The 288,358-nt window shown below is 45.0% G+C and overlaps 1 protein-coding gene across 2 annotated transcripts; it reads left to right on the top strand.

Moving 5' to 3' along the window:
- The first annotated feature begins 68,788 nt into the window (after positions 1–68,788).
- NRIP1 (nuclear receptor interacting protein 1) lies at positions 68,789–209,471 on the top strand. 2 transcript variants are annotated; one of them, XM_078658351.1, is made up of 3 exons: positions 68,789–69,078; positions 163,936–164,041; positions 200,940–209,471. In XM_078658351.1, the coding sequence occupies exon 3, from the start codon at positions 201,239–201,241 to the stop codon at positions 204,674–204,676; it is 3,438 nt and encodes a 1,145-aa protein (XP_078514477.1). In that variant the 5' UTR covers positions 68,789–69,078; positions 163,936–164,041; positions 200,940–201,238; the 3' UTR covers positions 204,677–209,471. The 2 variants fall into 2 exon arrangements, with proteins under 2 accessions (XP_078514477.1, XP_078514478.1); XM_078658352.1 differs by lacking the exons at positions 68,789–69,078; positions 163,936–164,041 and adding an exon at positions 178,491–178,620.
- Positions 209,472–288,358: the final 78,887 nt, after the last annotated feature.

The following is a 288,358-nucleotide window of genomic DNA, read 5'->3' as shown; positions in this document are numbered from 1 at the left end:
GCTGCCACAGCTCCTCAAAGCTGTCCACCTCCCCAGCCAATGTGAGAGAGAGCTTTTCCATCCCCAGAACATGCCACAGCCTGTGAAGCCACCCCGTTAAAGAGGGAACGGTGGGCGTGCGCCAGTGCAGTAAAATATTCTGAACCGCTGAGCCCAGCATGATTGCAATCTGTCTCCCCCGTCTAGATTTCAAAGGATACATTAACCTATTGGGGAGGCCTAGCAGGGTATAAGCAGGAAATCTGGGCAGTTCAATCTCAAAGCACACATCAATCTCATCAAGTATCTCCGACCAGTACACCTGTATAACTGGACAGTCCCACAGGATATGTGTTAGAGTGCCTTTCTGCCCACAGTTGCGCCAGCACCTATCATCAAGCAGCCGGTTCATCTCGTGTAGCCGTTCTGGAGTGCGGTACCAGTAAGTAGAGACCTTGGTAAACGTTTCAGTGAGGCCAACATGGTAAGCAGAGTGTCGTGCTCGGTATGATATTTGTTCCCATTCCTTATGGCTAAGAGTCCTTCCCAACTCCCTGTGCCACCGCTCCCTACCGGGGATATGGAAATGTGAGGGTGGAAGCTGCAACATCTTGTACAGATCAGATATTAGTTTTGCGTCTGTGGAGCGTGTCACTAACCATTTTTCATACGGCAACAGTTTCCTGTCCGCAGATTCTCTAACCTGTGGGTGAAGGGCCCAGTGCCTGACCTGCCAATATCTCATACGGTCCGTTTCGTCCATCTGGAAATCGTCTTTCAGGCTCTGAAAGGGGACAATCCCGTCAGTCGTGTACATGTGGTATAGCGCCTTACAACCCCTCTCCCTCCAGCGTGAAAAGCCCCCAGGTTCTGTCCCCGGTGTGAAGTCGGGATTGCCCACGATGGGCGTGAACGGGGAGGGGAACGTGGTGAGATCAAATGCACGATTGGTGACGTCCCACACCCGTAGCGGGACCCGTGTGACATGAGAGGCATAGAGATTCGGGGGACGGTGCGATCTGCGGAGAAACGGTATATCTTGCAATGGGCGCCCGGCCACTGCCTGATCCTGGAAGAGCCAGTGTTTGTCAGACTCCAACCTGCTCCATTCCACCAGGTATCTCAATTGAGATGCCTGGAAGTATTTGCGCAAGTCTGGGACCCCCAAGCCTCCCGATTCTGGCGCCAGAGTAGTGAGCGCACGGCGCATTCGGGGGGCGCGGCCCTGCCACACAAAACGGGACACATCAGTTTGCATCCGTTGAATCCACCCCTTGGGGGGCTGTAAGGGCAGAGCGCGGAACAGGTATAGTATTTGGGGTAAGACCGTCATCTTGACAGCCGCCACCCGTCCCAGCCAGGATATGGTCCCCTTGTTCCATCTCCCCATTTCTTCCTGAACCTTCTTACTCATCGCCTCATAGTCGATGGTAACCGTTGCCTGCAACGTGGGAGCCAGTGCGATCCCCAAATATTGCACTTGGTCCCGCGACCAACGTAGGGGGAAGAGCCCCTGCAGCTCGCGTCTAGTTGCGGGTCGGAGGGAGACATCCAAGGCAGTGGATTTCTCCACGTTCATCTTGAAGCCTGCTACTCTCTCAAAAGCCTCGAGTTCAGCTATGCTTGCGGGCAATGACCACCTCGGGTTCTCTAGCGCGAAAATTACATCGTCCGCATAGAGACTGACCGCGTGGGTATAGCCGCCCATTCTTATGCCTGTCACTTCCGGATTCTGTCGCACTCTCTGAGCGAAGGGCTCCATGTAGAGCGCGAAGAGGAGAGGGGAGAGGGGGCACCCCTGTCTCGTACCGCGTTCAATGTTAAATCTTCCCGAACTGCAGCCATTCACCCGCACCACCGCGGAAGGGAACCTATAACAGTTAAACACCATGCTCCGAAATTTCTCCCCTATCCCCAACCGTGCCATCACCCTCTCAAGGTAGGGCCAGTGGACACGGTCGAATGCTTTCTCGGCATCGACCGAAAGCAACATCCTCTCCCCCGGGATACGCGCGGCCTTTTCCAAAACGTGCACCAATCTTTTCGTGTTATCAACAGTCTGTCTGCCCGGCACAAAGCCAGACTGGTCCGGTTCAATCAAGCCAGGGAGGTATTGCGCAAGTCGCGCCGCTAAGATCCCAGTATAAAGTTTTAGATCTACATTCAAGAGAGAGATCGGCCTATACGAGCCGCATTGGGTCCTATCCTTCCCTGGTTTGGGTATCACCGACACCGTTGCTTGCAAGAGATCAGGAGGAATAGCCCCTGGGGCTGAGAAGGAATTATACAGCTTAGTCAGAATAGGGGCGAGCGTCGAGCTAAACGTTTTATAGAAAAGGGCCGTGTACCCATCTGGGCCCGGGGCCTTTCCATGCTTAAGTCTAGAAATCGCTGCAACCACTTCCTCAATCCTTATCTCCCTTTCCAGATAGACGGCCTGGTCCGGCGTCAAGGACGGGAGGGGCACCGAATCCAAGTAAGCTTCCGGCTCCTCGACTCGTGTGTCATCTGCAGCATACAGGTCAGCATAAAACCGACGGAAGACGTCCGCCACGGCAGCGTCATCTGTGACCAGTTCCCCCGCCGTACCCCGTAGCTCTTTCACCCGACGGCACTGGTGCACCGCTCTAAGTTTAGCTGCTAATAAGCGGCCACACCGATCGCCCCCCGTGTAGTAGGCATGCTTCATGCGCAGCGCAGCGTATTCCGCCCTATCTAAATCCAAAGAAGACAAGAGTTTCCTGGCCGCCTTGAGCTGTCTCCAAATCCTCGGAGCCCCTGTTCGGCGATGTACCTGTTCCAGTTCCCGCACCTTCTGAGTGAGCTTGTCCCGCTTTAGTGCCCTATCCTTATTGTCTGCCGCCGAAACCGCAATGAATTCTCCGCGCAGCACCGCCTTAAGGGCTCCCCACTGAGTAGACAGTGAGGTTTCCGAGTTAGAATTATGGAACTGAAAGTCCTTTACTGAGTCGGTGATCTGCTGCACTACCGTTTTTTTGTGAAGAAGCGTGTCTCGCAACCGCCATACCCCCCGCCTCACAGCACTCCACAGGAGCTGGAAAGTCCCCGAGACCGGAGCGTGGTCTGAAAGACTGATAACTCCTATGTCCGAAGCCGTGGCCATTTCACGGACAGGACCCGTGACCAGCAAGTGGTCCAGCCTGGCGTAAGTTTTGTGTGCATGTGAGTAGTAAGAGAAATCCCTGTCCGCCGGGTGTAGACTCCGCCAGAGGTCGTGCATGTCCAAATCCACCAGCTGGGATTTAACTGCAGGAGACAGTTCCCCTGCCTGGGGACGCCGCTGCGCGGATCTATCCGCGGAGGAATCAAAGACCACGTTAATGTCCCCTCCCAGAATGATGTTCCTGTCCGGGGAAGCGGTAACGTCGTCAAGGGCGGCGCGCATGAACCTATCCTGCTGTTCGTTCGGGCCGTAAATCGTTCCCACCGTGAACAACTGGGATCCCAGTTTAAGGCGATAGGCCAGGAGTCGACCTTTCTGTTCCGTGAATTTGTGCAATACCTCCCCCCGGAAGGACTTGGAGAACAGGATAGCGACCCCGGCAGTTTTAGTCGTGTTGGAGGAGAAGAATTGCGTGGGGAAGTGTCGGGACCGCAATCTGTGACAGTCAGCAGCCAGTAGGTGGGTCTCCTGAAGCAGACAGATGTCCGCCTGAGAGCCTTCAAGCAGCGATAGAATCGCCCTTCTTTTCGTAGGATTATTTAACCCCTTAACATTCAGGGTCACCACCTTCAGTGTCGCCATGAGGTGTCTGAGTTATCTCCCCTGTGCAGTGTATCGGAGGCGTGCCGCCCGGTGAGTGTAGGTAATGTCGCACGTGAGTCAGGACAGGTAAGTGTATACGCCCCTGTGGCGCCGGACAGAGTAGCCTCAAGCCCCCAACTCCCCAACTCTCCCCTACCCAACTCCCAAACATCATTAACCCCCCACATTCCCTTCTTCCCCAGTTCCCCCCCCCTACCCTTCAACTCACACCCCAACTTCCCCAGAACTTCTCGAAATAGTCCCAGACAGGCCCAAGCGGACCAATCCGTGGAATGTTACCTTAGTGGACGTCCAGCCACACGTGTCCAATCCGGCGCCCCCTCCCCCCACCCCAAGCCAGCAATTGGAACGGTGCTATGGCGAACTCCCCCCGGAGCACATTCAAGCGGTCAATGCCACCTCCTCCACCCTTCCAAGCTCCTCAGAGGCCGTCCGGACAGCATCTTCCTGTTCAGCCCTAATAGTCGGAGATTCCGGTCTTCGTGACACTCCCGTCGCCCTCCTACGTGCCACACGTTGCCATCCCCCGTTCGTCGTGCGTCGCCTCCTCGGCGTGTGGGATTCCTCCTCCGCCGCAGTGATGCCCAGGATGTCGCAAGTGTCCTGTAGGGATCTCAATTGGTGAGTCTCTCCTTGCCACTTGAAAATTATACGGAAGGGGTGACCCCAGGAGTAGGGTGTGTCATGCTGCCTGAGGAAGTCTGTCACAATCTTGAACGCCTTGCGCCTCTGAAGCGTGAGTGTGGACAAGTCCTGATACAGCGCCACAGGGTGATCGCGAAAGGTGAGTGAACGTGCTTTCCTTGCCTCCCCCATTATCCTCTCTTTCAATGGGAAGTCCGGGAGGAATGCTAGAATGTCCGGAGGGGGGCCATTAGCCCTTCTGACGGGCCCCACCCTGTGAGCTCTGTCAATTCTGATGGGGAAATCATCCCCTTCGCCTAGGACTGATCGAAAGAGTTCCTGTAGGTACTTAACGATGTCCGGGGTCTCCTCTGAGGATGGCACACCTCGGACCCGTATGTTGTTTCTGCGTGATCTATTCTCCAAATCCTCATTATGCAATTGGAGGTCCAAGTGCTGCTCCCGGAGAGTCAGCACTTCTTGCTGCAGAAAGGTGATCTCCTCATCTTGTCTGTGCGTAGAGTCCTCCGCCGTGGCCACCCTCTCGCCCAGTCCGTCCACTTCCCTGCGGAGTTCTCTCACCTCTCCTGCTACTTCCTGCTTCAGGGCCTGGAAGTCCTCCCGCAATGTACCAAATAGGGATTCCAAAAAGGATCTGGTGACTGGGGGTTCCGCCGCTGCGCCAGACTGGGAGCTCCCAGCTGTTCCAGGTGAGGAGGAGGCCCTATCTCCTCTGTTCTGAGGTCTGCCGAGCATCTCCGGCAGCGTGCGATCGTTCCTTTTACCACCCTTTTGATTGGCCATGATGCAGGTCCCTCCGCCGACCCGTGCGCCTGTCGCCGTTTTGCACACCACCGGTCCACGCTCCACCAGAAGCCTGCCTCCAATCCGGGGCGGACGTTGGCTTGTGCCACTCCTAAAGTCCGTAGTCTACCAGGGTCGGGTGATGTACCACAGTTCAAGACGGGGCGCCCCTCGTTCTAAATCTGCTCCCGGCGCCGCACCCCCGGGGGCGGGTCGCGGCGCGGAGGCCCCAATGCGGTGTCGAAGTCTGCGGAACCCGGGGCCAAGGCCTTCACCCCACCATCAAGGCTCCCAGCAGTGCTGCACTTCAACTCCCCTCACTCCTTCCTAGGCTGCACCCCAGTCTTGGCTCCCTCAGGCGGGGCCCGCCGCCCGCACCCTCGAGATGTCTGCGGTGGTGAGAGCCACGCCGGGGGGGGGGGGGGGGGAACCCGCCGCACCCACGTCCGCAGTCCGGCACGGTCCGCTGTCGGCTCCCCTGGCGGTGTCACACAGGAGCAAGCTGGCGCTGGGGGGCTGTGGGGGCCGCCGGCCCGCTACGTGCCTGCGGTCTCTCGGCCACGATCAGTGCCCATCAGGGGTGCGACTCCGCAGTCTGCCGATCCTGGCCCTCCGCACTACTCGGAGAGGGCCGCCAAGCCGGGCACTCTCGTAGTTCCCACCCCCGCAGAGGCAGCACCCCGGGCGTGGAGAGCACTAGCCGTCAGCCAATGTGTCCGCTGCTTCAGGCGCTCTGTCCGGGTCGCCGCTAAGAGCACCAACCTGTTGACGGGAGTCGGCAGCCTCAATACCGGTCTCCACTCAGGCCTGGGCGAAGAACCCCGGTCTCATCTTGCCGCCATCTTGGGCCGCTGGGGGAGGGGCGGAAGCTCCACAGGCACCTCGCAGTGCCGTGCAGGCACGGTCGGGCCCCCGGCCCAAGGCCCGCCGGCTCCGATCAGCTCCGTCCACTCTGTCTGGGCAGGTCTCCGCTTCTCCGCCGCTCCGTAGTCCTCTGCACAGCCGGGACGGAGGCGCCCCGCCAGCTCAGTTCGGCACCGGCCAGCCACTCGGCCCTCTGAACTCGGTGAGTTCGCGCTCTGCGGGGTTCAGCCGGCGGCAGTCAGGCAGCCCCCGACTCCCTCGCTCCTCCAGCGATACAGTGCAGCTCCGGGGGGGAGAATTCAGCTAGAAGTAGGGCTCGGGGCCTTGGACGGGGTCAGGAGCTCCGGCAGACACGTCCTTCTACTCCGCCATCTTGGCCACGCCCCAGTCTCATCATTTTTAAACTGTTGGGCAGCCTGTAAAATTGTCATATTTTGCTCCTTCTTCATTTGTTTAATTTCTTTCTGTTTGGCTTCCTTACGCCAGAGGCGGAAAGAGTCAAACATTGCCGGCCGGGCTTTTCTCTTAAACAAAATCGCTTCCAAATTATTTAATATATCAGGCTCAAAGCTACCATTTTGTGGCCACTGTAAGACACCATCTTTCTTTGTGTATCGGATCCATGTTTCATTAAAAATGATAGGGCCAAGACCATGTTTCGAATAGAGCTCATAAGTGGGAGTTCCAACCGGAGGAATCGGACAAGAATCCTCTAGCCGGGAATCCCTAGTACAACCAAAGCAACAGAATTTCCTAAACTTACTAAATCCAGGCATTTTGTAACAAACTGGACTTGCTACAAACGTCAAGGGGTTTAAGACAATATAGTCACAGCACAAACGTACTTACCCCTCGGCTTCGATAAGTGCACTGATCGAATAACAAAAAAACTAAAACAAACAAAGAGTGGGCGCTACCCACGAATACTTAACTAAATGTTTTCGTATGCCAACAGATGTCCGTCTAACGTCTCGCGATACCAATCATCACCAAAGGGCCAAGGCAGGGCGACAGTCAGGGCAGCAGTCATCAGCAGCCGTCGGAAAGGAATAGCCACGCTGTGAAAGACCTTCGGTCCACTTCGACATACAGGGGTCGCTCACGTGGTTCGCGAATCCTCCAGAATTTTCTTGCGAAGCTCCTTACGATCTTCGGCTGAACCACTACCGCTGAAGTCGCCCACACGTTGGGCCGCCAATTGTAGAACCGGGCCTTATGGACCCAGCGGCGCAGGGCACGCCTAAAATCTCCGGGTTCACCTGCCTTGTCAGACAGAGACACGAGACACTCTGTTAGGCGTAGAAAAGCAGGTTTATTAGCTGCAGCCAAGCACAGTTGTGCAAGAAGTTACAGGAGGTAGATTCTTAGGAGACTGCCACTTAACTCCGTGGCTCACAATCTATTATAGTACACATGTTTACAATGCCCACTCCCAAAACATACAAAATTGATGAATAGGATTAGTTCGAAAACAGGCTATTGAATGTCAAAACACACCCTCCTTTCAGACCCCGTGTGCTCCCCTCCCCTCAAGTTAAGCAACACTAGTGCCCGTAATTCGATTTGCAGGTGGTAGAACATGTTTGAATGCTTCAAAGGATAGTTTATGTAACAAGAGAATACACGAAGAGAATAGCAAAGGTCAGTCAAATAGAATGAAGTCAAGAAGAATGGTGGGAGCCAAACAGTCAGTCGAGACAGGGATCAATCACCCTAGACATGGATTAGTGGACTCGGCCAGACCCTGACATCAATTTCGTAAACAAGGGCAGAGGGTTTACTTGACACAAAGAACACGTAGACAGCTGAAAATACAAAAACACCGTGTCCGCCGTGCTGCCTGAGTGAGGCAACACAAAATGGCGGCTGAACACAAAAAGGCGGCTAGATACGAAGCGGAGTCAAAAACTACGTAACCTCAGAATTAGCATGTGCAAAACTGACAAAATAACAAAGTACTACTATTCCAAAAAGAGCCACAGTGAGCTGTATATTTTGCTGAATAAGTTAGTAATGCTGCATAATTTTGTCCTACCGTGCTGCATAATTCCAGTGGCCATGCTGATACTTCGTGCATACTTCGTGCAGTGCAATTTTTAAATAATGACTTGCATATTCACAGTGCTTGGTGGTTGTGTTAGTGTCTGTAAGGGTGAGTGGGTGTGTAAGTGGTATATGGATGAGTGAGTGGGTATGTGAGAGACTGTATAGAAGAGAGAGTGGTTGTGTGAGTTTTGTATGGGTCAGCGAGTGTCAGTGTCAGTGGCTGTATGAGTAAGTGAGTGTCTGTGTGAGTAGCTGTGTGGGTGAATGAGTGTGTGTGTAAGTGGCTATAAATAGTAAATGAGAGGGTGCATGAGTGGCTGTATGGGTGTGTGAGTGGGTGTGTGAGTGGCAAAGTTTGACTGGTCACCTTTTTGTTGCTTTTTGCTGTATTTGGGTGCTAAACTGGTAGAAATGACAGACAGTGTTAGCATGTGCAAAACTGACAAAATAAGGAAGTAATACTATTCCAAAAAGAGCGACAGTAAGCTGTATATTTTGCTGAATAAGTTAGTAATACATGCTGCATAATTTTGTCCTTCCGTGCTGCATAATTCCAGTGGCCATGCTGATACTTCGTGCAGTACAATTTTTAAATAATGACTTGCATATTCACAGTGCTTTGTGTTACGGGGTTATAAATGCACAAGTCACTAGTATGCAATGCGCCAACCAGGATTTAATTGTGTGACTCTCTGGTCACACAGTTGGACATCTGCAGTGATCACATTAACCAACTGAGGTTTCACAACATAAAACAATATGTTCCCAATTTAACTTAGATGCATTTATTTTTCATTTACGGTATGTGCATTATTTTAGAGGCAGGTGGCTAAAGGTGAACACAAATATTTACAGAACATTTTGTTATTTTTAGCCACTTAGCCATGTCTTTGACCCCGCCACCAGGGCGCCAAGAATTACAGTTGCCATACATTTCTATTCACTTTAACTGCTTGATGACTACAGTCTCGAAGTGCTAAACAAAGAAAGTCGCGCTTCAAGGCCATTTCCATTTACAAATAAATACAAATACATTTGCGCCCCCTGGAAACACAAACTCGGACCCCCAGTTTGAAGACCTCTGGATTATATATACATATATGTCTATATGTCTGTTAAATTAGTTTACTTTTTATACTACTAATGAGTGATTCTATTTTAAAACAAAGATTAAGTGAGTGTCTGTGTAACTGTGTAGCTCCTTGTGCGATGTGGACGGGGCAGTGTGAGTCAATAAGTGGGTGTGGGGGCAGCTGTATGGGTGAGTAAGTGGTTGTGTGCGTGTCTATAAGGGTGAGTGGGTGTATAAGTGGTGTATGGATGAGTGAGTGGGTATGTGTGAGACTGTATAGAAGAGTGAGTGATTGTGTGACTTTTGTATGGGTCAGCGAGTGGCAGTGTCTGTGGCTGTATGAGCAAGTGAGTGACTGTGTGGTGAACGAGTGTGTGTGTAAGTGGCTATAAATAGTGAATGAGAGGGTGCATGAGTGGCTGTATGAGTGAGTGAGTGGGTGTGTGAGTGGCTGTATGAATGAGTGTGATGGTACATGAGTGGCTGTATGGGCGCGTGAATGGGTTTGTAAGTGGGTGTATGGGCGAGTAAGTGGGTATGTGAGTGGCTGTATGGGTGAGTGAGTGGTTGTGGGAGTGCCTGTAAGGGTGAGAAAGTGAGTCTGAGAGAGGCTTTATATGAGAATATGTGGTTGTCTCAGTGACTGTTTAGGTCCCTGAGTACATGTGTTAGTATTTGTATGGGTAAGTGAGTGGTTGTGTGAGTATCTGTATGGGTAAGTGACTGATTGCTTGAGTGCCTGTACGAGTGAATGAGTGGGTATGTGAGTGGCTCTATGCATGAGTGAGTAAGTGCATGAGTATTGGTATGGGTTTGTGAATATGTCTGTGAGTGGTTCTGTAGATGATGTCATCAGTGATGTCATTTGAGAAGTCATCAGTGATGTTATCAGTGACGTCCCTGATCATGTCATGAGTGATGTAATATGTGAGGCCGTAAGCAGTGCATTGCGGGGCATATGTTATAGTTAGTTCAAGTAACTATAACTGCTGACTTACCCTGTTTTTTGTATAACTATAAGTTCCCTGTAACCTTTGTTTTTTTTCAATTAATTTCTTTGTTTTTTTAATTTTATTTCCTAACTATAACGTCCCTGTAACCTTTGTTTTTTTCTGTGAATTTCTAAGGTTTTTAAATTGTATTTTCTAGCTTTAATGTCCCTTTAACCTTTGTTTTTTAAGTGAATTTCTAAGGTGTTTTTAATTGTTTTCCTAATACAAATGTGCCTCCTGGTGTACAACTGGTTGAGGGATGAACTCTTCTTTGCTGCTGAGGGTTGTTGGGTGGCAAGAACCCCTACTGTTGCCAAAAGTAAATCCCCCAAAGTGGGACTGCTGAAACCTCATCGGTGACCCCGCCCCCTTTCTCAATCACTCTGCAAAGTAGTTCTCCATCTTTGTAAAAAATGAGATTACAATATAAGGGACAATATAGTAATAGATGTGCCCATTAAAAATATGTCATTAAAAAATATGTCAGCCTACAGAGTTATCAGACTTCATAATATCACAATTTTTGTGTCTCTTCTCAGAACTTCACACTTCCTTATCAAAGATAATGAAAAGTTGAAAGCAAGCATGGAATGCAAACAGACTAACAGATTTAGCACTGCTGTTCTTCATGACATTCCCCAGATTATGGGTTGAGATATACAAACTTTGAGTCATGTATTACAGTAAAGTACACTGAATATTGTATATAATTTCTCTTAAACATCAAGTAACAATCATATATGAATGAAAAATTGCATAAAACATTATAAAAAGCAATTTGAATATGAATGTGTATATATTATCGTTATATATGAATAAATACATAAAATCATGAAATATAAAAACATTTTAAGGATAGATGTGTCTTGATAAAAAGCAAACTAGGCTATATATTTGGTTTCTAATGCTGCTGTGTGGGAAAATATATGCAGGGTAGGAACTTTTTTTTTCGTTTTCATACCACCATTTTATGCAAAGTCCAGCCTGCCAACCGTTCTGTACCTCCCCAGGCTTTTTGCGATATCTCAATATTCCTGTGCACGAGTCCATCCAGTTGCCTGTTTGCACGTCCACTCAGTTTTAATCATAGGACTGATAGAGTTCAATTTTTAGGTTCTTATTATGCCATTCCAATTCTGAAAAGCCTCCCAGATCTTAGAGTGCGTATTAGTCTCTAGACCAGTATCCTTTTTACAAGTGCTTTTTACCGCCTGGAACCAGTCTATCCCAAGGGGTGGGGCAGCTTCTATCCATTTTTTACAAATTTCTTGCCTTGCAAGTAGAATAAAAAAAAAGAGCAGGGCCTGCTTATCCCAAGTAAGGGGTGAACTCGGCATATCTTCTACTCCCAACAATATTAATGGTAAGTTTATTTTAATGCTGGCACATATAATTTAATGTCTAGCCTTTTCCACTGTGGACCAGTAATCCTCTAACAGAGGGCACTCATAAAACATATGTCTGTCGTCAACATTCAGCGCGCCACATTTGTGGCATCTTGGGAGAACAGCTGTTACAAACTTTGCTAGTTTATACGGCGACCAATAGAGCCTGTTAACTGTAAAAAAAAATGATTCATTTTTAAGTTCAATGGTTTAACTACTTTGTAGAGCAACTTAAAGGAAAATTGCCACAACTTCTATGGGTCCAACATCTGCATCGCTCCAACCCAGATCTCATAGGGTGCTCTGATTTTTTTCTCCTCAAAAGACAGCAATGTTTGATACCAGCCACGTACTTCCTTCTTCATTGGGGTTTAATTCTGTAAATTTTTTTCAAACTCCCACAAACCTTCTCTATCGTTCCTATTGGCCTCACCCCTTGCTAGCCTGGACCAGCGTGAGCGTCGATGACACCATCAAGACCATGAGCACAATCCACTCCGACAGACCCATTTCCGCACCACATCTTCAACAAAGCAAGCAGCTCCATCGCACCCCACCTACGCAACGTCATCAATCTCTCCCTTGAGACCGCGACCTTCCCAGAGAGCTGGAAACACGCCGAGATCAACGCCCTACTCAAAAAACCCAAGGCAGACTCAAGAGACCTCAAGAACTTCCGACCCATCTCTCTGCTCCCCTTCCCGGCCAATGTCATTGAGAAAATCGATAACAGACAGCTAACCCGATACCTCGAAGAGAACAGAATCCAGGACCCTTCCCAGTCAGGGTTCCACAGCAACCACAGCACCAAGACCACCCTCATCACCGCCACCGACGACATCAGGACCCTGCTAGACAACGGGGGACTGCAGCACTCATCCTCCTAGACCTCTCCGCTGCCTTTGACACTGTCTGCCACCACACACTACATGCACGCCTCCACACCACAGGGATCCGAGACAAGGCTCTGGAATAGACCACCTCCTTCCTCTCCGGCAGAACCCAGAGCATCCGCCTCCCCCATTCCGTTCCGAAGCCTCCGAGATCATCTGCGGCGTACCCCAAGGATCCTCCCTCAGCCTGACTCTGTTCAACTTTTACATGGCCCCGCTCGCACACGTCGCCTGACAGCACAACCTCAACATAATCTCCTATGCCGACGACACTCAACTGATCCTCTCCCTCACCAAGGACCCAATCACCGCCAAAGCCAACCTCCATGAAGGAATGAAGGCCGTCGCCGACTGGATGAAGATCAGCCGTCTGAAGCTAAATTCGGATAAGAAGGAGGTCCTCATCCTCGGCTCCAACCCGTCCGCCTAGGACGACTCCTGGTGGGCAACGGCACTGGGGGCAGCCCCGACCCCCACCGACCACGCACGCAACCTGGTCATCATCCTCAACTCAAAACTCTCAATGACCAAGCAAGTCAACGCCGTTTCCTCCTCCTGCTTCAACACCCTCCGCATGCTCCGCAAGATCTACAGATGGATCCCGACCAATACAAAAAAGGCAGTCACCCAGGCCTTCGTCAGCAGCAGACTCGACTACGGAAACGGCCTCTACGCGGGAGCCCCGACCAAGCTCATCAATCGACTACAGGGCATCCAAAATGCCTCGGCACGACTGATCCTCGATGTACCACGACACGACCACGTCACCCCCCACCTGAGAAACCTGCACTGGCTCCCCGTCAACAAGAGGATATCCTTCAAGCTCCTCATCCACGCACACAAGGCACTCCACAAGACTGGCCCAGCCTACCTCTCCGCCGACCTCTCACTCCGCCGACCTCTCACTCCGCCGACCTCTCACTCACCACCGTCCAGCGCATCTAAAGAACAACCACCGGCAGGAGATCCTTCTCCCACCTCACCGCCAAGACATGGAACACCCTCCCACTGAACCTACGACAGACCTGCTGACCTTCAGCGGGATTCTAAAGACCTGGCTGTTCGATCAGTAGCGGCCCCCACCTCCCCCCCAGTGCCTTGAGACCCTCTCGGGTAAGTAGTGCGCTTAACAAATGACTCCCAGCAAACTCGGTCAAACGCCTTGGCGGCATCCAATCTGACCAGTGCCATAGGCGCCGACCTCACTGTAGATATATCAATACACCCTATTAATTGTTGGGTCAATTTGTGCATTTGTCTCCCGGGAATAAACCCCTTTTGGTCTTCATGTATCAACTGGGATACAACTCTAGACAATCTCCCTGCTAAAATGCTGACAAGATCTTATTATCTGCTTTTAGCAGGGATATGGGCCAATGCGATTCCGCCTTTACCGGGTCCTTAGCAGATTTTAAAATCAGAACTATAGAGGCCTCCCTCCAGGATTCTGGGATCTGCACACATAAAAAATCTCTATCCGCCTACTTTAAGCGAGCTAAAGCCCATCTGCCTGAGCTGTCTGTACTTGCCTACTTAAATTCTATCCCGCATCCACTCCTAACTAGGATTGCTACATCCTTACAGCATTGTGGTTAATCTGAAGCAATAACATTTTGAACCCATCCACACCTACCAAACAGCTCCTTACTTTCATTTACTACTACGTGCGACTCCTGTAAAATCACAATTTGCGCTTGTCTATTTTTTAAATACTCCATCACTTTCCTCTGTCTGGGTTTAGACCTAAGACTATTCACATTCCATGTAAGAATAATGATACTCGGAATATTAGCCATAATACTTCCCAAGTTGTTCTTTTCCTTGCTTCTTTACTACGTTATTGCAATTCTCCTGCATTGGAGGTACTGAGGACTTTTTTTCCCACTGCTCCCCACCCATGCCCCGCCACCACCTTTCCACCCCACCCTCCTAAACCAACCAGGGGAACCCTCCCTATCCTTTTAGGCATAACAGTGCCTATGGGCGTACCATTGGGGAATTCCGGTATACATTAAAATGTTCATACTCTAGAGAGCGCCCTATCCTGCAACCCTATCGATCATTTAGCGGTACCTCCCTTCCTGATCCTGTCGATAAATGATTCAACATCCCCAACTGTCCGAAATTTATACATTTGATTATTCCACATGATGCGGAGCATTGCAGGAATTTTTAGCTGCACTTTTGCTCCCATCTTCCGGAGCTCTTCCATCTTGCCGCCTATCTCCCACTGCCTCTGTTCTGTAGCCTTGCAGACTTCCGATCTAATGAGCAGGGAATATCCATTTACAGAATACTGACCATTTTTCAGTGCTCTATAAGTATCTATCCTTCCTTGGTGGTATAGGAGAGGAAATTGACCAGGATCTTCCTAGGTTTAGTTCTCTGCAAATTGCGTCTGAAGGACTCTCTATGCGCCCTCTGAATTTCGTGCTCGAGCTTTATCTCTTCCTTATCTTTCAGAATCGTTTTCCGTAAGAGTGAGATAATGAAAGCCTTCATGTCTGACCTTTCCTCTGTTTCGGGAATATTCAGACACCTTAGATTATTTCTACGAGAGTGGTTCTCATGGAGGGTAGGAACTGTCTATTTTATTACGTCTTGCCATGTTGTCTTGGGAGAGCTGGGACAGTTGTTTTCTTCCGCTGACAAATATTGGGCATATTGATCACATTTTTCCAATCCATGCTGGTGTCATGTAAACAGCAGAGTATCTGGAGGCTTTTGCTACAGCACTTGGAGAATTTGTATTCAAATGTTGAAATTAAGTGCAGCTTTTATCCCCGGGTTTGGCAGCACCTGCTGGTGAAGGAGATGGGCATTGGCACTAACAAAGATCCTGGCTGTCCAGAGTACTCAGGAACAGTGACATTGCTTGTGCCTCATATTGGTTAAATCCGGTGCAGTTAATGCTGAATCGAATACTGGGACATGTCTGCCATATTCAGCATACTTAACGATTGACAATGCAAGGCTTGGCAATAAACTTGGTGCAGCTTTAATGCTCTAAGAAGTTGTATCAAGATGATCGATCGCATGGGGAAACTCCACTGAAGTTCAAGCACTGTCTCTTGCAGACAAGTTATGCATCAGAAGCACTGCCCAACTTACGGAGCACTCATTTTGCAGAAGGATAGAGTCCAGGACTCACTCAGTACCAATAGCCATTCAAATCTGAGATAAAATGCCACAATTTCATGGCATTTACTTTCTGTTGGATAACAAAATCTCCATGTTGTCAATGGGGCTGGGTTATTTATTTACTAGAAGGGCATTCAGAATGCCCCCGCCAATGATGGGAATGATTGCAGGCAGTCAGCTCAATAAACTGGAGAACAGAGAATTGAAAAATGAAGGAATCAGTTTGAAAACAATCTTAAAACCGATCAATATGTCAGATCCAACAGTTTTAAAGAAGTGCACTATTCCAGTAGTATTGGAAGAATTGAACATAGTGTGTACAAAGTCTGCAAAATAGGTAGGATATTGGGTCTGCAAGGGTTTTTGAATCTCTGATGCAGAGATGCAGAGCTGACTGTTTGTAAGTCAAAAGTGTCTGCCGCTAAGTAGTTCAAAGGAAACTCTTTGCGCATCCATACTGCAACAAGTTTATTGTATTATTCAAAACACATTTCATCAGTATTTATTCAAGTACAGAGATGTTTTCGAGTACCCTTCAAGGAGGGGATACAATATTTTTAATCGGGGGGATAGAACATTATTCCAAAACATTTAACTATCTCTGATACTGTTAACAAATATGGGTGGCATTGATCCATTCCACAACAACCTTCATTAGTTAGTATTAAATAGAATCCATTGTTCAGAAGTGTCTGCTGGGTTGGGATGGATGAAACAGGTGCAACCGATAATGTACAGCTCAGACATTGCTTCAAAGAGTTACAGATCAAGTGTAACGTGATAAAACGGCACAGGAGTGAATGATCTAGAGGGTTTGAGCATCCAGATATGTTTATGACTATGGGATTGTCCTGAGTTAGACAGAAGAATTCAAACAGTGACTCCCACACAGGGTTGAGGAAAGAATTGTCATTGTTTCATGCCAACCCAAGAGCTTGTGTTTCTGGCACTTGTGAAAGTGAAATAATGTAATGGGAATAATAATTACTCATGGAGGAGCCATGTGATAGATGGGTTTTCTGCTAGAGGAAATTATGCTTCTTCAATTTTTGTGCTTCCAAGGGTATAAGTGGCTTCTTTTTTTAGTCATTGCCTTTTGAGTTAATGTCAAACTGTAAGGTTTAATCGCAGAGCTTTCATTGAGAAACAGTCAGGGTGCTTTTTTCAGACCATAAAGGCTGTAATACCCAATGTACACAAATCTCAGGCAAAGAGTCTGCTGGGTTACTTTAGTCAGGAAAATTTATTTTCCAGGGCATTATCCATTCTCTGAATAGGGCTTCTACCTTGCATTTGCCAACATTTTATTTCTCAAATACTTTTTTAATCAGTGCTTTCTTTCCAATGTTCATATCCTTGTTTAGCAAGATTTTTCATAAACTCACAAGAGTAAATCAGTTTGTCATTGATAATAAGGTTCTTTTGGTGTTGTTCTGGCTTCTGTGAACAGTAAAAAGCTAAAGGATCTGTCCTGTCAGCAATGTTGAAGTAAGGGAATTTCCGCAAGAAATGTGTTTAACTATTTAAAGACAGTACCTGGTAGTGTTACTCCTGTGTGTAGTTGTATATCTCTTTGGGATAGCTAGGTCTGTGATGGTCAGCATGATGGTAGCAGTACAGTTCTTTATCATTATCAGGATTTCAATAATGAATACTTGTTATTGAGGGTTCTGTAGGCATAGAGGCCCAGCATCATATATTTAACCATGTTAATGTCCCATTCAATTGAAAAGGAACGAAGTATTATTACATCGTCCATTACAATCTTTAAAATGTTCTGGATTTGTAACAAAGTCAGTGGATTACATTATTTGATAAGGAACCTGTAGTAATGCATTTACATGGTTGCCATTGTGCTAGTTTGGCTCCATGGTTATAGAATGTTGATGTTTAAACTGCCAGGGACTGTTGGTCATTTCATGGAAGCTGTGGAGATGAACGGTCAGTAAACTCAAGGTTTCTCCAATTACCTTGTCTGATGTGGTCACTTCAAAACCTTTTATCATGCCATCTGGAACAAGATAAGCTGTAATATGTACAACATGATGATCTCCACCAGCTCTGTGAGAAGAAGATTGCGGCTGTAGTTCTCGAACCACAGGTAAAAGTACGGTTTTAGAAGGAATGTAATGCCCATTTAACAAAAGTAAAACCACAATTAGCATCATGAGCCACATTAGAAGGAAGAACACTCCAGTAGCAATCTAGAACTAGGACGATGGTGGTATTAAATGTATGTCACAAAATCAGTACTATGTAGCAAGCACTCAATGGGTTCGACTGATTGTGGAGTTTGTCCGCAAATTATCAATTTCAAAGTTAGAGTTATTTCCACAAAAGGGTATTTCTTGCAAGGCTATCATTACAATTATTGTTGACTCAGTTGGGAGTTCATGATAAACCAACGCAGTAGTTAAGATTGTTGGATTTACTGAACTAGCAGCATCAGGCACCTCTGTGGAAGCTGGTGTTTGGTGTAAAGCTGAGACACAGCAGAATTGAAGGTCCCCAGATTGTGAGTTAATTTATCCACACTTCACTAGTTTCTTGGGGTGTCTCCTTTAGCGCAGGGAGATGTTGAGAGGCTCTTCTTCAGAGGCTTCTTGGTTTCAGAGGTGGTCTACTGAACATAATCGCCTACATAATGCCTGCAAATGTGCTTGATGGACAATTTCAGTTTTTCCTAGAACCAAGTAATGGAGATAAAATTACAGTCTGTGTGCCTTCTATTCCAAAAACTGGAATGGGTGGTCTGTAGAATGGACTAATTACTTGTCTATCAGGGATTTTTTCTTTAACTAGATCCCCTACTTTAGAAAATTACCCGTCAGCAGCTTTAAATACCTTTTCTTCACCTGTGGCAGAATCGGAAGACCTCAAATTAGACAGCTTGTCTCTGACCACTTGAATGCTGTCTAAGGGCTCGATTCACAAAAGTAATCTGAGACAAAATCCTAACTTTACGACTTTCGGTATTCACAAAGGGCGTTTAGGAGTAGTAAAGTTAGGAATCCTAACTTTACTACTCCTAAATGCCATTTGTGAAAACCGAAAGTCGTATAGGTAGGATTTTGTCTCAGTTAAACGTAAGTTTTGGTTAACTTAAGACCAAAACATACGTTTAACTTAGACAAAATCCTAACTTTTATGACTTTCCGTATCATCCACAAAGGGCATTTAGGAGTAGGAAAGTTAGGAATCCTAACTTTACTACTCCTAAATGCTCCTAGTGAATACCAAAAGTCGTAAAGTTAGGATTTTGTCTTAGATTACTTTTGTGAATCTGAACCAATGTTTGCCCTAAGACAGTCAAACATTGGTTCAGGTCCAATTTGTGTTCTTCCAGCACCTTTTCAGGATTATCTAGGTCAGGTACATACATAGATTCTCCAAGAGGATCTCTTACGGAGTGCAACCATCTAATACTCCTTTAGGTAGATTATTTAATGTTCTTTAGACCCCATGCAGCTCAGTCTTGTACTTAATACCCTAGTGGTCAAGGCTTGTTTGATTGTACATTTGGCATGCTCTATTAACTCATTGCGCTCCATGTGAAAGGGATATGGGTAATGCACACAAACTCCCAGAGTGAACATAGCATCCCTGAAAGCTTTTGCGGCAACTGTAGGGCCATTATTTGAATGAAAGGTATGAACTGCACCCCTGACTACTTCACACTGCAAGTCTTTTATGACTGCTCTAGTATCAGCATTTCTTTGTGGATAAACACATAGGAATCGGGAGCATGAATCAATCCCAACCAAGATATATTTATATCAATTAGCTGATTGAGCCATGTAAATTACACCAAATGGGCAATTGGAGACAATAAGGTCTTGAACCAGTAGAATGTTTAATGTGTTTGCAAATGTTGCATTGCTGCACATTGTTTTTAGCTTGTTTAGATACTAGGGCCACCAGTATTTCTGTTGCAGCACTGCTATGGTAGCACGTGAGCCAGCATTGGCATATGCTAACTCCTTGGGAGCTGATTTAATGAGATCTTACTTAGCCTGCTCCTTGGGTATTACTCGAGCTCCTATTCCAGACAAGTACACCACTGGAGTGTTATTTACGCTGAAAGTGTAGGAGTATTTCTATGACAAGTAATCTGGAGAATTTTCCCCTTTAGCTGTTACTTGTACCGCTACCAAAATGTCTGTGTCAATCTTGTGAACTGTTGCCTTTGTGACTTGATTGGCTGCACAGTTCCCTTTAATGTGAATTGTTTCACTTTTATGGGCCATGGTATGCTGAGCATGGACCAACGGAAGCGCTTGTCTAATATGACAACCACCTTTCCTGAGAGCTGACTATGTTTTATTGGTTTTCCTTCTGAATCTCTGAATCTGCTCAGATGGCAAAATGTTAATTAAATATTGTAATCTTGCACATGGAAAGATGAGACCGACATGATTAGCATGGGCACTACTCGGTCTGCTTTCTGTAGGGTAAGTAACAAAGTATGACATTCTGCCAGTTGTACAGTGCCATCACCTAACGTTTTAGTGTGTGAAGTAGTTTGAACTCACTATCTTTAAAAATTCCCTGTACTGCAGTGCAATCCGTGGAGTATTTCTGTTTAGAACCAACTGAAGGCAGTGCAGCGTCATCTGTGTAAAAGATGCTCTGATAGTTCTCAATGGATAAGATATTAGGAGTCTGTAGTGTGTTTTTGTATTCTGGAGAAATTCTTGCATGCGGAGAGCAAGAACCTATTCAAATTGTACATCAACTGCACTTAACGAAGAGGTCCACTGCACCCAATGCAGGTGTTCAGCCTGAGCATTAGGAATGCATGCTTTTGTTGACACTTCTAGTGTAGGGATGAGACAAACTATAATTATGAGATTTCCTTGCTTCAAAAGATGCTCTTTCAAAATAGCTGTATGCACAGCAGCAAGACTTTTCTCAACTGTGACTCTGCTGTGGAGTACAAATATGATTTGTAAACAATAGGAACTGCCCTCCCACCCCCTTATTTTAAACTATATAAGTGTATCCTGAGATGCTAGGAACAAATCTAATCATGGTGTTCAAATCAAATCAAATCAAAATTCCTTTATTCGATTTCCATGTTTTAGAAAACCAAAAAAAGTTAAAAAACGTATTAAAATATTAAAAACTACAAAATTTACTTGACAAGCATACCATCATTAATATTTCATATAGTGCATTGATAATATTAAAAACGTACTATGGTCATTGAAGGATAAAATAAGAAGACAGTATGGCCTCAAAAGAACAAGTGCATCACTAATCTTATTACAGGTTCGTCCTATGCAAAACTTCTGAAATTTAACAATATTTTTGACCAGGCATTCCGTCTCCATAAGTTGCAGCACAATGAAAGCAGGACAACATTGTCGTAAACCCAGATTTTTTAAAAACTGTATTAGCCATCGCTTTCTTGGTTCTTTATAGAATTTACAAAAAAGGACCACATGGATTTTCGATTGAATCGATACTTCATCGCAAGGGCAAGTTGTTAAAAGCTGCAACCAATCCTTAATTCTGGGAAAAGTTACCAGGCGATGGAAAATATTCATCCTGAAACGGGTCAACAAGTATCTTTCAAAGCCACTCAAATTGCAAGTTAAATACGGCTGAATAGACATGGTGGTTTGGATCAATATTGAGTATTGGACTGAGCTTTTTTTCACCTCGGTAACCAGGCGCAGTTCTTCCAAATGAGACAAACATAACTTTTCAGCTCTTTTCTCGATATCTCTGCAATGCGGGGGGTTATGATAAAAATCTTTCTAAGCCCACGTCATACAAAAACTTTTTAACGTATGAAAGCCAACCAATCTTATGTGAGTTTTCCAGTAAGAGGCAGTCATTCAGTACACTTTGATTAAAAACTGTCTTTGGAGAAGACCAAAGACGATGCCATAATAGAATTGGTTGCAATTTTACAATATCGGTGATATATGATAAACCTAATTCTAAGTGACAGCTAAAGGTCGATGTACCCCGCAGAACCGCGAGGAGAAACCTCAAAAAACTGTTCTCCACTTTTTGGAGGGCTTTCACCTGTCCATAACCCCACACCCCAGCTCCATATATCACCGTGCTGATGCATTTGGCCTGATAGATTTTAATGATCTCTACCGAGGGCCTTTTTCCCAATCTTTGTGCAAAACTAACTAATGCAGAGGTGGCCCTTATAAATAGCAACTTTCTAGCCTCAATTGCTTTCCTCCAAGTACAGTTGTCGTCTATTAGGATTCCCAGATAGGGGTAGGTGTTGGTATTCTCAACCTTTGTGTTTTCAATATAGATGTCTCTCCTTTTCTTATTTCTAGGTCCTGAATTAATTATGAATGTTTTTTTTAATGTTGATTCGTAAATCTAAATTAGGCATATAACTGTTATATCTGTTGAGTGCGCGTTGGAGCTCCAAGGGGGTGCATGCAATAATTACGGCGTCATCCGCGTATAATAGAGCGGGTATCGGGCATCCATGCAGATAGGGCAGGTCCTGGCAGCCTTCCAACATGGCTCATTCCAGGCCATTTGTGTAGAGTGTGACGAGGAAGGGCGCCAGGACACAGCTCTGCCTTACACCCTTCTCCACTCTGATTGGCGCCGTCAGTTCCCCCCTAATCCAAACCTGACTCTGGCCGTGGCGTTTGAATATAGTTCACGTAAAAAATTAACAAAGGAGGGCTCAATTCCCATCTCGATTAGAATATTCCACAGTTTCGAATGGCTTACGCAATCGAAGGCTGATGTTAAATCTACGTAAGCCATATACAAATTTCCTCCCTTTACGTTCACATATTTACCCATTAGAAGGGTCAAGTTGAGGGCTTGCTCCGTGGTACCCAGACCCTCCCTGAACCCGAATTGGAGGACTGACAATATTTTGTTATCGTCAGCCCATTGTTGCAACGATCAAGAATGATACGTCCCGCTACTTTACCCAAAGAGTCTAATAATGATATGGGACGATAGAACGATGGGCTTAAACGATCTCCCTTTTTAAATATCGGGACCAGGATTGAGTCCGAACACGATTCAACAAGCCCGATTGAACATGAGGCTTACAATACCCGAACCAATATTGGCGTCCAGAGACCCATATTGTATTTAAAAAGATCTACTGGAACCCCATCGGGCCTGGCGCCTTTCCCCCTTTACTTGCCATTAAGGCAAGTTCCACTTCCACCTGGGTAAAGTCAAGTGCAATAGGGAAGATTGTGGATTTTTTGTGGGAACCTGACTCTGTAGGTCATAAGGGTCATTCTCTTCCGTCGATGTAAGTCTAAATATATATGAAAAATGTTCCACCCATGATAATTCATCTATGACTGTTTCAATTTTTCCATTCTCCCTAGGTTCAGATAGAAAAGGAGATGTAATTATCTTCCAGAAAGCAGTACTATCCTTCATCATGCAGCTCTTATGTGTGTTCATTTTGGTATCCCTAGTCTGTAAATATTTTGTCTCTAACATGTCTGCTTTGAATCCATGCAAGATCGCTGTGTTTTTTTTAAACTCTTTTTATTAACCAAATAACAAAAAATAAAATGACATTACAAAGAAAAAGGGGTTAAATAAAGACATCAGGTGATATCATACTCTTCTCATCGCACAGGCCAATATTCACAGGTACAGAATCGCATGCAACTATATCTGTTGTAATAGGATCACAGGGATTCCTTTGCCTCCAATTCCAGTCGTGGCGCTGGTGGTTCACAAATCTCTCCATGGTGGCTGTTCCATGCCCCCAGACCTTTCCCAATTTCTCCGGGCAACCTCTGGCCACATACACAGACTTCTTTCTAAACATACACCAGTCCAGATCCTCGGCCCATCTAGAGACTTGAGGCGGCTGGCTTGCTCCCCAAAGCTGAGCAATATTTCGTTTAGCCACCATGTACGCCAGTGTCACCCATTGTCTCCGGTACACATTCAGATCTGTGGGTTCCCACACATTCAATAGACACGTTCGGGTCTCAGGTCGTATTTCCTCTCCCAGTATCTCTTTCAGTTCGTCATGTACCTTCATCCAAAATGCCTGTACAGCCACGCAGTGCCAAAGAATATGCATAAAGGTGCCAGGTTCTCCACATTCCCTTCTACACTCTCCACTCCCCACTTGTCCCATTCGCACCAATCGAGGCCCGGTAATATATGATCCATGCAAAATCTTTAGCTGCAAAAGCCGGAGCCTCATCTGAATCACCACTACCTTCGGGGAGTAAACCACTTCCACCCAATCCTCATCGTCTAATTCCAACCCGTCAGCTCTCCACTGAACTCTCACCCACCCCAGCAGATCCTCCATGTTATTAACAAGCTTCCTATATATCAAGGAAATAGTCTTCTCGGGAAGGTGCCCATCCAGCACCGATCTTCAAGAGGAGAGGCATCCGGAAGTACAGCGTCCCTGGGTACGTGGGTGAGGAGAGCATGTCTCACCTGTCGATATCGATAGTGCTAATTATCATGCAAACTATACTGTTGCTTAAGAAAATCGAAGGAATGTATCTTGTCTCCTCCCCAAAATCCTTTATCTGGGTAATTCCTATAAGATCCCACTTATCAAACCCCTTAGACTTCCACAAGCTCCAGAGTCTCTCCGAATTCAACAAGGGAGTGGCCAATGTCAATTTTCCTTCCCAGCCTAAATATCTATTAGCCGCATGCCACACCTGTACTGCATGCGCTGTTGGGCCTGCTAGTGCAAACCTCCCCGGTTTAGCATATAAAACTCTATTAATCTACCCACCAGGCGCAAGCCAGCGATCCATGGCATAGCCTGGATCTCCAGGGGATTCATAAAGTGGGTGGTGATGGACAGAGTATCTGAATTAAGCAGAACACTCCTACCCAGTCAAAAGATCAGGGCTTGATCCATCACCGTTTTTTAGCTCACTGCACCATCCCAGCTCAGAACCTGGCTACATGCAAATTAGTTTGACCCTGGCCCAGTGCATCATGGGAACAGGGCAGACCAAACTACCAAGCCAATTCTTTACTGGAAAGGAAACAAGCTTCCGAGGACCGGTTTCTGGCATTACAGCCGTCTTCGGCCCGGCTTGCTTGAATCCTGATGGTGCAGTGAGCAAGGGACTCACATCTGAGCATACCCTTCCACACTTGTGGTGGCCAAAACGATTCATAAAGGGGGTGGTGATGGACAGAGTATCTGAATTAAGCAGAACACTCCTACCCAGTCAAAAGATCAGGGCTTGATCCATCACCGTTTTTTAGCTCACTGCACCATCCCAGCTCAGAACCTGGCTACATGCAAATTAGTCTGACCCTGGCCCACTGCATCATGGGAACAGGGCAGACCAAACTACCAAGCCAATTCTTTACTGGAAAGGAAACAAGCTTCCGGGGACTGGTTTCTGGCATTACAGCCGTCTTCGGCCCGGCTTGCTTGAATGCTGATGGTGCAGTGAGCAAGGGACTCACATCTGAGCATACCCTTCCACACTTGTGGTGGCCAAAACGATTCATAAAGGGGGTGGTGATGGACAGAGTATCTGAATTAAGCAGAACACTCCTACCCAGTCAAAAGATCAGGGCTTGATCCATCACCATTTTTTAGCTCACTGCACCATCCCAGCTCAGAACCTGGCTACATGCAAATTAGTCTGACCCTGGCCCAGTGCACCATGGGAACAGGGCAGACCAAACTACCAAGCCAATTCTTTACTGGAAAGGAAACAAGCTTCCGGGGACCGGTTTCTGGCATTACAGCCGTCTTCGGCCCGGCTTGCTTGAATCCTGATGGTGCAGTGAGCAAGGGACTCATATCTGAGCATACCCTTCCACACTTGTGGTGGCCAAAACGATTCATAAAGGGGGTGGTGATGGACAGAGTATCTGAATTAAGCAGAACACTCCTACCCAGTCAAAAGATCAGGGCTTGATCCATCACCGTTTTTTAGCTCACTGCACCATCCCAGCTCAGAACCTGGCTACATGCAAATTAGTCTGACCCTGGCCCAGTGCATCATGGGAACAGGGCAGACCAAACTACCAAGCCAATTCTTTACTGGAAAGGAAACAAGCTTCCGCGGACCGGTTTCTGGCATTACAGCCGTCTTCGGCCCGGCTTGCTTGAATCCTGATGGTGCAGTGAGCAAGGGACTCATATCTGAGCATACCCTTCCACACTTGTGGTGGTCAAAACGATTCATAAAGGGGGTGGTGATGGACAGAGTATCTGAATTAAGCAGAACACTCCTACCCAGTCAAAAGATCAGGGCTTGATCCATCACCGTTTTTTAGCTCACTGCACCATCCTAGCTCAGAACCTGGCTACATGCAAATTAGTCTGACCCTGGCCCAGTGCATCATGGGAACAGGGCAGACCAAACTACCAAGCCAATTCTTTACTGGAAAGGAAACAAGCTTCCGGGGACTGGTTTCTGGCATTACAGCCGTCTTCGGCCCGGCTTGCTTGAATGCTGATGGTGCAGTGAGCAAGGGACTCACATCTGAGCATACCCTTCCACACTTGTGGTGGCCAAAACGATTCATAAAGGGGGTGGTGATGGACAGAGTATCTGAATTAAGCAGAACACTCCTACCCAGTCAAAAGATCAGGGCTTGATCCATCACCATTTTTTAGCTCACTGCACCATCCCAGCTCAGAACCTGGCTACATGCAAATTAGTCTGACCCTGGCCCAGTGCATCATGGGAACAGGGCAGACCAAACTACCAAGCCAATTCTTTACTGGAAAGGAAACAAGCTTCCGGGGACCGGTTTCTGGCATTACAGCCGTCTTCGGCCCGGCTTGCTTGAATCCTGATGGTGCAGTGAGCAAGGGACTCACATCTGAGCATACCCTTCCACACTTGTGGTGGCCAAAACGATTCATAAAGGGGGTGGTGATGGACAGAGTATCTAAATTAAGCAGAACACTCTTACCCAGTCAAAAGATCAGGGCTTGATCCATCACCGTTTTTTAGCTCACTGCACCATCCCAGCTCAGAACCTGGCTACATGCAAATTAGTCTGACCCTGGCCCAGTGCATCATGGGAACAGGGCAGACCAAACTACCAAGCCAATTCTTTACTGGAAAGGAAACAAGCTTCCGGGGACCGGTTTCTGGCATTACAGCCGTCTTCGGACCGGCTTGCTTGAATCCTGATGGTGCAGTGAGCAAGGGACTCACATCTGAGCATACCCTTCCACACTTGTGGTGGCCAAAACGATTCATAAAGGGGGTGGTGATGGACAGAGTATCTGAATTAAGCAGAACACTCCTACCCAGTCAAAAGATCAGGGCTTGATCCAACACCATTTTTTAGCTCACTGCACCATCCCAGCTCAGAACCTGGCTACATGCAAATTAGTCTGACCCTGGCCCAGTGCATCATGGGAACAGGGCAGACCAACCTACCAAGCCAATTCTTTACTGGAAAGGAAACAAGCTTCCGGGGACCGGTTTCTGGCATTACAGCCGTCTTCGGCCCGGCTTGCTTGAATCCTGATGGTGCAGTGGGCAAGGGACTCACATCTGAGCATACCCTTCCACACTTGTGGTGGCCAAAACGATTCATAAAGGGGGTGGTGATGGACAGAGTATCTGAATTAAGCAGAACACTCCTACCCAGTCAAAAGATCAGGGCTTGATCCATCACCGTTTTTTAGCTCACTGCACCATCCCAGCTCAGAACCTGGCTACATGCAAATTAGTCTGACCCTGGCTCAGTGCATCATGGGAACAGGGCAGACCAAACTACCAAGCCAATTCTTTACTGGAAAGGAAACAAGCTTCCGGGGACCGGTTTCTGGCATTACAGCCGTCTTCGGCCCGGCTTGCTTGAATCCTGATGGTGCAGGGAGCAAGGGACTCACATCTGAGCATACCCTTCCACACCTGTGGTGGCCAAAACGATTCATAAAGGGGGTGGTGATGGACAGAGTATCTGAATTAAGCAGAACACTCCTACCCAGTCAAAAGATCAGGGCTTGATCCATCACCGTTTTTTAGCTCACTGCACCATCCCAGCTCAGAACCTGGCTACATGCAAATTAGTCTGACCCTGGCCCAGTGCATCATGGGAACAGGGCAGACCAAACTACCAAGCCAATTCTTTACTGGAAAGGAAACAAGCTTCCGGGGACCGGTTTCTGGCATTACAGCCATCTTCGGCCCGGCTTGCTTGAATCCTGATGGTGCAGTGAGCAAGGGACTCACATCTGAGCATACCCTTCCACACTTGTGGTGGCCAAAACGATTCATAAAGGGGTGGTGATGGACAGAGTATCTGAATTAAGCAGAACACTCCTACCCAGTCAAAAGATCAGGGCTTGATCCATCACCGTTTTTTAGCTCACTGCACCATCCCAGCTCAGAACCTGGCTACATGCAAATTAGTCTGACCCTGGCCGAGTGCATCATGGGAACAGGGCAGACCAACCTACCAAGCCAATTCTTTACTGGAAAGGAAACAAGCTTCCGGGGACCGGTTTCTGGCATTACAGCCGTCTTCGGCCCGGCTTGCTTGAATCCTGATGGTGCAGTGAGCAAGGGACTCACATCTGAGCATACCCTTCCACACTTGTGGTGGCCAAAACGATTCATAAAGGGGGTGGTGATGGACAGAGTATCTGAATTAAGCAGAACACTCCTACCCAGTCAAAAGATCAGGGCTTGATCCATCACCGTTTTTTAGCTCACTGCACCATCCCAGCTCAGAACCTGGCTACATGCAAATTAGTCTGACCCTGGCCCAGTGCATCATGGGAACAGGGCAGACCAAACTACCAAGCCAATTCTTTACTGGAAAGGAAACAAGCTTCTGGGGACCGGTTTCTGGCATTACAGCCGTCTTCGGCCCGGCTTGCTTGAATCCTGATGGTGCAGTGAGCAAGGGACTCACATCTGAGCATACCCTTCCACACTTGTGGTGGCCAAAACGATTCATAAAGGGGGTGGTGATGGACAGAGTATCTGAATTAAGCAGAACACTCCTACCCAGTCAAAAGATCAGGGCTTGATCCATCACCGTTTTTTAGCTCACTGCACCATCCCAGCTCAGAACCTGGCTACATGCAAATTAGTCTGACCCTGGCCCAGTGCATCATGGGAACAGGGCAGACCAAACTACCAAGCCAATTCTTTACTGGAAAGGAAACAAGCTTCCGCGGACCGGTTTCTGGCATTACAGCCGTCTTCGGCCCGGCTTGCTTGAATCCTGATGGTGCAGTGAGCAAGGGACTCATATCTGAGCATACCCTTCCACACTTGTGGTGGTCAAAACGATTCATAAAGGGGGTGGTGATGGACAGAGTATCTGAATTAAGCAGAACACTCCTACCCAGTCAAAAGATCAGGGCTTGATCCATCACCGTTTTTTAGCTCACTGCACCATCCCAGCTCAGAACCTGGCTACATGCAAATTAGTCTGACCCTGGCCCAGTGCATCATGGGAACAGGGCAGACCAAACTACCAAGCCAATTCTTTACTGGAAAGGAAACAAGCTTCCGGGGACTGGTTTCTGGCATTACAGCCGTCTTCGGCCCGGCTTGCTTGAATGCTGATGGTGCAGTGAGCAAGGGACTCACATCTGAGCATACCCTTCCACACTTGTGGTGGCCAAAACGATTCATAAAGGGGGTGGTGATGGACAGAGTATCTGAATTAAGCAGAACACTCCTACCCAGTCAAAAGATCAGGGCTTGATCCATCACCATTTTTTAGCTCACTGCACCATCCCAGCTCAGAACCTGGCTACATGCAAATTAGTCTGACCCTGGCCCAGTGCATCATGGGAACAGGGCAGACCAAACTACCAAGCCAATTCTTTACTGGAAAGGAAACAAGCTTCCGGGGACCGGTTTCTGGCATTACAGCCGTCTTCGGCCCGGCTTGCTTGAATCCTGATGGTGCAGTGAGCAAGGGACTCATATCTGAGCATACCCTTCCACACTTGTGGTGGCCAAAACGATTCATAAAGGGGGTGGTGATGGACAGAGTATCTGAATTAAGCAGAACACTCCTACCCAGTCAAAAGATCAGGGCTTGATCCATCACCGTTTTTTAGCTCACTGCACCATCCCAGCTCAGAACCTGGCTACATGCAAATTAGTCTGACCCTGGCCCAGTGCATCATGGGAACAGGGCAGACCAAACTACCAAGCCAATTCTTTACTGGAAAGGAAACAAGCTTCCAGGGACCGGTTTCTGGCATTACAGCCGTCTTCGGCCCGGCTTGCTTGAATCCTGATGGTGCAGTGAGCAAGGGACTCACATCTGAGCATACCCTTCCACACTTGTGGTGGCCAAAACGATTCATAAAGGGGGTGGTGATGGACAGAGTATCTAAATTAAGCAGAACACTCTTACCCAGTCAAAAGATCAGGGCTTGATCCATCACCGTTTTTTAGCTCACTGCACCATCCCAGCTCAGAACCTGGCTACATGCAAATTAGTCTGACCCTGGCCCAGTGCATCATGGGAACAGGGCAGACCAAACTACCAAGCCAATTCTTTACTGGAAAGGAAACAAGCTTCCGGGGACCGGTTTCTGGCATTACAGCCGTCTTCGGACCGGCTTGCTTGAATCCTGATGGTGCAGTGAGCAAGGGACTCACATCTGAGCATACCCTTCCACACTTGTGGTGGCCAAAACGATTCATAAAGGGGGTGGTGATGGACAGAGTATCTGAATTAAGCAGAACACTCCTACCCAGTCAAAAGATCAGGGCTTGATCCAACACCATTTTTTAGCTCACTGCACCATCCCAGCTCAGAACCTGGCTACATGCAAATTAGTCTGACCCTGGCCCAGTGCATCATGGGAACAGGGCAGACCAACCTACCAAGCCAATTCTTTACTGGAAAGGAAACAAGCTTCCGGGGACCGGTTTCTGGCATTACAGCCGTCTTCGGCCCGGCTTGCTTGAATCCTGATGGTGCAGTGGGCAAGGGACTCACATCTGAGCATACCCTTCCACACTTGTGGTGGCCAAAACGATTCATAAAGGGGGTGGTGATGGACAGAGTATCTGAATTAAGCAGAACACTCCTACCCAGTCAAAAGATCAGGGCTTGATCCATCACCGTTTTTTAGCTCACTGGACCATCCCAGCTCAGAACCTGGCTACATGCAAATTAGTCTGACCCTGGCTCAGTGCATCATGGGAACAGGGCAGACCAAACTACCAAGCCAATTCTTTACTGGAAAGGAAACAAGCTTCCGGGGACCGGTTTCTGGCATTACAGCCGTCTTCGGCCCGGCTTGCTTGAATCCTGATGGTGCAGGGAGCAAGGGACTCACATCTGAGCATACCCTTCCACACCTGTGGTGGCCAAAACGATTCATAAAGGGGGTGGTGATGGACAGAGTATCTGAATTAAGCAGAACACTCCTACCCAGTCAAAAGATCAGGGCTTGATCCATCACCGTTTTTTAGCTCACTGCACCATCCCAGCTCAGAACCTGGCTACATGCAAATTAGTCTGACCCTGGCCCAGTGCATCATGGGAACAGGGCAGACCAAACTACCAAGCCAATTCTTTACTGGAAAGGAAACAAGCTTCCGGGGACCGGTTTCTGGCATTACAGCCATCTTCGGCCCGGCTTGCTTGAATCCTGATGGTGCAGTGAGCAAGGGACTCACATCTGAGCATACCCTTCCACACTTGTGGTGGCCAAAACGATTCATAAAGGGGGTGGTGATGGACAGAGTATCTGAATTAAGCAGAACACTCCTACCCAGTCAAAAGATCAGGGCTTGATCCATCACCGTTTTTTAGCTCACTGCACCATCCCAGCTCAGAACCTGGCTACATGCAAATTAGTCTGACCCTGGCCCAGTGCATCATGGGAACAGGGCAGACCAAACTACCAAGCCAATTCTTTACTGGAAAGGAAACAAGCTTCTGGGGACCGGTTTCTGGCATTACAGCCGTCTTCGGCCCGGCTTGCTTGAATCCTGATGGTGCAGTGAGCAAGGGACTCACATCTGAGCATACCCTTCCACACTTGTGGTGGCCAAAACGATTCATAAAGGGGGTGGTGATGGACAGAGTATCTGAATTAAGCAGAACACTCCTACCCAGTCAAAAGATCAGGGCTTGATCCATCACCGTTTTTTAGCTCACTGCACCATCCCAGCTCAGAACCTGGCTACATGCAAATTAGTCTGACCCTGGCCCAGTGCATCATGGGAACAGGGCAGACCAAACTACCAAGCCAATTCTTTACTGGAAAGGAAACAAGCTTCCGGGGACCGGTTTCTGGCATTACAGCCGTCTTCAGCCCGGCTTCCTTGAATCCTGATGGTGCAGTGAGCAAGGGACTCACATCTGAGCATACCCTTCCACACTTGTGGTGGCCAAAACGATTCATAAAGGGGGTGGTGATGGAAAGAGTATCTGAATTAAGCAGAACACTCCTACCCAGTCAAAAGATCAGGGCTTGATCCATCACCGTTTTTTAGCTCACTGCACCATCCCAGCTCAGAACCTGGCTACATGCAAATTAGTCTGACCCTGGCCCAGTGCATCATGGGAACAGGGCAGACCAAACTACCAAGCCAATTCTTTACTGGAAAGGAAACAAGCTTCCGGGGACCGGTTTCTGGCATTACAGCCGTCTTCGGCCCGGCTTGCTTGAATCCTGATGGTGCAGTGAGCAAGGGACTCACATCTGAGCATACCCTTCCACACTTGTGGTGGCCAAAACGATTCATAAAGGGGGTGGTGATGGACAGAGTATCTGAATTAAGCAGAACACTCCTACCCAGTCAAAAGATCAGGGCTTGATCCATCACCGTTTTTTAGCTCACTGCACCATCCCAGCTCAGATCCTGGCTACATGCAAATTAGTCTGACCCTGGCCCAGTGCATCATGGGAACAGGGCAGACCAAACTACCAAGCCAATTCTTTATTGGAAAGGAAACAAGCTTCCGGGGACCGGTTTCTGGCATTACAGCCGTTTTTGGCCCGGCTTGCTTGAATCCTGATGGTGCAGTGAGCAAGGGACTCACATCTGAGCATACCCTTCCACACTTGTGGTGGCCAAAACGATTCATAAAGGGGGTGGTGATGGACAGAGTATCTGAATTAAGCAGAACACTCCTACCCAGTCAAAAGATCAGGGCTTGATCCATCACCGTTTTTCAGCTCACTGCACCATCCCAGCTCAGAACCTGGCTACATGCAAATTAGTCTGACCCTGGCCCAGTGCATCATGGGAACAGGGCAGACCAAACTACCAAGCCAATTCTTTACTGGAAAGGAAACAAGCTTCCGGGGACCGGTTTCTGGCATTACAGCTGTCTTTGGCCCGGCTTGCTTGAATCCTGATGGTGCAGTGAGCAAGGGACTCACATCTGAGCATACCCTTCCACACTTGTGGTGGCCAAAACGATTCATAAAGGGGGTGGTGATGGACAGAGTATCTGAATTAAGCAGAACACTCCTACCCAGTCAAAAGATCAGGGCTTGATCCATCACCGTTTTTTAGCTCACTGCACCATCCCAGCTCAGAACCTGGCTACATGCAAATTAGTCTGACCCTGGCCCAGTGCATCATGGGAACAGGGCAGACCAAACTACCAAGCCAATTCTTTACTGGAAAGGAAACAAGCTTCCGGGGACCGGTTTCTGGCATTACAGCCGTCTTCGGCCCGGCTTGCTTGAATCCTGATAGTGCAGTGAGCAAGGGACTCACATCTGAGCATACCCTTCCACACTTGTGGTGGCCAAAACGATTCATAAAGGGGGTGGTGATGGACAGAGTATCTGAATTAAGCAGAACACTCCTACCCAGTCAAAAGATCAGGGCTTGATCCATCACCGTTTTTCAGCTCACTGCACCATCCCAGCTCAGAACCTGGCTACATGCAAATTAGTCTGACCCTGGCCCAGTGCATCATGGGAACAGGGCAGACCAAACTACCAAGCCAATTCTTTACTGGAAAGGAAACAAGCTTCCGGGGACCGGTTTCTGGCATTACAGCTGTCTTCGGCCCGGCTTGCTTGAATCCTGATGGTGCAGTGAGCAAGGGACTCACATCTGAGCATACCCTTCCACACTTGTGGTGGCCAAAACGATTCATAAAGGGGGTGGTGATGGACAGAGTATCTGAATTAAGCAGAACACTCCTACCCAGTCAAAAGATCAGGGCTTGATCCATCACCGTTTTTTAGCTCACTGCACCATCCCAGCTCAGAACCTGGCTACATGCAAATTAGTCTGACCCTGGCCCAGTGCATCATGGGAACAGGGCAGACCAAACTACCAAGCCAATTCTTTACTGGAAAGGAAACAAGCTTCCGGGGACCGGTTTCTGGCATTACAGCCGTCTTCGGCCCGGCTTGCTTGAATCCTGATGGTGCAGTGAGCAAGGGACTCACATCTGAGCATACCCTTCCACACTTGTGGTGGCCAAAACGATTCATAAAGGGGGTGGTGATGGACAGAGTATCTGAATTAAGCAGAACACTCCTACCCAGTCAAAAGATCAGGGCTTGATCCATCACCGTTTTTTAGCTCACTGCACCATCCCAGCTCAGAACCTGGCTACATGCAAATTAGTCTGACCCTGGCCCAGTGCATCATGGGAACAGGGCAGACCAAACTACCAAGCCAATTCTTTACTGGAACGGAAACAAGCTTCCTTAAATCCGGGAGCCCGATTCCCCCATCATACCACGGGAGAGTTAATTTAACAAATGCTATTCGGGGTCTAACGTCCCAAAGAAGCTGCCTTTGAAGTGCCTCAATTTCCCTAAAATAGGAGACCGGCACTGGGTCCATTGAGTTCTGAAGTGCATATAAGAATCGAGGTAGGGCCATCATCTTAAACAGCGCAGCCCTTCCAAGCAATGATAGTGGAAGAGCTCTCTAGCGCTCCACATCCTTCTTACATAGGTTCAAGGAGGAACCCAAGTTATTTGCGTATCTCAACTTTGGGTCGAGCGTTATGTAGATACCTAGATAATAAAATCCTACTGGCTCAATCTGAATAGGGCATGACTGCGGAATTATCGGCGGTTCACCTACAAGGACAAAAAGCACCAATTTCGACCAATTTATAGCAAATCCTGAGTACCTACCAAATATAGCAAGCACATCCAGAAAACTGCTCAAGGACACTCTGGGATTAGTGAGATAGAGCAAAACGTCATCCGCCTACAATGAAATGTTATCCTCCCAGTCTGGTGTCCGCCGCAAGCCACATATCGACCGATCCCATCGGACTCACGCCGCCAGAGGCTCTAGTGCAAGAGCGAATAGCAGCGGGGACAACAGGCATCCCTGTCTCGTGCCCCTCTCCAATGAAAAGTCATTCGATCTACAGTTATTAACAACCACTCTGGCCAGGGGATTTGCGTACAACAATCGCACCCATCCGATAAACTCCCCACCAAAACCCAGTTTCGCCAACACCGCAAACAAATAATTCCATTCAACCCTATCGAATGCCATGGTAGCGTCTAAGGACACCAAGACTACTGGCTCCTGTATCTTCGAGGAACCCCCGAGAATTCCATGCAACCTCTGCAAGTTCAGAGCCGTATTACGGCGCGGCATAAAGCCAAACTGATCAGGGTGTATCAAGGTTGTGACTACCTTTACCAACCTAGTGGCGTTAGCTGTGTTTTTTAAGGCCATTGTTTTTCAGAAAATGTGGTAGAAATCCAAGCACATAGGACTAAACTCACTTGGCATTTTGCTGTAAGTAAGTCTTCCTGAAGTTAAGAAACTACATCAGTGCTTGCTACTTTCTTAACGTGTTTGGCGGTTTCAAAGTAGCATACTTCTGCAAAAAGTCCAGTGCAAGACCCTTACCCTCATTGGATAATTCATATCCAATGAAAATCACATTCAAGTAAGCTATTTTAGAATTTTGTTAATTCATTGTGTAACCATGTGTGGTCAGTGTGGTCACTATTCAGTCCACCCTAGTCAGGTGTGTGTGTAATCATTGTCTGCTTCTTGATCTGGTTGTAAAATTTCCATAATGCATGCAACAATTAAACCAAGACTATTCGTATAGGCCATGGGCAAATGTTTGAAATAGAATTGAAATCCATAAAAAGAGAAAAAAGTTAGGTACTAATTTTCAAGTGGTATGTTTTGACTTAAAAACCCATTGGAAATGTCTAGGGTTGTCTTATATTTGTTCTGCCCCAGGTTTGTCTAGGTCCTGTGCTATGAGCATTTTGTACTATAAGGCGTGCATTTTGGGAAAAATCCTTTACAACAAAACTTTTTCCACGCAGTACCTTTACAACGCAGGAATTACAACGCAAGTCGTTACAACGACTTGCGATGGAGGGCACTGTAGGATAGGGAATAGTTTAATTTACTATCCAATACCTTCCCTACTATCCACAGGGACTGGAGTTGGAATAGTAAATTAAACTATTCACTATCCAGCGCCCCCCAACGCAAGTCGTTGTAATGACTTGCGTTGTAAAACCTGCGTTGTAAAGGCATGCCTGGAAAAAGCATGCGTTGTAACGACATACATCCGTGCATTTTATGCCTGAACACTTTATTAACATGTGGCCACTAGAAAACATGCAAAAAGATCAAGATAATCTCATTAAAATCTTAGAGCGAGTAATTGGGAGGAGCTGAGTAGAAACAGCCTGGTGCTTTAGAAAGGGCAGAAGATGTACTTGTTTTGCTGTTATTCTTCGGTCCGGGGGGGGGATGGGGGTGTTTGAAGAAAGTTTATTAGGGAGGAATGTTTTATTGCTAACTTTATCGAGATTAGGATTGATGGAGTTATATGCCGGAATACATTATATCTGTAGGCCATGTTGTTGTGTAGGAATCTAGGACCCTAGTGTAATTTTCCCGATTCATGCCCATACATAGGTATAAATTACCCGATCCTTATATAGGCATAGAAATCATTACCATATTTAGACTGAGCCTATGCAGCCCAAATACGGCATGGCTACTTCCACTAAGTTCCGAGAATCAACAACGATTTCTTAGAAAAACCCGCCTTCAGCAGCTAGCGACTTCCCCTTGCCTGAATACTAATTTATCTAAGAAATCATGGAGTTTTCAAAGAACTGAGTCTTTGATGACGTTATTATGTCCAATCATACATCAAACTCGGCACCTTCAAGGTATAAATATGCCTGCATTTGCCCAGACAAACACACAGTGGTTTGGAGCAGTTCGACTATCTACTTGCCCGACGCGCCCTGCAGCAGCAAGTGCCGAAGGAAGCCGACCCTCCAGCTGACGCACTGAGAGACGCTGTCTTTTCTCCTGCCGAGAAATCCAGCTCCAGTGTTTCCCTGTCACCCTTGCGGGTTGCTGGGAGATCGAGTCCTGAGAGAGAGATACAAGACCTCCTTCATTCTAAAACCAAGGTACGGAGCTGATTAGACCCTTAGAGAATTCTTGGAATAGATTCTTGGCAAAAAAATAGTAAAACTTAAGCTACACCTCACTTACTTCTTCCCTTATACTAGACTTAGGTTAGGTACACCGGGGTAGGCGTATTTTAGAAGCACCAGTTGAGTACTTTTAGTCATTATTTATCACTGTATGTATTTTATGTATTATTTGTTATTTTATATGGCTTAGAAACCATACCATGCTTTTACAGTACTACTTTATAATACTTTTCGTATTATAAGCATTGTACTTTATAACCAGTATTACGATTGTATCAGTACATTTCTTATGCTTGAGAAAGAAGACTGTTCAATAAATACTTTTTATTGAAAACGCCCGTCTCTCTATTTCCCAGCACCTCTGGTAAAACGAAGCATGCACGATTGACTTAGTAAAATAGCTATCTATTGTTTCCGCCACTCTAGAGATTGATTTCTTATTCTTGGGAAACAAAGTTGTCATGTTTATGCGGTTGTCAGAAACTAATCCCTTCTTGTGAATTCGAGAAAGTTTCTAGTGACCTCTGAGCTAGCTGGCACTCACAATTAAGTTTAATATATTCGGTAGTGACCTAGTCGACCTAAGTCCTAAGTCTAAACTACAGGATATATCATTCCAATGCGCAGAGCCTTTTGGGAATATAGGAACTACACTACATGGCGCCCAACGTTTGGTAAGGCGATAATTTAACGCTAGATACTAGAGTAACTCAGTTGTGCTTTTCACATAGACCCCCTTTTCCCGTAAAAACTCCACAAGACGTCTGGAGTGGGTTAAAGGATAATATCCGCCAAAACTGAGTAGGACGAAAATCCTATGTATTAGTTTTTGGTTTGTTCAACGTTGAAGGATACAGTGTTCCAAAATATTGTGCACTTGAAACTTGTTCTGCAAACTCTTCAGTCAACAAAATAACGAATAGTGACGAAGAATTAGCTGCAGCTGCAGCTCAAGCAGTTTTAGATGACAGAAATCTCCTAAAGAATGACCCGGATGTTAAATGTATGAAATGTAAGAAAAACTATAACTTACAAACTCATAAAAATTGGAGTATCATCGAGAGGTCGTAAAGTAATCTTTGTTATAGAGGCACATGAATATCGGCAGACAGAAGTATTCTATTCATGGATTCAGTTTCCTCCAGCAGATGCAGGAACACACGAGTTTCACTACTACAAAGTAGAGGAACCTCCAATGGAATATGCTCCTTACGAGGACGTTGAAATTCCATTAACTTACCAAGAGCATCAGCTCTGGTTTAAAGGTGCCCTACAACATGAAAAGCACATAACCAGGCTCGGTCCACTAGGTAGACCCTGGAGCAACATGGCCGGTACTAGCCAGCTATACACCACATCCTGACATTGAAAACATGACAGGTCCAGAACTGTTAGTACAGGTAAAACAATTAATTAAAATAAACAGACAATTGGTTCAATATGTCATGCGGACCGTAACAGTCCAACCTACTGTAAGGATTCCACAGCACACCCCTCACCAGGGGAACACAAACAAAATCACACCACAGACTGTACAATCAGTCATTGGTAAATTACCAGCAAAAAGGGAACAAATTCTGTTCTGGTTAGCTCAAAAAATTACTCAAATTGAGGTAGTATTCCCTGATAGTACACCGCATGAGAAACACAGAATTCTGACAATCTGTTTACCAATGGGGATAGCACCACATGTGACTGTGACACTTGGGGCACAGTCTTTGCTTCAATCTACACAAACACACATGGTCTTCCGTCTATGGCGGTAACACCAGACGTCCTAAGACAGATTCAAAATGAATACGGACCAGAACCTGCCTTAAATCTTGGTATGAAATTACTAAAAGATTTCAAACAGGTCTCGGCTATATTATTAGCCAACATTAAAGATGAAGCAGCATCAGTGGCAATCCGCCAGAAGCTAAAAGAAACAGATATTACTGAGCAACCGTATGAGCTTGCCAGAATTATTGAAAAATCCTATGAAGAACTAGGTAGAGATAGTTTGGGTGGGAAACCATTAAACCCACAACTAACAGAAAATCCTGAAAAAGTTTTTATTAAAAATGATCTCACTACTCCCAAAAAGAAGTGGGAAAACACCAAACAAACACTTCCTAAAGAGAAGCATTCCCAGTCCAGAGGAAGATCCTCCCAACGGGGAGGTAGGTCTCCCCAAGGGAGCCCTCTGAAAAGAAGTACAACCTCAGAAATTGGGATAACTTAAGAAAACCTGATAGATATCAAGATACTGATACACGTTCCTCTCATACCTTTCAGACTTCCTCGCAGAAATCAGAAAGAAGAGGACGATCAGAACAAAAAGAGGAACGCGTGAAGTCCAAAGACGAACAGCACGTTCCAAAAAATAGGAAAACTCAATTCACCAAGAAGAAGGTAGCAAGTCTAAAGATCAGACATGTCGAAGATCTTGAGGACACAACTCAAGAATGGGGAGTGGGCCCAGACAATGCTAGACAGTGCAGCAGAAGTAACCATAGTTCGCAAGATCCTGAAGGATCATCTGGAGACAGTGGACTTGAATGAATGCATTCAAGTTGAAACTGCCGAAACCAGGGTTAGGGTACCCCACAAGTTATATGAAGTAACACTCCGGATGGAGGGGGACATAACTAGGAAAATAAAAGCTCTCTTTTGGGATAAGCTTTCCAAGGGTTATGACATTCTTCTAGCTGAACAAGACTGGCCACCTGAATTTGTCAGGGAGTGCCCACATGGCGAAGAGATAATTATGCCAGCCTTCTCAAATCACATTCCAATTCATAAAAAATACACATATGCCAGGAAATGGGCAGTAGCTCAGGCTCCAGCCTTATATAAAAATCACGTAGGATGGGATGAGGATTCTCCTCACCATAAAATCCAGTTACAAAATCAACCAACAATGCAAAGGCAATATCCTGTAAAACAGGAAGTTAAAAAACAAGTCAGGGAGATTTTAAATCAACTTGAATACCAAGGGGTGATTGAAACATGCACCTCATCAATGAACAATCCTTTGTTTCCTGTCTCCAAACCAGACAATACATATCGTCTAGTTTTGGACTACAGACACTTAAACTCTTGTTGCAAAACTTTTGCAGTACAAAACGCACATAGTGTAGCACTGATGAATAACATTGTACGTAAAAAATATAAAACCACATTAGATATTTCAAATGGGTTTTTCCGTCAAAACATTGCACCTGAAAGCAGGCACTTGACCGCTTTCTCAATCATGGGGACACGGCGACAATTTTGCTGTCTCCCCCAGGGATTCAAGAATAGTCCAGGGTTATTTTCAGCCAGAGTAACAGAGTTACTACAAATGTACGATGATGAGGCATTATCATATGTCGATGACATCTATCTTACAGATGATGATTTGGACGTGCACTTGAAAAGAGTGAACACCATAATACTTGGGTTTGCTTCTGAAGGGTATAAATTAAATTGCAAGAAATCACAAATTGCCCACCTCAACATCCTATTCTTAGGCTGTAGTGTAGTTCCTATATTCCCAATAGGCTCTGCACATTGGAATAATATATTCAGCAGTGTAGACGTAGGACTGAGGTTATCTAGGTCTCTACTGACTATATTAGACTTAAGGTTTGCCAGCTAGCTCAGAGGTCACTAGAAACTTTCTTGAATAAACGAGGAGGAGTTTAACCTCCCTGGATAGACAAGAAGGGATTAGCTTCTGACAACCATAAAACATGACAACTTTGCTCTCCCTGAATAAGAGTGTATCTCTAGAGAAGTGTGAAAACAAAATACAGCTATTTCACTCAGTCAAATGTGCGTACTTAGTTTCACCGGAATGCAGAGAAAAGAGAGACAGGCGTTTTCAATAAAAGGTGTTATTTATTGAGCAGTCTTCTTCCTCATACAAGAGAAATGAATTGCCGCGATTGTAATGCTCATGGTAAAGTAAGGTGCGTACAGTAAAAGGAGGATTATAAAATAATACTGTAAAAGCATTGATATGGTTTCTTAGCCATATGATACTTTAAAATAGATAAAATATATACATACATATATACATTGACTAATCGTACTCAACTGGTGCTTCTAAATACGCCTACCCCGGTGTACCTGACCTAAGCCTAATACATGGGAGGGAGTAAGTAAGTAGCAGTTTAAGTTAAGTTTGTTTTGCCAAGAATCTGACTCAAGAATTCTCTGTAAGGGTTTAGTCAGTTCCGTACCTGGGTAATAGAAAGCAGGAGGTCTGGTATCTGTCTCTCAGGACTCGATATCCCAGCAACCCGCAAGGGTAGGCTAGAAACGCCGGAGCTGGATTTCTCAGCAGGAGAAAAGACAGCGTCTTTCTCAGCGCGTCAAAGAGGAGGGGCAGCTTCCGTGGGCTCTCGCATCAGCTGGGCTTTCGGGCAAGTAGATAGCTGCTCTGCTCCAGATTCACCACCGTGTGTTTGCTTAAGGCAACGTTGGTATATTTATACCTGAAAGGTGCCTGGGTTTGACGTAAGGTTGGACATAAGACGTCAATAAAGATGTCCCTAAGAACTGGCCGTTCTTACAGTGCTTTACAGGAGTTCTAGGACGAAATCAAAACAAAAGCAAGGGGGATTTCCCAGGTTGCTGGGGGCTTGGTTTTGTTTAGAGAACTCGGTGTGCTTACTAGGGGGCCGGAGAAGTAGCCTTTCTTAATGTGACAGCATGTGCTACGACTGAATTATGGATATGGTTATTATGCCGTTGTATGGATATTATTGATTATAGCCGGACAAGGGCATAAAATAGGAATATCGATTCAGGTTTCCTAGATAAAACACTACACCTACTCCACGAATTAATGTCCATCATTACTAAAAACTAAGCAATAGTAAACATAAAAGGTGCATGTGTATACCAACCCACCCCAAAATACATTTTTGCATTTGAAATGGTGTATGCGAAATACTTGAAAATGATTATAGGTACTGTACGCTTTTTAAGCAGTGTAATCATTCACTAAAAAGGATGCATATATATATCGGCATGAATGATTTGCGAAATTTACACATGAAATGGCTCTTTAATACAGAAAAAAGGTCGAGACCATTCCATCACATATAAATACAGTTGCTGTAAATGTGCTAGAGACTGAAGTGATATATTGTCTTTAGAGTTCCTAAAATAGAAGCTCTGTTCTCTAAGAATAGTTCTACTTCAAGCAGAGTACATGTGCCAGAAAAAAAGGTAAATATTTTGGAATTGGGAAAAAAAATAATTTCGCTTTCAGGGGAGAGAGAAAAAATATAGTTCCAAATATGTTCAGTAGCTTTTGTTTATCAAAGCCGAAGGCCGAATTCAGAGTTCAGGGAACGCTGTGTACTAGTTTGCTTAAAAGTTATTCTTTTTGTTCGGGGGAAAACATCATTTCAGACAGACTTTCAAAAAAGTGGTTTACCGCTTCAGGTGAAAGTTCGACCAAGATGGAAAATGCCGCAACTGTGCAGTCGTGACCATGATTGCTATCATCGATGACAGGATCAGCAGTGCTCACAGAAGGTCGTACCTGGGTGATGTTGCTCTCATCTCGTACTTCACTACCCTTTAATCGCAGTGGTGAAGTCTCAACGAATGCCGTCATCAGGATTGGTAACCGCTGGGGACAACACGATGCATGAGCCGTTAAAGGACTTAGCAAAGTATCTGTATCCAATGGTACTGCTGATTGTAGTGTAAGACAGACGTCCAACACGCATTCTTCTCCGCATAGCATACATCGAAGCACAGGTAAGATACAATTCTGCCAGATGGGTCTGAATGAAAGAAACCAGGTCATATTCAGATTTCTTAGCCGGGCTAATCCAAGGACTTTAGTTATGCTGTCCCGATAGCGTATAGCTAGGATTGTTTCTTCCATTGTGGCTGGAGTCTTGTCTGCGTTTTGGCTTGCCATAACGAAGCAGAAGTATCAAAAATAGAATGCCTGCTACGAGTCCCAACAGCAGTGGTAGGCCGCCAAAGACAGAATGGACAAAATTAGGAAAAATGCCCAGAACTGTTGTGAAGGGTGTTAACAGTCCCGAAAAAATTGTCTTAAATATATGTGGGATACCGCCAGTATCGGACATATTTAGGATTTGGCTTAACATTTCTGCGAAATGTAGGGGGCAATTTGCTGATAAAAGGCTATGTATCTCTGCCGTTGTCCTTGCGACTTGCAGATCATACGTTTCTTTTGATGACGTCAAGGGCACAGTTGTCTGCAAAAGGACAAACTTCATTCTGCTTAAAGTATCAATTCGAATAGAAGAGATATTCAAAAATGGCCAAATGTTTTCCTCCCTGTCTGGAGTGCTGTTTGGAAACAATACTTGCATACAGCAGGTGACCATGGAACTAACGCTAACTAGATAAGCTTTTCCTGGCACCATGCCACAACATCTGTGGTCCACTATTAGAATATAGCTCCCGTTAGAAAGCCGTCTAAAGAATGGCTCTATTCGAGTTGCAGGTGTGCCATGCTGGTGACATGAAAGGTTATTTGAAGTCCCCTCACAGGCCCCATGCAGGTTAATACCTTGACACAGAAGTATACCACTTAGTGATCTTTTACAATTATTACCACTAAGAAATACATTCTGTTCCTTTTCACTATAACATGTGTGTGTGTAAGGTAATTTCCATGATGACTTAATGTACCCTTTACCCAACCTTTCATACTGGCCTGCTGGTATATATCCTTGACAGAATTTAAATTTGAAAGTTGTTATCGGAATAGTTATTATTCCATGTATTATCCATTCAATGACAGGTCGTTCTGACATTGTCAATGGTAATCTCTCTAGTTTTTCAATGCTCAGAATTGTATATTCCGCTCCTTTCTGTGCCAGGCTGATTTGTGTATCAGTAAGGTTAAAGATAGAGAATAATTACGTTGTGTTGATTAAACGCCAAGGCACGTAGCCTGAACGCAGATTTTGTAACGTCCAGCCAAGCTGTACAAAAGAACGTAATTGGGACTGACCATGTTGTAACATTAACAAGTCCTGTTCTATTATATCTATAGCAGATGATACAATGCTGTCCAGTGAATATATTCTGGAAGACAGAGTCATTAACCCATTGTCCACAACAGAAAGTGATTGTTCCAAATTAATACGGTCAATTTCCCGTATTTTTTCTGCTGTTTCAATTTGCATTAATTTCTAAGCTTCGTTGTAAGCTGCATATATACCGGCCGCTATGAAACGTTTTTGACGCTGTTTGCGTGGTCCCATTATGAAATCACGCAAGTCAGCACCGTCTTTAAGTAAAGTCAAGTGTTGCTTAATTTCCGCCAGTGAGGATGTGTGTAGCCATTCGAGGCAGAGTTTTCCTACACTGTATGTTGTTACTATCCCTGGATGTTGTCTCTGGGAGTATCTAGGGTCTGGCCTGGTCAATTTGAACCCCTGTATTTTGTTCAGGAATCTATCTTGACAGTTATTTGTGTCTGTGGGCCAGATCAACCATTTTTTCCAATCAGGATGTGTTCTGTTTTGGTTAAAAATATGGGATACGTCTATCTCAACATCTGTAGTGCTATTATTGTCAGGTGTTGGCTTTGGAATAGACGGTTTGTTCAAGTCTTTAATTTTGGCTAGGCCAAGACAGGTTGTCTGTTGAATGGTATCATTCAAGAATATTAATTTGTTCTGGGATCATGCAGGCTCTAAATAATGATTCTATACCTTGGACCTGCCAATCTTTGGTACCCCAGATGGTTTTTGTTTCAATATTGTTTTTCCAAAAATCAAAACCAAATGTAGTCATTTTTTCATAAAATGCTTCTGAATAGATTAATTTAGTGTTTGTCAGCATTGTTTTCATTCCTGTCTTATTTAACATTTTTAAATAAAAGGTTTCTGCTTCACTTGTGTTAAACCCTGAGAAGTATGGGAATTTCTCATAAAATGTTTTTGAACTGCCTTTTGGTGGAGTTGCACAATGTTCCCATTGATTATAATTTAAAACATTTCTAGGTTGAGCAGATTTATGCAAATAGTGATATGCAAAATGGTTGTAGCAGTACAATTCTTCATAATTAGATGAACCCTGCAAGTAATCATGTTCTGTAAATTTTGCTGCCATTACTAAGTCTGACATCATATCATTAATACTTTCAAAGTCCCAATCATCAGAGAATGTGCTCAGTTTTACAAAGTCACTCAATGAAATCTTAAACTGGTGTGGATACTTCAAGAGCTCGACCGGGCCATAAATATCGTAATCTGTTTTGTCCCAAGCTACCCCACCGGGTATTGGATTGGCTGTGACATTCACGGATGATAGTTCTCTTTTCTCGATGTGAGATGACTTGTGTGGCTTTAGGACCAAGTTGATGTTCTGACTTGCTGTGTCCATTGTACTATATTTTCCCTCAATGGATTTTCCCAAACAAAGAACCATGATGAGCCAAAGCAGGAGGAAAAGTACACCTAACACAATCCAAAACTCAATCCATGGAGAAATCAGATAGGTTTCTTGGAGTTGATGAAAGAGTTCTGTTACTTTGTCTTTAAAAGTTTTTGTTGTTGGCTGTTCTTCAGGTTCCCTCGGATCCTCAGAAAAGTCATCGAAATTGATGAAGTAGCCAGATGCAGTTCTGTCAATTGTTGGAATCGCTTCCGGATTTTTATTTGCTTTTGGAATTTTCTTTGTTTCATTAGCATAGTCTGTTGCTACATCGTTGTAGACAGGTGTTTCTTGATGAACTGTTGCAATTTGGGCTTCAAGAGGCACAAGTTCCATGGCATTATTGCATAATCCCTTTTTAATCACTGTCGGTTTTTCAAATGTGATTAGTCTCTCAGTTTGAACCTCTTGGATTGTAGCAAGATTTGGTCTTCTGCTATTTCTTGGGAGTCCACTGGGCCTACTACTTATTATCGGCCACATGATTGTGGTTTTACCAGGTCGATGGATACAACTCGGTTCTCCTTTTTACCAGCAAGGGGCGGTAGTACAACTGATCTTGTTCCGTTGACAGCTAAGACAGGTACTGCTTTTCTGTAAGAAGGCCCAAATTCCTTCTTCACCGCGATCTTCTCTCTGACCAGATCCCCAATCTTTGGAATCCAGACAGGCCTTGCTGGGACAGGTAGTTTCTCTTCAGTGGCTGTTGGCTGGTGTTTTAGCTTTACGTTGCTCAGGTCTTTTCTTGTTTCATTTAAGTCCTGTAAAATAGCCAAACGATCTTTGATATCAAAGCATTTTTCTTCTACCACTGAAGTCTGACTATCTAAGTCCTGAATATGCATTCTAGTACCGAACAATAGTTCATACGGACTGAAACCTTTTAGAGAATTTCTTGGCAGATTGTTAAGACTACGTTGGACACTTGTTAAATGTTGGACCCACCCAGTACCCGTACCTAATACCCTCGCCGTTATAGATTGCTTTATGTCTCGTTTTTTCTTTCCACAATACCGTTTCCCCCAGGATGGAAGGGACAAGAGTGCCGCAATGCAATGCCCATGCTGGTCATGGCCTCCTTATAAGCTCGAGAGCTAAAAGCAGGACCCTGGTCAGAATGTAGCATGCCAATTGCGTATGTGCCGATATAGACTCGCAAATCTTTTATAACAGTTCTGACGTCAGCCGAGCGCTGGGGTCTACATTTTAAGTGAATCTAGTCTTAAATAATATACATGGGGACGCATGTTTCCTGTTTAATCATGCATATAGATCACCTTATGCTTTCTACTAGGTGTTCTGGCACTACTTCGGCCGGTTCGCCACTGCGATCTCTGTTGCAGTTTTGACAGCTCATTACAAATTTGTAATGTTGCAGGCTCATCCCCGGCCACCAGTATTCTGATTGTAATTCTGTCAGGGATTCCTTGATCCTTCGGTGCCCTAGACCTTCACCCATGTGTGCGTCTGCTATTAGCAAGACTCTCCTGTTCGTGTTTGGAATTACTCTATCCCCCACTCCAGGGATTTGAGCAAAAGGAACGGAGTTTGCACCGATTGTGTATGTATAATTGAGTGGATAGTTCACGGGTAATGCTGCACAGTCGCCTTTTAAAGATGTTTTTACCGCCAGCATGGTTTCCCCGTCTATGTATTTTTCTGAACGCTTTTTTGTGGCTACGGAAGCCGGTTTAGTTGCGTCCGCTGTGGCTGTCTCAGCCAATGAATTCCCTGCAGCGTGAACGCCATCACGCTGATGACTCAGTGTATGTATCACGTGAGTCTTTTGTAGTTCTTTCTTTACAAGAACTACTTGTTCCCAAAGCGATTTTTGCTTAATTGTGGCACCTGTGTCATCTTTGTAACCGTTTTCAACCCATTTCTGCAACTCTTCATTGTATGATTTGACGCAGGAATGCGAATCGCACACTATTAGTGTCGGGAATTCGCGATCGGCAATGTCGAGCGCCATATTTAAAGCTATTAATTCAGTTTGTTGACCTGAATTGTCTTTTACAGATTGTGACATTGTTACCAGTGGTCTCAATTTACCTCCGCACCACCGGCATTTGACAACCTCGCACGTAACGTTATAAGCTTGTTTTCCCAAACTGAGGGTTCTGCATAACTGTTTGTGTATATTACGCAGGCGTAAAGTTGTATGGGCAGAATGTCGTCAGGCAGAGGATATTCTCTTTCATATGTTAGATGTTTCAATTTTTTCATTTCCGGGTCAAAATAGTATTTCACTTTTTCTGTAGCAAGAGAATTTTCCCATTGTATCCATTTTGGATCTAATGCCACGGTAGTTAAGTTACATGGGCTTGTTAATGCCTCGAAGGCTGATTCTGCTGTTAAAACAGTAATCCGTCTGCCTTGGGCCTGGGCTCTTTCTTTTGCTACAGCTGTTCGAACCGCATTTACAACATTTTCCGCAAGACTGAATGTTTTTTCAGCTTGTGAGTACAAGTGTGATTTGTATGCTATTGGTACCTTTTCTCCCTCATTAGAGGTCAGGTACGTCAATCCGCATCTTCCTGGGATGACTCGGATTACAAGGTTGCGTGTATTGTCGCGAGTTTGCAATTTTGTTTTTGCTAACATGTCTGTTTGCAATGATCTAAAAATTTCTGTGTGTTTTTGAGTCCAATTGATTGGTTTAAAATCTGGTTTTATTAATTCATAGAGAGGCTTAACCCTCTCTGCATAATTTAGTATGTATGTTCTTCCGAAAATCAGGAAACCTAGTATTGATTGTAAGTTCCTCAGCGTTTTTGGTGCTTGGAGTACAGCACACTTTTCTAAGAAGTTGTCTGCTAGGCTTTTGCCTTCACTTGATAATTCATAACCTTAAAACATGACAGTCAGATGGGCAATTCGTGACTTTTTAAAGTTGAATTTGTAACCCTCTGCTGCAAACCCAAGTATTATGGTGTTCACTCTTTTCAAGTGAGTATCCAAGTCATCATCTGTTAGATAGATGTCATCGACATATGATAATGCCTCATCATCATACATTTGTAGTAACTCTGTTACTCTTGCTGAGAATAATCCTGGGCTATTCTTGAACCTCTGTGGGAGTCGACAGAAATTTTCTGCGAGCCCATTATTGAGAAAGCAGTCAAATACCTGCTTTCAGGTGCAATGTTTTGACAAAAGAATCCATTAGAGATGTCTAATGTTGTTTTGTGGAGAAGTGTGGCTCAGGGGTTAGAGGCAGCAGACCCGGAAGCTGAGATCGGTCCTGGACCAGGGTTCAATTCCCGGCCTCGGCGGGGTCTTGGGCTAAAAATTCCAAGGACGTGATAATTCTCGCCCCGGTGCCTCCTCGACTCACGGGTTCACACTCTGCGACTCTGGGCAATAGCTTGCTTAATCTCCACAACGGCCCCTCGTGGCGGGATCCCTGACTTTCACCTTGTGGATACCCTGCTATCTCACAGGGGAATACCAGGAAGGGTTCCCTAAGCAAGCGCCGGGAAACCCACTGCGGGTAGCTGTGCGATCTATAAGCTCAACTACATTTACATTTACATTTACATTTTGTATTTTTTGCGCACGATGTTATTCATTAGTGCTGCACTGTGTGAGTTTTGTACTGCAAATGTCTTGCAACATGAATTAAGGTGTCTGTAGTCCAAAACTAGACAATATGAATCGTCTGGCTTGGAGACAGGAAGCAAAGGATTGTTCATTTGTGAGGTGCATATTTCAATCACCCCCTGGTATTCAAGTTGATCTAAGATCTCCCTGACCTGTTTTTTAGCTTCTTGCTTAATTGGGTACTGCCTTTGTGCAGTTGGTTGACATTTTAATTGGATTTTGTGAGGAGGAGAGTCCTCATCCCATCCTACATGATTTTTATATAATGCAGGAGCTTGGGCTACTGCCCACTTTCTTGCAAGTGTATATTTTTTATGAATTGGAATGTGATTTGAGAAGGCAGGCATAATCATTTCTTCGCCATGAGGGCACTCCCTGACAAACTTTGGTGGCCAGTCCTTTTCAGCTAAAAAGATGTCATAGCCTTTGAAAAGGTTATCCCAAAATAGACCCCTTACTTTCCTAGTCTTATCTCCCTCTATACGTCATGTTATCTCGTATATTTTATGAGGTTTGCTAACTCTGCTGTCTGCAGTTTCCACTTGAATGTATTCATTCGTGTCCACTGTCTCCAGATGATTCATCAGGATCTTGCGAGCTATGGTCACTTCTGCTGCGCTGTCTAGCACTGTCTGGGCCCGCTCTCCGTTTTTCAGCTGTGTCCTCAGTATCCTCGGCATGTTTGACTATTTTAATGCTGGCTACCTTCTTTCTTGGACATTGTAATTTTTTACTTTGATGAGCAGGTTCTTTGTCTTTGGACTTGACGTGCTCTTCCCTTTGTTCTGACCGTCCTCTTCTTTCCGATTTCAGCGTGGAAGTCTGAAAAGATCGAGAGGGACGTGTATCAATATCTTGATATCTATCAGGTTTCTTTAGATTATCCCTATTTCTAAGGTTGTATCTTTTCTCAAAGGGCTCCCTCTGGGGAGACTTGTGTCCTTGGTCCGGAGATCTTTCTCTCCGCCGAGGAGACTTTCCTCTGGACTGGAATCTTTTTTCTTTGGGAGTGGATTGTTTATTTCCATCCCAGCTCTTTTTTGGAGTGTTTAGATTATTTTTAATAAATATCTTTTCAGGATTTTCAGTTAGTTGGGGTTTTACGGGTATCCCACCCAAACTATCTCTTCCTAGTTCTTCATAGGATTTTTCTATGATTCTGGCAAGTTCAAATGGTTGTTCTGCTATATCTGTTTCTTTCAATTTCTGGCGGATCGCCACAGATGCTGCTTCCCCTTTTATGTTGGCTAATAATATAGCCGAAACTTGCTTGAAGTCTTTCAGTAATTTCATACCCAGAGTTAAAGCAGGTTCTGGACCGTATTCATTTTGAATCTGTCTTAGTACATCGGGTATTACCGCCATGGACGGAACACCATGTGCTTTTGTGTAAATGGAAGCAAAGACTGTGCCCCAAGTGTCACAGTCCTCTACATGTGGTGCGATCCCCATTAGAAGACAGATAGTCAGAATTCTGTGTTTCTCAGTAGTGGTAGTATCCAGAAATACTGCCTCTATTTGAGTTATTTTTTGTGCTAACCAGAATGGAATTTGTTCCCGTTTAATTGGTACTTTACCCAGACATGATTATATGTTCTGTGGTGTAATTTTGTTTGTATTCCCCTGATGAGGGGTCAGCTGTGGAATGTTAATAGCTGGTTGGACTGTTGAAGTCCGCATTACATATTGGACTAATTGTCTATGTATTTTAATCAGTTGTTTTAGCTGTGCTAAAAGTTCTGGTACTGACATTTTTTCAATGTCTGGATGTGGTGTGTAGCTGGCTAGAACCGGCCACGTTGCTCCTGGTCTACCTAGTGGACCGAGCCTGGTGATGTGATTATTGTGTTTTAGGGCGCCTTTAAACCAGAGCAGGTGCTCTTGGTATTTTAGTGGGATTTCCACCTCCTCGAAAGGAGTGTATTCATCCGGTGGTTCCTCTATTTTGTAATAGTGGAATTCGTGTGTGCCAGCGTTTGCTGCTGGAAAGTTTATCCATGAATAGAATACCTCTGTCTGCCGATATTCATGTGCCTCAATCACGAATACGACTATACCACCTCTCGATGTTAGTCCATTCTCTATAAGTTTAAGAGTTATAGTTTTTCTTATGTTGACCGGAATGAGTATTGCATTCGGGTCGGTCTGTAGGAGACTTGTGTCATCCTCTAGGAGTTGAGCAGCTATTCTAGCTGTCTCCCTTTCTTCTTCACTTTCTGCCATTTTACTGACAGAAAGGTTTTTGTTGAAGATCAAGTTTCAAGGAAACAAAGATTAGCTGCACAATATTTTTGGAACACTGTATTCTTCAACGTTGACTAAACCAAAAACTATACATAGAAATCTCTTCCTACTAAGTTCCGGCGGATTTTTAACCTTTTACCCACTCCAGACGTCTTTTGGAGTATTTAAGGGGAAAGGGGTCTGTGTGAAAAAGCACGACTGAGTTACTCTAACGTCTTGCGTTAGATTTATCGCCTTACCAAACGTTGGGCGCCATGTAGTGTAGTTCCTATATTCCCAATAGGCTCTGCGCATTGGAATAATATATTCAGCAGTGTAGACGTAGGACTGAGGTTATCTAGGTCTCTACTGACTATATTAGACTTAAGGTTTGCCAGCTAGCTCAGAGGTCACTAGAAACTTTCTCGAATAAACGAGGAGGAGTTTAACCTTCCTGGATAGACAAGAAGGGATTAGCTTCTGACAACCATAAAACATGACAACTTTGCTCTCCCTGAATAAGAGTGTATCTCTAGAGTCGTGTGAAAACAAAAGACAGCTATTTCACTCAGTCAAATGTGCGTACTTAGTTTCACCAGATTGCAGAGAAAAGAGAGACGGGCGGTTTCAATAAAAGGTGTTATTTATTGAGCAGTCTTCTTCCTCATACAAGAGAAATGAATTGCCACAATTGTAATGCTCATGGTAAAGTAAAGTGCGTACAGTAAAAGGAGGATTATAAAATAATACTGTAAAAGCATTGATATGGTTTCTTAGCCATATGATACTTTAAAATAGATCAAATATATACATACATATATACATTGACTAATCGTACTCAACTGGTGCCGCTAAATACGCCTACCCCGGTGTACCTGACCTAAGCCTAATACATGGGAGGGAGTAAGTAAGTAGCAGTTTAAGTTAAGTTTGTTTTGCCAAGAATCTGACTCAAGAATTCTCTGTAAGGGTTTAGTCAGTTCCGTACCTGGGTAATAGAAAGCAGGAGGTCTGGTATCTCTCTCTCAGGACTCGATATCCCAGCAACCCGCAAGGGTAGGCTGGAAACGCCGGAGCTGGATTTCTCGGCAGGAGAAAAGACAGCGTCCTTCTCAGCGCGTCAAAGAGGAGGGGCAGCTTCCGTGGGCTCTCGCATCAGCTGGGCTTTCGGGCAAGTAGATAGCTGCTCTGCTCCAGATTCACCACCGTGTGTTTGCTTAAGGCAACGTTGGTGTATTTATACCTGAAAGGTGCCTGGGTTTGACGTAAGGTTGGACATAAGACGTCAATAAAGATGTCACTAAGAACTGCCCGTTCTTACAGTGCTTTACAGGAGTTCTAGGACGAAATCAAAACAAAAGCAAGGGGGGTTTCCCAGGTTGCTGGAGGCTTGGTTTTGTTTAGAGAACTCGGTGTGCTTACTAGGGGGCCGGAGAAGTAGCCTTGCTTAATGTGACAGCATGTGCTACGACTGAATTATGGATATGGTTATTATGCCGTTGTATGGATATTATTGATTATAGCCAGACAAGGGCATAAAATAGGAATATCGATTCAGGTTTCCTAGATAAAACACTACAAGGCTACGAGTTATCAAGTGAAGGCAAAAGCCTGGCAGCTAACTTTCTAGAGAAATGTGCGCTGCTCCAACCTCCGAAAATGCTGAAAAACTTACAATCAATTCTAGGTTTCCTGAATTTTGGAAGAACTTATGTTCTAAATTACGCAGAAAGGGTTAAACCTCTCTACGAACTAATCAAACCTGATTTCAAATCAACAAATTGGACTCAAAACCATACAGAAATTTTGCGTTCAGTGCAAACAGACATGTTAGCAAAAACACAGTTAGAAACACGTGATAATGCGCGCAATCTTGTGATCCGAATCATCCCAGGGAGATGCGGATTCACATACCTGACCTTTAATGAAGGTGAAAAGGTACCAATAGCATACAAATCACACTTGTACTATTGTGAGAGGTATGTGATTGTTCACGTCCTGAGGCGAACAGCCGGGACTTGCTGTGCGAGACCTTTTGTTGGAACTGTGTATTTTGATTTAAACCTTACGAAAATTGTATCTTTATGTAGCGCCGAAATTGCTTTTAAACCTTTTAAACTCACGTGCTGCCTATCACTAGACACAGCGTGTCTCCTCCCTTGCTGCAGACTCAGGTCCGCCCACTTTGCTCGTGATTCTTGCCAGGACCTCCCCCTTGCAGCCGAGTAAGCGCTGGTTAGGGTCCCGCCATCTTGGGTGAGGAGCAAGGTGAGGGATAGCATATTAGTGCTAAGCCCCTCCCCACCTCACGCCCTGGCCAGTACAAAAGCCCCACAGCCCATGCCCCCCCAATGAGTACTATTGTGAGAGGTATGTGATTATTCACGTCCTGAGGCGAAAAGCCGGGACTTGCTGTGCGAGACCTTTTGTTGGAACTGTGTATTTTGATTTAAACCTTACGAAAATTGTATCTTTATGTAGCGCCGAACTTGCTTTTAAACCTTTTAAACTCACTTGTTGCCTATCGCTAGACACAGCGTGTCTCCTCCCTTGCTGCAGACTCAGGTCCGCCCACTTTGCTCGTGAGTCTTGACAGGACCTCCCCCTTGCAGCCGAGTAAGCGCTGGTTAGGGTCCCGCCATCTTGGGTGAGGAGCAAGGTGAGGGATAGCAGATTAGTGCTTAGCCCCTCCCCACCTCACGCCCTGGCCAGTTCAAAAGCCCCACTGCCCATGCATCCCCAATGAGTACTATTGTGAGAGGTATGTGATTGTTCACGTCCTGAGGCGAAAAGCCGGGACTTGCTGTGCGAGACCTTTTGTTGGAACTGTGTATTTTGATTTAAACCTTACGAAAATTGTATCTTTATGTAGCGCCGAAATTGCTTTTAAACCTTTTAAACTCACTTGTTGCCTATCGCTAGACACAGCGTGTCTCCTCCTTTGCTGCAGACTCAGGTCCGCACACTTTGCTGGTGAGTCTTGCCAGGACCTTCCCCTTGCAGCCGAGTAAGCGCTGGTTAGGGTCCCGCCATCTTGGGTGAGGAGCAAGGTGAGGGATAGCAGATTAGTGCTAAGCCCCTCCCCACCTCACGCCCTCGCCATTACAAAATGGAGCTTTTACACCGGAGGCGCAGCGGGCGCGCCGAAGCCCGTCCGCGGCCGGCCGGGGACAGGGGCTACGACCCCTGGCCAAAATGGGACTATGATATGCTGGAGTGCTCAAGAACTCCGTGACCTATGTCCCGATTATGCGGAAGACACCGTTAGCTGCAAGGTGTGTCAGTACAACTGGCAGATTAGACCTCCTGCCAGGGCTGAGCATACTAGGCTTACGTGTGGGCTACTCAACACCAGATCCATGAGGAAACATAGTCTTGATATTTATGACCTGCTTTCAGACATGAAACTCGATCTACTGTTTCTCATGGAGACCTGGCTTGATTCCAATTCAGAGCCGGACATAGTTGCCTCTCTTCCTGCTGTCTACACTCTGGTTCATCTGAACAGATCTGTAGGTAGAGGTGGGGGGATAAGGATAATATCTAAACAGCTATTGAGTTGCCAACTCGAACCTCTCGCTATCGCTGACAGCGAGATAGGAGCTTTCTCCATTAAGGTTAATACGGGGAATACGGTGAATGGCCTATTGATATATCGCCCACCTGGCCCCTCTACCCAGTTCATCACCAGCTTGACTGAAGGCATTATGGAGACGGCCCTGCGTAGGGATAAGTTTCTGCTTTTGGGTGATCTTAGCATCCATTTGGACAATCTAGCAGACAAAGGAATTACTGACTTCTACCAGCAACTTCAATCCCTCCAATTATCCATTGGATCAAAAGCCCCTACCCATCTTAAGGGCCACTTGTTGGATCCCATTTTTTCCAACTGGGCAGGTGTAGAAGTTCAGTCTCCAGTTCCTGTCCCCTGGTCAGACCACTTTTTAGTACCTTTTATAATAACTATCCCTGCCAATACTGCCCAAAAGTCTTCCAACACTAAATACCTGAGTCGCAAATGGACTGCGTTCTCCAAAGCTAAGTTCGACTCTGCCCTCACCAACGGTGGCAGACCAGGAGGGGAGGATGCTGCCACAGCATCCGATAGACTTGATGATCGCATTACTAATGCCTTGGACCACATAGCCCCTCTCTGCCACAAGAAACCTTGGAGTAGACCTCCCAAATCTGCCCCTTGGTTTAGTGCAGAACTTCGCCTAGCTAAAACTGAATGTAAGCAATTAGAAAGGCAATGGAGGGTGATCAAGCTAAATTGAGATATATAGGCAAACGCAGGGAATATCATAACCTAATCAGGCGCGCCAAAACTAACTATTTCTCAGGTAGGATTGGAGAAGCTCATAACTACACTAAGGAGCTATTTAAAATCTATAAAGAAATTTCTCTATGCAGCTCATCTGTTGATCCTTCCTTGGCTTCAGTGGAGTCCTGTAACTGCATTGCCACCTACTTCTCTGACAAAGTGGCCACTATCTATTCCGCCTTCCCAGGGGGAAAGGAGAAAACAACAGAGTTTAGTGAAAACTCACCATTTGATGAGGGCGCAAATAGGTTAGGCAACTTTATCACTCCACCCTCTAATGAGCTTCAGCAGATCTGCCGCTCTATCTAAGTCAGGGTCCCCCCGTGATCCGGTCTCACCGAAACTTCTTGGAGGGAGTATGGAAATTCTTGAGCCTTTCATCAGAGATGTTCTGGATCTTTCTTTCAGGACCGGTACCATACCCAAAAAGTGGAAGCAAGCGATTTTGCTCCCGCTCCAAAAAAAACCTAACCTCAGTTGGGACAGGCTGGACAACCTCCGGCCTATTTCCCTTCTTCCCTACATGGCCAAAGTGGCAGAGAAGGTGGCCAATCTCCAACTTATGACTTTTGTGGAGGAAGCCAACCGTCTTCATCCTACCCAGTTTGGATTTCGCGCACGTCACTCTACGGAGTCTGCGATGCTCCTGGCCACCGACACCATTAGGCAAGGGGTAGATGAGGGACATACTATGGCTCTCATTTTACTTGACCTAAGTGCCGCATTTGACACTGTAGCACACTCCACCTTGCTACAGTGTCTTAACAATGGCGGAGTAAATGGGATGGCACTCAGTTGGATGCAGTCCTTCCTGACAGAGAGGGGCTTTCAGGTTAGACAGGGAGAACACTACTCTTGTGTGTTCAATCTCGATCAAGGGGTTCCCCAGGGCTCTGCCCTTAGCCCCACCCTGTTTAACCTTTACGCCTCCCCTGTAGCCACTATTGTGGAAAGGTATGGCATCCAACTGGTATTGTACGCCGACGACACACAGATGGTCCTCTCTCTGTCACGGGCACCCGGAATCGCGGCATTCAACTTCAGTGCTTGCATGCAGGAGCTTGCCTCCTGGATGTCTAACAACTGCCTGAAGCTGAATGGGTCCAAAACTGAAGTGCTCGTGGTGGGGGGGGGCCCGTCTGTGTGGTCCTCGGCATGGTGGCCTGACTGTCTGGGCTCAACCCCCGTGCCGTGTCAACAGGCCAAATATCTTGGGGTACTATTCGACTCCGATCTGTCTTTTGCTCCCCAGGTAAATCGGGTGGTTGGAATGTGCTTCGGGATACTTAAGAGCTTACGTAAGGTCCTTGACCTGCTTCCTGTTGGTGCCAGACAGACTCTTGTGCATGCCTTGGTTACATCGAGACTCGATTATGCCAATCTCTTATATCTGGGTATTACGGCTAAAAGTCTCAACCGTCTCCAGGTACTGCAAAACGCCACAGCCCGGCTGGTGCTGAGGCTTCCTAGGAGAACACCCTCTAAAGCCGCTTTGAGGTCCCTTCACTGGCTTCCGATCCGTGAAAGGAATACCTTCAAAGCTTTATGCATGTGCCATCGCATCTTTGGAGGTAGAGCACCCGCCCCTCTGAACAGCCTCATCACCCCCTATAAACCAGAGCGGATGCTTAGATCCTCTGGCACGGGTCTGGCGGTTGTCCCCAAAATCCGTAAAGCTCGGATGGGGGGCAGATCGTTCAGGCTCCTTGCAGCCAAGAATTGGAATTTGCTCCCCACTGAATTGCGCCTCGAACCTTCTGAGACCAAATTTCGCAGAGCCCTCAAAATTCATCTTTTCCGCCTAGCACTGCTCTAGTCTCCTGATCCTCTCACAGGCTCACTCTCAGCGCGGGGACACGCCGGAGCGCGTAACCAAGCGCTTTATAAAATTCCAAAATAGTATACACAAGCGGAAATAAAATTCACTTCTACAGAAAAAGTTCTGACAGCGGTTCAAACTGCAGTAGCAAAAGAGAGAGCTCTCGCGCAAGGTAAACGCATTATGATCATTACACCTGTACCTGCCTTAGAGGCAGTGACGAAAGCAAGCATTCCCAATGCTAAGTCTTTGCATCCGAGATGGATACAATGGGTTAATTCTCTTGCTGCAACAGACGTTGAATACGTTTTTGACCCCTACTTGAAGACACAAGAATTCCTACAATACGAACACGAATGTCCTCTGCCGACCGAAATTCTGCCTCTAGAACATTACGGATGTATAATCTATACAGACGGATCAGCACAGCCCGCAATTGGGGGTAAACAAGCCTATAGTGCTGCGTGCGCGATTGTTAAAGGTCGCTGGCGCGAAGGTAAATTTCGACCTATGGTCACTAAAACTCAATCACTCCGAGACTGTACAGCTCAGCGAGCTGAACTACAGGCTTTCAAGATGGCGCTTGAAAATACCGATCGCGAAATCCCCACAATCATAGTGTGCGATTCGTATTACTGCGTCCAGTCTTTCAATGAATATCTGCAGAACTGGGTTCAAAACGGTTTCAAAGACGCAAAAGGTGGCACAATCAAGCATAAAATGCTTTGGAAACAAGTAGTTCTTTTGCAGAAAGAACTACAAAAGACTCACGTGATACATACACTGAGTCATCAGCGTGATGGCGTTCACGTTGCAGGGAATTCATTGGCTGATGAAGCCGCGAAGGCAGCTGTGCAAACGGCTTCCGTAGCTGCAATCACTCGGTCGAAAACAAAAATAGACAGCGAAATAATGCAAGCTGTCACTGCTTCAGGTAAAGACAGTGGTAAGACACTCCCAAAAGGCTTTCCAGTAAAGTACTCATATATTTATGATGCAAATAATGTTGCTTTTGCTCGAATCCCTGGAGTGGGGGATAGGGCAATTCCAAACATGGAACATAGGTTAGGACTGATCTTAGCAGCACACGAAGGACTGGCATCTGCACACACAGGAGTTTCTGCCACAGTATCATTATTAAAACAAAGATATTGGTGGCCGCGCATGAGGAAACAAACTAGAAACTATGTTCTAGAATGTGAAATCTGCCAAAAAATAAAAGTTTCAACAGTGAAACGACCTGCACAGACGCCCCTCCTGATTTCAGATAAACCACTAGCATGTGTTTATCTGGACCACTGTGGTCCCTTACAAAGGGATGGTAACTATAAATATATCATGGTCGCAGTGGATTCCTGCACAAGATTTATTTGGATGTTTACCCAGCGCTCGGCTGATGCCAGAACTGTATATAAAGGATCTGCGAGTCTTTATCGGCACATACGCAATCGGCACGCTACACTCTGACCAGGGTCCTGCGTTTAGCTCTCGAGCTTACAAAGAGGCCATGGCTAGCTTGGGCGTTGCATTGTGGTATTCTAGTCCCTTCCATCCTGAGGGTAATGCGGTAGTGAAAAGAAAAAAACGTGACATAAAGCAATCCATAACAGCTAAGGTATTAGGTTCGGGTGATGGGTGGGTCAAACATCTAATAAGTGTCCAACGTAGTCTTAATAATCTGCCAAGAAATTCTCTGGGTGGAATCACTCCATGTGAATTACTGTTTGGTACTAGAATGATAATCAAAGACCTCGATTGTCAAACTTCAGTGGTGGAACAAAAACCCTTTGATGTCAAAGATCGTTTGGCTGTTTTACAGGACTTAAATGAAACAAGAAGAAGTCTGAGTGACACAATACAGAAACAAACGACCACTGAAGAAAAACCACCTGTCCCAGCAAGACCTGTCTGGATTCCAAAGATTGGGGATCTAGTCAGGGAAAAGATCGCGGTAAAGAAAGAATTTGGGCCTTATTACAGAAAAGCAGTACCTGTCTTAGCTATCCACGGAACAAGATCAGTATTACTACCGCCCCTTGCTGGTAAAAGGGAGAACAGAGTTGTGGCCATCGACCTGGTCAAACCACATCATTTGGCCAATAATAAGTAGTAGGCCCAGTGGACTCCCAAGAAGTAGCAGACAACCAAAACTGGCTACAATCCAAGAGGTTCAAACTGAAAGACTTATCACCTTTGATAAACATGCAGCAAGAAAAAAAGTACTATGCAACAAAGCCGTGGAACTTGTGCCCCTGGATACCCAAATAACAGTTCGTCAAGAAACACCTGTCTACAATGATATACCATCTGACTATACCAACATGGCAAAAGAAGAAACAGCTCCAGCGATTTCCAGTAATCCGGGTGCCATTCCAACAATTGACAGAACTGCCTCTGGCTTTTTTATCAACTTTGATACATTTTCTGAGGATCCCAGTGAACCTGAAAATACGCCAGCAAATAAAACTTTCAAAGAAAAAATAACAGAACTCTTTCATCAACTTGAAAAAACATATCTGGTTTCACCATGTGTTGAATTTTGGATTGTGTTAGTTGTACTTTTCCTCCAGCTCTGGCTCACACTGGTGTTAAGTTTGGGAAGGATGATAGATGGAAAATACAGTACAATGGACACAGCAAGTAAGAAAATCAAATCGTGAAAGAAGAGACCTGTCATCAGTAAACATCACAGCCGTTCCTATACCTGGAGGTATAGCATGGGACAGAACTGATTATGACATTTATGGCCCGGTGGAACTGCTGAAGATTCCACACCAGTTTAAGGCTTCTTTAAGTGACTTTGTCGCACCCAGAACATTTTCTGATGATTGGGACTTTGAAACTGTTAACATAATGACAGACTTAGAAATGTCAGCTACATTTACAGAACATGAATACCTAGAGATGCATGGAGAAGCGTGGCTCAGTGGTTAGAGGCGGCAGACCCGGAAGCTGAGATCGACCGTGGACCAGGGTTCGATTCCCCGCCTCGGTGGGTCTCGGGCTCAAAATTCCACGGACTCGACAATTCTCGCTCTGGTGCCTACTCAACTCACGGGGTCACACTCTGCGACTCTGGGCAATAGCTTGCTTAATCTCCACTACGGCCCCTCGCGGCGGGATGCCTGGCTTTCACCTTGTGGACACCCTGCCGGGGTTTCTCACAGGGGAATACCAGGACGGGTTCCCTAAGCAAGCGCCGGGACGCTTACGGGCAGCCGTGCGCTTTACAAGTCCAATACATTTACCTAGAAGGTTCATCAGATTCTGAACAAATGTATTGTTTTAATCATTATGGTCACCATTATTTTCACAAATCTGCAAACCCTAGAAATGTTTTTACTTATAATCAATGGGAACATTGTCCAACGCCACCAAGGGGTAGCTCAAAAACATTTTATGAAAAATTTCCGTACTTCTCAGGGTTTAATGTTACAAATCCAGAAACGTTTTATTTTTAAAATATAAATAAGACAGGAATGAAAGCAATGTTGACCAATACTAAACAAATTTATTCTGCAAACTTTTATGCTCAACTGTCTACATTAGGGTTTGACTTTTGGAAAGACAGAATTGAGACAAAAACTGTCTGGGGCACAAAAGATTGGCAGGTGAAGGTTTAGAAGCCTTATTCAGAGCCTGCATCATCCCAGAACAAATAATGTTTTTAAATGACACTATTCAACAAATGTCTTGTCTTGCCTGGATAAGATAAAATATTTAAACAAACCGTCTATACCTAAGCCCACATCTGACAGTAATGACACTATAGAAGAGGAGGTAGACGTAGCCTATATTTTTAAACAAAACAGAACTAATCCTGATTGGAAAAAAATGGGTAATCTGGCCCACAGACACGAATAACTTTCAAGATAGATTCCTGAACAAAACACAGGGGTTCACAGTGAATAGGCCAGGTCCAAGATATTCCCAGAGACAACATCCAGGGATAGTAACTACTTATAGTGTAGGAAAGCTATGCCTTGAGTGGCTACATAAATCTACACTTCCAGAAATCAAACAACACTTATCTTTACTTAAAGAAGGCAATGATTTGCGAGATTTCTTCATGGGGCCTCGCAAACCACGTCAAAAACGTTTCATATATGCCAGTATATACGCTGCTTACAATGAAACATGGAAAATAACGCAAATGGAAACTGCAGAAAGAGTACGAGAAATTGATCGTATTAATTTAGAGAAAAGCCTCTCTGTAGTGGACAATGGGTTAACGACACTGTCCTCCAGAATTTATTCTTTGGACAGCATCGTATCATCTGCAATTGACATAATAGAGCAAGACTTGCTAATGTTACAACATGGCCAGTCTCAATTACATTCTATAATGCTGCTAGGCTGGACATTACAAAATCTCCGTTCAGGTTACGTGCCATGGCGTCTAATCAATACCACATCATTATTTACTGTCTTTAACCATACAGATAAACAAATCTCTTTGGCACAAAGAGGAGCAGACTATATGGTGCTGAACATTGAGAAACTGGAAAGATTACCATTGACAGTTTCTGAGAAGCCTGTCATTGAATGGATAATACATGGCACCATCACGATACCAGTGACGATTTTCCAATTAGAGTATTGTCTACAGCATATACCAGCGGGCCTGTATGAAAGGTTGGGTAAAGAATACATTAAGTCAACCTGGAATTTACCCTACACGCACAAATGTTGGAATGGGGAAAGGAGGTATTCCTTAGTGGTAAAAATTGTAAGAACTCACTAAGTGGTACACTTTTGTGCCAAGGTATTAATTTACACGGAGCCTGCAAAGGTTCTGCAAATAACCTCTCTTGCCACCTGCACAGTTCACCCTCCACAGTGATAGAACCAATTTTCAGGCAGCTATCCAATCGCAGCTACGTTATGCTCAATGACCACAGCTGTTGTGGCATGTTGCCAGGAAGAGCGTATCTAGTTAGTGTGTCATCCAGGGTCACTTGTTGTATGCAAGTATTGTATTCAAAAAATAAGACAGAAAGGGAGACGGCGTTATGGCCTTCACTGAAAAGCTCTTCTATACGAATTGATACTTTAAGCAGAATGAAAGTCATTCTTTTACAAAAAAATGTGCCACTGACCTCATCTAGAGAAACGTATGATCTGCAAGTTGCAAGGACTTCTGCAGAGATACATGCATTATTATCAACAAACTGCCCAGTGCATTTTGCAGAAATTCTAAGTCAAATCTTAAATATGTCTGATACCAGTGGCATCGCACATGTATTTAAGACACTTTTTTCGGGACTGTTAGCACCATTTGAAGCAGTCCTCCAAATTTCGTGCACTCTGTGTTCGGCGGCCTGCCTCTCATCTTGGGACTCATAGCAGGAATTCTGGTTTTATTCCTTCTGCTCTGATATGGCAAGTCCAGGGACCAGCGATACCCAGACTACCATGGAAGAAGCCCTCCTTGCCATGAGGTATCATGAGAAAATTACACAGATTCTTGGCTTGGCTCGTTTAAGGGATCTGAACACAACTTGGTTCCTTTCGTTCAGACCAATCTGGCAAAATTGCATCTTACTGTTCTGCGATGCCTGCATTGTGGAGAAGAATGCGTGTTGGACGTATGTCTTACACTCCCATCAGTCCTGCCATCGGATGTTGACGCTTTGCTAGGTCCGGTAACGACTCATGCATTGTGTTGCCCCCAACGGCTGCCCATTCTGATGACGGTATTCATTGAGGTCTCACCGGCAAGTCAAACTGAAGGTGAGATACGTGATACTACAGGCACACAGGTACCACCTACTGCGGACATTGCTAATGCATCAAACGCTGACGGCGATGATCCTCATCTATGCACATTTGACATGCTAACTGAAGTGGTTCCACTTAAGCCTACTATGGTAGACGGTTTCTATGCCAGCCTAGACGATCTGATGTTTTCTCCTGACACCGAGAATAACTTTTGACTAATTCACACAGCGTTTCCTGAACTCTGAAATTCGGCCTTCGTTTTTACAAAACAAACCGTCTAACAAATTTTAACTTTTTCCAAAATACAACTTGTTGGCACAGAGTAATCTGTTTAAAGTAGAACTATTCTTAGAGAACAAGATTTCTTTTGAAAACTTCCTAATGACAATATTTGGCCTTGTCCTAAAAAATGAAACAGTTTAAATATTATGCTATGGGATAGTCTCGATTTTTTTTCTGTACCTTGAAGAGACATTTCATGAACGTAATTTCGTCTTTCATGAATGTTAGAATGTATGCTCTCATACTATGTTTCATATCGGTTGAGACCTATTTTTTCATACAGTTTATACTCATTTCATGTGAACAAACCTTTCAAATGCAATTTGTATTTTGGGTGGGATTGTAAACACTTGCCTTAGATATGTTCAGTGCTTATACATTTACTTTATTGAACTTAATATCGTGGAGTGGGTGTTGTGTAGGAATCTAGTACCCTAGTGTAAATTTCCCGATTCATCCCCATATATAGGTATAAATTACCCGACCCTTATAAAGGCATAGAAATCATTACCATATTTAGACTGAGCCTATGCAGCCCAAATACGGCATGGCTACTTCCACTAAGTTCCAAGAATCAACAACGATTTCTTAGAAAAACCCGCCTTCAGCAGCTAGGGACTTCCGCTTGCCTGAATACTAAATTATCTAGGAAATCATGGAGTTTTCAAAGAACTGAGTCTTTGATGACGTTATTATGTCCAATCATACATCAAACTCGGCACCTTCAAGGTATAAATATGCCTACATTTGCCCAGACATACACACAGTGGTTTGGAGCAGTTCGACTATCTACTTGCCCGACGTGCCCTGCAGCAGCAAGTGCCGAAGGAAGCAGACCCTCCAGCTGACGCACTGAGAGACGCTGTCTTTTCTCTTACAGAGAAATCCAGCTCCAGTGTTTCCAGGCTACCCTTGTGGGTTGCTGGGAAATCGAGTCCTGAGAGAGAGAGATACAAGACCTCCTTCTTTCTAAAACCAAGGTACGGAGCTGATTAGACCCTTAGAGAATTCTTGGAATAGATTCTTGGCAAAGAATACTAAAACTTAAGCTACACCTCACTTACTTCTTCCCTTATACTAGACTTAGGTTAGGTACACCGGGGTAGGCGTATTTTAGAAGCACCAGTTGAGTACTTTTAGTCATTATTTATCAGTGTATGTATTTTATGTATTATATGTTATTTTATATGGCTTAGAAACCATACCATGCTTTTACAGTACTACTTTATAATACTTTTCGTATTATATGCATTGTACTTTATGACCAGAATTACGATTGTAGCAGTACATTTCTTATGCTTGAGAAAGAAGACTGTTCAATAAATACTTTTTATTGAAATCGCCCATCTCTCTATTTCTCAGCACCTCTGGTGAAACGAAGCATGCACGATTGACTGAGTAAAATAGCTATCTATTGTTTCCACGACTCTAGAGATTGATTTCTTATTCTTGGGAAACAAAGTTGTCATGTTTATGTGGTTGTCAGAAACTAATCCCTTCTTGTGAATTCGAGAAAGTTTCTAGTGACCTCTGAGCTAGTTGGCACTCACAATTAAGTTTAATATATTCGGTAGAGACCTAGTCGACCTCAGTCGTACGTCTAAACTACAGGATATATTATTCCAATGCGCAGAGCCTATTGGGAATATAGGAACTACACTACAATGTGGAGCAGCAGGATGAGGCTCCTAGTCCCACAACATCCTATATCACTCACTTATGATAGATTGATCTATTGGCAGATAATATGAAATATTCCACATTACCACGGAACATTGTAGTTGCTACAGAAGGATAAACTATTGAGTCATTTTCCTCATTTCCTCCACATAGCTCTCCACTATTTGAGGGAAGCACATAATATATCCCATGGGAGGACACACTGTGCTTCTGCAGTCTCTATACTGGCAAAAATGCAAATACAAAATATAGGAACATAGAAGAAATTGGGATCCTTGTACCTCTACCAAAGGAAACGCTTTGTGGTGTAATTTGGGGACTGTCATCATGATTGAAATCCACATTTCACAGGAAACTGTGGTATATTTTCCTGTTTCCCAGGAAAATATGGGCTGTTGTACCACTGCATTTCATGCATTAAACTCGCACAATCATTTAACATAGGTGTATGTATGTATATTACATGTTTTTGCTTTGATTGCACCAAATGCACTGGTAAAAAAAACAACCTTATTTAATAGAGAACCATGAAATACCAGAGATAATTTAAGGTTACTTGTGAAATAGTGATTTCTTCATCATAATGACAGATTTACCAGCCCCAAACCACTCTGTAGACCTTTAACATGGCCTTTTCTAGTAGGATTATGGGGTATGGAGGATCAAACTATGTGGCAGGCTTATCCAAATTATGAGTCAAAACATGCAAATTATGCGACCCATTCCCTGTCAGTGTAATTTTCATCCATTTGAGATAGAAACAACCTGATTAACACCTGATTAACAAACATCTTTTTGGTGAAATCTGCTGATTTTGCAATTTAAGAGGCAAATTGTTTGCCAACTGCAGTAAACCCATAATTATGTGGTAACACTGCTGTCACAGAATCACCTAAATCTACTGCCCCCTCAATGAAGCGTTTACCCTGTAGAATAGGGGAAACATCCTTTACCACGCAACTTTTACCACGCAGTGCTTTTACAACGCAGGTTTTACAACGAAAACCATTACAACGCATTGCACTGGGGGGCGCTCTAGGATAGGGAATAGTTTTAATTTACTATCCAACACCTTCCCTACTATCCACGGGGACTGGAGTTGGAATAGTAAATTAAACTATTCACTATCCAGCACCCTCCAAAGCAATGCGTTGTAAAGGCTTGCGTTGTAAAACTTGCGTTGTAACAGCCTGCGTGGTAAAAGCATGCGTTGTAGCAACGTACATCCGTAGAATAGACTTGTCACTATAACTAAGTCCTACCTTATTGAGTGTAATCTTTCCCACAAATCAACTAGTAGGCATGCAATCATACAAGTACAAATGCATGCAGAATTACAGTTGGTAAAGCAAGATAGTATCTCTCTAAAGAGGACCTAACAAGGATTATTACAGTGTGAATATATATCCCCGTGGTTTGTGAGTTGAGATAGCCAACACCAAAACCTTTGCAAAATATAGTAATCTGTGAAATTACATATAACAAAATACTTTTCTTAAGCCATTTATACAGGTAGAAACAAGCCACGTTGGTATGCCTAATGACTTTAAAATATACTTTTCATAAAAAATAGGTCAGTCCTACTGCCTTTATCATATATTTTCATAATATGCAGATCAGGCCTATAGCTTGTTCATTGACTTTCCACCATAACCATCACAGGGATAATCCTTTCCCAGAAGGCAAAGCATGCAATGCAAGCACTTGTTTTTACTGTAAGCACAAAATTGCTGCCGAATTGAATACTGTGCTCAAGACAAACAACATGTGGACACAGCTCAGGCACCATTCTCTTTAGAACTCTCAGTAGCTGTTTTCTATTGGTTACATAAGGTGTTGTGACAGCTGCATTGTCCAGCCAGACTTAAATTAAAGAAAAGGGGTTAGGCAACAAAATCCAATATAATTCAATTTAAAGGAAAGGGACAATGTAGTTGTGAACGATTTAAAGTTTTATTTACTTACCTCGAAGAGGTAATTGTAAGGTGATGTAGTGGGTTGATATAATGGTATAGCGATATAACGGTGGTCAATGTCAGACGGAATTGTAGTTCAATTTAACATTTACATAACGATTAGAACTCATATGTGGGGCACTAAAGTGATTGCCTATATGAAAAGCATATTACAGTGTGTAGGTTGTGTGGTAGGAAGCATGTTGTCTTTGTTTTGAACCTGTGCAGGAAGAGTTTTCATGTCATACATGATGACCACTGAGATGCAGTTATCATGTTATGGGACAAAGCACTTAACAAAGGAATGGATGAAGAAGTGTGAGAAATAGGCACACAGTTTATGGTTTTCAGTAAGCTGGCAGCAATGAAAAGCTCTGCAGGTACTTTTATGGTGTTTTGTATTGTTATAGTTCGCTTAGCAAGTCACACTGCACTGGAATGTCCAGTCTCAGATTATTTTTTTTTAAGTTTATGGTCCTGAGCAGGCTTAAGTTTAACGGAGAGAAGGAGGAGAGATCTGAATGGAGGGAATCTGTTACTGTTATGATTGACATTACATCTGGATGTTGGCTATAAACTGCTCAGTGGCCTCCCAAACTCCACACTGCCCCCTTTAAAGGTATCCTATAAGTTACAACATGTCTCATCAAGGCCCTAAAAAGAAATTACCACACCATCTCCACCTTGATGGAACTCTGTCGCCTGCTCATGCTAGCCCGCACCTTCTTCAAAGCCAGCTGCGTCACCTACAAATCCTTCACAACTGGCACGCCTACCTATGTGTCTAACACTGACAGTGCTTAATTTGAGCTGGTGGTTTATGGAGCTCAGCGCCAGCACTTAATCGTTAACACTGGCCCTTGTAGCGTGATCTTGACCCAAAGGTGAGCTTTTCATGAGCACCAGTTGAGGACACTTTCATTTTTCATAGGCACGGGGTGATTAAGTGATTTGCCCAGAATCCCAGAATTTTGAGCCCACACCAGACTTGAACCTGATTTCCCAGCTCCAAAGTATGCAGCTCTGGCCCTTATGCCTCATCCTCTATCTGCTTGTAGGGTCTTTGTTAGTTCTATTATAGGCGGCACTAATAAGAGAATTGGTCTGGTGGATTCTGCCTCCTGACCAGAGCCCCAGCATTTATTTTTTCACAAATTAACCACTGCTGACATATTCACCATTCGGGTGGCTCGCGGCCCACCCAAAGCCAGGGCACCAATAGACTTGAGAAGAACTGCAAAAAATACATTTTTTTTAAAAAAGGCACCATCCATTCTCCATCTATGCACCCAGGATCTGACATGACAAGCCTGTATACACGAGAACCGATAAACTCTGCTCCATAACATACAACTGAAATGGATTGAAAACATTTCTCGACTGAGATGACAGATCCCCATTTTGAGCTAATATGGCTTTATTTCAGCTCCCTCCCTCTTGACACCCCCTTCAAATTTAATGCAGTTCTTCGTGAAATGAAATCCTCCCGTTTCTTTGATTCCTAGTCCACCCATCTGTCCCCCAAATGCTGGCATGTGGGTCAGAAAGTGCTTAGAGAGCTGGCGCCAGCACGGCGTTCTCTCGCCACCTCCACGGGAAGGCTTGTTTAACATGCATCTGTGCCACGCGCGGCGTTTCCCAGGCTTGTTTAATAACATGTATCTGTGTCAGGAGCAGACTTTCCCCGGCCCGCACGGTAGCTGCAGCCGCTGGAGCCAGGCCCTCGACGGAGACTTGGCTCGGCCCCGGCGCGGCGGGGGTTAAGGGAGCCGGGCGGGCCCGGTGAGTGGCAGCCGGCGGGGCGGGGCCGCGCGCCGGAGCGCTGAGCCGGGGGAGGATCAGTAGTCCTGCGGCCAGGCGGCGAGGCAGGAGCTTGGCAGGCGTTGCAGCAGAGCCCCGAGGCAGCCAGGGGAGCGGGAGGAGGCAGGCATACAGGAAGCAGCAGCAGCAGCGGACGCCGGGCGCAGGCGACCCGAGGCTGGGCTTATTGGGCGGAAGCGCAGCCCCAGGTGGACGGCGGACAGGAGCCTTTGGTGGGCGGCTGGCAGGAGCTGCAGAGGAAGGAGCGACGGGGGCTGTAACCCTTCCACGGGTCCCCAGGGACCGGGAAACAGGTACGTGCCTAGCACGGAGGGAGCGACCGGCGCTGCGGCGGTGCAGAGGCCCTCGGAGCGGCGCCCCCGGGCGTGCAGCCCCCGCCGCCGAGTACCAGGGCTGCCGCGCTGTACGGGGGCGGCCAATCCCAGGGAAGCTCCCGGATGAAGCCGAGCTAGATTTGGACTAATCTGTGTTTTTCGGTCCCACGCCGGATCTGGTCCAGATGCTCTACCATCTTGTTTCTCGCACTCCCAGGTGTATTATTCCGCCCTAGCAGCCTCCCGGCGGGGGCAGTTCTGTGTGCGTTCTTTATTCTTGCCAGTTTTGATGCCAAGTGTGGGGTAAGTAAGTGCATTTTATTCTATTTGTGCAAGGCCCATATGGATACACAAAGTGTACTTCGCGGTCAGACCCCTGCTGCATTACACGCATGTCTGTGCTATATGACTGGCTCGTACGGAGTTGTGTGTGCCCTGTGTACATGTGTGAGCTGTATGTGTTCATGTCAGAGAGCCCTGTCTTCGCCATTATGAGCTGGGTCCAGCTCCGTGTTTTCTTTTGGGAATAAGGCAGAATAGACCTGTGTGTGCCATGATGCAGACACGGTACGCGTGTCCGCTCTTGTGATGTACACATATCCGACTGTGGCCTGCAGCATCGGGCACAAACCCGTTCATACCGGGTACAGATCTGTGTTTACTCGTGACGGACAGGGCACAGCACTGTGCTTATTTGATACGCGGGATATTGTGTGATATGATGAAGCAGGCGGACCTCTACGTGTGCCATAAGAAATGAGCCATAGCCTTGACTGTGCCCTCTTAAGCAGCCCGCTGTCAGTCGTAATGAGGCTGGTGCAGGGTGCCAAGATTAGCCAGACACAGACAGACCTGTGCATGACCCACGCGCTCCGGGTAGTGTTGGAGCGACAGACAAAGCGTCCACGATGAGTTATTTAGGGCGTTATGGAAGGATACAGCTTAGTATGTGCATGCCCTGAACAAGGCATTGCTGGCTGGCGTGTGTTGTGGATCAGGTCCCAGTGCTGGGCGCATCCATATGTGTAGCAAGAGAGGCATTGCTGGGGGACAGTGGCGTGGCAAAGGTGCAAGGCAGGGCCAGCGGGCCCCCGGTACAGTGCCTATGGACCCGCTGCACCATTGGCAGCTGCGCCCCTGCTGGCGAATCTGCAGTGGCTGGATTGGCAGTGCATGCAGCGTGGACAGGAAGTGTTACCCTACCGCCCCAAAGCCTCCCAGCTGATTTCTCTTTCAGGAACATGAGACGGTTACTTCACGTTGTTTCCTGTCTTGTCTGAACCCAGTAGGCTTTCTACTGCACACACACTCCCTAACCAACCTTGGCTCCGGAAATACAATGATCCCACGCGCACTTCCTGGTGTGCCCTGTATTTATTTTACAGTAACCTTTCTCAAATATGCCCATACCTCCATCCAATGCAGGAAAAGTAAAGACACGTGTTTGCTGTGGTTGTTTTTATATAGTTATTTAAAGAGTAATCACAAAATGATGTATCTAGAATGTTAAGGGATTGTTTGACGTCCAGGGTTTTAATTCTTTTTTGCAGCAAGCAAAGGCATAAAATCAAAACGGGATGGGGACTGGATAAAACAAAATATCAGATTTGGCAGCTTAATCTCATCCCACCTGCGTAGTGCAAGTGACCCTTCGTTTGACGATTGCCCAGATTGTGTGGCCTTTAGCCTTCCTAAACATTAATTCTACTCAATGTACCACAATGTGTTGTTGGATTCAGTCCCAATTCCTTGCACCAATTTGCTCGATTAGAGCACTGCACACGTGATAAAAAGTTGTTACGGTGTTTGCTTACTACATATTTCTCGTATACACGCATTTTTATCTTGCCGACAAACCCGCAGTATGTGATGTGGTTTTTCACCATATTGAACACTGCACTACTAGTGCTTTAAATTCACAGGTACCGAGTACCTGCATTTCTTTAATCAGAAAGGAACAGCACTAGCCCTATCACATTGGAAGTGCAGTGCTTTTAATAGGAGAGTACCAGCTCTTGCCACTAGTAACAGGCACTCTGAGAGAGCGAGTACCTGTACGTTTTATATTTCCATTTCAGGCAATGTGCAGCACGGCACACAAAAATGGAATGTTTGTCTAATTTCCATCAGCAAAATGCTGGTGGCAACTGCGTGGGAAATAAACGCAGAATTGAACATGAACCGAGTTTCAGCTTGTTGTTCCCCATTCCCCCTCCAAAACTTAAGTCTGAGGTAAAGCATCAGCAGTATGTTATGCCTGTTTATAGGGTGTGAAATACACTAACACGTACACCCGTGACCCTTTTTTTCAGCTATGTAAAATTGCAAAGGTTTCAGTGGCTCCTGTAGCCAGTGGTCCACTCAAGTGTCCAATGTAATTTCACTTTCTCTTCTTTGTATAAGTAATGGAAATTCTTAAAATCCTGAACCTGGTATAATCAAAACTCATTTGATTTATTTGGTTGCACCCATTTCCATGGAGAATACTGGAATTGCAGGGCAAACTGCACCCAGTGGGCAAACCTACAGTGAACCTGGGCTTACTTGGTCATGCCCCTATTTATTTAGGGAGCATTAAAATATTGGAGAATCAGGGGATGGAAGGGTTCAAGTATGGCCATGTGCTAGTAGTAATATATTTTCAGTTAAAACCTAAATTGTGGCTATTGTGAGCTAATGTTTCCAGTTGTTATTGAGTTTGTGGACAATTTACATTTATTGCCCACACACCCAGGGTTGGATTGAAATTAGAAATCTGCCCGGGCACCCTTAAAAAAAACAAAAAAGGGGCTCACATTTGGATATTGCCTTTCCGGAAAATACTGCTTCGGCGAAGTTTTATTAACACCTGAAAGGAAGCGAGGCCGCCTCTGCTCAGGCCCCCTTCCCCGCTTAATATGCACACATTAATTGGCCGGTCTAGCGAGAGAAAGGGAGTGACACCTCTGCCCGTCGATAAAAGGGAGGTGATGGACGCCCATCTGCCTCCAGAAAGGCCACTCGGGGCCCCACTGGGCCGCTGGTGACATCTGAACACACCAGACACAGCCCAAATCAACTTCTCAGGCTGCCAAAAAAGCAGCCCAGGGCCACAGCTGGAACTTCGATACTGGCCCGCGGCCATTGCCAGAGTGCCCACCTTATCATTCTGACCCTCCGTGAAGGCAACTACTGCCTGGAACGCCCTCCCTTTTGTGTTACGCTCCATCCAGGACCCAGTTGTGTTCAGGAGGCAACTGAAAACAAATTTATTCTCCTGATGGTATTCCGTCTCCGCCCTGCCAGGCACCGCGCCGTGATACTCATGAGTAGCTGTGTGCGCTATACATTTATGTAACATAACGCTATAAATGTATGTAACATAACATAACCCTGCGCACACTTCCTTGGACCTGTATTCAGTCTGAATGGGAAAATAAATCCGCAAACATTTCTGTAATTCAGAAACTTAATAAAATGTGCAAGTTCAACCAGCTGCTTCTGTAAAGCAAAATAATTCCTCCTTGTTGACATTTAGGTTGCCTGGAACTCTCGAATTCGATGTGGGCAGAAATACCTAATGATATCATAAGTACTTGTGAGCACGCCTGGTTTCTGGTTAGGAAGGAGCGGATGGGAACAGGCGAATGCATGTAGCCAACGGTCCGCCTCAGACCTTACACCCTGTGTGCGTTATGGATGCTGAAGGCTTGTAGATCTCGATAAAAACAACTCTGGTTTCATCTTTGAGTGGAAGTGCGTCGCCTTGGCGCTGTTCTTGATCCTTGTACTTCTTGCTAGATTCGTAATAGGGCTTTGGGGGGCGGCCGACCAACGGGAGGTCTGCCCCTCCCGGGGGGTTTTGGGCCTGGGGTGCAGCTAGAGCCCAATTAGGCTTGTTGGGCTGCACTTGGGCTGGTTTTGGGCGGGAGGGCTATTTAACCGGCCATCTTGTGACACTGGCCACCATTTCGGTGGCAGTGGCACAACAGCCGGCTGGGTTTTGTATTTTGACCCACCCTCCCTCCCCGTTTTTTCTGGGCTTTAGGCCGGATGTAGCCCCTGGGGTACGGACGGGTCAGTGGGTATGTTTTTTTTCATTTAAGGTGGCCGGTTTGTTGGGCACAGGTGCATCGGGTGGGCAAGCATGTACTTATTGGTTGTCGCTTGAAGCAGGTGCTGGTTTGAGTGTGGATTGTTATTATATGGGGCCTTTTTCCTGGGTAAGCATTGGTAGATCTGTTTACAGTTGCAGTTTATTGGTTGGAAAAGGTCACTCCGAGAGCACGCAGGAAGGGGAAGTAGCATAGGAAGGTTACTAAGATAGCTAGGTTAGGAAATGTTAAGAAGTTACAAGTTTAACGGGGCAGCAAGGAGGACAGATTTGGGGGTTTGTAAATGGTTGCAAAGGGTAAACTTTAGGGGAGGGGGTGCGGGGTAAGGTAGGAAGAAAATATTTAGTGAGGTTTAGTTTTGTATGGCACAGGCCAAGGAATTAGTTTGTAAGGTGCACCCGTCTTCAATAAAGCAACCTTTTTCACTCTAACAAGCTGGTCTGTGCTTCTCCCCCCCCCCCCCCCCCCCCCCCCCTTTGGCCCAAGGAGACATTGTCCTGAAATTCAGCGCTCTTACTTCTTTCGTTGTCATTGCTATTTCTCCCAGTTGTGGCACATGCTGGTGGGCTTCCATTACCAAATAACCCGTTGGAGCACCTGCTGTTGTATATCTAGCTTTCGTGATACTGGTGAACATGCTGACATTTAATTTTACAATAACGCATTGCTAAATCCTTTTAAAGCTGGTATTTATTCTCAATAGAGTTGAGTTCTCCCTGGAGTAAGTTTTGTTTATGGTCATTTTATGAATGGACTTGGTTGTTGACTTGTTTGGGACATGTCCCATCTGCTGCCTCCTGAGGTCACCTTTGGCAATGAACCCTCCTTACCTGTGTAATCAACTGAGATATTATGATTTGCTTGGGTTTAGGTACTTTTCGGGGGGGTGGTGCAGGAATAGGTACATTTTGGGGAGGATACCAGTGCTTTTAGAAAAAGCAAGTGAGTGCTTTTTAGTTTTTTTTTTAACACGTACCCATTTGCTGAAAAAAAATGCGTGTTTTTGGTCTAGGCCTGGAATGTCATTCAGAAGGGCTGTTCTGCAGTCTAAATTCACCCTTCAGTAATTCATTTTAATATTGAAAAATCCCCAGTGTTATTTATTTTCAATGTGGGGGTGTAGCTTATCTCCGTGTTTGCTTGTTTCTTCTCGCATTGCCCCATTACTTTTGCTACAAAACCCTATTTGCATCAATGGGTCCTATAGCTCTGACGCCTCTGTTTACTTCATTCTCATCATAATGTTGTGTTCTGGCTTACAAAACGAAAGAAAGAGGGATGTTAAGATGGGTGATTGAGTTGTCCAGCTCTCTGCATCCTCTTGGGGAGTGGTCAGGTGGTAGGAGTCCTTGGCAGTCCAGCAAGGTCCTGAAAGGAAGCCACCTCAACATAAATCAGCCAGACATTCAAATCTGTTGGTACAAAAGTTCACCCATCCTCATGAAAGTTTACACACCAGCTTTTGTCGAATTTGGTAGCACAGAACCTTCGTTGTAACTTGTCTTGCCTGGCAGCCATGATGGTGAAAGGGTCCCTGGGAATGTTGAGCACTCACCCTTTTACCCTCCTGGGAACTCACCGGGTGACGCAGATCACAGTTCAGCAGTATTCACTCTGGGTGAATCATTCAACACGTATATAGTATAGGGGCCTATAGTAAGGATGCTCTGCTCCTGTGTACAGTACTTACACGTTTCCTTCACACTTCTCCTAACCTGTGACACCTATATAACGATTAAACCGCGCCTTAATATTCGGTGTCATGTCAAACGGTTGTAACCACCAGTTGTCAGAATATCGAGCTTCAGGGCCCCAAAAACCAGCATCCTCTGCCACCTCGAAGCACTACACTCAGAAATCTGCTGTGTCATAAAGTGGTTCCGGTAATGCACATGTACGTGATGGCGGTGACGCCTGAACTTGCCTGGCAGGCCCCTCCCGTTGTGTCCTCGGATTTGGGTGCTTTTGGAAGTCTATCTTCTTTTAGGTTTAACTCCAGGAGTAAACTTGTGGTATATTTACAGTGGCACCGACACATATATTTTTCCTGCTTTCCTTGGCAGGCTCGAGGGCTGTGGTTGTTTTCCCTGGCCCCTGTCTGGCCTTGTAGCCTCGCTTCACCCCTCCAAGCAGAATAGAATGTTCTATATGGACTCTTTTTATCGACTTAAATAAGCGCCTTTACGATAAGCGAACGTGCTTGAAATGGAGGCAACCTTCTCAGTAGACTGCTCTCAAAAACCCGACCTGCCCCTGCACAAGGGTGGGAAGAGGTGTGTGCAGCTTGTCTGCTTAACAGTTTGATGAGTAATGTGCGAGACTGTAAAAGTGACTGAAGCGCTCGTGATCAGGATATGCTAATGTGAACTTACCTACACCCTGTAGTACTCTAGAAAAGCACATCACGTTTGATGATTGTTGCTTTAATGATGCGTGTGTAATAGGACAGAATGTACAGGCGAGAGAACTGAATGTACATTCACCTCCGCGATGTGAGCCAATATGTTTTATTGTGCTGTATGCTTCAGTTTACATCGCAGTCAAGGGGCTTATGCTAGGACTAAAATTAAAGGTGGTAGTAGCGTGTGGCAAAGGCAGAAAGACGCAGATTAAAATGCATGCCTTTTGGACGCGTCCCAGGGCACCCGGGGCTAACCTTCCTCGCTTTCGCGCATTGTGTTCTTTCGTAGAAGTTCAAGGGCGGTGCTGAAGGGTGACTGTGTTTAGGAAAGGTCCTTCGAGGCCACGAGCACAGGATGCGAGGGGCGAGCCGGGACTGTTCGAGGGTGCGTCAGCGCTCCTCTTCGGTGTGTGTGTGTGTGTGTGGGTGGGATGCGTGCCGGAATGTGTTCCAGTATCTGGTGTGCGTGGGGGAGAGTTGATCCCAACCCACCCTGTTATTTTTTGCCACGTTGAACTCCCCCCGCCCACGGTCGCCGGCTTTCACTTGTATTCCGGTAGAGTTACATATATATATATTTGATGAACAAGTCTTTAGTTCCTTGTAATGAATTACTATATGAACTGTATAGGTGCGAGCTAATGGATTGATGGGAGCAGAACACTTTGAATATACAGTGCCTCAGTTAATCTGGTGTACTTGAGAGGGGCCCAGATGGGCCAGCACGTGGAGGCCAAGAGCGCTGGTTGGAGTAGGGGTGTGCAAATTATGCAAAATTTCATGTAATTACACAAATTGCAAATCTGTTGTTTCACACTATAGTTTGGCGCTAAGTGCATCCTTGCTCACTTTTTTGCACAATGATGCAATTAAACAGGAGCACCGCAAATAACAGGCGCTTGCTTTCTGTTGTTCCTCTGCCATTCATTTTTCCTGCAAACGCTGCATAATTACGCAAAGTAGCATACTTTCGGGAATTTCATGTGAGAAGCATAACATGAATTTCCTGAAATTCCACAGACGTACATTAAATTGATCCCAGGCCTAGCTTGAAGCTGTGCACCACTTTTCATTGAGCTCATGCTATCTACAGTGCATCATGCATTAACTCTGTAATTCCTGGAGTTAGTACATGGGCTGGCGACATCAGAGGTCGGGGACACGCAGTGGCAACTATGATTCTTATGTTTCTGACCTGTACTGTCTGTAGTTTATGTATTGCCAAGTTACAGACAGCAAAATGCTGTGGCAAACTGGCACATAGCTCTGTTCTGCACCTGGAAACGGTGTTGATGTTCCGGGGCCAAGCTCACTCAGCTATATGTTAATAAAATGCTTGAGACTCGCCCCCCCCCCCTCCCCACCGCTGCTCCTCTCAATGATACTTTAGAAGAAAAGGCAGGTTCTGCACTTGGGTGCTTGCTCTTCGGAGCTTTATGTTGAGCATGCAGGTTCCCAGAGATAACCGCAGAGTGCAGCCAACTCTTGAATGAGCCATCTGCCAGCGAGAGCTCCAAGCACTTCAGGTTCCACTAAGACTCACACAGTCGGTTAGACCGCGTGGGCTGAATGGAGCTATAGGAAATGGAAAGTAGTACAGTATTTTGTCTTCGTATGTTGAAATTCTCCAAGACATGTTCCGTTTTGTATGGGTTGCTTCCAGGAAGTAATGCTGATCCGTTATTTCATCGCATTTATACGTGGGTTGTGTGCGTTATACTGGAGGTTGGTCGATTCGTATCAGTCGTGTGTCAATCAATCAGTCAATCATCTTTATTCGATAAATCAATATCAAAAAAGGCACGGTACATGAAGAAATACACACATTATACAATATTAAAAATATACATCTTTAAATTTAAAAACCACATATCATAGTTTAATAAAAGACAAAGCAAAAGAATAAAATTTTTTAAGATCATCACTAAATTCATAAAAAGATATGTAATAAAATATTTAAAAAATATTTAAAAATCATCATCATACCGCCATCAATCTAGTTCCTGATATATGGTAGTATTTAACTAATAAAGTGCTAGGTGCAAAACTTCACAACAATATTGCCAATCTCTCATTCTCCATGAGTCTTTTCTTGGTGCGCACCGCACTCCAAATAGTTGGCTACGTGAAAGACAATGCTGGGATGATTTAACAGCTGCAAATAAAGAAGTGCTGGTCTTACTTGCAGAAACCCTGCCTTTTTTAAGATTGGCACAAGATACTTCCTCCTTTCCACTATAAAATTACCACAGAACATGGTGAAATGTATAGTATCTTGGATAGAGAAGCTATCAGCCGTGTGTATATTGAGGGACTCATTAATTGATCTGACCCTGAAAAAATAAGGTCTATTGTAGAAAAGTGCAATTTTTGACAAAACCCCCCCACTTTTTGGCTGATATTTGATGTGATTTTGACTGGAAGTGCACTGGGTTCCTGCTAACCCAGCCGCCAGTGCCAGATCTCTTTCCCAAAATCGTACAGTGGTTTCCCTCAAATGGCAATACCTTCGGTACCATCTGAAAGTCACTTGTTAACTATACCCCTGGTCTGAGGAACTAAAGAGGGTCCCAAAGGGCGGCATCACAAGTTGTGCCATCCTAAGAGCCCCTGTACCGAGCTCACGCAAACTGCCACTGCAGGCTGTGTGTCTTGGTGCAGACTAAGGTGAAAAAATGACGTGGCACACAGCCTGTGTGTCATGCATACCAACACTGCATGCAGTATAGGTAAGTTACCTTGACAGTAGACCTTACAGCCCTAAGGCAGGGTGCACTATACTACATGTCAGGGCCTCACTGCACGAGCAGGTATGCTTCTGTGGTGGTTAGTTACATTGCTGCCAGTACAAATGAACAGGGAAGCCATTTTACAAGCAGTTGCTGGATACTGGTAGACACAAGTTCCCCAGCTACACGAGGGCTTCACTAAAAAAAGAGATACGTGGTATCCAACATCTCGTATTAATAAACCTGTGTTGATGCCATTGTGGGATGGAGTGATCCATGCACACAAAGGGCACCTTAGAGGTGCCCCCTGAAAACCTATTAGCTACTGGTGTGCTGACTAACTGGTTTTAACTAGCCTGCCACCAGAGATCAGTTTCGGACCTTCACAGGTGAGGATCTTTGCTCCAGGGGGCCGCTCCATGATCGAGATGGGGGTGGCTTGCACCCCCGGCCACAGGATGACCTACAGATTAACATTCCAAGACCTGGAAGCTTCAAAGAGGCCCACAGCCTTTGTGATGCGAATCTGACTTCTCTCACTGGAGAAGAAACCAAACCGTTTTGTCCAGAGCACTTTGGCACCTGGACAGACGGGAAAATTAGCTAGGTAAGACAGGTATGTCCACACTCAGGCGAGCACCATCCCTGAACTGGGCTACTTGAAGGGGATATGACTTTTTAGAGGTGCCCATCTTGGTCATGGCAAATTGAGACTCTCTGAGACAGGATTATATAGTGACCCCTGGGGTAAGTAGCCCATTGGCTACTACCCTACACTCCCCTAACACCCCTAAATTTAGTATTTGGGTAGCCCTGGCACTAGGAAATCAGATCCTCCAGACCAAAAGAAGAAAAAGGGCTGAAGAGCTGTGAGAGTAAGAACTGCTTGAAGAAGCAATTGACTTGGCACCAGTCCTGCAGGCCTGTTCCCCTGTTCTCAACAATTGTGCCAAAGTTGTTTCGCTCAGCAAGCTGCTGATCCTCTAAAGCCTTGGAGGACTGCCAGCACTTCTCCAAATACTCAGGAGCTCCAGTGGAACCGCGGAGCGGTTCCTGTGGATCTTGCAGGTAACAAAGACTGGGCTATGAGGCTCCAAGACAACGAAAACCAGACACCGGAAAGCACAACTGTACCCGAGCCACCTTGCCAGAGCAGAAGTGGGCCAGCAGTGCCAATGTGGTCCTGGGATACTGATAACCTACGAAGAAAGACACTGAAGAGCCGTGAAAGCAGAAGACTTGAGGAGAAGCTACTTTCTTGGCACCAGCCCTGCTGACCTCTCTACTGTTCCCCATCAAAACTGCCCCCAAGATGGCTCATCCTGCATCTGTTGTGCCTCCAAAGGCTGTGAGGACTGCCTGCCTTCACTAAATACTCAAACTCCCAGGGAGCAGCTGAGCTGCTTCCCTGCATTTGGCAGGCACCCCACAGAAGACTGAGTGCTCTGCACCGCTAAAACCTGACTCCACAAAATACCACTGCACCCGTGCTTCCGAGCCTGAGCTGAAGTGGACCAACAGTGCCAGGTGGTCTCCCTGCCCTCCAGAGACAAAGTCCACCGTGGACCTGCCCATTGCCGACTTTGATGCCGTATGCAGGCTCTGTTTGCAGGCTCCCTCTACTCGAGTGTGCCTGGTGATGAGAATCTTTCGCCTAAAGACACCTCGGTCCTGTTGCCTCTGGCCCCTAGAGAAGAGGACCAAAGGCATCCCAGAGCATCGCAAGAGTTGAACCCCCCCTGTTGTTTCAGCCTGACTGGTCCCCAAGTCGGAGACTGTAGCCTCTTTTCCGATGGACCGATCTCCTTAGACTTCAATGGGGCACCCTCCACTGTAAGGCACCTCTGCACCCAGCCACCCCAGTTTTGCCCAAAGTGAAGTGTTGGTGCTGCCTTAGACCCTTGTCCCATACTCCCCTTAAGTTCAGAAGATTTGTCTCGTAAGTCACTGTTGAATGCCCGAATGCAATATATGTTTTTCCTCCCGAGGTTAACATTACCCCCAAGTGCTTCAATTACGATTTAAAGTATCCGTCTCCTGACGCTGAAAAACACACCTCTGCACCTGGATGCCCCAGTGCCTCCTAAGGTGACTTATTGGTGTTGCCTTGGACCTTGCCTCCTCCTCACCTGAAGACCCGGGGAAGGGTCCCGTTAGTCATTGTTAACTGACCGTATGCAACATATGTTTTCTTCCTAAGTTAACATTGCCGTGAAGTGCTTCAATTACGATTTAAAGTATCAAAAATATGTTTTCTTCAAACATGCTCTTTTAAAAAGTACTAACTGGATTTTAATGATCTTGGGGCCTAAAGTTATATAAAGATATGAGTTATTTTTATTAATTGTGGAACTCCTTATTGAGCCGTGTATCAGTTATTGATTGTGTGTGCGCAGCGGATGTCTAACACTCCTCTCTGATAAGCCTGAGGCTTCTTGACCATTCTACTCCCTAGAGGAGCACCTTTGAATTGCTAGAACAAGCCCCTGCCTACTAGTAAGGGAATACCTGGGCTGTTGGCTTGGCATACCTCTTTTTGGTATACCATATAAAGAGCTGGCACCTATTATTTAATTAAAAAAGCAAATCAAAAAAATAGATTAGGCTGTATTCTAGAGACCCATCAATGTCCTAGATCCACTTCCAAACATCTTGCAAGCTGGTTGTTGAAGTTACCACAGTTGTATTTATTTCTTTTGTGCAGGCAACATTTATGCTGAAAGAAGCTCATTGCATGCATAGGCACAGATCTTTATGTGGGACACATCCGGGTTGGTACGCTCCTGCAAGTTTAGATGACAGCATTAATGAAATCAAAATAGTTATCTTTTGAGGTCATGACCAAATTTATAGCTGACTTTTAGGATAGAATTGAGCAATATCTGTTACGGTAAAATGTGTATCTTTCAAATGTTACCTGTAGCTTCAACACACACAGCACCTCAGTGCCACTTCTGAGCACTTTATAAGGCAAATGCTGCAGAATCGGAAGCTTCTATGTATTTCAGGAGATCTCAAGAGCCCTTGATCGTTTCCTGATGTTATGAAATCTTACTTTTTGAGTATCCTCCTTTTTATTTAGGGCTGGTGTTAGGAAAGACTGTTTGATTTTACTAAAATTATAAATGCATATAGCTCACATTTTTCTCCCACCCATTTCAGCAATTGGCTAACTTCACTGAGTGACGGCATTCTTTTCTTTCACAAAATATATTTCAACACAAAGTAGTTCAGCTCACTATTGGGGACCGCTATGGCTAAATGTGCTTTGTGAAACCCCAAAAATATTTTTGTTTTTATGCTTTATCTTTTATTTTAGAAAGGGCCCAGCAGCTTCTCCAAAATAAGTTAAACTAAAACAATGACAAAATAAGCATTGACAAAGCCAAAAGGCCAGTCGCCAATGCCAGACTCTTGACTTTGCCGGTGGTTGTTCTTAATGTACTGACTGCGTTTCTTGGGAACTTTTTCCTTTCATAGCCCAGGAACACTAGCTCTGGTGTGAGGGAGCTCGTGACCTCGGAACAATATTTCATGGTTTGACAAGTTGTTCTCTGCTGACTGCACGTGGCAGCCTCTTCCTGCACAAGGCCTCACTCATGACATTAATTTGCATGCAACATGAGACCTCTAAATTAGGAGTGATTTGTGTCTTCAGAAACAAGTGTCCTATTCAGGTCTAGCAAGTTACACAGAACTCTTAGTAGTTCTATCCGGATTTACATAAATGTGTTTGAAATTGTATAAAACATAGTAACCCAGCAGAATATTTGTATGTTCCATAATGCTTTAGGGCGTATTGCTGGCTTTATTCCCTATTTCCAAAATGGTCTGCAGCTTTTCAGCTGAGTGGAAGCGGTAGTTGGCAGAATGTGATGTAAAGTGTGGAGGGCTTGGTGAAAAGTGAATTGTGCAAAGGAGGCAAACCTTGCAACGTGAGAATTTTGTCGCTGTCACGAAACATTCCTCGCAGACAGAAATCACTAAAAAACACAGGGAGAGCCAAGCCAGTTCAAGCAAAACTTTTATGTGCGCAAAAAAAATCTCAAGATACTATTTCTTTTTGCAGACGTTTTCCGATAAAACCTTCTTTGGGAAATGCTTTTAAAAACGTTTCCTCCTTCACGCCCTTCATAAAGGTTGCCCAGTTTTGAAAAACCGAATCCTGAATTTTGCAAAGGGTAAAGGTGCTGCTTCACATATCTGTATTCCGAAGGCATTGGAGGCTTGTGAAGCTGCAGTTGAGAGTTTAAGCACAGTGATTGGAGGCAAAGCAGGTGGTAGGGGCATCGGCCGTGAACATTGGAGGGCAGCACATACATGGGGTGGGAGGTGCCCTTAGGAAACATACTAGAAAGGATGTTGCCTCTGAGTGTGGATGCAGAGTTTGTTGGCGATTGGGTGAAATAACTGGTAGATACATTCGACAAAGAGGACACTTGTTTGACTCTTTCTCTAGTAACAATTGGAACTTCTGTACTATACAGATGGGCGTACAGTGAAACATGGTCTTTCTATTTTAAATCGTGGTACTGTGTGGTGCACAACGTGCCCTGCTTATCACTGTCGTTCTTCGGTTTGTTCGTCAACCCATATATTAACCTCCAAAAAGCGTTCCACTTTTCATATTTTCGTTGATGACACCGTGTTGCGTAGTTGTTTTCCAGTGTACTCGCATAGCATACTTATGTGTTTTTTTTCTTCATTGTTGTGCCTCAGTGATATTTTGTTCTACTTTACTTCCGACCTTTAACCAGCACACCCTTTTTTAAAATCTTTATTTAGTATGTTCTCGAGTTCGGTAAATTTGGTAAATATTATGGTGTAAGTAATTGTGGTCCTTTTTCGCCTTCCTCAGCTCCGTACTTGGCTTTATGACGAGCCTGTTTTGACTGTCTCCAAGCACTTGGTAGCATGAAGGAATTTTCCAATCAATCAGTACAATTATAGAGCATGCTACTCACCCAGGGTCTCAAGGAGCTGAAGGGGGGGGGGGGGGGAGGATGGTGCTGCTACTGCTCGAATAGCCAGGTCTTGAGGTGTTTCCTGAATGTGAGATGGTCTTGGGTCAGTCGTAGGTGGGCGGGGAGGGAGTTCCACGCCTCGGCAGCCAGGTAGGAGAACGATCCTCCGGTGGTGGTTCTGCGAATCCGTGAGACGGTGGCGAGGCTAGCGGAGCGGAACTGGCGGGTTGGCGTGTAGAACGTGAGGCGGTTGTTAAGGTATTCGGGGCCCATGTCGTGGAGCGCTTTGTGTGCGTGGGTGAGGAGCCTGAACGTGATCCTTCCACTGGGTAATATTCGTTCATGAGTTGTGTAGCACTTGTCGTCAGTACGCACTTCATATAGGTGGACATATGATTGTTGTATTGAATTTGAGGTTTAAATGACAGAAATGGGGTGCCAGGCGTGGAAAGGGGGCTGTGATCTCGGAAGCCATTTGTTTGAGGCTCAGAGTGCCGTGCATCACCCTGAGGGGTGCAAAACCTGAGCCTGAAATACAGTATTTAGCCCCAAAGTTATCCGTCTTTTCGGTCTGGGGGAAATTGTGTTTTAGTCATATGAGTTATGTTCTGCTGGGCAACCATCTGAATAGAGCGGCCTGATGGCAGAGGCTCCTGAGGAATGAAGCCGGTTTCTTTGTGCATGGAAAACGCCTGTTTGTGTTACTTTTGAAACCCTGCCTTAAGGAGCCGGCTCTTTCCTAAAACAGAGGTCTGGCGAGGCCGGGGGGGGGTGATGTCAATTCAGGTTTCTTCTCTTATGCCCAGACAACATTGGGAGACCAGTAGTTAGTCCTTACTTCTGGCACCCCTTAGCGCCACCACATGCGCTTATTAGTTCAATCCAATGAGACTTTAAGCGCATGTGATCTAGTCGCTTATGTTCGATAGTTAAATTGCTGTTGAACTGACCCCAGTAGAGTGCTTTGAAACTCTCATCTTACACCAACTGATTGATTGCCCTGTTGACATACACATACCTCATAAAATTGGGCATTCCGTATCTACTTGAGGGTTTAAAAAAAATAATGTGTATAGGTACTACTCTGAATAAGGGTTGTTTTTCACCAAAAGGTGCTGAGGGACATATGATGGGTAAAGAGAGTGAAGCATGAGAACCATAAGACACAGTTACTAATGGCTAATGGTATGAGATTTCCCAGCCATTCGCTCTCTTTCCCTTCTGAGATGAGTAGCGTATGGGCAAGGATCTGGCACAACATGTCACTATCTTCCCTCCGCCTCAGCACTCTGTGTTATGTAAACATAAACAGTGATACCTGGTGTTCTAACACCCAATCAAACCACAATCCTGCCACCTCTCTACTCCCACACCCAAATTATGAAGAAAAAATACTGGTGTTCTTAATCTGGTCCCCATCATCCCTCCGCTTACTCAGCACCTCCTCTCTCCAAATATTTAAATATCTGGGGTCCTGCCGCTCAACCCACAACCCTTACCATTAGCCTCCCCTCTCACCGAATAATTTAAAATATTACCTTGTTTTCTTAATTATTCTTGCCCCTCCCCCACACATATTGAAGGAACCAGAAATGGCTGCTTTTCTACCACCCACCCCAACTTTCATTTAGCTTTCAATCTCCCCCTCGAACTTAAATTGCGCTCTCGGCTCTCACAAAGAATAGTGGCCCTGCGTGTAAAGTCAGTAGACCTTTTATTTCCATGTCCGAGCGGGTCTTTTCTGATAGCGTGCTGCTAGGGAGGACAGTGGGTGAAGGCAGCAGAGTGCTACCCCAACTCCTCCGCTTCCCACAGTGCTATGCTGACCCGAGAGAGTAGGGACATGATTGGTAAGATGGAGGACCATGATCCTCCACTTTGCCTGGATCTCTGGAGGTCAAGATAAGGCGGTGAACGCCGGGGAAGTGAGGGCTTCCATTGGTGAGGTAACCACAGACGGAAACAAATGTTTGCGTTTCCACTGGTGATTTCGCATAGCAGTCAGAATCTAGAACAGAGGCTAGCGGCTCTCATTGCGCGTGCACGTCACAGGCACAAGCCACAAGTGTGAAAGAAAGTGCTCCTCCATCCTCCGTACAAACATTGCAGAAGTGTGGTGGTACAGGAGTGCACAGACACACTGGCAGTCAACTAGTAAATTCTGGAGGGACTGATATTCCACAGCCCACTTGACTTTTCGTCTCTAGTGAGAGGGCACATGGTAGGATCAAAAGATAATACTTCTATTGATTCCCCTGGTTCAGATAATGTTATGAGGTATATCATGTTTGACAAAAATGTCCATCGGCCGGCCCTGTTCATAAAAAGAAAAAAAAGTGCTACTTTCTGAGTTCAATGTTTTGCTCTTGAATTTCCATGAGTAAATTTCACCTACCCATGAAAAAGATTTTGTGAGCCAGGCCACAAGCGCTTTCTTCACCATAATCTGAATTTCCCTAAAATATGTTTTATGCTGCCAGTCCCAGCCTCAGCCCGCCCTTGCTTACCGTGACCTTGCACTCAGTAACGTCATGGTGTGACTCCCACAGTGAATAGATTACTTACTATTTTGGGAGCAGGTCTGAGGAACAAACCTTGCTGATTTATTCTGGAAGGTGTGCAGTACTCCCTGCAAAACTAGTATTTGCCTCTCCGTTTCTCCTACCTCCTCTCTTTGTAATGTTTAAGACCTTCTGTAAGCATTAGAGCAAAGTACAACAGGTAAACTTTTTCCCATCTTCTGTAAACTGTTCATGTCTCCACTGTGATACCTCTGCCAATTCAGATGTAACTTCCCCACTAAAATATTTATATTGCAGAATTATTAGTCCTAATACACATCACTTTTCACTGTTGCATCAGCCATCACATCTCTTAATTTATATGGCTGTTAGTCCTGGCTTTCATAGAAGTATTTATCATTCACTCCAGATTCTAAATTCACTTCTATGCCGCAGCAACTGTTTATAATAAAACTTGGTACCCCCTGTTGCTATGTCATGAAGGCCTTCCAAGCCAGGCTGCCAGGACTCTGTGAGAGCCTGTCAGTGCAGCGCTGTTTGCTTGCTTTGACAGAAAGCAAGCAGCAGGGAGAAGCAAGGCAGGTAACGTGGTGAGGGCTGGTTAAGGATGGCAGGTAAGTTATTTTATTTTTCACATTTTCGGCATGTTATGTACGTCTCCCCATTACTCCCCTACCCAAGTGTAGGAGCTGAAAGCTGTAGCCGATGATTTTTGGGGGCCATACATCACATCAAATTATAGAAGGATTAAAAAAGTGAATTACATGGATGTTTTTAACCTTGGAGTTCTGAGTGACACCATAGACAACTCGAGCTTTACACTCGTTATCTATTTGATATCAGTCAGAACCCCTCTGAAAAACATCCTGGTAATTCACTCTTACTCATTCTATATATAGAAATGTACTGCAAAGGGTCGTGGTAAATGGATTTAACTCTGGCAGGAGAGTGAGAAGCTGCCAGTTATTGGTTCGTGCATCAGTCTTGGGAACAATAATTTAAACTACTTCTCATCTGAGAACAGACCCCGTTACTCACCCTCCCACATACCTCAGCTTGCAAATCGGATAACGGATAAATACCCGCTACTCAGTCTAGTCAATCAGTCAATTAATCAGGATTTATAAAACGCGCCTAATCATCCGATTAGGGTATGCAGGCGCTTGCAGGCTCCGGAGGCTTATTTAACAGCCAGGTCTTGAGGGCCATTCGGAATTCCGGAAGTGAGGTGATGATCCAGAGGTGCATGGGGGGGCGCTGTTACATGTATTTGCTGTGATGTTGGAAGGAGCGTCCTTCACTTCAAAAAGAACCCTATTCCTCATTTCTTTGAGTACAAATATACTTTGGCCTTGAAATATTAATCTGAATCCTGATCATTGGAGGGCCCTCAGCTTCTCTCCTGTCCACCATGTAAAAATTATGACGTGGTGTACCAGGCTCTGGCAAGGCCAATAGGATTCACTTACAACTTCAAGTGCTTCTTGATTAATTGTCCATGTGTGGTTGAGTTAGTGACAAATGAATGCATGGCCTGAAGAATGTGTGAGTGATCACTGGCATAGATGGATGGTGAGTTCAGTGCGAGTGCTATTTGGATCATAAAATGTGCAAATAGTGAGCCTGGCCAGAAGACAAAGCGTGCTCCTTTCAACCAATAAATGCATTTCAAGTTTAAAAAATAGCTAAAACGTAATAAGTTAATTGTGTATTATGTAGTCTTTCTTTCTTTCTCTAAATTAAAAAATATTGGATCATGGCGTAACCACCCCCCCCCCTTTATGTGAGTAGATCATTCCTGTACAGTGGAGATGATGCTTGAAAAACAAACCCTTGCAAGGTGGCTGGAGAGCAGTGTTTGGCCTCGTGATATGCGGCAGCTGTTAACTTGTAGGCTACCTTACCTCCCTTTCATTGTAATGCTCTCCAAAAATGAGACCGCGCCCATTATGGGGGCAACTTGTGAATCACTTGCAATGGAGATACACACCAGGAAGCATTGGTACTCCCATGTGGGGGACGATTTCTTGACAGGGGTGATACTTCTATCTTGAGTTTTTTGGTATGTTTGGTGCCAGTTTTACTCTGAACCACTGTTTCTTAGAACTCAAGCTGCACTATACTGATGAAGCCCAAATAGGCCTAAACCCATGTGTTCTTTTTCAGAGTGGACCTGGCCTTGCAGTTTGTGCTGGACTAGAACTATTGAAGGAGGACCAAGGCTGATTTGCCTATGGCTGATTCCAGTGGGAGGTTGCATGGTGGGCAAAAAAGGATGGACAGGATTGTGGCCCAAAGTAATTACCACTGAGTGTGACGACCGCAATCTACCAACTGCTTTTTTTCTTTTCATCTTGCTACTCAAAGCCATGCTCCACCTCATAGATGCTTTACTTTGTTTCTGGTGTCCTGGTAGCTGAAGCCTGCTTTTTCTGTGGCATGTTTTGTGCCATAGAAAGATGCACACCCACTTAGCAGAACTTCATGCCACAATTTCTCGTTTTCAGGAACCTCTGGGGAAAGTCATCCCAAGTCTACTATTTATTCTGCAGTGCCCTTCTTTTTTCACAGACCGTGCACTATATAATGTTATATTATCCATTAAGGCAAGAATTAAAATAGAGGCGGTGCAGTGGAAGGTGGGAGCATCCAGTTGGAGGGAACACTTACAAAATGCACAGAAGTGGTTGTACATGGTGTTAAGCAGGCAGACTGTAGAATGAAGGAATCTGAGCCAGTGGAAACAGAATGTAAAGTATAGTTGGCATCATGTGGATTTACAAACTGAATGTAACAGAAATAATGGAAGTTCCAACTTTGTGAAAGACTGTGACAAGTAAGGCATTATAGATGCTTCAAGCAATCAGAAATGGCTTTTGTTAGCATACATGAACTGTCTATTAAATCTCCACAGGTTCCCAAGTCCATGGGGAGCCCTGCCATCCTTTCTTCTTTTCACGCGAGCACCTGTAACGTTGAATATATGAGGTCACACTGGACTACAAGTACCAGAATGCTAATTAAAATAGGCTCGGTTGGACAAGTTACTCTTGAATGGAACTGGGAATCTTGAGATTTGTTCTGTACATTGAAGCTGCGGTGGGTGTGGAGCATTTGTTTCAACGTCGTAGGCCCTTGAAACCTTTCATATGTTGAAGAGTTCTTGGAAAGGAGATTTCTGATTCGAAATGAAGTCCCCTCGCTGCCTTTATTGTGAATCCCCTCGAATTCAAAGACCTGCGTGTACGTGGACCTTTCTCCTTGACACAGTATCTCGGCACGTTATTCTCGTTTACAACGGATACTTAAAAAAAGAACTTTAGAATAAAATCCCTGTAGGCGGGAGACCCCCTTGAGAAAGAAACCGTGTTTTGTTACTCGGAAATGTTTGAAGCGGCAGTGAGTTTATTGACCAGGGTCTGCGGGTGGCTAACGAAGGGCAAGGGCAGTCTGTCGTCGGACAGGAAGCTGTATAAATAAACCCGTGCACAGTGCATTCTAAGAGAATGTAAATAAAAACTGCCCGTGGTTTAGTTCAGAAAGCTTCCTGATCCGACAGCCTCGCGTGACTATACGCCGATAATGAAATAACCCAGGACCGTGCATGATGTATTCTATTATATACATTGCGGATTTGTGAGCAGATTATCACATTTATTGGAAACATTGTTCAGCAAGTGAAGACCTCCTCAGTGTTGCTAATTTTCTGATACACGCGTGTACATGTTGAGTGTTGCAATGACAGGTATATTAAGCGTGACCGTAAAAATAAACACCTTTTTCGTGCTCCTGTTTCATTATTCCCGAGTGTCGTGTGACCTTTGACCCAGTGAGTTCACTGTCCTGTGTATATATAGCTCATGCATCCGGCGATGGGGCACTTGCGTGTCATTTTAAAGCCACCCTCACTCAGGCTTACTGCAGTGTAAATTGGTGTGGAATTCGGAGGTTAACACTCGAGGCTGGGCATTGGAGTAACGCAGATTGATTCCCCCCGTCAGAATGTGATGAGGGACTCCCACGTCTCTCATATTTCACAGATGCGCATTGGCCTTTGGCTGAAATGAGGTTCCCTGAAGAATTGAGGGGCACTTAAAGGGTTGGGTGCAACCCTGCACCCCCAGGGTTGCAGGGTCTTCCTTACTCCCCAGATACATTGGGGCGCGGAGGAAAAGGAGGCATTGAAGTTCTGGAGAGGGAAGGAAATGTGGTTAGTCCAAAAGTATGTGTTTAATGCTGTACTGTCCCCCCCCTCAACTGAGGCAGCATGGGGTTGTGCCACAATATTCCGGCTGCAATATCTATCTTCAGATCTATGGAATTATAATAGCGTTGTGGTGGAGTCAATGTAAATGTATACTTATCTTTACAACATGTCAGGAGTTGATGGTGTGGTCATGATATAGGTATTGCTCCACATGATGTCGCCTCTCCTGCTTTTTTACTTGCTCATGGGCAGCAGCAGCCGGGCCCTTATCTTTTAAAGAAATGTCTAGAATCATCAAGAACATCTTGAATTAACGCAGAACAGTGGGCTCCACCATAGACGCCCAATAACTCAAAGGCTTTCTATCTACTAACTTGCTCTTTTTTTATTAATCGTCCAAAATTATACATTAGCAAAGATTTGTTGGCTACCATCACTGAAGTGTTTCATTAAATTCTTTATTACAGTTTGACGTAAATTAGCATGAACAATTAGGCCAACACTAGGTCTGCAACAAGGGTGTATCCAACCTGGAACACATCCTAGCTCAAAACCTCCCACCCCTTTTCTTAGTACTGAAAGCATCGTCCTTAAAAACAACGTATTCCAAGCTATGCAAACACTAGCCTATAGCCATTGGACAGTTTATAAATCTTTTGCGTCAAAGAGTCCTCTTCACCATCTGCCCTATGGCGGGGCGGCAATTTTGTGCCTTACCAATCTGGAAAGTTTGCATGGCATTGTATCTTTTTTCATTTAGTTTATTATCACCCAAAGAGGTATGTAACCCAATGAGTAATTTAGACCATAGGTCAACCGCAGGGCTCGAAAAATCATAAAAAAAAGTACTAGACCTGCTGGTCTAGTAACCTACAAATTCAGCTCGTCCTGAATTAATCTGACTCACAAATGCGAGCGGTCGAGTGAATCTTTCGAGCTCTGAACCGTCATAGCAAGAATGTAGGCCCAGCCTCATGACGGGCTTTGGTATTTTATGACAGACAGCTGGAGGTAACTGTAGATAAGGGGAGCAAAGGCAACAGAGATTATCTCCACTGCACTTGACACATGGTTTTGGTCTTGATGATGATGATCCTGACCAAATATCATGAAATCTTGAGGTAGGTGCACTGGAGATACCTCTGGGTATGTGTTGAGATCTGCTTGTTATAAGTTTCATCCTGTAGATCACTTGAAATGATAGAATTCTTCAGCCTCATTAGAGGGAGCCACCAGTTTGAACTGGAGCCACCAGTTTGAACTGGATCAGTGGAATGAATTAATTTGTTCAGACTACCGACCTAGGACAAGTCAGTGCCCAACTATCACATTCTAAAATACATAACCCATTATACAGGAACTTAGAACCTGAATCAACTCCACCAGTGGGGCTGGTACAACAGTCTGTATCAACAAGAAGCTGTGAGTGATGTGACAGTGTCCACTACTGCCCTGTCATTAGCTTTCACTTTCAGTGGTATCTGTAATGCACAAGAGTCTGGTGGGAGGGAGAAAAACTAGGGACATTCTGGATTCGTTGCTGTCCTGTTTTAATTTTGCCTCTACTGCTTTTCTGAATACTACCTTGGGAATTGAAACATAGGTCGCCAAGACAGTTGAACATCTAAGGAGCAAGACATGCCACATACTTGAATATATATACAAGCACATTGTATGTCATCATAAGCCTTCTAAACTAATTTCTACTAGGTTGGGCACAAAGCGCTTTGCCTCCGAATGTGGCATTTCCAAATCAGCGTAGCACATGGGTTTATTTTCAGCAGTTTATTGTGACATACAGCCTTTGAAGATATGCAATTGTAACATTGAGTTTTAAATATTGTGCTACAAAAATATCATAGCCAGAATCTTGACTACAAGAACAAATTGAAAGTAATTGTATACATGTACTGAACACCACATATATTTAGCTTGACAGTGTGTATGTATCTTCAGAGTACTTGGAAGTGGAATTATACATTTGTATTTTCCTGTACCTACATATTTTCACTTTTTTGGTAGTCAATATTGTGGCCTTGATATTTCTGTAGCACTTTTTTGTGCTGGATATTCTGCCATGGCACCTCTGTTTTAGGCTGCCATTGTGATAGAATCCAAAAGGACACCAGAAAGGTGTTTTGCTCGCTATTGGAATACAGCCAGAATCTTTGTTAAATCCTTCATGCATTGCCTCATCCAATGTGAAAGTCTAACTTCTGATCTTGAAAGGGAAGCTAAATGAGTGGTAGTGACCAACTTCAGATTCCCTATTTTGCACTATTTATTTAAGGCCGCGAAGCCTCTCTTGCTGTGGAAACATGTCCAACTTAGTTACATAACATAGAGTCCACCTGTGATGTTTTTAATAACTCCTTCACTCTGGACATCAGTATATCATGTTTTCTAGATTCCTCAATTCTAGGGGAATGATTTTGCTTGAAGGTTCCTGTTGTTCCTCGCTTGCTTCAGGTGATGTTTTCCTCTGCCCGGTGTCTTTCACCTTGTTTGCTGTTATTATTCCTCGCCTTTTCTCTCGCCAAGCTCAACTCTAATTCCACCCCCTACTCATCTTTCCTGTCCTAGTCTCTCCTCACATTCAGTGCAGGTTGTAGAAAGGTAGGGCCGAATTCGACCAAGAACCCTTCAGTATTTGCCCGGCGTTAGCCGCCTCTCATACCATTCGAGATTACCAAACAAAGAGGCAGGCGCTGGAGACAGAAGGCAGGAAACAGGAGTTTATTCCGACGGAGCAGAACACGTCAAATCAGACAACAGGGTATCTTCTCGAGGTGCTCTAAACGCATCCTTGAGGCCTGGCCTCTTATACACAGGTTTATTTCTTTATTACATGAAACACATTCTTGTCAATACTTGATGTACGGAAAGACATCCTCGGAATCCCCGCTTCACCCCCGTTCCCACACATATTTACAGTAGAGTTCCCACCTCAACCTCAGCATGTGGTGGTTGTCGCGCAGCTTGACATTCGGCTGGGGGCGGGAAAGTGGGCGATCGGTCGGATCTGGAGGTGGGAGGGTATTGATTAACCACCGCTCCTTTGATGTGAGGCGAGGTCCTACTGTAGGGGGCAATAAACTGCATCTGTCGGGCTAGGTGATGGCCTGGGATCGGGCTGGACAATCGGGCAGGGAGGAAGAGGTTATCAAAAAGGGGCTTGTTCTTTGAATGAGATGAAAGAGCGAGGGGGTTCAGCACGGGATGTGGCTCGGAGACAGGGTTGCGCTAGAGGTGCGCTTATGGCCCAAGCAGGAGAAACCGGGGGCTATCGGGGCGCGGGGGAATGCTTGCGAGGCTGGGTTGTGAGGGGGAGAGGCGCGCAGGCTATTGGCAGTGGGCAGAGAGGTCGTGACACAAAAAATGGCTGCCACCTACTTTCGCGATGGGGCCTAAAAGGGACAAGATGGCGTGGCTACTGTTTTCATGGTTGTCGCTCTACTTTCAACAGTGGCTGTGGTGAACATAAATGAACGCCGCTTATGTATACCGATTTTAGTCATTTTCCACAGTCCCCAGTTTTTATCATGAGTTAGTTCATTTCTGTTTATGTCTGAGGTAAGGACGTACAAGCTGACATCTAGTTATACTAATAAGGGAAGCATGTGGCTGGGCTGTCTATCGAGGTCTTTGGTAGCCCATATGCATTACGGGCAGATGGAAATAATCCTGCTATCAATGTTAACAGAATCGTACATAACCACATGTAGTCGATGCGATAGGCGAGGAGGCAGTGCATACAAAATTACATTAGCTGTGTCATATGTTAGACCTTGGAGACGGGGATATTATTTAGACGATGTAGGAAATTCGTTCGAATACAAACATGATGTCATACAAAAATGTTCTGGCCAAATAAGGGCTATTAAGTATATTTCTTGAGGTCTGGACTTCATGGGGGTCAAAACTAGACAGTATGCTCATGTGCATAACTGGTGTTCTACAATCATCATGATACAGAGTTAACGCTTTCTTAGTTATCCATGTACAGTTGAAAGTGACCGATGTAAGGTTTTGAAAGCTCAATTGGGTGATAATCAATACAAGTGGTTGGGAGAGGAATTCAACTTAATACAAGGGACAGTCAAGGGGTGGCAATGTTCAAAAAGGGTTCGTCTGTCCAGTGTCTTTTTACCGCGAGCCATCACTGGTAGGCTCTCATTGTTTTTCTTCTTTCGTTGGCACTGTTGAGCACCGGCGGTGGAGCTATGCGTCCAGCTCTACTTCAGATCTCGCGTTGCAGGGTGTGGCCATTCTTTGCTCTTGGACCACAGTCCTGTGTTTGTCCTGTTCCTTAACTAACCGATCATAGGTACCTTAGGCGGGGTACCCGCATTCCGTTCTTCCTTCATGACAAACCCTATTCTATCTTTTGTGCTGTCTTTCGTCTGAGTCAAGTTCAAAAATTCCATATGAAAAAAGGGGGGTGATGGGGGCGTGCTTTGGGAGGCCGAGGGACGAGAGGGTGGAGTGGGATCAGATCTGAAACTGACCAAGGAGGGCAGAAATTTCAAGCAAGTGGGCCAATCAATCGGGCACAACGGGCTGGGACTTTCGGCACGAGCTCATCAACGTGCAGGGGCTTCGGGGCGGCCCTTCTTTCCTTCACTTTCCACGCTGAGAACGGTGCCTTGTCCCGCAACTCTTTGCTCTCTGGCTCCACCTTGGTCGAGGTCATAGATATTCCCCGATCTGCAGCCAGGCTGTGTGTCACATCCGGCCCCTCTCCTCCGACGACTGCACGTTATCCTTAAATGAGTACAAAAAACCAGTTTTTTTTTTTTTTAGAGAATTGGCAGGGGAAGACGTTTACACACTTTAATTTCTCTCCCAACCCCAAGTAGTTGGGAACACGTTCATTGGTCACGATAGGGTGGATGCTTAGTAATCCTTACATCGGTGTATGTTGTTAACTCATGCATCATTGCTGTAGTGCAGGTCGGCAAGCATTTTTTTTTATTTTCAAACATGTCTGTCAGGCGTTTTACTCTTGTTATATTTGCGAACGTGGCAAGAAGTATGATACCTAAAAATTACATAGTTTATGGAATTCAAACCGGCTCCTTCAGTAGAGACTCGCGTTTGTCTAAAACAAATCCTGTTGAGCTATATGTTTCTTCAAGGTCTGTTAATTTATAAAAAATTTGAAATTCTGTTATCATGGGACTATAGCTACAGTCTTTAAGATTTTCTGGGACGGCTGGTACAGAACTGGGACCATTCTGGAGGAACGGGGACGTATCGGACATTCTATTTTTGTACAATGGGCGGTGGTAATCCGAACGATGAGGGTGGTGTTACCAAAGTACTTAAGACAAAAGCCACTGACATATAGTTCCCTTTTTAAGGGTCAGATTAGGGGACATCAGTCGTCTCACCTGTCCTTTCTTTCTCAGCCAATTAAGTTTCATCATTTTACAGAAAGGAGAGGCAGTAATATGGCAAAATACGATCGTTTTGTTTCTGTCAATTTGTTCAAACACTGTTGTGTCTAAGAGCCAATTATTCCCCTACCGGCGAGGTACAGTGTCGTCATTTATTCAAAAGGGAGCGAGGGAGCCCTCAGAGGGAGAGAGCGTCGTGCGTACCAAATAGGCTATTAGTACACGTACAACATAAAAAGAGGGAGAGAGAGAGGGAGAGAGACGTGTACAATAATAGGCTATTCAGTGCACACACATATAGATCAGTACGGGTCAGTTTCACGTATAAAACACAAGCTGAGGGAAAACATAAATTCATAGTTTACGTATACACAAATACCAGATAGGGTGCGACAGTACATACATCAAGTACGAAAACTTAAGATAAAACAGAGGGCTATTTTTGTCGAAAGAGCCTTTTCATGCGTGTTGCATATTTTCAGTACTCCATTTAATTCATTTGGGGGTCGAGCTCTTCGTTCTCCTTCCTTCCTAATAGCAGACAATTTCTGTTGGTAACCTTGCTTCAATAAATACTTACTCCTTTTAATTGGTCGGACACTGGTCCAGTCGTGCTTATACTCCCGGTGGGGTCTTCCAACATCTAACAAATGACGATCCAAGTTGAGGTAAAGGAGGGGTGTCTGTCGGATGTGCGATGGTACAATTCTGACTTTTCTATGAGGATGGAAGAAGAGGGGGTGAATCTAAAACATGACAATATCCATAATTTCTGGGCTGAGGGGGGGTTTTGGATGAACCCCAACCCGGGGAATCCTTAACTTTTCTCATCTAGTCTGCACATTCAGTTGACTCACTGGTGCGCGTCATTTAGGGCGTTCATTTGGGATATCGGTTGGGGTCCGAGGTACTACAATAACTCTTCAAGTTTCTGGCGTAGGCCGCTCTCCCATTCACTAGCTCTAGAGAGGGAGAGAGTCGTTCCAAGGTAAGGTAAGTGCTATATTCTTTTTCGTCCTTCACATGCAGGTATCATGTTCGGGCTCGTTTTTCTTATTCCATTAACCGCTCGATCCATACCTCAGTCATACAAAAAAAGCATTCGTCCGTCAACCCAGACGTGCGCCACACATGAGCATTCATACAACACAAATCGGGGCCCACGCGCGCATTCATACCATACAATTCTTCTTCCTGCGTGTAACACGGTGCATTCTGGGTCTCCTCCATACTCCAGCTGAAACTCCGATATTAACCTGCAGAGAAAGAGAAGAGGGGGGGGGGTGACAGCGTACAAAGCACATCAGCGCGCAAAAACACGAAAATGTTTTTACCTACCACGTGCCTAACTTATCTTCTTTGGGAAGCAGTACCTTGCATCTCGGCATTGCAGCCCAGAGGAACTGGTCTATTGTCCTATTCATAGATGTATCTAAATATCTGGATCCCTTACCTATTGCTTATGCTGCAGGAATGCAAAAATACGACAGATCTTGACTATTCTTTTCGCATTGTTCGTATGTACCATGCCTTTCTAATTTTTCATACCCAAAATTGCTTCATTTTACTTGTCCTTTATTTATTTTGAAAATAGTAGCCTTTATCCGAGAACCTACCAATCTAAGTGACTGATATGAGGCTAGTTCTACATATTTTTTTTTTTTCTTTTAAAACCTTGATTGAAAAAGATGTCACCATAAAAATACGGGCCTACAACCACGTGGGCCGGCCACGGAGCAAACTGGAATCGTATATGACGAGGGGACATTTACACTGTAGAAAAAACGTAACGGGCGGGCCATTAGGTTGCAGGAACTAAGGTGTCTAACAGTTGCGGAATCGGTGGACGTTAATTTTATAATCAAGGTACGACAGGACCAGTTACAATGAAATTATCTAGCTATACATTTGCGGGCAAGTACCATGAGTAAGGTTAATTCGAACTTTCAATAGTACAGTAATCAATAATACATCAGAACTTAATATCAATAGGGATGTTCAATCAGTACCCGTCCCCGCCCGCCATGTGCTCCAAAACTGCATACATATCTCATGATATCAAGGCTGAGCAACCAGTACACATCAAGGAGTTGCGAGTCTCATTTATACCGGCGCCATTTTGGGCGAGGCTGGGCAGGTCCAGAATATAGTCAAAATGTCTCCACCAACCAGCGGTCGGACCAGAACCCCTTTCGGCAGTCCAAAAAAGTTCCGTTAAATGACAATAGAAGGGACAGGCAACAAGAACCATCAGTCAGAGGGGAGGGTAAGTTCTTCCCTACCGGGTCACGTTGGGGCTCCACCGGAACTGATCGAATTGGTAGTCTACAGTGTTTCTGGATGTTTCAGACTGAAGCTGGCGTCAGTATGAGAGCACCACCATCCCGTGGCTACGTCGTGGCCATTCCGCGAGCAATCATGGCAGTCGCTCCCCACCGGAAGTCTGCGGGAGTCGGGGGCCCCGGTGACTCTTGTAGAATCTTCAAGGCTGAGGGGACGCTTTCGGGAATGGGGCCCATGCCCTAGCAGTCAAGCGTCCGAGTTCCAGGGTTGCCCAGAGCCATCCTTGCAGGCCAGGCCCAAGTCTGTGGAGCCGACCGCCATTTCGTGAGCTCCGTGGCAGCCGCCTGTCGCTGTACCGCAAGAGCGGGTGCAATTCAGCCGGATGGTGGGTGAGACGCTGTAGCCGCAAGAGCAGGCGAAACTCAACCGGCCGAGTGAGGCACTGTGCCGCAAGAGCGGGTGAGACTCAGCTGGCCGAGCGAGGCACTGTGCCGCAAGAGCGGGCGCAACTCAGCTGGCCGAGTGAAGCGCTGGGGTGCAGCTGAGGAACCTCCACCTGGGGAGGTGGGGGAGGCTCGTTCGCGCCGCCTCTCCCTCCCAGTGCACCCCACGCCGTCTCCTGGCGCAGGTATATGTGATGGTCGGACCAGGCAATAAGAGGGGGGGGTCATCAGCAAGGCATTCACCCCCCCACCCGTGGCTCGCTGGATGCCGCCTCAGGGTGGACGAATGGGAAGGCCAGTACAACAAAATCGTGGCCGTGGTGCTTCCGGGCCATCCACCCAACGACCTCTTCGGCCGATGGCTTTTGTAGACTTTTTATAGCCCAATGCCTACTAAAAAGTAGCCCAAAGTAGCCCAACATTGAAGGCGGGACAGGAACAGCGTTAAGCAGACGGCGAATGCATTTGGGCTTGTTGTTGCAGCCGCTGCCATGTAAATAGTTGTTTAATAAAAAGTTTTAAATAGTTGTTTAATAAAAAGTTTTAAATAGTTACTTTGCTGGGATGTTGTATATATTTATAATATTTGCATATTGTTTGTCGTTATTTGGGCAGGGTGGGCGGTGGAGCCGGGCTGTCTTGCAGCCATCATGGCGTCGAGCTCGATTCTTCTCCCTAGTTTCATATTTCTCATGAGGGGTTGTTCCTAATGTTTCTATTTTAGCGAGGTCAGAAAAGAGCTCCAATCAGTGGCCTACTGATTTTGCTCGACTCCTTTTGTTTTTCCTAACGATTTTTTTTTGTTTTTGTTTGCTAGCACGATACAGCGGCTAACCCGCAATTTTATTTATATATATTTATGTTCTCTTTATTAGGGGCGTCTTCCGGTGGAGCCGGATGATCTACCTCTGATAAACGGTCCAGGCTGAACCAACTACCAACAAACGGGGCAAAGATAGGCATGACGGGTTACAAAAGGGGACAAAGGTCTGCACTACCTATCCTTCACTATTCACAAAGACTAAACAGAGCATGGCGACCCTGTGCTTATTTGTAAATAGAGAATAACCCAAAGAGAACCAATTCCGAACGATCAATGTTCGGTCAAACAATCAATCAAATGAGGGATAAAAATAGGCACGACGTATTACAACGGGGGCAAAAGCCTGCGTTACCTATCCTTCACTATTCACAAGGACTAAACAGAGTATTGCGACTCTGTGCTTTTTTGTAAATAGAGAATGATCCAAAGAGAACCAATTCCAAAACAGTAAATGCTTGGATAACAATCAATCAAATGGAGAGGGAAGTAGGCACGACGGATTACAACGGGGGCAAAGGCCTGCGTTACCTACCCTTCACTATCTGCAAAGACTAAACAGAGTATGGCGACTCTGTGCTTGTTTGCAAATAGAGAATCTCTCAGAAACAATGAAATGAGTAATACTATTATTTTCAAACAATCAAACAATCAATTCTCAATTCGTCGTGTTTACACGACCTTACCCGGACCGCATGGACAGTTTGTCGTCTTCCGCTTCCAGCGCCTGATCGTCCTCTATTCTCCGTAATTGCTGTGGCACTCCTGATGGTTCCCAGTCAGGACCGTAGATCACTCGAGAGAGGTCTGCTCGGAACCGGTGAAGTTCGGATGATCGGCTGCCAGACGAGGGTCTATCGGGCAGGTGCACTTCCCGATCGTTGCAGTCATTCACTCTGTCGTTGGGACCTCTCTCACTGGATCCACGCGTCGCTGATGGGCCCCACGTTTGGGACGCCAATTGTAGAAAGGTAGGGCCGAATTCGACCAAGAACCCTTCAGTATTTGCCCGGCGTTAGCCGCCTCTCATACCATTCGAGATTACCAAACAAAGAGGCAGGCGCTGGAGACAGAAGGCAGGAAACAGGAGTTTATTCCGACGGAGCAGAACACGTCAAATCAGACAACAGGGTATCTTCTCGAGGTGCTCTAAACGCATCCTTGAGGCCTGGCCTCTTATACACCGGTTTATTGCTTTATTACATGAGACACATTCTTGTCAATACTTGATGTACGGAAAGACATCCTCGGAATCCCCGCTTCACCCCCGTTCCCACACATATTTACAGTAGAGTTCCCACCTCAACCTCAGCATGTGGTGGTTGTCGCGCAGCTGGACATTCTGCTGGGGGCGAGGTCCTACTGTAGGGGGCAATAAACTGCATCTGTCGGGCTAGGTGATGGCCTGGGATCGGGCTGGACAATCAGGCAGGGAGGAAGAGGTTATCAAAAAGGGGCCTGTTCTTTGAATGAGATGAAAGAGCGAGGGGGTTCAGCACGGGATGTGGCTCGGAGACAGGGTCGCGCTAGAGGTGCGCTTATGGCCCAAGCAGGAGAAACCGGGGGCTGTCGGGTCGCGGAGGAATGCTTGCGAGGCTGGGGTGTGAGGGGGAGAGGCACGCAGGCTATTGGCAGTGGGCAGAGAGGTCGTGACACAAAAAATGGCTGCCACTTACTTTCGCGATGGGGCCTAAAAGGGACAAGATGGCGTGGCTACTGTTTTCATGGTTGTCGCTCTACTTTCAACAGTGGCTGTGGTGAACATAAATGAACGCCGCTTATGTATACCGATTTTAGTCATTTTCTACAAGGTCTTCAGCTCTGGGTGACTCACCGAGAGACCATGTGCTTTGTTCCTCTGCTGGCCTTGAGGCCATATTCAAAAGTGTCAGACAACAGTGGAAGCAGATCAGATCACACTACATTGCACCTTTTTTTTACCCCGAAATGTCATTCCTTAGTAATAATGAAAGTTCAAGTTGTCTGAGAGGAAATTCTAGAAGGACAGGAGGAGAAAAGACAATGGTGTCTGGGATTTAAGAAAAATGTTGCACTTGTAGGAAGAGATGAAGACCAAAACAAAACAGTTTGTTCTTGTGCTGTCAGGGCAGCAAGGTACCTATCTTCATTTTGTCTCGCCCCGTCGTACATTCAAGGAGCTTGAGAGCGGATTGCAGCACAATCCCCTGCTCAAAATGTTATCCTGCTCGGGGCTAGCAGGAGCGGGTGAAATCTGGGCTTAAAACATGAAGTAGTTTCTGCTCAGGTTGCTAACCTTCACAATTCGTCTTTTTTTCTTCGCTCAAGTGGTGTATTTTTACTGCAGTAAGCGATATCCCTGCCTATAAAAAAGGTGTATTTGTTCGGCTCAGGTTACCAAAATCTTTTCTTGCTGCTTTCGCTCTATTTTACGTATGTGACACTATCTCTGCCCTCGTTATGACACAGGCCCTGCCTCTTTCATAAAAGAAACAGTGAAACTTTACATTGGATCTTCAGAGTAGATTATGGCTACACCCAAGTCCATGTATATGTTGTGCATCTGTCACTCACCCTTCCTCCTCTATTATGCTTCATACAGGTACAGCACCCCAAGACAAGGTAAGGGCACTTCTCAGGTCACTTGCACACCAGCACTTTTCAAATAGTATCACAAATAAACGAGCACAACACGTTTGCAACCAAGCTCTAATGGACAGTGTGGGTCGCTGCTTGTTGTCTTAAACTGCACTTTAACATCCCACAGGGAGGTATGACGTGCTATATAAATGCTATTGCAAAATATAAAGCCTGTTTCCCCCGGAATTGTCGGTTCCCGCCATGTCTGTAGGGACATGATCCGCCATCAGACAGATGTAACTGGAGAAGCCGGTTGTGCCTGTCCCTGCTTTGTATGTCCTGAGGGAGTGAAGGGCCTGAAGCAGGGAAGATTGAACAAAGGGGGAGAAAAAACCCCGACAGGGGAAGCTTTAAGGCCAGCGGGTGTCTGTAAGGTGCACTCGCCCCTCGGTATTTGAGGAATCTGACTGAAAAGAGGGGAGGGGAATGGTGGTGTCGCTGTACCTTGTTCAGAGAAGACGAAAATGCGTGCACCATGGCTGCTGGAGCATGAAAGATAAAACAAAGAGAAGCCCCGGGGCAAATACACCCCCCTTTCTCTTCCTGTTTAACCTTTGCCGGCTCCATCATGCTAGGAAATAATTATTGCAAAGTGACCCCGGGTCTCGTTTAGAAAAAAAGATCTGCGCTCTGATCGCAGTGGAGGCGGGCCTGTTTTTTTCGTTTAGAATAGCATTGTGTGCACGGAATGAGGAAGCAAGGCTCGGTTTAAAGTGCTCATTGGACCTGCACGCGCTCTACCTCCCAGACTAATTACTCCGTGTTTATTCTTTTGTTGTAATGCCTGTTTAGGAAATTATCACCACATTATTAGAGTAAATCCTGCAGTGTAGATGGACAAGCCGCCCGACGAGGGAGTTCTCCATCGGCCCTTTTTTAATGAAACCCAATGTGTCGGTCGTATTTCGGGTGCCACCTTTCCCAGAGAAACATACCAGCAATTTGTTAATGTTTTGAGTGTCTGGAAAGTCCAGGACTTTGACCTTTAAGTCACGTGTTGCGTAACCTAGTCAGTCTTCTCTTTTTTTAAAGATAATTCTGGTGCTTTTTCTTTTGTTTAATTATAGTTTGTGCAGTTCTTTTTTGTGTTTACATCCATGGCAATTGTCTTCCTAGACAAAGTTAATATATAAGCAAAAAAACTAGAAAAAGAAGGGGAAAAAAGGTTCAAAAAGAATTTTTATAGTGTGATTGTGAACTGAAAGAACAAAAGACATTTCTCTGTATGCAAGACCCCTGTTGGACCTTAATCAGGGCCAACAGGGGTTTAAAGATGGCATAGAAAGTGATTCACAGAGGTTGTATTTTCTGCATGTCTGGTTTGTCCCACAAGCGTTCAGAATGAGATTTAGGTTCTAAACATCAATTTTAAAGAAGGCACCACACCTTTTGCTTTGGCTTATATTTCCAGTACTGGTTCTAAGATAATTGGAAATTTGGTGATGCTTTCTAGGTCTTTTGAACATAGATTGAACATTAGAGTCTAGAGATTTCTCCCTCTTTGGAAAAGCTAATTGGTCAACATTGACGATAGTAGGGACAGATTGGATCACATGCACAGAAAAGGGAATAGTACTTTACGCTGATCACATGAATGAAAAGGACCATATCTCGTTATCTCAAATCAAAAACATATAGACTCTCAAATATCGACTTCTATCCTTTATTAATATTTAGAAAATATTTTGAAAATATATATAACAATACCACTGACTTGGTATACCCGTTCTCAAAGCTGGTACCAAAGTCCAGCATTGCAACCCTAACCTACTTTTGAACTGATTCCTTCTATTTGTTGTTTATATGTCTCCCAGGAAAAAATTCTTCCCCAGATTTTTTTCCCCCAAATGTTTTTATGGGCATTGACGTAAACATAGCCACCCCTTGCTCATAATGTGCAGTTGCATTATTGTCGACCGTCATTGTAAAACATTTGATCATGTCCAAGATGAGGTTAACCGCCTTTAAAAAAAAATGTAAACTGGCATAGGGGATGATAATTGGGCGTAAAAGTATGCATATGTATTGAACCAAAAAAAATCTGTTTGGGTATTCTGCACCTAATATTTTTAATTGCTTGTGTTTTTTTATACAACACATCTGCTGTTTCTAAGCATAGTGAATATGTTCAAAATTGAAGACCTATTTAAACAATGTAAATTATGATTAAATAGGTCTTCCATTCATTAAAAGAATTGTTTACATTTTGAAAAAACTGGTTTCTTGAAGTTTGTTTTTCTTCAACATCCATTAGATCCGGGAAAACAAGTGGCACAATATTTCTAAAGCACATGCTTACAACTAAACTGGTTTCTTGTCTTTTACCTTTTTATTTTTGACTTAATTAATCAAATATACCACTTTTCCATTGGGAAAGAGTTCACCAAATTCCTCTGTGAACCTATGGTCATTCATTAGGCTACTAGGTCAATAACTGTCATAGGAAAATTATCTTCTATAGAGAAGCCGTTTTAGTAAATGTAAAGATGTCAACTAGGCAAACCGGGTGAACAAGTGCCTTAAAATGATTCCACCTAAAATATAGCAAAAGATGCACAAACTTGCCCTGTTCCAGATTCATTTTTTCTTTTTACATCTTTCTTGTTAGAATTCTTCTGATCCTTCAAGTTTTGCATGATTGGGAATTTATCATATGATTGTTTGTGAACATTCAAAAATATGGTACCATTTTATTTTTTATAATGGTACCATGAAGTGGGAGTAGTTCAGTCAGTGTCTGAGTGTGTGTGTGTGTGTGTGTGTGTGTGTGTGGTATTTTCTATTCAATGTGATTTGACGCTTTGCAATTTGATAGATGTTGATGTACGATGATCTATCTTCAGCTTGAAGGGCGTGATAACCTCCCTGCTGATGTGTAAATAAATGGCATATTGAGACATACCACGTGTATTCAGTTCTGGGTCTAGTTCAGAAGCAAGCTGATTATGCAGGATGACTGTAACTGTTCCTATTATTTTCCCTCAGTTCTTTTATATTTTGCATCCTGAGTTTTATCACGTGGGTTTAGTTGCTGATTATCAAAATTGTCTAATTGTCATACATTTTTGCACACCGAAGTAGATTTAACTGAACCAAAACATTAATTTGTAATTGTACTTCCTAATTCAAAGCCTTTTCTCAACTAAATAGTGCACTGAAGATGGCAAATGTACCATTGTCCTAAATGTAGGTTGACAAGTGACTGTTTCATGGTAGGCCAATGTATTCAAATATGCGAAAACCCATTAACTAGGAAGTTCATGAATATTCATGTAACTCTTTTAAGTAGTTCCACATCATGAAAGTGCATAAAAAGATGATAGTAAATGCCTTTTGATAGTACGAAACTAGCTGCATTCATGTTTAAAGGGTTTGTGTCTAAAGGGGTGACTCCTCGGGGTAAATATTTTTCCTCTGATGAAAAAAAAGTTCATTACGTAGAACTCTGCACGGTTAGGTTTTCCTCAGACCGGTTTAGCAGTCTAGAATACCTTATGTCATCAGCTCTTCAATAAAGTGCAATAATAAGCTGTGCAGAGAGAGAGCGGGCTTTGGTCCGCTCCCTTCATCCATCGGTTTTCTTGGGTTTTTCATGATTTGCCCTTGCTTGGATGGACAGTTTAGCAATAGGAAGGCCATGCATTTTGTGAAAGGTTACTTTGTTTCATTTATGTTACATCAGGTTTTGTTGATGGTGCTTACAAAGCCCCTTTGTTATACTAGAACCAGAGTGTGACTTAGATGTATTTGCTTTGTTGAGCTGACACCACTTCCCCTAACACAAAGCCAGCCCTTTTGACTTTGACCAATGCTTATATAATCATGCTGCGAGAGGAAATGCGCAAACTACTGTACCTCTAGAAATCTAAGTCCAATACTGGTTTACATATATACATATGAGGATCCTAATTAGTCAATGGAAGTAGATCTCTTACGTATTTTGGTGCAGGACGTTGTGAAATTGATGCATTGTCTTTAATGGCCTTGCAATAAAAGTTAATTAGCCAGCGATAACAGTTGGAGCAGTTTATTAGGCAATTTTGGGGGAAAAACTCTGGAGCTATGTTTGTTACTTATGTAGCTGTGCTCTTTCTCACTCACTTGTCAGTACTTAATATGGACACCGCCCACTTACATTGTGATGCAGATATAGGAAGATTTTTGTATTCAGATGATTTTTGTATTCCTTTTTTTAATGCAGAGAAATTGTACTAGGAGCAGTTCTCTAAAAGAGAAAAAAATAACCCAACTATCTCTTTGTTAGATTTGAATTCCACTATCTTTTCTGAAAATGTGTAAACCCAGATATGAATTGGGTAAGGGTGAAGGCCTTGGACCTCCTTATGCAACTTGCAACCCTGCCTTGGTAGAACAGTTTCTTTTTATTTACATTTTGGGTTACATTTAAATCCATCTTTGACGAAGCAGATGGTAAAACAAGCCCATAGGGCCTTTTTAGGAATAGCCTCGAGACATTATTTAGCTATCTGTTCTCGAAGACCCATTGCAAACAATGCTCAAAGTGGGCTTTGACTTAGCCTATTGCTTACGATTCTTTGGCTTTCTTGTCACTCTATGGCTTGCTTCATGTCAGTGGTTTTATTATTTAGAAGTTTTCTATAGCGCTAACAAGACCCGAAGGTATCAGAGCGCTTCACAGTAGTGGGCATGAAAAAGAGAACAACATGAAACAAACCCAATAAAAGCAATCGGCGACAGACAATTTGGAAAGAAGAAAAGTTCGGACAGCAGGGCTTCTCAGTACTGGATTCAACAATAACGCATGGATTCTGAGACGTTTGCAGCTCCAAGTTATCCATAACCAAGGGAGCGGATCAGGTACAAGGATTTAAGTTGGCTCTTGAATTCTGCATAGGACGGTAGAGTTCTGATGTGCGGGGGGATGGCGTTCCATATTTTGGGGGCATTTCCTGAGAAAGAGCAATCCGCAGTTCTTTTCCTTCTGGTTTTTGGTAGGATGAGCAGCAGGGAATTAGAGCTTCTCAAGTTTCTGGCTTGGCCTGCTTTTTTGAGCTTGTTAGCCAGGTATTCCGGTTTGCCGGTGTGGAGGGCCTTGTGGGTTAGGCAGGCCGTTCTGAAGGTACTTCGCATTTCCACAGGGAGCCATTCGAGTTCTTTGAGAGCCGGGGAGATGTGATCATATTTTTTGCAGCCTGTGATCATTCTTGCTGCCGCGTGAAGTGTTGTTTTTAGTGGAGCCAGGTGGGATTTGGGGATGCCTGTTAGGATTGAGTTCCCATAGTCCAGTCTTGATAGAACTAGAGATTGCGTGGCTAGTTTGAGGTCCTTGTTGGGAATGTAAGGTTTAATTTTGTTCAAAAGTCTGAGGTTGAAGAAAGCGCTTTTCGCCGAGTTCTTAATGTGATTTGACAGGGTTAGTTTAGGGTCTAAGGTGAAGCCCAAGGATTTAACGGAGTCGGCTAGCGTGAGGTTACCCTTGAGAGCATCGATCGACTTTAGCCACTCGATGATTTGAGGGTTATCTTCTTTGTTTGAGATGAGGAGTGTTTCTGTCTTATCGGGGTTGAGTTTCAGGTGATTCTTTGTCAGCCAGTCTTGAACTTCATTTAGGACATCGTTGAGTCTCTGGATGTCTTTAAGAGAGGAAATTTCCAGGTAAATCTGCGTGTCGTCCGCGTAGAGGTGGAAGTTGATGTTGGCGTTCCTGAGTAACTTAGCGAGTGGTTCCATGTAGATGTTAAAGAGCTGGGGGGAGAGCACCGATCCTTGAGGGACACCCTTGTTGACTTGCTGGGTATCGGAGGTGAAGTTCTTGATTTTTATTAGTTGCGAACGGTTGTGTAAAAAAGAGGAAAACCACTTGAGAACTACCTCGCCAAGGCCGGCTCTTTCTTGAAGAGTCATGATGAGGAGCTTGTGGTCCACCGTGTCGAACGCTGCTGAGAGATCAAGGAGTATGAGGAGGCAGCACTTGTCAGCGTCAAGAGATCCGTGAATGTCGTCTATGATGTTCAACATCGCAGTTTCAGTGCTGCGGCCTTGTCTGAAGCCAGATTGGAGGGGGTCCAGGAGATTGATGTTGTCCAGGTGTTGCGTCAGTTGCAGGAGTACACAGCGTTCAAGTGTTTTCGAGAGTAAAGGGAGGTTAGATATTGGTCTGAAATTGTTCAAGTCAGTTGAGTCGAGACCGGGTTTTTTCAGGAGAGGAGTGACTTGTCCCATTTTTTAGACAATCGGGGACCACACCGCTTTGTAAGGAGCTGTTTATGATTCTTCCCCAGATGGGCGCTAAGGTAAGCTTCATTTGTTTGATTAAAGATGGGGGGATGGGGTCTGAGATGTGTGCTGAAGGTTTGGCGGTCGAGATCAGCGCGATTATCTCAGTTTCCTGGACGGGGCGAAAGCTTAGCCAGGGGGAGGGAAAGGAGTCGGATGGGAGTGCCACTGGGGAGTTCGAGTAGCTCTTCTTATATTTGTCCATCCCTGGAGCATAGTTTCTTTACTGTTCTTTTGATTGGATGGTTTGTATCCTACCACTGCTTACTTTCAGGTAGTTACTTTTGCTCTTTGAGCATGACATGGGCCAGCATGTGTTTTCGTACTCTGTCCTTTGGTGTGCTGCGTCCCACTCCAACCCATTCTCGATCTTGCTTTTGCGGCCACACCTCATTCCCTCTTTCCTATATATTTTTTTTATTTCCAGAACTCCTAAGTTGCTTTTTCATTCCCACACCTCCTGTTGCTCCTCCTTTGGCAGTGCTGACAACTCCTTCGACCCTTGACATTTTTTTTTTAGTGATTTTTTTTTTTCTTCTCCTTTTTTGATGGACTGGTAGCTGCAATTTGGTATTTGGGACTCTCCTTTCTCTTTGCTGTGTTTTCACACATATTGTACCTTACTGTACAAGATTGGCTCCACCGTATTTAAACTGTAAATTACAAGTAAAAATAAAAAATATCTGACGCATATGCATGCACAAAAGTGTATACCTCATCAAGGTGTACAATTTTTATTTTTTATTTTGCCATTGCGAACCTGCATAGTAAAAAGTATTGGCACAGCAAAAACTCCAGGCAACGCCATTGAAAGGTGAAACTAATTGGCTTTGCTAGTGCTCGCTTTAATCCTGCTCTCATCATTTGAGAGTAGATGATATCCCTCCTCCATAAGATGCAGCGGGCTGGTCAGAGCCTCAATGTCTATGGCTTTATGGGATTGGCTGCTGAGCCACACTAATGCCCCCCAAAATAACACCATCGACAGTCTAGTTTTCTTTTCAGTCACGGACAGTTTTTATCTCACCAGGCTTCGCACGGCTGTTTGCATGGTGCATGATTCTTTGCAAATACGCTAGTGACTGTTGTGTGAGTGCTTAAATTGGTGTCCCTCTAGTCCCACAGTCTACTGTGTAGGGGAGGTTGATGTACCCTAGAGTGTTGTTGCAATGGGGACCGTCCGTTATACACTGCCGTCCACGTTGCATTACAAACATTTGTCCTAGCGAGACGAAGTGGAAGTTATTTTTCACCTGGGTCATTCAAAATAGACCTGTTTTCCACCTTCCTTATTTTATCTTATGTACTTCTCAGTGCAGCAACATATTATGGTGCCTGTCAACTTCCCCGACCTTGACTATTCATTAATAATTTTACTTGATATTTGATAAACTGAAGAGTTTGAGTGACTGACTACAAAATGGACCCCATGATACATATGGTACAGCAGAGGGCTAACGGTTAAAGGAATGCCACGATTTCTTTAATGTGGTATCTCTTCCCAAAAAGAGATTGATTTTGAACATGGTTAGAAAATGTTCCCACAATCTTGCAACTTTTAACATTTAGATGTGAGGTGTTTTTTTTTTCTTTAAAAGATTGAGTCATCACATATAGTTCCGCATGTGAAACACATTCCTAGTAATGGCTAAGATTAGGTCGGAACTGGAAAATAGAAGCAAGACCTTACTGCCAGGATTTGAAGCTGTAGTATTGGAGGGAGACTTGTCACAAAAAAAGTCTGACATAATAAATGGAGTGACGGAAATGCATGCATGATATTTTAAAAAGTGGTTATCCCATGTGAAATGCTGCCACCATTTTGACTTAAAACAAAACCCTGTTTATACTCTCTTTATTTTCTAAACCCACTTGTTACATTGTATATGAACCTACTGCCTTCATTGTTTTTATATTCTGCACATTGTTGTAATTCTTTTGTCCTAATAAACTTTTTCTGAACTGAAAAACTTAGATGAACCAAAACATCAATTTGCAATTGACATTTAAGAGGTCAAGAACATATGGGAGCTCAGCACAAAAACAACACATTTAATATAATGTAATAACAAATAGTTTACTTTTAAATAATGATTGTATTCCTGTTTAGATAAGCAGTTACTCTTTTGCTCCTTCATGTCACTGCCAAATTGGACTGTTTTGTGTCATGTAGGTTTTTAACTTTTGCGTCCAAAAATAGGCTAAGAATAGCTCTTTGCCATCAGAATCTATTAATATGAGAAGTACAGTTGTATCATATGGGTTTGTTAGGCACAATGTTATCGAAATTGTTATTTTGTACGCCTTTTCCAGTCATGGGAGCTGTTCAGCACACTATTAACACCATGTCATGGTTACCCAAGAAAAATAATGGTTGTGTATTTGAACTGGTTTCCAGTTGTCTGTGAAAATGTTGTGATCTCAGTTTAGTTCTTTATCGAAACTTACTTTGTAGTTTTTATTTTCTCACACTGGGCATTAGTTGCTGTCCCTACGGACAGCCACAATAGAGGCAGAGTTTTTGTTGATGAATATAAAGATGAAAGATGGCGAGTGCAAAGAATGATTGTGATGAGGGGCAAGATTTATAGTATTTGTTAAGGATGTAGGGAAATGAGTGGCCAGCTGTTCCTCCACCATAGGGTGAGAACCCGGGTTAAAGCTTCTACACCCAGCCAGCAGACGTTTTTTGAACTGTGTGGGACACTGCACTTATGCATAAAAATATGGTTTTACATCTTGTTCTGCTTGTCTCTCTAAATGTATTTATTGCTATTTAGGAAAACACTCGTAATGGATTGAGTACCTAAACATTCTAATACCACTACTCTATGAATTGTCTCCAGATGCGTGAAGGTGACCTTGATTTTCTACCGAGCTGTGGGCCTGATATTTCTGTGTACATAAGTTGCACTTGTATGCCAAAAAAAGAATCTGCTGGTGCAAATTCTTGGATACAGTTTGTGGAACCTAGACCCGTTTGTCTTTTGGGGTTACAAAAGGAAATGTCTGCGGCTGGTTACCCAGCCAGATGTATGTAGACGTCCTGTGATATGCATAAACTTTTCGTACAGGTCCTAACACAGTATCTTCTGACAAGAGCTCTTTTCTACCCCTTTCTAGTAGAGAAAAGAATAGAAGCATGCTCATAATTCATGATTTGATCAGGAAGGGGTTTCCTCATGAAGAATGGATGCAAAAAATTGAAAAAAATGTCTAGTGTTTCTCCAAGCACATCAGCACTGAAGTACACAGACCGTGTGCACAGGTTAGTACCTGCTGCACACGGGCTTCTTTCTTATGTAGAAATTGTCATGCTGTGACAATTCTTTTTAAAAGCTCTAGGCTGCTTACAATACTTAGTAGCTACTAAGTAGAATCTTTGACCTGTCGGAAACTTTTTCTGCAAAAATAAAAAACTTGTGGGGAATTTACTGGACACTCGTCAACTATCACCTGCATGTCTAGTTACTCCTGAATTCAAAGATTTATAACTTGTTCAGTATCTCAACAAAACGCGTATTAGGAACACATATGTTTTGTAAACACACTCCGCTGCACACAGGCTGTGCAATATTCGGTAGAAAAGTAATATGGTAGTCACCCCTCACTATATAAACTATAAAACAAACTTCACGCACTCCTTGGATCACGTCATGAGTGATGTTATCATTGATGCCTGATGTCATAGAACATGCCATGAGTGATGTAATATGTGAGGTCATAAGCTGTGCATGGTGGAGGTACGTTATAATTAACTTTGCTAACTATAACTTGTGGTTTTGTTTAAAAAAATGTTTTTTTTGTTCAAAACGTTAATGTTGTCACTGACATATTCACCGAACTATGACACTTTAAACTTTTTTTGGGAGAGGGGTGGGGCTGGGGGTGGGGGTGGGGTTGGGTGGTTGTGTGTGGATGTGTGTGGGTGTGTGTGTCAGATTATATTTCACAGAATTCTAGCCAATCCACTTGAAAATACAATTCTTTTCAATGAGGTGAAAGTTGCTGCCAAACTTGGCCACATTATTGAGCAGTGGCACGGTTGGTCTCACTCCACGTTTGTTTGCAGTGAAGCTTTTCCTGCGCCTGTCATACATGGTTGTGTGTAGTTTGTATGGCTCTGCTTATCTCAGCAAGGTGGAGGTTTTTATTTTCTCATTATTTTTTAGCCCTTTCTTGCCGGATTTATTTTTATATTATGAGCTGCAGTTACGATATTTTAGTTGTTTAATTTTTTTAATGCTGTGCTGCATTCATAACTCTTTACTGCAGTAGTTAATTTAATATGTCATAATGGCTAGGAGGAATGGATAGATTGCGCTAATTAACTTTTTATTACTCTAAGCCCCCTTGGTTCTCTTGCTCCGAATTATATGCCCTTGCAGTCATCGACTTGAGCCCGTGACAATGTCAGCACCGTGAGTATAATTAAAGATGCTCGTTATGTCCGGGAAAGGTTCAAAGAGCCTGTATTATTGTCTCTGCAGGTGTGTTTGTTTAGTATGTGTGGGTGGACAAAGGTCACGTCACGCTTCGTGGCATACGTGATTTAATTTTTTTTCCACGCCTTGATCACCGAAAATAGTTCTAATTAGAACCAAAAGAAGAATGTATTTAAAAAAAATATATGCTAGAATTCTACATTCGTGATAGGTGTCTTAAACTGAAGATGTATTCCATCTAGAGTTAACAATTGTAGAAAGAAGCAGATGTTCTTCACGTCTGCAAGAATTAAAAATTGTAGGGAGTCGAGAGGCAGCATTTTATGTACATTGTGGGCCGAAAAGATGCCTTAATACCATGGTTGTGATTTATTGGTAACATTCACTTTAAAACGCCCAGCCACTGCATGGTATATGTTAAACCTTGACCATATTGCTGCCTATGATGTAAGGGGGAAAATACGTTTTACTGACCGACAGTAGGTAAACATGAATTAAAATGTTTCTAATAACTTATTTACACTTCATTTGTAGTAAGACTCTGGCAGTCTACAGACATTTTGAATGGTACTCCCTCGGGCGTAAGTACCATTTTGTTGGAGCCCACATACATTTAGCGCACAACTAGTAACCGCCCTGTCTATAGGAAATGTAGGGTATTCCATGGTAGGACCTGTAGTTTTCAAAGGCTGGAGCCTGCTCTGCAGTAATGTAAAGGTTAGATGAGGGTGAGAACAAAATTGTGGGTGAAATCTGCGCTTAAACTGCGCTACCCCCCCCCCCACCCCACACACACACACAAACCAATATTAAAGAATGGAAAGTGGGGCGCCTGCTTGGAGGAGGTTGGGCCTGGGGTATCGGTTGCATAAAGTGCTCTGTAGTATGACCAGACCTTTTTCTCTCATGGAGGATGCTGGGTATGGGCGGAGATGAGAGGCGTGGACAAGGACCAAGGCCACAAACACCCATAACACCAAAAGGGTGTGGGAGCCCAGGCTTTGTCAACACATGGCGGCCACAAAGGTAGGCAAATGAAAACGGAATGGGGGAACAGAGAAGGGGGCTCAGGGCTGGGTCAGTCAATGAGGCTCCAGTCTGGGGGCACAGATGTAGGCTGGGACCTGGAATAAGAGATCTTTAGTGGCACATTGGACCAGGGTTGAGAAAAAAGTCTGTCAGACATCAAACTAATGGAGAGATAAAGAGCATGAGAAAGGGGTGCTTTGGTTTGAAAAGTAAAGTCCTAGAAAAAGCATAAAAAGGAGTACAGTGCAGGGAACTTACCAGCGAGAGTCCCAAAATACTGGAATCCCCTTGTCAAATTCACTATAATCTATACAAGAGGCGGACTACTCCTGGGAGGTGCGACGACCACGCATGCGTAAGACCCAGTGTGGTTGTGGCTGCACTGAATAAGTGGTCATCCAGCATTACAAGGCTTGAACCTTTCCCAAAAAGGACTTGAGATGTAAATAACATGCTCCGCATTAAAATGGAGACTACCATGCTACAGATAATTAAAGGAAAAAGAATGCAGGACAGGTAGAGACCAGGCCAGACAATGCATGTACTGCCGCTGTGCCTTGGTGAAATGCTAGATAGCAGCAAGGAGTTTGAATACCCACATTACGTAACATCGTTTTTAGGTCTCGCGTCAGCTAAAGACCTTATGTCGCCCGTTTGCGGGAATGTTGAACAGGAGATATGCACGCGCTTTCCCTCGGCGGATTTCACCTCGTGGGCGCGCACGTGCACATCTCCTGTTCAACATTCAGCAGCCTCTTGTCTCTCTCATTCGCGCGCACACACACACACAGCCACAGTCACGCATGCGCACACACATTCCCACGCGCACACACTCACCCCCCCCGCACACGCAGGGCTTACATACACCCACAAACGCGCACACACACACCCTCCCAACCCCACTCACCGGGCACACGCAGGGCTTCCATCACTGGGGTGGCGGGCACCGTCAATGTGCCCCGACGCCCCCCCCTTGATTTTTCCCTCTTACTTGTAGGCTTGCTCTTACTTCCGTGGACATTGTCATCATAGTCAGGGGCGTCTGTATCACTCGCAGAACGGTCGTGACGACATCAGCAGGCCTCTGTGATGGTGGCTCCGGTCTTGGCCCCGCCCCCGGCGCAGCATAGCTGCTTTGTGGGTGCCCGGCAGAGTTCCGTCCCTGCCGCGCTCTCTCGGATCCAGTGCCGGGCCGGGAACAAATAAAGAAGGTATGCTTGGATCAAGATTATGTGACGCGCAAGTATGACATGTTGGGGGGAAAGCTTTTTTGGGAGAGAATGTATGACTCTGTGATCTCATTGGCTTATATCCCGCTTGGCCCTTTGGGAGTTGTAGTTTACTTTAAATTGAGGCATTCTAAACTTTCCCCATAAACTGGTCCTGCAGAAAGTTATGGTTCTGAATCAGTGTAAGTAGCAAATACGTTTTAAGAGCTCGTGGGCAAGCTGGGAACTGTGGTTCAGAGACGATGTACTGCAAATCCATCCTTGAAAACACCTGTGTATGCAGCTGTCAAGTGGGTCAATGTTCTGTGGGACATCTCCCGAAAGTCCTGCTTTTCGAACACTCTCTTGATCTCTGCCCAGCCGCCCAAAGAAAGATGAGGAGGCCTTGTCACAGCTCGGATTGCCACCTTGCCAGAGAAAAATATCGGCCATCTGTTCACGTCTAAGATTCTACAGAGGCCCGCCCGGCCATGAGTCTTAAGTATAAATGTACATGAAATCTTCAGTATTAATTTTTAGCATGGCTTTTTCAATCATTGTTTACTTTACTTTCATTATGAACCAGGGATCATTAAGGCAGCCGTTGAACACATTTTAAAGTGTTTTCTTCTTTCATTTATAGTTTAAAGCATGTACTGAAAACGAAAAAAATACTGACTTTAGGTGATCCACATTTTTGTACTAACAGTCATACAGGTATAACAGTCATGCCGATAAAAAAACACAGCCAGGTGGCAAGGCTAGCCCCAGCTAATTCTTCGTCTGAGTTTGTGTAGACCATCTTTATACCCTGACATCGCACCCGTTATGAGGGTGCATGCATCAGTGGCAACCAATCGTGAAGGTGCTGGGTGGCACACTACTGCTTCCTTCTGAAAACATAGTTCAAAACAATAAACAATGATGCCCTGGTTGCTTACTGGTAATCTTCATTACACCAAGTCCGAGCCTTACTTGCCACAGTCATTACATAATGAGCAATAGCTCCTGTGGGCAGATCGTCAAAGCAAAAGGTAGCCTGCTAGTTTCCCATTCCCCCAAGATGGACTACTACCTCCCTCTAATTAGTATAAAACAAACATTTGCAATGCACTAGGTCTCGCATTTGTTAGAGATTAAGCTATTGGCATTGTAAATGACAATGCCTTTTATTTATGTTTTAAAAACCAACACGTAAATTAAAGATATTGCCATTTACAATGCCAATAGCTCAAACTGTCACAACTGCGAGACCTATTGCATTGCAAATGCTTGTTTTTTCTGGGTCTCAAAAATACATGCCAGTTTCTGATATGCATGTGCAGGTTTATTCTCTGTTGATGATTTCCTTCTCAAAAGCATACTTACATCGGAAGGTATATAGTACGGATTTGTTTTTAGAACATAATGTGATTTCTTCCAGGTCAAGGGCATGGCTATTTGTCTGTTTCTTATTTAACCTGAACAATTGTTTGCCAAAAATTAAAACCATAATAGGAGTTAAAACATGGCCGGCTTTGGCGCTGGTGGCACCCCCGCCCCATGACCACCTCCTCCTCGGATTCCCTCACTACCACCCGGAGAAAAGCTCCCCTCATCTCTCCATAGCCCGTCTCTCACATTTAATATAGCCCCTCTCTCACATTTAATATAGCCCCTCTCTCACATTTAATTTGTTTTAAGCACTGGTAAAGGCTGACTTTACCAATGCGAATGTGTATCTACCCAAACAAACCCTTTTCAGCAACATTAGGAATAGATAATGAAAGACCTGGGGGAAAAACAACATAATGGTTTAACCTGTTTTATGCAGTTTGCATGCCGCTCTTAGCTGTTTGTAACAGTCACTGTTCTATTTAGGGTTGTATCTTGTGAACTGCGGTGACAAAAGGATATTTGTGACAGAAACAGTAATTCACTTTGCGATCCTCATAAAATACAGATCTGTGACCTGCACTGTAGGAGTTCTTTGCAGCAGGCACATGAACTCTCTGCACTACTTCATGGCAAGTGAAAATTGACACTAGACAAAATCTCTCTCTCTCCAGCAGGAACATTAATCACAGGAGTTCTCCCTGCCCGAAAACTGGACACACAAGGAACTCTGATGCAGGTGGTTTTAAATCAAAGTTATTGCAAACACAGCGCCCCCTGAAGTCAGCGACCCCCCACCCCCCAGGTTAGCGCCCAGTGCGGCTGCACCATTTACACTGCCCTAGAGCAGGCCCTGCCTGGGAATTACTAAACGTGTCTGTAAAAACATTTTAAGTAAATAAGTCCCTGTACCAGGGGAAGAGGGGTGGAGCAGCGGCCAGAGCGGCTGACTCTGGAGCACGAGGCTCACGGTTTGATCCACGGAAGCAGCTCAGCTCAGCACCCAGTGACTCTGGGCAATAGCTCATTTAATCTCCCCGATGGCCCCCAGTGCTTGAGACCCCTAGGGCTGGTTAGCTCGCACTTTACGAATACCTGATACATACATACATGCATGCATACATACTATCATTTCCCTATTTCTTCTAATACAGAGCACAGTTTGACTGGTTTGAACTACCATGATTATTCACTTGAACTAGAATTGTTGACGTCAATGATACAGCTCAGAAGGTTGAGCACCTGCAGAGACTTGTGTATCTGGTTCAAGACTGATGCTAAACAGACCATGGAAGTCAACCTTTCATCCTCCTGATGTAGGTAAAATAAGTACTATTGAGTAGAGTAAACGTTACATTTCCTGAGAAATAAAACACCAGAGTGTATGAGGAAGGGTACTAGAATAGAAAGAGTGAGTCGGTGTAAGAGAGGGACAGGGGTTAAGGAGGTCATCCTTGCACAGTAATTAAGAACAGAAAGTCGAGAATGAAAAACAAGAGAAAAGAAAGGCTCAGAGAGAGAGGTAAAAGTGGTTGCTTTTGATCAAAAGAGGCAGAAAAAGACTGTAAAGCGTGGGATATCCTGGGGGATTGAGGATGGGTTTTAGGTTAATGGTTAACACTGACATTCGCCGGACTCCTGCTATCAACAGCCGTTCATGGTATTATATTACAAGATTGAGAGGTCGGGATATTTTCTGAGTGAGGCCGGATATGTTATAAGCAGATCTTCGAACGAGCATGTATTGTGAGTACCTTCTGAAAACGAGTAGAGCCCTGAGTGAGTCTGTATTGTCCAAAGCAGAGCCTACAGTGTGGTATTTCAATTGCATTTATATAGCTTACTACCCCTGATGAGGTGTTGAAGTGCTTTTCAGCGAGTAGCACGCTGCTCCAGAACCCAAAAAGGATTAGTGGTGAATTAATATAGGGAAATATGAAATGTATTTGAGCGGTCGACAGGAGTCTGTTATATGGGTTGAAAAGGATAGTGGAGGGATAGAAGAGGGAGGGTTTGCATTTATATAGCACATGTTACCCCTGATGAAGCATCAACAAGCTTTGCAGGGAGTAGCATGCTACTCCAAAACCCAAACAGAATTCGTGGTAAATAATACAGGGAAATTTTGAAATTAATTTGAGCGGTGGACATGTGAGTCTGTAAATTGGAAAGAAGAGGATAGTGGAGGGATAGAAGAGGGGAAGGTCTAGAGTGTTTATTTGGAGATCATAGCAGCAGGATTGGGATGAGTAGGGGGAAGAGTCAGAGTGAAGGGTTTAGAAAGGCTTGTTTGGTAGATCTGAATGGTAAGAGGTTTGAGATGATGCAAGGGAGGGGTAGAGGAGGGACGAGCCTAGGGAAGGGTTTTTGGGGATAACCGTCAAAGTGGAGGTAGAGGACATATTGAGGGAGGTATTGGGCGAGAAATAGGGTACTGTATTGGAGAGTAGTAGATTGAGGATTGGGATGAGTCAAAGTTGAGGTAGAAGACATATTGAGTGAGGTATGGGGTGAGATTTGGGGTAGTGCAATGGAGATGCTGGATTAGGGGTAAAATAATAAACATAAAGATACAAAAGTGATGGAAGGTATGTATGCATAAGTACGGTATTGTATCTAGATTTAAGTTTTACTAAATAAATTCAGACTTTCAAGTGTTGGTGTACTTTTAAGCTAATTTATTTGGGTATAAATATATAATTTCCCCCATAGTGAGCAAGTGTAGATGAATAGTTATTATAAAAATGTACTTATTCATGCAGTGACTTATAAACATATTAAACATAGAAAAATATAACCATAATTAATATGTACTTTTGTGAAGCAGAACGGATGAAAATCATATTTAGGAACATGATTATTATACATATTTATACAAAGTAATACACATATTTAGGTACACATATATAATTCAAATAAAGGGAAATGCTGTACATTTCTGTTTGAACATGGTGGTTATGTGGGAAAGAGCCAACTCTCGCGTAGTCTTCTGAAAATAAGGCAGTTATCGAAGAGCTTATGTTTGGGGGTAAAGAGTTCCATCGTTCGGCTGCTTGAACATAGAAGGATGTGCCACCTATGTTTTTTTTCTTGTATGGTGGGATTTTGAGGCAAGGTGCCACTCTGGAGCGGAGGTTCCTTTGTTGAATGTATTTGATGATTTTTATTCCTGATGAGGAGTGGTCCTGTTCATGTATCGCTTTGTCGGTGATACAAAGCAGCTTGAATGACAACTGGTAACCAATGTAGGGCCTTCGCTGCATGGGAGATGTGGGCTCTGAGTGAGTCCGTGCATTGTCAGAAGCATAGCCTTCAGTGAGTCTGGGCATTGCAAGGATTGTGGATTGGTCTTGATCCTGCCAAATACAGAGCTCTGTGCATTATCAGAAGAGCTATGAGTGAACCTGTGTTCTGAGCGGATCAGAGCTCTGAGCAGGAGGCCGTGTCTTACCATGTTACTATTAGACCTCTGTGTTTTACCAATAATGCCCCTAGTGTCACGTGTGCTTTGTTTCCTATAGGTTGTTTAAACATAAATAAATATAAAAAAATAGGAGCGTGTCAGTGACAGATGTAGGGAGAGCAAATTGTTTCTACCAGCTCTTTTGGATGAGACCTTTGGTGTTCCTTTCTCTTTGCTGCATGATTTCAGATATTAAACTTATTAAAGCTGCAACTGACAACTCTTGCATCTTATGAGAGGTTTTTGCATTTTTTTTAACTGTTATTAGAAATAATTGCTTCTGTGTTCTTAAGCCTTTCAGGCAATGCTTCAAGGAACATTGGGCCTGCTGACTTTGTTATTCCGGGCTAACTTGTACACGCCTTTACACGTACTGTGATCGAACTGTTGCAAGTTGAAAAGAAAACGTGTTAAGACTAAAAAGAACACTAGCTTCTTACGTGGAGAATTCGACATTGTGTCAATTTGATTGCTGCTGCATTTTCTTGTGTTGAGGAAATTAGAAGATGCTGTTTAATTGTAGGGAGTTCCACAGAGCCACCTTGTGGTCACAAAGAGCACTACAACTTTTTCGTGCTTGCTCTTTGAGTGGCCGTGGTTCTTATATTCGGCGTTATGGTTCCAATACGGGCCAGCACAAACTGCGAAGGAATAAGGGTTCGTTCATTGTTTTATACTTCTGCAGTGTCCAATGGAGAGAGAGAGACTGCACTATCCCAGCAGTCAAATTCTAGGTTAAAAATATATAAACCGAATAAATTAGGAATTTGGTATTTTTATTGTTGCAAATCCGAGCAGTGTATTCCACTTTAGAGTTAACCATCAGAAGTGATAGTTAATTTCGTTAGCAGTTATAAGACCTATTCCCCCACCCCAAAAAAAAGAATTGGTTCATGTCTCTACTGGATTTTTCTTTGCGTATATCATGCAACTATGTTTTACCCAAATAGATGTACATCATTTTAGATTTCTTTGCAATGAAGATATGCATTGTCTTTGAACATCCGTATCCGGGCAAACGGTTTAATCTTATTTCATCAAGCGTCCGTTACCAATGACCTACTTATCTGTGCACCATTGGCAGAGGTCATACAGTCATTAGCAGCTGTCACTTGTGATCAGTCACAATAGCTTTAGAGCCCAGCCCTACAAGATGATTTGGTTGGCGAACACAAAACGTGAAACAATAGAACTTTCCTGTGACGCGCAGGTAAGAAGACCCTTCCATATGGTCGCCGTTTCACGTTTTTAAAAATACCCATTGCGTTGCTGAATCCATGTCAAAACCTCCCTTTCAGCAGTAGTTTTTTTCCCCAAAAGTAAAGAACTGTAAATAACAATTTTAAAATTAGCAATTTGTTTCCCTTTGTTTTACATCAGACTTTTTAGTGTATCTTTAAATGACGTTAATTTTTATTTTATGTGTTTAAATGGAAAACACTCCCTCTTTTCAAGCAATTATCCTTCAATACTCCTTAACTATGCTTCTTTGAATCTTTTTGTTAGGCAGTATTTTGTTTTTTTAGTGTAGGCGGTTTTTAAATTCTCTATTCCATTAACAGAGCCTTCCCTCCATTATTTTTTATTTTTATTCTGTGTGCGACACACAGGTAAAGCGGACCAAACTTATGTGAAGCTCTGTTGTTGTTCTAAAGGACTCCTTACAGGTAGTAAGGGGTACCATAATTCGCTACAGTGTAAAGTTTTTAAATTTTTGTTAGCTAAATTTCGTAATGTCAATATTTTAGCATTATTAGGTAAAAGAAACAGACCTTTAATAAGTAAAATGGCTACTGGTGATATGGCAAACGTATGAATAAGCAATCTATACTTTAAACATGCACAGGGCAAAGCGCTACACGGATACTAACTCATTCATCGGATTATTGCTCCATGTAGTTAGTTGATGGAGCAAAGTTGGGAAGACGCTGAAGATTTTCTTTCTCTTTGAGGGTTTCTGTAAATAATGTGTGTTCTCGCGATTGAAAACCTTGCCGGAGATGCAGTTTTCAATAAGGTTTTTAGTTCCGTCTGAATAAAGAGTTATTGGATTTCCTTTTTAGCACAGGCTTCTTTCCTTACGTTAGGAATGTCTTTGGTATGGCTGAACATGCTGCATGCTAGCCCTTTTCTAGGTTTGAGGCGAAGTTGCAACCGTTTGTCAGGTAGTGGGTGTTCGCTCATTTTAATTCGTCTATTTTTATGACTTGCTCTGAGGTTTCTATGAGATTCTTCCCTTCTGAAGCCAGAAACATGGGGTGCATTTTCCTTTCCACAGCCTATCAGAATACAATTTTTTCAAGACCACTCGTACACATTCATTTTCATGAGCATTTTTTTTAGATTCTGTGTCCTGGCCACCAGGTCCCATTGTTTGTTTGAAGAAACCCATATTGTATTTGTTATGGCCGTTCTTTGTTTTGCACCAGTTTGGGGGCTCCACATTCGGAGCCCCCAAAACCACCTGTCGTTCATTAAATCGTCAGTGCTCTCGACTCGAGGCAGATTTCCTTTGTGTAGTGGAATATCTGTACTTTTGTGTGCTCTTTTTCCAGGGAATTATTTGTTTGTTTATCCCATCCTATCCCTACAAGTGTCTCACATCTCTGAGATGGTGGTCTGAGGATTATTTGGATCTTTTGGTTTATATGGTGAGACCGCACACACTTTCGTCTGGTGAATCGGAGTTAGTTTGTGTTGTACTTGCTTTGTGGTATATTTGTCATTTTTCAGTCCTTCGGCTCGTCTCTTAATCTGGGTTCAAAGCCTGTAGTCGGTACATTAATAAAATGGTCTGTTATCCGAAGCCTTCTAAAGTGCCTGTCAGAATGATGGGAGTGGGCTGAAGTGGCTCTATTCACCACACTCTACATTTTTTCAGGGCTTCCCGCTAATACTCCAAAATGTATCTGTTGAATTCGAAGTCAGGCAGTGTTTATTAATGAGGATGCTGCTAAGAAAACTGATGCCACTAGAAGGTGCCAGATGCTGGAGGTTCCTTGTTTTATCTTTTAGTGTAGACATTTTTCTTAGAACAGGTGCTCCTGCTACGAGTAGCCCCACGTGAAGTTTTTGACCCAGACTCCCAAAAATCTCTAAGCCGCTGACCTGCTTTGCTTGTTTTTGGCATCTCATTGGATTTTAACAGAGGTATTTCTCATTTATTCCCAGGCCTCCAGAAATTAGAACTCATCTTACAGTTGGGTACGGGGGACTGGCTGTGGTTGTGGGTGCAGCCATCTCCATGCATTTATTACTCGGTGTAAAGTGTCAGCATAGCTGTGGCTTCTGGTGGCTTGCCAAGTATCTTCACTTCCCTTGAAGTGTTTGCTCTGCTATATGTAGACATTTGTGTGGTTAGGGGAAGGACACTGAAAACTTTTTTGCAGAACTTTATTGATCATGTTTTTAAGTTGGGAGGTACCTCTGTGTCCTACAGTCACACTTGTTTGTGGTATTCCTCTGTGCTCAAGTCTTAGGAGCCCTCGTTTTGGAGGTTGATGTCATGCCTACAACGTTTGCATTACTTGGCCTTGCAAGAGTCTGGTATAGTTCCCGTGCTTCTTTCTGCAAGTACATGGCAGAGGTCTTTGTTCAGAGTGGAGGTGATCACAAACTATGAAGATCGAAGGGGCAGCAGCAAAGAGATTAATGTTGTGGCCATAACTGCCTGCGCGAGATACATGTGGGGGGTGCACTGTGCTTCATTATGCACTTCTCCGAGCATGACTTAAAGGTATGGTAAACTAATGTGCTTGTATTATTATTGTCTGATATAAACATTGTGGCCTAAAAATCACTTACCAAAATATCACCCCATTGTAGTTAGTAATAGAAAATCTACACCCATGGACAATAATTTAATAGATTATATTTAGGACCTTTTATTAGACTATATTTCTGCATACAGTTTTCTGATCTACAACCAGCCTAACTGGATTCCTTTGCAGTGCTCCCTTGAATCTCTCAAATTCAGGTCACATTGGAGATTTCATTTTAGATCTCTACAATCAAGAGCTATATGTCCCTGCTTTGTTACCTTCTGCTCTATATGCACACAACTTTCTTAGAGCAGTTTGAGGGGTCCCTAGTGGTTTTCTCTGCCCCCACTCCAAACCTTCCCTGAACTTGAGTGGGTAGTTCTAGACCATGTACCCTGCATGCAATGGCTACCTCTGGCCGTCGTCCACCCACACTTACCAAGGGTATGCCTTTCACACTTGGTTCATGTTTTCTTGTTCTGAATTGCTGTGCTGTATATAGTTCCCGGGAGGTCAGGCTATTGCTAGGGTTATTGTGAAATTATGAAGCACCATCTTGTGTATCGACAGTTAAACCGGGCCCATTTTCCTGACGGTGTGTTGCGGGTATGCCTATAATCAGCTGCAGTGCATAGCTCAGGACTTAAACAGATGCATGATCTAAAATGGTTTACAATGGAAAAGGAACAGAGTGTGGATGTTTTGATTAGTTAATCAAGAGATGATGCATCCAGTAAAGAGTAGCACTGCTTAACTTGTCGAAAATAGTGTCTTCACTGTACGTCCTAAGGGAATAACGGGGTCACAAGTTGTGGATTCCAGTTTTTGCATCCTACAGGCTTTTTTCCTTGCTCCTCAGTAGATCACCTCTTGCAGCACAGAGTTTCAGTTGACACAGTACCAATTTAATGGGGTGGAAGAAAAAAATGAATGTGTAACTTTTTTCAAGCTACTAAACTCCACCTCTGGGCTCCAAACCAAGCGGAAGTGTACCTGCAGTAAAGCAAAATGTGAGGAAATATATACCACGTGAATGGCTCCAATTACCATAGAGCAGTGTTTGGGTTATTGAAACCTGAACTTGTGATGTAGCGGGTGAACTGTTAAAATATCAACTACAGGTCTACTACAAGTGGGTGACCTAAAAGCGAATTGTGCTAATAAAAGCAAGATACTCCCCAGAGACATTAATAATTGATTGAGTGTGGCCACAATTCAGGTTTTTGGCTTTAAAACCTGGAATATGTTGATAATTCAGCGTCTGGTCAAAAATTTTAGCAAATAAATATTTAATGTCAGATTGTTATTGGAAAATATTCCCTTGTCTGAAAGTTGCTGTTTCCCTAAATTGACTAATGTTGTCGCGCCGCGTCTACATTAAGTGATATGGTTTTCATGAATTCAGCAAAAACAGCTAACCTAAGTCCCAATCGCTTAGAGATTATTTCTGGTTGTCTATTAGTCAGATCGAGGAATTACATTTTGAAAAGCTTCATAAATGGGTTGAGAAGCACGCTGTGACCCTCAAAGTATTGTTTGATTTTACGGGAGTGGATTTGGCTGGATTCAGTAAATAATTATTGTGCTAGATATAATCTAATGGGGCTGCAATGGCTGGGTGACACTATCTGGCGAGCCCTCCTATATTCGGTTCATTTCACTAATGTGTCACTAATATTAATAATTGCCTTTAAGTTTACGGATGAAAGCAGCACCGAGTTTTTGTATTCTCTCACATAAATTATGTCCCTTGCAGGATATCTTTCTCCTTGCTGCCCCTTTAAATGTCTACCCTGCCCCTGCCGACTTCATATTGCACATTACCGATTGGAGCACACAGCTAGAGGCCAAGTATGATTTGTGCCGGAAGGTCTTTGTCAGTCCTGGTTTTCGTTAGCTGTCTCCGGTTTTAACCTTTGGTCTCTCTGGCCAGGCGCCATGCGACACTCTTCAACGTTTCCTTGTGTGGCCAGTGTGGAATGTTTTTGCTGGGCTGTTCACTTTTGCTTCAACCGTACGTGCCTAGTGACAGATGTCTTCTTCTGCAGAAGAGATGACTAGAGATGATAAACCGGTGCCTTCATGCCGCCAGTTGTCGCCTTTCACGTGCTGCTTCTCCTCGGCAGCATGTCTTGATGGGTGAGACATGTACCAGGTCTGTGCCTGGGCCGTGGCCTTCAGCTGCTGCGCTGCATTCCTCAAAGAACAGGTTTTTTTTGTTGCACGGTCTTTTGCCCTGATTTCAGAAAATTCATTGTAGCCTGGATAGGACACTCTAACAACATCACAGTGTTATAGCACATGTAATAACCTGTCACTTTTCACCAATCTAATGGTGCACATTTGACTGATTTCGGAAAGGCCACAGTTTGGCTTGCTGGAGTTTTGATGGAATCTTTTGATTTTCAGATGGATGCAGATGTCGGCGGGAAGAGGTGGCTTGCTATCAGACCTCGTGCAGGAGCCCGCTGGCAGGGCCCACTGGGCCCAACTATGTGGTTGATGTCATTTGCATCTGGTGTCCTAGGGCTCGCCCTACTATGGTCCTGCACTTCACTGGCAGGGTAGCAAGGGTGAGCATTCCAAGGCGTCTCCTGCAGGTAGTGTTGGGGACAAATTCTCCCAATCAACCCCCAGGCACAATAGTTTCAGTATCCACCCAGTGCTTGTTTTTTAGTAACCGCAAGTTGTTTACTTTTGCAAGGACCAAATACTACACAACCAAACTATGCTCAACAATATAGGGATGAGTCCCTTGTTGCGCACTCTGTGTGGCACTACTCCTCCATCCCCACCCAATATCCTTTCCCCGCCCTGGTGATAGCTAGGCTCTAGACTGCGCAGTGTGTAGTGGCAGACGCATAAATTGGGCACAGGGGCAGGCTATTACAGTTACAACCCTTTGGGGCCTGAAAGTGTAGCTCCGTCTCTCAATCTTACCCATAGTTTACTTCATGTAGAAAATCTCAAGTTTGTGCGTTCGTCATCCTGCGAGCTCATCTTTGCCTGTGTGCTTCAGTAGCAGCTTTGTGATGCCAGGGCGTCAGTTGTTGCCGGTTGGGTGGCGAGGCGTGCATAGCCCAGGCTTGAGTAGCGTTTCCATGTTATTGATGTCACTGGGTGGATGAAGTTCAGTGTTGCGGCCCAGCCGAACCAACGCAGGTGTTTTCTTCGGGTAGTCTGGTTCACATAGGCACTGTACAGGTGCGTTCTCACAGGCCGATCAGATTCAAGGTGCCACCCAGGCCGATCAGGTTCACGGTTGGGAGGTGCAGTGGCAAACGTACAAAATAATGGATGCCGTGAATATAGCCATGCCTGGTTTGTGGTTGTTCTCAAGTGAAAATGACGCAGAGAGACTGCAGAAATGTGGGTTGCTCCTAATTTCACTTGCTGATAATCTCTGCTTTTGCTGCATGCTCCCCATCCTGTGACTAAGCTGGTCTCCTCCTACTTGACAGTCTCTTCTCTGCAGCACAAGGCATACACCTTCTCTTTCTCGGCAGGCAGACTTCCAGGTACTTTACAGAACCCTCAGCTGCTCCAGCAGAAAGTGCAGACATAAGATGGTGTTCCCTCACCTCTGGTAGACTGGCTGACAGGCAGACACCAGACCTGGTTACACAACAGCTCTCAATGTGTTCTGCAGAGCCCCCTCATTCTTGGCCCTAGAACAAAACTGAGTAGTTTGGGGGTTCGATTTTTAAATACATTTTGCAGATAGGGCTGTGTACCTACTCTTGCAGACTTCAGAACCCGTTTGGGTTGTACTTTCAAGTGTCCTTCCTAGACTACTCTCCAACCACAGCCTTTGTGTAAAGTGATGCTTCTTACACCGGGTAGCACTGGGGCGGTCTCCACGCAGTGGCACCAGGGCACAATGAAATGTTAGATCTCTGCACCGAGCTGTCAGCTGTTAAAAGCAGTAATCAGTGACAGACAAAAGGAAAGGCCTGATTTAGAAACAATCCTCACCTTGAACAGCAGATCAGTTCCACCACTACCATCCTCCAAATGGTAGTGCTCAGGAAGAACTAATCCACAACCCCTTGCTAACTATGTCCAAAGGTATCCCGGTCTTCATTCTGTTTGCTTTAGTGTCTTCATCTCCAACCACAGGAAGGCAAGCAATATACTTCCACTATCTAGGGAAGCTCTCCTGCTGCCCCATTGTGTGTCATACTCCCCCACTGGTTTCAATACTCAGACTGACACACATGCACCACACATGTACCACAAGCTCACTGTGGACACACTCGACATGTATGCACAATGTCAGAGCAAGTTTCTGGGGTACACTTAACAGCATAACTTTACACAAGAGAGGGTCAGTAGGCCACACTACCGATAAAAAGGCTTCATGACCCTATAAGTCACAGCACATGGTACATCGCCACCACTGCTTTATTCACTACACCCAGAACAGGGACTGATGTTGTCTGCACACTGTGAGGGCAAGCTTGTTGTGCCCCTTTGGGTCAGAGGACCGGTTCTGGCCCTTGCGTTGTCAGGGATAGGACTCTGCGCACACACTAGATTAACGTGATGCCAGGGCCAAAATAAAGGTTGGGATACTAGACCCACTCGATCGGTGCTCTGGGCATGGGAACACACCTGTGTACCATGCAACAGACAATCCTGTCCCAACGCTCCCTGAGCCACCCTGCCAGTGCTTAAAGATATGAGTAGCGGGCTGCTCTCTGACAGTACCTGGCAGGATAAGTAAGCTCAGGTGTGGCATGGCTTTATTTACTTCTGGAACAAACTTCAATTTTTGGGTGTACAATTCATCGAACAAATACTTTTTGAAAAATGTTGCACATGAAATAAGTACTTTACTGAAGCTTATTCTTGAGTGTTAAGATTATCCGTGAAAGTGTCATATTTCAATAAGCATATTTTCCTGCACCTGTGAAGATGAATTGCCTTGTACAATTTTTTTCTCGAGTACCCCTAAATTATGAGTCTGTACTTGTAGGAGAAATGAAATGTAAGCTGATAAATTTATGTATGATGCTAAAGCCAGCTTCTGGCTGCTGAACATGGAAAATGCATTAGACTAAATATCGATTACATTTTAGAAGGCTGCATTTGAGCACAACTATAATTGCAGCCGGTTGGCTCTTGGAGCAGGGAATGTTGTTCTGCTTATAAAATAAGACTTGCTTCTTTCCTAGACGTGTCTGTGAAGTGTGAATACTACGATAGTCTTTCGGTGCGTGACTGGGGCTTTTGTTGGTTCATTCGGTAGTTGGTTTGCATCAGCTGCAGTCGCTACGTGTGTCGGGAAAACTGTAGGTTAGCATCCTCTTAACTTGGAGAGCAGATGAACAATCTGTGTCGAGGAGTACTCTACATTTTGTGCTTTCTGACCTGTGGGCTGTGGGGAGCCTAAACTGTTAGGTCATTCATAAGGAAATCTGTGTTGTCCGATCTTATTTAGGTTGATTCTCTGAAGTTTTTTTTCTTGGACGCAAGTTTCATTTAAGTGAGTAGGGAAAAAAAGTATTAGGGTAAAGATAAACTCGCAAATTGGATGCACCAATATACAAAATCTGACTATATGTTGGAAGTTCTGAATTAAAAAATGTACGTTATCCAACTACTGGCAAGACGTTTACCACACTGGACCGACATTCAGATTTAAATGCAATGTCAAGCGCACACAAACTGCATCAGTGTTTCACAATTCTGTTTTGTAGTTGTGTGATGAAAAGGATAAGATCCGACTCCAAAGTCTTTAACTTGTTAGGTGTTTATTCATTCAATGATAGTATTAGTTTCACAAGAAAAAACCAGCCAACACGTGTTTCGTCAAAACGGGGGTAAACCCGTGACTCTTCAGGGCTGGGGAAATAAAGTAGGAAAATTGAAACAATACTAGTTGTAAGGGGAGAAGAATGAAAATGGATTAGGTGGTAGGTGAATGGAATGCGAGCCAGTGGGGGAAGCGTGAGGGGTAGGGTAGACTGTCAAGGGACACATCTACGAATGGTGGAGACCTAGAGAGGGTGTGGGGAGGATGGCAAGTGTAGGTATAGGGAGTCAAAGCACACCTAAGTGAGAAACCAAAAATTAAGTGAGTGTCCAGATAGTGGTGGTGAGCTGCCAATCAAATTATTATGATTTTGTACTTGTAGTGCAGCGACGCCTGTACTAAACTACATGGTGAGTGTCATGTGGTGGTGCACGTTATCATTCATTTTATACATATTTATCACAAAATGAAAATTGATGCACATAAGAGTAATGACATCTGTCAAAATGTATCTGAGAAATGCAAGGCAAAAACAAGGTATAAAATACACACTGATAGCGCTGGTGGGATAGTTAACATAGCTGACATGAGGATGGTGTTTATCATTTAGTGCTTCTGTGTGGCAGTGTTGAACAAATGTGACACGATATAAGTAACATCGAGTATAAACATGCACAGTATATTTCAAAAGAGTAATCATGTTGACACAAATATAATTATATATATCTACAGTTTACACTCATCAAACTAGGTAGTCGTAACAAAATCAGATTTAGTTCTTTTGTAGGCACGAGTCAGTGCGTTGAGCACCCTGCCAAAATTACGTACGCGCAGAACAGCCATCATGAGAAGTCTGGCCCCTACAGATCCTCAGCTAAACTGCAAACTTCTGAAATTTTTACAAATTCATGATAAAGCAGTTAAGCAGAATTATAAGCTGCATACCACAGTATGGGGAATTTGCCTCGTACAATTAGTACACAACATTTATATGCCGTTAAAACAGTACTAAGATGTTGACATTAAGAGTTGTGGAATTTTATATTGAGGTATATGTCAATTTATAGCAACGGTGAAGAAGAGTATACATATCAATGACTGAATACATTTCACTATGATAATGTTTTTTTAACGCGCAACAAGATTTTCCTGAGCGGTAGTAATATTAATTCATGTTTCTAAGATAACTGATTATTTTAAAACAGATTGCTTTTATATGTATATTGTGATGGTTTTTATTAAATAATAAACTCTTATCTAGTAATCTAATCTTTTGGGGATGCGGGGAGCGGGCATATGTACATTTGTCATACATTTCCACATACAGAATTGTCCCTCTTGTAGGTGAGAAGTCCTGACAATCTGTGACTACTGCAGATTTCCAATACTACTACTGTAATTTTTGTGGATTCCCAAAAAAGTGGTAAATATTCTCCAAATATTGGATTACTTTTGAAATAAAACCTTTGGGAATTGGTTCTCTTGTCCCTATGATTTTTGAATGGTAACGAAGAAAGTTTTCTTTAACATATTTATGAAGAACTTTATTTATATCCATTATATAAAACTATACATTTAATTGGAAGCTTAGTGAATAAATCACCAGTATTTAACGTATAACGTCATTGATATTCAGCAGACAATGCGAACATCCTAAGTGATGAGCAGCGGACCTCCGGAAGAGTGGTGTAACAAAAAAGCCCCCGTGGTGCAGGGGGTTGAGCTCCAAGGTGCTCCCTCAGCAAAAGTGGTGGGTTAGGGTGTGATGGGCCTCCATGTACTTAGCTGGGGGGGCGAGGGGGGGGCGGGGGGGGGGGGGCAGGGCACTCGTGTTCCGTGAAGCCACTGACTGATTTCATGGTGGTTTGCTACTTAAGCACAGAAGGAAAGAAGTATTCATAGAACGCACATTCTAGGCATGACGTCCACTTCTTTTCCCATCAACAATAAATCATCTACAAGAATGCAACAGATAATGCAAAAAATGGCAGTGATTGCATTTTGAAGCTTCTTGCACCTTTTTTTTGACATTCCTGAATAGCTGGTTTTATGATGGTAGCTCACACTCATTCTATTCCAGGAAGCTGTGCTCTGGGGCATCATGGTACCAGAGCAAAGATTGGACTGGAGACTACGGTTGCTGCAGTAAGCAGGTAAAGAGAGTATGTGGCATGGTGGCTGTTATCTTTGTAAGTTTATATCCATTGGGTATCTGATTTTGTTATGCATGGCTTCCATAGAATGCCTCTACCATTTATACCAGGTTCTAAATCTCATATCCCACTGCTGTGACATAGCACTAGTTGATATTAAAACTCCTTTTTCACATTTGGGTCGAGGAAGAGAGTCTATGTTATGTATGGCTCCACCATTATTCCTCTGCGCTTGCATAGAATTTGAAAGCATGAGTCCAGTAATTGGTCATTTTGTTGTTGAGTGTAAATTTCTTTACTAGTTTACAATATTTGTAATAAAATGCTAGTCCCTCTTGAAAGGGTTCGTTTTACAAATATCTATAAAGTTAGTTTCTGTATGGTTTCAGAAACATTGGTTTGGAGAAAAAGCAGTTTGAATTGATTGGCTGAGAGAGTTTTTAGTTCGTTTGCAAAACGCCCACCATCTGATAGGATAATAAAAACATTATTTTTTACCCTCTCTGTCTCCATGGCAACCGAGTTAGTAGGTCAAGGCTCCTGCAGTGACATGGAAGTGTAGAGAGGCAGACTGGAGCAGAATGATCTTTTATCTTTCACAGCTCAATACTAACCTACGTGGAATTAGTAGCACATGCCTTTCTGTCCAAGCCAGAATCCTGAGCTCATTTCACAGACATGTCCTAGCTCTGGAAGCATCCCACAGGACTCTATGCTGCAGCGAGATGAGGATCCTGTACTCCTTTCACAGACATCTCCCACCAGTGGAAGAATCCCACCGTCCTCCAGGCTTCAGTGATATGGGTACCATGGGCCCCTCTTACAAAAAGCTGCAATTGTGTGTGCCGCTCCAGTAGTGTCACACACTACTCCAGGCTGCAGTGAGATGTAAATGATAAACTCTATTCACACATCTGCTATCTCAGCCTCTCCAGTGGCACCACGCGATGCTCCAGTGAGGTGAAAATCCTGGGCTTCATTCACAGAAAGATTAGTTCACCGAAGTACAGCCATCCACAGGTGTACAACCCAAGGTTCAAATTCACTGAATCCTGATCTGCAGAGATCTGTGATAGTGGATGGAATTAAGCAGTGCAGAAAATCTTCTAAAATGGCAGATGTTCTGCAGTGCTTACTTAGATGGGTGGCGGTCTTGCATGACAGGGCGATGGTAAAGAAACCTGCAAGGGACACCAGCAAACACTTGAATTTGTGTATATTTACAAAAATGTTTCATGTCTTATTCACCTTGGGAAAACACACCTACTGCAAGGGGGAACGTTTCCCATCATCCTTGCGTAGTAAAAGGAAGAAACCCCTCTTTTAGTTGAGGGACTGTATGCAGACGGGGTTCCTCCAAAAATATACAATTCTCCCAGTTCACACACCAAAGGCCCAATTCATAAAGATTCATACTAGAGTATGCCAAACCTGCTCACAGCAAAATCTTTACACTAACCTGTTGGCATCAATCAGTGAATGCAAAAACACCGTTTTTAAAAATAAATTACTTGCTAGGTTACATTTCTAACTGCTGTCAATCGCCTATATTGTTACCCAATTTCAAAGTAGTCATAGTATCGACCTCGAAAGAATGAAGGGCTGAGTCGGCCCTGTTGATCATCATTTGACAACTGTGAGCTATCCACTGCATCTCTGTATCCTCAGGCTGCTTCAAATATGTAATTGGAATATATTTCGACAGTAATGCCTTGGTGCACAGTCGCATGCTTTATGCTGTTTGGGGAAGTACTGTTGGTTTATTCAGATTTTGTAAATTCCAGTGGCCGTTCGAACTCAGAAAATACATAGAGACATTTTTTTATTTATTCATTCTAAGAACAAAACCGTTTTGCTTATGTTTTTTTCCCTATCGTTGACATGACATTCTGGTGCATCGTCTCTGTTTAGCTGTGGATTTTGTTTTCATTTTTCCTCTGCTCGTCTGCTTCTTGTGTTGAAAGTTTTGAATTTTTCTTGAGCTGTGTCATTTATATTGTTCAAGGCGAGATAGCCCTGGCAGGACGAACTAACTGGTCATGCTGACCCTCTTGTATATTACCAGCCGGTTGTTTTAATTAGATTTCAGCCAGTTATTCGGTAAAGGGAATCTTGTTTAACTCTCCCTTCCCTGTAGCATTGCTGTTACTGCTCATTTGATTGGAAGTTGGAGACCGCTCGACATAATGTTATGAAAACTCACCCTAAGTGCATAAGACGACCTGCTGTTATGTAAAGTGCAATAGACAGATGTATACAATCTTAACATGTGTGTGTTGTTTACCAATCCTACTCACACTATGGATTCTCGCCTAATTGATCTCTTTTAAAGTGCATCCAGTTGTTAAATGTTTTGTCAGTGCTGCAGTCTGGGTGAGTAGGAAGCCTGATTTTGTACTTAAAATTTTTTATATAAGTTACTGTTTTTAACAAACTGCGATAAAACATTCATGTAAATGCACAAACGTAAAGGAAAACTGAAGAAAATCCCAACGTAATCTACAAATTGATCAGCATACTCACTACATAGATCCATGTTTTTACATCGGATTTAGCAACAGTTTGACCAATATTAAAGGTGATTAGACCTATTTGTATTAATGTATTGGAACATTGTACTCTGCTTCATAAAAGCTCAAATCAGTTAATCCACTCCTTAGGCAATCTAAGTGACCTTCAGTTGTCACTTTAACAGATTATTGAGCTGTGCCACTGAAGTTACTTATACCAATAATGTTCCTGTAGAGACACATTCTGACCCATTCAAATAGCAAAAAAGGATCCACCTTCAGATTGACCTTCGTCAATGACCCCACTTAATATGTAGCCACCTTCAAAGAAAGGGGCCAGTCTAGAGCAAGTCACCATCCTATGTTTACCACCTTGAGGACAAACCTCCATCGGTGTGGATGTCACCTCATCACTGGCAAATAGTGTAGCTGAGTAATAATTTAATATCTAGCCTCTATCTAATTAGTCTGGATCATCATCTGATAACTTCACCTCACCATCTTGAACCAGATACCAGTACAGGAGTGCGGGATCCCGTTCCCAAATTTCAATTTACCATCTTTGTCCGTACCCATTACATAGTGTACAGAGAATAAACAGTGCCCCTAATGTATATCTGATTGGAATGTCATGCATGTAGAGCACTAGTACTTGCCAGTCAACTGGCTGCATTAAAGGCTTGTGTGTTTCGCCGCATTTAATCACATTATTATTATTATTATTATTATTATATTTAATTTTATAGAGAGCACAGCTACCCGTAGGTTTCCCGGCGCTAAAATCAACATAGACAGAGGGGAGAGAGGGAAGGAAACTTACATATTGAATAGCCAATGTTTCACTTGTTTGCGGAATCTGAGATAATTGGGTTTCTTTCGTGACTGAATGGGGAGAGAGTTCCAAAGGGAAGGGGCCAGCCAGGCAAATGAACGGCCTCCCATTCTGGCTTTTCTAATTCTAGGCACTGAAAAAAGGTGTTGATTAGATGAACGTAAAGTGCGGAGGGACAGTGATGATGGACCAAGGAAGTAAGATATGGTGGGGCCAGGCCATTGTTTATTTTGTGCATAATGCAGAGAGCTTTAAATTTCAGGCGATTTTCAATGCGGAGCCAGTGTAGTGTGCGGAGAGAGTTAGAGGTGGGGGAGGTATTGGGTAGTTTGCAGAGCAGCCGTGCTGCCATGTTCTGGACAGTTTGAAGTTTTCGGGTTACCTCTTTGCTGGCGCCCAGGAGAAGGATGTTACTGTAATCCAGTCTCGAAGTAATTAGAGCCTGGACAACAGTTTCCTGGGTATCCACCGGCAGCATCCAGATGATCTTACGTAGCCATTTGATAATTGTGATACAGGTGGAGGAAGTTTTGATCGCATGGCTTTTCATGGATAGCTGATCATCAAAGATCACGCCTAAGTTGCGAGCTGATTTAGAAGGAGTGGGTGGAGTGCCCATTTGAGCGGGCCAGTGTTGGGGGCCCCATAAAGTGGTATTATGTCCAAACAGCAGAAGTTCAGTTTTCCCCCCGTTCAGTTGGAGTTTGTTGTCCAACATCCAGGCTGCGATACTGCTCAGTCCTGAACGGAGGGCAGAAGAGTGGGCATGAGGGTCAGAGGAGAGGGAATAGATGATCTGGGTGTCATCTGCGTAGGAGTAAATTGTGAGCCCAGCTTGCTCCGCAATGGACGCCAGAGGTCTGACGTATAAGTTGAAGAGCAAGGGGCTCAGGATGGAACCCTGTGGGACTCCATACGCAGATGTAAAGGATTGGGAGGCTGATGAAGAGGAAAAAACTTGGAAAGTGCGGTTGGATAGGAAACTAACAAGCCAGTTATGAGCTGATCGGGTAATGCCCGATGATCGGAGGGCATTAACAAGGATGGGGTGGGAAACAGTGTCAAATGCGGCACTCAAATCCAGCAGAATGAGTGCCACGGTTTCCCCCCCTGTCGACTCGGCAACGGATGTTTTCCGAGACTCCCAACAAGGTAGATTCCGTTGAGAAACCGGATCTGAAGCCTGACTGTGATGGATGTAAAATTCCCCGTAGCTCAACATAGGTGGAAAGTTGAGAATTAATGTGCTTTTCTAAAATTTTAGAAAATACTGGGATAAGCGAGATGGGGCGGAAATTAGCTAAAATGCTGGGATCAGCATTAGCCTTTTTCAGTAGAGGCATTATCATCGCATGTTTCCATGCGGAGGGTACAGTAGCTTCTCTTAGGGAGGAGTTTAAAAGCTCCATGACGAGTTCTAGGGAGGTGTTATCCATCTTTTTTAGAATTTGGGGGAGAATAGGGTCTAGTGGGGGAACCGGATTTAATAGTGCTGATGTCAGAGAGGGTCTCGATGTTGAGTGGATCCCATGTGTCGATCAACTGAGCGATCGGCGGACAGGTACCAGATGTGAGCTTAGAGTCACAGGAGGGCGTGGGTGACAGAGATGGAGTCGGCACGAGGTCGATGGGGCTGTTGTCTTCTGGTGTCTCTTGTGCGAGAGATGAGATTGGGGCCGGTGAATTAGATAAAGAAGGGAGGGGGGATGAGATCCCAAAATTGGAGTAGATGGTATCAATTTTGGCGATGAAGAATTCAGCCAGTGAATTGCATTGAGATGTGTTAAGACAGGGAGCTTTGGGCTGGCATAGTGCACCCGAGAGTTTTTGCACTACCTTGAAGAGTGTCTTTGGGCGATTTTTTTGCTTCAAGGATAGTGTGGTTAACATGTTCAGCTTTGGCAGCTTTACATAGAGAATTGTATTTCATTAAGGCGACTTTATAGTTTTGTTTAGAACATGAGTCATATTTTATGCGCCATTTGCGCTCCAGGTTTTTGCAAATGGTTTCTTCTTTTTTTAAGGCTTCAGTGAACCAGGGTGCAGGTGGATGATGATGGTTGTGCGATTGCGTGCGCAAAGGTAGGCATGCATCAGCGGCCTGTGCGAGCCAGGTGTTTATAGTAGCAGACATTGTTATGCTAGAATCTTCCAAGAGAGGTCTAGTATTTTCGAGATAGCTGTTAAATTTGTTTAAGTCCAATATATTCCAATTTCTGGATAATCCAGGTTCTGCGGGGTTAGGGGGGTATTAGTTTGCTGACCTAGTTTGATGGTGAAGGTCACCATGTAATGGTCAGACCATACAATAGGTATTGGAACCTGACAGTCAATGGCCTCCAGGTTAGAGAGGATGGGGTCCAGAAGGTTCCCTGCTTTGTGCGTGGGGCCAGAGTTATGTAAATAGATGTTTAAAGCAGCTAAATCCTGTAAGAGATTGCTACTGGTAGTACATGAGGGGTCGTTCAAATGCAGATTGAGGTTACCGATAATGGAGAAACTTGATGAGGTCTGAATTAGTGGTGCTATATATTCGGGAAGGGAGGTTGCCCAAGAAATCGCTGAGCCCGGGGGGCAGTAGATGAGTAGCCCAGAGAGAGTAAAGTTGGGGGAGAGCGAGAGCTTAAACAGACCGGCCTCACAGTTGGGGATTGCAGAGTCTTCCCTTTTACAGGAGTGTAATCTGTTATAGATTATGGCTATACCTCCATCTTCTTTCTTTGGTCTATTTTTCCCCACATAAGTGTAGTTGTCGGGGAGAGCGGCAGCAATATCTGGGCCAGAATGATCTTTTAACCATGTCTCTGTGAGAAAGAGAGCAGCAGGTTTCTCCGCGACAAGAAGATCGAAAATTTCTCTCCTATGTTTGCCTAGTGATCTGCAGTTAAGGCTGATCAGTGTCCTGGTTTGGGTCTGATCCGCAACTGCAGGTTTGGGACGTAAAGGAGGGAAATTTGAGGTGGCTATGTTGGTTGTAGAAGGGAGGGAGGTAAGGGGGAGCAGGCAAGTCTGGCAGTTACAAGGGGTACAGTGCGGGTTCAGGATAGTGCAGTGGGCATGTTGGGATGGCATGAGTCTAAGGAGGGCTTCCCTAGAGTAGATGTACGATGGCCTTGGCGGGAGCGGACCAGGGGCTGTAGTCCCTAGTCCTGGCCCGTCGCGGACGGACGCAGACGGGTTTGCCTTAGGCGCGCCTTTGGCGCGCAAACGGCGCGCCCGCTGCGCTCGTCCGCTGCGCTCGTCCGCTGCGCTTGTCCGCTGCGCTTCCTGGGGTTGCACATTTATATATAAGGGGGGCGTGGCCTCAAGTGGGCGTGGTTAGCGGCCTCGCCGCAGATGGCGGCGGCAGGAATTGGCGGCAAGAATTAGCGGTGGACGCAGGTCCAAACAAACAAAACAACAGGTATTCTTAAAATCAAAGCGATACAAAAGGGGATGATGGACGGAGCGTTTGAACAAATCAAACACTCACCCCCAGTCAACTGATCTGGGTTTAATCCATCACCATTCTTTAGTTCACTCAGCCACCCCAGTTCAGACATGGCTATATGCAAATCAGTCTGACCCTGTGCCTTATGGGAACAGTCCAGCCCGAACTGCCAAGCCATGTCTTCCCTGAACTGGAAACAAGCATCCTGGGACCGGTTTCGGATTCATAATCCTCATCAGCCAGGCTATCTTGAATCCAGTGGCCAAGTGAACAAGGGACTCACGTCTGAGCATACCCTGCCACACTTAGGGCGAACAAAGCGATACAAAAGGGGATGATGGACGGAGCGTTTGAACAAATCAAACACTCACCCCCAGTCAACTGATCTGTCGACATGTTTCAGCATATGTGGCAACTATTTAAGCCTCTGCTTTCTTCAGGACCAGTGTGTACGCTACTGCAATATACAATATAAATATAAATTGTATCACCTGTTGATTCCAGGTCATTCTAAATATCCTCCAGAACACTAAAGAATCATTGTGTCAAGGACAGGATACACAAAGAACCGAAGAAAAGAAGAGGAAAGTAGACAAACATCACAAAACTGTCAAAGCACATAGTACAATGTGTTCAGTTGTCAGTAAAGAGTTTGGGTGATAACCCATAACTCATGAAAAAAATCTGCTTACCTATTGGGTAGGAGGATAATGCATCACCCCACCTGGCTGCAGCTCAGGTAAGTGGAGCACTGCTCTAGTTAAGAACAATAAGGATACACAGTTAACATATGGTTTCAGTTAAGAGATAGTATATACTCAATCCCCTAGATAGGAGATAACACTGGTATTAGTAATAACGGCTTCTGTTGAGGATAAATCGTAATTCAAATAAATGAGCAATACTCCTATCCTCGCTCTTAATATATTTAGTCCAATAATGGTACCAGCTCCACATGCATTCACTATTCGCAGTTTTGGAGCAGCCCTTTATCCCGGAGCATGATTCAGATATTGGCAAATATTTGTTCTCCAAAGACCAAAAATGGGTTGCCACATATGCTGAAACATGTCGACCTTTCCTGCAAACAGATATTTTGTTAAATCTGTTCGTATTTCACATTGTTTTTAAGTTTTGGAAGAAGTGAGAGATACCATTAAAATCTCCTCTACTCATTTCTTTCCAATTTTATATACCTCACTTTTTTCACTTTTTCACTTCTGCACTTGAAATCAGTTACCCTTTTACGCACTAATTTCAGTATTTTCCACCTTCATACATTTCTATCAATGGTTGAGTGTCAGTCTCAAGAACATCTGGTGGCAGACAGCATTATCTCCTGGGTATAAGGAGAACCCATATGATAATTAAGGGCGGTACCGAGCGGGAACTGATGGGAATTTTTCCACACTCTAGAGATATTGTGTTACGCTTTTAGCATTTATTGACACACCTTGTTTCAACACTACCATTTGGTCATTTATTAGTTGTGTCTCGGACGTTTCACATAGTTGAGTTCCTCTTTTTTGACCCGTAGACACTTGTTAACAGCTGCTTGTCTCCATCCTAAAACCAAATAAATGCAGGTGCCTAGATGAAAAAAATACATGCCCATTTGAATGACCCTTTCACATTTATATATAAAGCAGATATTGGTCACTCTTTTCCTTGGCGGTAAAGTTTCTATTTTTGCGCAACTGTTTAAATGTCTGTTTTCCCTCTCATAATTTTCCAGTCTGCTTAATGAAATCGCATCACCTTGTATTTGGTTTAATAAGAATCCTTTGATCACAAAAGAAGTTTTACATTCTCTGTTGAATACTGATGAGTTGTATTGCATTCCTTTCAACCTCATTTGTAGGTGTGCTATACAGTATGTTTATTAAGTGAAATGTGGCCGTTGAATAATTCCTTCGTTACAGCTCCACAAATCATTTAGACTTTACATTTGTGTAGAAAAGTTGGTTCGGTTCAGTCATATGTTTTTGCAAAACATTCTCCTGCTTCCGTGAACATTTCCGTCTTTAGCAAATTCACTACATTTCCAGAGAGAACTCCATGGAGATGTTAAAAAATTAACTTACCTAAGAACTACCCCCAATCCATAGTTACCTCCTGCATGCTGTCCACTAGACAGACAATTCGCTTTAGTAAGTGTTTCAGAAATAGCTATTGGTGGTAATTTTTTTGTTTTGAGATGGTTTGTGGCAATAGACCCAGTTTCATAAATACACCACAGTCATTTGATTGCATGCTTGCTGATATGGTCGGTTTGCAGATACCAGTTTGTATCAACTGACTATTCTACAGGGGATTAGTAAATTTGTGCAGCATCACATCAGCTCGCGTCTGCCCATCCACTTACCCACTTTAGAAAAAAGATGATTTTCATAGGATTGATAACTTAAGCTAATTCACTCTAATATCCTAGATGTAGTATGTCTCTAAAAACTATTGATTTATTGGGATCGATATTTTGGCCCAAATCCAGTCTGGTCTTAATGGTATCTAGATTTCTGTAGACTATGCCTATTGCTTAAGATGATGTTGTCTTTCTGGTGTGTTAGAGAGGTCTGGTCGATCAGTGGTCATTGCTCAACTTGTCTGTTCCTTTGTTGGTTGTTAATCAATAGACTTGCAGAGCGAGCCAGTGTCTCCAGGTGTGCTGCTTATTTCCTGGTGTATTCGATTGAACTAAGAGCACTAGCTTTCTACGGTGGCCTGCTACCTTACCCAGTCGTCTCCATGAAGGTGGCCTTCTACCTTACCCAGTCGTCTCCGTGAAGGTGGCCTTCTACCTTACCCAGTCGTCTCCATGAAGGTGGCCTTCTACCTTACCCAGTCGTCTCCATGAAGGTGGCCTTCTACCTTACCCAGTCGTCTCCATGAAGGTGGCCTTCTACCTTACCCAGTCGTCTCCATGAAGGTGACCTGCTACCTTACCCAGTAGTCTCCATGAAGGTGGCCTTCTACCTTGCCCAGTCGTCTCCATGAAGGTGGCCTGCTACATTACCCAGCCGTCTCCATGAAGGTGGCCTTCTACCTTACTCAATCGTCTCCATGAAGGTGGCCTTCTACCTTACCCAGTCGTCTCCATGAAGGTGGCCTGCTGCCTTACCCAGTTGTCTCCATGAAGGTGGCCTTCTACCTTACCCAGTTGTGTCCGTGAAGGTGGCCTGCTACCTTACCCAGTTGTCTCCATGAAGGTGGCCTTCTACCTTACCCAGTTGTCTCCATGAAGGTGGCCTGCTACCTTACCCAGTCGTCTCCATGAAGGTGGCCTGCTACCTTACCCAGTCGTCTCCATGAAAGTGGCCTGCTACCTTACCCAGTCGTCTCCATGAAGGTGGCCTGCTACCTTACCCAGTCGTCTCCATGAAGGTGGCCTGCTACCTTACCCAGTCGTGTCCATGAAGGTGGCCTGCTACCTTACCCAGTCGTCTCCATGAAAGTGGCCTTCTACCTTACCCAGTAGTCTCCAGGAAGGAGGCCTGCTACCTTACCCAGTAGTCTCCATGAAGGTGGCCTGTTACCTTACCCAGTAGTCTCAATTGTATTCAGTGATGACACCACTACCGTCCCAAGAGCGAGTTCAGACTATTCAAGTCTGTTTTGAGACTGAAATTGTCTGATCTTGTGAGCATGGATTATAATGAAACTTGAAAAATCAATCTGTTCTCTTCCAGTTTTGCATATTTCTCCTCTGTGAAATCCAGTTTCCTCATTTGTCGAGCTGTGGGATATTTTATCTGCTTTGTCTGCTTTTATGCATTTAGAGTCACATTATTTGCTTATAAGTGCTTCTTTCTTGTTTTTCGTTTTTTCTATATTTGTATAATGAATGGGTTATATAGATCGACCGTGCATTATGCACATTTTTCTGCTCCACTTTGAATCAAATGATTTTGACAACCTTTCATTATGTCAACAGCAGCATCCCGTTTTGATGTCGACTTGATTGATACTGGCTTGTAGACTGTGTGCAGCCGTGCCAATATATTGTGTATACCTTATTTACAAATGTAAAATTAAAAGAAAAATTGTAAATACTCAGGAAGACGTAGATTCTATATTTTCCTGTGATGAAATGAACGCCATTCAGATTAGCTGTCCGGTTCAGATTTAAATGCATTTAATATTACCATGAATATAAACCTAGATGACTAATGGGAAGAGCCGTGTATTTTAAATGTGTATGTACTCGCAAAATCTGTGATGCACTAAATTGCAGTTTGTGTGTGCAAATACCACAGTTGCAGTATACAAACTAGAGTTTGCGAGTTGCAAATACCTAGGAACCAATGAAAGTTCCTCACATTGCCAGCCTACCCTGGCTCCATGCCCTGTCAATTTATGTTAACTCCTCAGTAGAACAACCAACAGTAGAAGCATTTACATTCTCTACTGGTGCCGTCTCTCAAACAGGCATAGTTCCAGCTCATCATACTGGCATAGTGGCAACCAATGTTCCTTCTTCCCAGCACCCTCCATCTGCCCCCATAGCAAGTGGCTGGCTGTTATCTTTTAAAACTAGTAGGACCTACAAGTCATTGATGAGTCGGAGTTTTACAGAGCAAATCAAGCGAGTCCAACTGATATAAGGAGGAGAGGGGTGTAATACTCCTGCATGAATATGTTGAATAATGGATAAAAAAGTGGTGCAGTGATTGCACCAAATTTTGATAAAGAATTTGGTTTAAAAGTAGTTGGTTTGAAATATTTCAAAACTTGAAAGTGCCCCCATTTCTTATAACTCTCAATCTGTCTCCCGTATTAATTCCAACTTTTAGTAGCAAAAGGCCATTACAATATTAAACAAGAAACATTTCCTTTTTAAATTCAAAATGATTTGCAGCAGTAATCCATCATAAACAAAGAATATAAGTTTCCTGGAAAATCCTGAAAAACAAAGTTTTAGCTTAGAAAAAAAATCTACAGCAAATTTTTCGAGCAATAGTAAAGGTCTGTTTCGAAATCTATTAAAATGTCAGTAAAAAATAATGCAAAGCCCAATATCTACCCATTTTCAAACTGTTACTCTGATTACCTAAAAATTATATATTCAAGTGAACACTCTAGAATTGTTAAAACAAGGCAATTCATGATGAAGGGTAACGGCGAACATTAAAAATAGGAGCTGACATCTTGTACAGGGGCTTGAGACTGGTGTTTCGTAGCTAAAAAAAGTAGTTTATTTGTGAACTGAACTTCCTCCATGTGCTTCAATAAAAGGGAACCAAGGCCTCTGCAAAGTGATAAACCCATGATCACAGTATCTGGTCACATGATGGTGCCAGGATTTATATACAAATCCTTGATGGACAGAGTTTCTAACTTCATCACTATACGTAATTCCCTCCTGCACTTACTCTTTTCGAATTCCTCTAAAAGTGAAGTAAAATTTACTACTCTGATATTGCTCGATGCGCATGTATGTGGCCGTATGCGTGGACATTATTCTTTTTTTTATTTTTTTATTATTTTTATTGTTGCATCAAGAAGTATATTTATAGAGATAATCCTCTGCTGGCATGGCGTCAACATTCCGCCACTGTCAGCCATTTGCGCATCTTTTTGGTTTTACAACTCTCAGCTTGCATGTTATGTTCATAACTTTAGCAAAAACAGTCATGACGAAAAGCAGCATACACCCCTCTACTCCCCCCCCCCCCCTCCCACCACAAAGCACAAACATTACATCCTCCTATTCTTGGGCTCGTGCCCACCACCATCTGTAGTGTGTCTATTCGGTGTTCTCACTGTCCGCAAGGTTACCTCTGGTAGTCCCGTAGCGATCTCGATCACCCCACCCCCGGGTTTCCTCCCCGTGTTGCCCACACTCCAATCCATGGTATTGCCTCCATTTTGCCCATACTCTCCGGAATTGTTTGGGGCAGCCTCTTGCTTTATAAGTTACTCTTTCTGCCGCCATATATAAGTCCAAGCCCCTCCTCCATTCCTCTGTCAGGCGTTTCCGTCGCCCCCCAGTACTTTGCAATGTCCCTTTTTGCCACCACCAATGCGAGCACCAGAAAGATAAGCAGGGGACGTGGCAGGTCCACCTCGTTTGTCATGCCTAATAGTGCCAATTTAGGGTCTTGCGACAGAGTCACCCCTAGGACCTCCCCTAGCTCTGTGAATATGTGCGACCAATATGTTTGTATCCGGTCGCATGTCCAGATCGTGTGGTAAAAGTCCCCCCGCTGGTGGCGGCATCGAAGGCAGGTCGGATCCTCTATTTTCCCCATTTTAAGGAGTCGTACCCTATCAAAATAGGTTCTGTGGAGCACATTCAGCTGGATGATGCGCAGTCTCGATTTGATCGCCACCTCCCGGGGATGCATTAGGACGATCTCCCAGTCCAGATCCTCCATTTCTCTCACTTCCGCTTCCCACACGCTCCTCAGCCCTGCCAAGTCGCCTAACATATTATTTGTCAAAGTTTTGTATGTGAGGGATACCGCCTGACCCATAATCTGTTCCTGAAGCAGCCTACCCTCCAATGGTGCATATTCCGGGATCTCGGTGAGCGTGATATTTTGGGCCCTCCATGCATGCCTCAACTGTGTGTATTTGAAGAGTTGTGTGTGGTGCAATCCAAATTCAGTCCTAAGCACCTGGAAGGACTTCAGCTCCCCCTTTGCAATCACATCCCCGATAGTCGATATGCCTATATCATCCCACCTTCGGTAGCCGCGCAGCTTACTGAGTTCTTTCAACCATTGACAGTGCCATAGCGTCGTCTGTCGGGTAGGTTTCTTTTCCCACCCCGTCCGCCTTGTGGCCTTGGTCCAGGCGTTCAGTGTGATTACCGTTGCCGGTAAAAGCGGTGCCCGCACCACGCCTCCGTATAGATAGTACAATGGATTTCTGGTGGACATTTTGAACCTTTCCAACGCATAGGTCGGATGGTCTGCTGGGGCGTGCATCCAGTCATTTATTGGTGTTAGGTGTTCCGCCCAGTAGTAGGCCTCTAGGTTGGGGAGTGAAATCCCTCCACTATATTGATGGCGCTGAAGCGTCGACAGGGCCACTCACGGCTGCTTCCCCAGCCATAGATAAGTACGAAGGTCCGCGTGAATTTTGGATATCGTCTTGGCCGGGAGTGGGTAGTACTCGTTTTGGAGCACATATAGGAACTTAGGGAGGACAATCATTTTGTACATTGCCGCCCGGCCCAGTAGGGTGAGCGGCAGTTGCCTCCACCTGGTCATGTCCGCCACCGCGCCATCCATTATCCACTCTATATTTTTACAGAAGGAAAGTTTCCCGTCTAGGGTAATGTAAATGCCCAGGTACTGGAATCCCTCTGAGGTATTGACCAGTTGCTCCGGTAGGTTCCCCCCTCGGACCATTCCCTGTGGATAATAGAGGACCGATTTGTGCCAGTTTATGGTATGACCCGCCCTTGGACCATAGTCTTCTAACTCCCTGATTAGTTCCGGGACCGTGATTTCAGGTTTAGTGATGAACAGTAACACGTCATCAGCGTATAATGATATTTTTTCCTGTGCGGAGGCTGAGATTTCCCGGGAGAAGCCACATATCTCTGGGTTCTGTCTTACCTTTGCCGCCAGAATTTCGATGGTGAGTGTGGCGTGGACATTATTCTTGATGTTAAAGTATCTAAAGGTGACTGCCTCTCCCGCCACAAAGTTTGTTTGTGACATTTGTATCTTAACTGTTGTATCCTCGTTGATATGGATTGATACATGTGATTTGGTCACATTGTTACACCTGAAGAGTGAGCAGGCAAGCGCTCCTGTTGAGTCACATACATAATGTTCATTGGCACGGTCTATTTTGAGTGGAGTCTCGAATGCTCCATTTTGGACCGCGGTTGGAGCCTTACCTGAGCAGCGTGCAGATCATAAGGGTGAGCCTGGGTAGAGGGTAATGGAATGATCTGATGTCTGGATTTAAAGAGGGCTGAGCACTCCCCTATCACCCTCTAAGCAGCCTGACTGGCACCACAAGGCTGAAGATGGCCCGACACAGCATAGGGCTTGAACATAGGCATTGCACACAAGCTGAACATTGCTATGATGCTTGCTCCTCGCCCTGGTTGCAATAAATTGCCAGCTTTGCTTGATTTTCTGCACAACTTTAAGGAGTTTGGCCAACCAAGTCTATGACCTAATCTGTATACGGAAAGTAGATGCAAGCGGACTTAAGGATGGCTTCAGCATTTCTGCATGTGTCCATGCCCTATTTGGAAATAAGTCAGGTTGTTGTGTTGTATTCACAGGGCATTAATACTACCTACTTCCTAAAATATTTGTTGGGGCATAAGGAGCAATTTAATGATACGGAGCCGCACAACCTTTGGCGCTCTACAAATTCCTAACCATGGCCTTTTCCATACCCTCGCACACAGTGACGTTAGTGGTGCTACATGCAAAGCGGGGTGCCCTGACAGAAACATCGTCACTCAGTGTGTGGTTTCAAAGTAAAGTCATATAGTGATTGGCCGTCATATAGTGAATGGCCTTGTGGTGGTAATCTTTCCACACTAAATGCCAGTCATTCCGATTGGGACCGCAGGGATTGCTTGCAAACTAAAGCTTACCCTTCCAGCCAATCCAGACGCTGCTATCATGCTGTTTATTACTATAAATAGCATGAGAGCAGTGCTAGGATTGGACAGAGCAGACAAACCCAGCACTCCCATCATATACTGGGGAGCTGTGCCACTGTTCCTCCACTCCCTAAGACAGTGAAGATTCAAATGCACATTGTGGTCTGGTTGTACAAAAAAACTGGTCTCCCTGATATGCGCAAATCACTTCATTGTGGTGGGCAGGCAGATGTGTTGCTACAAGTCATTATGCTGATGGTCACACCTGCACTATCTGACCGGGCATGGTGGTGTGAGGGCATGACATCAAAATTGTGAGAAGGCATTATTAAAATAAAATGTCTTGTGAGTGTTCGCTTGCCCTCAGGTCCCTATGAATAAGCCCTCCCAGCTAATATCCCTGTCTCAAAGTGCCCACCAATGTGGGCTTTTCACAATACTCAGCAGAGCTGAATCTCCCTTCCACCAGTGGCACCGCCTCTCATTGCCCGCTCTGCCTACAGTGCTAGCTCATCTCCCAACAGTATGAGCTGTTGTTACTATCCACCGATGGGTGATTCTTGCACTGTTCATAAATGCCGGCCCCTTACCATAGCCATCAGTCCTATCTTTTCTATGCCCACTCGTACCTTACTCACACAGTGACTACCATTGCCATCTACTCGTACATCAGATCTCCTTGTGTACCGGTTGCCGGTTTTTCCCCACCACTATGCTTCTCTCGTGCAGCCTACCAGAGTCCCACTGCAAACTAGTTCTGTTGCCGAATTTGTATACTGTACACCAGTATTTGGACCTCCGTCTGCCGGCCACTTATGTTGACCTCCTGTACATGCTCCTCATGAGTGTTGGTTCTTATGCTACCCATCAGTGCTAAATTCCTTAGTAGTTCACTGGTACTGAATTCACACACCTACCTCGAGCTGACTCAGCTGTTCGCACTGCACACAAGTGGCAGTAGTTCCTCACACTATGCACATGTGCCAACTCCTCACATTGAAATCACATTTGTATTATACCTGTTGTAGAGGTTATAGGTAATAAACTTATGATTCTACATTAATACAAGGGCCCTCAGCTACTTATACCCCAATTATCGGTAACAACTGGTGCGGAATTTTTGCCCATTATCACCACACCACTCAAAATGAGGGCCTAAATGTCCACCTTGTCAGATGAATACATTTCATTTTTAAGTTTGAGTCGAATTAGCATTTCATTATATGGGACATTTGACCTGCAGAAATCTCGCCAGACAGCACTAATAGAGTTTGCTGTTCAAAGGCTAAAATATTGGCATTGCCAATGCTTGTTTAACGATCTGATGGAACTTTGCTTTAATGGGAGCAAAGCCTAATTGTTAAAAGTATTCAATAAAACCAACATGTTAGTATCACTGTTAGTAATAAGAACCCGTATTTTTCTGGCACTTTTCCTTGTAATAAAGACATTGGATTTCTCACTTGAGTAATACTATAATTTGTGAAAAGATTGCTTCGTTTCTGGTAGGAAACGTCCCCCCCCCTTCCCCAAAAGAGTAGTGAAGTGATGCCGTCTGTTCGTCCACATGCCTCTTCCTTTCTGCACACCAACTGCTTGCTGCTTCTTAAACGTTTTTATTTCCCAAAATGAATTCCTTCCCCATCTGCTTTTGTCTGTATGTTTTCTTCTCTTGTCGGGTGGGGAAAACCATTGTGTGCCTGCAGTTTGTTTGCAAGTATCAGAAGGGGTGTAACTAAGGATGTTGCGATCTTAAATCTGGGATCTGAAGAGAGCTTGACAATCGGGAAATAAATATAAATGAAAAATCATGCATCTCTTATGACCAGTTTGCATTCTCCCAAGTGCACGCTGTGCCTGTCTCTTGCAGATCTCATTACTTAGTAAGTTGTTGTTTTGGGCGTGCATTGCTATGCCATTCAGATTTCCCTCTGCAAACTCTGCAAATACAATGGGGCTTTCGTATTTTGCCAGCCATTGATACGGTCACCTATACGTGGTAAATCCAAGGTTTGTTGGGTCTCGTGTGATCGATAGATATAGTACATATGTATAAGTTTCATGTCCCCCCCCTTTGTCTGTCTGTCTATCTAGCTTACCTATCTGTCTGTCTAACGCTGCTGTGCAGCATGCCAATAGATTTCGCTTAGATGAAACCTGATGGCTTTGCCAATGCTTGTTTTGTGGGAGTCTGGGATATCAGTTAAGTGACTTCCTCTAGGTGATGCATTCCTGAGCCTTGGATCCCTGCCTTTCCTCGCACCAGCTAAGCAAAGCACCACCAAATGTATTGTCATTTACCAATCTTAGATGCCAATATAGAACTTGCTTTAATGTAGCAATACAGAATGTTGAGCCAACACCCTGCAGACGTTAGTTAGCGAACAGCACAGACTATAAGAACCCTATGAAGTTGTTTCCTGATTGTACAACTACGAAGGGTCGTGCAGTTATAAAGCTTTGTATTAAAGATGCACTTCAGAGCTTACTCCAGAGTCCATATCACATGTGATAATGCAGGACAGCAAAGATGGAGGCTGTTGACATTGCTCCTGTAGAGTTCTATGGGAGGGCCACACAGTTTTCTATCCTTATCATAGGAACGTGAAGCAGAAACAGATTGTCAAAGTACATTGGTCAAAAGAAAACATTATGGTGGAGCCAGTTTGTCAACTCGGATTTCACATGGGCGCAAACATATTTATTAGGTGCAGAATTTTGAAAAGGCTGTTTGCACCGTGTCCAGAGAGTGTAGATCCAGTATGCAGGCTGACTAATGATAGGATTTTCCAAAGTTACATACCGTATTCCCCACAAAATTCTGCTTGTGCTGGAAAATGGGCATGTAATAAGGAGCCACGCCTGATAGATGCAAGTCTGGAGAAAATGAAGGCAGCAATGAACAGTCTCAGGGTATTCCTTAGGGAGCAAGGAAAGCACCTTCTTCAGTTGGCGCAACAGTGGCTAAATAGTTAACATGCCTCTTCAGACTGGATTCCTGGTCAAACCAGGCATCAAAGCCTTGACATCTGTTGCTGGCAATTTGGGCTTGTTATAGGGACACCCCATGTGTACATTAAGTTAATCTGTTAGTCTTAGGGACACTGCGCCTCAGAAAGTAATACATATTTGTGTTTTGTGTCTGGGCTTCTTTTTGAACAAGATTTGATGGGAATTAATTTGTTCTCAAGGAAATCTACTAAGATTTTTCGGTGGTATAGTAACCAAGTGAGTTACCTTTTTTGCAAGTTTTCCCGACTTTCCAAAACTGACCTTCTAACCCGATGAACAGAATTAATATAAAAAATAAATTTGTATATTATTGACAAGATCCAACCACAATGTAAGTAGAAACAAAAGTCTAACGGAGCAACCACCCTGAACACAACACAACCCCACCCAGGTACCAAGTCAGTTCAAATGAATAGCAAACTTCTTGTATTCTTTTTCTCCTTTTTTTCGTCTTTCCTTATCACACCTCCTTCTACCCTCTAAGGGGACAATTGGATAAGGGGGTCAGCCTAACATGATAAACCCATAATGTGTGCCACTTAAGCAGCGACCTTTGGCTGGAAACCCTGTAACGAGAATGTGACGATGACTGTATGTTATATGTTTTATTTTGTATATAAAAAAATTGTTGAAATAAAAAAAAAGACTAAATATAGACTCTGAGCAGTCAATATGAACATCATTTAGAAGTAAATAAGAAAAACATTAATGTCTGGTCCAGAAAATTGATCTTGTACATTAAGGGTGTTTGATTATATTAATGCTCCATAATCCATGGTGATATAACTTCATTTCTTTGATTTGTGTGTTCTGGTTTAAGTAGATTTTTAATAAGAATTTATTTGGCCCGTCTTATTAAAGATCTAGTCGTTCGTAGATGATAAGCTGTTCATGATCTTTTTAAAGATTTAAAGGTCAATCATTTTGACTAGCTTCTATTTGGAATATAACTATGACTTAATTATGTAACCAGTTATTTATTCTTAGGTCCTTATCTTCCCTATTCATCTTTGCCAGTTGTCTTTCTTTGATATCTTTTCAGTTTTTTTCTTTTATTAAATTCCTTAAAGGCTTTTGCATCATTATGAATTATTCCCTCCTTTATACTTAATTTTCAATATTTGAGTATCCTTGTTTCAATTCTCAAAAGCAGGTTTGCATTGTCAGAAACTTTCTGAGTATGTGTGATTGCAACAAACATACTATGATTACGAGATGTTGCACACTTCCGTAACTCTTTTGCTTTCTTTGTTTCTATTTTAACCCTGGATAAAGCAGTGTGTGGATTTGCAAAACAAGTGTGGGCTGATTATAATATATAATAGGATCTTTCCGTACATGCATGTATTGGTGATTCTTTTAATGAATTTATGTGCTATTTAATCAATTTGTTATTGTAATATTTATTTTGGCAACCCTTTAATCCTAGCTAAATTTAAATAATTTTTGATATTCTGTTTTTCATTGGATTGATTATGTATTTGGTGCCTGTATAAAAGGTTTAACCTACAAAATTATGAATATGCACCAGAAAGGTGACTGGTGTAATGATAGTGTACTTGTCACTAGACACAATTTCTCCCATTCATCTTAATGTGTTATATGTTTGCATCAAAAAATATAGCGACAATGAAGCCTGCAACTTCTCTTAAGGCATCAGCTGGGTAATTATAATTACATTGAAAAAAGATCATGGTATTGTTGAAATGGGGGCAAAATGCCCATCTCTTGCACTTCATGCTGGCCTGTGTATCTCCTGTTATTTGAGTCACAGCCTACCAGAAGAACACATATTGTGAACGTGCTTACTCAGTAATACTGAAAACCCAATTAATGTAAACTTGAGTGTTAAGACCAACTACATTTCATAAGCTAATTTTCTTCATGTATTTACATACTAAGGTTTACATGATGCTAATTGCAAAGGTTCATTTGATGTCAAATATTCTGCCTGAATGGCCTCCAATTTAAACATTTGGTCACTTCGAAAAACTTACATTGGGTATTTGTGAAAACACGTATTTAATTTATACAGTACATCATATGCCCAAATACGTCTTCAGACCAGCATCAAATACTTTGCACATAAAATTTAAATCAATCATGGAAAATATGGGAAAGATTTTGAAATTCAGCATTAATGCTGTAGGAGACTTGAGTGTCTCTCTTTAGGGGCCCATGTTAAATACTGTCTTATGTGTATTTGTTAAGCATGCTATCACCCAGGGGGTTATCCTGGCGCTGAGCAGTTGTAGAGTCTAACCTTGATTAGGGTGGGCCTGAAAGATCATTTGAAGGGCCAGGTCTCCAGCTTCTTGTGGAGCTCAAGAAGTGAGGCGGACGAAGCTCCGATGTGTAGCAGAAGCTCATTCCAGGCTTTCCGATTGATTTTGGAGAAAGCCCCACCATCGACTCTGTGAATGCATATGATGTGTGCATCTAGGATTCCAGCTGAGTGCTGGTGCCTGCTTTCTGAAAGGAGACACAGCTATTGAGATAGGCCAGGCCCATATTGTGTAGTTCCTTGATTGCATGTGTGAGGCATTTTAATTCAGCCAATTTGTGTATTGAGATCCAGTGGAGATCCCTGAGGTGTGGTATGTGTGTGGTGTGGAAGGTTGAATGTGATTAACTGCTGAGTTCTGAATGGTTTGCAGTCATCGGGTGAGTTTTTTGCAGATCCAAGTGTAGAGAATGTTCCCATAGCCCCCTTTGCATGTGACAGGGGCATGTGTGACAGTTTTTCAGACGCAGGTCGAAACACATTTATTTTCCTCAGAATCTTCAGGGTGAGGAAGCATGAGGCCATGATGGGGTTGATTTGTTCAGTCATGGCAAGGTTGATGTCTGTAAGGTTCCTCAGGTGCTTGGGGTAGGTGCGGGTCCTGATCTAGCCAACCATAAGGTGGAGTCCCAAGGAGATGGGTTGTTCCTGAAGATGATAACGCCTGTCTTGTCAGAGTCAAGTTTGGGACAGGTGGTCTTCATCCAATTAGTGACTTCGGTCATGAAGGCGGTGAACTTGTTCTGAGTGTGTGGGGAGGTGTTCTTGTCTGAGAGGGAGTATATGAGCTGAGTATCGTCTGTTTAGAAGAGGATTTCATGGGTACGGATGATGCTTGTCAGTGGGGTCACATATGTATTGAAGAGGGTTGAGGTCAGACATCATCCCTGCGGTGCACCTCAGATGAGGTCGCGGGCATCAGAAGAGTAGAAAACTAGCCTGATTGATTTGGTCCTCCTAGTCGGGAAGAGGCACATCCAGCAGAGGCAGGTCTTTGGATTCCAATCTTTTTAGGTGTCGGATGAGAAACAATGTTGAATGCAGCGGAGGGCTCCAGGAGGGTAAGAGCGGCTGTTTCTGCTCTGTCCGGGATCATAGAAATGTCTGTGGTAGCAATGAGGGCTGTTTCCATTCTATGCTTGGGTCTTAAGCCTGACAGTGTGATGTTGAGGAGTTGGAGGTGATAGAATTTCTGTAGAATGTTTGCTTGGTATGGTATCAGGGAGTTGGGTCTATAGTTGGCGAGTGTCTAAGGATCTGTCGGAGGCTTATTGAGCAGGAGACAAAATATGACTTGTTTCCAAGTTTTGGGAATGTGGCCGGCGAGATGGATGGATGGATGGATGGATGCATGCATTCAGATTGGCATAAGTTCTAGGCTGATGAATTGAAGGCCTTTGGCAAAAGTGTGGTGGGAACACATGTCCACTGGGGTTCTGAAGTGGATGGTCTTAATGGCGGCAGCTGTATCATTTGTGGTGATGATGGGTCATGAGGTCAGTTGTGTTTTTGGATGAGGTAGGGAGTTGTGCTTCAAGTTCAGTCTGGTCCGGTTATGGGTCAAAGTTTCTGTAGATGAATGGTATTTTGTTGTAGAAGTATAGCAGGAGCTTGTTGCAGAGGTCCTGTGAGGGGATGATGCTGTTGGAAGCAGCAGACGCATTTCACAACAGTGAAGATCATTTAACTGCTGTTGACGTAGGTGTTGATGCGATCTGTAAGTGCTCTGCGTCTGCAATGCTAAACTTGAAATGGGCGTGGTCTGTACATGTGGTCGGGGTGGGCTTGATGACTGTAATGCTATCGAAGGTGATGAATATTGGAACCAGGAGTTGTCTGACAAAGTGTGGGAGTCTTCCAGCTGAGCAGTTTTTGTCTTTTTGCCTCTTTGTCATCTTTTATGTCTAAGTCAATTGAGTTTGTAGTGTGTAAAATTAATCTTCCCCCTGTGGATGGATGGGTGCTCTTCTGTTGACCAGGACCTCATGAGTGCATATACTTTGTGGAAAACAAATTGGAGTCACCTAGATCTCCATTTTAAGGTGTTGAGTGAGAAACCTGACAAAAGCCTGAATTTTTTATTTTGTGAAGTGGACAGGTTTGACTAGGGAATAAACAGTGCCAACGAGTGAGAGTGGGTAGTGTGTGAGAACTACTCCATAGGCAGGGAACAAGGTGGGGAAAGCATGTGGAAAGGAGGGCATACACAAGTCCTCCATAAATGCATGAGGGAGGGAATACTTTTGGTCCAGGTTACTGTGACTAATAATGTGTTAAAAAAAAAACCTCTGCATACTGTAGGAGGGATGATTCATGCTGGTTGGAGGGAGAGTGCCTTGTGAGAGCCAGGTTTATAGTCCGTCAGCCGCACAGTGTATTATTAATCTGTGTTGAGCATGAAGCAGGGACATAACATCAATCCAAATGTTCGCTCACTCACTCGGTTTAGTTTACTGTTAAAATGCTATTATTTGGCTTTAACAATCCTTGTTTGTTCTGTTATAGATGTAAAGGGTAAGAACCTATTTCTCTCTCTTTCTCTCTCTGTCTCTGTCTCTATGTGTCTCTATGTGTCTCTGTCTCAGTTGGTTGAAGCTTACGTCAATGTAGTTGGATTGTAGTGCCTTTTTTCTCATTAACTTCCCTGTCTCATTTCATATGGTAACCTGCATGGTATATAATATTAAAATACAGACTCTCACTCTTCTGAGCAGAACATATGTTGTGCGATTACCGCGGTGCATGATACAGGGGTTGTGCTTTACATGTTTAGGTCTGGCTTGGCTGAGACCTTTTTGATTTTACAAAGTTAACAGCATAATATACTTACTTACAGTGGCTTTCAACACTCTTCCTCCATTGGTCTGGAGTTCTCATTCACATTTTTTCCGCCCACTGCAGAAAATAGCATTGGCTAACTTCGGTGTGAGTGAAAGCATTTAGCCCTTTCATAGGGAGCAAATGTACACATAAAGCTGCTCCTTAAATGCTAAGGGCTACTATTCCAGTGTGTTCCTTTTTAAGACCAAAACATATTTTTGCTTTTAGCCACTGTTTTTTCAGATTATTGTAGGGAAATCTGCCGGGCTCTCATCAGTCTTGCAAAAACCATGACAAAATAAAGCAAGCGTCTGGTGTCCAGCATTAGACCTATTGGCTTTTCATGGCCCAGCCTGCCTGGGCAGAATTTTTAAGACCGTGGATCCAGGGACAGTCCTTTATTACAAGGAAAACTTGTGTCAGAGACAGATTCATATAATACTTATATGCTCAAGGGTTAGGTCTGAAGGGCCCATAAGAATCTGCAAGGAGGGGGGGGGGCGGCTTTTATGAATTGTTTTCTCTTGGTTTTTGTACTTTTATGCCATCTACCGAATAAAGAACATTGTCTGACTGATTGTTTAGAATTATTGGGTTTCGACAGTGTTCTTTTAAACATAATGGAGGATTAAAGTAATCTTTAAATTGCTGAAGCTTTATAGGTATGCCTGCAATTCATGCGGCTGCTAAACGGAATACATTTTAATGAGTGATGGATAGTACAGAGTAAATTGTGATGTGATTGCCATAGCAATATCCTCTTTTGGTATAGTATAATATTCCACAGTAGGGGATAACACTTATAATTTTCCATTCTATGCATCATTGTACTAAATGAGGCCATAAGTGGCCCAGCAGAGGGGACTGTAATGACAGTCTCGGCTGGCATTAGTGCAGTCTCCCTGCCTGTCCTTCTCCAGGGTAAGTGGTAACCTATATATTGGTGACGCTTAAAGATAGCGTCAAGCTGATCTGAAGCATTAGAGTTTGTGATTGCTTCAACCTTCGTTAGCTGGTTCTCATTTCAAAGAGCATGAACAATTCTCCCTCTCCAGATTAATCCTCACAACATGCAGAAGACATGAATGTGAATGGCTGGTGGCAGCTTCTTTTCAGACAGAATCGCATCGAGGTGCTATATCTGTAAAAAAAAATAAAAAAAATAGTCCAACTTCAATTATCTGTCTCGGCCAGGGCAGCCTGGATAATTGAGAGTGAAGTAGCTCTGCATTTGTTCTGTGGGGAAATTGATCGTAAAAATAAGTAATTCAGTGGTGAAAATTGCTTAAATTAAATCTCCTGAATGAGGGGGGGGAAGATATATATGTATATATACACAGTGTATGCGGGTGTGTAATAAGGTCCATGTGTATGTGTGCACGTGTCTTTACTGTATCTGTCCCTTTGTTGTTTATCACCAGTGCTTGAGCCCGATTACAGTTTGATCCGCTCTGCACGTGAAGGGTTAAGAGGAGACGGCCTCCTGTCAAAGACCTTGGTTTTTTTATATATATAATTTTGCCTCTCACGCTGCCACGGATCCTGCTAAGAGCAGTCCAGATTAGTTCAGAAAACCTTTGAAGAGATTTAAGATGTCCTTCAGCCAGTTTGAAGGATTTTGTCTTGCAAATCCGGTACAAGGACGCCTGCAGGCATCTCGACCCTTGCTGTGTTGCTGATGCAGCCCAAGGTCATACTAACCCGCCCTGTGACATTCAACAACAACATATGCAATGAAACTGCCTCAGCATTCAGCCAACAATTTCCCCACTAAAGGAAGAAGGATTTGTGTTTTTTTTCTCCATCACTCCGTGGATTTTTGCTGCAGGAAATAATCCCGGATTTCTGCTGCGTGTGGTGACAAGGTCGTTTCTTCCTTAATTAGAACACATGTAAAGAACAAAGCTAAATGGCTTCAAAACAGCTTTTGTAGTTGATGGAGAGGATTTAAATTATTTAAAGAGATAGTTAACCCTATCGGGAAGAGAATGCATGATCTGAATGCCTTAACTCCTTTCGCATATTGCTTTACATGTGCTCTACTGGCTATTTCCGTGTTGACGAAAAGTAATTAGTATTTTTAGTTATCTCGTAGCGTAAGTTGAGTTTATTTAGTTTCTCCATGCAGTGAAATTTGTCTGTTCCTGTGATTTCTCATTGTTCACTGTCTCATGTGTAACCAACCCGAGAATGGATGTACTTATTCTGACTGTGCAGCACCTCCTTTGACGGTTTTAGGGCCAGAGTACATTGAAAGATTGTAAAGAGACAGACTTTCAACCATGGATCCCCCTCTAAATTATGTATTTTTAAGGTATCACCCAGAATCCATTTCACCTTTTGTATTTGACAGAGTGCCTCGCACAGATGGTAGTGACATTCTCTGCAACCGGTACTGCTGGCTTTGTTCTGTCATGTCTTTTAACATTTCTACAGGCCTGTTAATGAGATTATAAAAATGCACAAAATTGTATGACCTAGCACAGATTCCCCCGCCTGCCCCCCTTACGCTCAGTTTCTTATCATCCATGATATGTTAACTAAATGTGCCATATATACCTGTTGTGTATTTGTGTTATAAGATTAGAGCAAGTACTAGAAAGTTACATGCGAAAAAGGCATTCACATAAGAAATCTTTGTGTTCTGTTTAGGTGAGGTTTCTCCGAATGCCTATAGTTTTTGGTTGATGCACTTGCTCTACCCATATGCTTTTGGGCTGCATGATTTAGCAGTCTGCCTCCAGAAAATGATTCCAATAGATCATTTACAATCCAGCATGTTAAAGGTAAGGGTGGGCGGAATTTGCGTAGTCGCGTAACCCAAAGTTCAGTGAAACGGTAAAAAATCTCCGCAAGCTACGCAGAATTCAGTGAGCATGCGGAATTGCTTGTTCCGCCTGTTCGTGATGCGTTTTGCCTGTTCGTGATGCGTTTTGCCTGTTCGTGATGCGTTTTGCCTGTTCGTGATGCGTTTTGCCTGTTCGTGATGCGTTTTGCCTGTTCGTGAACGCTGTTTGCCTGCTTGGGGGAAATATCTCGCGAACTTACCGATCCGGTCGCCAATTGGCACGGCCTTCTTGTTTCACTCATCCCGCCTGCTCGCGATGCGTATTTCCTGTTCGTGAACGTGGATGTCCGGTTCCACGTCCGAATGACGTGTCTGCGATCGCGCACTCTCGTGCCGCAAGCGAAAGGATAGGAAAACTCGTCGGCGAACGCCGGGATCCCTGTAAGTCGCTACTGCGCGCGAACATGCAATTTGAAAGCACAAACAAGGAAAATATTCTGCTAAGCCGCGGATAGCAGAATTTTCTGCAATTCCATGTTCTCCGCAGAACGTGGAATTGCCAAAATTCCACAAATTCCGAGAGCGAAATGGAATTTCCCTCCCAGGGCTAGTTTAAGGAATGGCACTGATCACCCATTTGATGAACAGGAAGGTATTTACACTTTTCTGAAGGAGATAGGGTCTCTTTCTTCAACCCACAAGTCTATCTAGGCACTTGCTTTCTGCAAAAGAGAGTTTACCTAATTGATGTTTATTGCATTGAATTGTGGAATGGTTTATATTTTTCACTAGAACTCAAGACAGCCCCTGTAAGCTTTTGAAGGACGTTAATATTAATTATGCTGTTTCCGTTTTCCTGTGTGCATGTTGCCTGTGTTCTTGACTGTTCTGTTAATGGTTCTTATTTGGACAGGGTAGCAGACATTCTTTGAGTTGAGTTTATAAAAAAAATCCAATTTTTCAGTATTGTAATCAGTACAGCAAAAACAAAATGGCAGATAGCACCTGGCACGATTCTAGGCACTTGCTTTCTGCAAAAGAGAGTTTACCTAATTGATGTTTATTGCATTGAATTGTGGAATGGTTTATATTTTTCACTAGAACTCAAGACAGCCCCTGTAAGCTTTTGAAGGACGTTAATATTAATTATGCTGTTTCCGTTTTCCTGTGTGCATGTTGCTGTGTTTTTGACTGTTCTGTTAATGGTTCTTATTTGGACAGGGTAGCAGACATTCTTTGAGTTGAGTTTATAAAAAAAATCCAATTTTTCAGTATTGTAATCAGTACAGCAAAAACAAAATGGCAGATAGCACCTGGCACGATGACAGGTACAATAAAAATGACTGAAGACAATGTAACGGTAAAGAGTCACTGTGATATTGGGCTATTAAGCAACTCCACAAGTGGTAACTGAGTTCTCCCCACCAATATGTCATAAGCTGCAACTGCTGCTCAGAGGTGTTGGAGAGCCCTATCAGGATATCACCCCCATTGTCATCCGCTCTGTTACTGTCTGAGCAGACTCGTCCAAATCAGGATCTAGGAAAGTGTCAACTAGGGCCCTCCAGTCAGCTAGGTCGTCATTCAACTTATCGTCCCGTCTGTTAAGCTTCATGTGAATCTCTTCTGCGAAGGCCCACTCGTATACGTTTTTATGCCACATTGGGATCTCTCGGGCCCTTAGCACCATCCAGGTGATCGCGACCCTCTGTTGTGCTAAGGCCAGTACCAACTGTAAGAATTTGTATTGCATCATCCTGCCCTTCAGCTTCTACCAAGAAGGTAGCATTGGGGAGAGCGTCCTGTTCAAGTGCATAATCCTAGTTATGTCATCTACCACCAGTCTACCACAGCCGGTGCTGTCCGTGTAGATGCAATTGTTTTTTTGGCAGATCTGTTGAAAGTGCTTTTGACTATCTCCGGCTGAGTAGAATATTCTCTATTTTAGATTCATTCTGTTTGTACACTGTTCAGGTTAACTCTTATTGTGCTGACTTACAGGTAGACCTATATGTTTTTAGTAATTTGGCTCACTAGGAGGAGGTTGTTAACCTCTTGACCACAGCGCAAATTCCACCACGGTGCTGGCGAATTAATGAGTGGGCGGGGTTCGGACGGCTCCTGGCCATCCTCCGCACACGCCCACTGTGACGTCGGACGGCCGGGAGGTGTCCGACGCATGCAAGGGGTTAAAGAAAAGCCAAGTACTTTTTTTTTTTTGGTGTGTGAAGTCCACATGGCCTTGTCAGATCAACTTGATGTTGAAGCATCATTTCTTTATACAGTAGCGTTCAGTAGTGTTAACTAGTCTGAGGTGTTAAGCTCTTGGTACTGCAAGTCGTGTCGTTTTTTGTGGGCTTCACTTCATGCTAGCCTCTAAACTAATTCCCTAGTCTCTACAATGGACACAGATTTAAGAGTACAGACTTATGCTGTATCTGAGGTTATATCCTCGCATTATAGTACTCCTTCTGTTCTGGCAATCACTAACTTTGGTAAGTCAGATTTTCAAAGGAACTAACTTGGATCATTGACCTGGAATCAAATAAAACCTTAGGCCGCACAGTCTCCTTATTCCTTTAGTCTCTTATCTTTAAACAGTAGGACTACTTGGAAAAAGGCTCAGTTAAGTTAGCAAGTCCTATAAAAAAAACTACTTGACAAAGATCCTCCAGCAAAGTGTCCAATCTACTAAGGTGTGTCGGCACAAACAACCTGTACCATTAGATATGGTACAGTGGGAAAGGTTTAGCCATGGCACTATGAGACTTGGCATTTAATCCTGCTTTTACTACTGCGACAGATTATGTTTGTAGTGAACTCAATTTAAACCCTAGCAGAATCCACAACACTGGCATTTTTAGGTGAAAGTAGTTTGAGTTTCCTCAATGGTACCAGTGATACTCGAGTTATTCTGTAATGAGGAAGACGGAGACTATTCAAAAGGCATGGTCTTTATTAAGCTCAGCTTCCCCATGTTAAAGATTGTCTGCTCTTGGGCAATCACTTTTTGATTTAATTTTATCCATGGGGAGAGAAGACCCAGTCTCATAGTCCACCTACCAAAATGTAGTTTAGTGAGAAAGTTATAGGCCTTGAAACAAATAATCCTGCACGTTGGTCTTGGTGCGCCTGCCCCACAAATTGTTTACTGATGGTCACGTTTTGATCTTCCTATGCCTTTGTCCTTTTAATTGGAATTATGTGATAGAGGTGGGCGAACCACTGAAGACATAGCACGAACAAAGCTAAATTGAGATGCCTGGCTGTGGTCCAGATCAGTCCTCAAGCCCAAAGTGAGGCAGTTGATTTGACTTCTGTTAACTACCCACACTCTAAAAGTTAATGCTTGGTCTTTAATTATTGGCGCATGAGGTTAATCTAAAATAAGAGAGGGAAAGAGATAACCACGTGGTGGCTGAATTGCAGTGTGAAACGAGAAAATGTGAGATCAATTCCAGTTTCGCACTTGAACAAATTGTGTGATACTAGGAAAATGTTTTATTTAAGTTTGCCTCCTTTTTTCTTTATTATTGCATATGAGAGCATCTTGAAATAAATGTGTTCAGGATGTGTGCTGTACTAAACCCTCTGTAATATATCATTTAATAAACTATAATGCTGTTCCATGTATAACAAGCATTAGAAATGCAATCGGGCTCGGATTTATTTGATTTTGAGCTAATGGTATTGTAAATGGCAATGTCTTTTCGTCATGTGTGATGGAGTGTGTGCATGTGGTGTGTAGTGGTATTATGTGAGTTGTATTGTAATTTTACAAATGGTGTCATGCTGTCCTTTACATGAATATGTTTAAAAGTAAAGTACTGCGATTGGTACAAAAGTTAATTGTGGATGCGTTAACAATTGATGCATGCACTGATGGCTGTTGGTGTGTGTGTTTGGTGGAAGAGTGCACTGGTGCCTGGAGGTGTGTGTGCCTAGTGCACTCCCTATGCACTCTGCACTCCCTATGCACTCTGCACTCCCTATGCACTCTGCGCTCCCTATGCACTCTGCGCTCCCTGTGCACTCTGCGCTCCCTGTGCACTCTGCGCTCCCTGTGCACTCTGCGCTCCCTGTGCACTCTGCGCTCCCTGTGCACTCTGCGCTCCCTGTGCACTCTGCGCTCCCTGTGCACTCTGCGCTCCCTGTGCACTCTGCGCTCCCTGTGCACTCTGCGCTCCCTGTGCACTCTGCGCTCCCTGTGCACTCTGCGCTCCCTGTGCACTCTGCGCTCCCTGTGCACTCTGCGCTCCCTGTGCACTCTGCGCTCCCTGTGCACTCTGCGCTCCCTGTGCACTCTGCGCTCCCTGTGCACTCTGCGCTCCCTGTGCACTCTGCGCTCCCTGTGCACTCTGCGCTCCCTGTGCACTCTGCGCTCCCTGTGCACTCTGCGCTCCCTGTGCACTCTGCGCTCCCTGTGCACTCTGCGCTCCCTGTGCACTCTGCGCTCCCTGTGCACTCTGCGCTCCCTGTGCACTCTGCGCTCCCTGTGCACTCTGCGCTCCCTGTGCACTCTGCGCTCCCTGTGCACTCTGCGCTCCCTGTGCACTCTGCGCTCCCTGTGCACTCTGCGCTCCCTGTGCACTCTGCGCTCCCTGTGCACTCTGCGCTCCCTGTGCACTCTGCGCTCCCTGTGCACTCTGCGCTCCCTGTGCACTCTGCGCTCCCTGTGCACTCTGCGCTCCCTGTGCACTCTGCGCTCCCTGTGCACTCTGCGCTCCCTGTGCACTCTGCGCTCCCTGTGCACTCTGCGCTCCCTGTGCACTCTGCGCTCCCTGTGCACTCTGCGCTCCCTGTGCACTCTGCGCTCCCTGTGCACTCTGCGCTCCCTGTGCACTCCCTGCTCCCTGTGCACTCCCTGCTCCCTGTGCACTCCCTGCTCCCTGTGCACTCCCTGCTCCCTGTGCACTCCCTGCTCCCTGTGCACTCCCTGCTCCCTGTGCACTCCCTGCTCCCTGTGCACTCCCTGCTCCCTGTGCACTCCCTGCTCCCTGTGCACTCCCTGCTCCCTGTGCACTCCCTGCTCCCTGTGCACTCCCTGCTCCCTGTGCACTCCCTGCTCCCTGTGCACTCCCTGCTCCCTGTGCACTCCCTGCTCCCTGTGCACTCCCTGCTCCCTGTGCACTCCCTGCTCCCTGTGCACTCCCTGCTCCCTGTGCACTCCCTGCTCCCTGTGCACTCCCTGCTCCCTGTGCACTCTGCGCTCCCTGTGCACTCTGCGCTCCCTATGCACTCTGCGCTCCCTATGCACTCTGCGCTCCCTATGCACTCTGCGCTCCCTATGCACTTCTTATGCACTTCTTATCTCATCTTGTCACAGTAGTGTTACATTCCTACGCTTCCCTGTGGCCTCATGCTTGAAAGAGAGGGGCCCAATAGATTGGATGCTTTGTTCTCCCACTAAGGCAAGGATTAAAATAAATTACAAAAAAAACAGCATACTCTCTAACACATAAGTCCCTTCAAACTTTTTGTGTAATAGGAAATGTAACCATACCTGCAACAGTAAGCCATGTATCATAACATCTCACGTACAATGTTTTTAACTTTAGATGTTATCCACACATGGGACACATTGCCCAAGGCTACTCAAATAACTTTGCAAACTGCAAAAGATTCTCAATAAAAACTAGTGAAAGACAATGACACCCGGTAATTTCTATAATGGACAGATTTAATGAGGGGGGGAGTAGGGTCGGTGTGCTAGAGGGGTGGCTTTCTTGAAATGCCGTTTTTGTGAAGCAGAGGTGGTTCGAGCTGTTCAGGCAGCTATTCTTGTACGAACACAACTGGGTGAAATGGCCTCCCTTAAGTAGTTGCGAGTGTTAATAAGCATTCGAAAAAGCTGTCAATTGCACAGTGCTTAAACGATTTTCACTAAATAGACATTATTTTGTGGTCATGCTAAGACGCGCTAGTCTTTTTGCCATCTGGTTAGCACTGACATTATTGTGAGAATATTTGAAAGAGAGCAAAATAAAGCACCAAAATGAGTGTATTCAGGAAACACAAGAACTACAGTGTAGACGAGCACGTACGAGTCATCTTCTGTGAGCCTCGCCTGCTGCCTCTCCTCTCGTCATTTTACATTGAACGCGCTCACCGCTCAGACCATCTGGATTGCATTACACGGGCACTCTGACAGCTCCTAATTAAGATTAATAGTCTGCCGTGCGCGTAACCGCACAGAATATGCCAACATGGCCGCCTAACATTACATATGCCCTATGGCATCAAGACTACTACAAAAACAGCACCGCGACGACCAATCACCATTCAGATAATAAAAAAAAGCTCGCGCACTAAGGAATGTTTCTTTCCCGAGCCCTAAAGAAACTTTTTTTTTTCTTTAACAATAGGAGCTCGGAGCTCCGCCCCACTTCGTGGTGACGTAGGCCGAGCCCTAAAAACCTAGGCGACATATAGGGTGCACATGACAACTGACTTGCTTCTTGGCACGTGAACAGCAATGTCATGAGGGCAGGGGGATGCATGAATGTTTCTCAGTAAATGTTTGAAAATAGTCACTTTTAATAAATGCCTCTCAATGTTATATAATCTGATGTACTAAAGTGAAGGCATGTTAAAGAAATACCTTTTTTGAAATTCGAAGAGACATTAACATATTTTTATATTTTTGTTGCAGGGTCTCTTTAAACGTGAAGGCGTTCCCGAATTTGTAAAGATCAGAAAAGTAAACAGTGCTGCCCTTCACCATGGGGCCTGCATGTAAAGGTCCGAAGAACCGTACAGTAAGTATTCCTGCAATAGACTGTAGCAGAAGAGCTGTTCATTTTGTTTCATTCTTGTATTGGGAGCCTAGCATAAAAGTATTTAGGCATTGACCTTCAGACTAGGCCGGTATGCCTTTAAGCTAGTACAGGCCTTTTAGACAGATCCTGTTATAGGATGAAATTGGCAACTTGCATAGGATAAAACACATTGTTGTAACCTTGTAATTTGTCTAATGAAAAACTGTATAATTTACTTAATGTAGGTATAAGTCATAAGTGGGTGAAAGTGAGCGATTAAGGAAGGAAGTAAGTGCGTGAATGTGTGGGAGAAAATAAGTAAAACGGTGCAAGTCTGAGCTGATGAGCTTCCCAAAGAATGTCTTGCTTTGTCAAGACATGTACAGACTAATATATGGACTAATTATTCTAGTGCAAGAGCAAACCATTATACGGTTAAATCCACAGAGCTTGTAAAAGTAAAACTTATTTCCAGTATGGTATGTCAATAGCACAAAAAAAAGGGAAGGAATGACCATGAGGACACATTTGTCAAAGCATGTATGTATGTCCATTTTTTGGACAACTATTACAACAACTGTCCAAGGCCAGCTACCAGTGATATCAGTGTAGCCCATGTAGCGCTTTCCAGTAGGGCGTATCTTAGAAGCCACCGTTACAAGTGACATAAATCTGTTTTGATTTTCTGCTGTATTGCGATATAGTATCCCCATTTCTGCTCCGCACGACAAAACGTCCCATCCAGATCTTCATTTTGGGCCCTTGTGCACTGACTGCAAGGGGTCTCGGCTCATTGATCTACAAACGTTTCCATTCATTGTTAAACTACAACCAAGCAAAATGCCACCACTCTCACAACCTGACATTGTAAATAGTGAATGGCTTGGGTTGACCCAAAAATGAATGAAGCGGCAACAATGCTAATGGCTAAAAGATGCTGGGCTATTAACCACTGTATAACCAATTCAAAGCCAATTGTATCTTTGCATCATTAAGACTCATAGTTTCCTGTGACGTGACATACATTGAAGTCAAACTGGTTTCAATACATTCTCTAAGTACACCCACCACTTAGAAAGCACCATACTCTTCTACTAAAATTATATCTGATGGTTATTCCTTTCAAGATTTATATTTCAAGCATTTGGCTGTATATTTTCTTTAATTTTTTTCTTCTTTTTGTGTATGTGACGTAAGTCTGCAGTAAGAAAATTAACAATCTTACCTGATTACCAAGTCAATTGGTTTGGTTATGCTGTTTCTTGTTGTCCGTTATTGTATTATCTACACTTTTACTGTCTTAACGGTTAATAATACCATGGTATTTATTTTACTTTTGGCTATAGATTATATTTTAGATGCCCCATAATACAATTGTTCTGTTGGTTTTCTTTTACTAATTGTAACTGTACTAATTGTAACTGTTAACATATGTATGACATTTTTGCGAGAGTAGTATTTTCCTTATGGGGGTCTTAATGTCTGGACACAAATACTCAGACTCGGGGTCTAAAATCTATGCCTGAAAGGTGGCAGGTCCTTTTGAAAGAGACCAACTTTCTAAGTTTTCGAAAAAATGTCAAGACTTGACTGTTTGACACATATGGTTTGGAATGGAATTGATGCCCCTCTGAGTTCTCCAACAGAGTGAAGAGACCTTTTATTGGGTGGAGTTTTGTGCTTTAAATAAAACCTGGTAGATAGATATACACTTTATTTGAGCATAGGGACGTACAATAGTATTCATCATCTGGCCTAATGTGACAACACCTCTTCTTAAGGCCTTCTTAATATCAACAACTCGATAGTTGGTTAGCTGCCTTCTGTAGATATAGTGCATCAATGCATCCTATTCTATTCTTTGTGAGGTGCATCCTGACAGTTGCACTCAAATACTGTCGCAAAATAAAATCTGCGCCATATTCATGGAATTGTTCTCTACATCTTCTGTTACCAACATTTTGGTAGTGCACTTAGAACCCTAAAAAGCACCAAGATTACAAAAATGCTACAGGGCAATACAAATGGTATATGATGTTCATTTTTCGTGTACCAGAGTCAAGGTGATCTGTTGTCACTGTGTTTTGGTATGTGAAAAAATCACTCTGTCTAATGTACGGTTTACTAATGGGTTTTTTCGGATAATGAACTGAATAGGATAATTTACATCCTATCAGGATCTTTATAAGGAGGATACCCTAAAATTCCTCCCTGCCCCATCCCTGTCCATGCAACATTGTGAAGATCAGTGGTGGGCGGAGATAGTGGCTGCACTCATTCTCATTCCAGGCCTGCCAAGTTTCGGATTGTCTTAGTGATCTGCTCACTGGTCTGGTCCTGGGGCCACTGAATACAAATTCTGCCCTAGGGATGACCTTCAAGCCCTTTTATGACTCGCTAGCCTGTTGAAAGGCCAGACAGCTAAGCATTTGTCATCTGTCCACTTGTATTTGTCAGATGATGATTTACTGGATAATGCTTCACAAGGGAGGAGTAGAAATGATCTACCAGAATAAAAAACTCTCTGGAGTGGCATGTCCTCCCCTGCAAAGAAACATTAAAGAAATAATTACCGAAACCACAAATATCTTTCTTTCAATATGTATCCACTCTGAAAACATCTGAATATTGAAGTGAAGCTACTGTCGTCCAACGACAATTCATTTTGTGCGTGTTCACTGGTGACTTGAAGTATCTCTTTACCTTTTTTGTCAAAGACCTGACTGAAACTACAGAGGATTGCTCTCTTTCTGCAGTTCCTCTAAAAAGCAACAAATGCTGTCATGGACCTTATAAAAACTTCTGTTCTCCCGAAGGCAAGAAATGTCCTCACAAAGGTTACAGCATGACAAAAAAGCTGTAGTTCCACTGATAACAGATAGATGTCGAACACATAGATTACAAGCAACCAAAATAACTTCATATCCACTGAGTGCTGTCTTACGCCTGCTAAGTGTTGCCAAATTCCTCAAAATGTTCTTCATATCTCTCAAAGTGACATCATGCACAAAAACTCCGGTACATACGTAGGACAAGCCATCATAGGAAGAATAATTGCACTTTCTGCCCCAATTCTAACATAACTGATGCCAAAGTTGATGCTTCTCTGTGTGAGTGAGGTCACGAGCAGTGCATTTGAGGAAGAGATGATTATGGATGTTTAGCTAACCATAACTGGTATCTTAACTGGTACAAGTGGCTTTCCTGTGACCATGTTTGGCTTGCAAACGTAATTATTCTTCCCCTGGGTTTTTAATCATGTATTCTATTAGGTCATCTTGCAAGAAAATAATAGTCCATTTCACAAAAATGTTTTAAACAATTTCTTGAGTTTTATCTATTACATAGTCCACTGCTCAAAATTCTCAAACAATACGTCACCAGGCTATGCCCTTTGGAAATTGCACACTTGACTTTACACCTTCTCCAGGGTATGTTCTGTGAGCATACCTTCCTGGGGCCGTATTCTAAATGTGGCTCATTTTCCTTCACTGCGCTGGGAGCAATGAAGGAAAATGCGCCGTATTATGATGAATGCGCTGCCCCCCAGGATAGGCGTGAATTTGCGCTGCCCTGGGTGCAGCTTATTCATGTGAAAAACTGAGCTGCTCCGTGCTTTTACAGTGCAGGCGGCAACCTGCCTACATTTTGGAAGGGGTATAGAGATCACGTTGCAGGCAGGTCCTGTGAGTGACTGCACCAGCCTACAAGGGAATGTCTGGAGTGGGGGGGTTTCATTGGACCTCCACAGGGCTGCCATCAGGGTGTGCACTGACAGTGTGCCACCTTTTAGGTGGTGCATTGTCAATGCGCCTCCTGAGATCTTTTTTGCCTTTGTGCCTGTAATACGGCACTTGCTGGAAGGCAAAGGGATACCCTCATTTGCATGGGGCACGCCCCTATGCAAATGAGGGAACGCCCTCAGAAGATAGCGCTGGCGCTTAATGTGCGCCAGCACTATCGGTATTAGAGAATGGACCGCACAAGCGTCTGCAGCCCCTTCTGTGATACCGAAATGCACCGGGATTGGGGGGGGGGGAGCGCAAACCAGGCATAAACACCCTTTGCACCCCTGAGGCATGTGTATAATATGGCCCTTGTTCCTGATCTGATTACCTCTAGGCCCTGGCCTGCTCCTGGTTCGAAGCATCCAAAGTACTTGATAGCAGACTTTTTCCATGGGTACGGTCCATGTGGTATGGAAAAACTCCTTACCCTAGACCTGCCAACTCACCCTATCCCACCTTGTGCCACACAATATCTGCTCCCTTCAACCGGGCACCCGGCGGGGAGCTTATATCACACAGTGGGAAACAAAGTGAGTTTGAAACCAATACTGAGAGTAGGTTTCTGACTCATGTAAGGTGTCTTCGCACAGATGATGGCCTTTTTAGGGTTTTGAAACATCCCTGGGACATCAGCAGTGGCTTCAGAAGCACTTGTCTTTGTTTTTTGATTGGGCTTGGGGGAATCTAAATGTAATTCTACAACAGTTTGGGCACAGAGCCACGCCCCCACTAAAAAGACTATCAATAACTGGTCCTATATTAATTGGCTCAAGAATCCGCCCCCTCACCAGGCCCCACATCCTCCTCTCACATGATAAAAATATATTTCAAGTGGGCAATTCTGACACCTTGTGTCCAGTACAAGTGTCCACAGTACAAACAGAGCATTACCATAAATATTTCCATACAGATACAGAGCATAGGGCAAGAACTTACCCATACTTTTTCATACAACATGCCATTGTTATCTTACCCACGGTGTAACAATCAGTATCTCTAAAAACCAGTAAGAATTAGTTACAACTACAAAGCAGTATGGGGCTAAATTGTCCCAAAAATCTGATAAACTCCATCATGGGAGCGATACCAAAACGGAACAAATATTATGATTAAAACAGTTATGGGGTCGCACAGATAAATCCGTCAAAGCAAAGTAAAACCATTGTAGGACTAGTACAATGTCATACCCGTAAAACTAGTGTAGGGGCACAGTGTACCATTCATGTTGTTTCTCCTCTGTGCCCCATGTCCACAATATCTGCAGGGTAAAACTCATTGTTAGTAATAACTAATGCAAAACAAGTATAAATCAGTATATAGTCATATTTGTTTAGAGTAATTAAAACTTGTTTGGGGTTGTTCCAGAAAGCGCAAGTTGAAGCCCATTTAGATCCGCGCTGCAGTAGCCAGAGTCAATTCTATGCAAGGAGTAGGCACACAAGGGTTTACCCTATGCTCTAACTAAAATACGCGCTGGCCTTGCCCCCTGCTTGCTGTAACCGCAGGATATTTAGTTGCTTCTATGTCTTGTGGGAAATGGTTAAACCCAGTAACCATGCAAGATCTACCCTCACGGAGTACCCTGGAGCCCTGTCCTGTGAGTACTATGTACAGGGCATTATTCTGCTCAGCACGCACATTTTTTAGTACCCGTTAAGCATGACCTGAGGCAATATTGCATAATACTGGGCATAAGTCAGTACACACGTCCAAGTAGTTGCAAGGTGTGACCTGCGGCAATGCCCTACAATTATTGTTTGCAAGCTATGACCAAAGGTCATGCTTTTTGCACAGCAGCCATATCGGTAGTACCTGCTGCACAAAGTTGAAGCCACGGGACATTCCAGATCTCTGTGTGCTCTTTACTCCTGCCTTCTGTACCTGCTATACATAGACTTTTGTCAAGGGTCATAGGGAACTGAATACATTGTGCATGTTCTTTGTCCTGTGCGCAATATTCATGGCCTGCAATAATTGCCAGGTTCCTGCCTGGTGAGTATTATTCACAGGGCACAATGAAATCGCGTTAGGCCTTGCTCTACACCTAGTAAACCTATATCTATATTTCTTTTTTAGGTCTCGCCTGTCGATGCGCATGCGCATCGAGCAAGCGAGACCATAGGGGCTCATCGACTCTTTATCTAACTTGCAAGGAATCGTGGCGATTCCTTGCAGTGCCCGTGACTTTTAAGCTCAATGCGCATGTGCATTGAGCTTAAAAGCGCGTGCACAGCCGCCCGCATTCCTCCGACACCTTTGAAGTGAAGCTTAGCTTCACTTCAAAGGCCCGGCTTCTTCACACCCACATGCCGCTCTGCCCCGCTCCGCCCCCTCCCCTGAGTCATCCTGCCTGCCCAGACTTCTCCTCCCCCCTACTTACATCCCGCTTTCACTTGTTTTTTGTTCCGACTCGACGTTCCCCCCGCCCCCTCCCGCCACGCAATGCCGAGAGCTTGTTTTTTAATGCCATCTTTTCTCCCCACGCTCTTTGGAGAGAATGCATTTGTGTTTTCTAATTGCTTCCCCTGACTGACGCCTTCCCGGATCATTGCAACCACAGTCACTTGCAGGTTTGCAAAACAGGCTGGGTAAACAAACAGATGACGTGGGCAGTTCAGTGCGATTGTCCAGCGAGTTGATATCGTCCGCAAGTTATTGTCCGCCCTCTGGTGCTTTGGACCACATCCTGACCCTATAGCCCTGAAAAATGATGGTACCACACAAGCCTATTGACCGCATACTGTCTGTGGTGTCTGCCCGCCCGCTCTCCACTCTATCAGGCAGCCAGCCGCACTCCTCCCACACCCCCGCTCCGCCCCCTCACTCTCTCTGCCCGCCCGCTCTCCACTCCATCAGGCAGCCAGCTTCAGGAGAGCAATCTGGAGAGCAATCTGCGGGGTGTCGCCATTTTAGCAGCACGGGCTTTCCCGATCACTGGACACTTACAAATTGGGCAGCAGCATTGAAGGCTTTGCTGCCTTACAAAACCGGCTCAGCGTGGCTGTCGCAACGCAAGTTTCCGTGTCTCCTGGAAGGCATCAAGTGCAATACTCTATTCCTCGTGGAACAGATCCAGCAGGACAGACGAGTACAAGAATAGTAGTTTGTATCAAAAGCATGACCTTCATTACCGCATGATAGCTGGGTGTTAATCAGCATGGCTAAGTCTAATTCCTTACGCACGGTGACATTTCTAATGTAGCTTCAGCGCCATCGGAAGTATAAGGCACTATATCCGTATCATACCATTATCGGCACTACAGGTCTTGTGTTGCGGATTGAGTTTCCTTTTAGAGGAAAGTTTGGTTCTGATTTGCATGTGTGCCAACTGGGGCCTCTGGTCAAGAATTGTAACTTCTGTCATTGCACAGAGCCCTAGAACTTAGGGTGGCTGATTATCTCACAAGAACATAAGAAACTTTACACGAAAAAAACACGCCCTTTTGGCAGGGCCACTGGAGCTTACTTGACTAACTATTTACAGCTGTTGGCTGGAGACTGTCATGTCTGGGTTCATTATGATATTCCGAGCGTTAAAACATACACTGCCAAACGCGCCTTCACATCCTCACCCCCTCACCCTCACACACCCTCACTCACCCTCACCCTCACTCACCCTCAACCCCTCACCCTCACTCACCCTCACCCTCACTCACCCTCACCCACACTCACCCTCACTCACCCTCACTCACCCTCAACCCCTCACCCTCACTCACCCTCACTCACCCTCAACCCCTCACCCTCACTAACACTCACCCTCACTCACCCTCACCCTCACTCACCCTCAATGCCTCACCCTCACTCACCCTCAACCCCTCACCCTCACTCACCCTCACTCACCCTCACCCTCACTTACCCTCAACCCTTCACCCTCAAACCCTCACTCACCCTCACCCTCACTCTCACTCACCCTCACTCACCCTCAACCCCTCAGCATCACACTCACTCACCCTCACCCTCACTCACCCTCAACCCCTCACCTACCCTCACCCTCAACCACTCACCCTCACCCTCACTCACCCTCAACACCTCACTCGCCCTCACCTTCACTCACCCTCAACACCTCAACCTCAACCCCTCACCCTCACTCACCCTCACTCACCCTCACTCACCCTCACTCACCCTCACTCACCCTCACTCACCCTCACTCACCCTCACTCACCCTCACTCACCCTCACTCACCCTCACCCACCCTCACTCACCCTCACTCACCCTCAACCCCTCACCCTCACTCACCCACCCTCAACCCCTCACCCTAACTCACACTCACCCTAACTCACACTCACCCTCACTCACCCTCACTCTCACTCACCCTCACTCACCCTCACTCTCACTCACCCTCAACCCCTCACTCACCCTCACCCTCAACCCCTCACTCACCCTCACTCACTCACCCTCACTCACCCTCACTCACCCTCACCCACCCTCACCCTCACTCACCCTCACCCTCACTCACCCTCAACCCCTCACCCTCACACAGTGCAATAGGTCTCGGAGCATTTGAGTTAGAGCTTTTACATTTGTTTATGGCTTTTTTTCTTTGTAATTCTTTAGCATTGCCTACAGGAAACAAAAATGCTAAAGATTTACAAAAAAAACCCATAAACAATTCTAAAAGCACTAACTCTAATGCTGCGAGACCTATTGCATTTCCAATGCTTGTCTTCATGGTAGGTGCCCTGTAAATATCAGAAAGTGGTTCTAAGTATCCTACCTGTGAAAAGATAGTAACATCAATGTGGGTGGGTGTGTGTGTGTGTGTGTGCGCGCCCACGTGTGTGCGCGCCCACCTGTGTGTGTGTGTGCGCCCCTGCTTGTGCGCATGTACGTGCGCGTATGTGTGTGCTTGTGTGCGCACGCACTTGTGTGTGTGTGTTTGTGCACGCACTTGTGTGTTAAACCCACCGTCATTGGGTAGACTGACGCAGAATACATCATGACCAGCAATTAGTACACTTACTGGTACAATTTGATGAGCTTCTCTTTCTAGGACACCTTTGAAGCTCCTAGCCTTCAGGCCCCCCCGGGTTACCTAATGTGAAGGTATGCTGGAGGAAATTAGGTGTTATCTCTTTAGACATTGCGATATATGGCCTCCTGCATGTCCCATTCTGCTAAATGTTTGTGTGGTACAGCATAGTTACATTTTCTTAGCCTTGGAGTTCTGAGCATTTTCAGGCACATGTGCTGAGCTTGGCAGTTTGGTCTGGACTGTTCCCATGAGGCACAGGGTCAAGACTAATTTGCATATGGCTGGGTCCAAACTGGGGTGGCATAGTGGGCAAAAGAACGATGGATTTAACACAGATCTCTTGACTGGGGGAGAATGTTTGAATCATTCAGCATTCCATCCATCATTTGTTGCAGTTACACGGTTCATAGTTAGGCATCTGTCGCCTAATGACCTCCAAGCATGCACTTGTTGTGATGCTTAGCATGCCCACCAGACCAGAGAATTCTTTATCGCAGGGAGGCGCCACCACTCCTGCTTTTGTCAAGCAGGCTATTTGTGCAGTGCCGTCTTTCAACTGGCAACAATGGTCAGTGAGATACAGAAAATATCTCACATGGGGTGTGGAGTGGCCTCGTTGTGGAGCCCAAACGAATTAAGGTTGAAGATTGGAGAATATTGGAAGGTAAACGAGGAGGAAAAACAGGTGGGGAAGAAAGGGAAGCCAGATACTGGTCTCTAGCTATATTTCCACGCAGAGAATAAAACTAAAGCTCCATCCGATGACGACCTGATACCCCTGAAATTAAAATCTAGTCAAGCACAACAATTACATAAAAATCCAGTAACTTGCCAAAGATAACACCAATTCATTTCAGCACCTGTTTTACCCGTAATGTGAAACTATTTAACACACTAGCAAACACCAATTAGATTTTATTAACAATAATATTAACAGTAGTTGTAGTAGAAAAAAAATAGTAGTTGTAGTACTTTCAGAAAGTATGTTGCTGCAGATTATTCATTAAAATTGGTTAAGAAAATTATACTATTTGTTTTCAGGTTTTGAGCACAGAGAAATACGGTAGACCAGATTAAGCCTTGTTGGGCTTCTTAAGTGAAGTGCACCTTGAGTCCTTTGGCACAGTGAGCATGGTACCAAAGTCTGGGCATACCTGTGACACAGATAATGCCTTACTTAGAAAATCAAAAAGGCATTGGAAATGCAATAAATAGGTCTCGCATTTGTTGGCGTTGAAGTTATTGGCATTATAAATGCCAATGTTTTTTACTTAGCCACGTTACAGGGTGCAGTACCTTATGTGGTTAAAAGAGGTCCCTTGGGACCCCATATGGGACTACACCCTGCAACTTGGCAAGGCAAAGGATATGGCGTAGTCGTGAGAGCTGCCAGCTTGTGAGCTGGGGATCCCTGTTCAAGTCTGCCGTTAGGCTCAACATCCTGCGATATGGGCAGATTGTATAATTTCCCTGAGCCCATGGCTAGTTTCACAATACAAATAAATGTGTAAAGTAACAAAAATCACGAGCAGAACAGCATTTGCCTCGGAGGGGTGGTGAGGGCCTACGATCAGTGTTGTTGGATTGGTGAGGCTGTGGCACATGATATATAGTGGCACATTTTGTGACAGAACTGAACAGAACAGTTAACCAGCAAACAGGCAGGCCAACTAACTAAAGAGTTCTCTCTGAGCATAAATAACTTGAACAATAAGAACCACATGTGAATGATACATAAGGGGTGGTGATGGAAGGAGCATCTGAACCAATCAAACACTCACACCCAGTCAACAGATCTGGATTTAATCCAGTGACAAAGTGAGCAAGGGACTCACGTCTGAGCATACCCTGCCAACTTATGGCGAACAAAGCGGTACAAAAGGGGGTGGTGATGGATGGAGTATCTGAACCACTCAAACACGCACACCCAGTCAACAGATCTGGGTTTAATCCATCACCGTTCTTTAGCCCACTCTGCCACCCCAGTTCAGACATGGCCATATGCAAATCAGTCTGACCCTGTGCCTCATGGGAACAGTCCAGCCCGAACTGCCAAACCATGCCTTCCCTGGACTGGAAACAAGCTTCCCAGGACCGGTTTCTAGCATTTCAGCCGTCTTCAGCCAGGCTTGCTTGAATCCAGTGGCAAAGTGAGCAAGGGACTCACGTCTGAGCATACCCTGCCAACTTATGGCGAACAAAGCGGTACAAAAGGGGGTGGTGATGGATGGAGCATCTGAACCAATAAAACACTCACACCCAGTCAAAAGATCTGGGTTTAATCCATCACCGTTCTTTAGCCCACTCTGCCACCCCAGTTCAGACATGGCCAGGATACAAAATTCCGAAAGGAGGTACTACTAAGTGTATTCAGCAATGAAAAGCCCAGCATTTCTAAATGATAGCAACAGGAACGAATTAAAAAGATGGGCATTTTTTCAAGCCCATACCCTAGATACAGCATGTCTCGAAGAGACAGCGCAAGCGCTGCCTGGGCGAGATCTAAAAATGACAGGTTGAATGCTTGACTTAATCTCAGCCACTGGTAATTACTCTGGTATTTACTCAGGTTGCATTCTAGTCCATTGGTTTCATTGTTGTCCACTAGTCTACTGTAGAAATCTGACTTGGTCCTGCTCCAACAGGAACAGCAATCTCGAACTGCCAGGCCAGGTTCTCTCTAGACAGGAACACATGCAACGTCCCACAGTACTTGCCTTGTTGGTTATATTCAGTGAGGTGCAGCTGGAGTCCTGTGGCAAGGAAACTGGGGTCTCATCTGTGATTTGCAGTTTAAGCCCTCTAACAAAGTGCATGAAATGCATGTCTATGCATACCCATTGGACGTATGTCTTCTCACTTAGAAAAACAAAAAAGTGATAGATGGAGTGGTTGAGCTAATCTCTACTCACTCACTCCAGTCCATCATTTTTTGCCTACAGACCTAATCCAGCTCCTGTTCAAATCAGATTTAGCTGTGCTGCAAAAGGGACAGTCCAGCCTAAATTCCTTAAATGGGAAATCAAGCAACTCCCGACCGGTTTCAGCCTTGTTGGACTTCATCAGTGAGATGCGGCTTGAGTCATGTGGGATGTGCATATGAAACCCACGTCTACCCTTCCCACGTAGTTTATCTCACTTAAAAAGTACTTCCCCGGATTATTAACTGTGCCTGGGGTTAATTCAAGCATCCCACCCATGACTTTTATTTTTTCGAAAATATCAAGAGGTTTTTACCAAAACATTAATATTCAGACTAAGGTCAGGCAGAAAGTAGAGATTGCGAAACAATATTTTTTTTTCTACACACTTCATACACTTATGCTTATGTTGCAAACGACTGAAGTATTACTTGGTTTATCAGACCTGGAATGATTGTGCAGAAAGACGAGAGCGATGTTCTTCTGCACATGCATACCCCTTTCTGAGGCACCCCGTGCCCTTCATATTACGTGCGACCTGCGCTCACCCACCGGTAATATGTAATTTACCATGATAAATCATCGATTTGTTATCGCTAATTGTTCTAAATGTACTTCAGTGTAGCTCCCAGTACCTAAAGGGTTGAAAGGTTGCTGTAATTGGCACCCACAGCTGCTCTCTCTTTTGACAGGGGATAATTTCGCAGCCTGTGCTTTGTGTGGCATCTGCCTAATTGGGCATTCTCACCGTGTAGCGGGCCTGCCTCCTCCAGCCTCCCCGCTGACAAATGGCGGCGGATTACAGATGAGGACACGCTGACCCGTTCGACCTTGCAGAGGCGGCGGGGAGGGGCCTCCCGCTACCACAGAATGGCTGCGGGTCACTGAAAGGACAAGGTCACGAGCCAGGTGGGGGGGGGGAAATGACTTAATAGCACGTGACAGCGCTCTGACGGCGCGGTCACTATGTCAAGGACAAACGCATCATTGTTGATTATGCAGCTTTCTGTAGGGTGTCTCGTTGCAGCCTCTTGATATTACAGAGCCAGTTGGCAAGGGGAAACGCGTAAAAAAGAAGGGCAGGGATGTGACATGAGCCCTGTCTTCCATTCCGTGTTAAGGGACCGGGCGGTGCTTAAAAGGAATACTGCTGAGACTCTGTGTTATATTTTGTGGTTCGGATTGCTACGTTACCACGTGCCGTGCGCGGGGTGACGGGGGCGCGCACATTCTGTGGTGGCGTATGACCGCGAGACAATGTTCTGTTGTTGATCGTTTGTAAAATGATGATTATGCGGCCCAAGGCCAGGAATAATGAGTCGCCTGCGATACATCAGGTGGCTGTTAATACGTCTCCGTCATCACCAAGGAGCATTGCAGGGCTAATAAACTTGCAAGCAGGCTTGCTAGATTTCTATTTAAAAGACAGCAAAATACATTATTAGGGATTAATGAATGCAGATGGGAGGTTGAACAGTTTGAGTGTGAAAATCATCTGCCCTTTTACTCTCTGGATTATTTACCTTTTGCTAACTTGTAGTTGTAACCTTCGGTGGATAAGATGTTGCCAGTTTTGCCTTTTCATGTGTATAATACATATAGCGCCAACCTGCCTGTGAAGCAGCAGAGCTGTATAAAGGAGGAAAGCGCGCAAGAGCAGGCATGTAGGCACATATACCTTTTGGAGGGGGGATGTAGTAGGGAGGGAGAGGTGTAGAGGCTATTTCCTGTTGCAATGGTTTAATAAAACTTTTTGGTACGGAATGCAGGTCACTGCTTACTGATCCTCAGATTTGTTAAAAGAATGTGGCGTTTCTTTTCAACCTCGCGGGATCTAATGCCCCCCCCCGCATACATACTCCATTCATGAAGTGCAATTAACTAACTTTGGTAAATAAATGTATCCTGTGCGTGCGTCTTTCTTTTGTGTGGTTCTGCCTCAGTGTGTCTGTCTAGTCTACCCATCTCTGCACCTGTGTACAGGTGTTTATGTTGGTCTCCGCATGTGTGTCAGCGTCTGAATCTAGGAACATCTGTGTAACTGTCAGCATCTGTTTGTGGGTATCAAATTGTGGCTAGACCTGCTTGTGACTGTGCGTGTCTGGGTCTTTGTGTGTGTGTCGTGTAGAGTTGTACCTGTGAGCGTGCCTGTGTAATGGTGAGTGCCTGTTTGTCTGGTTCCATGAATCCACGTATCTGGTTATGAATCTGCCGGGTTTTGGGTGTCTAGGCGCGGTACTGTGTATCTGTGTGTGACTGCATTTGCCTCAGTCTATGTATCTCTTTGCACCTGCGTGTTTGTATATCTGGTTATGGGTCTGCTTGCGAATCTGTGTGTCTGTGGGTCTTTTGCTGCGCGTGTTTGTTATAACTGAGAGTATGTTTATCTTTGCATGTCTGTGTGCGAATAGCTGTTTGTGAATCTACGAGTGAATCACTGTGTGTCTCTGTTATGGGGGTGCCTTTGTATCTCTGCACTTGTACCAGTTTGTGTCTGTGTGCGCATCTTGAATGTGTCTAAGCATGTCTCTGTGGGTGTGAGTCTGTGCGTATGATTGTGCGTGCGCCTGTGTCTGCACGTGCCCCCCTGTACCTTTACGTCTGACCTTGCCGCGTGCGTGAGTGCGCGTGTTGCGCGGCTCCCGGTGGCGGGGCGCAGCTCTGCTGGAGTTGTAATCCCGTGCCCTTGTGCGCGCAGAGCTGATTAGTGGCAGCGGTTATCTCGGCAGAAGACGTCCTGCCCTCCTGCCTGCATTGGTCGGGACCCGGGCGTCAGGGAGCCAAGTTGAAGGAGAAAGGAAGTATTTGCCATTAGTATTCCGTGAAAGCCGCGCTGTCTGCAGAACAAAGTAATTGCTGCCTTGTACCTGCATTTGGCACCGCTGCTGCGAATGAAAGGTATGGTTTGAGGTCTGTTTTTTTTTGCTTTATATTTCTAACGCTCCAGGAAATTTAGAACTGCTCCAACTCTAGCACGTGCTGTCAGTTTGGATAATGAGAAGAAACAAATCCTAATGTGTATTTGCGTTTCCTCTTTTTAAACTTTTGTACAGGTTGAATCGTGCATTATGTGGTTTTGTATTTTTTGCCTTTTTCTTCCTTTTCCGGGTCCTTGACATAATCCCCCAAATGCTCAGACACTTAACACCCCAGCGCCCTGCCTGTTTTTTTAACATTTACAACTGTGTAGTTGTAGTAGGTACAAACAGGGGTTATGGAAAAACGAGATCTGGATTCTGCTGCTTATTTGTTGACTAAATACACTGTAATTCTTTTTGTATTTTAAATCACAGTTGCAGGTGCTATCTGGTGGGCTGTTTGTTGTGGATACAGGGTAGAAAGATGCCCGGTGAGACATTCATACCATGCAGAATTGGAGCTTGGAACGGAAAGAGAGGGTCATGTCCCACCCCATCACAATGATCCCTCGTGCGATTCCTTTGAGTTGTCGCGTGCACTTAGGAGCCTAGCAGTGTACTCTGCAGTCACCTTTGCGCACAGTGCTGTGCACATGTTGCTTACCTGTTAACTAATACTTCAGAAATTTGTGCCACTTTTTTTTGTTGAAGAGGTGGTGTTTGCAACTTTTCTGTAATCCTGATGCTTTCTCCAGTAGTCTGGAGGGAAATCTGGACACCTTTCATGTTTTCAGATATACCACGAAAAATGCTGGTGTTATCTAGTGACAAGCAAATCTAGGGATATGTGTGTGTGATTGATAGAGGATGTTGCATGATTTAGGAAAGTGTTACCTGTAGTGGGCTGGATTAATTGGATAATCAATATTTTAATGATCTTGTCCGGCTTTGCTCCCACCATATATGCCTGGATCAAGAAGGGCGGGTAAAGCTACTTTTCTCGCATCTATCGTGAAGTTCTATGAAATTCTTAACAAAAGTTTACACTTTCCTGATATTTGAATGAACATCTTAACAATTATGACCATTTTCATCCAAAATGTATACAGAGTAAAAAAGCTCTGAATATTTGCCATTGTGCATAGAAAATCTATACCCAAGTTAAACATTGTTGAAAAAAAAACCCCTGCATTTATTTTCCATATCTGCAACTATTGAATGGAGTGGAAATTTTCTTGCAAAGCCATGAAAGATAGTATTAATGTGCCGAATAGTTGCAAGCGGATGTAGGCGAATTTAAACCAGAGAACTTTGCAAACTTCCTGAATTGCGAAAATCTGTAACTTTGCCAAATTTTGCCAATGTACACATCACTTTCTAGCTGGGATGAGAGGTTCACTTTGGGACCTGCCCATGTCCAAGTATATTACTGTGTATACCTTTCTTCATTTGTAGTTGCTGTGCTTGCCGTGACAAGCTATGTGTGGTAACGATTTATGTATGATGTGCATGTGTTAAGCAGTTTCTACATATTCAAAGTGCTACCAAATTTAGCTCAAGTGTTCGATCAGGACTCAGCAAATATTACATTGCAACATGGACTATAATTAAAAGATAAAATGAAAGTTAAAATTTATTTGATTTTGTCAGTATTAAAGTTGAGTTCTGTTGGGACGGCTTTGATTGGATCGAGTTGAACGCTGTTTCTGTTTACTCTCGGCATCCGTTTGTGTTCCATCAGCCAATTTATTCATTGGTGAATTGTAACTTGTAATTAAAACGGCTCATCATCTGCAGTACAGAACAGCCTGTCTCGTGTGGTAGCTAATGGGTACATTTCTGGGAATGGCTGTCTTCGAGGAAATCATTTTAGAACATTTGAAGCGTGACGTCATTCAGTGGGCGACTGGAAAAAACAGACTGGCGTTCTAATAATCCATGCAGAATTGCCAGTCTGTTTTTGTGACTTCGTGAGGCACCAATAAATATAAAAGATACTCGTGTTAAGCTTGCTGAAAGTTGAAATGTTAATTTTTCAGGATTGCTTGAGTAGTAAAAATGAGTTCAAATCGTGCCCCATTTGATGCCAACATTCTTACATGTTTGTGGCTTGCTATGGAATGTCAGGTCACTTTAGAACATGCCTCCGCTCTATCAACCACAAAATCTTATTCTAAGAGCTGTGCCCCTGAGTATTTTCCTCCTGCATGATGCACTATATGTCAAGTCAGTGAAAATATAAGTTAGTTCTTCTTAAGTTTGCAAGGCACTTGTGCTCTTGAGCTGAAATAAATGTGAGATTTTGCAGTCGGGTGTGCTTGTTGAATGACAGTGTGTGAAATCTAACCTTATTTAATATATACATAAAATTCAGCATTTATTCGGTTGTGAAAAAAAAAATTCAGCATTTGTCACCACGACTTTTGATCTATGAAGTTTCACATGGTTGGAGAGAATTAACTTGGGTCTGTTGTCATACCATGAGTAAAGAGCAAAGTAAGTTGGAGCGTCTACATGAAAGGCAGGTTTAGGGTTCTGTTGGACCATATTTAGTTATTCTTTGTAAATGTATTGTTAAATCGGTTCCAGACACGTTTTAAAAAAAATTAAATGATGGGCTCCTTGTAAAATCATTATAGATGCTAGTGAGGTTTATAACGCGGGAATATAAACTCTGTTTATTCCACATCATCACATAGGAGGTAATTACAGAATCAAACAATTTGACCTCAAACACTTATCCCGCCTGTCAGTTGGACAACTGAGATGATGGGCAATATTAATGGTGTTTTGCTCGCATGAAAGTGAAATTACTGGAGTCTTACAGGTGAACCTGCAGATTGCACAATGATCCCACCCATGATTGCACTGTCCACTGTGCTAACTTGCTAGAATTTCCAGGGTGCTGACATGTCACAGGTGTTCATTTAATTTTCTTAAGAGCAGGGTATGTGACGGAGGCATGCTCATGAAATCATGGTCAAAGCCCTACCCATGATCATTTAATGCAAACCTCCAAGCGGCATGCAAGGCTGGAAGACCGTAGCTGTATAAAACTTTGCCAGAACTTCTTTTCCGGATACATGCACAAAAATGCAAGTCTGAGCTTCAATCCTGAAACCCAAGAGTCTGGCTTTTGCTAGAACGCCAGGTTTACCTCACTGACAAACTTCCAGTCATGGAACTTGTCAATACCTGGCAGCCAAGGTATCTTCCCAGAATGTCTGGTCAGGTTGCCTGCCAGAAACTTAATCAAGTTATCTGGAGTTTTTGTAAAGCGTGTGTTACTGATTTTCGGCCATTACAAAGCCTTTCTAGCCATAGTAACCTACTAATTTTGGTCTCTGGCTGTGGACAAAAGATATTTTTTTCAGATTTGTCCTGAGCCCATTACACTTCCATGCAGTGCCCACTGGTCACAGCCAGCTGCACCCATTCGAAACCACGGGACTCAACCTAGACCATGCCCAATGCATGCACTTTGGTCATGCCCGGTTTCCACTGTTCTCATTTTCTTCTGAGCATCACCGTAGTGCCCGCTTTGACTATGCTCTGTCCCACCACCACCTCCAATTCCTTTGATGTGTAATATTTTTGTGTGTGTGTGTGGGTCTTTTGCTGGGTTCGTGTTTCTCCCCCAGCTACGCGAATTTATTCGTGGGCTGGTGGGAGAAGCATGAGGCATGGAAGGACTCCAATCAGGGATGGACTGAAAAAATTCTTATGTGGACTAGGTATATAGATGACCTGTTCATAATTTGGCATGGTGACCGTCAGTCAGCAGAAGAGTACATTACAATCTTGAATACTAACACCCTTAATTTAAGGTTTACAAGTACTATCAGTACTACCAGTATCAATTATTTGGATTTGGAAGTGTTTGTACATAATAACATCCTGCAAACCCGCCTGTATAGAAAACCTACGGCGGGTAATGCGGTTCTACACGCCAACTCGTACCATCCCAAAAGTCTAGTGAGAAATGTACCTTATGGCGAGTTCCTACGTCTAAAGAGAAACTGTTCTTTGGACCAGGACTATAAACTCGCCATAAGGGAAGCACAAGAAAGGTTTGAGTACAGAGGGTACAACAACAACCTCCTCAAACAAACTAAGACTAAAGCCTCTGGGGTGAACAGGAGGGACCTCCTGACTCCTAAGGTGAAAGAGAAGGCACCTGACGAGGTACGAATGATAACAGAATTCAGTACCAAATCAGCGGATGTAGTTAACATCTTCCAAAAACACTGGCATGTACTCACTGCTGATAAAACGCTGAAAGACAGTCTACCAAAGAGACCTCTGATAACTCATAGGAGGTGTCCCTCTCTGGCAGACCACTTGGTCCATAGCCATTTTAAATCATCAGTCCTACCCATCAATGTGTCAAACGTGGTTGGCTTTTTTCCGTGTCTTAAATGTAAGGCTTGTAAATTCAGTGGCAAAATGCTGGAACATCCCAATCGAACAGGCGAAAGAAAACCTAACATCAAAATCAAACAGTTACTCAATTGCAATTCAGAGTATACTGTATACTGCCTGACCTGTCCCTGCAAGCTGCGATACATCGGCAGCACAATAAAACCAGCAAAACTAAGAATCCTTGAGCACATGCGGGCAATTACAAATAAAGACAAATCCTATCCTGTCGCCCGCCACTTTGCTGAGCACCATCAAAGCAAGTGGGAAAAACTTAGTTTTTATTGCATAGATCAGGTACCCAAATCAGAACGAGGTGGGGACAGGGAGAAATCCCTACGCGTTCTGGAGTCAAAGTATATCATCAGTCTTAAAACCATGACTCCTTGGGGGCTAAACAATAATGAAGAACTTTGGGTTCATCTTTAAGTCCAGCACTATGAGCATCAGTTAAAGACACCTATTTGCCCTGTTAATTTGTATATATAAAAATACTTTTCTTACAAAAGACAACCTGTCCTTACTAGAACTGTCTGCACTGTTCTTGAAATTGCCCATTCAGGGCTTAATAACAACCATCTTGCACTTTAAATAATGGGAGAAAAAGAACAAAGAAAAATACAATCCCCTAGTGCTACAAATGTAATACTTGAAAAAAAGTTATTCTTGCTGTGTATATAAACGAAATGAATTTTTGTACATATAATGGTTAATCCATATGTTTTTAATCAGCACTAAGCACTTTCACAACACTCGCCACTTTTTAGCCTGTAATATTAATGCTATTTGCACATTACAAGATGGCCACTGCAATTCTGTAGAACGTATGTCCTTCTTTTATGTTTATTAAATGTTAAGGGGCAAATGGCTTTAAAAATGGCGACATTAACCATGCACTGTGTTACACTGACGAAGCCTGTTAAGGCGAAACGCGTCTGTAAGGGGTGAGGGGGGTTTGGTGTTATTAAATCGAGAAACCGGATACCAGTGTGCCTGCCTTCTTTTTTCTGGAACCCACAAGATTGGACACAGAAACGTGCGTTTATATATATATATATATATATATATATATATATATATATTACTTCAGTTTCCTTCTCCCCACGATCCCGCAGATGAAGACACGGCACAGCAACAGATACGTTTTCACTTAATTTATTTACACACCATGTGCAAATGAAAGTGCATCAGAAAACAGACGGTCTACGCGTTTCGGCTCCTTGCCTTCAACTGGACCATAACGTTCTTCAATCTAGACCTGATTTAAATATAGTGCTGTGTATAAGTACCCTCTTACCTTTCTATTGTCATCTAGACCTTCAACCCTGCACAGTACATATTGGCCGGCTCATATTCGTGGCCATTTTGTATTTACAAGTTGCTGTAAAGTACTCATATTCAAACAAGCCTATACAAATCAAAATATTTACAATAGTATGATTGTCTTATCATAATACTCATTTCCCCACCCCTTCCTATATACAATACAAATCTAACAAAAGAGTTTTAACAAAAACCAATTGCATATCACCTTTTCAGTAAGGTACCATTCTCTTCTCAGGGTTGGCTTATTCCCAAACAATTTCTCAAGTTTGTCAAATTCTTTAGCCATATAAACATTCTCATAGATGTATGTACACCATTTTCAAGTCATAACAAATATCAAAATATTACTATCTACAATTATGTACACAATCAATTGGTCCTAAGTTGTATGGCCAATTACGCTAGACTAGGGTGGTGGTTATTTATGATATCTGTAAAGTACTGTATCAAGCAATTCCATATCCCATATTGTCTCCTGAGTACTATGTTTGTTATTTACCTTCCCTGATTTTATCCTGTATATAGAAGCGGTGGGGTTGCTTAATATATGGTTTGGTTAACGGTATGTGCTATTCCAGTATCCTACACATCTTTGTACATAATCCATCATTTTCATTATATACATTAATCAAAAAACCTCTGTAATGAAGAATTCAGTCTTATAATCAAAAACCTCTGTAATGAAGAATTCAGTCTTATAATCAAAAACCTCTGTAATGAACAATTCAGTCTCATAGTTCATATTCCATCAATATCTTTCTACAGATGTACATGTAGTTCGGCATCCAGATTGTGCCCAAACGGCACCTCCGTCCCCATACTCAATATCATTCTCGATTCAAGTCGTCTTAGTTGTACAGTTTGATCACCACCTCTTTCTGAAATTTTACTTAACTTGATCCCTGAGTATTTTAATAGGGCGGGATTACTCTGATGATATTTCGCAAAGTGTGTGGCCATCGGGTAGCATGGGTCCTTGTTTTTAATCGCCCTTAGATGTTGAAGTATTCTTAATTTCAGTTTGTTGATAGTGCTCCCGATGTAAAACTTGTCACATGGACATTGTAGTCTATATACCACACCTTTATTTATATATATATATATATATATATATATATTCACTAACAGGAAATCAGGCTCAGTGAAACCAATTTTAGCGTCCTCAGTTTACATTTGCGGTCCAAAATGTGCATATTGTGCTGCCGACTTGTTCGCAACGTATGTGGATGCTGCTCTAAAACACATTTTGACTCAGGAAAGGGAACTCTGTCCCCTTTAGTTTATGCCCTTGTGCCCAGTGGATAAGATCTGCTGTCTTCCCCCCAAGCAGGTCCCTGTAAAGGAATCTGCACAAAAGGCCTTCCAAACCTGCCAGTGGTCTGCGTTGAGCTCTGCATAGCAAATCTTATTCAGAGTTCAGTTTAAGTTTTCACACGGGTATATTTGAATATATTAAATTTTTGGGCCCAAATTTCACAAAATATATCTGCAACTGAGGTCGGATTAGCGATCAACAACGAAATAAAAATAGAGTTCCTTGTCTTCTGAATCTGATTGTATTGTTGTACCTGAGGATATGGTAGATGAAGATAATCCTTGAAGCTTGAAATATAATTGCGAGGCTTGTATGTGAATGGCAAGTCAGTGTTTTGTATATTTTGTGGCATGTCTGAAATGCAACTAAACTGTAATCTTCACAGTTTACGTAAAACATGTCATACCGGGAAACTCTTAATGTTAGTTAAAGTGTATTGATCATATTTACAGTTTTTATATATATATATATATATATATATATTCACTGAAAAAACCATAGGTTATAGACCATATATAGTTAGGAATTAGCATTTAAAAAGCCTTATTTTACTCACACAAAACCATTGAAATTCCATATATAGTTAGTTGCACTAACTATATATCGCGCACCTGCAATCCACTGCTGATGATGTCACATATTACATCATTCATGACATGGTCAGTGACATCACTGATGACATCACTGATGACATCTCAAATGACATCACTGATGACATCACTGATGACATCTCATTTGACATCAATGACCACATCACTGATGATATCATTCATGTGACAATACAATGCATCTCCTCACATTTTAATATAACCTCTGTTTCACCCAGTGTTAAATACAGAATATAATTTTTGAAACCATTGACACACCAATACTAGTTACTACATACGCACTCACTGATTCCTACGTCTACACACACCTTCACTCATTCACCCATACTATCATTCATACATACAATCACTCATCTTTACAACACTATCATATGCACTCATACACCTATACAGACACTCACAGTCTGCCACTCATCCATGGAGTTACTCACACACCTAGTCAGTCCTGTAAAGAATCAATGACACTTCCATTTTCTTGTCTATACAGTTAAACATAGAGCACCTTACATTTTCAAACATATACTAACACATACTTACCTTGTTATACAATCATTGATACAAGTACACATTGATCTGCACAGAGTCACACACCTCCCAGCCAGCCACACACACACTCAGTCTCCCATACAAATACTTGGACAATCAATCAGTAACCCATATAGTTAATCATATAGCTACTGATCAAAACATGCAGCAGTTTACAGAACAACAGACATAATGATGCACAAATTAAGACACTTTAGTCACTAACCCATGCACTCAGTGAGACACATTTAATCACTCACTCATGCATTCAGTCATGCACCTACTAAATCCTTTGTCCAGACACTTATACTTCCACTCATTCTTCAATATGTAAGACACATTTTAACTTTACAGAAACATACAGTCACTGGATGTTGTCATCAGTGATGTCATCAGTGATGTCATTTGAGATGTCATCAGTGATGTCATCAGTGATGTCACTGACCATGTCATGAATGATGTAATATGTGACATCATCAGCAGTGGATTGCAGGTGCGCGATATATAGTTAGTGCAACTAACTATATATGGAATTTCAATGGTTTTGTGTGAGTAAAATAAGGTTTTTTAAATGCTAATTCCTAACTATATATGGTCTATAACCTATGGTTTTTTCAGTGAATTTTCAAGGTTTTGTAAATGCTAATTCCTAACTATATATGGTCTATAACCTATGGTTTTTTCAGTGAATTTCAATGGTTTTTTAATAGCAAATATCATAAGCTGTCGAATGTCAAGTACGTGGTAAGTGAAAACATTTTCGTGTTTATGCACACTGATCTGCTTTGAATGGTGCCCCCCCCCCTCATTTCTATTAGGAGTACTCTCTCTTTGCAGATAGTGAAAGGTAGTTAACGCAGGTCTTTGCCCCCATTGTAATCCGTCGTGCCTGCTTCTCTCTCCATTTGATTCATTGTTATCCAAGTATTTACTGTTTTAGAATTAGTTCTCTTTGGTTCATTCTCTATTTACAAACAAACACAGAGTCGCAATACTCTGTTTAGTCTTTGCAGATAACGAAAAATCGTGTAAAAAAAAAGAAAAGGAATCGAGCAAAATCAGTAGGCCACTAATGGGATCTCTTTTTGACCTCGCTAAAATAGAAACATTAGGAACAACCCCTCATGACAAATACAAAACTAGTGAGATGAACTGAACTCCACACAATGATGGCTGCAAAACAGCTCTGCTCCGCCACCCACCCCGCCCAAAATAACGATAAAGAACGGCTGCCATGATTGGTTGCGGAATGACCACGACGGAGCTACGAAATGGTGCTGCTCTCATGCTAACCCCAGCTTCAGTCTGAAACATCCAGAAACACTGTAGACTACCAATTCGATCAGTTCCGGTAGCGCCCCAATGTAACCCGGTAGAGAAGAACTAGCCCTCCCCTCTTTGACTGATGGTTCTTGTTGCCTGTCCCTTCTGTTGTCATTTAACAGAACTATTTAGCCTGCTGAAAGGGGTTGTGTTCCGACCGCTGGTTGGTGGAGACATTTTGACTATATTCTGTACCTGCGTTGTCGCGTAATGCGTCATATGACGCGCCGCGTTAGCGCATCCGGAAGTCATCCGGGGCGCGCAGCGCGTAACGTAAGCATAACAAGTCATGTGACTTGTTAATAAAACTTTTCATTGGTTCATTTTACTTTTCTTATTGTAATGATGAAAGGCTTGGTCATATGACCTAAAAATTACGCTTTTCATTACTTCCGAACATTATTTTTTCTTAAATATATGTTATAATGTTCCAGGCTAATGTACTTTCCCGGAAATTTTACAACTGTCCTGCAAGTAAAATATATTCTTTTTTCGAGAAAAAGAGCGTTTCTTCGTCCCATGACGGAGCCGTTGAGCAAAAGAGGGTCGACCTGCTGTCTTAGTCGCCGATACGCCTGAATATGAGATTCTTATCGATCACTTTATGTTGCAGGAATAGAAAACACAACAGCCCTTGACCATTTATCTTTACTGCGTTCCTTCGTATTATACCTTTTACCCTTCATGTAATTGGTCTGCTTTATTTCACTTGCCTTTTAATGATTCTAAAACAGTGACTATTATTAAAAACTTTACCAATGTATATACTACTACCATGTTTTCTTTTAAAAACCTTTATTGTGAAAATTTCATTATACAAATACGAGCCTATAACCACGTGGGCCGGCCACGGAGCAAACTGTAATCGTATATGATGAATAGACATTTACACTGTAGAGGAACGTAACGGGCGGGCCATTAGGTTGCAAGAACTAAGGTGTCTAACAGTTACGGAATCGGTGGACGTACATTTTATAATTAAAATACGACAGGGCCAGTTACAATAAAATTATCTAGATATACATTTGCGGGCAAGTACCATGGGTGACGTTAATTCGAACTTTCAACAGTACAGTAATCAATAACACATCAGAACTTAATATCAATAGGGATGTCGAAATATTCAATCAATTCTCGTCCCCGCCCGCCATGTGCTTCAAAACTGCATACGTATCTCGTGATTTCAAGGTTCTGCAACCAGTACACAACAAGGAGTTACGAGTCCCATTTATTCTGGCGCCATTTTGGGCGAGGACGGGCAGGTCCAGGATATAGTCAAAATGTCTCTACCAACCATCGACTATGATGATGTTCATATGCTGTATTTATTAGAGTAACACTCAGATGTCCACATGAAATAAATTTGCCACAATCTAAACATGTCATTTTAATCTTTCCAAAGTTCTTCTAAATATTTGGGACCGTTTCCCTTGCCTCTGAAGCTCTCAGTGCCACTTCTTTGATGAATGTACTAGCAGGTCAGGGGTTCTCCTCCAAATCTCTCTTTTATGCAGCACTATAATTAATTGGTGCCACCTCTCCATATGACGATGCATGGTATAGTTACCACAACTATATTTTTTTTCGGTTCCTCTAGAGAGTTCATCGTGGCAGATGAAGCGTGTAACGTACCGGGCATTTACCTTTTTTTGCATGTACAGGAAAGGAAAAAAAAATCGAGCGTCCGAGTTCTAAGGTGTCCCAGGGCCATTTTAGTGGACCAGGCCCAAATCCAAAGAACAGGCCGCCATTTTGAGAGTCCTGTTGCAGCCGCCTGTCGCTGTAGCATCAAGAGCAGCCGAAACTCAGCTGAATGGCAACTGAAACGGTAAAGGGGCGCCCCACTACAGCAGACGAGCCAGGCCCAAATCCAAAGAACTGCTATCTCACAGGCTAATGGGGCGACCCACGCCGAGTTTCAGCATTGTAGGATGACCACACAAGTACAGCAACTTGCTAGACATCACCTCGGTGCCATCCGGATCTCGGCGCCCCACTGCAGATGAAGTGCCTCTCAACTATGAAACCACCACGGTGACATCCGGATCTTGGCGCGTTGTGCTGCCTTCGGCCTATTCGCACATCGGTCCGCTACTGACGCCATCTCACAGGCTAATGGGGCGACCCACGCCGAGTTTCAGCATTGTAGGATGACCACACCAGTACAGCAACTTGCTAGACATCACCTCGGTGCCATCCGGATCTCGGCGCCCCACTGCAGATGAAGTGCCTCTCAACTATGAAACCACCACGGTGACATCCGGATCTTGGCGCGTTGTGCTGCCTTCGGCCTATTCGCACATCGGTCCGCTACTGACGCCATCTCACAGGCTAATGGGGCGACCCACGCCGAGTTTCAGCATTGTAGGATGACCACACCAGTACAGCAACTTGCTAGACATCACCTCGGTGCCATCCGGATCTCGGCGCCCCACTGCAGATGAAGTGCCTCTCAACTATGAAACCACCACGGTGACATCCGGATCTTGGCGCGTTGTGCTGCCTTCGGCCTATTCGCACATCGGTCCGCTACTGACGCCATCTCACAGGCTAATGGGGTGACCCACGCCGAGTTTCAGCATTGTAGGATGACCACACCAACTTGCTAGACATCACCTCAGTGCCATCCGAATCTTGGCATCTCAACGCCTAGTGGTATCTTCCATACAAAAAATATTGTTACGCTGCCTTTGGCCCCATTCGCACATCAGTCCGCAACTTAGACATCACCTCGGTGCCATCCGGATCTTGGCATCTCAGCGCCTTGTGGTGTCAGTCAGAAAATATTGTTGTGCTGCCTTCGGCCTATTCGCACATCGGTCCGCTACTGACGCCATCTCACAGGCCAACGGGGCGCCCCACGCCGACTTTCAGCATTGTAGGATGGCCACACCAGTGCGGCAACTTGCTACACACCACCTCGGTGCCATCCGGATCTTGGCATCTCAGCGCCTTGTGGTCTCTTCTACACCGGAAATATAGTAGAAAATATTGTTGCGCTGCCTTTGGCCCCATTCACACATCAGTCCGCTACTGACACCATCTCACAGGCCAACGGGGCGCCCCACGCCGACTTTCAACATTGTAGGATGGCCACAGAAGTGCGACAACTTACTAGACACCACCTCGGTGCCATCCGGATCTTGGCGCGTTGTGCTGCCTTCGGCCTATTCGCACATCGGTCCGCTACTGACGCAAACTCACAGGCCAACGGGGCGCCCCACGCCGACTTTCAGCATTGTAGGATGGCCACACCAGTGCGGCAACTTCCTACACACCACCTCGGTGCCATCCGGATCTTGGCGCGTAGTGAAGCTGCAGCAGCTGCAAATAAGCTTCAGACAGTGTTACAACCGCTGCTCAGAACTCTCAACTATGACACCACCTCGATGCCATCCGGATCTTGGCGCGTTGTATTGCCTTCGGCCTATTCGCACATCGGTCCGCTACTGACGCCGCCTCACGTGCCAACGTATTTTCTCCGCATTTTATACCCTATGCCGCATAACAGGTCATGTGACTTGTTTATAAAACTTTTCATTGGTTCATTTTACTTTTGGTTTCCTAATGATGGAAGGCTTGATCATATGACCTAAAAACAACACTTTTCATTGGATGAAAACTTTTTTTTTCCCCCAAACGATGAAAGCCCCACCTTGTTTCTGGATGTTTCAGACTGAAGCTGGCGTCACCATGAGAGCACCACCATCTCGTAGCTCCGTCGTGGTCATTCCGCGAGCAATCATGGCAGCCGCTCCCCACCAGAAGCCTGCAGGAGTCGGGGCCCCCAAAACTTTTGATGAATTCTCAAGGCGGAGGGGACGCTTTCGAGAATGGGGTCCAAGACCTAGCAGACAAGCGTCCGATTTCCAAGGTGTCCCAGGGCCATTTCAGTGGACCAGGCCCAAAAAGGAAACAGCCTGCCGCCATTTTGAGAGTCCTGTGACAGCCGCCTATCGCTGCACCGCAAGAGTGGGCGCAACTCAGCTGAATGGCGGATTTTGACACAGTGGACCAAAAGCGGACGGAATGGCAACTGAAACGGTAAAGGGGCGCCCCACTACAACAGACGAGACTCCACCTGGAGAGGCCCGTTCACGCCGCCTCCCCCGGGGCGCTCCATGCCGTTATTCGGAGCAGCATTGTAGGATACCAAAACCAGTGCGGCAACTTACTGGACATCACCTTGGTGCCATCGTTCTGCTGCCTTGGAACTATTCGCACAACAGTTTGCTACTGATGACCCACCCCCCGCGACGCCCCACGCCGTTATTTGCTGGGTGGCAACTTACTAGACATCACTTTTGTGTCATCTAGATTTCGGCGCGTTCTGCTGCCTTGGAACTATTCGCACAACAGTTTGCTACTGATCACCCACCCCCCGCGACGCCCCACGCCGGAAATCTGGACGTTGTGCTGCGTTGGGACTATTCGCACAGCCGACCGCTACTTCGTTGTTTTTCTCTAAAAATGTTTATATGTTATTACTATTTTTGTTTTCTTGTATATATTTATAAATTATTAAAGTTTTATAATCTTACTACTTTGTCGGAGTGCTATATATTTTTAATGTGACACATAATTGTAAAAACTTTGATGTACAAAGAGTCATCCCTGGAATCTTCCGCTTCACGCTCGGTCCCCTCCCCAATCACAATACAGAATGGTTTTCAGATAATAGCAACGCTTCTGCTGTGACGGATCTCATCGAGTGTGGGCCTTGATCTACTATAACTCCTTTGAAGACGGGTGATTCTTTACAGCTGTGGCCATAAACTACATCTGCAGGGCTAGCTGATAGCCTAGGACCGGCCTGGACAATCGGACACAGAGGAAAAGGAGTGTCAGAGGGTGCGGTAGTGAATAGGGCGAAAGGGAGGTGTCGGGCGGGCACAGGGTGTGATTCTCAGGGAAGAACAGCGCAGATGGGGGGAGGTTTATTACCCATGCATAAAACAGAGAGCGGGGGTGACCACTGCCTGGGGGAGATGCTTGCGAGGGTGGGGAGCCATGCTAAGGATCGACAGCGTTCACAGAGTGGATCTGGTCAAGGCATCTAAAATGGCTGCCGTGCACGACAAAAGTGTGGCATTTGAAAAAAGACAAGATGGCGCACACAATGTTTTTCAACAATTCCTGATTTCCTTCGAATCGAACGTTAACAGACGTTGGGGCATATTACCAAAGTTAAGCGATATTTATCCCTAACGATGCATTGCAAAGATTTTTTTACCGTCAGAAATTATCGCAGATAAACCTTGCTATTATCAAGGTTTATCGCAAATACGATAAAAAACGAGCGCAATGCATTAATGTCGCTGAAAACTCCGCGATATTCATGCATTACCGAGCTAATGCTCTTAGCCATGTTATCCACCTCCCATTGGATAACATGGCTAAGAACTGCTCAGGGCAGCTGTTACTTTTTGGAGATATTCGCGCTTATCTCGAATATTTCCAAAAGTTGATAATAGGAGATAGCGATGTTAGCGACTGTTTCCAGTCGCTAACATCTTGGCATGCCCACTTTGCATGTCATTAGTGATAAATATCACTCACATGCAAAGTGGGACCCAAGATGGTCGCTATCTCCTACTAGCCGTCGCTAACTGGTGTTAGCAACAGCTAGGTAATACACATATAATTTTATCTCCGCGGAGCGCTGTTACAGATATATATCTTGTTTTTGAACGTTAATTTCTCAAAATGCACTGAAGCACATATATTGAGACATAGCAAAGGCACATCGGGCTACCAGTCCCTAATATTTTACCAAGTTTCGTGCAAATCCATTCAGCCGTTCGATTATTATTATTATTATTTTTTTTTGCCCCGCGGGGCCCTTTTAAAACCTCCACATCAAACCTAGGGGGTCAGCGAGGATCTACTATGCCCCCTTATGGTCATCAGCCGTTCGATTATTATTATTATTTTTTTTTTTTGCCCCGCGGGGCCCTTTTAAAACCTCCACATCAAACCTAGGGGGTCAGCGAGGATCTACTATGCCCCCTTATGGTCATTTGCCCCTTCGCTTTGGCCTCCTCTTGTCTCTCGATCCTACCGAGAGACAAGATGGCGGCCGCTACGTACTGTTTGGAATGTTTACAGACACCGGAGAGCCAATCAGCTTCGCTTCGCAAAGCTCCGTAACGCGAAAAGTACGCGAAGCGGTGCGCTGTTACAGATATATATCTTTTTTTGAACGTTAATTTCTCAAAATCCACTGAAGCACATATATTGAGACCTAGCAAAGGCACATCGGGCTACCAGTCCCTACAATTTTGCCAAGTTTCGTGCAAATCCATTCAGCCGTTCGATTATTATTATTATTATTTTTTTTTGCCCCGCGGGGCCCTTTTAAAACCTCCACATCAAACCTAGGGGGTCAGCGAGGATCTACTATGCCCCCTTATAGTTATTTCCCCCTTTGTTTTGACCTCCTCTTGTCTCTCGATCCTACCGAGAGACAAGATGGCGGCCACTACGGACTGTTTGGAATGTTGACAGACGCCGGAGAACCAATCAGCTTCGCTTCACAAAGCTCCGTTGCGCGAAAAGTCCGCGAACCAGAGCGCTAACCGGTCCGCTGTTACAGATATATATCTTTTTTTAAACGTTAATTTCTCAAAATCCACTGGAGCACATATATTGAGACCTACAAAAGGCACATCGGGCTACCAGTCCCTACAATTTTGCCAAGTTTCGTGCAAATCCATTCAGCCGTTCGGGCTAAAAGTGAGGCCAACCGCCCTATGGAAAACTCAATGTTAAAAACACGTTTTGGGACCCCCCTTTTTTCTCGGCCCCCACTGGACGAACCCCCCCCAAATTTTCAAGGGCTGCTCAGAAACAAAATGTGCCATTTTCCTGAAAATTTCAGCCGATTCCGTCCACAAACGCCAAAGTTATTAGACATAGAATTTTCAAAAAACCCATAGAGAAAAAATCCTAACTATATATACCTACCTTTTAAAACCTCCACATCAAACCTAGGGGGTCAGCGAGGATCTACTATGCCCCCTTATGGTCATTTGCCCCTTCGCTTTGGCCTCCTCTTGTCTCTCGATCCTACCGAGAGACAAGATGGCGGCCGCTACGTACTGTTTGGAATGTTTACAGACACCGGAGAGCCAATCAGCTTCGCTTCGCAAAGCTCCGTAACGCGAAAAGTACGCGAAGCGGTGCGCTGTTACAGATATATATCTTTTTTTGAACGTTAATTTCTCAAAATCCACTGAAGCACATATATTGAGACCTAGCAAAGGCACATCGGGCTACCAGTCCCTACAATTTTGCCAAGTTTCGTGCAAATCCATTCAGCCGTTCGATTATTATTATTATTATTTTTTTTTGCCCCGCGGGGCCCTTTTAAAACCTCCACATCAAACCTAGGGGGTCAGCGAGGATCTACTATGCCCCCTTATAGTTATTTCCCCCTTTGTTTTGACCTCCTCTTGTCTCTCGATCCTACCGAGAGACAAGATGGCGGCCGCTACGGACTGTTTGGAATGTTGACAGACGCCGGAGAACCAATCAGCTTCGCTTCACAAAGCTCCGTTGCGCGAAAAGTCCGCGAACCAGAGCGCTAACCGGTCCGCTGTTACAGATATATATCTTTTTTTTAAACGTTAATTTCTCAAAATCCACTGGAGCACATATATTGAGACCTACAAAAGGCACATCGGGCTACCAGTCCCTACAATTTTGCCAAGTTTCGTGCAAATCCATTCAGCCGTTCGGGCTAAAAGTGAGGCCAACCGCCCTATGGAAAACTCAATGTTAAAAACACGTTTTGGGACCCCCCTTTTTTCTCGGCCCCCACTGGACGAACCCCCCCCAAATTTTCAAGGGCTGCTCAGAAACAAAATGTGCCATTTTCCTGAAAATTTCAGCCGATTCCGTCCACAAACGCCAAAGTTATTAGACATAGAATTTTCAAAAAACCCATAGAGAAAAAATCCTAACTATATATACCTACTGGCGACCGCCAGTAGGTAATATATATATATATATATATATATATATATATATATAGTGGCACGGTATGCACGCTGGAGTTAATTGTTGCCATGTCCTATTGCTAAATACAACCAAACACAAATGAAAGAACTCTGTGGCGATGTGGTGCACTTTCGTGAACATGTTTCCCATGTTTTGCACTGGTTGCATTGGTTGTTATTTCAAGCCTAGGTTAAGGGTCAACGCCTTAAGTGTTGTATGCAAAACAATTCTCGGGAAAGTCGGCTAATATTTAAATAGAGGCCTAGCTTTTATAATCCTACTTGGTGTCTCCAGTCATTTGGCAAATGAGTTTCTTTGTTAGTTCCACAAATTAAAAACAAAACATCTGGTTGAATTTCCTTTGCAGTTTGTAAAAGTGCTCTGTAAACTGTCTTTCCTTCCGTGTTCCCTTTTAAGATACAGAAGAAAATGTTCCTTTTGTGACCAACCCAGCTCGTATCTCATTTTGGGTGCTCGGATGCCTTGCTGGACTTTTTTTTTAGCACCTAATAAAAAGACAACCGGAGGACAATGATAATGAGAACACTGGGTAAAAAACGGAGGAGCCATTTTGATTCCTGTTATGGAATTATACTCTAGTACCACCAGGGAGCTAAAGATCAATATTCCGTATTTTGCGAACAAAAGGGACATTGTCAGATTAACTAGGCCAGGTGATGCTTTTCCACCATCGGTTTCTGTATCTTTAATATCGCATTACATTTATTCTAGGTATAGCTAGCACAATTTTGCCAGAACGTACCATGGAGTTAAGAGCCCATTGCATTTTCTTTTGCCGGTTTTTATGTTTTTCCAGTATTAATGCCTTGGGATTACAGATGAAAGCCTAACTGAATCCCTCCCTGGCCATTTAGGTCAAGCCTGGGCAGCGCATGTGATGCTCTGCGGCATGCTGTATTGGAGTATGAAATAGAAGCCCGTCCACTCTCCTCCAATATTTGTCATTGGCTTGTGTCATTGTCTTTCGTAAATGCTGGCTTCTGATTCTTTAATGGGTTTGTTAGTCCCTCCTTAGTACCGTCTTGCCTTCATTTGCAACCTCCCATGAGGATTGGCCCTTTTACATTGGTTGTTATACGGTACTTCTTTTTGGGTTTCGCCTGCCGAAGGCTGCGCTCTCTTCAGCGCAGGTGAAATCCTATGTCGTCAATAAGGACTCCTGGAACGTCCCCCAGCTCTCATTGGTTAGCTCCATAAATGGAGGCTAGCCATTGAGTGCCGGATCTGTCCGTCAAGGCCGGACCAGATTCGGGGGCGTTCCCGAGATTTTTTCCCAGGGCGGAGTTACGTTTTTTCCCGTTCCCTCCCCTTTCACTGAAAGTGAATTCAGATGCGCTGTCCATTCCCGCCCCCTCTGCTGCTGTCCTGCCTTGTGTCCCTCCTCCCGCCGTCCCCCCTCCCCCTCCTCGCTGTCCCCCCTCCTCGCTGTCCTGTTATGGCCCGATCGAGTGGCCACCTCGACCCGGCATTGCCCCGTGTTCTCACCGCTGCGGCCCGGGGGCCTGAAAGTGATCAGAAGCTGAAGCGAGAGAAACGAAGGGGCCGCGACCTGATTGGTCCTCTGTTTACAGGAGGCGCGCTCTGATTGGCCGTTTGCAGTAGGCCTGTCCCGAGAGCCGCGCTCTGATTCGATGCCTTGCCCGCAGAAGCTGGGCGTGTATGGAGGCTCGCAGAGCCGCGACCGGATTGGGCCGCAGCAGTGGAGCCGCCCCAGCGAGGATCCGGAAGCCGAGTCAGCCGTTCGACCCCCTCCTCGCCGAGGGAATCTCCGAAGTGCCGGGTAATCACCGCCGGGTCCGGGGAGAAGAGGAAGAGTGATGGCAGCTGGACTGCAGGGCCCCCGTGAGCGGAGGGAGCCCTGCGGCGAGAGGAGCGGCCTTCAGAAGCGAGCGGAGGGGGCGCGAAGCACATTGCCGGTGCCTGCCCCCTCCCCCCCCCCCTGAGGCTCCCCGACTGGAGGGAGAGCCCCGAGTGAAGACAGAGCCGCCGGCCGGTGAGTGAGCCGACGAAAGGGAGGGGCGCCGGGACACATTGCCGGTGTCCGCCCCTCCCCCGCAGTAGCGCGAGCTCGCGTTCCTTGGGTGTGTGAAGCCACGAGGGCTTCAAGGGCGGCCCCGGTTGGCAGTGGGTCGCCCCAACGTGCACAGAGCCCGGAGAGGCTCCCCGTCCCATTTTTTTGTATTTAGAGCCCTGAGAGGCTCTGGGGGGCATTTGGTGAAGTAAATGGAGAGTCAGGGCGGCCCCGGATGGCAGTGGGTCGCCCCAACGCTGAAGAGAGCCTGTTGAGGCTCAGAGGGGCCATTTTTCAGGACGTCGAGCCCCAGAGGGGGGCTCCAACGACCCCATATTTATAGCTGGTGAATGCTTTTCCCTCGCAGCTGAGGTAAGGGGAAAAATGCTTTTATATATATGTATGTTGTGTGCGTGCTGGCAGTTTTAAGTGTGTTTATGTAAGAGTGTAAATGAGTAGGCAGAGTGTGTGTTTGTATATGTATAAATATGTATGTGTAAGTGAAGGTCAAGCCCCTCCCCCGCAGTAGCGCGAGCTCGCGTTCCTTGGGTGTGTAATGGCAATGTAAATGACAATGCCATTTACTTATCTGTTTTCGAAACAAAAACATAAATACAAATTTTGGCATATACAATGCCAATAACTCTAACTTTTCCAAAGGCGAAACCATTGCATTGTAAATGCTTGTTTAGTCTGTAAGCACTATTTTCTTTAATGAGTTTCTCCTACTGCAGGCACAACATGCTTTCCTGCAACATTCAGTGCGCCATGTGTTCTTTCACTGTCTGAGCAGGCCGGGACAATGGCGGCTGCTTCTTTGAATTTGTCTCGCATTTACAAAAGTGTGTGATACTGGCATTGTATATGACAATGCCTTTTATTTATGTGTTAACAAAATATTTAAATAAAAGGCATTGTCATTTACAATGCCATTAGCTTAAGCTGTCGCAAAAGCAAAACACATTGCATTGCAAATGCTTGTTTATTTTCTGTCACCAAAAACATGCTAGTTTCCATTTTGATCATGAGCAGTGTAGGGACTTGTTGTTCGGTTAGTTCTGTAGGTTGGTTTTGAGCCCTAAAGTAGCTATTGGGTTTGCCAATGTCTTTTAACCACGTTGTTCAGCGGCGTGGCTGCTGTGTCTTGTGGCTGAAAGTAATGGGAAGAAAAGTGATATGACGCATACTGCGTTGGTTACTGCATACAGCTTTTTTCTCTTACTTTCAGCCATGCTGCGCAGCAGCCAACATTGCTAAACAAAACTTTGGCAAAGCCAATAGCTCTCCCAAAGGCAAGATCTGTTGGCTTTGCCAATGCTCATTGTTGAAGCCACATTGAGCAAATCTTGACCCCTTGTGGTTTTAGTGAAATTAAGTCTGCATCTCTATCTATACTGATGGATGCTTTTCATTTGTCAGTTGGAAGGCTGGAAGTGTTGCAGGAGAAATGCTTGTAGTCGGCCACCGCTGCGGCTATGATGCACAGAGGCCTACTTATCCTCTTCCTGCGGACTGCTCACACTCCCTTTGTACATAGTTGATTGTTACAAAAAATGGCACATGAATGACAGTGTGTTGGACTACTTGTGTGCCTTGCTCTGAAACTTCTTTGCTTCGCGTTGTCCAAGTGCTCCATTCGTCTTCCATACTGGGCGCTCAACCTATTAGCCTAGGCACAGAAGGTATGTAGGACTAAGTGCTCGAGTGACCATGGAGATAAACGTGCACTTCTTAACAGAGTGACATCTTTGCTGCAATATCTAATGAGAAAACCTCTTAACTGTACATGTGGCATAGCAGTTCACACTTGCTGCACTTCCTGTGGTTTGTGACTATATTGGAAATCATAGTAAAGAATCACTACCTAAAACAGAGTGCAAGTTCACAGTGTTTTAGTACGTCAAAGCTACAAGAGGTGCATTTATGAGTACACGTATTACACATGCATTTGGTGGGAGATGCTACTCCTGTTTGTGTTAGTTTAATGCTCTGTACCAGGATAAGCATTTCTGTCTGCACCTCTAAGCTACCAAGAGAATAAACATCTGCTTAAAATATATATTTTCATAACGAAATGTGATGTTTTATTATACTTTGATAAAGTAAAGTGTTGCCATCAAATACTATGGCCACCATTCATTCACCAAGAAACGTAGGGCCTGATGTACAGACTATCCATTCACAAACCATAATGTGCAGTTTGCACCATGACTGAATTGGAAATTGGTGTATAATTTGACATGCAACTTATGTATCAAAAGGTTCAATTTGTAGCCACTTGTGATTGACTGCAAATGCAGTGATGGGGTCTGCAAGGGACAGCAGACCTCCGGCGCTGCATTTACATTCCCAAACAGGAGACTTTTTATTTTGTAAAAGTAGTCCATGACCTTTAAAGGGACAGGGTGCTGCTTTAAAAAAAAAATGCTCCAATATGGGAATATACTTTGGAAACTTGGCAGCTGTTTACCCAGACCGCTCCAACCGAAGGGTCCCAGCACTCATATGAAAAGGGAAGCTATCTCACTGGGTCAGCAGTCCCTTTGCAACTCAGTTACCAGCTTAACTGGAGGGGAAGGGAGGTAGATAACTGATCATTGGTTTGCAACTGATTAACAGACCATTTTATATTGAAAATCGTAGGGTTTGCGTAAGCAGAAGGGCTTTATACATCAGACCCTAAGAGTATACATACAATGCAAGCAGGTGATACCAGAATAGCACTTTATTCTTAATTGTTCTGTCATTATCTTAAATGTCTTTTTCCTGTAGTGTATATTTCGTAATTTTGGTTCTGTTTGTAATTCTAGATGTCCTGTGAACAGCCAGATGATTGGACTCTACTGAACCACGGAAGAACGTGAACAGTGGCTCAAGACGCACAGTTTTTGAATTATCGTTAATGGTGGAACTGATACGTTAGTGTCGATGACATTTGAATTTTCCATCCATTGCCAAACTCCTAAGAAGAACATCTGTTCTGGAATACATGTTTATCAGCTCATCATTTAACTGGGCATGACATTTAAGTTTCCTTTATTTCTGCAACATCTCACCGAAGATTAAACGTAAATACGGAAACGGGCTTTGAGGATACAGTCTGTTGAACATGACTTATGGAGAAGAGCTTAGCTCTGAGATGCAACAGGATTCTATGGTTTTAACTTACCTAGAAGGATTACTCATGCATCAGGCAGCTGGAGGCTCAAGCAATGTGGTTGAGAATGGATCTTCTGTGCATCCCACAGAGGACCAGAAACTTAAGCTCTCCGGGAATATGTTCCCTAATTGTCCCAATAATGGCTCTGTTCTAAACAGCCCTGCCTATCAAGGATCGGGATTGCTACATCTTAAAAAAGCCAGATTGCTGCAGTCTTCTGAAGACTGGAATGCAGCAAAAAGAAGACGGTTGTCCAATCAAAGTGTGGAATTAAATGGGAAAAATGAAGCTTTGTCGGCTGGAATGGTTGAAAATGTTCCAAAAGGCAAACAGGACAGCACATTACTTGCCTCTTTGCTTCAATCCTTCAGCTCACGACTGCAAACTGTTGCACTGTCTCAACAGATAAGGCAGAGCCTCAAGGATCAGGGTTACTCTCATGAGCAAATTCCTTTACAAAAAGAAAAGGATTCACAATGCTATGGTGTGGCATCAAGTCATCTGAAGACACTGCTGAAGAAAAACAAAGCAAAAGATTCAAAGCCCAATCCAACAGGCTTACAACAAAATCACACCGATCGGATTATCGAATCTCCAAAACCAGGACAGAGTGCGACCAACGGAGTCACAGAAGCACTGTCTTGTGCTGCTAGACTGCAGGCGGTTGCAAGTTTGGTTGAAAAGCGATCTAGTCCGGCTGCATCTCCCAAACCCAGTGTGGCTTGTAGTCAGCTTGCATTACTCCTCTCAAGTGAGGCTCATCTGCAGCGGTACTCTCAGGAACATGCTATGAAAGCACAGAATGCGAGTCAGTTAGCCAGTGAAAGACTTGCAGCAATGGCCCGTTTACAGGAAACTTCCCAACAAGACCTCAGCCCTTTCCAATTATCAAACAAAACGTTTAACCTCCATAATCAATCAAGGACACCCCCCAAGACCTTAAATAATGCAAGCAATAGCACATTGTTTCAGAGCCCAGTAGGAATCCCAAGTTCGCCCCCTAAAATGGCAAATTGCAAGCATCCATCTGAAAAACCGAATTCAAAACAGTCTGTCAATAACAGTTTACTTCTACATCTTCTGAAAAGTCAGAATGCTATACAAAAAAGTAAAACTGACAAACAGACTGAGAATGGTACTATCTATGAAAACAGTAGTACACCAACAACTGCTGATGAGTTTTCAGACAATAATCCAAGTTTTACTGAAGAAGATAGTAGCGACGAAGAAAGTTCACATTCAAATTGTGTACCTATTGATTTATCTTTTAAACGGAAACATAGCAATGTGCCATCTCCGTCGCTTGACAATCTCACACAGTCCTTTCTTCAAAACTGGAATCCAAAAGTTAATGTGATTGAAACCAATAGAGCAACTAGTGATTCTTCCGATAGCTCTACATTAAAGCCACATCAGAAAGTTACCTTGCTCCAGTTACTCCTTGGACATAAGAGTGATGACAATCCAGAAAATATTCCAGACATTCATAGACCAAAGAATATGGTTGATCTGGCAAAAATCAATGCCCCAAAAAGCATGTATATTCCCAGTTGTGACAACACTCGCTCAAATCAAATTACTCCTTTAAACACTCCGCCTTTATTTAATTGTGCAACAGCAGATTCCCCAATCAATTTGTCGCAGACCATAAATTCCAAATCGCCACCATATATTTGTAATAGCCAACCGGAAAGACTAGTCAATCCAGCATCAAAGCAATTGATGGATCTCAGTAAATGTAAAGAGACACAGACTCCTAAATCTACAAGTGAAATTAATCAAAATAGTGCTACATTTAGTGCAAGCAAGCTTTTGCAGAATTTAGCTCAATGCGGTAAGCAACCATCTTCTTCAGTGGATGAATTAAAGACCTGCAAAAATCTACTGAATGGAAATGCTGAAAAAACAATAGGTTTGATTGAGCGAGTAAGTAGTCCCCTACTCCAAAATAGGGCCATTGTTATTGAGGAAAACAAGAGAATAAGCAGTCCACTCACACCTGCTGACCCAGGTCTTTCAGGTTCAGAAATAGAAAACCTACTTGAAAGACGTACTGTTCTTCAACTTCTTCTCGGAACACCAAGCAAGAATAACCCTGAGAAAATTTGTGATAAACTGTTAAACCATGACCATCAGCAAAACCCCTCAGGAAAGGGGTTAAATGGGTATGTACCTGCAGTGAAAATAAAAACTGAGCCACCTGAGGAAGACTCAAATGCAGGCAATAATTCACATGTGCATCAAGTAAGCAAGAAAAAAAGTAACAAATGTTTAGGAATATCTCACACAGTGGTGAAATCCCCCGATCCTTTACTGATCACGGACACTTTCAAACAAGAGCCTCCTTCTCCACAAAATTTTTCTTTTTCCAGAAATGGCCTCTTGAGTCGCTTATTGAGACAGAATCATGATGACTATCCAATAGATGATCTTGATACAAATCAAAAGAATGGAGAACTTTCTCTGCCGGAATCTAAAAATCAGTGTACTATTCCGAAGAAGCGTAAAGTTCCTCATATAGAGGTTTCAGAAAGTCCAACTAAGCGGATGAAAAGTACTGTATCTGAAAGTGCAAGTAGGCATATTTCACCAAGTGATACATCATATGGGACTTTATTACATCAGCAGGAGATGAATGGTATGGGAACTGATTTGGATCTCAAGTACAATCCTGTTCACTCCCCGCACAATGACAGTGAAAATAGGAGTTGGTCTAGAGATAGCAAAGGATTTAATGTCTTAAAGCAATTGCTTCTGTCTGAGAACTGCATTAGAGACATGTCACACCATAGGAATAATATCACAACAGATGGATGGATGAATGGAAACAAACCTAACACGGCAAACACTCTAGATTATAGCACTTCTCCCATGAATGCACTAATGGGAATCCGAGCTTCACAGACAAACTGTGTGGATCATAGGACACATCCGTATCCATCCGCTGTGAGTAGTCCTTCTCATTCTCTTCCAGAACACTTTGGTAATATGGTACCTAGGCCTGAGATAGGCCAGTTCAATGCCACGCCTGTTGACAAAGGACCTGTTAGGTGGGTAATCACAGGTATGGAAAAAGGTGAATTTGGAAGAGACTCACCCAGACTCACCAAAACAAATCCAATATTATATTACATGTTACAAAAAGGAGGTCACATGGCAAGCACACAGGAAGTGTGGGGTCGGAACGGCTGGTGCGAGTCTTCTTTAACAGACAATGCTGCTCGTTTGGCTTACAAAGGAGATGCAGAGACCGCAGCGAATGCCAGTTTTCTGAACTTACAAAACAGTTACAATCATATGAGAAATATGGCCTCACTACATAATGGAAGTGGCAACAACTTTGGAATTTCCGAAAAGGTCCAGAAAATCAAGAAAGAGCCAGAGTAAAATGCTGCGCCATGTTTGCCAGATTTTGCTTTAAAGTACTTATGACTTCAATGCAATATACACTTTGCCTAGCATGTTTTCTTTCGGACGCGCATGGTCTAATAGTGAAATAGTTTGAATTTATTTGTGTGCTTTAGCCATGACATTTCATAAGAGCCTAGGGACCGTGAACAATCATGAGTATAGCATCCTCCGTTTGAGTTATACTGTTTGGTGCCTGCACTGTCTAAGCAATGCCCTTGTACACCATAACTGTGAATTTCAAGTTATTTGATCATGCACTCAGCTACATATATATATTTCTTTGTACTGAACAAACTCTCCCAGCTCTGCCTAATCTATGCCCACATTTTGTTGAAAAAAGTAACATCTAATGGAGCTGGTAATACTTTCTATGTTTTCTTCTCTCTACTGGGAACAAACATCAGACCTGCCAACTCACACGGTGCCACCGCGTGTCACATGATTTCGACTCCTTTCACACATGCACACAGAGAGGAGCCAAAATTTACACTATGACTGGGAAAACGAGCTGAAAACCACTTCAAACTGTGGATTTTCAGCTAATTTTCGGAGGCTGTAAGCAGCCGATGTCCATAAAAGATGTGAAACACCCCAGGACATCGGCAACAGCCTTGACGACCCTTTGGTTTTTGTTTTTTTAGATGGAGTGGGGGGCTTGGTGAGGGGCAGAGTGCCTCTTAGCACCAGTCCCCGCCCCCTCCTCACACAATAAAAATATTTTGTAAGTTGGCAGGTATGAAACATGCTGTGATTAGAGTGCTCAAAAGTTGGTAGTGGTCAAATTCTATCATATTCTTCGAAGTGTATTTGACTGATTTCCATCACAGTGTACCACACTGCACCTTAAGTGTGAGCAGTCTGTTCTGTATTTTCATCGCAACAAACCACATAACTTCCTGGACTGAATGGCTCAGAAAGGGTTTTGATTATTTTCTGAAGATCAAGAGATTGTGTTCTTTGAGCAGAATGACTGGACATGCATTCCAGTCTGCACTTTAATCTTAGATATTTTATACAGTTTAGCAGAGGCTAGTTTAATGAAGTTGGATATTTAGGCAATTACTACCAGAAATGTTATGCAGGTCAGATAAAGGTGATTAAAGCTAGTGCTGTCATAACAGTAAGGCATGAAGTGTAACATTCAAATTGTTACAATAACTTTAAACTTTATTTTCATACCTTCCCTCCAATTAGACTTCATTCAGGAAAACACTTCTTAATACATTCAGTTGGAGACATTTTTCAAAAGAGTTTTGGTGCTGTTCCTAATTTGCATCTTCCACTAGTTGAATTGTATTACTCCATAGCGCTGTTGGTTGTATGAAAACTTCCTAGTATCTTACTTTTATAGGAAGTCACTGTTAATGTTGATCTCTTTATGTAGTACTTCAGTTGACCTTTTCTGTAACAAGCCATAACTTTGGCCGAAAAGGGCGTTCCTCTACACCTCACCCAGTCTAAAACAATCTCTAGTGCATGTGAATATTCTATTCTAGTTACACTGGTATGCATGTGTATTCCTGCTCTAAGTTTTTATGGATTCCAGCTCACTTGGCCTTATGACTGGAAAACTTTTTATTTTGGTTTTTGGTTTCTTTGAAACTAGGTTTCGTTATTTAGATATATCTAAAGGAACAGCGAGATGTCATTGTTTCCCCCTTTTTTGGATTAGATGTTATGCTTATATATTCATCCACTAGGGGTAAGAATGATTCTTCATTCTTTCCATTAAAAGGTCACAATTATACAGGTGTGGCCATTGATACATACAGTATGCCTTACCTTTAGCATGCAGAGATGCACGAACATCCAGCAGTAATTATCAGTACAAAATTCTTACTTTTTAAATATCTTCATAGTTATTAGAGAATACAAACTATACTTTTGAAAATATTCAAAAGTAAGCGATCTACTTATGGAATATTAATTATCCCAATTTGAAGCAAAGCAAATGGAGAAAAAGATGAAAGGGGAGATGTATTTTGTGTGCATTAGAAAACAAAAACACACTATAATGTGCACTGGATTTGTGCTTGTGGTACTAATCTGTCATGCCCTCCCTTAAATAAGGGGGATGTTCATCAGAAGAATTATGAATTACACTTGCCCTGCTTAAGTAGGCCTCTGTGTTTTAAGGTAAATCCTCGCCCTTCATACAGGAGTAACTTTAGGAACAAGAGATCTGTTCAATGGAGAGGAATGGAACACCGGAGGGAATGGATAATACATTGTTTATATTTTGTTATTTTATTAGTTTTTCTATAGTGCTTTGCGTACCCTTAGAGCAGCCTCAAACAGTTGGGTATTGGAAATATTGCATAATGCTTCACGTATACAAAAAATGTATTGATTATCAGTACGTTTTTACAGTTTGATTTATGCACTCTATTATCAGATGGAACAGCCCTATTTTAGTAAATTGCCCTGATAAACATTGAAACACGTCTATTTTGTGCTGCAGCAATGAGCACACATTCTTTACTTGCACCACAAGATGTGGAAAAAAAGTTGCACATGGAGAAGAAATGCCTCCTGGCATGGCAATGCTCTTATACTGAAATTATTTTTACTATGTGATGCTATGTATTTTTTTTTATTTTTAACGTTTACATTTTTTATGCAGATTCAAGTTACATTCTAGTTTTTCATTAATAAATGAGAAATGGAACAAACTTATGTAACCATTGTTTGTAAGTTCCATTTCGCCCCATCTTACTTATTTATAGACAAAAGTCGTAAAAAGCCAAGTTCTGTATGTTGTCATTTTTTGTCTAAACACACAAATCCAATGATCTGCAAATGGTTTACTGTGTTCTGAGTTACTCATCAAACTGCCTCGGCTCATGTAGATCTACTGAACTAGTAATATACTGTGCTTAGCTTGTTTTAACTATTCATGTTTGCTTTTCACATTCCTCCTGTATTGACTTGTATATTCAGGGCGTAGCATCAGGGGGGTTGTTTGGGGTGTTTCACCCACCTAATAGATGTATTTTTTGGTAAATAGTTGGGTACTGGTGATTTCAGTCAGGTTTTGTGGTGTCTGTCAGATATTTACATGCACACAGACAAAAACGCACACACACACTCTCCCTCACTCTTGTTTGAAAGTCTTCAAAACTTATTACAAAAAATATTGTTTTCTCTCACTTAGTACCCCTACCAAACTGCATTCCTCTCACTAAAGCTCCTCTCATGCACCCTGCTTGTTGTAAAATGTATTTTGCCATTACATGGCAGCATGAATGTTGGAAAATCTGAATCATACCCCCCTCCTCCCCGATCTTACTGACCAAGCTACACCCCTGAGTATATTATGACTACACTGTTTGAATACACACCTTTCCTACTGCCAAGGTAATGCTTTATTCTGTAATCTTTAAACGTAGGTTCTATTGCAAATGGGCTTCTAAACATATTTCATTAATTTTATTACTTCTGTTGAGGAACTATGTAGTACGCAACATTTATCATAACCAGGACTTCATGCAGTTTTCGTCCACATGCTTTAGTACGGTTAAGTTCATTGAAGAAATATTTGTATTTGCTATAGAAAAGACAACTTCAATCTATTTTTGTGAAAACAGTTTGTATTGAATGACCATAAATTAACTGATAAATAGATCTGTTCTTGCAACATTTCTCCTAAGCGATGTCCCAGCATTATTTATTTAAAAATGATCAATTTACTTTAGCTTTTATTGGTTTCTTTGCTGCACTTCATAGAATCATACTAGCTAATATACTTTTTTTTTTTTTTACTTATGAGAATCTTCTTTCAAACAGATTTCTATGCACCCACTGTTGCAGGACCCGTATGAAGTTAATTTAAACATGGGGCTCAAAGTGATCTTATTTAGGTGGTCCGCAATCTTTATTAAGTAGTTGTTTTTGACAAGTACCCTGTTAAAATGTTAAAAATGGTATGCAGACAGCCTGTCTACTAAATGGAAAATCTGTAATGAAGTGGTTATTTTTCTCAATATAAGTTGTACATGCATACCACGGAGAATGTGTGTACAGACATAATACACACATTGTATTAAAGATGTAGACCTAATTTTTAAACCTTGTGTACATAGTTTCCTTGCTGAAAGATACATGTTTTGTATTGTTCCCAATGAAATGATATAATTTTGGATCTTTGTTCATGTATAATACTCTCTATATATAATTGTAAATAAGAGGTTAATAAAACTTTTGCATGGATGTATACAGTTGCAAGTCCGAAAGAATGTATAGTATTTACTTTATATTTAAAATTTGTGATTACCTACTGCATGACAAGTGCATGGGAGACCCTGTGCATCTGTACATTTGGCAACAAGTCTTAGGCCAAATGTGAATGAAAGCAAAATGTATTATATTTCTGAATATGGCCTTTGGTGTGGTATTTTAAATAAGTGAAAAAGGATGTAATTTAAATCCAAGGGTCACACAATGTAGGTACCTTTCTTGTAAATGAAAAGTTAACACAATTGTAATCTGTCATAAGTAACTATTTTTTTAATTTCAATTAATAACACAACAAGCGTATTCAAACATAATATTATAATGGCACATTATTTCATTGCCATGATGCTCTGAATTCTTGGGTTTTCCCAATTTGTAATATGTTGAATATTTTTACAGGCCTTTTTTCTTTTTAATCAATCCATTTCTTCATGTGGTGTCACAATGTTGTACATACCTGGTGTGAAGTGTTTTTTTTTTTTTTACTTTCATTGTTTACTTCCTAATCGGATTTGAATAAATGAAGATAAATAATTACTCTTTTGAGTGGGCTTTGATTTTCATTTCCTTGTATGAGATTTTTTAAGACATTGTGGACATATGTGATGTTATTACGTTATTGTTAGCTATTCCCATCTTTACTCAATAAAGCACTTGTCATAAGTATGCAGCAAAATGTAAGACTTCCCTAAAAGGAAAATGAGAGAATAAAGTGACAGCACAGAATTACTGCACTCATTATGTTTACACTTGTAGAGGTGAAAGTCCCAAAATGGAAGCTGCAAGAGGGCTCTAATGTGTGATTCTATGCAGAATGTTCCCTCTCAAGCTTCTCTGTGCCAGACGATCTCAAAGTGGGATTTGATCAACAAAACCTAATTGGGACATACAATGCAACACCCCTGCAGATGCAGTTTTTGAGTTGAGCTCTGCCTTTTCTAACTGCCCACTATACTTGATGGGCCATCTTCCAAGCCCCGTCTTGGGAGCCACTCTCACAGGCATTTCCTGCAATGCGCTATGGGTTTAGGATGTCTTTATGTTGGAGATGCATGCATTTGTTTTGTGCACTGTAGTTTGTTGTAACAATCCTTTGGGCATTGTGAGACACACCTGGGCTGTATCTTGTCTCTGATTTTCCTCCTTACCACTACCTTTGACCGCGCTCTAGCCCACACTGTAGTCTTGACATTAGGCACGAAGAGAGGAAAACTGCATGGGAGTCATGCTCTGAAAAGTGCGTTAAAACAAAATCAATCTACAAAAACACAACATGGTCTGCTATCACAGATATTTACTGCACTGCAGTATGGGTTTAACTGCTTAAGTGCCCCATTGCTGAGCCTTTTTTATGCTTTCGGCAGTTTGCATTTAAGCTTTTCCACAAAAAGTATCAGGGCCAAATATACATCCTTATTTTTCTACATACTGGGGATTCTAAAGTTAGCCAGGATTTGTGGATTTCCCTGGAGCAAACCGGGTGAATAGATAAAACATAGTAAAGTTGCGTGGGTTGTTTTGGAAAAATGACAGTGTTATTAAAGATTGTTCTTTTGTTTCTAAAAATGTTACCAACAAAGTTTTGCTTTGCTAAGACCACCCTCATCCCTGCTTTTGTGTTACCCCTTTTTTGTATTTTTTTTATTAAAAGGCAGTTTGTGGTGGAAACACTGTAAAACTCGTGTGAACCAGGAAGCTATACATTTCGAAAAAGTAGGCAAAATTCGAAATTCAGTAAGAAACTAACCATTGAAATAAAAAAGGAAACTAAGTAAGAAAAAATAGAAATAGGTAACAGCACTTCAATGTGTAATTGTTTTCCTTTATGACAGAATTATAAAAGTCATACTGTTACATCGGTCAGACTCGTCTGGTCACAGGGATATATTGTGTTTATGGGCTATCCAAAAACACGTGATATCGTGAGCCAACATCTGGGCTACAGCGTATGATTTTCTTATTGCAAAATCTAATGAATGGAAAATTGGTGTGAAGACACTAAAATCACTGGCTTTCTTCATTTCTGTGAGGTAATGTTTTTGAATCTGTAAGGAGTCCCACAATTTCTACCACCCAGTGTTCTCACTTGTGTGGCTGAGCCTGTCATCTCACCTGAGACCGAAATTGGTCAAACCTTTGTGAAGTCGGGAAGGGAGGGAGTGGGCAATTGGGGGGGAATGGGTATGGCACTGAAGTTGAATTGCTTGTTTGTAGTTCCAGAAAGTTGGGAAGGGAATGGCGGATAATGTTAAACACTGCAGTGAGCTTACAGTAATGACTTGGAATGTAAAGGGGTTGAACAATCCAAGGAAACGGAGGCAGGTGCTAGGATACTTAGATAGGCACCACATCAAGGTGGCCCTCTTGCAGGAAACGCATTTAGACCCGAGAAAAGAACACAGATTTGCAGTAAAATGGGCGTCTCATCAATGTTTAGCATCCTACTTAGGTTACTCTAGGGCAGAGGTCTTCAAACTTTTGGATGCCGAGACCCCCTTGTCAACATTTTCAAACGTAAGGAACCCCTCCTGACAAAAATTTCTAAATCTCTAGCTTATGAGGAAGGTGAGGACCAAATTATGCGACAGGCTGGACTAAACTGTGTGAGTAGAAAATGTAAATAATGTTCTGTGATGCTGCGTATTTTGGGGTAGCATTGCTTTATTATTTAGAATTTTTTTAAACACAGTAATACTGAGGAAAGATTTCACCCCATCAGTACCAGTTTATAACCAAAATACAGCAATTAACATCAGAAAGATGTCTAGTCAACCTCTGTGAAGGGCCTCCCAATCCACAGGGATACGCGCTGCCACATTAGAAGCTCACCTGTCCATGGCCGGGAGCCGCAAGGGTGCTTTCAATCCGTGGCCGTCTTGTGCAGAGTTAAGCAGTTTACCCACGCTCCTTTCCTCTCACCCCCTTCCTTCCATCCCTCTCTTCTCTCCTCTCCCAACCCCGGATCCCTCTCTCACATTGCACGCAGATGGTTATTAGCCCCAGGACACCTTTTGGTAACAGTAGCTCACTACAAATGTAAATAATAGGCGGAAGCAAGGGATCCACTAGACCCGAACTCCGGGCGGGGGGGGGGGGTTAACACTCCCAGCCAGGGCTTGTCCAAGCACTGGTCGCACACGGTGCAACAGTCTTTCCACCTTCTCCATGGATTCCCTCACTACCACTCACCAACAATACACCTCATCTCTCTATAGCACCTGTCTGACAAACATTTCATTTTTTTATAGCGCTACTCATAGTTTACTCACACTCAGTTCTGTGATGTGCATGGTACATCTTCTTTGTACCAGGCACTTTAACCTTCTGCACTGTGATTGAGCAGTAAGGGGGGGACAGGTGAGTGGAGTGTCACATGAGTGCAGGGTGAGAAGTGTGCTCGTGTGACTGCAGGGTGAGGTACAGAGTGAACAATGCAACTGAATTTTTAGTGCAGAGTGATCCCTGTGAGAGCAGGGTGAGTGGGTGAATGTTGTGAGGGCATGGTGATCAGTGTGCGTGCATGGTGATCAGTGTGAGTGCATGGTGATCAGTGTGAGTGCATGGTGATCAGTGTGAGTGCATGGTGATCAGTGTGAGTGCATGGTGATCAGTGTGAGTGCATGGTGATCAGTGTGAGTGCATGGTGATCAGTGTGAGTGCATGGTGATCAGTGTGAGTGCATGATGATCAGTGTGAGTGCATTGTGATCACTGGGAGTACATTATGATCACTGGGAGTGCAGGGTGAGCGGGTGAATAGTGTGAGTGCATGGTGTGAGTGCATTGTGATCAGTGTGAGTGCATTGTGATCAGTGTGAGTGCATTGTGATCAGTGTGAGTGCATTGTGATCAGTGTGAGTGCATTGTGATCAGTGTGAGTGCATTGTGATCAGTGTGAGTGCATTGTGATTACTGTGAGTGCATTGTGATTACTGTGAGTGCATTGTGATTACTGTGAGTGCATTGTGATTACTGTGAGTACTTTATGATCACTGTGAGTGCAGAGTGAGCGGGTGATCGGTGTGAGTGCAGGGTGATCAGTGTGAGTGCATTGTGATCAGTGTGAGTGCAGGGTGAGCATGAAAGTGGAGGCGAGAATGAGAAGTGAGTAGTGAGTAGTCTGAAAGCAGGGTGCATTCCCACAAACTTGAAGCGTAGAGTTTCAGATATAAGTTGAACTATTGCTATAATGGCATTAATCAGGGTTCGAGGGTGGAGGAAATAAATAATGTGCTGATCCTGCAACAAACTTCCAGTCTAATGATTAGGCTTACCAGCTCATTATTTTGATGGCCCAGAAATAAGCAGTCACCTACAGCTGTATTTTTTGCACTTATCTGTGAATACTTAGAACATTTAAGGGGCGAATCGGACGTAACATCTGACGGACCTCTATGTTATACAGCGTTGGTCTCATGGAATGTTGCGGGACTGGGGTCAAAACTGAATTCGCAGGATTGGGCAGATTTCATTGATTGCTTTGATATTTGCTTGTTTCAAGAGGTGTGGACGGTTGAACCAATGTTTTTACAGTAGGGTACTTGAATTTTTTTGTGCCTGCTATTAAGAAAAATCATGGTCGTCCTATGGGGGGTTTAGTGATGTGAGTTAGGTAGTCCCTAAAATGTCAAACCCAACAGCTCTCAGTTGCAAGTAATGATATTCTTGGTGTCAGGTTTAGTTTCCCTGCTAACTTAGTTATCGATATTTATAATGTTTATGCGAGGGGGCTCCAGGGAGGAAAGAAATCTGAAGTTGTAGCTGAACTGGACAAATTACTTCAGGCGACTCCCCCAATATATTGTCACTAATTGCCGGCGACTTCAATACTACTTTTGAACCTTTAGGTTTGGACGACATGCATTTAACTGAGGATGAGGATGCCAGGTGGGGAGTTCCTCAGCTCGATACTAAACCTATAAGCAAATGGACGGAGGCCGCAATACAGTTAAAGGGCCTATGTATTGAAAATGAGCTCCGGGCAGCTAATGGACGCACACTGTCTGATAAAATGGGAAAAGAAACTTTTGACAATGGAATTAGGGCAAGTAATATTGACTATTTACTCGTCCCCTTGAAGATGTGGTCTACTCTTGTTGATATGGAGGTAGTGACTCGTATTGAGAGCGACCACAATCCCCTGACCGCAACATTTATTCTGGGTACACACAAAGTGGTTAATTCTCATGATGGGAATACCCCCCCAGATTCAGTTCTGGCAAATGATGAGCGCCATCTCAAGTGGGGCCAAGTTGTAGACCTTCAGGATACTATTGATAATCTTGAGGAAGATCTGGCAGGGGCCCTAGAGGCTATTGAGGCAGCCACCCTGAATGGATCTCCCCTTAATCTTCTGTTGGAGGTACATAATGGGTTTTTTACCAAATTAAAAACATACTTTTGCAAACCTAGCTCAGCAAAAAGAGGCGCACAAGCTAAAAAACCTGAAAGATGGTATGACGGTTCTTGCCGCCAAGCCAGGGTCGAGCTGGGTCAAGCCCTAAAATCCAAAGACATGTGTACTATAAAACAGGCCAAGCAAACTATAGGTCTAAGCGATATAAAGCTAAAAGGGAATGGAAGAGGGTATGTGGCAGGACCTAAAAGTGGCGTGTAATGCAAAGAATGCTAAACTTTTTTGGGACATTTTTAAATGGGATAGGGGTGGGCATCGTGAAAACCCCCAAAATAATGTTGACCGAAATTCATGGGTTCACTATTTTCAGCCCCAATACGCTAATAGTACTTCTGAAAAAAGTGGAGGTTCTACTGTTCACACCTTCTATGAGAAGCCTGATTTTAATTTAGGGGAAGTGGATAGGGCTTTGGACCAAGTTACAGAGGGTCGTGCTACTGGCATGGATTGTGTTCCCGCAGATTTATTTCTAAGTAACAGAGGGCGATGGCGGGTCTACATCTTGTATGTGGCTAATGCTGTAGCCCAAGGTATGGATGTACCTAAATCCTGGAAAGGGGCCAAAATAGTGCCGGTGTTTAAGAAGGGGGACAAGTCGCTTGCTGCCAATTATAGACCAATAAGTCTAATTGACTGCATACAAAAAATCATGGGACGGCTGGTTTTGGGCAAAATCCAGACCTGGATGGATAATGACAATATTTTGAGCCACCTCCAGGCTGGCTACCGCCCAAAAACAAGTACCATAGACCAGGTCTTCCGGTTTATGATGTTATACTGGCGTACCGTGGTCCTGGAAAAGGGTACTTTGTTTGCCGTCTTCTTTGATTTAAAAGCGGCCTTCGACCTGGTCCCACGAAATACATTATGGGAAGTTCTTGCGGGGCAGGGGATGGCACCTGAATTGTTGGGTCTAATCGTCCGCTTACATGAGGGTACGTTCGCCCGGGTTTGGTGGGGTCCCCAGGGGGAAGTTACGGAATCCTTCCCTGTAGAGCGGGGAGTGAGGCAGGGGTGCGTCATGGCACCGACTCTGTTCTCGCTCTTCGTGAACGGGTTTGCAGATTTTCTCTCCCTGGTCCCGATGCCCCTTCATTATGTGGTGAGCGGGTTCCGATCCTCATGTTTGCGGACGATACCCTCATTATTTCAAAAACACCCAGTGGGCTTCAATTAGCACTGCGGCGCTATGAAGATTTTTGTCTTGACAGGGGCCTGGAAATAAACACGGCTAAAACCAAGTTCATGGTCCTTACGGGCCATAAACCACATGGGACCTCCAGGCCCTATAGAGGGGCGATAAATATGAATTGCTCCCCATTGGAGCGTGTAGACGCCTTCACCTATCTGGGGGTCACTCTCCAGAAAGATCTGGGGTGGTCTAGACAAATAGACACTGCAGCCTTAAAACATCGACAGCAGGCAGGCATTCTTTTGAAAAAATTCTATTCTTCATTGACAAAGCCCATTAGCCCTCCACTAGAAGTATATGGGATGAAGGTCCTAAGTTCGGCCCTTTATGGTGTCGAACTTTGGGGTTTTGAAGATCTAGGGAAATTGACGCTAGCAGAAAATGAATTTCTACGAAGAGCTACTAGCGTTCCCGTAAGTACCCTGCTAACACCCTTAATGTGGGACCTTGGAAAAAAGCGGTGCAGGCCCTCGCCCTTTTGCGGCCCCTGCTTTATTGGCGCCGCTTATGGACTACAGAAGAACTAAGCCACCATGCTCAGGGCCTGAGGGAGATAATGAACAAAGACCCCTCTCGAGAAATACATTGGTTAAAGGCCATTCAGTCTCTACTTTTTAAATTGGGAATGAGGGAATTGTGGGAAGATCCGGAAAATGCTCTTTTCCCCTCCAAAACTCTTCTTTAAAAAAAGTACTGGGAGATGGTGATCGCAGAAGAGAGGGCAGAGGGTCTCTCCCGGCACTTGACAGGTCGTTTTATGGATATTAAGACCCACCCGACCCTGGAACCCTATTGGGATATAATTGGGAAACAGCTGGATCGTAAGCTCTATTTCCAGCTAAGAGTGGGTACCCTCCCAGTAAGGTCTTTTACAGCAAATTGGGCAGGAAAAAATGGTAATGACAGATGTCCAAAGTGTGGGGAAGAGTCTATAAGCCATTTCCTCTTCTTCTGCCCCATGTACACTGCCCCTAGAACGATGTGGATTAAACCCATATGCAAAATGCTTGGGATATACAGGTATAAGGAGGCTCTTAGAATTTTATGTTCTGATCCAACCCCTACAATTGCTGTTGCTATGGCTAAGTTCCTAAAATGGGCTTGGGTAATTCGTGCAAAACAAATAGCGACAGACATATGATGATTTAGCCCTAGCTGTGAGTTCCCCTGTAACTTACCCCTGAAAGAATTGTATACTGATCAGATTGATTTTAAATATGTAAGCTGATATTCGTCAATAGTCTATTGTAGTTTAATTCCTTTTTAATATTTATTGTATGAATTTTAATGGATTTTTAATGGATTTTAAAATACTGTTTTTTTCTATGTACACTTTTATGACTTGAATTGTCGAATAAAGTTTAATGAATGAATGAATACTTAGAACAGCAAATATAAATAGAAAGCACTTTTAATTTTATTTATAACTCAATTCAGGGTCAAGAGCAGGTCTCTGCAGGATCTTTAAACAACACACAGCAGGCATGTTTCTTTTGGCAACCCAACTTTATATTTCTTTTCATTAAATGCATTCTCACACTACAGCAGTAAGTGTAAAAATACAAATGTAAGGAATAGGCAGAGTGGGGGCCCAGGGGGTACTGGAACCATAAAAAAACTAAGCTTTGGTAATCAGTCAACAAAGGCATGTAAATATGCTAATGGTCTTTAAAGACCTGTGAAAAACTCGGGCCGGAGATAAGACTCCAGACACTGCCCAGCCGAGGCCCCAGGAGCGCGAGCTGCACTGCAGCAGCCCGGGCTGAGACACAGGATGTGAGAGGAGGGGGGCCAAAGCCCTGGAGGCCAGGGCAGAAGTGACACTGTGAAGGCGCGACCCCCTTTGCATAGCTCCACGGCCCCCCTGGGGGTCGCACCCCACAGTTTGAAGACCCCTGTCCTGCTCTAGGGGGGACGTGTACATTGGTTAAGAGAGGAGTGCAGTTCGTACTGGGAGGAACAGACACAGATAAAGAAGGTAGATATTGCCTGCTCTGAGGGAGACTGAATTCGCAAGAGGTCACATTTGTAAGTTATTACGGACCCAACACTGACGATACACACACCTTACTTACTTTATGGGGCAAAATCCAAGAAATCTGCACGCCTTACGTGGTGTGGGGAGGGGACTTTAACACTGTGGTTGACCAGAGACAGGACAGATCAGACACTTCTCCCATGCACTACACCAACTCGCACCGCACTCTAAAGGACATAATAGACACGCATTCCTTACAGGATGCGTGGCGGTATAGGCATCCCACCCGAAAGGAAGGAACGCACCATTCCGCAGTACATTTAACCTGGGCTAGGCTAGACTACCTCATAGTATCTGTGGGCATGGCACACTGGGTGGAAAAAGCTGAGCATCTGGCCTGATCCTATTCGGACCACTCACCTGTGAAAGTGATCTTACGGACTCCGCGCATCCATGCCCCGTACATTAATTGGAGGCTTAACCCCTTGCACTTGCAGGACGCAGTGTTTAAAGCTGAATTGGAAAGAGATATTCAGGAATTTTTCGAGAAAAACATACTCTGTGGCAAGCCTCACAACTGTGTGGGAAGCGTTTAAAGTCGCTGTCCGAGGATGGTGCATATCCAAAGGAGGGGGTATACTTAAGGACCTGCGTAAGGACCTGCGTAAGGACCTCCGTAAGCTGGAAGGGGAGCTTAAAGTCCTAAAGGAGCAGCAAGCATCGGGTGGGGCGAGGGACGACACACGGGCCAAAATGTGTGTTAAAATGACATAATATGAGGAAGCGGCAGAAAACGAGGGCAGGTATAGAGGGAAGACATATCATGCATGACTCTACGGTGAGGGGGATCGACCTGGGAAATCGTTGGTGAATGCAGTAAGGCCCCCCAGATTGGCGCATTATATAACTGAAATAGAAGACGCACAGGGGCAAACAAATAGAAATTTAAAAGGGCAGATGGACACGTTTGTCGAGTTTTATAGGAATCTCTACACATCTCAAAATGGCTCTCCCCTAGACCTGACACAATATCTGGATGACACGGCTGTGGCGAGGTTGGGAAGCACACAGCACAAGTTCCTGGGGGTGGATCTAGAAATAGACGACATTAAGGAAGCTATCATGGGTATGAACTCTGGGCGTGCACCAGGCACAGACGGACTGCCAGTAGAATTTTATAAGACTTTTATATCTATCCTTGCTCCTATACTAACAGCAGTGTATTATGAGGCGTTGGAGGAAGGCAAGCTGCCAGCAACTATGAGGGAAGCCCAGATAATCTCACTGCTGAAGCCTGGGAAGATTCCAAACCTATGTGTCTCATATCGGCCCCTCTCATTACTAAATTGCGATACCAAGATCCTGGCAAAGCTGTTGGCCACTCGTCTTAATCTACTAATGCAGCGCATGGTCCTTATCAACAGACTGATTATACTAACCTCTTCAAGTGCTTTTTCCTCAATTGTCTGATCCAGCTTCTGGTCAGCAAGATTTGTTGTAGGTAACTGGAAGAAACAAAAAAAGAACTAACATTTACAAAAAAAAAAAAACACTTATGTGAAGTCAGTGAAGTGCCTTTACATGGTTATAGTTTTCGTCTATTCTAATTATGTGTATTTGGTCCACCCACGAACAGGAAGCAGAGTTTCAGCCGGGTGAAGTAATGGAATGCAGGGTGGTAAGATGTTACCTTTTGTTGAAAGTGCCTTAGTTTTCGGTCACAAATATGAGAAACATTTCCTTTTGGGACCCGTGCTTTTACCCTCACAGGGAATTTGGGGTTAGAAAGCGTGCTGGGATCTATGCAAGTCACACCACACTGGATCCCTCTGGATTTCTTGGTTTCAGAAATGCCCAGAATTGGTAGACTTTCCTGGTTGCCAGCAGACCCAGAGGTTGAACAGTTCAGCTATTCAGCATTGCAAGGGGGAGGAAACTGGTATTTCTTCGTGCTCTTTTTGGCATAAAGGCTGACAGAGAGAAAGTAAATCCCACATTTTTCCTCCTACTGGTGGCAGAAATAATGTATGATGCTGGAGGGTTGGAACCAATGGCAAGATAGTCCAGTACCTCACCCTATTCCTTTTATATCTTTTAGTCCTGGTAAGCATTCACCCACTTCTGCGTATTGAGGTGTATTCCAGCGATCTTCCTGGCCTGGAAGGGGAGGGGGCAAAAAGCCTAAAAGATTACCAGGAAAAAAAATGTTTGAAGGGCAAACTGTTTGTAACATAATGGGGTTCTGGGGTTATCCATTCAAGTACTGCACTACATCCCCCGCCCCGGTAACCGGGACAATTTGCTTGCTGCTGAGTTGAGAAAGGTCAAAGTTACTCCCAAAAGAAACAAGCATTTGCAATGCAACGGTCGCTGCATTGCAAAAGTTAGAGCTATTAGCATTGTAAATGAACGCGAGTTTAAGGTCTTGACATTGTAAATGACAAGGTCTTTTATTTATGTTTTAAAAACCAAAACATAAATAAAAGTCATTGTCATTTACAATGCCAATAGCTCAAAGTCGCGTAATGTGTATGGCAAACTACAGTAGCCTCCTGACGAGTGCCCTTTCACTTAATTTTTAACAACTGAAAGCCCTGGCATTTTTTTTTTTTACACATTAAGCACGGGTGGTGTCCGTGTCTGCATGGCAGTGGTGGTGTCCGTGTGTGCATGGGAGTGGTGGTGTGCATGGGAGTGGTTGTGTCCTTGTGTGCATGGCACTGGTGGTGTCCGTGTGTGCATGGCACTGGTGGTGTCCGTGTGTGCATGGCACTGGTGGTGTCCGTGTGTGCATGGCAGTGGTGGTGTCCGTGTGTGCATGCCTGTTAGAACCGGGGGTCTCTAGTTGGCAGAGGTAAGTACCTTAGACCAAGTAGGGACCCTTGCTTCTAGTCAGGGTGAAGGAATAACCGTCTGAGATAACCCCTGATCACCCTCTAGGTAGCATGGCGCGAGCAGTCTAGGCTAAACAGGCAATGTGGATAACATTTGCACTTAACACAACAACAATCCCCAATCCACCACAAACTGAGACCACACAGGTAAGTATATTTTATAAAAATATATATATCTTTATCTAGTTTCCGCAGGTAAAATAAAGCATTTGCACTATAATCACTTTTTCAAGAATACGTTGCACTTAATCTTAATGGTTGCAGGTGTCATCAGGAAGTTCTCAATATATAAAAAGAAATATAGTCTCAAGTCTCTAGCCCCTCGGTATCAAAAACGAGTAATACTGATTGACTTTATATTAGCTCTAAAAACGAGCAAGGACAACAAGGTGGATGCCAACATGTGCCACAGGAATCATCCCCTACCGCTGAGAATCCTAAGCGCTACAAGCGCGTCTCACCCGAGGGCCGGGGGAGACTCCTTTTCCCTCCCCCGGCACTTCTCCTGCCTCAGGTGGACCTCGCTGGGGAGCGCTCACTCACGCTCGGGCCCGGCCGGTCTCGCAGGCTCTCCGCCCGCTCTCAATCCTTCGGGGAGCGGCGGGGAGCAGAGACGGCAGGCCGGGGGCTCGAGCACTTCTCCAGATCCCTCGGCGAGGTCGGGTCAGTCTTCCCCGGTCCCGGCGGTGATCACAGCAATTCCTCGGCTCTCGCAGCAGCTTTAGCGAAGCCAGCCAATCCCGTCACGGCGCTTCTGCCGAGCCCTCAGTGACGTCACCGCAGCTCTGGGGGAATCGGCCAATCCGGTCGCGGCACTTCTGCCGAGCCCTCCGCGACGTCACCGCAGCTTTGGGGGAATCGGCCAATCCGGTCGCGGCACTTCTCTACCAGCCTCCGGCCACAGCCAATCACCGCACGGCCCCTTCGTGGATGCAAGCAGACCCTCGAGGTCGATTTCAGGGCCCGGGCCCGTGGCGGTGATGATGCGGGCAAGCGGAATTAACCCGCGCTGCGCTGGGGGAGCTTCAGAACCCCTCGGCCCCCACGAGCACGTGTCGATGAACACGCCGATCTCGGGGCAAAGGAGGCAGCAATCAGCGCGGCGCTCTCAATCAGAGCAGAGAGCAGCCAGCGCGCTATCGGGGACACACAGCCAGGCTTAGTCGAGCAGTCCCCGATGTTCACTGCACACAGCAGTTTCACGATCTCCTCGGCCCACAGCAGTTTTAGGGGGACACAGCAGTATTGTAGTCCTTAGCAACCTTTATGTTCCTGGTTTGCAAAAACAGGAGGCCAGCTCTTCTCAGGCCCTTGGAGATTCAAGTTGCAGACACAGCACACAGCAAAGTCTTGGCAGTTTCAAGCAGGCAGGGCCACAGCACACAGCAAAGTCCCTTTCTCCTCCTCAGCTTCCAGTTAGACAGCAGAACAGGTCAGCCCTTAGAGCACACAGCAAGGCAATCTTCCTTTAGTTCTCCAGCCGTCCTCCTTCCAGCGGAGGTTCCTTCTTTATGGTAGGATCTTGGAATCTAATCTTCTGTAGTCAGGGGTCCTTTTCTTATACCCCTCAATGTCTTTGAAGTCTTTGTGCAAGCGGCCCTGACTCCAGTCTAAACCAGTTCTGGGGGTTGCTGAAGCACTGAGGTGTTTCTGGTTTTCTTCTTCCTGTCAGCTCCAGGGTCAGAGGTGGCAGTTGTCCGGACAGGAGAGAGCTAGCATGGGGGGGCAGGCAGGCACAGCCCAGCACTATCAGGCTTTTCTTCCTCCCACCTCCCTGGCAGCAGATGTGCCCTTTCATCCCCGGGCTGGCTCTGACCCTCTCCTCCGGGGGCTCTGCAGCCCCCCTGTCACATCCAGACCAGACAGGCATTCCACAAACCCAGGCACACAGAAAGGTTTAGACAAGAGAACAGCTACTTTCTACAAGGGCTATTCTCCAACACAGGATTTAAAAACACCCTTCACTAAAAGATGTGTCATTAAATTCTGAGTTCAGGAGTACCTTTCACTTATGTCCCATCTTGTTCCTATGGGGAGATAGGCTGGCATCACATGGGGCCAGCCTCCTCCATGTTACTCTATGGAGCAAGAGCGCCTTACAGCAGTGAGCACATAAAATGGCTGCTGCCCACTACCAGAGCATGTGACCTGCACTAGTACATGCTCTACCTTATCTATACACTGCACCCTGCCCAGGGGGGTACCTTGAGCCTTCCATAGGGGGGACTGATGTGCACAGACAGGGAAGGGTTAGGCCCAGCCAGTGGAGACACTGGCCAGGGGGACAGGGCAGTCCACTGACTGCACACAGGCCCTGCGCTGGCAGGCCTGAGTCACCTTTTTAGGGCTACTCATGTGTGTGGTGCAATCTGTGCTGCAGGCCCACTAGTAGCATCTGTCATCACCAGCCCTGGCACACACAGTGCACTTTACTAGGGACTCCAGGGTGATACAAATATGCCAATCAGGTATATTCAATTAATATGGCAATTTACAGAGGGAGCACTTACACTCTGACACTGATCAGCAGTGGCAGAGTGTCCAAAGCATCTAAACCAGCAAAAACGAAATCCAGCACAGCATCCAAAATACATGAGTCGGAGGCAAAAAGATGGGGGAAGAACCACGCCAAAGGTGTCAGGTCTAACACGTGTCCCCTCCAGCTGAAAGTGGGGAGAACTACCCAACCTCTTGGGAGTACTCATCACTAAGGTGGAAGAATCTGGACAGACCGTCAGCATTGGCGTGTTCTGTGCCAGGGCGGTGCTCCACCGTAAAGTCCATCCCCTGTAGGGAAATGGACCACCTCAGCAACTTTGGATTCTCACCCCTCATCTGCATTAACCATCTGAGGGGCCTGTGGTCGGTCTGAACACGGAAGTGAGTCCCAACCAGGTAGGGCCTCAGCTTCTTCAGAGCCCAGACCACAGCGAAAGCTTCCTTTTCAATGGCACTCCATCTCCGTTCCCTGGGGATTAGCCTCCAGCTAATGAAAACCACTGGTTGGTCTCCGCCCTCATCATTAATCTGTGAGAGTACTGCTCCCACGCCTTGCTCTGAAGCGTCAGTTTGCACAATGAACTCACTGGAAAAGTCAGGTGCCTTAAGCACCGGTGCTGTGCACATGGCAGTTTTGAGGGTGTCAAAGGCAGTTTGACAGGCCTCAGTCCAATTCACTTTTCTGGGCTGATTCCTAGATGTCCGCTCTGTCAAAGGGGCCACAATGGTGCCATAACCTCTGACAAACCGTCTGTAATACCCGGTGAGACCTAAAAAGGCTCTCACCTCAGTCTGAGTCTTGGGGGGCTCCCAAGCCAGAATGGTATCAATCTTCACCTGTAGGGGCGCCACCTGGCCGCTCCCCACCTGGTGTCCCAAGTACAACACCGATCCCTGCCCTATCTGGCATTTACTGGCCTTGATAGTGAGGCCTGCCTTCTGCAGAGCCTTCAACACTTCAGTGAGGTGTTGCAGGTGTTCCTCGCAAGGGGAGCTGAACACAGCAATGTCATCCAGGTAGGCTGCGCTGAATTGCTCCAGCCCCGCCAGTACCTGGTTGACCAATCTCTGAAATGTGGCAGGTGCATTTTTCAACCCAAAGGGCATGACACGGAACTGAAAGTGCCCCTCAGGTGTGGAAAATGCTGACCTCTCCTTTGCCCCGTCAGTTAAGGCAATCTGCCAGTACCCTGAAGTCAAATCAAAAGTACTCAGGTACTGGGCAGCTCCCAACCGATCCACCAGCTCATCAGCTCTGGGGATGGGGTGCGCGTCAGTCTTGGTGACCGCATTGAGCCCGCAGTAGTCCACGCAGAACCGAAGTTCTGGGGTGCCACCGGGGGTAGCAGCTTTCTTAGGCACTAAGACCACTGGGCTAGCCCAGGGGCTGCTGGAGGGCTCAATAACCCCTAGCGTCAACATCTTGGAAACTTCTTCCTTGATGCTGGCTCTGACCTTGTCAGCCACTCTGTAAAACTTCTGTTTCACAGGCAGACTGTCTCCAGTGTCCACGTCGTGGACGCACCACTTGGTGACACCTGGGGTCAGTGAGAACAGGGGGGCGAACTGACCCAAGACTTGGCGACAGTCCTCCTGCTGCTCTGGAGTCAGGGTGGGGGAGAGGACCACACCATCCACTGACCCATCTTGCTCCTTGACTGCCAGGAGGTCAGGGAGAGGATCACTATCCTCCTCCCCTCCAGCATCTGTAGCCATGAGCATAGTCACTTCAGTCCTCTCAAAGTGGGGCTTGAGGCGGTTCACATGTAGCACTCTCAGGGGCTGCCTGGGAGTCTTCAGGTTAACCAAATAGGTAACCTCGCTCTTGCGCTCCACCACCTCATTTGGCCCAGACCACTTGTCACGGAGCGCACAAGGCTCCACTGGCGCCATCACCCACACTTTCTGACCAGGGTGGAACTCAACCAGAGAAGTGTTCTGGTCATACCACCTCTTCATTTCCTCCTGGCTAGCCTCCAGGTTCTCTTGAGCGAGCTTCCTGAAGCGCTTGGTCTGGTTGCGAATGGCCAGCACATAGCTGAACACATCCTGCGGGGTTTTCCCACGGGATTTCTCCTACCCCTCCTTCACCAGAGTCAGAGGCCCTCTGACAGGGTGGCCATACAGCAACTCAAAGGGACTGAACCCTAAGGATTTCTGAGGCACCTCCCTGTAGGCAAACAACAGGCATGGTAACAAGATGTCCCATTTCCGCCTCATGGGCTCTTCCAGGCCCATAATCATGCCCTTCAATGTGCGGTTGAATCTCTCAACCAACCCATTTCCTTGAGGGTGGTAAGGAGTGGTGAATTTGTATGTCACCCCACACTCACTCCACAGGGACTTCATATACCTAGAAATGAAGTTTGTCCCTCTGTCTGAGACCACCTCCCTGGGAAATCCCACACGGGAAAAGATCCCCATCAGGGCACGGCCCACCACTGGGGCGGTGACCGTCCTGAGCGGGATGGCTTCCGGGTACCGAGTGGCATGGTCCACCAAGACCAGGATAAACCTGTTGCCTAGGGCTGTCTTGGGATCCAGGGGCCCCACGATGTCAATGCCCACCCGCTCAAAAGGGGTGCTCACCACGGGAAAGGGTTGGAGGGGTGCCACGCGCTTCCCTCCGCTCTTGCCACTGGCCTGACAAGTCTGGCAAGATTTACAAAAGGCAGAGACGTGCGTCTTCATCTGGGGCCAGTAGAAATGGGTGACAAGCCTGTGATAGGTCTTGTCTTTCCCCAGATGCCCTGCGAGAGGCACGTCATGAGCCAGACCCAGTAGGAAGTTCCTGAAGCACTCCGGTACTACCAGCACACGGGCTGCACCGGGCTCAGCGAACTTAGGCTCACTATAAAGTAAGTCATCCTCCCAGTAGATCAAATGCTCCTTGGACCCCAGGCCTGCTGCCTGGTCTGCAGCCTGCTGCCGCACACCAATGAGAGAAGGGCACTCCTGAGCCTGGCAGAATTCCTCCCTGGAGGGACCACCCTCTTCCTGCCACTGGGACAGCTCAGGCAATTCCCCTAGTTCGGCCACCTGCTCCCCTGTAGGTTCCAGGGCATCCCCTTCCGGGTCTGCTTCCTCCTGGACCGTGGGAACAGTGGGAGCCGGTTTCCCGCGCCCTCTACCCCTTCCTCTCTTGGCAGGTTCCTGGGCCATTGTTCCAGGCTCCATTTCTGCGAGACCGCCCTCTCTGACTGTCTTTGCACGGGTGGACACACAGATCCACGCAGGCAAACCCAAAATCTCCAAGTGAGTCCTGTGCTCCACCTCTTTCCATGGGGAGCTCTCCAGGTCATTACCTAATAGACAATCTACAGGCAAGGCATCACTTACAACAATTTCCAAAATACCGGAGACTCCTCCCCATTCAAATGGAACTTTTGCCAACTTGCAGTAGCGCACTGAACTGTCAGATGCCACCACAGGTCGGAGTACCTTGGGAACAATTTGCTCTTCAGACACCCACCGACACCTGACAGATGTCACGCTGGCCCCTGTGTCTCTGACTGAGAGCCTCTACCTCCTGTCCATTGATGGTCACCTTCTGCCCGTATTTCTTAGTGTTTTGGGGCAGCAAAGTCTCCTGGGCCATCTCTTGGTCTCCTAGAGAGACCAGGGTCATCAATGCTAACCCCTTCTCCCCACTAGAAATCAAATCCCCTCCCAATGCTACACTGGCTAACGCCGGTGCGGGAGCACCAGAGGGTGCTGGAGGTTTCTTTGGACATTTGGGGGCAATGTGCCCCACCTCCCTACAGGAGTAGCAAGTAAGTGGGGTCTTTTTGTCCTGCGTGCCCTTATGGGTCCAGGACTTCTTAGGCTTGGGGGGGTTGAGACACCTTCTCCTGGGAACTACTTTGGGGCCCTTTAGCAGACTCCTTTTGATTACCCGTGTCCCCCCCACTCTTCTGTTGGGGACCCTGTCCACCTTTGGCTGGGGCACTTACCACCCCCTTGTGGACCCTGGTGCTAGTCCACCGGTCCGCCTCTTTAGCAAGCTCACTGGGATCAGTTAACTTGCTATCCAAAAGATGCTGGCGCAGCTCTGGAACACATAAGCTACTTAAGTGCTCCCTACTAATCAAGTGACACAACCCCACATAATCAGTAACTTTGCTGCCCTTTATCCAACCTTCCAGTGCACGCGTGTACATACTCACACACTCCACCCAAGTACTTGAATCAAGCTTCTTGAAGTTCCTAAACTTCTGGCGGTACTGTTCTGCAGTGAGCCCATACCTGAGGCACAAAGCCTCCTTCATTGCGTGGTAGGATAAAGCATCCTCTGCTTCTAAGGGTGCCAAAACATCCCTCCCAGAGGCCTCAAAATGCTTCCACAATCCTGCCCCCCAATTCTTCTCAGGCACTTCATTCATCTTTAAGGCAAGTTCATACGCTCTGAACCACGCATAAATATCCTCACCCCTCTGATAATTCTGTACCAGATCCTTTGGTATGTATACCTTACCCGCCTATACCGGTTGTGCGCTGCCACCATTAGAACTGGACACCACCTCTTTAAATTTGATGTCCAACTCCTTCATGCTCAACTCATGAGCCAATTGGAGTTTCCTCTCCTCCAAAGCGAGAGCGGCTCTTCTCTCATCCGTCTCTGCTTGCGATTTGAGCTTAAAAAGCTCAATCTCATGGGCTCTAGCTCTCTGATTCTCCTCCACTTCCTCTGGAGAAATAACCCTACCGGAGTGGTTGCTGCCGGGCCTAGACGCTGGCTTCCCCACTGGCAATTCACTGGACAAAAACCCATTCTCCTGTGTGCCTCTCTCTCCAGTAGTAGCTTCTGGATCACCATGTTTGGCCTCCCACCAGGCCCTCAGAGCTGTCCTTAGCTCTTCCTTGTTTGCGCTGCCCCTTACTGGGCATTCAAGCCATTGGCAGAATTTTCTCAGTTGCTCCTTACTGTAGTTGAGCAACTCCTGAATTTCAAATTCCACTTTCACTTCTCCATTCACGCTTGGCGCTTTCCGAGACATGATGCTTCCTAACCTTTTCAACTAAAAAGGTTTCACCAAAAAAGAAAAAAAAATCTTGCGCAACCTGTTCTGCTAAACTAGACTAGTGATGTACAAGAAATCACTGCAGGTCAAGTGCAATTATTAGTTCAAAATCCGCACCGCTGTCCAACAATGTTAGAACCGGGGGTCACTAGTTGGCAGAGGTAAGTACCTTAGACCAAGTAGGGACCCTTGCTTCTAGTCAGGGTGAAGGAATAACCCTCTGAGATAACCCCTGCTCACCCTCTAGGTAGCATGGCGCGAGCAGTCTAGGCTAAACAGAGGCAATGTGGATAACATTTGCACTTAACACAACAACAATCCCCAATCCACCACAAACTGAGACCACACAGGTAAGTATATTTTATAAAAATATATATATCTTTATCTAGTTTCCGCAGGTAAAATAAAGCATTTGCACTATAATCACTTTTTCAAGAATACGTTGCACTTAATCTTAATGGTTGCAGGTGTCATCAGGAAGTTCTCAATATATAAAAAGAAATATAGTCTCAAGTCTCTAGCCCCTCGGTATCAAAAACGAGTAATACTGATTGACTTTATATTAGCTCTAAAAACGAGCAAGGACAACAAGGTGGATGCCAACATGTGCCACAGGAATCATCCCCTACCGCTGAGAATCCTAAGCGCTACAAGCGCGTCTCACCCGAGGGCCGGGGGGGACTCCTTTTCCCTCCCCCGGCACTTCTCCTGCCTCAGGTGGACCTCGCTGGGGAGCGCTCACTCACGCTCGGGCCCGGTTGGTCTCGGCAGGCTCTCCGCCTGCTCTCAATCCTTCGGGGAGCGGCGGGGAGCAGAGACGGCAGGCCGGGGGCTCGAGCACTTCTCCAGATCCCTCGGCGAGGTCGGGTCAGTCTTCCCCGGTCCCGGCGGTGATCACGGCAATTCCTCGGCTCTCGCAGCAGCTTCAGCGAAGCCAGCCAATCCCGTCGCGGCGCTTCTGCCGAGCCCTCAGTGATGTCACCGCAGCTCTGGGGGAATCGGCCAATCCGGTCGCGGCACTTCTGCCGAGCCCTCCGCGACGTCACCGCAGCTTGGGGAGCTTCAGAACCCCTCGGCCCCCACGAGCACGTGTCGATGAACACGCCGATCTCGGGGCAAAGCAGGCAGTAATCAGCGCGGCGCTCTCAATCAGAGCAGAGAGCAGCCAGCGCGCTATCCGGGACACACAGCCAGGCTTAGTCGAGCAGTCCCCGATGTTCACTGCACACAGCAGTTTCACGATCTCCTCGGCCCACAGCAGTTTTAGGGGGACACAGCAGTATTGTAGTCCTTAGCAGCCTTTATGTTCCTGGGTTGCAAAAACAGGAGGCCAGCTCTTCTCAGGCCCTTGGAGATTCAAGTTGCAGACACAGCTCACAGCAAAGTCTTGGCAGTTTCAAGCAGGCAGGGCCACAGCACACAGCAAAGTCCCTTTCTCCTCCTCAGCTTCCAGTTAGACAGCAGAACAGGTCAGCCCTTAGAGCACACAGCAAGGCAATCTTCCTTTAGTTCTCCAGCCGTCCTCCTTCCAGCGGAGGTTCCTTCTTTATGGTAGGATCTTGGAATCTAATCTTCTGTAGTCAGGGGTCCTTTCCTTATACCCCTCAATGTCTTTGAAGTCCTTTGAAGTCTTTGTGCAAGCGGCCCTGACTCCAGTCTAAACCAGTTCTGGGGGTTGCTGAAGCACTGAGGTGTTTCTGGTTTTCTTCTTCCTGTCAGCTCCAGGGTCAGAGGTGGCAGTTGTCCTGGACAGGAGAGAGCTAGCATGGGGGGGCAGGCAGGCACAGCCCAGCACTATCAGGCTTTTCTTCCTCCTACCTCCCTGGCAGCAGATGTGCCCTTTCATCCCCGGGCTGGCTCCGACCCTCTCCTCGGGGGGCTCTGCAGCCCCCCTGTCACATCCAGACCAGACAGGCATTCCACAAACCCAGGCACACAGAAAGGTTTAGACAAGAGAACAGCTACTTTCTACAAGGGCTATTCTCCAACACAGGATTTAAAAACACCCTTCACTAAAAGATGTCATTAAATTCTGAGTTCAGGGATATCTTTCACTTATGTCCCATCTTGTTCCTATGGGGAGATAGGCTGGCATCACATGGGGCCAGCCTCCTCCATGTTACTCTATGGAGCAAGAGCGCCTTACAGAAGTGAGCACATACAATGGCTGCTGCCCACTACCAGAGCATGTGACCTGCACTAGTACATGCTCTACCTTATCTATACACTGCACCCTGCCCAGGGGGGGTACCTTGAGCCTTCCATAGGGGTGACTGATGTGCACAGACAGGGAAGGGTTAGGCCCAGCCAGTGGAGACACTGGCCAGGGGGACAGGGCAGTCCACTGACTGCACACAGGCCCTGCGCTGGCAGGCCTGAGTCGCCTTTTTAGGGCTACTCGTGTGTGTGGCGCAATCTGCGCTGCAGGCCCACTAGTAGCATCTGTCATCACCAGCCCTGGCACACACAGTGCACTTTACTAGGGACTCCAGGGTGATACAAATATGCCAATCAGGTATATTCAATTAATATGGCAATTTACAGAGGGAGCACTTACACTCTGACACTGATAAGCAGTGGCAGATTGTCCAAAGCATCTAAACCAGCAAAAACGAAATCCAGCACAGCATCCAAAATACATGAGTCAGAGGCAAAAAGATGGGGGAAGAACCACGCCAAAGGTGTCAGGTCTAACAATGCCAATGGTGGTGTCTGTGTGTGCATGGCAGTGGTGGTGTCTGTGTGCATGGCAGTGGTGGTGTCTGTGTGCATGGCAGTGGTGGTGTCTGTGTGTGCATGGCAGTGGTGGCGTCTGTGTGTGCATGGCAGTGGTGGCGTCTGTGTGTGCATGGCAGTGGTGGTGTCTGTGTGTGCATGGCCGTGGTTTGACCGTCGTGTCTTCGTTGCGCAGCTGTTTGTTATTGTGCCACTGCTAAATCTGACGGTTTCCGAGGCCTGTGATTAGTAATGGCAGATCCTGCCAGCACAGGGGGCACCGGTGGGATTCCACGGGGTCTGTGCATTAAGTAGATTTAACTTTGTGGTGTGCTGAAAGGCAGCGCGCTGTAGACAGAGGGCTGCAGCCCTGTGAAGAATGTGGTGTACTGTACGTGCCTCGTGCCCTTCTGTGGTTCACAAGAAGCTGCTATTCTCTGTCAGTTTTCACATCATTAAAAGTACTGCTCTTTCCATAACGTTGTGTTACTTCAGACAACAATAGCATGCGTCTATGGGTTGCACAATTCACTGTGTGTCTAGTGCCGACATTACTAACATGCAGACAGACGACCTAAAAAAAAAAACTGCCTCTTTATCAGCGCCGCGCGCTGGTATGCAGACTCCCCCTGCATTCCACAGAGGCGCGCGACGTGATCCGGCCTGCCATGCATTCCGTGGAGACAAGACCTGGCCGCGCGCACAACGTTATCCTATGAAAAAACGCTGCGCGCGGCCAGGTCTTGTCTCCCTTCGGCGTCTCAGACTGCTGAGACGCCGACAATAGTTCTCTGGCGAGAACGCGCTTTCAGCGCGTTATAGCCGAGCCCTAATCACATTTCCTCTTGCTTGCCATGAGGAATGGGAATTCCCTAGGTCGAGGGAGCAGAAAGATAATTGGGAAATTAGCTGCTTGGTTGTGGCCTTATTCTAGAAGACTTCACCCCCATTTGCTGTTTGGTTGTGGCCTTATTCTAGAAGGCCTCACCCCCATTTCTGTTTTTTTTTATTGTACACCTGGCATCCAGTGGGCTGTTGATACCAAGACATGGTGTGTTGTTATTTCCTACACAACCCCTGGTACTAAGTGGGCTTCTTGCCCTCCCAGGAAGGGCAGATTGGCGGTTAAACTGCATAGACTGTTGGGCCAATTATGGGGTGGAGACATGACCTAATGCCAGGGCATGCAGTCCCCACTCTATCCCGTTTTCTTTTTTAAATTATGTTGTCACTGGTGTGTAGTGGCCTCTCTGCCAACCTCCCCCACCCAACATGGGGAGATCATGTTAGGGGGGTAACCCTTTCACCCGCAATCTTCCACCAGGGAGAACATAAAACTGTTAACTCCATTAGCGGGTAATGCACAGCTCAGTGCAAGGGTGTGCTGCCCCCATTGTTGGCTTGCTTCCCTTTAAATTCCTGAATGGACCCTAAAAAGCTTTCATTTTGGCTGCCTGTAATGAAACCACATAGGCTACCCCTCTGTTGCTCCTTCTTGGACCCTTTAGAGGATTGAACGGGATGCTTAACAAATCAAGAATTCATCCCCAGTCACAGATCTGGGTTAAATCCATAGTTTTTTTTGCTCGCCACACCATTCCATTTTGGACCCAACCATATGCACATCAGTCTTGTCCTCTCTCCCCATGGGAACAGTCCCACTCTGGTTACTCCACGTCACTCCTGAATAGCCGATATATTCAATGCATACCTACAGGCTGCTTACCTCTCTAGAGGATAAGTAGAACATCTACAGCACCTGATCACTTGTACACAACAAGTGAATATAAATTGCCTTTTATCTTTTGTTACTCTCCCCAATATTACAGGCCTATATGGCAGTAAAACAAGACTAGCACTCTGCTCACACAGACACAACATCAAAACGCACAACTTAGGCCACATTGCAGCTCTGTACTTTTTCCAAGCACTTGACAACAGTGTAGCATGCTACTCATTAATTATGTGCCTCAGGACCTCCTCAAGGGTATCAAACACGCTATAAATAAAATACAGTTGTTAAAACAGCTATTTATATCAGGACGTCAGTCACAGTTCCTCGTATCTCACAATCCACATCCATGCATAAGCCACTACTGTCTTCCATCTTATTGCTTTTTTTTGCCAAAGTCAATACTGTTGCCTAGTACCTACATGTTCTCTCCAATACTGTATTACCCGGAAAACCTTTCTCCAGACGTTTTGTTTTCAACTCTCGCCCCTTATCAAAATTCAGTCACTGCCTATAGCATAGGAGTTAAATAGGTTTTGTCATATTTACCTTTGACAAGAACCTGATATTGCCTGAATGCCTTTCTATAGTATTAGCTGACACTGTAACTCCCTTGAATACCTTCTCAGCTTTGTGGCATCCTAACATGCTCCCATACATCTGTGACCTCAGATGCAGCTAAGCTGCCCTAAAACAATATTATAAAAAAATGATTGCAGTGGCACTGGCACAGGGCATAGCTAAAGGCTGCTTACCATGCTCCACTAATATTAAAAGCATGGATACTGGACACATGGCATAGCTAAGGATTCTGCCCTGTGCTCAGTACCCATGCCATACAGGTACTGCTCTTAGGCATGGCACTCAGCACATGAAGGCATAAAAACAGACCATGTACTCTCAGTATTGTTTGATCATGGACTGAACTGTGCCCAGGTTTTGCTGGGAATATCAAATGGCAATGGTCTATGTGTACTAGGGGAGAGATATTTTGCTCAGTGAATGGAGAAAAATATTGACCTTTACCCAGCATATGGACAAGGGCCTGTCCACGTGACCATTAGCTACAGGGATTGGCTTTGTTAGCCACAGGGCATATCCAGGGCCATTCCCTGTAGATATGACATGCACAAATACGTGGCATTAGTCATTCCTAGGTGGCATGGTCTGCCCACCTTATCAAAAACAGGGGTTACATTATCCATGCTGTGGGTTGTCTGTGTAACCCATTCTCCATAATTGAATTAATCAGATTAAACTTGTGGCGTTCATTCTGTGTTTATAGCAAGTTTTGGCACCCAAACAAGAGATGCAAACAGATAACCCTTTCCAGAAGCGTGTCCTTTATAGGTGGGATTAGCCTTGCTCTTATAGACAACTGGCTTAATGGTTCATCTGGCTACATCTTCTAAACCTCATGAACTCCAAGGGTGCTGCTCATATTCCCCTTCCTGTTTTACTTCCAAGCCTGTATCACAACTCCTGAATAACAGCTGCTAATTATTGGATGTTTTGTTTGTACCTATTACAAAGTCCTCTTACATACCAAAGGCTAATTAAATCACAGGAAGGAGAGGTTGACTAGTTATTCTGAGCAATTCTCCTTCCGTTCAACCTGGTGATGCCCTCACCATGCTCCTTACAAACTCTATACTAACTAAAGGCTGAGCACTCTTGTCCTAATCCTTATTGTTTGTTCTTGGAAGGAATTGAGAGGGATCAAGAAGCCATAAGTTCAAATGTCTATCCTGGTGCCATATTCTCAAGTGTGGGCAGTTTTCTTACTTTTGCTTGTTTACAGAGGATGCGTTTCTCTAGTCTCTACTATGTACCTCTCTTGCCTGAGGTTGACATCTCCAAATCCTGCTTCTGCATATTTTTTTTCTCCAGGTGATGAGATGCTGCATGTTCTTCCTAGATGCTTTTGCCTAGAAGAGGCTGTTATATCTTATACATTGGTTCACTTATCTTCTAGAGTGGCATTGTTTACACTCTGGCTAATCATTCATTGTGTAGAGTGGTTCTTGTCCCAGTTACAAGTCTTTTTCTCCAGTCTCCTGGGGCTCATTGCTCTTCCTGTATTCTACTCCTCTGTTGCCAAAGGATGTCTTCCCCAGCTCCTATGCCTGACCACATAATCTTGTGGTGTGAGTTTCCCATTTTTCCATTCATTAAATTGTTTTATGTTGCCTGTCTTGGGTTGTCAAAGCTACTAGCGCTGAGGCATCCTACGAGACTGGTAAAACTCTGTGGACTATACTACAATTTTCTGTTGGTTGCATTGCTCCGTTAATGAGGTACTCCATTTTGCCCTTGTCAGGATAAACTCGCAAAGTCTATAAATTAAACAGAGCTCAAGGCCCTTGTAGCTGTTCCACGGAGCCGACAGGCTTAACTTAGTGCAAAGTATTTATGCAGTCTCAAAACAGTAATGAAGTCAGAATGCAAAGCAATGATGCATGGCCAAGATGGTGGAGGGGTGAGTTGCACACTGCTGTCGCTCCTGCAGGTCCAACAACTTCTGACCACTTCACTTCCTGGCAGACAGTGCTGCTGACGGAGAAGGTGGGGAGGTCCGGGGGCACCCACTGACTGCTGCTGAGTGATGGACTGAGCAGGGCACTCTGATCGGCTGAGAGAGAGGCCAGGGACATCAGGGTGTGAGTAACTAGCAAACCTGCATGCGAGGAGCTGCAGAGACCGCAATAATGCAAGGCGCCTCCGGAATGTTGGAGGAGCATGTGGGCCTGTTAGCCCCCGAAGACATGCCTGAGGGTACTGGGGTCGTGGGGACATCCTATGCAGTGGGGCCCTTGGGTTGGTGCATTGGCAGCAAGGCACATAAGTGATTGGTGTGAGTAGGACCCAGGCGCCCCCAGTTATATGGGCCCTAAGAGTTCCTTCACTGAAAGCCTGAATTAAGGGTAGCCTGCAACCTAACCTCAGATCAGTCACATGAGTGCCCAGTCCCCCGGTCACAATGAGCTCACAATCTTTGTAGGGCTGGACAGCACAAGCCAACAGTGCTACACACCCAGAGAACCCTGCTTAGAGAAAGCATGCAGTTATACAAGGTCTAGTACGCACAGTGTAGCCCGCTCAACACAGCACGAGAGGAGAAAAAACTCTAGGATCCTCCTGGGCGTCGGGCGCTGTCTCTATCATCCACTTGAGTCCAATGAAGTAGCTCAGTGTGCTGGCGATGGGAGCTGTGTGCTATGCTGATTAGAATTATCTACTCCTAGGAAGAATTAGAAGTAACGCGGACCCACTAATGCGTGGCCTCACTCTGCATACTTTGAATTTTCTACCTGTCCAGACATAGTGACTGGGAGCCCAGGCGAGGGTGAGCTCTGCCCTGCTGACTGACCACCCTGAACAGGTGCCGTAAGTACCCCTACACACATTGACACTGGTGCCAGCAATGGAAAAAGGGGGCACTCATTCCACCTAAAAAGAAGGTGACACCTTGAGGCAGCCTGTTCATATATTTGAACACGTCCTGGGCACGCTCTGAGACCTCAGCACTGTTAGACCTGTCAAACCTAATGTGGTCTTTCTCCAATTTATTTGCCTACTTCCCTCCAGTTTTGGTGCTGAAATTCATTTTTGTTGGCTTGACGAGACTGTACACTCTACCACTGCTAGCCAGTGCTAAACTGAGTGTGCGCACTCCCATAAACATGGTTTCATTGGCTTTTACTGATTGGCATATTTAATTTACTTATAAGTTCCTTGTGGGCTGGTATACCATTAACCAAGGGCCTGTACTATTGGAGATTCTTTATTACATTTTATACGGTGAGGTTCATTTTTTTTTCTTTTGTCTTTAAAGTTCATCAGGTGCAATTTTAATTTGCTTATATATTTCCACAGTAAAACTCTTGCATTAAATACATCTTATTTATTCTATCATTTAATAATCTATCAAATTTATAGATAATAGTTTTTCATATGATTGGAGTTCTGTGCTCTTGGAAGTAGTGGACCCCAGTTGGCTCCCAGAACTGGCTAGAGTTGAGGGGGGCAAAAAGGGTGACCAGTCGAATGAGAACACTGCAGGGTTACTAGAATATGAATATATATATATATATATATATATATATATATATATACTTATATTTATATCAAGGCAATCTTCTTCTGTGGAAGGCGAAGAGGCGACAGCGGGGATTTGTAAAAAAACATTAATTTAAACAGGCATGACGCGTTTCGGAGTTCATCCTTTATCAAATGCCTTTTAGTTTTAAAAGTACCTCTGGTGCTAGCAGCTTCTAAGTGAGTCTTTTATTGGCTCAATCGCTAAAGTAGTGTTGAGTGCACCTGGAAAACGTTGCACGGAATCACCGGAGCCTCCAATGTTCGGACTGCATTACCCAGCATGCAGTGTATCCACCTTGCTGGTAAGTGGTTCCGTTCAGTCGGTGTTTGCTTCATGTTCCCATATATACACACATACACACAGATATAGTCAACCGTGCAATCGCTAAGACCACAGGAAATGATAACGGTGTGGAACAGATTAATTCTAATCTGCTTGGTGCAGGGTCACCACTCTTGCCACTAGTCCTTCTCATGTAAGGAGAAATCGACAATGGAGAGAAGTCAAACCATAGGTTTTTTATTAAGCATTCATGAATGCGGTCTCCATCCGACAAGTACCATCAAGATACCCAAGGAGAGAGCATGCTTGAACGATGGTTACATGAGTTTATATAGGGAAAACCACAGACAAGAAATGCCCAGAGGTAAATAGAGCTCTGGGAAGAACACACAAATGAGACAATAGATCGGTAAGAATCAACAACCTTGGTGCCTTGTGTAACTGCCGCATCTTGAGGCTGCATAACAAGATAGGCTTATCTGAGCAAACTTTATCTAAGGCTTTACTATTATTTAAAATACTCTCGAAACCCACAGTGCAGACTTCCACTGTTCTTTTGTGCTGACTTTGCATGTTTACGCAGCCTACAGTGTCTCAACTTAGATTTGTGACCTAATGTTTATGCAGGTGTGGTGTCAAGGATAGTTAGGCTGAAAAACAGGTCAAAGGGGAGCATGGATGAAGCACAGCTAAATTAGAAAACGAGAGATTCAGTTTTTAAGGTTTCACAGTCCTTCCTTTTTCAGCTGTGCTGAATATACTCTTAAGGAGTACATATATTAATTGTGTGCATTAATATTCATTAGTTCATGAATTTCTGTGTGCATAATCATTTGTCTATTCAATTCATGAACATTGGCTGGGTAGGGTTTAATACTACTACAGATATTTATACAAGTGGTGCATATCATAGGGCCACATTGAATGCAGCAGCAACAGGTAAGGAAGATGGCTCCTATGATTACTATTCCCATTCATAATTTCTTACTCAAGGTTGAGAGAAGTCCCTGTACCCATTCAGACCAGGACCAGGTTCTTTGGTCTTTATGTATTTCTGCAGCTATTTTGTGTAACTTTGAATTGGTGTTCTAGAGAGAAGGGGCATGGTCAGGTATGAACACACAGCAGCTACTACCGATGCGTCGGCATGCTCCACCATGTCCGGCAAGCACCATTCTATCCGGAAGAGTTACAATCCTTGTAATTTGGAGCGCTTCTGTAATATTTCCTAGCGCCATTGCTGTCTGATTAGTTACTGCTTCTACTACTCGGGTTAGGCGTCTAGTCTTTCTACTATTTAGGGCTGCCCCAACAAAGAAAAAGAGTCCTAAATTAAAATCAACATATTGCTGTAAAGCTGTATCAGTCTGATCTACTTCATCACTATTTATCGTTCTTTTGAATCTATTTAAAGAGATGTCCTTAAACAAATTCTGGTGTTTGTGATCGGAGGCAGGTGCTAAGACCACAGGGGGAAGCAAAAAGGACACATAGCAAATCCCAGACCAACTGACTGGTAATTAGTAGTAACCCTTATTTCCACAAATAAAGTAAGTATTGTAGGACGACAGAACAGTGCTGTTCTTTGTCCCAGTAATATTTAAAACAGTGGTACAGTCACTTTTTCCCACAGGAATACTGCCAATACTGCTCACAGAAAATTCTGCTCGGGCTCTGGTTACAGCGATAACAGGAGGCCAATTACCCTTAGCTGTTTGGGTGTTGGGGAAGACCTATCTGGTGGAGGAATTTCCTCTGCGATATTCCTCCATTTATCATATAGTTCCTTTGGCGGGGGGATCTCCTTCATCGGGGTAACAAACCCTGTTCAGCTGGGCATTGAGTCTACCCACATCAGCAAAAACCTTGTGATTTATTTCATTGGCCCATAATAATTCGAACCATGCTGTAAAGGAAATATTACATGAGCATGGCAAGGGAATAAAAGGCGTTCCTCCCTTCTGGTGAGGTGGCATCATTCCACAAACCCAGCAGTTGGTAGTGTTCGTAGCATTGTGGGTATGATGTAGCATTTGTATAAAAGTGTGATTGAGGTAGATCAGGTGCTTTTTCTCATGGTAGGGAAGAGTGTAATAAAAGTGTTCTGTGGGGATAAGAGTAGTAGCGGGCAATAGGGTTCGGGTCAGAATCACTTTCTCCATTGTCCAAAAAAAAAAAAATGCTACCAAGATTATCAAGAGTATGATCGGAGTCACCATACACAGAGGCTTGTCTTTGTTTCGCAACTGCAATTTAGATCCCAAACTCTGCATGTCTCCTTCTTGGTATGGATACACCACAGATCGTAGAGAGATCCAGGCAACACTGAACACGTATCACAACCCCCTCTGAACCTAGTTCAGCCGATTCTGTGATCCCACCGTGCCGCAGCTGAACCATTTCACTAATTGAAATCGGTCCTCCGGTATCTCTATTTGCTCCTTCCTTTCCTTGGTTGTAGATCGTACCTTTTTACTGAAGGCGTAGTTTGATCGGAGAACAAAGTCTCTTTATTCAGAGGAGCAACACTTTTCTGAGTCTGCAAGATATCTTTCCGATCGTTTCTGACTTCTGGCTAGAGAACAGTTGTTGGGATTAGTTTGCAGTGCTCTGCATGGATACAGTGGCGTCTGTTGGTGACACGGACAGCAGTTCGGGTTGCCAGCATCACCTGCTCGATGTTTGTCCAGCGAGGTTCCAGGTTCTTAGAACGCAGGAAGTTTCTGAGAATCACAAATTCTCCGAGTTGGAGACCATGAGCCAGACCCTCTGATTTGTCTGGAATAGCTTCATGCACCTGCTGATGAATCGGAGCAATTTTTCAGTCATGTTCCTAAGATAGTCACTCAAAACAGGATACTGTATTTCTTTAATCATATTTGGTCTTTGGGGTCCCCATATATTCATAGGCCTACCAAAGGCTATCTCGTAGGGAGAAAGTCCAATCTTACTGTGTGGGATAATAACGTGAGGGGCAAAGCATCTGGCCATTCAAGGCCCGTTGTTGCTTAGATTTCAGTTAGTTTGAGTTTCAGGGTGGCATTGTATCTTTCTTCGAAACCCGCAGCATGGGGACGTTTGGTAGGAGGGCTATTGTAAACTGACAGAGGACGGCCGGCGGAGCCGCAGAGGCCCACAGAGGCAGCAGCTGTGTCAGAGACGCCGTACAGGCTGCAGCGCTCTCCCTCGCCCCCCCATTCTCCCTGGGGCATTGGCGGTGGGTGGACAAGGACAATAGCCGGAGGTGGGGAGCCTGGTCTGCGGTCACAGTCGGCAGCCTGCTGGGACGGAGAAGTGGCTGCTGCTGCTGCGTTATTGCCACGTGTCGCTCTTACCCGGGGGGCAGGCCGTGGCTGTGTGCGGCGGTGCCCGCAGTTTCTCCAGGTACAGGGCAGGTCGGGGAACGTTCTGGGTACACTGGGACACTGAAAAACACTCGCAAAACTCACCTTTTAAGGGTTTTTACGTGGAAGGAAAACACCCCGTCCTCATTGTTCCAGACCAGGCTTTGCAGGTGCAGGTGGCCGGAGCAGGAGCAGGGGCGGAGACGTTCCAGCAGTAACAGCGGCGGCGGCAGCAGTGAAGAGGAGAAGCAGAGCAGGAGTTTTTAGCTGAAGGTGGCCAAAGGAGGCAGGGGGGTACCGCGGCCAGCAAAGCACAACCACTAGAGGGAACGAAGAGGACAAGCACAGAGGCTCAGGCTGCGGAGCATCAGGCAAGTGCAAAAGTGCAAGTGCAAGTGCAAAAGTCACTCAGGGTCACAGCACAACCTGCTTTGCCCCACTCGCCTCACGTGTCTCATCTGACTGCCTGTGGTGGGAGTACTTCAGCAAGCTTTAGTTTGTTGAACAGCGTGGGGCAGCCAATCGTGCTTGTGCCTGTAGGCTGTATGCTCCAGCTCCCGCTCCTGCGCCGTCGGCGTCCACACTCCCCCTGTGCCGCACCCTTGTGATCAGGTGCTCTCAATCGACGCCTATGTACACAAGCTACAGGGCCACTCGAGGCTAATTGGCGCAATTGGTGCAATCTCGGTGAGGTGAGGTGTGAGTGTACATAGTGGATTAGTGGACCAGGTGCAGGGAGTCCCTGTGTCAATGTACAACAGACAACTAACAGGAGACACCCCATAGGCGGCATTGGAAATAATCATATTATTAGTACCTCACTACATAGTACTGCTGTCCACATAGACGAGGATAACATTCAGCAGTGTAATGAGGTCAGGCAGGACACGAAAAAATCCACCACAACCCACGAAACGGAATAGTAATGCTAAAATGGATATCAAAGGGACAGCACCTCCTCGAAGCAGCTCAATCAAACTTCCATGAAACCAAGGAAATGCACTAATTCCACCCATATATTCAATTTTTGGCTCTATGAACTCAACTGGCAAATTTACATTCTTAAAAGATCCAGCTGCAGCAAACTATTCAATGCCCGAAAAGGTAACTGGACTCCAAAAACCACTGACGCCATGTCAATTTAACCCCTCTCAGATGGATGATAAAACACGTAACATGTCACCCATAACACCGGCGCAACCGCGAATGGTACACCAAATAATACTGGAAAAGAAGGGCCAGAAATGAGCAAGTGAACCCCACCAGAGGGCGAAAAGTCGCTCCGTTCGGTCAATAAGAAGCAAACAATTCAAATACAAGCACAAGTAAACATACAATCGGGAGATAATAGGCAAGAAGGTAAAGAAGATGAACAATTGCAGCATAAGAGTTCAGGCAGTATCTCAGATAGTGTCCCGGATAACATCGTGGAGAATACAACCACAAATACAAGTCAAGATAGAGTAACAATCATATCTACATTACCATCATCATTAATTGGTGAGACTAACATGGACCAACTAGGGGCAGCAACTCATCATTCTTCTAACTCCCAGGACTTAATATGTGATACAGATACAAATGCTTATAGTAATATGGACGTTGCTTGTAAGGAAAAGCCCAAAAATCACCCTACACCGAGACAACAGTTAAAGCAACTTAATGAAGAATTCTGTAATACAGATGATTTCTGCAACTCGTGGATGGAGTCTCAATCAATATTGAATAATAAAGAGATATTACAAGCGTTAAGCACAATATCTAAACCCACCAAGCATAAAATGAAAACACCAACATCTAAGCAACAACTAGGTACACAAAAAGCAACAGCAGATTTATTTTGCAACTCAGCGCAGATAACACCAAGCGGAAGAAACTTAGTAAGCAGTTATGTTAAACAAATAAACAATAATACAATTAGTAATGAAGCAACAAAATTGAAAGGAGAAATAAAATGTCAGCAAACCAAATCAATCAACAAAATCATAATTCCAGCAAATGATCCCCTGGAAAAAAACCTAACAGGGAGCTTGAAAAGTGAACAATTGACGTCGGCATTAAAAGGCGGACAACATATAATAATTGAGATATCAAGTCTGTCAGAACAGGCAGAGCAAGAACATACTGAACCTTTTAACAAAATACCCAATAAAAAGTAATCAAACCCGGAACAGAGGGCCCATACGAATACGGATAATATGGTGGAAAATAAAAAAGGTACAGTTCAATTGCACAATTATAAGACCGAGTGGGGCCAATCTGGAATCCCTTACAAATTTACATGCTGCTCTACTTAAAACATTAGAAACATCAATTAAAACTTTGAATATGCAGTCGGATAAACTCGACATCCAAATAAATCTAATGAACATAATCGCTGAATACATCTCAGACATAAACAACAAACTTAATATCATGAAAAATTTATTGGTAAACACACAGGACGGAAATGAAATGCGGGCACGAGCTTCCAACTGCCCTTGTAGCCCCATATTGGAAAAACTAAGGGATCTACCAACAATACTAAAAAGTATCCTATATGAATGCAAACGTGCGAATTGCTCATTTGAAAACAAGGTACCAAATGGCAAAAATTGTAGAATCAAAGGAAATAATACTGCTTCAAATAATGACATAAACAATGCAGAAATTATAAAGAGATAAAGTTGAGCGAAAATAGTTCTCAAAACACTGCTCTATGTAAAATAGTACAGTGTAACTCACAACAAACCGAAAAAAATCCAAAAGCAGGGAACTCATCTGAGGACGTAATTATCGCAGACCATCCAATGTTGGAATCAATCAAGAGTAGACCTGTTCCTTGTATCGAAGCAAATCAACAAATGTATAAGCAGACGAACACTACAAACAATCCTCCACCCGCCTTAACAAAACGACAAAAAAAACGAGCTAGGAAAGCTAGAAATCGTCCGCACACCAGTAAAATATCAAATAAGAATGCACCAGATAATTATCCTATCTTTAATCTTCCCGATGGCAAATGGAGATCATCATTAACATCAGAGAATCATCGAAAACAAATCGAGGAAGAGGAAGAAAACCTACTAGACAAGTCAGTATCAACTGAAGCATCGTACCGATCGAAAGAAGCTCTGCCAATGGCAAATAGTTCAGTAGTGATAAACGGGAACCTCGAGTGTAGTAACCAGGTTTCAACTACAACACACACAGTCAAGGGGAGTAGCATAAATCGGAGCCTCGAGAGTAGTGATCTTGACTCAACCACAATAAACAAACCCAAGGGGAGCCCAAGGGGACAATTAAAGGTCCCTGGAAATAAAACTAAACAGCCTGTCAAGTCATCAAAGCTCAAACAGAGACAGACCCTGATGCCACAAGTAAATGACGATCTTCTAGACAAATATAAAAAAAGATCCAAAATCAGGGGTGTGCAAACAAGGATCCCCAAGGGAAATTGCAAACAAACTCAATAATCCCAGAGGAATAATAAGCCTCGACCGAAAACTGCTCATCCACTCACAAGAAAATGACCCTTCATACAGGTAGTCCACCGCCACCTTACAAGTCGACAATAGTGACATGAAACAAGATCGGCAAGTCATAGTGAAGGAAGATCAGAGCTCGAGAAACAAGAAGGAAGATATGCTATTGATCAACATAAAAACGGAGTCTGATGATGCAAATAGCGATAGAACAACTGAAAAGGAAAAAAACTCAGGGCCCTGTTAATTGATAACACCTTATCAACAAGGCCGAAACAGCATTATGAAAAGCAGAAAAGTTAATTTGAAGACAGATCAGCCCCCAGAAAACACTGTGAAAGACCACTGTCTGATTAACACAAAAAAGCAGGGTATTAATGCACACAGCAGGGTCAATGATGAGTTAAGAAGAAATCAGACACCACCTTCTCACAAGCAAATAAAAGAGAACATATCAAATATAACAAATAGGATCCTATTTACGACATATTATCAGTCACAAGGTCCGCAAGATTTTCTGAACAGAGGGAACATCTTACGCCTCATGACAGAAATCCCAACATTACAACATTGATGTAGCAATAGAATTTGTTCATCCTGGAAACAACATAGGAAATGAAGGCACCCTAGCAACATGGAGGAATAATGAAATAGTAACAGCGATCCTGCAAGAAACCATAACATTCGAGGACTGTGGAATATCAGTCACCAGCCCAGTAATACAACGTTATCCATCTCCATTTCTAACATTAAGCATTTCCCAAGCACAAACCTCATCAAACATTGTAGGTACTGCGAGGTGCCAAAGGTGCAGATGTCACAAACACAGAGCAACAAAGGAAAACAAATCTAGGGCTGCCCATCACCGGGTGGACGGGAGAATGAAGCTGCAGTATATTTGGCAAGACAGTGCTCTTCCCCCATAAAAGTTTTATCCTGGAACATCGCAGGAGCAAAAGGAATCCTACAAGACAGCAGAAAGTTAGAGTCCTGGAATAGACCTGAAATAATTGTGCTCCAGGAAACCTGTCTGACAGCCCCAGTTGAGGTACCTGGTACGATAGGCTATCATGTGAATGCAATAAGAACTCAGCAATATGGAAGCACTAAGGGGGGGCCTTGCTGTTTATATCTCTACAGCATTAAAAATTAACTCAACACAGCTGACCTCAACAACTTCAGTCAATAATAAAAATGGAACTGGGCACATTTGCAGGGTTAAGCACCATTATACTCATCATTATCTATGCTCACCCGAAATCTAAGATAAAAAAAGATCTTTTTAAGAAAGTTACCGATGTCATTGCAGAATTTCGCTTTGAACAGCCAACTTGGGAAATAATCCTTACAGGAGATTTTATTGCAAATCTACTACACACTCAAGAAGAGGAAGACAACATCATCGCATCAAACGAAATTTGGGCGGTAGAAACGCAGCTGTTTCCCATTTAAAAACGTGATGACAAAGTAAGCCAGCAATTTACAAGGGACCTCGAACATCTAGGTATGCGCGTATTAAACTGGATAGTAAAACAGGATAAACCTGCCAACTGCACGTATATTGGCCCCTGCTTAAGTTCAATCCTGGACTACACAATAGTAACCCTCCCTCTTTTAGGGCAAATGAAGAGTTTTCAAATCAAATGCTCACCTGACAGCGATCATTCGGCTCAGCATATCGAATTAAAAAATAACATCATTTAAACATCAAGAAGCTCCAGTAATGAAGGGAGAAACATCATCAATCAACTTGAAGCGTCTGAGGTGGACTTGTACCCCACTACCACATATAGCTTTAAAAGCCAAAAATCTAATGACAATTCTCGAGTCAGAAAATAAAATGACCATAGAAATATGGACCACATTTTTGGCAAAGCTAGCCGACGCAAGTGCGTCCAACAAGATAAATAAAAAATGCACAGATAACACCAGCCAGCGTAGTCAAGCATCACGAATCTTAAGAAAGCTCCTGAGAAAAACCCTTAGGAATGCTCAACATCATAGCCCGCGGTCGAAAGTACGGAAGGAGGTATGCTCCTTAAAGAGAAAATACAAGAAACAAATTTGAATTGATAAAACACTGAAGAAAACAACTTCTGGACAAAATTACTTCATAATGCAAACAAATCTGACCCCAGAGCTTTCTGGGCGCAGGTGAACTCTATGGACAGACCCTCCAAAAGCATAAATACGACCTGCGTCGCCGAGCATGCATGGGTACAGCACCTAATTTCCACATTCTCCATAAACAATTTGGAACAGCTGCCATCTGCTGGAATTTCCACGCACGAAAAGCAAAAAGATACCCCTGAATCTACTCTCGTCCATTCTGAAGTAGAAATTTTGCAAATCATAAGGAAAAGTCAGCTTGATAGCGCACCAGGACCGAACGGTGTGCCACAGGCAATCTACAAACAAAATTACTGGGCAAGCAAGTTCTGTAGTTTGTTCAAGATGATCGGCACTACCAGTCGTATTCCAGAAAGTTGGAGAGGTGCAATTATTAATCCTACATATAAGGACGGGGACCACACAGATCCAGCAAACTATCGCCTGATCGCGTTGATAGATGCGAAGGCCAAATTTTATGCTTGCTGATCCAAACGGACTTAGTAAACTGGTCCAATGAGAATGAAAAAATCCCAATAAACCAGTTAGGCTTCCGGTGTGGCATGGGCACAATTGCAAACGTATTAGCAATAGGGCTAATCGCCGAGAAAAGCCTACGACAGCGACAGGGACTCCATCTATGCTTCGTGGATTTCAAGGCGGCCTTTGACAGTGTTAGCCGACACACACTATGGGCCAAACTGAAACTCCAGGGTCTATCAGACACAATTTTAAATCCAATCATGGATCTTTACACTAACACTTGGATGCAGGTTAAAATCGCCAATGGCCATAGGCTTACAAGTAAGATCCTTACTAACGAAGGGTTGAAACAAGGCTGTGTCTTGGCCCCGCATTTGTTTAATCTTTTCCTGGCCGATCTAACACCAAGGTTAGACGGGGTCAATTCACACCCGCCACGGCTGGGCACGCTGCCACTAACACACTTGTCATATGCAGATGATGTGGTCCTTCCAAGTCAGACGGGAATCAGCCTGCAATGATTAATCCACAAGCTAGCTCATTTCGCTAACAAAAACCTGATGGAAATAAATATTAAAAAAACAAAGATCATGATCATAACACATTGTCGCCCCAAACAGCCAAAATTTACAATCTACAACACTGAGTTGGAAGTAGTCGATGGCTATAAATACCTGGGGATTCATTTGAACCGAAAGTTCTCATTCGCCACACATTATGAAATAATTCAAAAAAAGGGAGACGCTCTACTGTTTGCATTTTGCAGGATATCAAAACAGTTAAAAGGCCCATTGTTCACCCCACTTCTGGCAGTTATCAAAGCAAAACTAATTCCAACTATTGCCTATGGAAGCGTGGTCCACCATGGAAACAGTGCACCATCAATCTTATTGCATCCTGACGAAACTGAGGTACAGTAGAGCAAAGGACTCGAGGGGTCTGGACAGATGCAGGAAGCACAGAATCATTAGTCTTTTCAAATGCAGTGGCCTGAGGTAGAGGCGCAGAGGCTTGGGATGGGGGTGCAGTAGCCTGGGTTGGAGGGGGTAAGGAATGTCCCAGTACTGGTTGGAAAATAGGAAGCTGGACAACCGCGGGCAAAGGAGGGGGGAGCCGGGGGTACAAGGGGGGCGATATTTAGGGGTCCAGGGGGAAGAGGTGTTAAGGGTATATATGGGGGAGGGGGTCATTCTATCAACATTCCATCAATATCTGTGTCCACATCTTCTTGGTGTACCTCTACTGCTACTGTTGGTCTAACTTTATATTCTTTAGATGTTAATAATCTATTCTCTCTATCTAAACATTACTTTTTCTCCTGAACTTTCTTATTCTTCAATTCCTTATACTTCTGATACTCTGTCCTCCTTTCCTGTTCTCTTTGTACCTTCTCTGCCTTGAGCTGCCACTCCTTCACTTCTTTCCTCCACATACGCAAACTGTCAAACCTAGCTGGCCTAACTTTCTTTAAAAACAATTGTTTCTCTAAATACTCGAGTTTGTGAGGGTCCATGGTTCCCTCTAATGGCCATTGTAACTGGGGATCCCCTTTTGTATGTTTGTTCCATAATGTACTATACATGATGGGACAAATACCATATTTGATGTATGTTAGACCTGTCTGGCCTTTTGCGTGGCTCCTGCAATTATTTATTTATTTTGTTCACTTTTTGCCCCTCATACCTTTATATCTTTTTGACCTCACCAGATTTTTATATGTTGGCCTGGGGGTTAGATGCTCTTTTGCCCTCATGATTTGTCACCTCAGGCCTAGATGCCTTTCCTGACAGGAATTTATCCAGATCCACAAAATGGTGGTTAACAACTGCCATAACTGCCACTGCCTAGACCTGACCCATATGTCAGAATAGGAGCATTCCAGAACCTTCTGGCCCCTTCTGGACCTCAGAGGGTCAGCCTATAAAAGGCGGAATGCTAGTCAGCCATTTTGTTGGTACCCAGTGTTCTGTGAGGTGGGACTGGTGTGGAGTGAGGCAAATCTGAGGTGGAGGATAGAGCTTACAGAGAGTAGGATTGACTTGTGGGCCAGCTGATCTCCTGTACTGACCCATCCCTATCCAGTGCTGACCGATCCCTGCCATAAAAGTCCCCACCTGGAAACTCCTGAACCACCCCTTAGAGACTCTAAGGTAATAGACCCAGGTGATTGTGACTGAAGTGTCATCGTCGAGGGAAAGAGGAAACCCCCTCCTCCCTCAATCCGGTAGGACCAAACCTGAAAGCGGTGGGCCTCAATTGAACCCCATCTTGTGGTCTGCAGCATACTGGACTCTCGTTGTGGTCTCCCTGGACCGGGGGTCTAGTGTGCCCGTGGGCTTCCTGCCTGGCGCTGAATTATCTTGTGGTTAGCCAAGGATGGGGGAGCGACATCCGAGGAAGCTCATCGGAAGAGGCGGGCTCTTCAGGGAGTGAGAGCCCCGTGGAAGAAACTGCCCGGAGAAGAGCGTCAAAGGAAGTGTCTTCACAATGTACCTAGCGCAGGCCCAGTAGCGGTGGGTGCGCGGCGGGAGCAGTGTCTCCCTAACGGAGCGTGCGCAGTATCAGCCGCTGTGTGAGGAGGCGTCGGAAGTGGCGCCTCGGTGTCCTGAATCAGTGCGCAGGTCCGCTGGTGTCGATCTAGAGGAGGGCACCGGGCGGCTTTGTGAGGCAACTGTCCCTGCGGAGCGCTGAGGTGAGAAGGGCGGGGCGGCTCCGGCATAGGCGGTTGTTTTGTGAGCCTGTACCTGATCAGAGAGCTGTTCGGCGGGGACTGCTTGTGGTGAGTGTCTAGCGGAGCCTGGCTCCATTCAGAGTGTGCGGCGCTGCCTCCCGGAATTGACACTGCCGAGAAGTCCGGAAGAGACCTGGTGGGGCATAGCAGATTGACAGTGTCCTGAAGTGGGAAGTAGGGGTCAAGCGATCATTAGACACCCGATCGGAACTCAGGCCTCTCTGTCCGTCTCCAACTGGGCCTGGGGGTAAAACGTACTGGGGAAGCCTCAGGAAGAGTTGAGTAGGCGACCTGAGGTAGAAGGTACAGAAGGAAGCGGAACTTTCTCATGCCAAGTTCCTGCAGGAGAAACGATTAAGGTTCACACTGAGTAATAGAGAATATGTTAACTGCTAATTTCTAGAGAAATCAAGGTCTGTGTCAGCTGCCTAGAGAAGAAGGTGGTAGGAAGCCTTTTAGCCAAGGTGGAAATCCCTCTGGGAGATTCTAGTAACATTCAATCTGTCATTAAGCCTGTGTATCTGAATCTTCTTAGGCTGAGAAAAAGTACATGCATAACTTTTAGGTAATGTGGAAGGATTTAACACTGCTGAATTGATTTCTCTTAATGTTAATTGAAATGTGGGAAGATCTGATAAATATTGCACAGTATACCTATTTGTAAACTACTGAGAGAAAGAGAGTAAACAACAAGTATATTTTTCATAAAACAGCTCGTATTTTTACACAAAGATTGGTGTAGTGTCCTTTTTGAGTGGAATTTCCTTGAGTTACTGCTGGGTGGTGTACAATCTTCACACATGTGCCTCTATTAGAGATTGTCTTACCCTAGGCCAGGCTACCCTAGGTGACCTGACAACTTTAGGTTCCAACAATGTACATCTCAAAATTTGGCGTACCTTCTGGTAGCGCCGCTGACTAGCTTCCAGAATGCTCTGCTTATCGCAGCAGCATCAACAAAACTTCCAAAGGGTGCTAAACACAGGCATGTTATATAAGATATAAAAAACTTATTTAAACAGAGAGAAATTAAAAATATTCTCACATTTACCTGTAAGAAAAAATGTAAATTGAAACAAATAGCAAGTTCCAAAACAAAAGTTTTCAAGCAGACACCAGACAAATACAAATCAAACAAATAATAAGCAAATCCTAACCAAATGAACAAATGAACCGGTTCAATACAGATTTACTCATGTGTAGTCTTTAACTCCCACCTGTCGATCCTCCCTGATCCAAAAATGACCGTCCGGAGGTCCCAGTCAAGGCCAGCAACCACCAGGAAGATCAGAGTCGGAGAGCTGAAATATCACCTTGGACCATGAGCAACACTAGTCTCTTCAGGTGGGGCGCCCCTCAGCGAAGTTCATCTTACCGACACGATCTCCTCCCCCTGGTCCAACTGCAACCCTTTGATGGGGATCCACATTCGGGCGCCTATTTGTGGAACAGATTATTTCTAATCTGCTTGGTGCAGGGTCACCACTCTTGCCACAAGTTCTTATCAAGTAAGGAGGAATCGACAATGGAGCGAAGTCGAACCATAGGTTATTTATTAAGCATTCATGAATGCGGTCTCCATCCAACAAGTACCATCAAGATACCGAAGGAGAGAGCACGCTTGAACGATGGTTACATCGGTTTATATAGGGAAAACCACAGACAAGGAACGCCCAGAGGTAAATCGAGCTTTGGGAAGAACACACAAATGAGATAATTGGTAAGAATCAACAACCTTGGTGCCATGTGTAACTGTTGCGTCTTGAGGCTGCATAACAAGATAGGTTTATCTGAACAAACTTTATCTAAGGCTTTACTATTGTTTAAAATACACACACAACCCACAGTGCAGACAGCTGTTCTTTTGTGCTGACTTTTCATGTTTACGCAGCCTACAATATCTCAACCTAGATTTGTGATCTAATGTTTATGCAGGTGTGGCGTCAAGGATAGAGTCAGGTTGAAAAACAGGTCAAAGGTGAGTATGGATGAAGCACAGCTAAATTAGAAAACAAGAGATTCAGTTTTTGAGGTTTCACAACGGGGCCAAACCAGAGTTGCTTTGTAAGAAATGTAATTGTTGTTGCATACAGAGGGACGCAGCGTGTTTCGCCCCAGAAGGGTCTGGATCCTAGTTATCAAACGATACCCCAAACCTTCTGCAGCTCAAAATTTGTTACTAAAATATTCATGTAATTAACATAGTAATTCTTTGTGAGGCTAAACAAATGTGCATAGAGATTGATTTTACAGTAAATTCTTCTTAGATATTTCTCATCTAAATGAGGATACTCTACAACAAACCTTTCCTGTTCGGCTGCTACTAGCTGAGCCATTTCCAGGTGTTTTACGACCTGTTGTGTAAATTGCCAAATGTTAACAATAGTCTTAATGAGTTAACTCTGATAATTGTCAGACAATCATTACGTGCTCCTCTGATAATCAATAGCACAATCACTTAATATGAAATTTAATTTTGCTTGAAAAGCCGATTGGCAATAGTAATTTTGTTTTCCTTAAAAAAAATATTTTTAAAATAAAATTTCCATTATCATTTTTAATACATAAACATCTAAGCACAGTTATACGACAGAGTGCCAGCTTCTTGGCTGGGGCAGCCGTGCGCTATATAAATCACCAAAAAAAAACAAAAAAACACCCAAACCCCCCAAGCCCCACACAGACCAACATCTATATACAACAATCCAGACGAAATCCAATTGAGTTAATTTATCCATTTTACATAAACAAGGGGGAATTACAGAAAAAAGTGCATAGCTGACTAAAGTGCACAGTGCCAAGAACAAACTGCTTAAACAACACAGTGTTTTTGAGTTGTATATAGCACAAACTAGACTCGAGACATCTGGCATCAGAGCGCTTTACATGAGTACCAGTTTCGTTACATGAGGACACATTCATTTTCATTAGGCAAGGGGAGATTAAGTGATTTGCCCAGAATCACAGAATGTTGAGCGTCGTTGCTGACACTCGAACCCAGTTCCCCAGCTTCAAGGTCGACCTTTCTAGCCGTAAGGCTACATCCTCTTCCCAATAATGATCTTCCAAATGAGCATATTCTCCCTCAGGGCATATTGCATAGATAACAAGAATATTTATACACACAGATGATATCCCCAGATAATCTGAGCTAAACCAGAGGTATATAAAGTGTCCAGTGCGAAAGTGCGACGTGTGAAATGCAAGCACAGCTGCTATGGGACGAGAGACTATATTTGGATCTCCCGCAGGTGAAAAAGTGAATGTATAAATTATAAATATACATATTGCAAAATATACAGTACTGATAACTTTGCCTACAAGGATTCAGCTCTCCCCTTGTAGCAAAGGCGGGTGGCGAACCCACTTGGTCAGTGGGTCCCCGATAACCAATCCCTTTTTTCTGGCTCAAATACCCATTTTGGTGTATATTGCTTTTTCCAAATTGTGAATGGAGAGCAATCTAGACAACGACTGCTGAAAAGAAAGGGTCTTGTAATCCTGCCATGCAGAGGTAATGCATATCCTGAGTATAGCCATAACAAAAAAAATCAGGGCCCCCTCCCTTGTTTCCTTCTATGGAATACTGTACTCCCAATAAAATCGTGGGAGGTGTTAGAGAAACATTCCGGGATAAAACTATCTGAAAAAGCCCAAAATATCTTCAGTTAAAGGACCAAGCTTCCCACAAGTTTCAAACATATGTACAGAATCTGCTCTGTGTTCAAGACAACAACGGGGCACTTGGTACCTTTGCCAACCCCCCATTTTGCAATTTTACTCGGGGGTTTAATATACAAGAAAAACAAGTTTTATAAAACTGCGCTTGCAGGTTAGCCGAAAGGAAATGGCTTTGCGCGAAACGGAGGGCTTGTTGGAAAGCATGATCTGTGATTCCTAATTTCATCTGGCTCAGGTCGTCTGGCATCAGGCTATTGAGGATATCATAGATAGTCCCTATTTGTGGTGCATTTTACTCAGCTAATTTCTCCATAAATTCACACATGGCAAACCCCACAAACCCACCTGTCTTACGTTGTAAAGAATTCTTAATTGAAAGATATTTCAAAACCTCATTGTGGCTGAGACCAAATTTTATTTTCAAATCTTTAAAAGCCATAATCCCATCAGAGAAGTAGAAAGCTCCCAAGTTGTTAATCCCAGCTTTGAACCAAGTTGTGAAGTACTGTCCCCCAAATATTTCTGGCAGCTTCCCATTATTGCTTGTGGGAGTATAGTAGCTCAATCTGCCAATCCCTAGTAGTTTACGGACAGCAGTAAAGAGTTTATGAGTCTCAATAAGGGTCTTGAAACTGACTCTCTTAAAATATCCAAATTTTAATTGCTGCCACAAGCAGCCCCAACTTCTGTGTCAAAAAGAAGGGAGTTCTGCTGTTAGAGCTTGGGAGTGATCCTGCAGCAATACGGGCATAGCTGTAAAATGGTGGACCAATAGTATAGCTTTAGATTTGGGAGCGACCATCCACCTCTCTCCCTAGGGAGTGGTAAGTACTTTAAGGATCTTCTAGGCTGGGAGTAGTCCCATATAAACTGTGTAAAAAGGTTATCAAATTTCATTAACATTGGGTTTGTAAATTCAAAGTGAGGTGCAGAATGATTAGCCGATGCAATTACTTTTTTTTTTGTATCTCTGAGGCAAAGGGGGTTAGATTTTCTTCAACAAGCATATCGATATTGGATAGAATATTCACCCCAAGATATCTCGCCTTGCTAACGCACCTGTGATCGGCTCATTTAATTTTCTCATGGACAATAATCTGAGTTTTTTCTTTGTTCAAAGCATAGCCTGAAACCTCTCCAAAGTTTTGAGCCTCCAGTTCAATTGCCTTGATTGCCTTTGCGGGATCAGGGGTCACAAGCGCTAAATCGTCGGCGTTAGCCATAATTTTGGTGTCAAATCCATGCCTGTGCATTGGAAGGACCCCAGGATTAATTTCTTGTTTCTCGATAAATGGGTCAATATTCATTGCAAGAAGCAGAGGAGAGCAGGGGCAGCCATGGTGGTTCCCCGTGTTATTGCAAATCGTTCAGTCTGTGCCCTGTTTATCACAACGCTAACCAAGAAAATTATGTATAATGCTTTTTAACAGCCTGAATGAAACCGGGCCCTATCCCCATTCTATGCATGATGGTCCACAGGAAAAGCCAGGAGACTCGATCGAAGGCCTTTTTGGCATCAAGCAACATTAACGTCATCGGGTTTTTTAGTAATGAATCCATGTTGCCATCTAGAAACAAGTCTATCATTTACTACCGATAGACGGGAGGCTAGGATTTTGGAGTAGATTTCAGAAGCTCCATTAATTAAGGTTATTGGTCGATAAGAGCCCATTTCCTGGGAAGGTTTGTCTTTTTTTGGGGAAGATAATGATTTTTGCGAGTGACCAAGATGGAGGAGGGGCTGAGCCATAAAAAATTTGCTCAAGCATGGTTTTAAATATCTCTTTGATTTGATCAATAAAGACTTCATAAGATTTGACGGGAATAAGGTCAGAGCCCGCTGCCTTTCCATTGGGCAAACTAGTTCATGCGGTAGCAATCTCCTCCCAAGAGAGGGAGCTTTCTAAGAATTTGCGATCCTCCTCAGTCTCAATATGAGAAATTGGATCTAAGAAACTATCTGGGCATTTTGTCTAGTCACTACTGCACCAGCCCTTTTCTCAGTGTACAGAGCTTGATAGTACTGGTGGAAAGCTATTCTGATCTTGTCTAGCTCAGAGATGATCCCGACCACCGGGTCTCTAATTGAGTGCATCCCACTATTTGTAATTTGTTGTCTGATTCTCAAGGCTAACTGATGACCAATTTGCTTAAAATATCCAAATTTTAATTGCTGCCACAAGCAGCCCCAACTTCTGTGTCAAAAAGAAGGGAGTTCTGCTGTTAGAGCTTGGGAGTGATCCTGCAGCAATACGGGCATAGCTGTAAAATGGTGGACCAATAGTATAGCTTTAGATTTGGGAGCGACCATCCACCTCTCTCCCTAGGGAGTGGTAAGTACTTTAAGGATCTTCTAGGCTGGGAGTAGTCCCATATAAACTGTGTAAAAAGGTTATCAAATTTCATTAACATTGGGTTTGTAAATTCAAAGTGAGGTGCAGAATGATTAGCCGATGCAATTACTTTTTTTTTTGTATCTCTGAGGCAAAGGGGGTTAGATTTTCTTCAACAAGCATATCGATATTGGATAGAATATTCACCCCAAGATATCTCGCCTTGCTAACGCACCTGTGATCGGCTCATTTAATTTTCTCATGGACAATAATCTGAGTTTTTTCTTTGTTCAAAGCATAGCCTGAAACCTCTCCAAAGTTTTGAGCCTCCAGTTCAATTGCCTTGATTGCCTTTGCGGGATCAGGGGTCACAAGCGCTAAATCGTCGGCGTTAGCCATAATTTTGGTGTCAAATCCATGCCTGTGCATTGGAAGGACCCCAGGATTAATTTCTTGTTTCTCGATAAATGGGTCAATATTCATTGCAAGAAGCAGAGGAGAGCAGGGGCAGCCATGGTGGTTCCCCGTGTTATTGCAAATCGTTCAGTCTGTGCCCTGTTTATCACAACGCTAACCAAGAAAATTATGTATAATGCTTTTTAACAGCCTGAATGAAACCGGGCCCTATCCCCATTCTATGCATGATGGTCCACAGGAAAAGCCAGGAGACTCGATCGAAGGCCTTTTTGGCATCAAGCAACATTAACGTCATCGGGTTTTTTAGTAATGAATCCATGTTGCCATCTAGAAACAAGTCTATCATTTACTACCGATAGACGGGAGGCTAGGATTTTGGAGTAGATTTCAGAAGCTCCATTAATTAAGGTTATTGGTCGATAAGAGCCCATTTCCTGGGAAGGTTTGTCTTTTTTTGGGGAAGATAATGATTTTTGCGAGTGACCAAGATGGAGGAGGGGCTGAGCCATAAAAAATTTGCTCAAGCATGGTTTTAAATATCTCTTTGATTTGATCAATAAAGACTTCATAAGATTTGACGGGAATAAGGTCAGAGCCCGCTGCCTTTCCATTGGGCAAACTAGTTCATGCGGTAGCAATCTCCTCCCAAGAGAGGGAGCTTTCTAAGAATTTGCGATCCTCCTCAGTCTCAATATGAGAAATTGGATCTAAGAAACTATCACGGGCATTTTGTCTAGTCACTACTGCACCAGCCCTTTTCTCAGTGTACAGAGCTTGATAGTACTGGTGGAAAGCTATTCTGATCTTGTCTAGCTCAGAGATGATCCCGACCACCGGGTCTCTAATTGAGTGCATCCCACTATTTGTAATTTGTTGTCTGATTCTCAAGGCTAACTGATGACCAATTTGCTTGCTAAATTCATAAACCTTTTCCCTAGTGGCGGCCCACTTGGAAGTGGCTTTCTCAGCTAAGACATATCGAATTGCTGCTGTGGCTGCCGCAACCTCTAAACGTGCCGAGTTGATTTCCTCACTTTGTTGAACTGCCCCAGTACATTTTTTTCGGCGCTTGCTAATTTCTTTTGGAGCACTTGAATCAAATGGTTTTCCTCTTCATTCTTCTATAATGTGAGCTGGATCATTTCCCCCTGAACACATGCCTTTAAGGCATCCCAGACCACCCCTATTTGAGCGGAGCCAATGTTTCTCTCCAAAAACACCCGGATCCAGCCTTTCATATGATCATAATATTCCTTGTTCAATAATAAGGCTCTCTCAAAGCTCCAGGCAGGAAGTACCTTGCTGAAGAGTATCCCATTGACTCCTAAAATGTGTGGTTTATGATCTGACATAAATCGGGGGACGAGCTCAATATTGACAGCTTAGATCAATATGGCCGAAACTAAAAAATAATCAAGACGAGCATGTGACTGATGTGGGCAGAATAATATGTTATCCAATATTGAGACGTTTCAAATGAGACCATACATCAATTAGCCCGTGAACATGAAATAGATTCCTAAGAACCTGTAGAACTTTGGGTTTCAACTTTTATAGGGCTGTTGGCATCCATGGCCCAGTCAGGGTAAATTAATGTTCAGGTCCCCACAAATTATAATGGGGAGGGGCCAATATGCCAACTCACCAGTAAGCCAATTAATTACCCCAGGGTCGTCTACAGTGCTACTGTATATTGAGCATAAAGTAAAAGAAGGCTTGGAAGAGGGCCTGCACTCTGTTGGGGCCCATCTCCCATGGGGGTCTACCTTCGATTTAATAGTTTGGAATAGGCTGCTGCGTCAGCCTAAAATAGCTACCCCTTTAACACGAACACTGTGAAGTCCCTCCTGTCAAACTATGTCCCAACGTGTTTAAAATACCTATCTGTGTCCCTTCAATGTGTGTTTCTTGAAGACAGACAAGATCTGCCCCCAGCAATGGTAATCCCTGAAAAACCTTCTACCTTTTCCGTAAGCCGTTTAGCATGCAAACATTGAGGGTAACAATTCTAAAATATGCTAAATTTGTCATTCTGATTTATCTGGATCTCCATTGCACTATGACAGAAAAATATTCCATAGACTTACTTCTTTTCTTTTTTCCTTTTCCCCTTTGCCGGAAGAAGAAATAGAAAAAAACCAGAGTAGAACAAAAACATGAACCAAAACCCAAGAATAAACAAAATCCAAACAAGCAACATAGCTGCAGCGGCAAAACCAAATTTCCGCATATATAGGAACATGCTTCCTAGTGTGGGCACCTACAACCAACCCTCCCGCCCTGCCCCCCCAACCCCTACTTGACCCTCCACCTCCCATCCCCCCTCCACAAACTGAGCAATCAGGGCTCGCTTGAATAATGGACGCCAGAATAGAACCCCCCACCCAACCCCACCGTGTTAGCCAAACAAAGTACTTTAAACCATTAGTCAAGCACGGCCAGACTCAGTTTGATTTGAGTTAATCTTACTTTTACCCCCCACTCTCTCCCCCCGTGAATGGGAGCCACATCAAGCCACAGCATCTGAATCCAAAATCTACTAAGCGTGCTGCTTATGCCCAGATTTTGCCTTAATTTCATTAAAATATTCCTGAGCCTTCATTTCTTACTTAAAGCTGCGAGAAGCACTATTTAAATAAATTTTAACCTTTGCCGGATTCATTAAATAAACTTGGGCTCCCATCTGCTGAAAGGGGATAAACAACTGGTCGAAGACGCCATCTGTGTTCGACTGTAGCATGACTGAAGTCTGGTTTAGCAAAGAAAGAAACCCCTTCAAACATTTTTTTTTGTTCAGACAAGCGTGTTCATATACAAACTGTCTTAACAAAAAGTTGACAAAATAGACCAAGATGACTCTGGGTTTCTCTCCTTCGTTAGAGTGCTGTTTCTTGATCGTAAAAGGAATATGGTGTGCCCTTTGTATTTCTGTATTCCAGTTCCAGTTTGGGTGATCGGGGAATGCGCCTTTCAGAAGCTTAACAATAAACCGCCGGTGTCGTCTCCTTTAACACCTTCGGGGATCACCAGGATTTGAAGGATGTTCCAGCGCTGCTTGTTCGCCTGATCTTCCAGCGTCCACAAGACATCAGTCAAGCAAGCGCGTTGGGAGATGCTTTGCATTTTTAAAGAGCTAACTTCCAGGCTCTCAGTTTGATTCTCAATCATTGTGATGCGTTCTGCAATGTCTAAGCACTTCTTATTTAGCTTCCCCATCCCACCCTGCAGTTTCTTGGCTGCATCCTTTGCATGACTATTGTCCACCGAACCTCTTCTTGAAATTGTTTGATTGAGAGTAAGATAGAGAGCAGAGATGTTTTTTCTATCTCCACACTTGTACTGATTCTGTCCAGCCCAGGTGCCCTAGGTGGCTTTTCTCTGTTAGGGCAGGTAAGCTGAAAACCAGAGTAATCCCATTTTAGGTGACTGTGGCTTTCATGCTGTTTCCCCTATCGTTTATTTGATGTGGTCCTCCTGCACTGTGAGGTGCCAATCTCATTCGTAGTGCAACTACAGTTTGAATCTGACTGCGCATCATTGCTTGAAGACAAGTTGCCTAGGGCAGAGGAGTCCACTCCGTCAGTGATGGAAAAGAAACGCTCCCCTGCTAACTCTGCGGAAGAGATCGGTCGTAAATACTCCCCCCTCAGCCCCCAGCTGCCATTCAGTTTTTCATTACTAAGGCAATAGGGATGTTTCCTTCTTGCCTCTGTTTCACCTGAGACCTCCCATCTAGATTCACTGGGGCTGTAGTCACACCCTTAACTGACGCCATCCCTCTGTTTTTTCCATTAAGGTCCCCTGATAAAAGGGGGACAGCGGCTGCATCTGGTGGGGCCACCTGGCTGTCTGGGTAATGGCACGGGGGTAGTTCGTGGCCACCAATTGGATTAGGGTGGGGGGGTGCAGTTCAGTCTTGGGTCGCTGCTCTAGATCCAAAAGCTACCCCTGCATTGCCAGGGTAATTTGTTCTCCTCTTCTTAGAGCTCACAAAACAAGAGGGGGGAAACAAGTTTGCGATAGAATATTGGAAGTCTCCCCCTTCTTTGTGCGTAGACCCCCAGTCACCCTATGTGCCGCTTTCCTGCCACCTCCTCCAATATCCTTTTACCTTTGGTGTTGTTTTCATAGTCCAGTGCGACCGTGCCAGTTGTTCCCGCAATCACAGGAAGAGTTTGCGTCTTGGTGCCCCTTATGCCCTTCGCGGCCATAATACTCCTCGGTGGTGTCCCTTTTAGGGTAACCTGCCCGGGCTCTGCAGAGGGAGGGAAACAACCACAGCTGTAAAAAAACAGTCTAGTGAAATCAGGCTGCCGCTCCTTATCGCGGATCCGCAGGAGAATAGCCGGCATCCGCCCAGTGCGAGGAGCAGCAGCTTTCTCAGCAAGGGCCAGGCTTCAGGAAGCAGAGCAGATGACCGATGCTTCTGAGAAAACATGGTGAAGGCGGCGAGTAGCGCAGTAAGCTAGCCAGGCGCCATCTTCCTCGTAAAACCAAATATGCTGTAATTCATAATTGGGAGCAGGTATTTATATCATGTTTGGTGTCTATGAAAGTGTAAAGATAAACCCTCTTCAATGGTAAAGCCAGAGTTAGCATAACAATTTTGAAACTGCCACTTTTAGAAAGTTTGCATGTTCCTGCCCTTATCTTTTTGTGCCTGCAGCCTGTCTTGGTCCAAGTGACTAAGTGTAGGTAACAGAATTTTTTGAATTCCTCCCAGACAGTCAAACAATAGAGGGGTTAGGTGGGCCTCAATGGGTTATCTGCTGGAGGTATGGGTGGGTGAAGCTGAGCACAACCCCACTTGCAACTGATTATAGTGTGCTCTGCCTTAACTCAAATGGCCTAACAGCCCCCACATTGACACTGTAGCTAGGATAGGGGAGGCAGGCTATTCCATGCACTTCAAAGATACCTTCTAGAAGCGTCTCTCACCTTCCAGAAGAAGGGCACCAGGGCATAAAAATAGGACCTTCAGACCCACTCTTCGGTTCACTACTGGACCTGTGGAAGGATTCTCAGAGGACAACCTGCTGCTGTGACCTGCTGTGCACTCTGCAAGACTGCTGCTGTACCTGGAATCACTGCTTTGCTCTCTGGAGCCTGCCTTGAACCCTCAGAGGTCAGCCCTGCTGTTCAGCCCTGTATTGTCACCTGCACCCAAGACTACCTGAGTGACTGCATGGGCTAGTTTGGTGGGATCCTGTTTAGAGCTTCAGGGACACAAAAGGTTCACATCCTCTTGAACCTACATCTTTACCCAGCCTGAATGAGTCCTGTCCCACGTGTCCTGGACCCTTGGCTGTGGTGCTAAAGGTACCCAGATGGGCAAATCTTAGAACTGAGGACTTGGACACATTTTGGAAAAAAACTGCTCTGAGAACCAGGAGGAGACCGTGACCAACCTGCTTGCCTATCTGCCCAAGGTGCATCACTGCTGGGATTCACTTTGTGGCTTCTCCTGCTACATTTTTCTCTGCAGCAGCAAATCCTTTTCAGCTGTCCTTTGAAAAAAGGGGTATCCGGACTTGTGAAACAGTCTTTGAATACAACCCTCTTCAACGTCCTGCTGGAGATTTTCAACTTCCATTTCGGAGACTAAGTCCAAGCATAGAAATCTTCACCACAGGTTTGACCCAAAGACATCCGACAAAGGTGCTATCTCCTCAGACACCTGCTTCAGCTTTGCCCGCTGAACTTGACCTAATCAGACACTTTTTCTCAGAATTTCTTTTGAAAATGATGGTAAGAGCTGACCGGGCCCAATCCACTTTTTGTATCTAAATCGTGCTACATCGAGGTCGGCCATATTTTTTTTACTTTGACCCGGTCTCTCGTGACTAGATATCTCCGGTTAGGGCTTTGATCTTTTAGACACTAGTTTTTACTAATAACCTAAAAAATTCATAACTCCGGTTCTGATTAGATCTTTGTCATTTTGGTGCCAAATAATTTACTAAAATATTTTTTCCAAATTGATTGGGATTTATCTTGTGTTGGGTTTTCCCTTCATTACGGGTTGTGTGCTGCATAAATACTTCATACATTGCCTTTAAGTTAAGCCTGACTGCTTTTTTTTGTCAAGCTACCCAGGGTTACACTCAGGTTGATTTAGTGAATTTTTGTGGTTCATCCTACAAGAGATTGTGGCTGTTGCTTGACCAGGGCTCACACCCCAGTCAACCAACAACCTAATTTCTCACATGCAGAAATATGGCCCTCACCAAATTGGCCTTGGTGGACAGATTCTGAGCCTTTAAAATGGAGCTTTAAGACAAACTGAGGCAAGACTTTACAGCTGGTATGCCCCAACTTCGCACAGATCTAACCAAGAAAATAACAGTGCTACACACAGATATAGACACAGTGGGCCAGCGATTTCTGGATGAAAAAGGGCAATTAGAAGCCATATCAACAGCGCAGTCCGACACAGCAGCCCGATGCACAGCTCTGGAAGAAATACTCAAACAGACAGTTGATAAAATGGAAGATCTCGAAAATGGCTTGAGAAGAGAGAACCTATGGTTCAGGGGACTTAGTGAAGATATCCTTGACACCAACCTGGAAGCCTTTGTGACTGGTATGCTCTGATCCTTATTGGGCAACGGCCATTCCAAGGTCCAAATTAATAGGATCCATTGCGCAGGACCCAATCCCAACAACAGAGACCTAGAGATGTTTTGATCAAGCTCCACTACTTCCCAGAAAAAGAAGAAATCCTACACCATGCACAGAAGCTGGAGAAGTGAGCTGTCAAGAATATTCCTGTGTGGTTTACCAGGATGTCTCTCAACTCGTGCTACAGCGCAGAGCGGAGTTCCGCCCAGTCAAATGGAAACTCTGGTAAGACGGCATCCACTACAGATGAACTTATCCATTCAGTCCATCCTTCAAAATTGGGGCTCTTTGTCCTAATCTCACCAATGTACAGAATGCAGCTGCCCTGGTGAGACTCTATTTGGATAGTTTACCATAAAACTCACAATTTGGGAGCACAGATCCAAGTACACCCTAGAATTTGATGAATATCTGGCAGTGCCCACACATTCATGGTTGAGGCCAATGCCTGGAGGGCAGACACACTCAGCAACCAAAGTAACTACTTCCTGGCATCCAGCACTTATAGCTGCCAAGAGGTAGACTCCCAATGGAGGGTGATGGCTCAGGGAGACTGCTTCCACCCAAGTAGTGGGGAACAGGGCTTTTGTTCTGGGGATGCCTGCACTTGTTGGTCCTGGTGCCACTACACTGGAGCATGGGGCTGCCCAAGAGGTCGATCCATGTAAGACAACTGTTGGTTCAGGTGATCAAGAATGGCTCCATCAGCATTGCCACCCAGAAACCTCGGAATCTGCATCTTCATGGTTGGCTTAGTTGCTTTGTCTACTCATGCTGACTATGTGAGTTACTGAAGGGACTTGGTTGGGGCAGAGAGAGGTCCATCTTTCTCTTTGATGGACCAGCTTTGCCTGGATGGACTGCCAAGTTTTGGCATTGTTGGCTCATGGCAGAGAGAGGGGCCTCCCTGTCCCTGATTGAGGGTTTTTGGAACCATCGCCCATGCCCCTTAAACCCCGGAGGAGGTTCTCCTTTTTTTATTTTGCATGTTCTTTGTTAGCTGCTATTTTCAGTTCTCATTTCACTTTTGGGTTCTGGGACGGAACGGAGGGTATAGTGCAGTGTCCACCTCACTACAATACAAACACCAGGGCTACTAGCTACAGCACACTTTTGCGCCCTTTCTTATGTTACCATGGTTCAAATACTGTCACTCAACAGTCGGGGACTGGACTTCTACTAAGCAAGGTATGGTAGGGCAGACCCTCATGAAAACTAGCCCAGATATTATCTGACTTCAGGGGACACCTTATCTGAGGGGATCAGGGAAGGTGTAAACATACTGCATATCCCATGGCCTTTCACTCCTCAGCCTTCATTAAGCAGCGGGAGTGGCATACTTGTTGATGTACATTCTACAACATGTAATTTGCACTTCAAAACTGCCAAATATGATTGGTACATAATATTGGTGGGGGCGCTAGAGGGCGACCCATCATGCTTGCAACAGTATATGTGCTCAACCAGGCTGGCCTAGCAGAGGTGTCCAGGAGAAACATAGTGGTCACAGAGGACTTTAATATAGTATTGAATCCCTGCAGGGGAAAAGGAGGGAGGAGACGGAACTTATACAAGAGCCTACTCAAAATGACTTAAGAAAACTCTGGGAGACTTGAGCCTCAGAGATGCACTGAGAGAAACACACAAAATGGCACATGGTTTCACTTTCTACTCTGGTCCACCAAACACATTCATGTATTAATTATATATCATTGAGTAACCCACTGGTGGGGCTGATCCGAACAACAGAGATAGGACCCATTGCTGTCTCTGATCAGGCCCTGTCCTGATAGAACTGGCCCTATAACAGCTAAAATACCCACAGACTTGGAGGCGCCACCCTGCCTTCCTGAGGGAACCAACCATTTAGCAGTTCAGATCAAATTAAAGTCTTTATTCGGGCTAAAAATTAGCCATAAAAGAACAAAATAAGACATTATTTTACATAGAAGAATAAGCATAATAAAATGTAACCAACATAATCAGTGCACAGGGATTCACTTTCCAACAATATTACGAAGCCGGACTCCGGTGGAGATATACTTATATATCATAAAACAAGTAAATTAATAATTTAAAAGAAGTAGATGACATAATGCAGGTTGACACTTTCTAATATTTAAAAATCGTAATAGAGGTTTTAAAAAGGTACGTCTCGGTTTAAGATAAAGTTTACAAAAAAATATAGAGTGAAGAGTGCTCTGTGCTGAAATTGAGTTACATGGACACAGATCTAGTTTGGCGTCACAGTATACATTACTTGGATACGAAACCAACAGATGAGCAATGCCCATCCTGAACCCAATCAAGTAAAACATCTTGGCATGATTTAAGTTGAAGGAAAAATAAGATTCTATTTGTGGGGAGCTAACTAACAATGAGTGCTCTGCAACCCTTTTTTTTAACCATCTCCTTGCTATCTTTTACATTGCTCAGATATAATAAAAAATCATTTTTAAGTTTATCTTTTGGGATTGCAGATATATTTCCCGGTCTATTAAAATAATCCTGCAATCCCAGCTTCTCTAATTGATCTTGCAAGTAAGAGAGCCAGGGGATTTTTTTTGCGTAATCCAATTTCAGACAATCCAAGATTATATCTCGGTTCATGGCTGATTCCTCTTTGATCCAGATGCTTCGCCAAAGCATCAGAGGTGCTAATTGCGCGCGATGTGACAACGATATTACACCCAGTTCCTTATGACACATGATGGCAGGGGTACTTTTAGGTAGTGTCAGAACACAGTTTAGCATCAAATTCTCAATTCTCTGAAGGCCCTGAGTGTTGGTGTAACCCCATACTCCTGCGCCATATAAAGTGGCGGAGCAAGTACGTGCTTTGTATATATCCATGATTGCTTTTATGGGGCGAGAGCCTAATTTTTTAATAAATCTAAAAATGGCCTCCACATTTTTATTGAAACCCCCGATTTTTGCATGCACTAAGTTGGACCAGGTATTTTTTTCATTGAAAAGAATACCTAAATAGGTGAAAGTTGGTACCTGACACAGTATTTCATTCTTTATATAGAATGTCTTAATTTCAAATGGTGATTTACTTACTATCATAACATGCGATTTAGCGACATTTGTTTTTAACCCAAGATCACACATAAAATCGTTAAAACTGGTTAAAAGTCTTTGTAATCCCACCCCAGCTTTTGACATTAAAACACAGTCATCAGCGTATAGTAGGGCAGGTAAAGACCTTGAGCCTATTGTGGGTGCATCTATTTTTCCGATTCTGAGATGACTTTCTAAGTCATTTATATATAAACAGAATAGGAAGGGAGCAAGTATGCATCCCTGGCGAACTCCACAATCCATGTTTATGGATGTGGTAAACTCGCCATTTATTCCATATCGTACTCTACCTGTAACCCCCTGATGCATTGCAGCTTAGCGGTTTATTGGCGGTTGTATCAATGAATACTTTGAATTTAACGAGGAAGGAGAGGTTGCGAGCTCCCGGAGTCCGGGATGCGGTTAAGGTGGTCATTAGGGACCACTTTATAGTAGCAGCAGCAGAACACATCAGACGCAAGTTGGAGGTCAAGTAGTTAGAGGCTGAGACCCAGAAACTGCAGACTGAACGACTTTGACACTCGTCTTGCTAACCACACATATGCTAGTTGCAGCCCGGGCCATTTCCATATGCACTACACAAATAAATCTGAGCTCTCGCTCTTACACCTCAAAAAACGCTTGTATGTTTTGGGTGACAAGGTAGAAACACTGCTAGCGCCCGTATTGAGAGGTAAGAGGGAAAAAGATTTATTAGGTAAATTCTCTATGAGAATGGGACCTGCCTCATAGATGAGGTTGGGTAGGTTAACAAGTTCCGTTATTTTTACGAGGCACTCTACAGAGGTGCTCCTGTGTCATCTGAGCATGGGGAGATCTTTTTTAGAATGGGTACAGCTCTTGAAGTTTATTTAATTGTATAGCGCTGAATCACCCAGAGGGGTATCGCTGCGCTTTGGACGGAAGATTTCAGCCAGAGCAAGGGCTCAGAAAAGGTGGGTTTTCAGAAGCTTCCTGAACAGGGAAAGGTTCTCACAGTTACGGAGCAGAAGGGGTAGCTCATTCCAGAAGGCAGGAGCAAGGTGAGAGAAAGCTTTGCCGCTGCTGAACGCCTTTTTAATTCTAGGGGTGCATAATAGAAGTTTAGATTCTGATCTAAGCGACATGAAGGGTTGTACATGATTAGTTTGTTAGAGAGATAGGAAGGACCTTGTTAATTAAGGGCCTTAAAGATGGTGCAGCCTATTTTGAATTTTACCCGCTTTCTCACAGGGAGCCAATGGAGTTTATTGAGGAGGGGAACAGAGGGTGTTCTAGATGGGGCATCTGCTACGAGACCGCCAGCCGTGTTTTGTACCACTTGTAACTTATTAAGGGAGGCTTTGTTTGCCGAAAATAACAGAGCATTACAATAATCTAGTCTACTTAGTATCAGGGCTTGCATCAACCTTTTTTTGGTAGAAGAGGGTAAAAGGGGGAAGATCCTTTTAAGTAGACTAAGAATGTAGGAGCAAGTGCCAGCAGTGGTGTTAGGTTGAGCGTCAAGAGTGAGGTTTTGAACGATCCTGACGTCTAGGTTCTTGACCACTTCCTTGGGGGACGCGGCATTTCCCAGCTCCTCAGGCCACCAACTGGGCGACCAGCATATAGCTGCTCCTCCAAACAGCGTGATTTCTGATTTTTCAGCATTTAATTGAAGGAAATTAATCTGCATCCAGGCAGCAATAGCCTTCACACCTTCGGAGAAGATGAGCTGTATATCTGGTCTGTTTTTATCAAATGTGAGTAGAAGCTGCGTGTCATCTGCGTATGATATAGAATTAAACCCTAAGGACCTTATGAGTTTAGCCAGGGGGTAACATAAATGTTAAAAAGGGTGGGGCCCAGACACGAGCCCTGCGGAACCCCCTTGGTCACTTTGATGGGTGTAGATTTGTAAGTCCCCAGAGTAACAGTCTGTGCTCTATCAGTTAGGAACTCAGTCATCCACTACAGTGCAAGCCCCTGAATACCGATGTCTCGACGTCTCTCCAGTAGAATCAGATGTGAGATGGTGTCACATGCTGCTGACAGGTCAAGCAGCACCAGGTGTGCTGCCTAACCATTGCCTAGTGCCATTCTGATGTTATCAGTTACCTCGATAAGAGCCAATTCGGTACTGTGTTTGGCCCGAAAACCTGACTGGGAGACGTCTAGATGGTGGGAGGATTCGATGAACTCAGACAAATGTTTGTTTGTGTGTCTTTCAATGAGCTTGCTCTGCAGAGGGAGCAAAGATATAGGGCGGTAGTTAGCTCGGCTGTCGGAATCTTGAGGTTTTTGCTTATGGGTACTACTTAAGCATTTTTCCATTCAAGGAGGGAGTCTACCTGAGCTCAGGGAGCTATTGAGAATGGAACAGATGGGTATGGCTAGCTGAGCAGAAAATCTGAAAGATAATTTAGCGGGCATGATATCAAGGGGAGAGCCTGATTTAGTTATGGCGAGAAGGGACATGACTTGTGCTGGAATGAGAGGAGGGAAGCAGTGTAGTTGCGAGGAGGTGTTGTAGTGGCAGCTATAACCTATTGTGGAAGGGGAAGAGACAGCATTAGATGAAATGATATTCTGGTATATGTTTTCAATTTTTTGAGTGAAGAAGGAGGCAATGTTGTTGCATAAAGACTGTGACGGCGATTCCGTGGTATCGTAGGCTCTGGGATTCGTGTAAGATTTAAGGATTTGGAAGAGGGTTCTTGAATTGTTTCCAGCTTGCTCCAATTGATGTGTGATATGAAGTTTGCGAGTGGTTTTGATATTTTTATAGTAGGACGTTAGGGCGGTTTTGTATCTCGCTTTATTTTGTTCACTATGAGAGAGTCGCCATATCTGTTCTAATTTTATACACTGAATCTTTTCAGTATGTAAGGCAGGGTAAGACCAATCAGAGGGGGTGAGTTTGAGGGAATGGGTTTGTGGCATCATGGGGGCTGCCTTATCTATAGTGTTTAAGATGACAGAGTTAAAATGAGGTAATTGCTCTTCTACACAATAATTGCCACTATTGGTGTCCCTGGAGAGAAAAGGGGACAGGAGGTGGTCAGGCCTCAATTTATGCCAAGGTCTGTACCATCAATTAACGTGTGGTGTGGGGGTGGGGAAGGTATTAGGACTCATAAGTCGAAAGTTCACCAGAGAGTGGTCAGACCAGATCAAAGGGTGTGTTTCCCCACATATGATATTCTGGGAATTAGATAGGATGAGATCCAAGGTGTGACCTGCTACATGAGTGGGATCGTTATTGATTTTTTTTTTTTTTTTTTTTAAAAACCTTTATTCGAGCAAGCAAGAAGGTACAAGGATGGGCCTACAACCACACGGGCCAGCCGCTAAAAAGGAGTAGACACATATCATATGTGCCCGCAGAGGTAACAGTCAATCAACAATGCAATACTCCACATTATACACAGAGCAAAAAACAGGTTTTAGGTATATAAAAGAACAAACATACAAAAAGGCGAGAGTGTATCACTGAAGGTCAGCCCAAGGGACGCAAGGGGGGGACAGCAACGGAAGTGCAGTAGCAAAATTCTAAGCACTAAGGAGTTCGGAGGGGGGGGGGGGGGAAGGGGCGCAGAGATCAGGAAAAAGGGGGGGGGGGAGCCGGAAACACCAGCTCAGTCCCTATATGAAGATTCCGAGAACGCTAGCCTAAGGAGACAGGGTAATCTCGATAGTGTCCACAAGGGGAGGAGTACAAATGTCGCCACGGTATTCATTCCATTTACCCCACACCTTCACCCATGCCCCGGGTCTGCCCCTGGCCACATAGACAGTTTTTTCACGGAACATGGACCAATCCATGTTATCCTCCCATTGCGAGAGGGCAGGGGGCCTGGAGGCCCCCCAGAGTTGCGCAATATCTCGCTTCGCAATCATATAGCCCAGGGTGGCCCATCTAGTCTGTGCCACCGAATAGTCAGTGGGCTCCCAAACATTCAAAAGACAGCGACGAGGTTTCGGACGCAAGGACATCCCTGTCACCACAGTCATCAGATCAAGCACAGCCACCCAATAAGCAGCCACCATCGGGCACTCCCAAAGAATATGCAGGAAAGTAGCACGCAAACCACATCCACGCTTACACAATCCATCGGAGGAAAAGCCCATCACCATCAGTCGCGGTCCCGTCACGTACACCCGATGAAGGATCTTCAATTGGACCAGACGGAGCCGAGCCGGGATAGCCACCTCCTTCGGGGAGGAGAGGGCCGACTGCCAATCCTCATCATCAAGTTCCAACCCATCTCCCACCCACTGCTCCCGAAGTCGGGCCAATAAGTCAGTCCGATTGTTAATCAACTTTTTATAGATCAGGGAGATAGTGCTATCAGGAAGATGTTCGTCAAGGATACGGTCTTCAAGGGGGGAAGAGTCAGGCGGAATCTCACCAGGAGCAAATACCGAAACCAAAGCGTGCCTGACCTGTAAATAACGAAAGAATTCCCGACTACTCAGGCCGTAGTCAGCCTGGAGGGCCTGAAACGGGCGCACAGAACCCTTAGAGTACACATCCCCCACCTTAGAAATCCCAATCAAGTCCCAACGGTCAAAACCCTTGGAAGACCAAAGACCGCCCAGACGTTCTGAAGCATAAAGCGGCGTCGCCAACGTCAAGCGATCCTCCCAGCCCAGGCTCACATTCGCGGCACGCCACACCGACAAAGCAATCAAAGTAGGTCCCACAAGATGGCGCCCAGCGGAGCGAGAATAGAGCACTCTGTTAAAGTCACCTCCCGGAAGCTGAAGTTTATCCATCTCAAACGCCGGATTACGACCTGGCGAGAACATAGCGTGATTAATAGCGGACAGATGGGAAGCCCAGTAGTATCTCTTAACATCGGGGAGCGCCATGCCCCCATCATACCACGGGATGGAAAGTTTCGCGAGAGCAATGCGCGGTCGCCCATCCCAAATAAGTTGCCTCTGAAGGCTCTCAATCTCCCGAAAATAGGCCTTAGGGATAGGATCGTAATAATTCTGGAGAGCGTAGAGAAACCGCGGTAGTGACATCATCTTAAACAGGGCCGCCCGACCCAGGGGAGACAAGGGAAGTTTGCGCCAACGGGCAACGTCCAAACGGAGCCTAAGCAACGGGGGAAGGAGATTACGATCAAAACGAAGGGACGGGTCCAAGGTAACAAAAACCCCCAAGTATTTGAAGCCATCCCGGACCACCTGAAGAGGAAGTCTACTCGGCAACGGAGGCAAGATACCAGATAAAACGTATACACAGGACTTAGACCAGTTGATGACGAGGCCTGAGTTAGCGCCAAAGGACGCAAGAACGTCAAATAAAACAGATAAAGACTTGCGAGGGGAAGTAAGATACAAGAGGATGTCGTCCGCATAAAGCGAGACGCGGTCTTCGAAGTCCGGGGCCCAACGAATCCCTTTAAGGGATGGTTCCCAACGGAGCCAGGCCGCCAACGGTTCAAGAGCGAGCGCAAACAACAGAGGGGACAAGGGGCAACCCTGACGGGTACCCCTGCCCAAGGAGAAGGGAGCCGACACTCTACCGTTCACTACAACCTGTGCCAGAGGTTCCGCGTACAATAGTCTAACCCAGCTAATAAACTCGCACCCGAATCCGAATTTCTCAAGAGTCGCCCATAGATAGGGCCACTCCACAGTGTCAAAGGCCATGGAGGCATCCAGGGACGCCAAAATGGCCGGTTCAGTCAAAAGCCCCGCCCTAGCCAGCACGCCGTGGAGGCGACGTAAATTCAGAGCAGTGTTTCGATGCGGGATAAAGCCAGACTGATCCGGATGGACCAAATCCCCGAGAACCGAAAGGAGACGGGTCGCCAAAAGTTTAGCCAATACCTTAGGTTCAACATTTAATAGGGATATGGGCCTATACGAGGAACAGAGGTCACGCGGTTTACCCTCTTTGGGGATGACGACGATTGTCGCCAGACGCTGATCATAAGGAAGAATGTTCCGCTCACGAGATTCTAGAAACATGGCGCGAAGATACGGCGCCACCTTATCGGGGCGCAACTTGTACAACTCAATAGGCAAACCGTTCGGGCCCAATGCTTTGCCCGAACGGAGCGAACGAACTGCAGTGGCTATCTCATCATTCGTAAAAGGGGAGTCCAAAGCAATACGGTCCAAGTCGGTGACACAGGGCAAAGTGATATCACGCAGAAGAAGGCGGGAGTCGGCAACATCCCTTACAGACACGGGAGCATATACCACACGGAAATATTCCGCAAAACGATCAACAATGGCAGTCGGATCAATCACATTCTCACCACTCGCAGACTGAATCACGGGCACCACACGATTAACTCTTTCTTTCTTGTCCAACCACGCTAGGAGTTTACCCGCCTTGTCACCCACATCATACAATCTGCCCTGTTGCTCACGAAACATCACCTTCGCAGCGTCAGTGACCAAGGATTTATAAGCAAACTGTTTTAGACCCAGGGCATGGAGTTTCTCAGGCGTGACACCAGACTCTAACTCGTCCTCCAAAGCAGAGATCTCCCCCTCGAGGTCCCCCACCTCCCTCCTCCCAGCCTTCTTAGCTTCAACAATCAAAGAAAGGGCCTGTCCACGAATCACGGTTTTAAAGGCTTCCCACAGGGACACAGCCGAAGAGACCGACCCCTCGTTTTCCAGGAAATATGCATCCATGGACTTGAGCAAGAGGGTACGTGTCTCAGGGGAGGAAAGATACCAAGGGTTAATGGGAGCCACTCGGCCCGCCGCCTCTACCCCAACCTCGAAACGAAGCCAGAGCGGCGAGTGATCAGAAATACCCCTTGGCAAATGTAAAATCTCACGAACCGCCGATGATTGGGTCGCGGGCATCAGGAAATAATCCAGCCGAGACAGACTTCCATGGGCCCCAGAATGGAAGGTGTATTGGAGCTGAGTAGGATGCAACAGTCGCCAGCAGTCCACAAGGCCAAAGGTATCTAGAAACCCACCCAACCACTGCTGAGCCTGCGGGGTATCTCTAGGGGGATGGCGATCGTGAAGGCCGGAAAGCACCGAGTTAAAATCACCGGCCAGAAAGAGAGTACTATCAGGGAGATCTAACAAAACACGGCCCAAATCAGTAAAAGTAGAAGCCTGCAAACCCGGGGGAACATAAACATTGAAGAGAGATAGGGTGCGGCCTTCATATCTACCCACCAAGACAGTATATCTCCCACGATCATCGTGAATCACCTCATCGATCGCCAGGGGGAGGGAGGTTCGAACAAGAATACCCACACCCCTAGATCCGGAGGTAAACCCCGAGTGCGCCACAAGGCGGTAGCCCCATCTATTCATTGCATAACAAACATTACCAATCAAATGGGTTTCTTGCATGAAAACAATGTCCGGAGACAAACGTCGTATACATTTTAAGACAACACTGCGCTTAATACGATCTCCCAGGCCATTAACGTTCCAGGAAAGAAATTTCAACCCTCTACCCCCCATCCCAGCCGCCCGAGCCAAGACCCCTCGTCCATGAGCTAGACATCAGAAACAGCAGCAAACACAGGATCAACTCGCCTTGAAAACAACACACAGAAAAGAAAAAACTTCCCAACCCCCCTCCCCCAAACTGAAGAAAAACACCCCCCACCCTGCACCCCTGCGAAAAGCTAAAGAGCCACCCCAACCTGCAGTGTGCCTGTCGCCCAAGAACCCCTATTCTACACAAAGACCCCGGAGGAGGAAAGGTCTCCGTTCCACCCTCCCCCCGACCTCAGCAAGAACAAAAATAACAAACGAAAAACAGAATAATCACAATGTAGAGGGACGCCGGCCAACACTCCTGATAGTGTATACAAAATAAGACATAAGAGCCGAACAGTTAGATCTCCACACCACCTTCGGCACCACCCGGGTGAGCGGCGGAGTCAGTCTCAGGAGGACGATCAGGCAATGAGTCCAGCCAGTCATTAACAGCATCTGGCCGATCAAAGAAAAGGGTACGCTCATTGTATTCGACCCGAAGTCTGGTGGGAAAGAGCATGGCGTAACGTAGGCCCCGATCCCGAAGACGTTTCTTGGCACCACGAAACTCCATACGTTGTCTCTGAACCTGTTGAGAAAAGTCCGGGTAAAAGTTCACCGTAGCATTCTCAAAGGCCACCGGGCCCTTCACCCGCGAGGCCTGCAGGATAGCGTCCCGGTCTCTATAATGAAAAAGCTTCGCTACAATGGGTCTCGGCGGGGCTCCCGGCTTGACTTTGCCCCCTGGAACACGATGTGCACGTTCCACCGTGAAAAATTTTGTAAGACCAGAAGGGGCCAGATGGTTCAAGACCAGATCCTCAACCAGGAGATCCACCGAGTGGGGTTCAGGGTTCTCCGGCACACCAACCAGGCGAACATTGCAGCGACGCGCCCTATTTTCAAAATCCTCCAGGCGACGGGTCATGAAGTCGTTCCCCCGACGGAGATTTCCGATCTCTGTCTGGAGCTCTGAGACGTCATTCGTAAGGCTAGACGATTTAATATCCAATGATTGTACCCTCTCATTCGTCTTGCCGAGATCAGCACGAATCAGATTCACCTCAATAGCCACGGTGTCAAGTTTATGGGCCAAGGCCTCGTACTGTAGGCCGATGGATTCCCTCACACCCGAGATGGCGCCCATGATATCCTGTAGGGAGGGCTCCGCCGACTCTTCCAAAACTCGTTCGGACGCTATACTGGAACCAGGCAGGGCAGCTCCGGGGGACCCCTTAGAATGGGTATAACGGTCCATGACATTTGATTGAACTGGAGCTCCGCGCAGAGGTGTTTTCGTCTTGCGCGTCTCTCTGTCCCCTCTGCCCGCCATTTTGAAGATGCGTCACAGGACAAGCCACCAGGTTCGACGGGCCCGACACCCAAAGTACAGGATCAAAAGTACACTAAAAAGGGGGCACAACTCGGGTAGAGGTCGCCAAGCCAGCAAATAGGTCACATGAAAGTCCAACAGCCGAACTGCCTCCAAGTCTCAGCCGCAACACGATATCCACACCCGTGGCCCAAGTCGGAACAGAATCGAAACCGAAACTTAGGAAGGGGGGACCCACAAGGCCAGATCTCCTGCCGTTGTTGTTCAATTGCAGGACGGCTACAGAACCGCACCCCGTCCCGGGCGCACCTCAAGGGCGGAGCCCAAAAGTTCAGAGCACCATATCTCAGGAATACGAGATCCAAATCAATTTCCGAAAAGTGCCAGGGTAATCAGCCAAACGTCCCCCACACGAATTCTTGCAAGAAATCAGGATTCAGCCAGGATAAAATGCCGGGAGCGGCGAGGGTCCGGAGAGCGCTGTGCTCACGCGGCCATCTCGGATGCCCGCCAAGCTCCTCCCCCCGTTATTGATTTTTAAAAGTCCAGAAGAGGCCAGGTCTTTTAGGCACACCGTAGCATCATTGTTGAGGGCATCTTCACTATGAATGTTAAAATCTCCTAAAAGTAGGAAATTACGGGCTTACAGAAACCCAGAGAGATATTGGAAAATCCAATCACCCATGGGAGGAGGTACAACTAGTCATTAAAACTTTGAATGCAAATAAAACACGGGGCAGATGGCTTTTCAACCTAATTCTATGAAGTATTTTCATCCCGATTGACACCACAGTGTTGTTTAATCACTGTGCAGGATCAGGGGCTGTCACAGAGACCATGGAGGCAGTGGTGACTGTCCTACCAAATCCTGGTGAAGACCCATCACAATAGGCATTTTCTCATCTGATTGCTGTACTTAACATAGACTCAAAAAAGGAGGAGCTACGCTAGCAACCAAGATGGCCGCATAAGCTCCCGGCTCCGCCGACCTCCGCCAGTTGCTCATAAATCCTGCTGATTATCCTGATTTCTCACCGGACTCCCGTGCAGCTGAAGTTTTCCTGACTCTAAAGGTGCAATCCCGGAATCTCTAGCTGCTACGCCATGTCCCATTCTCGGCCTAACCCAGAGTTGAAGCCGGGGCCTCGATTTCTCACCCTGCCGGGTTGGAGTTGAATAACGTCGGCCGTAGGACGTGGGTGGCGTCCGGTCTCCCGAATTGGAGTATTTCTTGTCCGTTTTGGATGGTGGACTGGTGGCAGTTTTATCTCGCAGCTGCGGCGGCCTGATGCATCGGTTGCTGTGGTCGGGGATCCGCTGCCCGGAGGCCTCGTTGGGCTCCCGGGGTCGATGGGCTTGGTTCCTCGCTGGCGGCGACGGTGTTGAGATCGCGCCTTTGGGAGTGCCCACAGTTGTCACCGGATCTGCCTGTGCCTGGTGCCCCGGAGTAGTCGACCTCCGGGATTCAGAGACCTGCTCGGTCGCTTCGTGAGGGGCGATGGAGCGGGTGGAATGCATACCGTCGCTGCTTACGGTAATGGCCGCCATTGGGGAGCTCCATTCACAGGCCACTGCCATCATCCGTAGGATGGTCGTAACGGTTGATATCATCTGCCGGGGACCGGACTCCGACCCTTTGTTGGTTCTGGAACGAGCTGTTTTACCCGCAGAGCAAGAAGTGTCTGAAACGGAGGGCCCCGCGCTGAAGCCAGACTTGGTATTTTTTGTCGCCCCCCGAACGACTGCTAGCAAGCCCGGGACTATCGAATGTACATCCTGCCCTATGCCGATGCTGCCCCAGATGGACGTGGATGATCTTATATGTCGGAGCGAATTCTCCAGTGACTGTAGGATTTCTACCTCTCCCTTTGTCTCCTGGATGGTTCAAATACGCTCTAGAGACCTATCTTTGGTGGACAGCAAACATCGCTTGACTCTTAGACTTTGTGTACTATTATCCTGGCTTCAATCCTTCCGTACTGACTCTGGACTTTCCCAACATCTTGATACACTCATTGGAATGGCGGATCGAGCGGACAGGACTTGCATGAAGAATCGCAGCGGCCAGGGTTGACTTGGACTGGATGGGTTTGAACTATGACTTCACTTGATACGGGATTTGTAACCTATAATGGCGCGGGAGTTGGGTGGTTCTTACAAGCTACCCCCGTCTGATTTTAATCGTTGCATTGTATTATTCTGGATACGTGTAGGGGTGGGTTGCTACTGGTGGGGGGTACGGGAGACCGGGGGTCTGTTTGATGATTCCTCCTCCACTTTCTCTCTCTCTTTTTCCTTCTTTTAGGACCAGTTCCGGGGCGACAGGCACACTGCCAGTGGGGTTGGGCCGTAGCCATTGCAGGGGTGCAGGGTGGGGGGATTGGGGGTGGGGTTTGTTTTTTTGCCTTAGTTTAGTTCTATGGCCTTTTTTTCTTTCCATTTTTTCTTTCCCGAGAGATGGGTCGTTTATCCTATATCGATTTGCTTATGTATCGGGGTGTCTAATTTGGTCCTCATTATCCTGACATATGGGTGGGTGAGCCCTGCTGGCTGCTACTTTGCTGGACTGTTGATCGTCTTTTTCTTTTTTAATGCACCTAACTAGGTGGACTTGCATACTCCTGTGATTTAGTCCGCATTGATTTAGTCGCTCACCTATCGCTATATTGTATTTTATGTACGACACCTGATATATGTAAATTTCTCTTGTTTTCTTCAATAAAACCCTTAAAAAAAACAAAAAAAAAACATAGACTCAAAGCTCATTACAAAGATCTTGGTCACAAACCTCAGCAATGTGATTTCTAACTTGGTACATCTGGACCAGAGTGGATTTATTCCAGGGTGGCAGATCCATGATATTAGCCCGGTCATACATTTGATTGAAAAGGTCTCCCTCAAAAAATTATTCCTACGATCCTCTTGTCATTAGGTGCCGAGAAGGCCTTTGACAGAGTGGATTGGGCTTTCTTGCATTTAACCAACCAGAAGATAGGCTTAGGTCCTAAATTTGTGAAAATTATTTAAATTTATGCAAGGCCCAATTTCACTCTACACCAATGATGTATTTTTAGCACTGCACTCCCAGAGTATCACACTGGCAAAAGTGGTGTGCTTACTCCAGGCTTATAGGAAATTCTTAACCTGACATTAGACTGAGAGGAGCAGGCGGACTTGACGACGCAACTCCCATTTAGTTGGGCCGGATCCTTAATTTAACTACCTAGGGATCAGTCTAACTCGGACTATCAGGGGTTATTTAGTGCCAACTACCCACCCTTGCTGACAGCTATTACAACTGACCTGTGCAACTGGAGAAAATGGATGCTCTCATGGCTAGCCAGAATCAATGCAGTCCTTTTCCCCTTTTTATTCTCCAAGCCTTCCTGATATAGCTAGATCCAGAATACCTGAGAAGTATTCAACACCAAATAATGTTATTAATTTGGAAGGGCAAGGCACCCAAACTCCCACAAAATTGTAGACACATCATAGAGAAATGGCGGGCTGGGGGCACCGAGTATACCTCACTATTATGCAGCAGTCCAACTTTTCACAGTAGTAGAATGGTCTATTCTGGGGTCAGAGAAGAACTGGCAGAGAATGCACCATGCAATAGTGCGGCAGCCCCAATGGAACCTAGTTTGGCTGAACAGACTCCAAAGGCCACTAGTACTCCACTGTCCACTACTCTCAAGAACTGGGACCTATATGTGGAATCAAGCGGGCAAGTAACATATTCGCCCCTTTAAAATGCCCATACACTACAATCCTGACTTTAACCTGCTCTGACATGGATGGACCTTTCACAATTGGAGAGAGGGAGACTGTACAATGATTTAGGACATGTATAATAAAAATGCCTTCAAGTAATTTTTACTGTGCAAACTGCGTTCGAACTTTCAGAGTCTGATTGGCTCCCCTCTGCCCACCGTCTGTACTGGGTAACTCTTCCCACTATCCACCTGGGAGCTACATGAAATAAAATACACTTTGAAACTGTATCCCCTGAGCTCATAGGCACACAGGGTACGATCTCTGCACTATAGAAGTTCCTTCTAGAACCAAAGGCACCCCTCTCCTGGAAACATAATAGAGGTTGGGAATAATTCCTGGGCTTACAGGCAGACGCCAAGCAGTGAGTCAGTTGAACCAAGGCCATACACTCCTCCTCCTCCTCTACTGTGGAATTTTAGTTTATGAACTGAACATCATCTGCGCCATCTTGTCCATTCCTCAGACTCACGTATGAGCATACACGGCAGCCATTTTAGGTACCATGGTCTCCCTGTTTACGATCGGTCACCAGCACACTTCCCTGACCCTGCAAGCCTCCCCCATGCACCCTGACTGCCTCCGCTCTCACATGTACAAGTCATGACCTCTCCTTCCACATGACTCTGTCTCTGGGAATCACACCCCGCGCCTGACCGACACCTCCTTTCCTTCCATGAATGCCCCTCTTTCGATAAATACTCCCTCTACGCTCGATTATCCACACTGACCCTTTCTTTCATGAAATACCTCTCCTTTGATGACCCCTTCCTCTGAGCCCGATTGTCTCTATGGACCGCTGGTCATCCCTTGGCCTGAGGATACAGTTTATTGCCTTCCACTGTATGCACTCGACCCTTTTCAACGAAGCTACTATTGATCATGGGTTCCCCACCCCTTGAGATTCGATCAGGCGCACACATTCCAAAGGAATCGGCGTAACACTCAGCTGCATGATTAGCCTCCTCTTATTGTATGGGGGGTGAGGACCTCTACTGTAGCCACGTGTTGGAAAGAGCCGGAACTGGAGGGGGGGGGGGGGTACCGGGGATGTCATCTGTCGCTACCTTACAATGTCTTTATTGTAATAAAGAACGGTCTCATTCATAAAGCAGTGTATAAAAGGTTGGGCCTCAGAGAGGCTTTCAGAGAGCACCTCGAGACGATACCTTGTTGTCCGATCTGATGTGTTCTGCGCCGTCTGAATAAACGTGTTTCCTGTCTTCCTGTCCCCAGCGCCTGCCTCTTTATTTGATAATCTTCATAAGGTATTAGAAGCGTTTAACGCCGGGCAAAATTACTTAAGAAACATCGACTAAATCGCCTGACCATATTTATTGCTCACCTTCAACAATTGGCGTCCCAACGTGTGGGCCCATCAGCGACACGTGGATCCGGTGGGAGAGGTCCCAACGACAGAGTGAACGACTGTAACGATCGGAAGAGCTCCTGTCCGATAGACCCTCGTCTGACAGCCGATCATCTGAACTTCACTGGTTCCGAGCAGACCTCTCCCCGAGTGATCTTCGGTCCTGACTGGGAACCATCAGGAGTGCCACGGTAGTAACAGAGAGTGGAGGACGATCGGGCGCTGGAAGCGGAAGACGAGAAACTGTCCATACGGTCCGGGTAAGGTCGTGTAACACGACAAACTAAGAAATATTTGATTGTTTGATTGGAAAATACTAGTATTACTCTCCGAATTGTTGGTTCTCTTGGAGATTCTCTGTCTGCAAACTGAGAGGGATAAAAATATTCTCTCTTCCTTTGCATGCAGCGAAGGGTAGGTAACGCAGGCCTTTGCCCCCGTTGTAATCCGTCGTGCCTATCTTTTCTCCCCCACTGATTGATTGTTTGCCCGAACATTGTTTGTTCGAGGATTGTTTTTCTCGAGAATTCTCTGTCTACAAACGGGGAAGGGTAAAAGGTATTCTGTCCTCCTTTGCAGATAGTGAAGAATAGGTAACGCAGGCTTTTGCCCCCGTTGTAACCCGTCGTGCCTATTTCTTTCTCGCCATTGATTGTTTGATTGAACGAACATTACTTGTTCGATATTGGTTCTCTCTTTGGGTATTCCCTATTTGCGAATACTGAAGAATAGATATATTCTGTCTAGTCTTCGCGAAGTAGTGAAGGATAGGTAGTGCAGACTTTTGTCCCCGTTGTAACCCGTCATGCCTATCTTCTCCCCATTGGTCAGTAGTTGGATCAGCCCGGGCCGTTTATTAGAGATGAACCATCCAGCTCCATTGGAAGGCACCCCTAATAAGGACATGTTCACTAAACAAGGACTAGTCGCTATAGCTTATAGTAAGTTATGGCATAAATATACGAAAAGGGACCCCAAAAGTCAGTGGCCACTGATAGGTTCCTTTGATATTCATAAAATCGAGGCGCTAGAAGCAGCTGTTAGAATAAATAAGGCAACACCCACTATGCTCGATAGTATCGGCATGTGGCGCAAAGAAGCAGAGCAACGAAGGAAAAGAGAAGAAACAAAAATAGGGAAAGAATTACGAAAGGCATCCCACCTGGCAGCGAAGGAACTAGATGAAGAGATAAAAAGGAGAGAGGAAGTTAGACAAACGCAGGAATCGGGGTCGACAGGCCAATGCCCTGTTAGGACCCCCTCTACGCTCTACCCAGAAATGCCCTCCAAAAACCGGGCAAACGACGAGTTACTGCTAGGTCCTCCGATCATCTACATGCCCCCTCCTTATGCCCCCTGCCAGCCACTGGCACAGCACCTACCAGTCCTGAGTGCGGGTGAGGGTGACCCTAGCGCTAGTGCCCCGGCTCTTACGGCCTTCGCACCAGCCACATCGGGAACATCAGATGAACTCGAGACTAGCAAGCAGCTAACGGCAAGACCAAATAGGTTGAGCAAAGATGAGCGGGATGGGATTGATAAGATAGCAAAGACACTGGTAGAACGGAAAGAGAGCGAAGAGTATGCGATGAATATGCACAATTCACATGCCGGTAGCCACAGACGGCATTTTATTTTGCGGTTCAGCTACCACACCCTGAACGCATATGAGGATAGGTATCAGAATAAGGGTCCTGCTAAACTGACGGCTCTATATAGAAAGATCGATGTTGGAGATGGGACTGAACATGATGTGACGGACCTCTTCATGCAAATGCTTGAAGTCTTCCGCCACCTCACTGAACAGAAACCAGAGGTTAAGATCGCAGTCTCTGAAACGGTTGAGCCCCCATTAGAAGTAGCCAACACTATGATGCCTATCAGAGAGGCCGCCCCCTACTGGGTTCCCCCAAGAGGTCAGGGAACAAACGACGATATTAACCACGCAGATGCAAAAGGGAGGGTTGTGTACAACTGGGTTTATCAACCATGGGATCGACAAGATATTTTAACCTTTAGGCAAACCCTGCCCGATTTAAGAAAGAACCCGACAGCATTTTATACCGAACTAAGTACAGCCCTGGGCTCAACCGTAATGACTCTAGCGGACATTGATTTGTTTTTTGGGTTATGTCTGCCGGCTGACGTGTGGAAGCAAATCCGGAAGGCCAACCACACGGATCTGTTCGGACATACCTGGAATCAACTCAGTGAACTAGATAGGCAGCGAGAGCCCGGCAAGAAACCTGTAAAAGACATACTGGAACTCCCGGACAAAATAGTGCAGAAGCTGAAGACATTGATCCCAGAGAAAAAGGTAGACTGGTCGATAGTCACGGCTTGCCACCAGAAACCCCAGGAAGACGTATCAGAATATTTCTCCCGATTTGAGACAGTGTTCTCCGACTACAGTGGCCAAGACATGACCACCGCAACCGGACAACACCTATTTGTGCAAAACTACGTAAAAGGGCTATTACAAGAGGTCTCCCAGAAGTTACAGACGAGCGAGAGTAGTTGGGGGGCCTCCAAACCTGCAGCTATCCTTCAGATGGCTCAGTATTACGAACACCAAAAGAACGAGAACGAGAGGGCGACTGAGAGAAAGAAAAAGGACTTAAAAGAACGAGTGATGATTGCACAATTACAGGGAGTGACTAGAGGAAGGGAACAGTATAGGGGAAACTACCAGTCGAATGCCCCTAGAAATCCACGCCCTAGAGAGCGCACACCCACACCCGGCGCTCCACGAACAGACCTCGATGAGAACCAGTGTGCGTTTTGCAAAGGATTTGGCCACTGGAAGTCTCAATGCCCAGCCCTCCGAGAAGTGCTTAAGAATAACGAGACAAGGGAAATGACAAATGGCCCCAGGACTAGAGGGCAGGGACGAGGGCACACCCACGACACCAGCAAAGACAGGCCTGGCAGACCGAACACATTTGACCGCCCCCGACAGAATCAGTGCCAACAGTCTGATTGCAACAATGCCCACGACTCTGCATAGGACTGCCAGGGGCGAGGGAGGGATCCAGTCGAGCTCTGTGTTGACCAGCAAGGTCCTTACATCACCGCTAAGGTCCTGGGTACAAAGTCTCCATTTTTGGTAGACACTGGAGCGACACGTAGTGTATTATCAAAGCGACTGATTCCAAGGGCACCCTTGTCTGGCTCACACATTACATCGATAAGTTTCGATGGGACGCCCTCCACCAATCCCCTGTCTGTACCTATCTCCTTTGACCTAGGAAACAACCCCACGGACACAACATTTCTGCTCTCCTCCAACTCCCCTGACGCCATTATGGGTATTGACTTGCTAAAACATTTCCGAGCTACTATTAGATGTTCCCCAGATGGAGTCCGAGTCATCCTGTACGACAACCCGAGCATGTCCAGATCCTGCCCCGCATGACATATGTACTCTATAACCGATGCTGACCGATCCTTGCTCGACACCCTACCCCTGTACCTATGGGCCAGAAACGACTCGGATGTAGGACAAATGATGATCGACCCTGTACACATAACTGTTCGACCAGACGCAATACTCCCGAAACTCCCACAGTACCGGATATCGCCCGAAGGCGAAAAGGCATTGGTAGCGATTATTCAGTCCCTGGTAGATGCAGGAGTGGTAGAGGAAGTGGTTAGTAATGTTTGCAACAGCCCTATCCTACCCATTGTTAAGAAGCAAGGTGAGGGAGATGAGAAAGCGTACCGCTTTATCATCGACCTGCGAGAAGTCAACAAAGTGGTGGTGCCACAGTACCCCGTAGTCTCAGACATCGCCACCATTCTGACCCTCATCCCGTCCACTGCCACCACCTTCACCGTTATTGATCTCAAAAATGCATTTTTCTCTATCCCCATCCATCCAGACAGCCGTTATCTCTTCGGCTTCACATTAAGAAACCGTTCGTACCGATTTTGTAGAGCTCCTCAGGGCTACACTGAAAGTCCCAGCATTTACAGCCAGGCCCTCAAAAGACAGCTGGACGCCGTCCAGCTACCAGATGGAGTGGTGTTGATCCAATATGTCGATGATGTCCTATTGGCGGCCGACACCACTCCTCTTGCAATCATCGCCACTATCCAACTCTTGCACTTTCTTGCGGAGAATGGCCACAAAGTCTCCAAAAAGAAACTGCAGTTCTGTCAACCTCAAGTGACATACCTAGGTCATCTCCTGTCCAAAGAAGGGAGGAAACTTACACCCGACCGAATCCAAACCATCCTAGATACCCCCATCCCAAGAACGCAGAAGCAAGTCCGTTCATTGGTGGGCCTTACCTCTTTTTGCCGACAATGTTACCAAATTTCAGTCTCGTCATAAAACCCCTACTTTCCCTGTTGGCCAAAGATGTTCCCTTCCCACTCCCTTGGACCCCCGAATGCCAAGCATCCTTTAAGGAGTTGCGAGACGCCCTTTGCTCGGCACCCGTCCTAGGAACACCAGATTACTCCAAGCCCTTCTCTCTCTTCACTCACGAAAGGGAGGGATGCGCATTGTCTGTTCTAACTCAGCCCATCGGCTCCAAACAACGCCCTTGTGCCTATTTCTCTGCCACTCTTGACCCAGTCGCCAGAGCTTTACCTGCCTGCCTTCGAGCGGTAGCCGCCGCTGCTGTCTCTATCCGTCAGAGTGAGGGAATTGTACTTTCAAACTCTCTCACGGTGTTAGTACCCCACGCAGTTGACACCCATGGGATCGACAAGATATTTAACCTTTAGGCAAACCCTGCCCGATTTAAGAAAGAACCCGACAGCATTTTATACCGAACTAAGTACAGCCCTGGGCTCAACCGTAATGACTCTAGCGGACATTGATTTGTTTTTTGGGTTATGTCTGCCGGCTGACGTGTGGAAGCAAATCCGGAAGGCCAACCACACGGATCTGTTCGGACATACCTGGAATCAACTCAGTGAACTAGATAGGCAGCGAGAGCCCGGCAAGAAACCTGTAAAAGACATACTGGAACTCCCGGACAAAATAGTGCAGAAGCTGAAGACATTGATCCCAGAGAAAAAGGTAGACTGGTCGATAGTCACGGCTTGCCGCCAGAAACCCCAGGAAGACGTATCAGAATATTTCTCCCGATTTGAGACAGTGTTCTCCGACTACAGTGGCCAAGACATGACCACCGCAACCGGACAACACCTATTCGTGCAAAACTACGTAAAAGGGCTATTACAAGAGGTCTCCCAGAAGTTACAGACGAGCGAGAGTAGTTGGGGGGCCTCCAAACCTGCAGCTATCCTTCAGATGGCTCAGTATTACGAACACCAAAAGAACGAGAACGAGAGGGCGACTGAGAGAAAGAAAAAGGACTTAAAAGAACGAGTGATGATTGCACAATTACAGGGAGTGACTAGAGGAAGGGAACAGTATAGGGGAAACTACCAGTCGAATGCCCCTAGAAATCCATGCCCTAGAGAGCGCACACCCACACCCGGCGCTCCACGAACAGACCTCGATGAGAACCAGTGTGCGTTTTGCAAAGGATTTGGCCACTGGAAGTCTCAATGCCCAGCCCTCCGAGAAGTGCTTAAGAATAACGAGACAAGGGAAATGACAAATGGCCCCAGGACTAGAGGGCAGGGACGAGGGCACACCCACGACACCAGCAAAGACAGGCCTGGCAGACCGAACACATTTGACTGCCCCCGACAGAATCAGTGCCAACAGTCTGATTGCAACAATGCCCACGACTCTGCATAGGACTGCCAGGGGCGAGGGAGGGATCCAGTCGAGCTCTGTGTTGACCAGCAAGGTCCTTACGTCACCGCTAAGGTCCTGGGTACAAAGTCTCCATTTTTGGTAGACACTGGAGCGACACGTAGTGTATTATCAAAGCGACTGATTCCAAGGGCACCCTTGTCTGGCTCACACATTACATCGATAAGTTTCGATGGGACGCCCTCCACCAATCCCCTGTCTGTACCTATCTCCTTTGACCTAGGAAACAACCCCACGGACACAACATTTCTGCTCTCCTCCAACTCCCCTGACGCCATTATGGGTATTGACTTGCTAAAACATTTCCGAGCTACTATTAGATGTTCCCCAGATGGAGTCCGAGTCATCCTGTACGACAACCCGAGCATGTCCAGATCCTGCCCCGCATGACATATGTACTCTATAACCGATGCTGACCGATCCTTGCTCGACACCCTACCCCTGTACCTATGGGCCAGAAACGACTCGGATGTAGGACAAATGATGATCGACCCTGTACACATAACTGTTCGACCAGACGCAATACTCCCGAAACTCCCACAGTACCGGATATCGCCCGAAGGCGAAAAGGCATTGGTAGCGATTATTCAGTCCCTGGTAGATGCAGGAGTGGTAGAGGAAGTGGTTAGTAATGTTTGCAACAGCCCTATCCTACCCATTGTTAAGAAGCAAGGTGAGGGAGATGAGAAAGCGTACCGCTTTATCATCGACCTGCGAGAAGTCAACAAAGTGGTGGTGCCACAGTACCCCGTAGTCTCAGACATCGCCACCATTCTGACCCTCATCCCGTCCACTGCCACCACCTTCACCGTTATTGATCTCAAAAATGCATTTTTCTCTATCCCCATCCATCCAGACAGCCGTTATCTCTTCGGCTTCACATTAAGAAACCGTTCGTACCGATTTTGTAGAGCTCCTCAGGGCTACACTGAAAGTCCCAGCATTTACAGCCAGGCCCTCAAAAGACAGCTGGACGCCGTCCAGCTACCAGATGGAGTGGTGTTGATCCAATATGTCGATGATGTCCTATTGGCGGCCGACACCACTCCTCTTGCAATCATCGCCACTATCCAACTCTTGCACTTTCTTGCGGAGAATGGCCACAAAGTCTCCAAAAAGAAACTGCAGTTCTGTCAACCTCAAGTGACATACCTAGGTCATCTCCTGTCCAAAGAAGGGAGGAAACTTACACCCGACCGAATCCAAACCATCCTAGATACCCCCATCCCAAGAACGCAGAAGCAAGTCCGTTCATTGGTGGGCCTTACCTCTTTTTGCCGACAATGTTACCAAATTTCAGTCTCGTCATAAAACCCCTACTTTCCCTGTTGGCCAAAGATGTTCCCTTCCCACTCCCTTGGACCCCCGAATGCCAAGCATCCTTTAAGGAGTTGCGAGACGCCCTTTGCTCGGCACCCGTCCTAGGAACACCAGATTACTCCAAGCCCTTCTCTCTCTTCACTCACGAAAGGGAGGGATGCGCATTGTCTGTTCTAACTCAGCCCATCGGCTCCAAACAACGCCCTTGTGCCTATTTCTCTGCCACTCTTGACCCAGTCGCCAGAGCTTTACCTGCCTGCCTTCGAGCGGTAGCCGCCGCTGCTGTCTCTATCCGTCAGAGTGAGGGAATTGTACTTTCAAACTCTCTCACGGTGTTAGTACCCCACGCAGTTGACACCCATGGGATCGACAAGATATTTAACCTTTAGGCAAACCCTGCCCGATTTAAGAAAGAACCCGACAGCATTTTATACCGAACTAAGTACAGCCCTGGGCTCAACCGTAATGACTCTAGCGGACATTGATTTGTTTTTTGGGTTATGTCTGCCGGCTGACGTGTGGAAGCAAATCCGGAAGGCCAACCACACGGATCTGTTCGGACATACCTGGAATCAACTCAGTGAACTAGATAGGCAGCGAGAGCCCGGCAAGAAACCTGTAAAAGACATACTGGAACTCCCGGACAAAATAGTGCAGAAGCTGAAGACATTGATCCCAGAGAAAAAGGTAGACTGGTCGATAGTCACGGCTTGCCGCCAGAAACCCCAGGAAGACGTATCAGAATATTTCTCCCGATTTGAGACAGTGTTCTCCGACTACAGTGGCCAAGACATGACCACCGCAACCGGACAACACCTATTCGTGCAAAACTACGTAAAAGGGCTATTACAAGAGGTCTCCCAGAAGTTACAGACGAGCGAGAGTAGTTGGGGGGCCTCCAAACCTGCAGCTATCCTTCAGATGGCTCAGTATTACGAACACCAAAAGAACGAGAACGAGAGGGCGACTGAGAGAAAGAAAAAGGACTTAAAAGAACGAGTGATGATTGCACAATTACAGGGAGTGACTAGAGGAAGGGAACAGTATAGGGGAAACTACCAGTCGAATGCCCCTAGAAATCCATGCCCTAGAGAGCGCACACCCACACCCGGCGCTCCACGAACAGACCTCGATGAGAACCAGTGTGCGTTTTGCAAAGGATTTGGCCACTGGAAGTCTCAATGCCCAGCCCTCCGAGAAGTGCTTAAGAATAACGAGACAAGGGAAATGACAAATGGCCCCAGGACTAGAGGGCAGGGACGAGGGCACACCCACGACACCAGCAAAGACAGGCCTGGCAGACCGAACACATTTGACCGCCCCCGACAGAATCAGTGCCAACAGTCTGATTGCAACAATGCCCACGACTCTGCATAGGACTGCCAGGGGCGAGGGAGGGATCCAGTCGAGCTCTGTGTTGACCAGCAAGGTCCTTACGTCACCGCTAAGGTCCTGGGTACAAAGTCTCCATTTTTGGTAGACACTGGAGCGACACGTAGTGTATTATCAAAGCGACTGATTCCAAGGGCACCCTTGTCTGGCTCACACATTACATCGATAGGTTTCGATGGGACGCCCTCCACCAATCCCCTGTCTGTACCTATCTCCTTTGACCTAGGAAACAACCCCACGGACACAACATTTCTGCTCTCCTCCAACTCCCCTGACGCCATTATGGGTATTGACTTGCTAAAACATTTCCGAGCTACTATTAGATGTTCCCCAGATGGAGTCCGAGTCATCCTGTACGACAACCCGAGCATGTCCAGATCCTGCCCCGCACGACATATGTACTCTATAACCGATGCTGACCGATCCTTGCTCGACACCCTACCCCTGTACCTATGGGCCAGAAACGACTCGGATGTAGGACAAATGATGATCGACCCTGTACACATAACTGTTCGACCAGACGCAATACTCCCGAAACTCCCACAGTACCGGATATCGCCCGAAGGCGAGAAGGCATTGGTAGCAATTATTCAGTCCCTGGTAGATGCAGGAGTGGTAGAGGAAGTGGTTAGTAATGTTTGCAACAGCCCTATCCTACCCATTGTTAAGAAGCAAGGTGAGGGAGATGAGAAAGCGTACCGCTTTATCATCGACCTGCGAGAAGTCAACAAAGTGGTGGTGCCACAGTACCCCGTAGTCTCAGACATCGCCACCATTCTGACCCTCATCCTGTCCACTGCCACCACCTTCACCGTTATTGATCTCAAAAATGCATTTTTCTCTATCCCCATCCATCCAGACAGCCGTTATCTCTTCGGCTTCACATTAAGAAACCGTTCGTACCGATTTTGTAGAGCTCCTCAGGGCTACACTGAAAGTCCCAGCATTTACAGCCAG

This window comes from Lissotriton helveticus, chromosome 8, assembly GCF_964261635.1.
Source record: "Lissotriton helveticus chromosome 8, aLisHel1.1, whole genome shotgun sequence".
Lineage (NCBI taxonomy): Eukaryota > Metazoa > Chordata > Amphibia > Caudata > Salamandridae > Lissotriton > Lissotriton helveticus.
This window is presented reverse-complemented; position numbering and strand designations above follow the sequence as displayed.

Excerpts from the sequence above, each read along its gene's own strand:
- NRIP1 (XM_078658351.1), top strand. The coding sequence starts at position 201,239 with ATGACTTATGGAGAAGAGCTTAGCTCTGAGATGCAACAGGATTCTATG.